A 223,320-nucleotide genomic window follows, 5' to 3' on the forward strand; every position below is an offset into this window, starting at 1 on the left:
ACAGCAGATTTCTCGTGCTTGTTTAAAGCATTAGGCAAATTATTTAAATCACTGTACCCATCTGCTGCCCATACAGTTCCACTAGATACAGAAAATAACAGGCACGGGAAACAAAACAGTCTATTTGTTGAAATGCTCGTTCCTGTTGCACCAAGCTGTTTTAAATGTTCTAATTATTTTTTGTTCATTTGCGCTGTTGAAGTTCTTTAAGTTCCGGCACTGGTCTGCCATTTTTAATTATTTTGGTCTTTTCCACGTAAGTTTGCTTCAAGAAATTCTTCAGGTAATCACTATCCATCTTTGAAAAACCCGCCAAGAAACTTGCGTGTGCGCATGCGCAGTAGGCTGGAGCGCATGCGCAATGCAGCCCAGTGCAGCACATGCATGCAGCCCACGGTGTAAAGCCAGAATTTCAGCTGCCTTTACGGACCGTTCCCACTGATGGCTTGAAGCATCGTCGATGGCACGTGTGTAGCACATATATCTGCGTTTTAAACGTGCTGTGGATGAAAGGCATGGGAGAATTATGCCTCCCTAAGAGATCGATCTCTTTGGGAAGCATAATTCTCCCGTGCCTTTACTATTTATGACCATTTTATATATGTTTTATATATATTTTATATATATAAAATAATGACCATTTTATAATTTTAGTCAGGGTAGGCACTGCGTACCTTGCCTACCCTGACGGCACGTGCCATATATATATATATAAAATATTATATATAATATAATATAATTATATAAATAATATATTATATTATATATATATTATATATATACACACACATATACATGTATATATACACATATACATACATACACACACACACATATACATCTATCTATCTTTAAAACTGTGCCTGTCGCCTGCCGTCCGTCCGGCTGCCTGCCTGCCTTTCGATTCGTTCCCATCGTGTGATGTCACAATGCCCAATGCTCGCAGATGTCCAATCGCAATGCCCGATGCTCGCAGATGTCCAATCGGAATGGATCCATTTACATGTACGGCTTCCGGCTGCATTTCTTCCTTTGATTCCCTGCAACTCCGAAACCAGATGCAGAATCGCCGACATCTTTTCCATTTCGGTAGAGATTTCACTTTTCTTTCTAAGTATCCGCCCTCATTACATTTCGTCGTGTTTAAGTACACATTTTTAATCAAATCCTTCCCCCCCCCCCCCCCCCCAATATTTCAAAAATAAACTGGCTTCGCACCCATAGAAGCAGCACCAGCCCCAGCCCCTGATGAACGTTCCATCGTGTGATGTCACAATGCCCGATGCTCACAGATTTCCAATCGGAATAGATTAATTTATATATGCCTTTGCAGGAGCCCCAGCCCATGATGAACGTTCCAACGTGTGATGTCACAATGCCCAATGCTCAAATACATTGTTGCCATAGAGGGAGTACAGAGAAGGTTCAGGATTTTCAAATGAAGAAAGACTGGATAGACTCGCCTTGTAATCGCTAGATTTTAGAAGATTGAGGGGGTATCTTATAGAAACGTATAACATTCTTAAGGGGTTGGACAGGCTAGATGCAGGAAGATTGTTCCGGATGTTGGGGAAGACCAGAACAAAGGGTCACACTTTAAGGATAAGGGGGAAATCCTTTAGGACAGAGATGAGAAAAACATTTTTCACACAGAGAGTGGTGAATCTCTGGAATTCTCTGCCACAGAAGGTAGTTGAGGTCAGTTCATTGGCTATATTTAAGAGGGAGTTAGATGTGGCCCTTGTGTATGGAGAGAAGGCAGGTACAGGATACTGAGTTGGATGATCAGCCATGATCATTGAATGGTGGTGCAAGCTAGAAGGGCCGAATGGCCTACTCCTGCACTTAATTTCTATGTTTCTATGTTTCCCTCTACTCACCCCTCTCCCTCTCCCACCCATCACTCTCTCCCCCACCCCCCTTCCCTCTCTACCCCACCCCCTTCCCTCTCTCCCCCCGTCCCCTTCCCCTACCCCTCTGTCCCTCTTCCACCAGCCTCTACCCCTCCCTCCCCACTCTTCCACTTCTCTCCCCTTACCCCACCCCTATCCCTCCCTCACCCCTCTCTTCACCTCCCTGTCCCACCCCTTCCCCTCTGTCCCTCTTCCACCACTCCCCCGTCCCTCTTCCACCACCCGCTCTCCCTCCCCACTCTTCCACTTCTCTCCCCCTTCTCTCCTCCCCCTCTCCCTCTCCTCACCCCTCTTCCATCCCTCTCCCCCACCCCTTCCCTCTCTACCCCACCCCCTTCCCTCTCTCCCCCGCCCCCTTCCCCTCTGTCCCTCTTCCACCACTCCCCCTACCCCTCCCTCTCCCACTTCTCTTCCCTTACCCCACCCCTCTCCCTCCCTCACCCCCCTTCCCTTCCCCTCTCTCCCCCACCCCTTCCCCTACCCCTCTGTCCCTCTTCCACCACTCCCCCTGTCCCTCTTCCACCACTCCTGCTACCCCTCTCCCCCTCCCTCCCTCCCTCCCCTCTCTACCACTTCTCTCTCCCCCCACCCCTCTCCCCCTCCAATTCCACTCTCCCCCTCCCTCCACACTCTTCCCCCTCTCCCTCCTCATTCCCTTACCATGCACAGTCTCTGTCTTTAAGAAGGAACTACAGATGCTGGAAAATCGAAGGTAGACATAAAAAAAGCTGGATAAACTCAGCGGGAGCGGCAGCATCTATGGAGCGAATTGAATGGTCAACGTTTTTGGCCGAAACCCGGAAGAAGGGTTTCGGCAAAAAACGTTGCCCTTTTCCTTCGGTCCATAGATGCTGCTGCACCCGCTGAGTTTATCCAGCTTTTTTGTTGTTGTACCAGCCTCTCTCTCTCTCTCTCTCTGCCCTTTTCTCTTCTCTTGACTCATGCACGCCCGCTCCAACCCCTCCCCCCCCATTCACCTCTCTCCCCCATCCTCTTCTCCCCCCCCTCCCCCTCTCCACCCTCCTCCTCACCTTCATCACAAAATATTTTTTGTGGGGGCGGGTCCTGTGTGTGACTGTTTGTGGAGGCGGCCACGCTCTCTCCATTCAAGAAGACGCTCATCTGTTTGTGGAGGCGCGTGCTTAGTATGTGACCAAAGATCTTATAGCGGAGCTCTCCGCTACAAGATCTTTGTGTGTGACGACACCGTTGGGTCTGTACTTGGTCTAGTATACTATTAAAACTCTGTGGCTGCCGCCTGCCGTCCGGCTGCCTTCCTGCCTTTGATTCATTGCCATGCCGAATCCAGATGCTCAATCGCCGAGATCGTTTCCATTTCGGTAGATTTCACTTTTCTTTCTAAGTATCCGCTCCTCATTGCATTTCGTCGTGTTTAAGTACATGTTTTTAATCAAATCCTTCTCCCCCCGCCCCCACTCACTCATTTTGTCGCCTCCTGCTGGCCAGCGACCATAACGGCTGCTGGCGCCCGCATCTCGCCTCAAAGACGCCATTTAAAACCAGCCGCACTGCTCATTCCTGAGCCGCTTGAGTTGGAGGACCACGTCTCCCGTGGGGGCTACGTGTAGGGAACGGCTGCGTTGGGGGAGCAGACCCAACGGGTCTGCCCTTGGTCTAGTATATATATATATAAATTAAGTATTAAAATTATAGTTCCAGAAATATTCAATGAGCCATTAAAACAGTGAACAGTTTTCAACTCGTTAACTTGTCTGTGAGTGAGCGTATATGTTTGTCTGCCAGCTTTTTATGATCTGAACTACGCCCAAACGGTACACGAGTGCTACAATTACTGCACCACCTTACTCACAAATTGGCTTGTTGTGTAATGTATCAAGTTTCCTTCAGGTTGATGTTATATTTTACAAGATATTAATATTTTTAAATTTACAAAACCCCAATTTGAGAAAGAACTTATTTCCACATACCTCGACTCCATCTACCCCCCCTGGGTAAATCCCTCCCTACCTATGTTCAAGACACCTCAGACACTCTCCGTCGTCTCTGAGCATTCCATTCTCTAGCCCCCATCTTCACCATGGACGTCCAGTCACTCTACACCTCCATCCCCCACCAGGAGGGTCTCAAAGTCCTCCGGTTCTTCCTCGACCGGAGAACCAACCAATCCCCGTCTACAGATACTCTCCTCCGCCTAGCGGAGCTGGTCCTTACCCTTAATAACTTTTCGTTTGACTACTCTCATTTCCTCCAAATACAAGGCGTAGCTATGGGTACGCGCAAGGGCCCCAGCTATGCCTGCCTCTTTGTAGGGTACGTCGAACAATCCTTGTTCGAGACGTACCAGGGCCCTATCCCGACCTCTACCTCTGCTACATCGACGATTGCATCGGTGCTACCTCCTGCACCCACACGCAACTCACTGACTTCATCCACTTCACCACTAACTTCCATCCAGCACTCTAATACACCTGGACCATTTCTGACACTTCCCTACCATTTCTTGACCTCACTATCTCCATCGCAGGTGATAGACTTCTGACCGACATCCACTATAAAGCCACTGACTCCCATCGCTATCTAGACTACTCTTCGTCCCACCCTGCTTCCTGTAAGGACTCCATCCCCTACTCCCAATTCCTCCGTCTACGCCGCATCTGCTCCCAGGATGAGGTGTTCCACACCAGGGCATCGGAAATGTCCTCATTTTTCAGGGAACGGGGGTTCCCCTCCCCTACTATAGATGAGGCTCTCACCAGGGTCTCTTCAATACCCCGTAACACCGCTCTCTCTCTCCATCCCCCCACTCATAACAGGGCAGAGTCCCCCTAGTCCTCACCTTCCACCCCACTAGCCGTCACGTACAACAAATAGTCCTCCGTCATTTTCGCCACCTCCAACGTGACCCCACCACTCGCCACATCTTCCCAACCCCCCCCCCCCCGTCTGCTTTCCGCAAAGACCACTCCCTACGTAACTCCCTGGTCAATTCTTCCCTTCCCTCCCGCACCACCCCCTCCCCGGGCACTTTCCCTTGCAACCGCAAGAGGTGCTACACCTGTCGCTTTACCTCCCTCCTCGACTCCATTCAAGGACCCAAGCAGCCGTTCCAGGTGCAACAGAGGTTCACCTGCATCTCCTCCAACCTCATCTATTGCATCTGCTGCTCTAGATGTCAGCTGATCTACATCGGTGAGACCAAGCGTAGGCTTGGCGATTGTTTCGCCGAACACCTCCGCTCGGTCCGCATTAACCAACCTGATCTCCCGGTGGCACAGCACTTCAACTCCCCCTCCCATTCCGTATCCGACCTTTCTGTCCTGGGCCTCCTCCATGGCCAGAGCGAGCAACACCGGAAATTGGAGGAGCAGCACCTCATATTCTGCTTGGGCAGTTTGCACCCTAGCGGCATAAACATTGACTTCTCCAATTTCCGGTAGCCTTTGCTGTCTCCTCCCCTTCTCAGCTCTCCCTCAGCCCTCTGGCTCCTCCTCTTCCTTTCTCCTTTCTTCTCCCCACCACCCCCCCCCCCCCCACATCAGTCTGAAGAAGGGTTTTGGCATGAAACGTTGCCTATTTCCTTCGCTCCATAGATGCTGCCACACCCGCTGAGTTTCTCCAGCACTTTTGTCTACCCCCAATTTGAGAAAAATGTCTTCCCTGTACTTACAGCTATGACGTCCCAATGGGATTGTAGCCCTGCTCGCAACAATGTTGCTATCCAAGTACACTGAGTCCTGCTAGCCCTAGCATTAGAAGAAAAAAAAAATGAGGGAGGGTGAATAAGACGAAATGAGCAGCCCCTGCGCAGTTGGGGGTTATGGGTGCTTGGTGCAACTTTGCGTTGGGGGAACGGGTTGCGTTGGGGAAACGGGCGAGTGGTGGAATATTGCCTTGAGGAACGTGTTGCATTGGGGGATCAGGCCTCCCGTGGAGGCTATGGGTGAGTGGTGGAATATTGGGTTGGGGGAACGGGTTGCGTTGGGGGACCAGGCCTCCCATGTGAAGGGTTTGTAGCACTGCTCGCAACAATGTTGCTATCCAGGTACACTGAGTCCTGCTAGCCCGAACATGTGCTATTGTATTTAAAAAATTAAAATGAGGGGGGGGGGGGGGGGGGGGCCCGGGGGGGTGAAAAAGGCGAAATGAACAGCTTCGGTTAGAGATCGATTAGTGGCGGCGCCTAATGGCAGCGGCTCGACTACAGTCGTCTGTCTTTTTTTATTTTTGTCTTGTTAAATGTATGTCTTGAGTTAGTTTTTATTATTTTGTTTAGCTGTGTATATGTGGGGGGTGGTGGGAGGGCTGTGGGGAAACCGTTTGAATCTCTTCCCTGTGCGGGGACCTGACTATTCCTTGTCGGGTCTCAGATGTCGTTGGGCCTAACATCGTGGAGCCGGCGGCAACCTCCGGCCGGGACTAACCTGAGGGCTCCAGTTGCAGGGCCTGCGGAACTGACATCGTGGAGCTGGCCAACTTCGGAGCGGGAAGAGCTGTGGTGGCGTGCGGCTGCGACGCGACTTTTGGAGTTCGGAGGCACCGGCCGCAGACCCGGTGGACGGGAACATCGGGAGCTCGCAGGTCCCTGGTGGGAGACCGCTTTTCCGAGCTCCGCAACGGCGACTTCACCCGCTGGAATCGCGGGTTTAAGGACATGGAGCCGGGGCCTAACATCGCCCGGCGTGGCTTAAACGGCCTCAGGACCTACCATTGCCCGCCGGGGGCTTTAACATCGGAGCCCCAGTTCGCCTCGACACTGCAGTGGGACTGCTGGACCACGGGAGAAGGGACAAAGGGAAGAGATAAAGACTTTGCCTTCCATCACAGTGAGGAGATGTTGGAGACTCACTGTGATGGATGTTTATGTAAAACTGTGTTAAGTGTGGGTCTTGGATTGTGTTGTAATGTTAAACTGTAGAAATGATATTTTGTTCAAACCTAGGTTTGAATGACAATAAATTGCATTCTATTCTATTCTATTCTGCACAGTTGTGGGTTATGGGTGAGTGGTGGAATTTTGCATTGGGGGAACGGGTTGCGTTGGGGAAACAGGTGAGTGGTGGAATATTGCCTTGAGCAATGGGTTGCTTTGGGGACCAGGCCTCCCGTGGGGGCTATGGGTGAGTGGTGGAATATTGCGTTGGGAGAACGGATTGCATTGTGGGTCCAGGCCTCCCATCTGACAGGGACCCAACGGGTTCCACTTGGTCTAATATATATATAAAATACTGTTACAGATTTACAATCTCTATGGTGGGAATGCAAATTATGAATACGCCTTACATAGAACATTAATCAACCCATCGATACATCACAAATTTTTTCTTGAAAAAATGACAATTTAAACTTTATAAGAAGTCCACCCTGCATAATGTTTTAAATAAGGGTACCAATTTCGCTATTAATTGTTAAGCAATAGCGTTGAACATTATTCATTTAATTCACCCTCTACACATCATGCTACCCTCTGAATATTGATGCTTTCTGTAGATTTTAAATATTTTACGGTAATTATTGCTGCAGGGCACAATTTGGAAAATGGGTGCTTTCCCATACTATAAAAAAGATGAGCAATGGAGGTTAAGTTTCTTCAACAAGTTGCCTAATGCAATGTATCGAAAGAAGATCATGATGTTTTACAACTGCAAAATTAAGTAGTGCGATATACATTCATATTTGCTGAGGTTAACCAAGTAATTGGACAATATTATGTACATGCTTAATGATGCAAGAATGGGTCATGTATGAAGAGTAATATTACATAAATGAAATTTCTGTATAATGCTGGCTCCCGGTGTACTTTCGAGTTCATTTTAAGATTCTTTTATTCGTTTTTAAATCTTTAAATGGCCTTGCCCCGCCTTACCTCTCTGAGCTGCTTCATCCCTACGCTCCTGCCCGGTCCAGCTGATCAGCTGCTCCTGGAGGTACCGAGGTCTAAGCGGAAGCTCAGAGGGGATAGAGCCTTCTCTGTTGCTGCTCCGACATTATGGAACACTCTGCCGTTGCACATCAGACAGGCCCCCTCACTGTCCATCTTCAAAACCAGTCTTAAAACCCATTTCTATTCCTTGGCTTTTGACCCTGCATGAGACTTTGCTCCTGTTTTAGTGTTTTTAATGTTTTTTTTAAATTGTTTTTACTCTCTTTTAATGTTTTTGTTGTCGTGTAATAATTTTTTGTCCATGATTAGTCATGTACAGCACTTTGTTGCAACAGTGGTTGTTTTTAAAGTGCTCTATAAATAAAGTTATTATTATTATTATTATTATTATTATTATTATTATTATTATTATTAATGTAAACAGAATGAATAAATCTGTGGCACAAGTCCCAGCTATTCACTTGATTGTGCATCCAATTTACGGGTGGAGAAATGTAGTTCATGTCAAATTGAAAATACAACAAAATTGTGTTTAATTAAATTTCAACATGTAGCACAATCTGTCAAAAAACACTCACCAAAAGTATTTGATATTCACTGCATCATGTTCTATTTAGAATCTTAATCTTTCACCGGGGTACATACAAATATCCCAGGGCATTATCATGAAATACAAGGGAGTTCTCCTGGAGAACAGAAACTCCATAAATCCCTGTAAAAATAACAATGAATGGACACTTAAAGTAATTAGCAGAGCTTGCCATAATTAGCATTTAAATAGTACATAGGGCAAGGAATTACTGCACAATTAACCTCTGATTAACCTCAAAGCTGTTATCTCCGCCAGCAACTTGCTATGTAAAACTAGATTACCACTGAAACATTGATTATATATAATTTGTTTAATGATTAAATACAAAAGTTGCTGCATTTACAAGATAAATACATTCTGAACCACCAGGTAGACAAAAGTGCTGGAGAAACTCAGCGGGTGCAGCAGCATCTAAGGAGCGATGGAAATAGGCAACGTTTTGGGCCGAAACCCTTCTTCAAACTGATGTAGGGTGGGGGGGGATGGGGAGAAGAAAGGGAAAAAAAAGAGCTGAGGGAGAACTGAGAAGGGGAGGAGACAGCAAGGGCTACCGGAAATTGGTGAATTCAATGTTTATGCCGCTAGGGTGCAGACTGCCCAAGCGGAATATGAGGTGCAGTTCCTCCAATTTCCGGTGGTGCTCACTCTGGCCATGGAGGAGGCCCAGGACAGAGAGGTCGGATTCTGAATGTTAGGGGGAGTTAAAGTGCTGAGCCACCGGGAGATCAGGTTGGTTAATGCGGACCGAGCAGAGGTGTTCAGCGAAACGATCGCCAAGCCTACGCTTGGTCTCACCGATGTAGATCAGCTGGCATCTAGAGCAGCAGATGCAATAGATGAGGTTGGAGGAGATGCAGGCGAACCTCTGTCGCACCTGGAACGGCTGCTTGGGTCCTTGAAGCGGTTGCTACGAGTGGGGGGATGGAGAGAGAGAGCAGTGTTACGGGGTATGGAAGAGATCCTGGTGAGAGCCTCATCTATAGTGGGGGAGGGGAACCCTCGTTCCCTGACGAATGAGGACATTTCCGATGCCCTGGTATCTTCCGATGCCCTTCTGAACTCACCAGTTGTATCTAGTTAATTTCCAACATAAAGGCCTGGATTTTCCCAGAGTGGCTAACTGCTTACTATTGTTTGCCCTCCATACCTCTCTTATCTCATGAGTTTTCAAGCATGAAATTCCTCATTTAAAGCTTCTAATTGATCTCAGGATCCCAGCACAAATAGGCAGCTACCACTCCTCGCTCAATACTAATTAAGTCAGGCCTCCAGGTTATTCGCTGACAAAGAATTTGAATAATTGTAAGCATTTCCTTGAATTTTTTGGGACATGGTTATTGCCAGCAAGGCCAGCATTTATTGCCCATTTCTAGATGCCTTAAGAATATAGAACAGTACAGCACAGGATCAGGCCCTTCGACCAACAATGGCCCATGATGCCAAGTTAAACTAATGTTCTCTGCTGCAATGATCCATATCCCTTCTTTCGCTGCATATCTTGTGTCCATTTGAAACCCTCTTAAATGCCACTTTCATGCCTGCCTCCAACAAAAACCCTAGCAGCATATTCCAGACACCAACCACTCTCTAAAACACTTGCCCCACACATCTCCTTTGAACGTTGCCCCTCACATCTTAACAATATGCCCTTTAATCTGAAATTTGCAGCCTGTGTAAAATGTCTCTGTCTCATAATGTTAGATACTTCTATCAGGACTCTCCTCAGCTTCCAGTGCTCCAAAGAAAACAATCCAAGTTTGTCCAACCACTCCTTATAGCTAATACCCTCTGATCCAGGCAGCATTCCGGTGAGCCATCTTCATAAACTGCTACAGTTCATCTGATGAAAATATTGCCAAAGCGTTGTTGCAGAGGTGGTTGCAGCATGTGGACCCAGCACTGACTGTGATAGATTTAAGTCAAAACTGTGTGCAATTTGGAGGGACAACCTTAAGTGTTGAAGGAGACCCTTCTTCAGTCTGAAGAAGGGTTTCGACCCGAAAAGTCATCTATTCCTTCTCTCCATAGATGCTGCCTCACCCACTGAATTTCTCCAGCATTTTTTGTCTACATTTAAGTGTTGGTGTCCTTGGCATTCTCAACTACAGTACAAATTAAAAGAGTGGTCGCGGAGATAGAAATTATTTTAGTTTCGTTTAGAGATACAGAGCAGTAACAGGCCCTTCGGCCCACCGAGTCCGTACCGACCAGTGATAACCGAACGTTAACACTACCCTACACAAACTTGCAACAATTTTACATTTATACCAAGTCAATTAACCTACAAACCTGTGCGTCTTTGGAGCGTGGGAGGAAACCGAAGATCTTGGAGAAAACCCATGTGGTCACGGAGCGAACGTACAAACTCCGTACAGACAGCACCTGTAGTCAGGATCGAACCAGGGTCTCGGGCTCTGTAAGCGCTGTAGGGCAGCAACCCTACCGCTGCGCCACCATGCCACCCAAATGATAGTGGCATTTAAGAGGCTTTTAGAAAGGCACATACATATGCAGGAACAAGAGGGATATGGATCCTGTGCAGGTAGATGAGATATATTTAAATTAATGGCATTTTAATGAATGCAATTATGGAAGATACTTACTTCTTCACCCTCACTGGCATTCTTCTTCATTTTCAAATGTTTTAGACTAGTCTTTGAACTGAAATCCCAAACATATGGTAATAAATGATTACAGTTTCATGTAGAAAAGAAAGCATTACGGCAGAAGATCTGGCCATTACTGTTATTATGTAGACTGTTGTCAGATATCTTTGGTGCTGAATATTTAATTTAGTTTAGTTTAGAGATACAGCGTGGAAACAGGCACTTCATCCCACCGAGTTCACACTGACCAGCGATCCCCGCACATTAACAATATCCTACACCTGAGACAAATATTACATTTATACCAAGCCAATTAACCTACAAACCTGTATGTCTTTGGAGTCACGATTCTAAGAGAACTCTAGTAAATCAGTGAACAGTCTCCTGATGCCCCCCCCTCCATCCCCCATGAGTCACACTGTAACTAGTTCCAAGCATATTACTTCCAGAGTTAGGACTAAACAGTTTTGAGATCATTTCTAATTGCTTTACACACTTCAGGTTTTATTGTATGCCTTATTGTTGAGGCTTGTCTAATGACCATTTTTGGATATCTTGTTTAAATAATACCCAAAATGTGCTTTTATGGACAAGATTTTGTTTATGGATATTAGATTTAACAGTTTACTTGTGGTTGTTCTTCAATTCAGTCATGCACGTAATGAGCTACTGTGATTTGTTAGGCTCGATCGTTAGTGCCTGAAATCTGTAATCTACACTGCAGAATGTACATTGACTCCCCTCCTGATGGTAGTGTATATTTGAACTTTAATAATGTCATTGATATTTGTGTTCCAAGGATGCAAAAGTACCAACAGGCACATGCACATGCACATTCACTATCACAATACAAAACTTTTAATTTATATCTGAAAATCAAAATTACATTGTTTCATTATTCATGAGAAGCCACTAACCATACACTGTACATAGAGGCTGCAAGTCAACATTGTTGATAATATGGATTATGTACTATTTAAGGATATTAAGGATATAAAGATATAGCTATTACTTTTTATATAATCCACATCAAAGTGCAACATATTTTTTCAGCAAGTTCGACACAATTCAGCTCAATGTAACAATAACAGTATCACACTCAACATTGTAGCTGAAGCAGCACACTTTCTTTCAAGCAATTATGGAATCATTTCTGATACAATAAAGAAGGGAAATAAATACAGACATCTTTTGAAGTCGCAGCAGACAAATTAAATCCAACCTCACCACAACATATTAAGAGTACTCAAATTATTACCGGTACATACCTTACAACAGATTGTGCATACAGATAAACACAATGAAGGGATGGGAAAAAAAAAAAAAAAACTGCATTCAAACTAAGTGGGAGCAAACTTTTAGCCATGCAGCTTTCTCCTTCAGAAGTAAAAGCAGTGGAGAACATCTCCTCGCTAATACAAATGCACCTGAAGTTAACGTTAAATAACACACAATTCAATGTTTCTATATTACCAGCAGTATATTTATTATTAATTTAGCCAATGTGCCTGAGTAGCTATCACTCTTACTCAAGGCAGACCATTTTAACCCTGATTTGTTTTCTTTGATTGACTATAATATTTTTTTTCTCAGCCTTTGTGGTGAATTATAACTTAAAGAAAGCAGTCTCTCTTTGGGATGTCAGAATCAGAAAGTTGCTCCTCCTGTGTACTTGCGTCAAAGTATTGGGGGTCAAAGTCTGCTGTTTCATTCAGATCAATGTCCTGCTCGTCACTGCTCTCAGCACTGTAATCCACCTCTTCAAGGCAACGCGGTTCATCCTCATCTAGGACATGTGTGGTCGGACTGCGGAGAGGAAAACAATGTTTAAACAGCAGTCAGAAAGAGTGGCTGAAACACGCAACCTCCAACAAAATATGGTTTTGATTGTGGTTCATGCTAAAATGTAAAATATTTTTTTTTGCTAGTAAATTCCACCTGATCACCATCTTTTATAAACACTCCAGATCCTGATGTTATCTCACATTAAAACAGAACAAACCTGATAGGCACCGTTAAAAAGCCAAAGGCGCAACATCAGCCAACAGCCCAAATATTCTTGTCCTATTCATTGCATGGACACATACTTAAACAAAACGAACTGACTGACTGAAGTATCCAGAGACATTCCATATCAGTAAATATGTTATCATTTGTTTGTCACAGAAGATGTTCCACTTGGATACCAAGGTTCTAAAGCACCACGGAATCAAAAAATTCTGTGTCATTAAAAGACGAGGCAACGATTAACACAGAATGTTTGGGATTTCCATGTTAGTTAAAAGATATTTCACAAAAATAGTGAATATTTTGATTAAAAATAAATCAAAAGCAATGTTTCCAATAAAGTAATTCTCTAAAATGAAGAGGAATGTGCGGTCTCGTGGAATGCATTATACAATGATTGGCGACCTTCATAATTTTTTTAAGCAGAAACCCAAGCCTTTGTTACAGAATATCACTAGTAGTACTGCAAAATAAAGCTTGCTTCGCTTGCTAGAGTAAAATGCCACAACCCAGAGGATAGTGCATAATTCAAACCTTTCTTTAAAAAAAATCATCAATATACACATGACCCTTCATAGGCATTTAAGAGAAATGAGCTACAAATATCTCTGGAGGCACAAGGAACCAGCTGATAAGCTGCACTGTATGGCTTTCGTACACAAATGCATGCGGCTGTAGAAGTTGTCTCATATAAAGTGTGTAGGGAAGAACTGCAGATGCTGGTTTAAATTGAAGATAGACATAAAATGCTGGAGTAATTCAGCGGGACAGGCAGCATCTCTGGAGAGAAGGAATGGGTGACGTTTCAGGACCCTTCTTCAGAATGATGTCATGGGAGTGGGCGGGACAGATAGAATGTAATCGGAGACAGTAAAAGGCCTGTCCCACGAGCATGCGACTCCATGCGGCAAGCGCGACCTAACGAGGTCGCTTGAGCCGTACGGCCTCGCGGGGCCGGTCCCACTTCGATCGCCGGAGCCGTATGGAGTTGTGCGGAGCGGGTACGACTGTGTTCAAAAATTCCGCGCGGCAATGGCCTGCCGGCCCGCAGCCGCCTCGACGCCATACGCACCGCCTCGACGGGCGTGCGCAGCATCTTGACGCCGTACGTCACGCTCGAACTTCACGTCACTCACTCGACCTCTGCGCGGCCCCTGCTTCCGGTTTGGTCGCGCTAGCCGCATGCAGTCGCATGCTGGTGGAACCGGCCCTGTACGGGGATCACTCGACCTCCGCGCGGCCCCAGCTTCCGGTTTGGTTGCGCTTGCCGCATGCAGGTCGCATGCTCGTGGGACAGGCCCTTAAGACTGGTGGGAGAACTGGGAAGGGGGAGGGGATGGAGAGAGAGAGGGAAAGCAAGGGCTATTTGATAAAGTCAATGTTCATATCGCTGGGGTGTAAGCTACCCAAGCAAAATATGAGATGCTGTTCCTCCAATTTGCACTGGGCGTCACTCTGACAAGGTCAGATTGGTTCTGGTTGATTACTGCGCAAACACCTCATCAGTGGTTATCTCGCGCAGGTCGGAGTGAGTAGAGTAGCGATTACATTTTGAAGTGGGCCTTTTTGACCAAGTTGAGGAGATCTAGTTGCTCAATCCCCTTTTTAAATGACTTAACATCGGGAGCAGCACGTGTGTTGGATGGTAACATATTCCATTCCCTTATCGTCCTTGGCTAAAGGGAATATTGGTAGCAAAGTTTACTGAAATTTAGCGAGTTGATGATGTAGGGACCGTTATTTTGTCTTGTTTCATGGCAGTTGGTGCTCTGGGATGACGGGAGATTTGATGGCGTGATTTCGTGAATCTCCTTGTAAATTGCAATGTCTTAGCGTGATTCTGCGGAGCTCTAGGGCATCCCATCCGAGAGAAGTCAGCATATTATTCACGCTTGATTTGCGCTTGTAGTCATTACATACAAAGCGGGCTGCTCGGCATTGTACTTTCTACAGGGTGATCTTGTTGTTATTGTTGAAAGGATCCCATACGGCTCCACAATACTCCAATTTGGGCCTGACCAAGGACTTGTAGGCATTCTCTTTTACGGATGTACTACTTGCGTGAAGATTTATCTTGAGAAGGCCAAGAGTTCTATTTGCCTTGTTAGACACTTGATTAATATGCGTCGCCCAACTTAAATCTTTGCTTAATTAGACTCCTAGATATAGGTGATGGTCGACAGCAAGCAATGTATGGCTACTCGTGTTGTATTCCGATAAAAGTGGTTTGATCTTGTGTGAGACATGCATGGTATGACATTTGGTTGTATTGAATGACATCTGCCAGGTTTTTCCCCACTGACAGAGAGCATCCAGACCCTTCTGAAAGGACAAGCTGTCTTTTGGTGTTTTAATCTCTCTATAAATTGTGGCATCATCTGCAAAGAGTCGAACTCTGGACAAAACTGCATTTGGAATGTCATTGATATACAGTAGGAAGAGCAATGGACCCATGACAGTCCCCTGTGGTACACCTGATGTCACAGAAGTTTCAATAGACGTCTCTCCCTCCAAGAGAACTCGCTAGTGTCTTCTTGTCAAAAAGATCTCAATCCATTTTAAGAGGTTGCTGTCTATTCCTACATGGTTGAACTTATACAGGAGCCGCTTATGTGGAACCTTATCAAAAGCCTTACTGAAGTCTAATATAATCAGGTCAGTCTGACCCTTGGTATCGAGTGATCATCGATGAGTCCCGCCAGTTGGGTTTCACATGATCAACCCTGTCTAAAGCCATGTTGGTGGTTGGTTAGTACCTTGTGGAAGTCAATATGGTCCATAATATGTCGGTGGATTACATGCTCGAGAATCTTGCATGGTATAGAGGTCAGTGAAACTGGGCCATAATTTGCAGGATTTATCCTATCTCCTTTTTTATAGTTGGAACAATGTTAGCATTCAGCCAATATTCTGGGAGCTCCCCACTATCCACAGACTTCTGAAAAATCTTTTGGAAGACTGGAGCTAAGCTTGCTGTACAATTCTTTAAAACTCTGGCTGGTATCTGGTCTGGCCCTGATGTATTTTTTGGTTTTATTTCTTCCAATAATTTCTGCACCCCATTCGTTGTTACCTTAAGATCTGCAATTTTTGTAGATTGTTGTGAGTTCAATGACGGGAATCCATCTAGGTTTTCTTCAGTAAAAACCGAACAAAACTGCTGGTTTAACACTTCGGCCTTGTCTGCTGCCAAAGATACTGTCCGCCCCATCGATGTAAGGCTTGAGATTACAAATACTTCCTGGCTCATTTTCTTGATGTAAATCCAGAAAGGCTCTGTGTCTTCTGATTTTAAACTTTCCCCTATCACATCATGGTGTATTCTTGATAGGCTTTCCTGATCTGTCTGTCAATTGAATGCCAACATTTCTTGAAATGTGTCCATGTGGAAGTTGACCCAGATTTTCTTGCTCTGTTATAAAGCCTTTGTTTTTTCTTAATTGCACTCCTAATTGATAAATTTACCCACGGTAAATTATATCTGGTATAACACATTTTTGATGGAATAAAACTGTCCATGACCCCGACAAGAACTTGTTTAAAATCTAACCACAGCGTGTTTATGTCTGTTGCTGCCACATAATCTCCTGTTAATTTCTCATTACATTTTGATACGAGTTCATCTATCGAAGATAAATCTGCCTTTTTATAGAGGAAAATCTTCCTTCTCGGTGGTCTAACTGCTTTGGCTGTCATCCTGGCTTGGACAATAACAGCATCATGGTCGCTTATGCCTGATGTCACATCACAACTTTCTACAAAGGAGGGATTGCTGACAAAACACAAGTCAAGTATATTTCTGTCTCCAGTGGGCTTATCAACCATTTGGGAATGGCAGGGGGAGATAAAGTGCTGAGCAACCGGGAGATCAGGTAGGTTAAGGCGGACTGAGCGGAGGTGTTCAGCAAAATGATTGCCGAGCCTGCGCTTGGTCTCACCTGTTTGCAGAAGTTGACACCTGGAGCAGCAGATACAGTAGATGAGGTTGGAGGAGGTGCAAGTGAACCTTTGCCTCACCTGGACTGTTGGGGTCCTTGGATGGAGTCGAGGGGGAGGTAAAGAGACAGGTGTTGCATCTCCTGCGGTTGCAGGGGAAAGTACCTGGGGAGGGGATGGTTTGGGTGGGAAGGGATGAGTTGACCAGGGAGTTGTGGAGGGAACAGTGGGGTGGAGATGGGAAGATGTGGCCAGTAGTAGGATCCCATTGGATGTGGCCAGTAGTGGGATCCTGTTACACATCTTCCCCGACAGTCTTTCCAGGTGAGGCAGAGGTTCACTTGCACCTCCTCCAACCTCATCTACTGTACCAGCTGTTCCAGGTGTCAACACTGTACATCGGCAAGACCAAGCACAGGCTCGGAGATCGTTTCTCTGAACACCTCCGCTGAGTCCGCCTTAACCTACCTGATCTCCCGGTTGCTCAGCACTTTAACTCCCCCTCCCATTCCCATTTTTGCCCTGGGCCTCCTCCATTGTCAGAGTGAGGCCCAGCACAAATTGGAGGAACATCACTTCATATTTCGCTTGGGTAGCTTACATCCCAGCGGTATGAACATTGACTTTTCTAACTTCAAACTGCCCTTGCTTTCCTTCACTTTCCATCCCCTCCCCCTTCCCAGTTCTCCCACCAGTCTTACTGTCTCCGACTACATTCTATCTCTGTCCCACCCACTCTCCTGATATCAGTCTGAAGAAGGGTCTCGACCTGAAACGTCACCCATTCCTTCTATCCAGACATTCCTGCCTGTCCCTCGTGTTTCATATAAAAACATGGGATTCCACAGCATCAGAAGACATTACATACTACGGAGACACAAGGAACTGCAGATGCTGGAATATTGCGCAGAACTCAAAGTGCAGGAGTAACTCGGCGGGCCAGGCAACACTGGAAGACATGGATTGGTGATGTTTTGGTTCACGACCCTTCTTCAGTCCTCAATCTGAAGAAGGGTCCCAACCCAAAATGTCGCCTAACCATGTCCTCCAGAAATGCTGCTTGACCTGCTGAGTTACTCCAAAACCGTGCTCTACATATCATATAACACCTTCAACTTAAGTGATACAAACACAAGTAGAAGCAGGAGTACACCGTATGAGCCCTGAAGTTTTATTCACCATTGAATAAGATAATGGTCAACATGATTGCAATTTCAATTCTATATTTCAGTCTAAATGAAGTAATTGTTCATCTCCTTGTTTATCTAGAATTTCTCCTCGCATTAAACATATTAAACCTCTGCTTCGACTGGCCTTGAAATAGTTGTAAACAATCACAATTCTCAGAGAAATAAATTCACCTCATCTTAGTTTTTAATGGTGACCCTTAATTTTATACAGTGACTTCTAATTCACCCACAAGAGGAAACATCCTTTCCTCATCGACTGTCAAGACCCATCAGGATCTAGCTCTTCACTCATCCCTGGAACACCTGGATAACAAAAAACACCTTTGTCAGTCCTGATAATTGTGTATGGGTCATAAGAAACGCTGTTTATTCCACATATTTGTGCAATAAACTTCCTCTGAACCGTTGACAACACATTTACACCATTCCTTAAACACAATGTTTAATCCTGATGTAATTTCACCAATGTCTCAAGATACTGAAGTATAACTATCTTCTCACTTTAATTCCCCCAAATAAACAGTAGCATTGTTAGTTTTCCAAATTACTTGCAATTAACCGCATATTAACCTTTTCTATATAATTCCATCGTCATAAAGTTGTACAGCACAGAGAATGTTCCTATGGGAAAGGTCAAGATAGATATGGGCCAAATGTGGGAAAATTAGTAGTTTATATGAGGCATCTTGGTCAGCATGGACGAGTTGGGCCGAAGGGCCTGTCTATGTTGACCTTTATGCCCATCTATTTCATTTGCCGACTCTCAGACTGTGCCGTCACAGAAATACAGGTGAAAATATGTGTAATTTACTGATTTTCTCAACCTTTGTAAGGCAGGTTGTGCTTTGTGTAACTGCTATTTCCGTGCACAATCTTGGCAATAATGTCAAGGCTATTCACAACAAAGACAACAACATCAAATTTTAGCTCCTAATATCTCAGACCAAGGAAACTCACTTTTCTTTTATGTGTCTCCAAGGCAGCAAGGTAATTCAGAAGCATGTAATGGCTCAGAGGCATTCTAATTATTTCTTCCAGCAAAGTGATAACACACTTTTAAAGGACCTAAACTAATTATCAGCCATTAGTGAAAATGTAGAGGCTTGAGAAACAAGATTCCTGTCAAGACACCCTGAGCTTCTAGGGACAAATTTTAAATAATACAAGCATCCCACCCTTGGTTTCACTGGTGCCTCCAGGGACCAGCCAAAGATATTGCTTGACAGCACTAAGTGGTTTTTAATATTTCATTAGACAAGTACAGTAGTTCAAAATACAGCATAAGTCGGCCGCAAGGTCTACAACTTCTCAGATTTTCATTATATTCAAATGAAACCAGATTAGCATTAATTTTGAAAGCAGCTGAAATCCAAAGCAGAGCAATTTTATTATAAATAAAACTCATGAATTAGACAACCCTCTGCCCCAGTGAGGAAATTAGAAAATCAGCACAATGCTTTCTTTGGATAACTGGCTTTTCCATTTTTGTTTCATCTGCTGTTATAGTTGTGAAAAATTATGAAAGAATATTGCAGATTGACTACACATAAGTGGCGGCTGAAGAGCTGAACTTTGACCCATCTACATGGGCCCAGGTGCAAGGCCTCGTCTCATACATGCATAAAGTTGGAGTCAGATTTCAGTTCAAATGTACATCGACTCAAGATTGATGAAAAATAGACAGCACAAAGAAGTGTGGATGAAATTGAGGAGGTGTAAATGTCTATCTTTCTGCAGTGATTAAAATTTCATGCCTCTTCAAATTTTCTGGTGGAACTGAATTTTAAATTTCAATATAGTGACCATACATTTTAAATTAACAATGTTCAAAATTACATAGGATATTTCACATAAAATGTGATTTTTGTGTATGTCAATCATTGTATGAAGAAAAATATTTGAAAGTCAAAAACCCATTTCTTCTCCTGATACAACAAGGTACAACTTCAAGTAACAATGTGACAAAATCCAACATTTTGCAACCATGATTATATGAAATCTTCATTTGGGCACAAAATTACCATGATGTATCTGTTTACTCAAAAGCCTTTGGACTCAACAAATCTCTTACTATTCTTGATCAGCATACACATCTTTAAATACACCACAAATTCAAAAGAAATACCAGATTAAATATATGGATTAAACAAAATACAAATGCAGCATATCAAAAAAATATTTTGCAAAAAAAAGGATGAGATTTATATTTGGTTTCAAACTAGTTTGAAATAAATATTGCCGACTGCATTATTTCCATGAACGTAAGCAATTATTGCCTTTATCTTAAAGTCAGCAGCAACCCACTGAACAGACCCTCCTTTAAGAAACCTAACAGAAGAGCTAGGAGGAAACTGACACCCTTGACATAAGGACTGCCGTTTATCAGTCAAGCAAGAGAAATTATAATATAATCTACACAAAAGTAAATTACAAAAGTCTCTTTTCTCTCAATCTCACCAACAAATAAAAACAGCTAGAGGAGTAATGGGAAATTGCTTTCATAAATTCTGGCATATTTCCAGAATAAAGCAGTTTTGCTTCCAGACAATTTTACTGGATAAAGTCTGCAAGTAAATACATAAAATTATAATTAGTTTAAAATAATAGGGAAGTCAAGGATCTAACATGGGAAATGAGACAACAGAAAATGTGACATATTTGTTATTTAAAATGGACATGATTTTTGGTTAAAAATATTAACTATAGCATCAAATCTACTTTTTAAAGCAAAGGACATATACAATCTTTGTGACATATAAATCATATTACCCATTTATTTTTGAAAGTCATTAAATGTCGCATTTGATGCAAAAGAGCAATTGCTGCTTTAAGACTGCTTGTTACCTCTTCATGCACTCTCAAGTACTCTTCCTCAGTTCCCATAGCAATCAATACATTGTGTTGATTACCGAGACAGTGAAGAATGTATCCGTCATTGTAGGAGATTTTAGGGACCTGCAAGTGAAGTTCATGTGTGTGGACAAGTATTCCCCAACTAGGAGCACTGGTTTGCATGTTCACCTTTAACTGGTCAAACACACAGGACAAGTTGTTATTGACTTTGCCCCAACCACCCCTGCATCTAAATCTTTGCATTAGACAGTGAGCCCAGTCATCATTAGGTTGGAGTGGCTTGTTAGACTTTACAGCAATGAATATTGCCATCACCTAGTCACTCTGAAACAAGAGGCTGCAGGTGCTGGAATCTTTAGCAAAAAACAGAACAAGACCTCAGCAGTTCAAGCGGCATTTGTGGAGCAAAATGGATAGAGACCCGGATTTGGGTGGAATTGTTTTTGAAAAACGATGGTTGATATCTAGAACTCTCCACCAGCGGTGGTATTAGGATCAGACGTAAAATTAGTACATTTAGGAGAGATTTAGATTTCTGAGGCTGCTGGATTAAAATGGCTGCACGATCTTTTGATACATTTGTTGAATAAGATATCGATTCTCCTATCAGGTACAAGCTCTTATATATGAAAAAGACTATCCAAGTTGGGATCATATTTGTTATCTTTTACAGTCTTCCTATCAAGAACAATTGCAAGAGCTGCTCCTTTTAGCAGCAATTTAGTGTACATACTTTCTTCTGAAGGAGACTGCTTTCCAGTCCGAGCAGGATCTTTCTTTGTCAGTTATCCAAGTGACATTAAATGGGCATTAGATAATGATTAACATCACTCCTGCACAGGCACTTCTCACGTATGGCTTGTGCAATTCAACATTATTCCATACACTAAGACTCAGGCATGATTGCATTTATACAGCCTTTTTTTAATTAGGTAGCATAATTGAAATACTGAGGGAATCTAAATGCTTTCTTAAAGTGGAATTATTGCATCTTAACTTATCTGTAGTAGACTGAAGCAACAATTGAACTTCATTAAGCCTTCTTATGGAGAAGAGCCTTCACACAGTCATGCTTGCCACATAATGGAATTATGTTTAGTGCCCTTCAAGGCACATCAGTACTTAATATGTTTTAAGAAGCTTCTGAGAGCATTTCCATCTAAGAGCAAGGAAACTTAATTATTTATCTTATTGCACAAGTGGAAATTATGTAGACACAAGAGACTGCAGATGCTGGAATCTTGAGTAAACACAAGCTGCTGGAGGAACCAGTCTTAAGAAGGGTCCCGACCTGAAGCGTCACCCTTCCATGTTCTCCAAAAATGCTCACTGACCTGCTGAGTTATTCCAGCACTTGGTGTCTCTCTTTCTGCTGGAGCAACACAGCGAATTGGGCAGCATTCGTGGAGCGGAGGTGGACAGATGCATTTCGAGGTGAGACGCTTCCTCAGACTGATGGCGGCGAAGGTAAGTACTGAAGAAGGACATATGGCTGTGGTAATGAGTCTTGCATCAGAACAAGAGTAATACAGCAAGAAGAATCACAGAGAGGGAACAGTGAGGGTCAGAACTCCCATTGGAGTGAGGATGAAAACTCGGGTCAAAGTGCCTGTTCCTCTTTTGTACTGTTCTATGATCTATATTGTTCTTCAATGTGGACATACTCTAAGGAAATTTCACATTGGAGCAATAAAATTGAGACCAAGAGACTGCAGATGCTGGATTCTTGAATAAAATGCAAACTGAAGAACTTGATCCAAAACATCGTCAATCCATTTTCCCTCCACAGATGCTGCCTGACCTGCTGAGCACTCCAGCACTTTGTCTTTTCCTGGATATTATGTACATTTCTAATTTAAAAAAATCATTTCTATCCCTTCTCAAACTTAAGGAAATTGACCATTGAATTTACAGATTATTTATCAAAGATTATACTATCATTTAAACGTCTTTTAAATGCATGCGTAACTCGAAGAAATCTGTTCTTAAGTTTAAATGTATTGGATGAAATTAACACAAAGTGCTGGAGAGGCAGCATTTGTTGAAAGAATGGACAGATGATGTTCCAGTTGGGACCTTTCTTGAGACTGATGGAGTATGGGAAGTAAAAGCTAGCAAAGAGAGATGGGGGTGAGGCAAATGCTGGCAATTGACTGGATACAGGTGAGAGGAATAGAGTGATTGGCAGAGGAGTGGAGTAAGTGACAAAGGCTGGAGGTGAAAAGGAGACAAATGGGTGTCAGATAAGGAGAGAGGAAGCAGTGAAATGTACAGCCAGTGTGAGGGATAAGGATAGCAGGGGGCTGTGAGAATGGGGAAAAAGGGTGAATAAAAATGGAAACATGGGATTCAGGTTGGGAGATGAGTGTGCAGAGTAGTGGAAAGGACCAGGGTTACTAAGGTAGTGAGGATGGAGGGGGGGGGTTGGAGAATTTATTGTTCATCTTGGATTGGCCTAATGTTTGCTTAGTCTATGCTTGGTCTCGCCGATGTACCATGCGAACATTGAATTCTCCAATTTCAAGTGATACCCCACACTATCGCCCTCTTTTTTCCGAGCCCCCATGCATTTATACCACCATCTCCCGCCACCCCAGTCATTCTGTCCCCCTCCTCCACATGCTCATCTCCTTTTCCCGAGTCCCGTATTTCCCAATTATCCCTCTCTTAACCCTCCTCCGTTTCCTCCCACCCATACCCTCCCTCCCGCTGTGCATTTCACTCCTCTTTCCTTATCTGATACCCTCATGTTTCCTTTTCACCTCTAGCCTCTGTCACTTACTGCACCCATCAGTATGGACAAATCGACTGAAAGGCTTTGCCCCACCCTTACCTCTCCTTTCCAACTTTCGTCACTCTGAAGAAAGGTCCTGACCCGAAGCAGCGTTTGTCCATTCATTCCACAGATGCTGCCTGACCTGTTGAGTTGTCCCACCACTTTGTTTTTTCCTCAAGATTCAGCATCTTGTGCCTCCATGTACATAGCAGTATTGGGTTAGAATGAAATTGAAAAATAAACCTATTTTACATCCGCAAACATATTCCTGACCACTTGATACAACAAGCCATCACAAAAACAAATGTAGGAAATATAGTTGCTGGAATACTGTCTGTGGTTGATAGGTAGATTGTAATAGCAGACACTAAGAGGACAATTATTTCCTTTGTAGAACTTTGATTATACTTATAGGCCAAACTATTAAGTACAAAAGAATGAAAAAATCAATTGATGTTCATACTGTAAATCAGCACTAAGTATTTCCTATTGACAGCAGCAAACAATGGTGGTCTATAATCAACCTGTGGGTATGGCAGAAATTACCCACTCAGGTCTTGCAACATTTTCCAAAGGAACATTTTGGTAAACGTGAAGTGGAGAATCTGGTTGAGCCGTGAACACAGATGTTGTGGTTCTTTCAACATTGTTACAACTGGAGTACAGGCTGTAGTTGACAACATCCTCAGCGCTCTTCCACTAATAGAGCAATATTATGTGCATTTATCTGCGGATGTTGTGATGGAGAAACAAATACATAGTGACAGAAATTCTTCTTTGCCCCATACCTGAAAATGCAAATTCATTTCAAAGTCAAGGAATGTCTGATATCTGCTGTATGACTCATAAAGTAAACATTTTAATAAGACTGACAAGGAATCTTTAATCGAATTATCAGATCGCTCTTTCAGCTGTTCACACTAGTACTATTATTGTAGTGGCACCTAGTGGTGGTTTGGGGCAACACGAACCCTCGCTGTTGGCTGGCAGGGTCACGTGATCGCGGGCGCATTTTCGCAGGTTCTTGGATTGTTAATCAGTCGAGCTCTACCCGTGTAGAAGGAGCTTAGTTGTATTTGGCTGACTCAGAACGCGGTTGAGAAGGAACGCTTTGTTTATCGTTCTAAATAAATAATTCATTTTCACTCAACTGTGTCGTCTCGCCAAAGTGGTAACCCCGCAGGTTCGATCGTCAATTTGGACCTCGATCATGAATGCCGGCGCTAACCCCGACGCCCAGCCTACCCAGCAAAATGCCGTGGGCCTGAAACTGCCCGTTTTCTGGGCGGTGCAGCCACAAGTGTGGTTCGCCCACATTGAGGCCCAATTCGAACTCAGAAATATCGTCGCTGATGCAACCCGATATTTCTACGTGGTTGGGGCACTTAGCCAAGAGACGGCCACCCGTTTGTTGCCCTACCTGCAGAATCCTCCCCCAATCGGCAAGTACGAGGGCCTCAAGGTGCTGCTGCTCCGCACGATCGGGCTCAGCCGCCACGATCGCGCCGCCCGCCTGCTCCATATGGACGGCCTCGGTGATCGAAAGTCGTCCGCACTCATGAGTGATTTGCTCGCCTTGATGGACGGCCATCGACCCTGCCTGCTGTTCGAGCAGGCCTTCCTGTAGCAGATGCCCGACGACATCCACCTGCTCCTCGTGGGTTCAGACTTCCCCGATCCCCTGCAGCTCGCCGAACGGGCCGATGAACTGTGGCTCGCCAAACAGCAGGACGGCGGGTCCATCGACCGGGTGTCCGCGCCCATGCACCAGCAGCTTCGCAGGGACGTTCAACCCTCCACTGCCGTCGCCGCGCCGCAGCTGCCCGCCGGGGACCGTGGTAAGGGCCAGTGCTACTACCACCAATGCTAGGGTGCCGAATCCTGCCGAGGCACGCCGATGCCGCGCCCCCTGCTCGTTTGCAGGAAATGCCTCGGCTGATCATCAGTAGAGGCTATCGCGATCGGCCAGAATCACCGCCTCTACGTTCGGGATCGCTGCGCCGGACTTTTCTTCCTCGTGGACTCCGGGGCCGTCATGAGCATCCTCCCCCCGACTGGACGGGACACCCGTGCGGCACCTAGTGGTGGCTTGGGGCAACACGAACCCTCGCTATTGGCTGGCGGCGTCATGTGATCGCGGGCGCGTTTCGCTGGTTTTTGGATTGTTAATCAGTCAAGCTCCACCCGTGTAGAAGGAGCTTAGTTGTATTTGACCGACTCAGAACGCGGTTGAGAAGAAACGCTTTATTTATCGTTATAAATAAAGAATTCATTTTCACTCAACTGTGTCGTCTCGCCAAATTATCACACTTTCACATTCACTCCCTTTACACTAGGGGGCAAGGTACAAAGACCAATTAACCTACAAACCCACGCCATTGGGATGTGGGAGGAACCCACACAGTCAAAGGTAGAAGGTGCAAAATCCACCAAGGCCGCACCTGAGGTCAGGATCACACCCGGGTCACTGCCGAGTCTAGCAGCTCTACCAGCTGCGCTGTTGTGCAAAAACAAAACATAACACCGAAATCTGCAAAATACATCAATTAAGCTGATATCCAACATATATACGATCCAACGCACCCGTACACACTTAGCACATGTGCATGTCTCATTCCCATCCCTTGCACGAAATGTGATTACGCTTTGGATCATGCTGACTTTAATACTGAGGAAATAAAAATTATGAAGAGTCCGAAGAGAGTGAGGCAGAAGGCAACAGAACAACAAAGTGCAATTTGTCAGGACGGCCAAATATCCGCTTCATGCACTGAATGTTTCTATGATTCAAATCCCATAGCCTTCACATACGACCATTCAATTAACGTTGACAGTAGTATCGTCCACATATGCTGCAAGAAACAGATCCATCATATGCACTCGATCAAGCGCCCTCTTAATATGTACCTCAATAAGATTTCCCCTCAGCCACCTCCATTTTACACAAATCCCATCTAGTCAGTCTTTCCTCAACAACATTTATAGAACTATCCATTGTATCTTTCGTAGTTCTACCACATCTCCTCTATCATGTGACTGTATTACCATAATTATGACCTACAGTTTTTTCTCTGCTCTTATATTCAATGCTCTGGCCAATAAAGAATTACAGAACCTTTATGACACATGAAGCAATCATTAACACGGTCTGTTCAAAAAACTATTTTTCAACCCAAACACACTTGCTTGGATTTCATCAATAGCTCCATCATTCCGAGCTCTTTAAATTCAGTGAGTATTTCTATCTCTACCATCCTTTAGTGTCAATGAGTTGCATACTCCCGCAACCATCCAGGTGGAAAAATATCCTTTCCTTGTCTCGTGCACTTGTAAAAAAAAAAGCATGCCATGTCTCGTCTAGCTACCAGCACTCCTTTAGTCAGGTATCATAGGACAGATATACAGTATGTTTTCTTTCTCTGCATTTCTCGGTATCCTGCCAATTATTAGGCTGGATCATGCTCGATTCAGTCCACTTCCCGTGATTGCCACCCATGCCACTCTTGAGATTATTCTAACTTTCTGAGGACCTGTTGGGTCAGGTTGAGCTCCAGACTCCTCCACTGCAGCCTTCCCTTGGCCTGAAGTGATCCACAACATGGCCTCAGGCAGTGGATCTCAAAGCTCAAGCACCCAGATGATCCTGAGAGCCTTTGAGAGCTCTTTGATCACATTAGCAAACAGTCAAAATAGATTTGTTTTAAATGCAAAAAAAATTTAAATTGAATATAAATGTTCTTAAAAACATTAAAGTGGAATACATGAACATAATTTAGATTTAATCAAATTAAAAAGTTTACGCTTCTTCATTGAACAGCTGCCGTGTGTCCAAACACAGCAACATCTTAAGATCAGCGCATATCAAGGCAACAGTTGTGATGCTTTTTAATCAAGGGTGACGACCTCAGCACTAACCTCATTAACTCAAGCCAAGTCTAGCAATGGAGTCAGAGGTCTGGTACACAGGCATTAAATGTTGGATTGAACTTTAGACCATCAGCTAGCTATCTATCTACAATCTCCATCATATATTCCCTTGCCTTTACCGCCCTCGACAGATAGTAAATCTTAGTCCATTTACCATTTTTTCTCTTCACTTAAATAGTCCATTAATATCCTGCCAAATTGACTAGTTAGGCAGCTTCCATCAGCCATGCTGTAGCCTCTAGTGTTCTACTTCTGCAAGAGCAGAAGAACAGGCAAAGACACATGGAAAAGATGCACTAGTGCATGCTAAAGGCCGACCAGTTGACTTTTGTATGTTATGCAGTGTGACTGCAATCATAAATTTGGTTTGGAATTTTTATGGTCTAAGCCTCAGTGACCACCATTATGGGTGATAGATTGTGCAATGCAACAAATAGCTCAGTTTGGAATCAGCATGTTGCATAATATTAACTCTTATAAATTATAAAGCAGCTGGTCAGAGCCCAGTTGGGTAAATTGTCAAAAAATAATTCTTCCACATTTTGTTCTCCAATTTTGAGAATGGATCGCAACATAATGTGCCGATTTGAGTTAAGCAATAATGGCTGAAGCAGAGACTGATAGGTGATTGTGGCTAGGTGAGAATGGTATAATTGAGATCAGTGAGAGGGTGGATGGGCATGGTATGCTGAGGAGTAGCCTCTTGTTACCATTACATAACATTTCACACAATTGTCAGGCTATTTTCTTTAATGATTGGCCTTCCACAGTCTGGCTCCATAAGATAATTCATCCAGTAAAATCATAATTCTCCCCTTTCTCTTTCAAATAGAACTTACAATTTATATTATAAATGAGGATAGGATAACTTTCAATAAAGGTCATTATATTATAAAATACACCTTATACTGCAACCACCAACAATGTTAAATCACTAAGGAATTATTTCCAAATTTTCAGATCAATGAAAATAAACAACTGAAATAAAATTGCTAAACACAACTTCACGACTTTCATTAACCAGATAAAAACCATTTTTAGAATCCAACTGAAATAGAAGATAATTGAAAACATCCATCGAGTTTAGTGTTTCCTTGAAACATGCACGATACATGCCAATGTTTGTTTTGCAGTGAGCCAAAGTAGCACCATGCATGTCAACATTAATCCTGCACTATATTCTCAAGCATGCTAATAATAGCAAACTACTCAAAGAATATCTTAGAAAGTGACTATATGTATAAATACATAATAAATTAATAGCAGAACATCGATTATAGATAGATAGATAGATAGAATTTATTGCCACACAACCAGGGTCGGTGGAATTTGGGTTGTCAGCAGCAGTACAATAATAAAGAACACACAGCCACAATAAAAATGTAACACAAACATCCACCACAGCATTCATCACTGTGGTGGAAGGCACAAAATTTGGCCAGTCCTCCTCCATTTCCCCCCCGTGGACAGGACCAGAGTCCAGAGTCAGTCCAGGATCGGCTCTTCCTCACCGGAGCTTTAAGTTGGTGTAGGCCGCAGGCCGGCGGTCGAGGTTTAAAGTCTCCGCCGCAGCCAGAAGCACCGTAGACTGCAGGGCCGGCGGTCGAAGCTCCCCTCCAGGGGTGATGTTAAGTTCACGCCGGGCCCGCGGTAGAAGTTGGCCGCGGGCCGGCAGTGGTGGCTTCTTCTTCCCCCCCTCGGGTCCCCCACGAGGGATGCCGGGCTGTAGACGCCGCACCAGCTGGAACTCTGCAGACCGCGGCTTCAGGCTGCCGGCTGCCGCGGGCTTGCGAAACCGAGCGCTCCCCTCCGGCGAGCCCCAGCGAGGGCTCACCCGCTCCACGCCGAGAGTCCACGCTGCGCCCGCCGCTGAAGTCCCGGGCGCGTCTCCGTGGAAAGGCCGCGCCGATCCTTGATGTTAGGCCACGGGGGAGGCGACCTGGAAAAAGTCGCCTCTCCATGGAGGAGGCGACCGAAGCGGTTTCCCCCTTACCCCCCCCCACACACCGAGAAACATCAAACACATACTTTAAAACATACTAAAAAAAATTAAAAAAGTTGAAAAAACTAACGCGCTGCTGACATGGCTGCTGCCAGAGCAGCGCCCCCTACTTGATGTTGTAATACAAAATATCTTCAGAAAAGCTACAAGAAGACTTTCTTGGAAAGAAAATATAGGACAGCCAATTTTCAAAGACCAATATTCATGCTGGGCAGATACAAAAGATCTAAAGATGTCCTTTAAAATGATCAATTGCACAGGTTGGTTCCGGGTCACAATGGCAAATACAAACAGAAAACTATCAAAAATCCATCACATGAAGGGTGTGCATTGTTTTATACCATCTATGTTTTACTAGACTAAGTGGGACCCGTTGGGTCCCAGCATCACACGGGAGGGCTGGTCACCCAACGCAATATTCCACCTCTCCACCAATTCCAATATTGCTCGCCAGTGGGGGGGGGGGGGCTTTCTGTTGCGCTAGTATGGGTGTTGTGGGCCGAAGGTACTGGTTTCCAGAGGGCTAGTATAGACATTGTGGGACGAATGGATTCTTGGGCTGGCAGCTCAGTCACTGCGGCCTGGCAGTACAGTCACTCGGACCTGGCAGGCTGGCAGCTGAGAAACTGCCAGAAATTCTGCCCAAAACAGGTGACAGACTGCGAGAGAGAAGGGGGGAGAGGGTGGACTGAATGGATTATTGGCCTGGCAGTTCAGTCACTTACGGCTGGTGGGCTGGCAGTTCACTTACTCACGGCTCGTGGGCTGGCAGTACAGTCACTCACGCCTGGTACACTGGCAGTTCACTCAGTCACCTCGCCTCCCTTCACTCCCCCCCCCCCAACTCTGCTCCTTGTCATTCACACACACACACAGACTCACAAGCAAATACGTGCTTTAAATAACATCCAACAATATACTCACCATAGACAGAGCAGCTCTCCTGAATTATTCAACCGTACCTGCACTCGGCGCCATCTTGACATCACCCTCTGAGTGAGCCACCACACTTCCGGGTTTTATAGTCCCTCTCCCCTGCCGCCAGCGGGGGCAGCAGAAAGAATGGCGAAATTTTTAAAACATTAATTTCTCTCTGATTTTTAATCAATGGGAAAATCCCCCAGTCTAGTCTGGCGGAGGGGGGCTCTGAGCGAGGTGGCCAAAAATGACGGCCGTAAGTGGCGGCGTTCTCTCGGAAATCACATCGCAGTAAGTCAAAAGCGGTCAAGATCTTACTTTTAGTAATATAGATAGATACCATCACTGGTCTATACAGGTTAGAAAAGTAAAAACAGTTATGAATTAACCAAATAATATTGTAATTTAAGAACTTTGAAGACATGATTAACCAATTGTAACTGCTGTTGAAATGTCAATTTATCCATTTATTTGGATGTACCGTTAAGTGAGAAAGTTGTTGATTAAAAGTTACATTCTACCAAATTATTAAGGGATAGTTATCTGATCACAGGTATGGCAACATAGAAAATAAATTCAGACACCATAAAATGACACACATTATGAGAGACAGTGGTTGTTTTTAGTGAGCTGTTCAGCATTCTTTCTTTAACCAATACCCTCAGGTTAATTCATCATTCATCCCAGTTTTGTTTATAAGACATTGCTGTCTGGAAAATTGGTGTTGCATTTGAACACTAGTACAGACCTTCAAAAGGAAACCTACAAGTTTGAGGAGACGAACAGCACTTTAATTTCAATTTCTTTCGTTTCTGAATTAGTAGTATTAGTTAGTATTTGCGCGCACACACACACACGAATAGCAGCAGAAGAAAATTAATTTGTTTACACATCACTGATCTTCAAATGTCCAGACGTTTAGTTACAGGCATGACGGTTGTCCCGTCTGCCAAAGCCTGCTGGACTTCCCTGATGCCAATCATTTTAACTCCCATTTCCATTCCTATCGCTAACTTTCTGGCCTGGGTCGCCTCCATTGCCAGAGCAAGCTGAAGGAACAGCACCTCATATGGTTAGCTTACAACACAGTAGTATGACCAATGAATTCCACAATTTCAAGTAATACCCCACCACTCCCTCCTCTTACCCGTGCCCTCTGCATCCCGGTGAGCAATCACTTCTTCCATTCCCGTCTCGAACTGAAACATCACCCATTCCTTCTTTCCAGAGATACTGCTTGTCCCTCTGAGTTACACCAGCTTTTTGTGTCTATCTTCAGTTTAAATCAGCATCTGCAGTTCCTTCTTACACTGCCCCAGTCACCCTGATCCTTTCCCCTTGTTAGTGCACTCATCTCCCATTCTGTGTCCCATATATAATTCTCTTTTATCCCCCTCCCCACCTCACTTCCCCCAGCCCCTCTATCTGTCCAATGTGGATGGCTCGATTGTGATCGATTGTAGTTTTTCAGTACACACCAAAATGCTTTTCACTGCACCTCGGTACACGTGACAATAAACTAAACTCTCTCTCTCCCTCTGGCTTTACATCTCACTCTCCTTTCTTTTTATCTTACACCCTTTTGTCTCCTTTTCACCTGTTTGTCACTTACTAATCAAACCCCCCCCCCCCCCCCTCGTCTGTATCTACCTATCACGATCCAGGCTTTGTCCTGTCTCCACCCCTCTTTTTCAGATTCCCTCATCGAATCCGTTTAAAGGGTCCTGACCCAAAACTTCGCCTAACCATTCCTTCCACAGATGCTGCTGGACCCACAGAGTTCCTCCAGCACTTTGTGTTTTGCAGAGATCAGTCTGAAGAAGGGTCTCGACCCGAAACGTTGCCTATTCCTTCTCACCATAGATGCTGCCTCACCCGCTGAGTTTCTCCAGCATTTTTTGTCTACCTTCCAGAAACTGCGGTTCCTTATGTCTCTAGATTTTGTTTTATGTTTTATACTAAATCTTACGAATTCATCTTCCTCGTTTAATAGCATTTCCTATGGTTGAGGAGTCTTTGCCTTTGCTTTAAAATTTAATTTGGCATCTTACATATAGAAACAGAACATCAAAAAACTTAACAACTGACTCCAATGCTATTGCTATTGATATTCTCCTTAACTGAATGCTCTGGTCAATACGATAATAGCCAAGCACTGATTGACATTTGTTTAAATAAGATCTTTGGTTACAATTTAGGGTGATGAAGCACTCTGTCAAGGTCAATAAATATTGATTATATTGTTCTCAACAGTTTTCAAATAGCTGAATTGCAAATGATTACTTTATCAGTTAGGCTGAATGGTGTTTGACCACTGCTGTGCAATCTGGATGGTGAAATTCCCTTAGTGCCGTATCAGTGTCAATCCCCACTCAATTTAATTGATGATCAATTAAAATTATTACACCATCCATTTTCCACTGAACCACCGAGAGTCAGATCCAGATCAGAGAATCTGCACATGGTAGAAGTAATGCCTTTAAAATCAAAATGGAGAGCATTGTCTACTTGATCATATGTGGGATTTTCAGTGAAAGTGGTTTATGGTGTTGCAATGGATTGTTTATCTGATCTGTGAGAATTTGCAACATTCAAGGATGCGTTCAAAGCCTCCTTTAACAAATGTAACATCCCAAATAACTCTTACGGGCCTGTCCCACAGGCGATTTTTTCGGTGACTGTCATAGTCGTAGCAGGTCGCCGAAAAACCGGACCCCCCTACGACAATGTCTATAACAACCTACCATCTTGTCGACATCAAACTACCGCCAGCCGGCGACCCATAGGACGTCCGCCTATGACCACACCTATGATAACCTACCACGCCACAAGCTACAACAAGGTAAGACAATTCAGTCGCTGGTACCTGTCGCCGGTTGACGTAGGTAGTGGCCAATGGAATTCACTGGTCAGCACCGGCGACAACCTACGTCATCCTGGCGACAACCTATGATAGCACCTATGTCAGGAGAAGTCAAGCTGCGACAAGCCCATGGTCGCCGACTGTCATTGAAAAGTTTTGAACATTTCAAAATCCAGCAGCGACCAGAAAAACGTTACGGTTCTTTAGGCGACTGAGGAGACTATACAGGTGACACCCCAGTGACGACAGCCTAGTCGCATGTAGTCGCCTAAAAAATCACCAAAGTGGGACAGAGGCATTAGGTATCTATGGCCCCTAAATCAGTCAAAGGGTGAAGTTGGGATGTTGTTTTGAGTGTCGAGCTCGTGTAGCTGAGCACACAGAACACTTGCACGTATAGCTGATGGGAATGAACTGCTTCATAAACTGCCCATCTGCCCCTTCCTTCAGGCACCCACCTTTGCAAGATACAGCTGTTCCCACAATTGTCTCATTAATCACCTCAGAACTCACAAAACTGAAGTCATCCTTGATCACAAAGGACAGCCTAAGAAGATCTGGTCAGTAAAATTAGCTGCTTCGTGCTTTAAAAGAATTAAGATTTGGAATATGGATTGTTTCTGTGCTGCAGGGAACACAAAGAATGAAAAGATCTTGTGCAGTTTGCTTCTTATAACTAAACAATGTTGCAGCAAACAAATAAAATAGGATTTGACTTCCTGCTCTTTTGAAGAACGGCATTTTTGTTTTAAGCTCATGGAACCCAGAGCTGATCAACAAATATTAATATTTGGAACAGCAAACAATTTAATAACTGATTACAGATGAAAGATGTGCTGCATTACACGATGGTAGTTTGCTACTGTAGTTGCAATATGATGAGATAAATATACAAAGGATGTGGTGAAAAGATCAGCTAATTTAGGTGAGGAGGAAATGGCTAAACAGCTTATTACATAACATAATTTAAAACTGACAAGCAGTTAACCTTTATTTTCATACTGAATAACTGATATAACTATTTTCCTCCAACATTTATTCAAGGTGTTAAGCTGAGACTTTTAAACAATAATCTTCAAAATCTACAAATCATAAATTTAGTAGAGATACAGCATGCAAACAGGGCTTTCAGCCTACCAAGTCCAAGTCTACCATTGATCACCTATCCACATTAGTTCTATATTATCTCACCTTCTCATCCACTACATAAACACTAGGGGAATATTTACAGAGGGCAATTAACCGACAAACCCGCACGTCTTTGGGATGTGGGAAGAAACTGGAGCATGTGGAGAATGTGCAAACTCCACACAGACAGCACCAGAGATCAGGATCAAGGCCGGGTCACTGGCACTGTGAGGCAGCGGCGCTCTGCAGGCTGTGCCGCCCTTGTAAGGAGAAACATCACTGGGAATAGGTGCACTTCTGTGATCTATGCTTCCTTCATTTGTTGATGTTTCCAAAGCAACATCAATATACAACAAACATTCTTGACAGGCAAAAAATAAACCATTGAAAGCTGGCTGGAATATTGACTCGGAGTCCCGCCGATAGATTTCTCTGGTCCCTCCGTCCCCATTGTTTAATTATTCTGTATTTTTGATTATTCTGTATCTTCTTTTTTTAAATTTCTATATGCACTACTACTACGGACTGACGCAAAACTGCATTTCGTTGTACCCATACTCAGTATTTGTGCAATGACATTAAAGTTGAATTGAATTGAATTGAATTGAATTGACTCGGAGAAGACACAATTTAATATGATACACTAGAAGATCTTTGATTGACTGGTACACCTCTTCCCCCCACTCCCCACCTCTCCCCACATATGAAACTCAACTGTAGAAACTGATATTGGTTGCAGCATTCATCCTGCCATCAACTGAAGCATCTTGTTATATTCTGTAGGTTAAATTATTAGCATCTATCAATCTCTTTTTTAAATATATTAAAAACTAAAATTATGTTGGTATTCATACTATAAATTGCATTGCCTAGTTATAGACTAAATCATGCAAAAAATCTGCAAACATGGCAGATATATCTGCAATAGTTATGGTATTTCACCTATTTTGAGAGATTTATTTTTGCTATGACATATGGTTGCTGATAGTCATAGAGTGGTACAGCATGGAAACAGGTCCTTTGGCTCAAATTGCCTACACCAGCCAATATGTCTCAGCTACACTAGTCCCACCTGCCTGAACTTGGCACATATCCCTCCAAACTTGCCCCATCCATGCACCTGTCTAACTGTTTCTTAAACGTTGGGATAGTCCCTGCCTCAACTACCTCCTCTGGTTGCTTGTTCCATACTCCCACCATCCTTTGTGTGAAAAAGTTACCCGTCAGATTCCTATTAAATCTTTTCCCCTTCACCTTAAACCTAGGTCCTCTAGTCCTCAATTCACCTACTGTGGGAAAGTGACTGTGCAGGAATATGGCCAACTGATATCATTTTGTGATTAAATAGCATTTAAATTTTACCCAAGGTGAAGAATTTCTGGAAAATTGCAAGATTTTTATTCAACATCACATACATTGATTCTAATATCAGTATTAAGGAATTGAATCAAAACATACAATCACGAGCTTCAAGAGAACTGAAATAACAAAGAGAACATTTGCTCAGGAAAGCAGCTGTATCATTACATAATTTGTAGGTTAATAGTTGACATGCTATGCAATCTCCAACATCTGTCTTAAACAGGCTAATATAATTTTGCAAATTGGTTAATTAAAACCCATCAAATCCTAACCTGCTTTCAATTATGCACATCATTGCCAATAATGGAGTTCTAAAGTTAATTGGAGATTTGACAGCATTTCTTCAAAACATGTAAAATTTTACAAATTCCTTAGCTTTACTGCTAAAACTATGCAGGAGCCTCAAATGGGCAAGTTATTCTCATTGTCATACAATAAGTATCATGGATTAGCTTATAGAAAACAAAACTAATTCTGGTGCGAAACAAAAATGCTGGAGAAACTCAGCGGGTCAGGAAATTGGGAGTCAATAACGGTGGGATCAAGACCCTTCACCTGGAAGCCACTGTAATTCTAATTATTTGTTAACAGCAAGGGATCATTTCGTCAATTCAAATAGAAAAAATTGCAACTTTTACTGGGCTTTTTATTTTCGTCCTGTTTCAATCATCATAGTTTTGCTGTTCTAATACTTCCCTTTCTCGTGTTTTACACAAATTTTTATAGATTTGTGTTGCTATATTGTAAATGTAATGGCAAATTTTCAACTTTCTCAGTGTCCTCCTTTCCAGTTGCCATTACTTCACAGGTACAGTAGGAGTGATTTTACGCAGACCCAATAGAACAGATCTTCCCGTCGTTATTTCCAGTTTAGTTGGTTGTTTATTGAGGTAGTTGTACAAACAAAGGAATGAACGTACTAGGTTTTCCTAATTCTGCATGCAAGTTGTAGCTGGTTGCTCTGTCCCTGGTCTGGTGAGAACTGTATGCGCTTCCCTCCCTGTGCCCTTACATATATACCACCCTGTACATCTAATGACCGCCCCCAAGTGTCCAAAATAATATTGCAAGATATATCTAAGCAAAATAATATGATATGCCAACAATTAACATAAATGGCTCCTACAGTAAACATGAAGGAGCAATGCATAAAAATAACATTCAAAATTAGCATTTCAACACCAAAATACTAAATTGAAAGTAATTGAACAAAATGATATTCAATATTCAACAGTTCATGTCACTCGAGCATGCCCTATGAATAATAAGATACAGATGGAAGGGCAGTTCACACACAAGAAAAAATCCCACCAATGTACTATAGAATAAATAGAACGTGTGTGTAAATTTGGTCACAGCCAAAGATGCGTTTGAAATATTTCAGAAATCATAAAATCAAAATACATTTTTTATCCAATGGGATGATAAAACTGAACACTTTGGACCATGAGTATTACAAACAATGTTATTCTGAATGTTCTTGCACCATGTTATGAAATTTAAACATCCGAGTCAATATAGCTAATATTGGCAATACTCCTGCTCTCCACTGTCAGAATCCACTTCATTTGAAGTAATAATTTCAGAGATTTTATTGATGGCAAAACTATCAAATGTATAACTGAATCACAGTCGTTCAGAGACAGAGCTGACAGATTTTGATGGACTGAATACTCTTTTAACATTCATACTCTTACACCGTGAAAGCAGAACACACTTGCCCACTTAAAAATTTTAAATAATTGCTCTTGAATAACATGCAATTATGGGAAAAGGAATCATTGAAAGCAATGGTGCAAATCCAAATACTTCCTGAGGAAACGTATCATGGTGTCTCAGGAATGTTTATTCTGCTCACTACCCAAAGTATTCCAGTATTACCATCCTTTAACACCATTGAATAAAGTTTTATGTTGATTTGGTATTTTTGACACATTTCAATTATAGGGTGAAATCCGGTGATTGACTAGTAAAGAATTCCACACTTTCAGCTTACTTTCCTTCAAATTATCTGCATCCCATCTGATCATTTCACACCATTAAATGCCTGCGGATTTATTCATCTAATGATTTCCTCCTACTTCTTCATTCTCACAAATTGTCTACTTAATTTTCCAACATTCAAAATGATCGAGGTTATCTTTCCAACACAATGGATGCTAAGCAAATTCAAACTGTTGTTATTCCTTAAAACAAAATGTATGATCCTTTTCCCACACACATTGCACATTTAAACCAAGAATGAACTTCAGCTGCTTTTGATTCTCTCAGGAAAAGTTTGACATAAATATGTACTGATCGCCAAAGAGAATCATGACAACTGGAAAATATATACTCGTTCCCATATCATTACTGCACAACAGGTATTTTCCAGATAAATTTCCCCATCATTTAACCAGCATTCTGTCTTGATGAATACTAGCATTTAAGTAAATAGGCACGATTTTATAGACATAGTCCTTCCACCCACATTATTCTTATCTGGATGCAGGAAACTTATCTTACTATCCTTGAGTACCGTGGTGCTGGATAAGAAACGGGATTCTGGCACATAAAAGTGAAGAGGTTCATAAATGATAAGCGTGCAAAAACATTAAAGGCTGATTAAAACATCATGGTTTAAGAGGTCAGTTCTCTTTTTAAACATTTCCACACTCAGACTTGTGACCTGTTGGTATTGTACTGCTTAATTAGCAATGTCAGCATGGCCTTGCAAAGTACAGTGCAAAATGGTTTACAGAAATGTCAGGGAAATTCCAAACTTGCCAGTATTTACGAGTGTGCTTGTCAGCTACAAAGTGGAATAACATGCATTTTTCAGAAAAATGCAGAGTGCTGGAATAACTCAGTGTGCCAGACAGCATCTCTGGAGACACGGATAGACAACGTTAAGAGTCGAGACCCTCTTTCAGACTGATGGAGGACAGATTATGCCCTCCAAAATGTTTGAGACAAAGACCCAACATTTATTTATTTGCCTCTATGCTCCACAATTTGTAATTTGAGATTTGTAATAGAATACTTCTCAGTATTTTCCACTCTTTGTAATCTCATTTGTCCTTGACACTCGAGTTGCCAAACCAGGCTGTGTTGCAACCAGTCAATATGCTCTTCACCGTACATCTGTAGATGTTCAGGAGAGTATTCATCAACATGCCAAATCTCCTCATTTTTCTAAGTAGAGGTGCTGATGGGCTTTCTATATGATTGCTGGATCCAGGACAGCTCTTCAGAGAAATGTACATCCAGGAACTTGAAGCTGTTGACTCTCTTCACCACTGACCCATCGATGAAGTCAGGAAGTCAGGTTTGTGGTTCCTTGGTCATCCACTTCTAAGGTCAACAATCAGTTCCTTGGTTTTACTGACGTTGAGAGCAAGGTTGTTGTTTTAGTACCATTCGATCAGACAATTGATCTCCCTTCTATACTTTGACATTATTCTCTGTAATTCACCCAACAGCGGTGATATCATCACAAATGTAAACATGGAATTGGAACTGTATCTGGCTAAAAAATCATGGCTATAGAGTGAGTTGAGTAGGGGGCTGAGGACACAGCCTTGATGTGCTGATGGTTATCGAGGAGGAAGAGTTGGTGTTAATTTGTACCGATTGTGTTCTGTAGATGAGGAAGTTGGAAACTGCTGAGTTACTCCAGCATTTTGTGTTTTTTGCTCAAGATTCCAGCATCTGCAGTTTTTTTGTCTCTATTCCTTTTATCGTTCATTTTCAACACAAACAGATACAAGTATAGCTATGAAGGAACTTCTTTGGGGCCCCATTAGCAAACAATTTTCTTTGGGGTTTGGGTTTGAACAAAGGGGACTATGGAGCCATGAGGGAGGAGCTGGCCAACGTTGACTGAAAAGATACCCTAGCAGGGGTGACAGTGGAACAACAATGGCAGGTATTTCTGGGGATAATACAGAAGATGCAGGATCAGTTCATTCCAAAGAGGAAGAAAGATTCCAAGGGGTGTAGGGGGCAACCGTGGCTGACAAGGTGAGTCAGGGACAGTATAAAAATAAAAGAGAAGAAATACAACATAGCAAAGATGAGCAGGAAGCCAGAGGATTGGGTAACGTTTAAAGAGCAACAGAAGATAACTAAAAAGGCAATACGGGGAGAAAAGATGAGGTACGAAGGTAAGCTAGCCAAGAATATAAAGGAGGATAGTAAAAGCTTCTTTAGGTATGTGAAGAGTAAAAAATTAGTTAAGACGAATTTCATTGCCCTATCTAGGACATGACAATAAACTCTCTTGACTTGGCTTGGACCCTTGAAGACTGAAAAGGGTGAATTTATTATGGGGAACAAGGAAATGGCAGATGAGTTGAGGAAACTTTTTATATTCGTCTTCACTAAGGTGGACACAAACAATCTTCCTGATGTACTAGCCAGAGGATCTGGGGTGACGGAGAAATTGAAGGAAATCCACATTAGGCAGGAAATGATGTTGGGTAGACTGATGGGACTGAAGGCTGATAAATCCCCAGGGCCTGATGGTCTGCATCCCAGGGTCCTCATGGAGGTGGCTCGAGAAATAGTGGACGCATTGGTGATCATTTTCCAATGTTCAATAGATTCAGGATCAGTTCCTCTGGATTGGAGGATAGCTAATGTTATCCCACTTTTCAAGAAAGGAGTGAGAGAGAAAACGGGGAATTACAGACCAGTTAGCCTGACTTCGGTGGTGGGAAAGATGCTGGAGTCAATTATTAAAGAGGTAATAATGGGGCATTTGGATAGCAGTAAAAGAATTAGTCCAAGTCAACATGGATTTATGAAAGGGAAATCATGCTTGACTAATCTTCTGGAATTTTTTGAGGATGTGACTAGATTTTCAGAAAGCCTTTGACAAGGTCCCGCACAGGAGACTGGTGACTAAAATTAGAGCACATGGTAGGTGTTGACATGGATAGAAAATTGGTTGGCAGACAGGAAGCAAAGAGTAGGAGTGAATGAGTCCTTTTCAGAATGGCAGGCAGTGGCGAGTGGAGTGCCGCAAGGCTCGGTGTTGGGGCCGCAACTGATTACCATATATATTAATGATTTGGAAGAGGGAATTAGGAGTAACACTAGCAAGTTTGCGGATGACACAAAGCTGGGTGGCAATGTGAACTGTGAAGAGGATGTTAGGAGGTTGCAGGGTGACCTGGACAGGTTGACTGTGTGGGCAGATGTGTGGCAGATGCAGTATAATATAGATAAATGTGAGGTTATCCATTTTGGTGGCAAAAACAAGGGGGCAGATTATTATCTCAATGGGGTTAGGTTAGGTAAGGGGGAGGTACAGCGATACCTGGGTGTCCTTGTACACCGGTCACTGAAAGTTGGCGTGCAGGTACAGCAGGCAGTGAAGAAAGCTAATGGAATGTTTTCCTTCATAACAAGAGGATTTCAGTATAGGAGTAAAGAGGTTCTTCTGCAGTTGTATAGGGCTCTAGTAAGACCACATCTGGAGTATTGTGTACGGTTTTGGTCTCCTAATTTGAGGAAGGACATCCTTGTGATTGAGGCAGTGCAGGGTAGGTTCACGAGATTGATCCCTGGGATGGCGGGACTGTCATATGAGGAAAGATTGAAAAGACAAGGCTTGTATTCACTGGAGTTTAGAAGGATGAGGGGATATCTTATAGAAACATATAAAATTATAAAAAGAGTGGACAAGCTAGATGCAAGAAAAATGTTCCCAATGTTGGGCGAGTCCAGAACCAGGGGCACAGTCTTAGAATAAAGGGGAGGCCATTTAAGACTGAGGTGAGAAAAAACTTTTTCACACAGAGAGTTGTGAATTTGTGCAATCCCCTGCCACAGAGGGCAGTGGAGGCCAAATCACTGGATGGATTTAAGAGAGAGTTAGATAGAGCTCTAGGGGCTAGTGGAGTCAAGGGATATGGGGAGAAGGCAGGCACAGGTTATTAATTGGGGACGATAAGCCATGATCACAATGAATGGCGGTGCTGGCTCGAAGGGCCGAATGGCCTCCTCCTGCACCTATTTTCTATGTTTCTATGTTCTATCTGGTGGTCCTTGTTCACCAGTCAATGAAAATAAGCATGCAGGTACAGCAGGCAGTGCAGAAAGCGAATGGCATGTTCGTCTTCATAACAAGAGGAGTATAGGAGCAAAGAGGTCCTTCTGCAGTTGTACAGGGCCCTAGTGAGATCACACCTGGAGTATTGTGTGCAGTTTTGGTCTCCAAATTTTAGGAAGGACATTCTTGCTATTGAGGGAGTGCAGCGTAGGTTCACAAGGTTAATTCCCGGGATGGCGGGACTGTCATATGCTGAGAGAATGGAGCGGCTGGTCTTGTATACTGTAAAATTTAGAAGGATGAGAGGGTATCTTATTGAAACATATAAGATTATTAAGGGTTTGGACACACTCGAGGCAGGAAACATGTTCCCGATGTTGGGGGAGTCCAGAACCAGGGGCCACAGTTTAAGAATAAAGGGTAATCCATTTAGAACGGAGATGAGGAAATACTTTTTCACACAGAATTGTGAGTCTGTGGAATTCTCTGCCTCAGAGGGCGGTGGAGGCCAGTTCTCTGGATACTTTCAAGAGAGAGCTAGATAGGGCTCTTGTTGATAGTGGAGTCAGGGGATAGGGGGAGAAGGCAGGAATGGGGTACTGATAGTGGATGACCAGCCATGATCACATTGAATGGTGGTGCTGGCTTGAAGGGCCGAATGGCCAACTCCTGCACCGAATGTCTATAGTAAACAAATATAATATTTGTGTCAGAGTGATTTCCTGTACCTGGAATTATCATTTGAGTTTCTGCGTGCAGATTTTGCTGTATTGGTTTCAGTAAAAGTGTGTCATTTGTAAACTTACTATTTATACCTTCTACAGTCATATTAAAGTCATTAATGTGTGTGACAAAGTACAGCACCACTCCCTGTAGGACACCACCCATCACACCCCTCCCCACAAGTTTCCTACCTTAATTAAGATTCTGATAGAGAGGGCATACATAAATTTTCTTTTTTGAATAATTATTACCAAACCAGACATAAATAATATGTATTGTAAAAAGAATTTCGGGTAACAATTTATTTTTGGGTTTTTTTTGCATATTTTTTTTAATTCTCGAGGCTTGGAATTATTTCATTGATTGCACCACTTACTATCAAAAAACCTTCAGTGTTTCAAAGCAGATGCTTACAAAACCAAATTGAGTTTGAATTAATATACCACTCTGCAGTACATCATCAAATTAGATGAAATCCTACCTGGTTAAGTTGCATCTAGTGTCAATTAAATCGTTTTCGACGTCCAGGAGGCTGGGAGGCAGCCGACATTCCACCGACGTCATCCTCTTCAGACGCAGAAGACTAATGCAGAATTTAGCCCCCATCTCTTCTAACTGTCTTGTCCCTATTTGTTGTCCCTTCAGAAAACATGAGAAAAATGCACAGAATGTGTTACCAGATGCATTGTTGCTGGTGTAATGTTCATAGTTATATTTAAATTTGAGTATTTTTTTCATGCGTTTTAGTTTGGTATGTATTAGAATTAATGAGTAAAAAATTCCTGCAGATTTTAGCGTGTGAATGCCTGAAATATTTTGTTACATCGTTGTTTTTTTGATACATTGTCAATGTTCTTCTTCGCTTGATCTGTCCTGGAGCAATTATCATGGAATTCACCGGAAGCAGCTAAGTACCCAGGTTTGGCTCAGATTATGAATATAATTTCATACGAATACAATTTCAGATTATCAATATAATTTCAGATTATGAATATAATTTCATATATCCAACACAGGTGTTGGATATATGAAATAGAAACAGATCAGGAGACAGAAAAAACAATTGTTTCAAGCTGATGTTCTTTCATCAGGATTTGTACGTTAGAAATCTTAAACATTTAACATCGTAGAGGAGGAGGGGTACAAAATTATGTTGTTCATGAATGCTGTGATCGGAGACACAAAATCAATGACTTAGTTACAGAAACCAAAATGTTGATAGTCCAAATTGGGGTAATTTCTTTCAGAGAAAGGGACAAACCCAATGAAAATTATATTTTGCCTTATTACTATCCAGGCAATAACATATTAACCAGACATATCAACTCAAATTCTACCTTGAAAATTGCTGGTATGGATGCAATATCTTGGTGCCAAGGAACAGGCAGAATTGAAGGATAGGAAAGGGATTAAGCGTGACACCAAAAATAATAAACACTGTTTTAATCACAGAAGTAATGTCTTCCTGTTAAATTTATTCTATTTTATAATCTTAAGATTTTCTTCTTCAGAATCGCATTGCAAATAAAACTAGAGAAAGTTTACACATGTAAAGGAAAAAAGCAGATGATTTAGTTATTTATAAATCATTTAAATGCTAATCTCTATTAGTTTGGATTATTCAAGATAGTTTCAATTCATGGGGATACAATTTGCAATTTGGGGTTGTTTTAACTTAACTTGTGGAAGCTGCAAAATATATTTAAGATTTAGCTTGTCAAGTACACAGAAACACGTTAAAGCAGTAATGGTAGTATTTTGAGGCAGGTTGTAACATATTGCTCATTCTTAGTTGCCCTAGATAGATAATAGTAGGCTTTTTTCTTGATTCATGGTATCAATGTTTGAAGCAATTGATTAGATTGTTAGGCCACTTCGGAGCAGTGAAGAGTAAACACATAAGTGACAGTCACATCTAAGCCCATCCAAGCAAGGACAACTGACCTCCATCCACAATTTTGGTCGCCTAATTATAGGAAGGATGTCAACAAAATAGAGAGAGTGCAGAGGAGATTTACTAGAATGTTGCCTGGGTTTCAGCAACTAAGTTACAGAGAAAGGTTGAACAAGTTAGGTCTTTATTCTTTGGAGCGCAGAAGGTTAAGGGGGGACTTGATAGAGGTCTTTAAAATGATGAGAGGGATAGACAGAGCTGACGTGGATAAGCTTTTCTCATTGAGAGTAGGGAAGATTCAAACAAGAGGACATGACTTGAGAATTAAGGGACAGAAGTTTAGGGGTAATACGAGGGGGAACTTCTTTACTCAGAGAGTGGCAGCTGTGTGGAATGAGCTTCCAGTGGAAGAGGTGGAGGCAGGTTCGATTTTATCATTAAAAAATAAATTGGATAGGTATATGGATGGGAAAGGAATGGAGGGTTATGGTCTGAGTGCAGGTAGATGGGACTAGGGGAAAATAAGTGTTCGGCACGGACTTGAAGGGCCGAGATGGCCTGTTTCCGTGCTGTAATTGTTATATGGTTATAATGAATATAGTAAAATAGCTGAGTTTTTTGAAGAGTCAGTGGTTCTTAATTTTCAAACCAAAATGTTTATAGGCACTAAATAAACTAGGTCAGAGTTGTTTGTTCTGGCTGCAATCTTGGAAAATATACTAGCTCTGATTTTTCTCATGAAACAATGGTGAAGGTGGCAGTGCTCTCAGTTACTAAGGAGTTAGCATTGAATTTAATATTCCGACTTACTCTTCTGGATTTTGGGGGTTGTATCCTCGTTTGGATTCTTCATGCTGACTGGTTGTTCACAATGACACCACTAGTGAGGGAGGAGTGGGGGAAAGGGTTTGTGATGCCTTTGAGATATTTATAAGCTACAAATCGCAATAAAAACTCTACAAGGTGGTTTTGGGCAATTGCAAATACAATGAACAGATAGCACAGTTAATTTATTGTGGACTAAACATCTGCAGATATTCTATTACAGATGGAAATGCAAGTCAATTCCTTGTGCTGCTATAACCATTGTAAATGACCAGATGTTGCAAAATGTTTTTCTGAAGCATAAATAAGTACTTCTCTCTCACAACAATGCTAGACCAGTAACAACCTACATCTGCTCAGGTGAAGAAATAATGATAACTATGGGCTTTTTAAGAACAGTGACATTTTGTCATGGAAACAGGTTCTCATTTCAAAATTAATGAGCTGTGTATCTGGACAGTAGCTCTGGGACATTTTAGTTATTCAATTCCATTACTTAACAGCCCAGGTAGGGCTATTACACAAGGTACCAAAGTTAAAGATCCTGAGGATTGATTTGCACTTTGGGTAATTTAATTTTTAAGGCAATAAAGTATTAAAATGTAATGTACTTACAATGCAGCTGCCCGAAAACTATGATCACCAGGTGCAAGAATAGCTTGTTTCCAGCAACAGTACACAACACTAACCTCAGCAACTATGGTCTTCTATAGTCTGTGTCTTTAGTTGCATTAGATCAGTTTTGTACTATTTCATTACCTTATATTACAGTTATTAATTTATTGTCCTCTTGATTATTATATATTTATGTGTGTTATTGTGATTACGGTTAAGCTGTAGAAAGAAAGTATGTCATTGTTCTGGTATGGGTAAATATGATAATTAAACACTCTTGACTCACCTGACTCTTGACTTTGAACATTTTAAATAAATATTACCCAAGTATTAGGTAATAATTATTTTACCTACCTAAATAATTATTTTACCCTAGTAAAATGAATCGACAATACAATGTCTTTCTAACAAACTAAAATAACATAATTATGTATATATTATACCTATATGGAACACTATATGAATGAAGATAGGTTATGGGCTGAGACTAGTACAGCAATAACGACCCCAGAAGACAGCATGAATGGAACGTACAAATAATTTATAATCAGATCATATGTAGGATACAACTAATTGCTTGCTTCGAATGTCTGCTAACAGATGGCATCAACATATAAAATGATTAAAAATATCAAAGATTAGAAAATTTGAGAACAAATTACATTTCATCCAAAACATCAAATATTTAACTTATCTTGAATAGTTATATACACTGATGATTTCTATATTGTGGGAATAGTGTGAGGAATGAGGAAAGAGAAATAAATAAAAACTTAGAAATACAAATTACCATTAGTGAACAACTTGTTTTCCTGTAAAAAAAATATCATCATATACTCATTAAAAGTCTGATCTTGTACGTGTGGTTCTCTTGACATCTTCGCAAAAACACTATGCGGTAACGATAACATTTTTACATATTTTGATTGACTTATTTCCCCTCTAGCCGAGATCACCTTATCTGAACATTTTATGCTTTATTTCTCGACTTATCACTGATTAAAAGTAAGAATTTAAAAAACATCAAAAGACTTTGAATTTAAAATGACCAGCTTTCACTGATGACGTCACAATAGCTCGGCTCGGAGCCGTCTCACACAGAATCTTCCACACACTTCGAGTGACGTCACCCCCCCCCCCCCCCCCCCCCCCCCACTCGGGCTATTCACTCCCCCCCACCTAGGTTGTTCATACTTCCCCCCCTCGGGTTATTCTCACACACACTCCTGGATTACTCACCCCCCCCCGATTATTCACACTCCCCCTGGATTATTCACACTCCCCCGCCCCCCGGGTTATTCACACCCCTCGCACTCTCCCCCCCCGCTGCCTCAAGAAGGTAGCTCTCTCTCTCTCTACCCCCTCCCCTTCCCCGCCCCTCCCCTCCACACCTTCTACCCCCTCCACACCCTCTACCCCCCCTCCCTCTCTACCCCCCTCACCCTCTCTACCCCTTCCTCCCTCTCTACCCCCCTCCCTCTCCCTCTAGCCATGCCTGCACAGTTGGGGGCTATGCGTGAGTGGATAGGGCGGGATGGGGGAAAAGGAGCAAATTAATAATATTAATATAATATCAAGGGGGGGGGGGTTAGTGTGTGTGTGTGTGTGGGGGGTGGTTAGTTAGTGTGTGTGTGTGTGTGTGACGCCGCAGAACACCCCCCCCCCCCGCAACCGCGCGTTTAGTTATATATAAAGTTACAAATTAAACCAAGATAAAACATATCGCAACACATGGAAACATTTAGTGAAAAATCATTCCATTGTAAAATGCATGTTTTTTTTTATGCTCAGATGTATAGATACATCTAATATTTTAGTTAACAAAGATCTAAAATGTTTTTGCTTTCATGAATGCTGCATGACATATGTTTTCAGAGTTTGGTGATTTTATTTTTGAATAAAAGTAGTTTTTGTGTCTTATCCTTCGATTTCATCTGTTCCCTGGCATCCATTCCAGCTTTTTTTTTTTTTTTTTTTTTAAATATTTTATTTTATTAGAAGTAAGTACAGTCATATGGCACCAAAGTGCCTAATATATATTTTCATAATACATTTTATGTACAACTTCTTTTTTTTTTTTTTTTTGTTACACTAAAAAAAGATTAGAATAAGAAAAAGAAGTTAGATAGTAAAGGATAGAAAGATGTGAAATATATAGTGTGTGAAAAAAGAAAACGAGTAAATGAAGAAAGTTGAGAGAATAGAGAAAAGAAAAGAAAAGAAAAAAAAAGGAGATCATTATTTATAGTCTTGACCAACCCTCGTCCAGTCCTGAAACAGTTATTTTTTACAATTGTGTTGCACCATATGATTCCAAAAAAACGACGAATGGAGACCAACTCGTTATGAATTGGTCTGATTTATCCATTAGGAGGAATCGCATTTCCTCAAGATGAGCGGTGTCCAACATACTTGCAATCCACATTTTAAGCGTTGGTATTGATGTACCCTTCCAAAATTTAAGAATTAATTTTTTTGCTATTATTAAACCATAGTTAAGGAATAGATTTTGAGATGTGTTCAATTTATTCCCATCTTCCATTACGCCAAATATAATCATTTCAGTATTAGGTTCCATTCTTGTCTTGAATAATTTTGTAAATATTACAATCTCCATTGTAAAATGCATGTTTTTTTTAATGCTCAGATGTATAGATACATCTAATATTTTAGTTAACAAAGATCTAAAATGTTTTTGCTTTCATGAATGCTGCATGACATATGTTTTCAGAGTTTGGTGATTTTATTTTTGAATAAAAGTAGTTTTTGTGTCTTATCCTTCGATTTCATCTGTTCCCTGGCATCCATTCCAGCTTTTTCAATGTAGAAATAGTGTTTGCATTGATTAATATATTCTCTTTCCATCATGTCTGATCTGAACATAATTCAGTGAATTCAAACATACGCAAACAACAATTGATTATTATGAATGTCTCAAATGATTACACAAAATCATTTCTATATGGGGGATTTTGAATTTAAGTAAACCTAAGGTATAATTTAGCTAATTTAGATACAATGAGCAAACGCAGCCCACCGAGTCCTTGCTGATCAGCGATCCCCGCACATTAACACTATCCTATCATACTAGGGACAATTTACAATTATAACAAGCCAATTAACCTACAAACCTGTACATCTTTGGAGTGTGGGAGGAAACCGGAGATCCTTAAACAGAAGGTATGAACATTGACTTCTCCAATTTCAGGAAGTCCCTGCTTTCTCCCTCTTTCTCCTCCCCTTCCCAGCTCTCCCACAGCCCACTGTCTCCGCCTCTTCCTTTCTTCTTCCCACCCTCCCCCACATCAGTCTGAAGAAGGGTCTTGATCCGAAACGTCGCCTATTTCCTTCGCTCCATTGATGCTGCCTCACCCGCCGAGTTTCTCCAGCATTTTTGTCTACCTTCGATTTTCCAGCATCTGCAGTTCCTTCTTAAACAAAAGGTTCTGGGGATCATATTGAATTTTAGTATTTGAATGCCAAAAGAGGTAAACAAGATCACAAGAAATCACTAGGATGAAAAATGAGCAGGTTCTACAATTTGTGAGCGATTGGGCATCAAAATTTAAAATGAAGCAATATATTTTTAGCATAATATAGGCATGAAATGCAATTTTCTCTTTCACCTTGTATTTTCCCTGATCGCAGCCACAGTATGTGCTTTCCATTGTATAGCTCCTCGCCACACCAACTTCACGCCACACAACAACCCGCGCTGTGGATTCCTTGGACTTCTCCACCACAAAACTGCAGCTGCTCATGCAGAATGCCGGTGCAATTTGGTTCAACACCTTTGGCAGAGTCTAGATGACCAGACATCAGGAAAAGATAATTAAAAATTAGATTTACTGAACGGAAGTTTCCATGTGTAAATTGAATTCTAAAGATAAATTTGAATGTACTGCCATTTTGTGGCAATGGAAAAAAAAAAGCCAAGCCCAATTATCTAACAATACTTTCAGATATACGCATAATGTTACATTTCAAGTATTTAAAGTATTACAACAATTTTGACAATATGCTGACTATGCAGAGAAACCATAATGAACTATGGACTCAAGCTTCACTACTGACTCAGGACCATTTTCCCAATCTGGGGCAAGGTTATCTTCACAACAACAGCTGAGAAAAGTTGATTGCTTTAGGGGACACTGAAAAGAGGGTATTAAATCAAAAGAGTATCAAGTCAAACACTTGATCAAAAGTGTTGGCCAAAACTGTTCAGTAAGACTGATGTGGCTCAAATTTGTAATGCTATGTTTCTCCAAATTTTAGTTCTGACAACCATAAAATGAAAGTCCACATTTAACTAAAAGACAAGGAATTAATTAATATTCCAACTAATTTGCAATATGATTAACCAAGATATATATTTTTTAATGTATAAGCAACTCATGTCTGAGGTATATTTTGCTGTTTTCCTTGAAAGTTTAAGAAAAAATAATAATTTTATCAAACCCTAGTCATGCCTAATGAAAATTTAGTGCAAATTATTTTTCAACGTTATACAATAATAAACAATAATCAGATTGATGTTCTTGCGATATAGAAGATAAAAGCTGTAACTATGTAGTTTACATTGCATTTTTCAAAAGATTATGAATTGCAATCTGTCATTTGAATTTTCTGGAGATTCCTTAGAAAGGTCAATGCCTCTGGCCTCACCTAGATGATTGCTATATCTATTAATTGTATTGCCACAATATTTTTCTACACTTGTCCTCATTAAGCAATATTTGCAATTCAGCCGCCCTATATTGCAAGAAAGTATAGTCTCTTTGAATACATTTTCATCTCTGCAAAAATATAAGGTATCATGTAATTTAGTATCACCAAAAAGTAGAGCATCATGTTTGTTAATTTATTTATCCTGGGTTATCTACCACTAGCATCATTTGAACCTGAATGGCTAATGACTGCATATGACAGATTCACACAGAGCCTGTATTTGCGTCTATTTGCTTAATAAATGCAATTGTAGTCAGTACAGGGAAGGCACCAATGGTGGAAACAGCAAGCCACATCAGATGTGGTAGTATTGTGTTTTTGTTTCTGAACTAGCATCTAAAGTAAAGAAAAATGATCTGAAGACACTTCTTCAAATTACACCACAGATATAGAATTTAAAATTTGGTAAAAAAATCCGAAACAAAAATCAAGTGTCAGCAATGGTGACTGTGATAATGATGTTAAAGGTGTTTTGGATAAGTATATGGCCATTCTTACTTTGCCTATTTGTGAGTCCAGACCCACCAAAATCGTTCACTCTTAAATGCCCTCTCAAAACATCAGAGGAAATTTAGAATGAGCGGTAAATACACATTTATCAGCAACAACCAAATCCTTTGAATAAAGGAAGGTGATAAATGATTGGTGAGAGAGCTTGGCTTCAAAAAGGAAAATGTTCAGGGTACAAATTTCAGAATGCGAGCAATGTTAACAGTGGAATCATTAAATTCATCATGAGGAGCAGGGCACAAGTCAAGCGCTGAGAGTATCCCAGCAAACCACAGCCAAGCCCACCAGCAGGCCCGGCTCGCCAAGGACGGGAGATCTGCCTGATAGGTCTGGCTCACCCACTGGGGACTCCAAACTCGGTCCAGAACCACCGACATCGACGGGACCTGCACCGCCAAGAACGGGGAGGGCCACCGCGAGCAACCTCCGAGAATGTAGGGGTACCGTCGAGAGTGAGGGGGAACCGTTGAGAGAGCGCTTAAACCATAGGGGGATTACTGAGAGGGTAGGGGTCTCGTGCCTCCGAGTAGGAGAGCCGCCGAGAGCTACATGGTGGGGAGCCAACAAGAACGAAGGGGGCACGGCAGGGGGCCATCAGCTGCCACGTGCGGCTGCGGGCAGAAGATAGGACCGTTTGGTGAACTTTTGTAACTTTGTCGGTGCCAGAAACGTGGCGACTTTTGTGTACTGTTTAGATGAGGTCTACAAAATTATTTTACTGGGTTGTATGCAAATAAAGCATTTCATTATACCAAAGTACATGTGACAATAAAGTAGAATTAAATCATTGAAAGCCCGAAACAGACATTAGCGTTCTTCTTTATCAAGTGTCAGCCATGGTCAACAAGCACAAAGTTAATGGGTGAACAGAACTTAATGCAAGCCAAGATATAGGCAGCAAGGCTTTTGGATGACAGCTTTTGTTTTAAGTGAGTACTTCAAGGAAGGTTGATCAAGTGTGCAGTGGAGTGGCAAGTCTAGATTTAATAAAGGAATGATTGGAAGTTTTGAGACGTGATGGATAGGCCAAGTTAAAGGGAGTTGCTAATAAACCATACTTAAGGCAGTTCTGAAAGCCTTTTTCTTGGAACACATAAAATAACAATAATCAGTAAAGCACCTTGTAATAAATGAAAGTATTCCAGCATTATAGTAAAATAATATAAATGCGAGCAATTCTTATCTGCCTTCTTTGACTGAATAAAGCAGCAGTTTTAGCTACTATACTGCCATGAGCAAAAATAATCACTTGTTCTTGTAAATTTAGAAAAATAACATTTAAATTGGATGGACAGCCAAGCACATACGCACCCTATATCCAAGGTCTTCCTGAAGGTCACAAGAAGAAGCACTAACATCAGTTTGCCACATTGTCTCCTTAATGCTGCAGCCATACATGAAGACATTTTTCTTGCGCGAATGACCATGATAGTCACAAAAAACCTGTTGAAACAATGGGCAACATAATTATTAATCTCTTTCATTTACATGAAAATTAATTACATCCATATACACCACCCGTTTGTTTGACAAAACCATTTCACAGTTTTTGTTAATGTATCGTACTACATTAATACCCGTGCATACGATGGGAAGACCAACCTGAACCATGACACTGTCATTACATAATTGAACCACTGGGTGGCTGCCAGCCAATTTCTCAACTGCAAGTTTATTTCCCAAGTTCTGAAACCAACTTGATCATTTTAAAAACAATTTTGTCTGGAATTCATTTGTTTTATTTAGTTAAATACATTTTTTGCTTTAACTTGTTAATTGTTTATTTGTCCATCCTCCTCAGCCACTCCCATGCTTTTCACTTGGTCATTCGGCCACCTCCTGGGTGTTGGCTCAACTAATTCAAGTCAAGTCACGTCAAGTCAAGAGAGTTTATTGCCATGTGTCCCAGATAGGACAACGTAATTCTTGCTTGTTGCAGCACAACAGAATATTGTAGGCATAATACAGAACAGATCAGTGTATCCATTAAAATAACTTGAGTAAGGATTTACTATAGAGCAGCATTCAAGAGTCAAGAGAGTTTTATCGTCATGTGTCCCAGATAGGACAATGAAATTCTTGCTTGCTGCAGCACAACAGAATATGTAAACATAATACAGAACAGGAGATAAAAGTTCACTGTGTCTGTACACCATAGACCATATATATACACATCAATAAACATATAAAGTGTAATAGGCTGTTATAGTTCAGTTTGTTTGATATCATATTTATTAGCCTGATTGCTGTGGGGAAGAAGCTGTTCCTGAACCTGGATGTACCAGATTTTAGGCTCCTGTGCCTCATGGCAACAGAGAGATGAGTGTGTGGCCAGGATGGTGTGGGCCTTTGACGATGTTGGCAGCCTTTTTGAGGCAGCTACTACGAAAGATCCCTTCGACGGTGGGGAGGTCAGAGCCGATGATGGACTGGGCAGTGAACACAACCTTCTGCATCCTTTTCCGCTCCTGGACGTTCAAGTTGCCGAACCAAGCCACGATGCAACCAGTCAGCATGCTCTCTATTGTGCACCTGTAGAAATTCGAGAGAGTCCTCCTTGACACTCTCCGTAATCTTCTCAGGAAGTAGAGGCGCTGATGTTCTTTCTTTATGATTGCATCAGTGTGCTGGGATCAGGAAAGATCTTCAGAAATATGCACGCCCAGGAATTTGAAGTTTTTTTACCCGTTCCACCATCGTCCCAATGATATAAACGGGATTGTGGGTCCCTATCCTACCCCTTCCAAAGTCCACAATCAATTCCTTGGTTTTGCTGGTGTTGAGGGCCAGGTTGTTGTGCTGGCACCATTTGGTCAATCAGTCGATCTCATTTCTACACTTTGACTCGTCCCCATCAGTGATTCGTCCCACAACAGTGGTGTCGTCGGTGAACTTGATGATGGAGTTCGCACTATGTCCGGCTACGCAGTCATGAGTACAGCAGGGGGCAGAGCACGCAGTCTTGACGTGCTTACATGCTGATTGTTAACGAGGATGACACATTTCCACCAATACGGACAGACTGTGGTCTGTGGATGAGGAAGTCGAGGATCCAATTGCAGAGGGACGAGCAGACCCAGATCTGAGAGCTTGGTGTCCAGCTTGGAGGCGATGATGGTATTAAATGCCGAGCTGTAGTCAATGAATAACAGGCTGACATATGACTTTTTGTTGTCCAAGTGGTCCAGAGCGGAGTGGAGAGCCAGTGATCAACGCATCCACCATTGATCTGTTGTGGCGGTAAGCAAACTGCAGTGGGTCAAGGTTCTTATTGAGGTAGGAGTTGATATGCGCCATAATCAACCTCTCAAAGCACTTCATCACCACAGACGTTAGTGCCACTGGTCGATAGTCATTGCGGCACGTCACCTTGCTCTTCTTGATGCCCTTTTAAAGCAAGTGGGAACTTCAGACCTCAGAAGTGAGAGGTTGAAAATGTCCATAAAATGTCCATAAAAACTCCAGCCAGTTGGTCTGCACAGGTTTTTAGAACACGACCGGGTACACCATTAGGTCCAGGTGCTTTCCAAGGGTTCACGCCCCTGAAGGATCTTCTGATGTCGGCCTCTGTGACTATGACTGAAATACCATCACAGCGAATGGGGCTCGGGAAGGCATCAGTGTTCTCCCTATCAAAGCGTGCGTGAAATGCATTGAGCTCGTCAGGGAGTGATGTTTCGCTGATATTTGAGCTGCCTCATGATTTCACCTTGTAGGAGGTGATGGCATTCAAGCCCCGCCACAGTTGCCGAACATCCGTCTCATCCTCCAGCTTGGAGCAGAAGTCCCTTTGAGCCTTTTTGATGGCCTTACCAAGGTCGTAACTGGACTTCTTGTAGACCTCTGTATCTCCAGACCTGAATGCCTGGGGTCTGGTCTTCAGAAGAGTTGGATCTCATGGTTCATCCAAGGCTTCTGGTTAGGAAACACTCGGAAGGTTTTTGTTGGGATGCAGTCCTCCACACATTTCTTTATGAAGTCTGTAACGACTGTGGCGAATTCATTCAGGTCCGTTGCCGAGTCCCTGAACATTGCCCAGTCTACAGACTCCAAACAGTCCTGGAGTTGTTCCTCTGCCCCCTCCCCCCCCCCCCCCCCCCCCCACCCCCCGACCAGCTCTGTACAGTCCTCACCTCTGGGGGTGCTCTCTTCAATTGCTGCCTGTAGTCAGGAAGAAGCAGCACCTCAGTATGGTCGGATTTACCGAAGTGAGGGTGAGGGATAGAGCGATAGGCATCCTTGCTGGTCGTGTAGCAGTGGTCGAGGGTGTTTGGTCCTCTGGTGCTGCAGGAGACATGTTGGTGGAAGTTAGGGAGTGATTTCTTTAGGTTGGCTTTGTTGAAATCCCCGGCTATGGTGGTAAACGCCTCGGAGTAAGCCTTCTGGCGCTTGTTGACCATGGCGTGTAGCTCCCCCAGTGCCAGATGGACATCTGCCTGGGGTGTGATGTAGACCTCGGTCAGGATGATGGAGGTGAATTCCCTCGGTAGGTAGAAGGGACGGCACTTCACCACCATGTGTTCGAGGTGTGGAGAGCAGGAGTTGGATAGGACTGCCACATCTGAGCACCATGCAGAGTTGACCATGAGGTCAACCAATTCATCCAATGACTTCTCAGCCTGTGAACATACCAGACCACCAGCTCCCGATTGCTCCATCACAAACAACGACTACAATCATTTCTATTTATTGATCTTTTGTCATATTTTGTCATATTTTCATGTCCATCTTTATGCTGGCAGTTGGAGGCCAGTGATGAAACTTCAAGGAATCGATTGAGACCTGGCCACTAACACTCTTTCCCCCGTACCCTGTCTGCTTACAGCTTTCCTCAGCTCAGCAAGTCTGATAATGTTAAAAGGAGAAACTTTACCATCAAAATATATGTCACTAATAAGACGAGGGGCCAAAGAATTAGAAGGAACTCGAGTTATTTTTAACAATTATAGTGAAATATTATCACTGAGTGTGCCAGGGTCACCTAGCTGCATTGTCCTTGACATATGCAGGAAAAATGAATGTTTCCAATGAATCATCCAAAGCACAGAGATTGGTGCTGGCAATTCAGATCAATGGAATTTTATGAAGAATTAACTCATAAGAGGAAGCAGAATTAGTTTTTAATAAGTTCACTTTTCCCCCCCAATATAGTACTTTATCAAACCAATGGCACGTTTTTCTGATGAATATTCTACCTAGCTGAGGAATGAAAGTTTTGAAATAGGGATAAGTTTGTGTTAGCATTGGGTATTCCCAAGAACGTTAATACAGTGACACGCAGAGTAAAACTCCATTTACCCTGCCCAATAATGTGAAGATGTGAAATGAATCCACTGGTTGCTAACCATTTTAACTCCCCTTCCCATTCTGGCCTTCTCAATTGCCAGAGTGAGGCCACATGAAAACTGGAGGAACAATACCTCATATTCCCCGTGGGTAGCTTACAACTCAACAATATGAACATTGACTTCCCCATTTTTATAGACACCTCCCTATCCCCCCTTCTTTTCCTGTGCACCACATGGATGCAAGATAAGTTTGATTGACCAAAGGCAATTCTTGAAGACTTGACTAAAATGTGTAGAAATACTCAGCTTTTTCTTAATGACAATGATGTTTCTCTAAAATGTAGGTGTTCACTACTTATGAATCTCAAGATGCCAGAAGCTTTGGAAGTCAGATGTAAAGTACTCCAAGTAATTGTTTCATTATTCTACAAATGGTTGATCTATGCATAATATTTGTTTATTCCAAGGTGGTTTTCTCCACTGATCTATCGAAGCACTAATATTGAACACGAGGAACATGAAAGTTTTCTTCAGTACAGCAATTGTCTGATATTTTAGTTTTATTGTACAAATAATAAAACATCAAACAATGGCTACAATCTTCCTGACAAGTGCACGACTGAGCCTTCCCTTCCATAGCCTAAATACTGCTAAACATCGCTACAATAGTCAAAACTCCATCCTTTGACATTTTACCAGGGTACATAAATAACACGAACGACCCAAGCTCCAACTCATGTCTATTATAAAGTACAAACACTGCCATCTCAGACTTCAGTTAAAACTAAATAAACCACAACCTTGGCTTATCGACAGAAACAATTCCTCCAATCACACCCACCACAGGTTCCAGTTCTTTCCTGCCTTGACCTCTCAATAATATTAATTTTTGACATAATTAGGAAAATCAAGTAAAAATTTGATTGCATTAAAATTTCTAGCACTTTCCTCATAACAGATCAACCCTGTTCCCAGAATCAGAAATCAATGGACATCTCATTCATTACTTTAAATGACCCTTCACTGCTCAGTCTGTCAATGCATTAAGTAAACAGCCACATACATGCAACTTACAATAATTACATTATGACCTACAACTGGTTACCTTTTCCATTTCACAATTAATATCATTGTTACATTTATTAAAACAATGTATTAAAAATAGTACACCTTTATAAATGTTTTTCACCTATGGTATGCATTGTATATTTATTTGAAATAATTGCTTCACAATTTTAACTGCAAATAAAATACCACCCCACTAGCCTTTCATCCATATAAAGTTATAACATGCATATACATGTATCTAGATATTAAATTTTGGTACAAATCCTAAAGATTTAAAGAAAAATGGCAAAAAGTGACAACAGTTTATGGTTAGTTGTTTTCAACATGCACTGAAAAAAAATTAAGATTAAAAAAATCAAATTAAATTTGGGTTCTGGTCAATTAAAACTCACGCTTTGCAGCTTTCGAACATCTCAGTACTGAAATAAAGCCAACCTTGCCTATTAATGATTTGACAATTATTAATTGCAAGAGTAGCAGCAAGTGTGCTTCACTGTCATCGGGAATAGTATAATGCAAAGTGTATTTTAAACATTGGAACAGAAAAATAGGTGCAGGAGCAGGCCATTCGGCCCTTCGAGCCATTCAATATGATCATGGCTGATCATCTAAAATCAGTATCCCGTTCCTGCTTTTACCCCATATCCCTTGATTCCTTTAGCCCTAAAGAGCTAAATCTAACTCTCTCTTGAAAACATCCAGTGAATTGGCCTCTACTGCTTTCTGTGGCAGAGAATCCCACAGTTTCACAACTCTCTGGGTGAAGAAGATTTTCCTCATCTCAGTCCTAAATGGCCTACCCCTTATTCTTAAACTGTGACCCTGGTTCTGGACTCCCCCAACATCGGGAACATTTTTCCTGCATCTAGCCTGTCCAATCCTTTAAGAATTTTATATATTTTGTGGTATCTGGGCATTTTGTGCTAATTACAAAAAGGCTGGCACCACTTGATCTGGTACCATCATCTCTCAATCCACAGTCTCTCTAATAATCAGCTGATATCCCAGTCTTCCTCTGCACCACCCCAATATGAACACCAGAATCCAAATTTCCCTTACACGCCAATGTTAATGCCAGCATTCCAATTTCCCTCCCCCGATTCTAACCTCCAACTATCCAAGAACGAATGTTACCCCTACTCATCGCTACAGCTTTAAGCTGGTTTAAGCTTTTGGTTGCTGCCTTCTGAACCCAGCCTCTGAATTGAGAACCAGGTGACATCTATTCACCAATTAATGAATTGTGCGTCAGCCCTCAAATGTGAAATTTCTGGGCATATATTGCAGTCATCAAATTTACATTTTTATTTATCACAAGAATTTTACAATGTTATTGACCCTAACTTTCTTTCTCCCATCTTTAAATATATGGGTTTATTCATAAGACTGGAAAAACTACATTTTGGTAGCAAGTAAACACTGATGATCCATGATCGAAATATATAAGGAAAGAATATAGTATGCTAAAATGCACATGCAATTATACCAAATGATCCCCATTTTTTCACCCATTATAATATGGTCACAGGTCCTGCTACATATATACAAACCCTTATGGATATAATGCTCATATTAATTTGGTTATGAATAATTTCATTATGGTATTTCAACCATTTTTAAATTAGATTGTTTAAAAAACTATACTTCTGTTTGAATGGTTTAAAAATAGTTTTACTTAGGCAAACAATTGGATAGAATTCTATTTTAATTCTATTTCTACCTCAATATTTCTAAAAGTTTGTTTCAAAAGTATTGGCATTAAGGAAAATTATGGATTATACCCAAGATGTAACAGTATGAAAATCATATCAAGACGGAATTTCCAATCAATGTTGTAAGATGTTATTTAAAAAAAGCTTTAACTGCAGGAAACAAATGCTCCATTTAAAACTCCATATGAAATTGCACACAAATGAGTGTGATTCATAGCAAAAGCAAAATGGGAGCTTTCTGACTCAACTGTACCAACATTTAAAAAAAAAAACACAGAAGTTGTGAGTGCTTAAATGGTGGTGCTTAAATGGTGGTGCTACACAGTTTCATTTACCCCACCAACAGGATTTTTTTTTTCTGGATGCACTTAAGATGTGAAATAAGGCAAATCCAATATTGTTTCTGACTGCATTTATAGAATTCTATCGTATTCCTTGGCTACATACCAGGGGGGTACGTTGTATACTGGCAAGGTACTGCAGCAAGCCCTTGGTATGGTAAATCGTTGGATGAAGTTCAGGGTGAGGGGTTAACCATTGACGGTTGAGATCTTCTCCACTTAGTGAGCAGCGATGGCTACAAAAAAAAACAGAAGTATGAAAATACTTTTCAGTAACTATTCCTTCTTAGGTTTAGCATTTATTTCTTCACCTCTCATCTGCATTAAGTATTTTGCTGATTCTACAAGAAAAATATGGAACATATTGGCATAAATATTAATCTCAATCCCACGTATAATCATATGGCTGAAGGTTGAGGTTACTTGATAGAAGTATATAAAATTATGAGAGGCATAGATAGGGCAGTCAGAACTTTTTTTCCAGGGTGGATATGTCCAAACAAGAGAACGTAGCTATAAGGTAGGATTGATAGAGTCATAGAGTGATAGTGTGGAAAGAGGCTCTTCAGCCAAATTTGTCCACACCGGCCAACATGTCCCAGCTACACTCATCACACCTGACGCCGTTTGGTCCATATCCCTCCAAACTTGTCCTATCCATGTGCCTGTCGAACTGTTTCTGAAACATTGGGATAGTCCCACAGCCTCAACTACCTCCTCTGGCAGCTTGTTCCAAACACCGACCATCCTTTGTGTGAAAAAGTTACCCCTCAGATTCCTATTAAATCTTTTCTCCTTCACCTTGAACCTGTGTCCTTTGGTCCTCGATTCCCTTAGCCTGGGCATCAGATTTTGCACATCTACCCGATTTATTCCTCATGATTTTATACACCTCTGTAAGATCACCCCTCATCCTCCTATGCTCCAAGTAATAGAGACCCAGCCTACTCAACCTCCCTATAGCTCAGACCCTCTAATCCTGGCAACATCATTTTAAATCTTAGGAAGGAGGAAGTTTATCGGAGATGTGCGAGGAAGTTTTTTTTTTTTTTACAGAGTGGTGAGGCCTGGAACGCATGCCAGAGATAATGGTGGAGGCAGATACAATTGTGGCATTGACGAGGCTTTTGGAAAGGCACAATATAGTTTGGGGGGGGGGGTGGGGGGGGGGGGGGGGAGAGGAAAGCTGGAAAAGGGGGAGGCTTAATAACTCTCCAACATCTTTCTTCTCAACTACAACATCCATTGTTTACTGGATAAATATTTTAGAACAATCTTTGGTGGTTCAGCAGTCTAATATCCAGTGCTTACCTTAATCTCTCAATTCTTTCTTGATATAAAAGATCCCTGTATCATCCCTCTACTTGCTTGAGTAGAGGTGCCACGTTCCTAATGCAAGTGCAAAATTCTTAAAGGGCTTGACAGGGTAAACATAGGGATAATGTTTCCACTGGCTGGGAGTTCACAGTCCCAAGATAAGGAATCAACCACTTAGGAAGAGATGACGAGTGAACCTTTGGAATTCCCCATTCAAGAACGTTGCAGAAGGTCAATCCATGAACATATTCAAGACAGTGAACAATAGATTTTTAGATAGTGAAGAAGCAAAGAGCGTTAAAGTAATGCTGAGGTACTAAATCAGTCATGATTTAATGGCAAAGCAGGATGAAGGGTGGAATACCCTGCTCCTGACTCCATTTCTTAAGTTTTCTTTTAGAATCCCAGAATGCAAACTATAATAGCCAGAAAAAAAAGGAAAACAGAAATCCAAAATAAATAGGTAGAAATATTCATGTGCAGTTGTTTAACATTAATGGTAAACAATTTTCAACCTGAAACATTAACCCGCTTCTTTTTCCACAGATGACGTTTTTTATCCAGTCCAGGAGCTTTCTTAAAAACATTGGTTTCCTGTATTTCTGAAATATTTACTTGTTGTCTAAAGTAAAGACAAATACAATGCCTGCTTTTTAATCTGGATTCTCCTGTCTCTGATGATCACTTCGCCAGGCTCATCTGTGAGAAGAGAACAGAACTAACAGTTCAGGCTAAAGAACAGTTCAGGTTTATCAGAAAATGTTGAGACCTGAAATGTTAGTTCTTATTTTCCTTCTCATAATGCAGCCTGTCCTGCGAAGGATTTTCAGATTATATCTTCAGGAGCTTTCCTTGTTCATCATTATCTACACACATGTGTACACATTTGTGTGATTGCAAACAAGTAAACTGGGAGCTCAGAGAGGTGATTAGAGAAGGGAATATGACAGAAAATTACCAGCTGAATTCTAAAAAATATAAAAAGGGAATATTAGGAACATATTTCATCATGATGATTGACCCCAATTTAACCATCAACCATTAATATTCTAAACTTAATATATAGAAAAGATTATCTCACCTTCCATTAATGACTCCATCTGGGTTCAGCATCGGGACTATTTTAAAAATATACGAGTCCCGCAAGCTTTGAGCTGTCAAAATATTGCTCATTAAAAATTCCAAAGTTCCTTTCATCACCCAGCTGGAGTTGCTCTCTCCAGGATGGACACGAGATGTTAAGAATATGTAAGGCCGATTTCCTGCAAACATTTTTTTTAATGTACGTTATATATTTGAACCACAGCTTTACTTATCTATAATCATATAGCATGACAAGACAAAAAAAGGGTCCATACAAAACATTCAGCCTCCCTCGGTAGCCTTGATTTACGATCATTTAGGGAAAATTTGAGGTGACCAGGAACCATGAAATTATATGACAGTAATATGCACCACAATGAAGTCAGAACATAACAGTAGTCAAGTCAAGTCAGATTTATTCATCACGTGCACAATAAAGTGCAGTGAAATGAACTTGCCAGCAGCGGTACAATAAAAAAACACACAATACACAATAAAAATTGAACACAAACAACCACCACAGCATTCCTCACTGTGGTGGAAGGCACAAAGTTTAGTCAGTCCTCCTCCATTCTCCCCCGTGGTCAGGATCACAACCCTCCGCAGTCACAGTTGCGGGCGGCCAGATGTGCAGACAAGGTAAGTCCTGAATCGATGCTTCCCTACCGGAGACCGCGGCTTTAAGATGGTGTAGGCCGCAGGCCGGCGGTCGATGATCTAAAGTCCCCGCCGCCTCGCAGTTAGAAGCACCGCAGACCGCAGGGCCGGCGGTCGGAGCTCTTCTCCAGGGATCCCCGGCGAGGGATCCCGCTGCGGATAGTAAGTCCCCGCCGCGCCCGCAGTTAGAAGTAGGCCGCGGGCCGACGGTCGGAGCTCTTCTCTTCCGGGGACCCTAACGAGGGATCCCAGGCTCCGGACACCGCGCCAGCTGGAAGCACCACAGCGAACGGAGCACTCCCTTCCAGCAACCCCCGGCGAGCGCGCGCCCGATCCGCGATGAAAAAGCCTACGCTGCGCCCGCTGCTGAAGCCTGGGGCCCAACTCCGGGAAAGGCCGCATCGATTCTTTGTGTTAGGCCGCGAGGGAGTCGACATGGAAAAAGTCGCCTCTCCATGGAGGAGGTGACCGAAGCGGTTTCCCCCTTACCGAGAAACATTAAAAACACACATTGGGACATCCTAAAAAAACAAAAAAAGTAGAACAAACTAACACGCTGCTGGTAGGGCAGCCGGCTCGCAGCGCCCCCACCGACCCTCTAGTACCAATAATATTTTTCTGGAAGCTTTACCTTTACAAGCACTTGACATTAAAGCAGGATACTAGTAAATTGGAAACTGGTCATTAACCAGTATAATTAAATCCTAATCCCACTTTATAGGTGATCAGTCTGCAGAGGCTTTCTGTTTAATCTTTTTGATAATTTGATAAAATGGTTGATAATGCAAGTAAAACATAGCCTTGCCTATTTTTTTAAAATAATATTTCCTAGCATTTCAACCAAAAGGGGGGTGGGGGGGTTATGTATAAACACAGCTGTAATGTCTACATGGTAAAACCAAAATGTATAAAAATACCCTTTAATAAAATCTGACAATGTGCACTTTAACCACATGTGATTTTTTTCTACTACAAATCTCAAATTGTGGAGTACAGAGGCAAATAAATTAATGATGGGTCTTTGTCCCAAACATATGGAGGGCATTCCACTCAATGTGTATGTTCAATAGTCAAATAAAGAATCCAAGTACCAAATGTAGAAAGTAAGATACTTGTGTAGGAAGGAACTGCAGATGCTGGTTTAAACTTCAAGATAAATTTCAAGATCCTCCTTTATGTCTACAAAGCCCTCAATGGGCTTGCCCCCACCTACATTAAAAGTCTGCTTACCCACCACACCACCTCCAGGTCCCTCAGATCGGCCGACTTGGGGTTGCTGAACATCCCGCGATCTAGGCATAAACTCAGGGGCGACCACGCCTTTGCGGTTGCAGTTCCTAGACTGTGGAACAGCATCCCTCTTCCCATCAGAACTGCCCTCTCTATCGACTCCTTTAAGTCGAGACTAAAAACTCATCTCTACTCCCAAGCCTTTCCTGACGTCCTCTGAGCGAGGGCTATATGTATGTAGTGATTAAATGTTTGTATTTAATCTATGAACCACTGTTGTTTGTTATACTATTCTTATACCAATGTAAAGCACTTTGGCCAACGAGAGTTGTTTTTTAAATGTGCTATATAAATAAAAGTGACTTGACTTGACTTAAACCAAAGATCAACAGGATAATTGTTACTTACATTTTTTTTTTCCATTTAAAATACTTCCTAATCTACTTAGCCCAATTATATCACGGAGAGAGTAATGTACTGAGGCAGAGCTGGAGGATAGGAACCATGGTGTATGGTTCAATACTCCAGAGGTGGAGACCATCTATTATGAATGGACTATACTTATAAAAATCATTTTCGGCCTGAGTTTGGCTTCACTTTTTAATGCAATGAGGGACTATGGTTAAGGCTAGTAATAATATAGGGTTGGCAGTGCCAGCAAATCCACCACTATAAAGAACATTTAACTCAGCGCTGATCTGAGACGGTATGGAAATAGGCTTTTTGCCCAGTGAGTCCATGCTAAGCTTCAAACCACCATCCTTAATCCTACTTTAACCCATTTTATTATTCTCATGTTCCCATCAACTCTCCCCAGATGCTATCATTCTATCTGCATATCAAGAGCAAATTAGTGGCCAATTATCCGGTCAACTTAAATGTCTATGGGATGTGGGAGGAAACCCACATGGTCGCAGGGAGAATGTGCAAACATAGGTCGGGTTGAACCCAGGTCACTGGAGATTTGAGGCTGCAGTTGGGAGGCGGCAGCTCTGCTAGCTTTGCCACTGTGCCACCCTGTATATACTCAGTTAGTTGATCTAAGATACATTGAAGGAGAGAAGCATTAATCCCATTATCATTCATTGTTTTTGCAATAATCATTGTTGGAATATGCAAATGCTAAAGAGGTAACAGAGCTGGACTTGGCCACATCAATTTAAGGAATCTATCACCGAACACTGACAAGGTTTCATATTAAAAATTGGCACTTGAGTGAGATACCAAATAGTACCAGTGAATGGATCTTCCCATACGTTTGCTTAAAATAATAAGACAAGTGACTTGAGATCAAATTCAAAATGCATTCACAGTAAAAGGAAATGAACTGTCAAGATGAATTTGAGATTAACATATCAATTACTTACTGAACTGGTGTAGGTTCTCCCAGGACTTGGACTCGGGCATGGATGTAATGGTCAGTACAGGGCAAGGGTTCCCTCCCAATGTCTCACAAATTGAATCCCTTCGAAAATAAATCTGCTGAGGATCATGTAGTGCCTCCAATTTTTGTATATGCATCTTAAAAAGGGGAAAGAAAAATCTTAAGAGTTATTTAACCCATTAACATTATGTTTATATTCTGAATTTCAATTCTTAGTTAGTGCTGACCTTGTGCACATCGGACAGACTGTCTGTAGATGTAACAATTACAGTTTTCTACAAAAAAGATCTTGAACAGGTTGAGCAGCCATCTTGAATAGCTTGCTCCATTTCCCTTTCCATTCTTCAACATAAATACTGATTTATGTGTTGACAAATAATTATATGAAAAATGCTGAAACGGTATCAAATCTAGATGTGACGCATGCTTTCTAGAGTTTAGAAGAATGTGGGAGTTACTGAAGCATAGGATTTTGAGTGACCCAGTGGCTATGAAATCTTTCTCCTTGTGAAGGAGTTCAGAGTGATAGGATGAGTCAACCTTTCAAAATGGCAATGAAGAGTGAATCCTTCCTTGAGACGATTGTGAATCTCTTAAATTCTATGCACCAAGATCATGGGTATAAACCAGATAGACACAAAATGCTGGAGTAACTCAGCGGGACAGGCAGCATCTCTGGAAATAAAGAATGGGTGACGTTTCAGGTCGAGACCCTTCTTCAGACTAATTCATGGGTGTAAATAATCATATGAAAGACTGAGACTGACGTGATGGGTGATGGTGAATCAGAAACAGAATCAGAAAGTGGAGCAGAGTGCCAAAGATTTGTTTAATTATGATCTTATTGAATGTTAGAGTAGGCTTGAGGGGCCTGAAGGTTGTTCCTCTTTCTTTTGTTTGTTATAAAATAATCAAAATCTCAGAATCTGAAAATCTTAACTGATCTTAGTCAATAAACATGTTTAAGAAGGAACTGCAGATGCTGGAAAAATCGAAGGTAGACAAAAATGCTGGAGAAACTCAGCGGGTGAGGCAGCATCTATGAGAAGCTGCCTCACCCGCTGAGTTTCTCCAGCATTGTTGTCTACCTTAGACAATAGACAAGTACATTTCAAAATGTCTACGTGCAAATCAACACAAAACTAAAAATAAACTCTCAACATCTTGCTTCTTAAAACAGAAATTATATTTTGAAGACAACAGTGTTTAACCACCACGATAGAATGTGCAAGCATTATCCAGTTTCAAATTCGTTATTCCTACTCAGTATTTTGTGTACATTACCTGCAAGGTAGAGTATGTATATGGATAGTGATAAGCAAAATAACACACATCATCCTTATGAGTAAAAGTCATTGTAAATGTCAGAGTGTAATATGATTTTCCTTTCAGACCCCCAGCTGCAATTGAACTTCTGGAAAAATGATTCCTACAAAGGAAAGGGATAATGATGTTAAAATATCTCAGTTCATAATTTGCTATTTTCAGTGTATTGATTGCAGATAGCTAGGTCATTGACACCATTTTAGGACAACAAGCTGCTTCAATTGAAATGGATCAGATAATCAACTCAGATGTACCAGGTTGAAATCTAATTTGCATGGAGCAGCTTCAATTTCCTGATTAACACCTTGTAGTAAATGAATCGCTTGCTCCGTTTGGTGTTCCCCCTGCTTAGTGAAACCAGTAAAAGTTGACCTTTCCTGCTTGTTTATCTTGAAAATGAATGTATGCTTATTTTATAAATAGGCTAAGGAATTTAGAAATAAGATAATATAGAAACATGCTGGTGTTTTGTCTTTAAAGGAAAGCTCTTTAATCTTCTCTGTACCAAAGAAAACAACCCAGGTTAACCAATATCCAAACCTTTCCAATCTTGACAACGTCCTTGCAAATATCCCACTTCAAAAATATGAGAGAGAAAGAGAGCATTTGACTCTATTTGGCATGAAGGGCTCTATTACAAACTCCTCGGCTGTGGTATAGGAGGAAAGGTATATAACCTTATCAAATCAATGTATCTGAATAATGAATGTGGCGTTAAAATTGGGGACAAATGCACTGATTTCTTCGCCCAGAGAAGAGGCGTCCGGCAAGGCTGCAATCTGAGCCCGACACTGTTTAATGTATATATCAACGATTTGGCAGTAAAGTTGGACCAGAGCACAGCGCCGGGCCTCTGTCTTCTGGACGGAGATGTAAAATTCCTGTTTTATGCGGATGACTTGGTTCTGCTGTCCCCCACAGAACAGGGGCTGCAGCAACAGTTGGACCTACTTGATGAGTACTGCCAAAATTAGGCCCTGGCAGTAAATCTAAAGAAAACCAACATCATGATTTTTCAGAAAAGACCCAGATGCCAGGAAGATAAATACAAATTTACTCACAATGGTACTGTTATCGAACACACTATGAGCTATACTTACCTTGGTCTAACTATTTCAGCATCAGGGAACTTCAATATGGCAGTGAATGCACTAAAAGAGAAAGCTCGAAGAGCTCTGTATGCAATAAAAAGAAGATTCTACAACATCCAAATCCCAATTAAAATCTGGCTTAAAATATTTGACAGTGTAATCCAGCCTATCGCGCTTTATGGTAGTGAAGTATGGGGTCCGCTCAGTCACCATAGTTATAGTAAATGGGAAAAACAAACAACAGAGGCCCTGCATGCGGAATTTTGTCGGAACACCCTCCGTATCCAAAGGAAAACACCAACAAACACATGTAGGGCGGAACTGGGCAGATACCCACTGATAATAAATATCCAGAAAAGAGCACTACATTTTTGGAATCACCTTAAATCTAGCCCCCCAGATACCCTCTAGTTTAAAGCCCTTCAAACACAAGAGGGAAACCCAGAAAAGAGTTCCCTGTGTCAGTTGGTACTGGGGGGAGAGAGAGAGGGAGGGAGGGGGAGAGAGAGAGGGAGGGAGGGGGAGAGAGAGAGGGAGGGAGGGGGAGAGAGAGAGGGAGGGAGGGGGAGAGGGAGGGGGAGAGAGAGAGGGAGGGAGGGGGAGAGAGAGAGGGAGGGAGGGGGAGAGAGAGAGAGAGAGAGAGGGAGAGAGAGAGGTAGGGAGGGGGAGAGAGAGAGAGAGAGGGAGAGAGGGAGAGAGAGAGGGAGGGTGAGAGAGGGGGAGAGAGCGAGGGAAGGAGAGAGAGAGGGAGAGAGGGAGAGGGAGAGGGAGAGGGAGAGAGAGAGAGAGAGAGAGAGAAATTCTTACGTAGGTGCAGGAGGAGGCCATTCGGCCCTTCGAGCCAGCACCGCCATTCATTGCGATCATGGCTGATCGTCCCCAATCAATAACCCGTGCCTGCCTTCTCCCCATATCCCTTGATTCCACTAGCCCCTAGAGCTCTATAATAATAATAATAATAAATTTTATTTATGGGCGCCTTTCAAGAGTCTCAAGGACACCTTACAAAAATTTAGCAGGTAGAGGAAAAACATGTAAGGGGAATGAAATAAATAGTAGAGACATGACTAGTAATCACAATGTAAAGACAGAATTCAATTCAAAACACAATATGAGGCAATTAATGCACAGATGAAAAGGGAGGGGGACGTGGGGCTAAGGATAGGCAGAGGTGAAGAGATGGGTCTTGAGGAGGGACTGGAAGATGGTGAGGGACACGGAATTGTGGATCAGTTGGGGGAGGGAGTTCCAGAGCCTGGGAGCTGCCCTGGAGAAGGCTCTGTCCCCAAAACTGCGGAGGTTGGACTTGTGGATGGAGAGGAGACAAGCTGATGTGGATCTGAGGGACCGTGAGGGTTGGTAGGGGGAGAGGTGGTCAGTGAGATATGGGGGAGGGCAGATGGTGGAGGGCTTTGTAGGTGAGGATAAGGATTTTGTAGGTGATCCGGTGGGAGATGGGAAGCCAGTGAAGTTGTTTGAGGACTGGAGTGATGTGATGCCAGGATTTGGTGTGGGTGATGAGTCGGGCGGCTGCGTTCTGGACCAGTTGGAGTCGGTTGATGTAGGTGGAGCTGATGCCAAGGAGAAGTGAGTTGCAATAGTCCAGTCTATCTAACTCTCTCTTAAATCCATCCAGTGATTTGGCCTCCACTGCCCTCTGTGGCAAGAAATTCCACAAATATTTCTGAATGTTATATGTTTCTATCATATGTCATCCCATCCTTCTAAATTCCAGCGAATACAAGCCCAATCGACTCATTCATCATGTCAGTCCTGCCATCCTGGGAATTAACCTGGTGAATATACACTGCACTCCATCAATAGCAATAAAGTCTTTCCTCAAATTAGGATACCAAAATTGCACACAGTATTCCAGGTGCGGTCTCACCAGGGCCCTGTACAACTGCACCTGGAGTAACTTGCCAATTGGAAAATGCTGTTCCCAAGGTTATTTTGGACTATAAACCTCCTGTGATTTGTTGTTATTAACAGAAGATTAAAGTTATGATGTTAATGTTGTATAGCCACCACCCCCCCCCCCATTAAATATAGGTTGTACCATATTGAAAATATCTCTATTGGACATTGCCATCTAGAAGCTGAATTCAATTTAACTCAGATACAGAAAAAGACAGGTAAAGAGAAAACAGATTAAGAAAGAAAAGAGACGAAGGAAAAATAAGAAAATACTTTAATACAGTAACAACAATTAATCACCTCAAGGAGTGTGATGCCGCAGTTTAAATTGTTGCCTCTAGACTGTAGCAGCTGATTGGCAATGGAGGAACAGAAGTCTAATTAAAAATACTTGTGCTGTTAAGTATTAGCTCTAATTTGAGTTTAACTGGAAATTTATAAACAAATGGAACAATGTTATGAGACTTATAGGGTAGCTGAAGATCGAAACACTGGGTAGTTCTTTAAAAATAAACGAGCTAATTAACTACAAGCCTTTATATTTTAAAATCAAAGATACCTTGAAATAACAAGTATAGGAAGAAAGATCCTTTCTGACTAGAGATTAAGGTCCCAAGTACTAACTGTTTCCCCATACACAGATGTTGCCAGATCTGCTCTCAGACATTCTCACTTGCATTTTACCTTTTTTCTGCTGCTCCTTAATATCTCAATTTAAATCAACTTGATTATTGAAAGTGAAAATATTCTAATGCAAGTATATTTTCTTAGAAAAAGTGAATACTCAAGAGAGCAGCTAAGTCTACAGGTATTTATGAACCTTAAATCTTTTGAATTTGACTCATTGATGACTTGTATTTAGCTAGAAAGGGAAATACTATTTTGTTATCATCTATATTGAGGACGGTGGACTCTTGAGATTCAATACCATTAATTAAACAATGTCATAATCTTAAGCGTGCCAGTCTGGCATCGATTTCTGCTACCTCAAGAGACATTCAAGCTTTTTTTTCTTTTGCAACATTCCAAGCCCTTCGGCCCACCGTCCTGCAATCACCAGTCTACTAACACTATCCTACGCACAATGAGGACAATTTTACAATCTTATCTAAGCCAATTAACCTGCAAACCTGTACACCATTGCACTGTGGGAGGGAACTGGAGCATCTGGAGAAAACCCACAGTCACAGGGGGAATGTACAAACTCCGTACAGACAGCACCCATAGTCAGAATCAAACTTGGTTCCCTGGCACTGTAAGGCACTGTGCCACTGTGCTGCCGATAACAGCTGGGAAGAAACTGTCCCCGAATCTGGTGGTATGCTTTTTCAAACATCTGCTCCTCTTGACTGATGAGAGAGTAGAGAAGGAGTGGACCAGGGTGGGGTGGAAGATTGCAACCTTCACGTGGTCCGCCCTGTTTCAACTAATGCAATCAACTTGATGTGCACAAACGGGAGATCAAATAGAACAAGTTGTCCAACAACTTTAGGCTGTGCACGCCACACGAAAGAAGAAGAGTGACCAGGGTGAGACTGGTTCTTGATTATACTGGCAGCCTTGCTGAGACACCGTGAAATGTAGATAGAAGGGAAGTTGGTTTGCATGATGGTCTTATCATATAAAATTAAATGCAAGGTGTGTATTTTCTAAGAACTCCGAAGATCCTACAGTTTTGCTGATATCCCGAAACTTCACAAAAATGCACGATAAACCTGAGATTAACTAGTAATGTAAATATCAATACTCCGAAGACCCGACAATGACTCCGGTTGTAAGATAACACATTGTTCTCCACCAAGAAAATGTACAAGGCATGATTAGTAAGTTTGTAGATGACATTGAAATGGGTGGTACTGTGGACAGCAATGATGATTACCTAAAGTTACAGCAGGATCTTGATCAGTTGGAGAAATGGGCAGAGGATAGGTATATGGAGGTTAATGCAGATAAGTACATGGTCTTGCATTTTATGAAGTTAAACCAGGGCAGGAACTTCACAATGAACGGCAGTGCCCTGGCAATTGTTGTAAAGCAGATGTATCTAGGAGGGCAGGGACATAGTGTTCTGAATCTGGTGCCACAGATAGACAGATTGGTAAAGAAGGCTTTTGATACATTGGCCTTCATCAGTCAGGGTATTAATACATTGGTGAGGCCACACTTCAATTATTGTTTAGTTTTGGTCGCCCTGCTATAGCAAGAATGTAATTAAGCAGGAAGAAATTCAAGAAGCTTTCAAGGATATTGCCAGGGCTTCAAATATATTGAGGTTGGGAAAGCTGGGACTTTATTCCTTGGTGTGCAGGAGGCTGAGAGGTAATCTAATAGAGGTGCATAAGGTCTTGATGAGAATCGAAATGGTGAACACACAGAGTCTTTTACCTAGAGTAAGTGAATCAAGAACATGAGGACATAGGTTTAAGATGAAAGGAGAAAGATTTAATTGGAACCTGAAGGGCAACTTTTTCCACAGAAGATGGTGGGTATATGGAACAAGCTGCCAGAGCAGGTAGTTAAGGCAGGTACTATAACAACATTTAAAAGAAGTTTGGTCAGGTATATGGAATAAGAAGGTTTAGAGCCCGTTGCCATCCTGTATGACTCTACGACTCTATTAAACAACAAATAAAATACATGACTTCATCTGTGAGTATGGCTAGATGAAACTAAATAAATAAACATTGTTTCTTCTTTAAAAAAACAATAATTTCATGGTAAGACAATAACATATTTCAGTTTTTTATGCATAATAAACTGAATAAATAGAAATCTATATAATTAAAATTTTCATCTTGGCCACTTCCTGTCTGCGTTGTATATTGATTTTAGAAAAAACGCTACCATATATCGCTATGATTTTTGGCCATCTTACTCACAGTCCTCCTCCACTGAGCAGGCCGCTAGGATTTTTTCTCTCGCTTATCACTCGCAGCGATGAAGGTACCGCTCCTTACGGGGTGGGGGGGGGGGGGGGGGCAGGACAAAAAAACTCAGGATGCCTGGATGTGACTCAGTCACTCTGCAAGATCGTGAGGGAGAGGCCACGACTCTCATTCTTAGCTGAGAATCAACTGAACTGTGAGTCTGCAATGTACTTGTAATAAATGATTTGTTAGCCCTTAATGACAATGCCATGAGTTGTTTGGCCTGCTGCCCTGCCTGTGCTTGAAACTGCAATGCTTTATTAGGTCTGACTGTGTTTGGAAGGAATAAATGCTTTATTAGGTCCGACTGAATTTGGTTCAAAAGTCCTGCTCATTTTGTGACTTCCGCTTAGTGGACAGGTCGCGCTGATTGCGTAAATTCCGGTGAGTGCAGAGGTCCCGCTGATTGCATAATTTCCGGTGAGTGCAGAGGTCACGCTGATTGCGGAAGTGCCTCTGACTGCAGAAGCCCCAAAGTGGAGAGGCCGCGCTCAGCCGTGTGAGTATTCAAGAAAGTTTACTGCCATATATATAGCGTGTGAGTCAGTGAATGTGTGTGTATGTATGTATGTATGTGTGTGTGTGTCTGTGTGAGTGTGTCTGTGAGTGTGAGTGTCTGAGTGTGAGTGTCTGTGAGTGTGAGTGTCTGTGAGTGTGTCTGTGTGAGAGTGAGAATGTGTGTGTGTGAGTGTGTGAGTGTGAGTGTGAGTGTGAGTGTAAGTGGTCTCAGTGTCTGAGCTGCCAGCCCAAGAATCCATTCGTCCCACAACACCATGCTAGCGCTCCAGAAAGCCCCCCCCCCCCTCACTGGCCAGCAATATTGGAATTGGTGGAGAGGTGGAATATTGCATTTGGGGACCCAACGGGTCCCACTTAGTCCAGTAACAAATAAATATATTCTTGCACCAATATAATCACAATGCTTACTTGTAATAACAGATATCTGTTCCAGTTCGAACCCACCGTGGTCTTCCAAGCATAGCTTCTTGTACGGAATACATTATGGGATGCATACCTTTCAAAAGAAAATTGCAAGGGTATGTGATTCTAGTGTACTTAAGAATAAAAATGTAAAGTCAAGTATAAATTGCATTGCCCTTCAGTGCATTTCTTGAACTTGAAAGATGCAACATCTTCCTATACTTTCGATTCCATTGGATTTTGTATTAACAGTAAGAAAAACGTCAAGGGGAGACATTTCCGAATTGTGTTCAGGGCAGCCTCCATGAACAGAGTGTTTTTGGCCCAGCAATAAAGACTCTGGATCTGGTTCCAAGGAATGAGAGGGAAAATGAATGCAAATGGGAATATACTTAGCAGGCACGTGCCGTCAGGGTAGGCAAGGTAGGCACTGCCTACCCGGACTAAAATAATAAAATGGTAATTATTAAATATAAATAGTAAAGGCATGGGAGAATAATGCCTGATAGGTATAATTCTCCGTGCCTTTCATCCGCAGTACATGTAACATGTGAAGGTCTGTGCAGCTGACGTGCCGTCGATGCTGCTTCAAGCCGTCAATTTTCAGGGGACCGAAGGCAGCTGAAATTCTTCCTTTGCAGTACTGAGCATGCGCAGCGCAAGTTTCTTGGCGGATTTTTCAAACATGGATTGCCATTATCTTAAGAGTATCTTAAGAAACATAGAAAGAAGAATGGAGTTCGTGTTCAAATGATGTGGTACGTAAATTTTGTGGTGCTATATGTTTTTAAATACCGTATTTCCCGGCAATGAAGACGCTATTTTTTACCCAAAAATAAGGCACGAAAATTTGCATGTGTCTTGGAAGCCGAAATTGGAAGGCTGTTAGCCAAGAAAGATAGACTTGGCTATCCCTCAGCAGGCACGGAAATCGCTGTCAAAACATACGGGGGACACAATTTCTTGGCGGCCACGCGCACATGCGCATACACACGCGCATGCGCACACACACGAGGCTTCGGTCGAGGGCAACAGCAGCTTTGTCAGCCCTGAATCGTGGGGCTTGAATCGGCCTGTTCACGGGGTCTTTCATCGGCCGGTGGGGGCTTCAACATCGGGAGCCTCGATCGCCTCGATGTAGCAGCTTGTTTTTAAGCCGCGCCGAGCGCTGAAAGGCCCCGCGTACGGGCCGTTTCAACCCTTAAAAAGCAGTTGATAAAGTCAGAATTACAAAACATGGGCGGATTCGTCCCCCACCTCTCAAAGCAGGGGGGGGGGGGAACGTGTGTCCCCCTGTACCACCCCGGATTTCCACCCCTGTCCCTCAGTACAGCAACATCAAGAACGATGTTGAGGTACTGAGGGATAACCAAGTCTATCCCTCATTGCTGGCAGCTGATGGGAAGCGGCTGTAAAAGGACAGCGCCGCTGAGGGGAGACTTCCTTTCACGGCGTGTGGGGAGTCTAGCCCGGGCTAAAGTTGTGGGGAGGGCAGGAGCGTTGAGAAGGAGGGGGTCGGGGATCATGCCAGCAACTCACTTGCCCAGACACTCCGGGCGCGGAGCCACCGCATTGTGGCCGGGGGGAGAAGTAACTTGGGTGGCTACGAGCGGCCACCACCTCAGCTCCTTCTGCCGGCCCCCGCTCACCTCTGGCAGTGCTCTCCGTCTGAAAACCTCACTCCTGCCGCTCGCCGGCCTCACTCATGTCAGCCGCTTCCCGCAAATCCTTAAATTCCGACAGCGCGATTAAGGGACCAATTTAGGTTACACGGCTGTTGAATTTAAGGATTTGCAGGAAGCGGCTGACAAGAACGAAGCCGGCGAGCAGCAGTGAGAGATGTTCAGACGGAGAGCACTGCCAGAGGTGAGCAGAAGACACTGAGGTGGCGTCGAGTTCTGCTGTCCGGTTCCGAGGCCGCTCGCAGCCATAGTTGACCTTAAAGGGATGTTTCAAGTACAGACTACGGTAATTACATTCCCATAAAGATAGGTTACAGGACAGAAAGTCAGAGTTCAGGTGATGGCAAAGAACAAGAAGTAGGTGATATGAATGGCACGTCAAATGAACAACTAAATAATCTATAAATTGGCCAAGAAGCAAGGCAAAAACAATAATAAGACAGTGCAGAAAGACAATTAACATAAAAAGGAAATCAATAGTGTTGCATTGGCCTGTAAACAGCAAGTGCATAGTAAAAGCAGAGATTGCGACAGAGAGAATTGCTGTATGAGCACTTTGTAATGGTTATGGGCACATGAACGCTTTGTAATGGTTTTCTCCAAAGAAGCAAACTTTGCCAAGATCTCGGCAGATTGGAATACCGTTATGATCAGAGATAGCATGAAAAATTATAAGGGGGGAGATACTAGATCGGTTGGCAATTCTTTTATAGGGTACTGAAGGTAGTGTGGAAATTGCGGAATGTGTTTCTTGGTGGAAATTGCAGAAGGACTTGTCATTCTCTTTCACTCCTCCTTAGATGTAGGGAAATGTCAGCAAACAACTGTGACACCCGATCAAAAAGCCTGCAACTATAGACTGGTCACTTTAATTTGACGGTGGGTAAGTTCTTAGAAACAACAATCAGGGAAAATGTGGAAAACCTTGAGTAAATAGATGAGAGTCTGACAGATTTGTGAAGGGCAAATTGTGTTTAACTATCCAGCTTTTTATGTGATAATTGAGCAGATTGAAAAGCTAGCCCGCAAAATTTAAGACCAGAGATTAAAGGTGGAGGGACATGGAATTGGCTCAAGTATTGTAATGCTTAATGCTGTATAAAGGTATTCAACAAGTTGTCACAACATTTATAGCCTTTCTGAATGATTTTGTTGATTAGAAATGCCTTGGAAGTAATTGCTTTGAAACTGTTGATCTCCTTTTTTGTCCTTTTTTTGGGGGGGGATGGGGTATTTAACAGAAGAATAGCTATTTTACGGTAGACAAAGCGTTGGAGAAACTCAGCGGGTGCGGCAGCATCTATGGAGCGAAGGAAATAGGCAACGTTTCGGGCCAAAACCCTTCTTCAGACAATTTTTACAATTCTTCTCAAAGTGTAAAGAACTGCTTTTCCTTCTGGATGATGTTGGTTCCCAAGGACAAGTAATAAGATCTCAGTTGAAAAAAAATATATATTAATAACTTGGATATGGGTTGTGCAGGGTAAAATTTAAAAATTTGCGGACGACACAGATCTTGGAGGTATGGCAAGCCACGAATAGGATACTTATAGATTGAATGGCATGCAGAAGTGGCAGGCAAGTGGTAGTTGAAATTTAATCGAGAGAAGTGTGAAGTGAGACAGCTTTACAGGAAGATCAAGTGTCAATATCGTTTAAGCGGCACAGTTCTGAATGGTGTGCAGGGACATAGTTACACCTGGGTGTGTGCAAGTGCATTTGAAATTAGCAAGATACATTGAGGGCTGAGTTTGTAATGCATCATAAAGAACATAAAAGCAGGGAGGTTATGTTGAACTTCCTTCATTTTATTCATATGACACACGCGTGATTATAACCAGAAATTCTACAATTTTATACTAACATGGCTTAATGCGATATGAAAAATATGGGAGAACTATATTACTTCTTAAATGCACTGACAAAAGTCAGAAAAGGTCCAGAAGAGGCCTCATGAGACACTGCCTCTGGTACAGCATTTTGTTGTGACAAGCTTGATTTGGTAAATGCATGACAATGTAACAAGCATGAATTTGACTACTGTTGTTTAGTTTCAATAAATACAATAGATATTAACATCAAGTTGCTGTGAAGTTGACAATGATGTCTTTGTATGAAAACACTGGGTCCTACAAGCTTTATAAAACCTGGCATGTTTATTTTGCTGTGGTTATAAATGGAGTGAGAATCGCACTTTGAGAACAATTGTAAAATTGCCTGAAGAAGGGTTTCGGCCCGAAACGTTGCCTATTTCCTTCGCTCCATAGATGCTGCTGCACCCGCTGAGTTTCTCCAACACTTTTGTCTACCGTAAAATAGCTATTCTTCTGTTTAGAACCCCCTTCCTCCCCCCCCCAAAAAAAGGACAAAAAAGGAGATCAACAGTTTCAAAGCAATTACTTCCAAGGCATTTCTAATCAACAAAATCATTCAGAGAGGCTATAAATGTTGTGACAACTTGTTGAATACCTTTATACAGCTTTTGGCATTACTATCCACACAAAGACAAATAACAGAGTCAAGCTAGAATTTGAAAACTAGTAATGATTTAACTATCTCTGAGTACTGAGACAAATGGTTTAACATCTTACATGAACATAACATTACTGAAAGTTGATCATACATTTTAGGTGACAGATAATAGGTATTCTAGCTAATTTAAAATCAGGCAATATACTAAATAAATGGAAGCTGATGATAATCTAATTTGTCAGTCACTTTCGCTGTATGACATAACAACTACTGATAATATGAAATATATGATGAAAATTTGAAAATACATCTTGTCCAAATCTGAAATAATAGGTTGTAAAAATGTTGGAAGTTGCTTTTTCTTTAAAAAAAAATAATTGAATTGACATATTTATGGGAGGGTGAGGGGGGAAGGGGGCTGTACCCACTCCCACGATAGGGAGCTTTTGCATTTTTCAACTTGAAATTGTGCAATCTGGTGCATATGGTAGCGAGTCTTTTAACTTAACTTGAATGCAACATTTATGCTTTAAATTGGATTGGGTATAAATAAGGTTAGGCTAAATTACATTCCTGATTATATTCCACAGTAGCCAGGTACTGATCAACAGGTGCAGCACATGAATGACCTTAGTATATTCATATATGGAAATCAGATTATAATTCATGCTGTTATGTAGGTATGTTACAATACTTACCTTCAGCAGCGCTGCAATTCTGCCACTGGCCGTGTGCGCGATTTTGGCGCGTTTGAGGGGGAGGCGGGGTTAAAACGCGTTTTTTTTCCGACCTGGTCCTGGATTATATTTTGTTGGAGTGCAAAATTTTGCTAAAGAATCGTTCCGACGGCCGTTCTGTGTGTTTTTTTTTTAAATTCGCCCGACAAGTTAATCGCTGGAGTGATTTTAAAATCAGCTTCTGAAGCCGTCAACGCCAACAGCGGGGCCGGATTTTATGTAGGGGACAGGTAAAAGAAAGTAGTTTATTTATATGTATAAAAGTGTTTCTTAAGATGCACTTAATTCACATTTTTCCCCGAAGAACCGGCAGTGTATTTGCTGCCGATATGGGGGACGAAAATCACCGCAACCTCAACGTTCCAAATGGTCGCGTTCCAGAAAACCCCACTCGTAAGCTGATTTAAATGGCCATTAATTTACAGGTATTAAACATTAAATTCCTTCCATTTGGCCTATAAACCCATGACAATGAGATTTAAAAATTATGTTATATTGTGAATTCTTGTGTGAATGTTATTTGGACACTTAGGCTATTTAAAAATGTTAATCTATTCTTAAGAAATGGATAGATGTTTAGATTTAGTAATTGAATTTTGTAATTAGCTACAATTAGGTAACTAACTAATTATATGCTTTAATTTCAAGTCATCGAAGTAAGATTGTTTCATATTTGTTTCAGAATGCTTCAATCTATAATAACTGAACATTTATTTCAGTTCTCTTAAATTTTAAGAAAGTTATGGGCTTTTAAATGTTCTCGATCACAGCTTTTGTGTTAAGTCAATGAAAAAGCAATAGGGAACAAGATGCCAATTTCCGAGTTTGGAAATGGCCATAACATTTTTAATACTGAAGATATGAAAGTGAATTAGGTGTCAAATTAAACTTCTTTTTATGCGTTATCTGATGGGATAAATTAAAGACTTGATTTTTTAAATCTCAACATTTTGTAACATTGCTATGTTATGCATATATATAAAAAAGCAAGGGGAGTCAGACTTCTAAACACTGTTCTGAACAAATAAATTAATCAACCTTACCCTTTGACTCTAGAAACAAGACGAAAATAATGCCACATATTCAACCAAGTATATGGTTCAATTAAATTAAAATATATATGTAGAACATATATATGGAAACAGGCCCTTTGGCCCACCAAGGACAATTTACAGAAGCCTACAAACCTGCACTTTTTTCGGATGTGGGAGAAACTGGAATATCCGGAGAAAATGTGGTCAAAGGGAGAATGTACAAATTCTGTACAGACAGCATCCGTAGTCAGGATCGAATCTGGGTCTGTGGTGCTGTAAGGCTGCAACTCTACCGCTGCGCCACCGTGCCACCTCATTAAATTATTTATTCTGTAATGTTTATTATGGTGTCACGTCAATAAAGATGAACACATGATTCTGATTTCTGCCCTTAGTTGGATAACAAACATCTCCAGTCATTGTGTTTTACATCTAGATAGCTGTTTTTCAACCTCTTCAGTCTGAAGGTCTCGACCCAAAACATCATCCATTCTTTCTTTCCAGAGATGCTGCATGTCCCGCTGAGTTATTCCAGCTTTTTGTCTTTATCTTCAGTTTAAACCAGGATCTGTAGTTCCTTCCTACACACTATGTTAAGCAAAACAGGTCATATTCTCATAATATTATCCACCTCAACTAAGTCTTTTCTTCACCTCCGTTGCTGCAGAGAATCCCAGTTATCAAATCTTTCTTCAAAGAGAAAAAAAAATCCAGCCCTGCCTCTTCATAAATCGCCCCTGAATCACGTCTAGAGCAATTGCACCCTTTCGACAATGTGTCATAGTCTTACAGCATAGAAACAGGCCCTTCATCCCAACTTGTTCATGCAGATCAAGATGCCCCATCTAAACTTGTCCCATTTTATCCACATTTGGCCGATATCCCTTTAAACCTTTCCTGTCCCCAGACCTGTCCAAATGTCTTTTACATGCTATTTTACCTGCCTACTTCCCCAGGCAACTCGTTCCTCTCTCAGGGGTGTCAAACACATTTTAGGTCACGGACCGGATTGGGCAAAATGCGACTTCATGCGGGGCGGATCAGTTGTGCACACGCGAATGCACCCTTTGCATTAATAAACCATTTGAAATCGAACAATAGCAGACACAGATGTAGACCTAACAAAACAGATTGTAAATTTGCACAACTGCACCTAATTTTTATTAACCTGCTTCCAGCAATCAAATTCAGATAATGAACACAGTTAGTCTCTAATTTTTATTGAAGCGATTGAAGTGAGGGTGTGTGTGAAGGTGTGAGAGTGTGTGAGGGTGTGTGTGAGGATATGTGAGGGTGTGTGTGAGCATCTGTGTCAATGTGTGTGTGAGAGTGTGTCAGTGTGTGTGAGAGTGTGTGTCAGTGTGTGTGAGGGTGTGTGTCAGTGTTAATGAGAGGGTGTATCAGTGTGTGTGAGAGTGTATGTGTGAGGGTGTGTCAGTGTGAGTGAGAGTGTGTGTCAGTATGTGTGAGAGTGTGTGAGATTGTGTATGAGAGTGTATGTGTGAGGGTGCGTCAGTGAGTGTGTGTTTGAGTGTGTGAGGGTGTGTGTAAGTGTGTGAGAGTGTGTGTGAGGGTGTGAGATTGTGTGTGAGAATGTATGTGTGAGGGTGTGTGCCTGTGTGTGTGAGGGTGTGTGAGAGTGTGTGTGCCAGTGTGTGTAAGGGTGTGTGTCAGGTTGTGTGTGAGAGTGAGTGTCAGTGAAGCGGCGACAACACCCAGAGTGAGCGGACATTCGGAGACGATGATGTCTGGGGAGCGTTTCCCTCACTCCCTTCCCCTCTTCCCACCCCCCCCCCCCCTCCGGGAATGCGGGCCCGCCCAGGTGCTCTGTGTACAGCTGGGGTCCGGGGGAGGCGAGGGTCAGTGACCCTGGAGGGAGTCGGGCATCGGAGCGGAGCCTTAGACCGAGATTCATCCTGGCGGCTCCGGAGGCGGCACAGACGCCCACTCACCCGGTCCGCTCCTGGCTTTGAGCTGGGGTTAAAACTCCATGGGGTGTGGACAGAGCGGTCGCCGGAGTTTAGGGTGGGAGGTGTGAGCGGTGCCTCAGGGGTCGGTGCTGGGACCACCCGTGTCTCACCTATCACACCATCTGCACGGGATTTTATTTTCCCCCCAAATCATGCCGTGGGCCGGATTGGACCCCTTCGCGGGCCGGTTGTTTGACACCCCTGCTTTAAACCAATGCCCTCTCGTTCTTTAATCACATATCCCGGGAAAAAGATCTTATATATTCCCCTCATAGTTTTTACTTACCTCTAAAACAATTTTTGCTTTATTTTGAACTTCCAGCACCTGCAGAATTTGGTTCCATGAATGTCAAATGGAATCATTAGTACTGCAGTTAGATTGCCATTTTAAATAGTATGCGATGTGTCTAAGACAATCAAATTGCTCGTTCTTTACGGGAAATTCGCTGACAGAAAACTATTCTCATTGGTGAGTGTGGAGGAGATCTGGAAGCCTTGGGTAAATTGAATTGCTCGTGACTTTATTTATTTATTTATTTATTTAAAATTGAGAGTGAGAAATTCAGTGATCAGCGTGAGAGAATTGCGTGAAATGCGTGAGTTTCACGCTCAATGCGTGAGAGTTGGCAGCCCTGATGCAGGGAATCCTAATGATAACTTTCTCTGTGGCAGGCAGAAGCAGGAACAGTTTTGTAATTTAGAGTCATCATCTTGTAATGCGAATTTAATTCTGCTCTTTCCATATATGCTGCCAGACCTGGTAGGAGGTCTCTTTTTATTTAGATTTCCAATATTTTGTATCTGTTAGTGCCAGCACTTTTTCTCCTTCTCATTCATCACCTAAGATTCCTCCGGATAGACCTGATCTGATTCATGGTCCTCGATCACCCAAACTCAGTCAGCATCACCAACCTTTATGCCATTTACCTCTCTTGATCTTGACCCTATCACAGGCTGTTCTCTCCACTCCATTTAAAAAGTGCAATTTCCAATGTTTCCCAGTTCTTATGGAAGTTCATCAACCTAAAATACAATCTGACCTGCTCAGTATTGCCAGCAATTTTTTTTTTTTTTTTAATTCTCTTTTCTTTCAAATCCCATTTCCTGCTCTACTGCCCTTTGTAATCTTCTCCAGACCTCCAACCGAATACATCTGCTATCGAGCATGTTACAACAACTGTACATTAATTTCCAGAGACTCTTAACTATTTTTGTCTCAAAGAGTTTTAAAACCTCTACTTAGTTATCTATTCCTCCTCATCTCTTCAATATGATTTTGTCTGATAATTCTCCTAAATGAAGTGCTCTAATATAGGAATATGGGATAAGAGTTTGTTGTCTCCATTACTTTGCTCACTTCTCACCATCAGCCCTCTCCACAACTGATTTTCAAATAGATAAATGATAGGCCCCAAGAATGCATAACTGCTGTTTAATCTCAAATGAAAAATAAGTGAGTTTAAAATGTGAATTGCAAAAATCAGTCACAAGTATGGTGATTATACAGTGATTAAGAAATTGCTTGTTCACTTTTCACAAGGAAAAAAAAGTCTCATTATAAACGTAATCACCTCTTCGACACAGACAATGACTGGTGTGAGAAAAAAATAATATTGTTCAAATTTACTGTCTGTGCTTTGGCTCGATAGAAATTAATAAGCAACCAATACTTAAAGGTAAATGTAATATCTTACCATAATTAAATTGACTATTAGACTTTTCACAGTTGATAATATTGAATCGATAAGGAATAGCATTCCTCATTCCACTCACTTCAAAGTAAAACCATTGGTGATGATGATTGCTGTTTATATCAGAATTAAGAATCAGATCGTATTCAAGCCTAGAAAAAGATAAAGGCAATTGGATAAATTTGCCTAGTAAGCTACAGGCAAAAGAAAAACAGCAAGGGAGAGAAACCACCAATATGGCAAAACTACCATTAACATCTCAACTGCCCATTATACGTAGAAACATAAAAAATAGGTGCAGCAAGAGGCCATTCGGCCCTTCGAGCCAGCACTGCCATTCATTGTGATCATGGCTGATCGGCCCCAATCAATAACCCGTACCTGCCTTCTCCCCATATCCCTTGATTCCACTAGCCCATAGAACTCTATCTAACTCTCTCTTAAATCCATCCAGTGATTTGGCCTCCACTGCCCTCTATGGCAGGGAATTCCACAAATTCACAACTCTCAGGGTGAAAAAGTTTTTTCTCACCTCAGTCTTAAATGGCCTCCCCTTTATTCTAAGACTGTGGACCCTGGTTCTGGTCTCGCCCAACATTGGGATCATTTTTCCAGCATCGAGCTTGTCCAGTCCTTTTATAAGTTTCTATAAGATCCCCCTCATCCTTCTGAACTCCAGTGAATATAAGTCTAGTCTTTTCAATCTTTCCTCATATGACAGTCCCGCCAACCCAGGGATCAATCTCATGAATCTATGCTGCACTGCCTCAAACACAAGAATGTCCTTCCTCAAATTCGGAGACCAAAACTGTACACAATACTCCAGATGTGGTCTTACCAGAGCCCTATATAACTGCAGAAGAACCTCTTTACTCCTGTACTGAAATCCTCTTGTTATGAAGGCCAACATTCCATTAGCTTTCTTCATTGCCTGCTGTAGCTGCACGCCAACTTTCAGTGACTGGTGTACAAGGACGCCCAGGTCTCGCTGCACCTCCTCCTTACCTAACCTAACCCCATTGAGATAATAATCTGCCCCCTTGTTTTTGCCACCAAAGTGGATAACCTCACATTTATCTATATCATACTGCATCTGCCCACTCACTCAACCTGCAACCTCCAAAAGAATAGAATAGAATCTTTAATTGCCACGCAACCAGGGTTGGTGGTATTTGGGTTCGGTACATGATGGTACACTGCTTTTGTTACATACCACTAATAACACAGATCACCGTAATAAAGTGCATCCATACCACATCACAAATCACAAATCTCACCAACAATACATAGTGCAAAAGAACAAACAAAGACCATAGACAAGACACTGTATACATCAAAAGTCATATTATTGTCTGATTATTGGACGGAATTGAGAGTTCTTATTGCTGAGGGGAAGAAACTGTTTTTAAAGCGGGTGGTTTTAGTAGCAAGTGACCTGAGGCGCCTCCCCGAAGGGAGAGACTGAAAAAGGTGATTTGCTGGATGGGAGTGGTCCGAGATGATCTTTTTTGCCCGTTTTGAGGTACGTTGGAGATAACTGGAATGGATTGAGGGGAGGGGGGAGTTGATGATCCTGGAGGCCTTGGAGACAATGCGTTGTATTCTGTGTAGTGAGTGACTATCGGGACTAACATCCTCTTCACAGTTCACACTGCCACCCAGCTTTGTGTCATCCACAAACTTGCTGCTGTTGCTCCTAATTCCCTCTTCCAAATCATGACTATATATGGTAAACAGTTGCGGCCCCAACACCGAGCCTAGCGGCACTCCACTCGCCACTGCCTGCCATTCTGAAAAGGACCCGTTCACTCCTACTCTTTGCTTCCTTCTGCCAACCAATTTTCTATCCATGTCAACACCCTATCCCCAATACCATGTGCTCTAATTTTAGTCACCAGTCTCCCGTGCGGGACCTTATCGAAGGCTTTCTGCAAGTCTAGATACATTACATCTACTGGCTCCCCTTCATCCATTTTACTTGTCACATCCTCAAAAAAATTCCAGAAGATTAGTCAAGCATGATTTCCCTTTCATAAATCCATGCTGACTTGGACTAATCGTTTTACTGCTATCCAAATGCCCCATTATTACCTCTTTAATAATTGACTTCAGCATCTTTCCCACCACCGAAGTCAGGTTAACTGGTCTGTAATTCCCCGTTTTCTCTCTTGCTCCTTTCTTGAAAAGTGGGATAACATTAGCTAACCTCCAATCCACAGGAACTGATCCTGAATCTATTGAACATTGGAGAATGATCACCATCGCATCCACTATTTCTAGAGCCACCTCCCTGAGTACCCTAGGATGCAGACCATCCAGCCAAGGGGATTTATCATCCTTCAGTACCATTAGCCTACCCAATACGTTTTCTCGCCTAATGAAAATTTATTTCAGTTCCTCTACCCCCTTAGATCCTCTGTCCTCCAGTACATCTGGGAGATTGTTTGTGTCTTCCTTAGTGAAGACCGATCCAAAGTACCTGTTCAACTGTTCTGCCATTTCCTTGTTACCCATAATAATTTCACCCATGTTTGCCTTCAAGGGACCCACATTTGACTTTGCTACTCTTTTTCCCTTATCATATCTAAAGAAGCTTTTACTGTCCTTCTTTATATTCCTGGTCAGCTTCCCCTCGTACTTCATCTTTTCAGCCCTTATTACCCGTTTTGTTTCCTTCTGTTGTCCTTTGAAAGTTTCCCAGTCCTCTGGCTTCCGGCTACTCTTTGCTGTGTTATACATCTTTTCTTTTAGTTTTATTCTATCCCTAACTTCTCTTGTCAGTCACGGTTGCCTCCTAATCCCCTTAGAATCTTTCTTCCTTTTTGGAAATGAAATGATCCTGCGTCTTCCGGATTATGCCCAGAAATTCCTGCCATTGCTGTTCCACCGTCATTCCTGCTAGGATCCCTTTCCAATCTACCTTGGCCAGCTCCTCGCTCATGCCTTCATAGTCAGTCCCCTTTGTTCAACTGCATCACCGCCACTTCCGATTTAACCTTCTCCTTCTCAAATTGCAGATTAAAACTAATCATATTATGATCAATACCTCCAAGCGGTTCCTTTACCTCGAGTTCTCTTATCAAATCTGGTTCATTAGACAACACTAAATCCAGAATTGCCTTTTCTCTGGTCGGCTCCATTACAAGCTGCTCTAAGAATCCACCTCAGAGGCACTCTACAAACTCTCTTTCTTGGGGTCCTGAATCAACCTGATTTTCCCAGTCTACCTGCATATTGAAATCCCCCATCACCACAGTGGCATTACCTTTGTTACATGCCAGTTTTAACTCCTGCTGCAACTTACACCCTGCATCCGGGCTACTATTTGGGGGTCTGTAGATAACACCAATTAGTGTCTTCTTGCCTTTACAATTCCTCAACTCAATCCACAGTGACTCTACCTCGTCAATCCCTATGTCTTCCCTCGCAAGGGACTGAATTTCATCCCTACCAGCAAAGCTACCCCCCCCTCCTCTGCCCACCTGCCTGTCCCTTCTATAGGATGTATAACCCTGATTATTAAGTTCCCAGGCCCGATTCTCCTGCAGCCACGTCTCAGTAATCCCCACAATGTCATATCTACCAACCTCTAACTGAGCCTCAAGTTTATCTACTTTACTTCTTATACTTCGCGCATTCATATACAATACTTTTAATTCCTTACGCATCTCACCTTTCACATCGATCCCTATTACACTTGGCCATACTCTCCTATCCCTTTGTGAGCTTTCTTTCCCGTTAATTCTGGGGTCATTAATTATCCCTTTACTCTCTTTCCCTTTAACTCCATCCTTGACTATCCCATTTGACAACCCCCCCCCCCCCCCCATTTAGTTTACAGGGTCGAGATGGCCTGTTTCCGTGCTGTAATTGTTATATGGTTATATGGTTATAAGCAGTGGCAAACCTGCCTGCCAGAATGCTGGTCCCGCACCTGTTAAGGTGCAATCCTCCCCTTTTGTACGAATTGTACGATCTGTTTACAGCACCTTTAATTTTTTTTTCCTGTATTTTGTTTCATACTTCCTTATGACATAGGAGGCATTTTCAGCCCATCAGCCCATGGCTCATGTAGCAACCCTGACGGAAATTAATTTGTTTCTTATGAAACACATACTGTAATTATTGATGGACTCATGACATTATGATTGGTTGGTTAAGGTAGCAATACTACCTTGGTTTCCTGATGTAATATTTATCACAAGACAAGCACATTAAAATAATTTGAGTAAGGATTTACTATAGAGCAGCATTCAAGAGTCAAGAGAGTTTTATTGTCATGTGCCCCAGATAGGACAATGAAATTCTTGCTTGCTGCAGCACAACAGAATATGTAAACATAATACAGAACAGGAGATAAAAGTTCAGTGTGTCTGTATACCATAGGCCATATATATACACAATAAATAAACAGATAAAGTGCAATAGTAATAATAGACTGTTATTGTTCAGAGCTTGTTTGATGTTGTGTTTAATAGCCTGATGGCTGTGGGGAAGGAGCTGTTCCTGAACCTGGATGTTCCAGTTTTCAAGCTCCTGTACCTTCTTCCCGATGGCAACGGAGAGGTGAGTGTGTGGCCAGGATGGTGTGGGTCTTTTATGATGTTGGCAGCATTTTTGAGGCAGTGACTGCGATTGATCTCTTCGATAGTGGGGAGCGATGATGGACTGGGCAGTGGTAACAACTTTCTGCATTTTTTCCCGCTCCTGGACGTTCAAGTTGCCGATCCAAGCCACGATACAGCCAGTCAATATGCTCTCTACAGTGCACCTGTAGAAGTTCGAGAGAGTTCACCTTGACATACCGACTCTCCGTAATCTTCTCAGGAAGTAGAGGCACTAATTCTTTATAATTGCATCAGTGTGCTGGGACCAGGAAAAATCTTCGGAAATATGCATGCCCAGGAATTTGACATTTTTTACCCTTTCCACCATCGTCCCAATGATATAAACGGGATTGCGGGTGACTATCCTACACCTTCCAAAGTCCACAATCAGTTCCTTGGTTTTGCTGGTATTGAGAGCCAGGTTATTGTGCTGGCACCATTTGGTCAATCGGTCGATCTCACTTCTATACTCTGACGCGTCACCATCAGTGATTCGTCCCACAACAGTGGTGCCGTCGGCAAACTCAATGATGGAGTTCACACTATTTCCGGCTACATAGTCATGTGTATAGAGTGAGTACAGCAGGGGGCTGAGCACGCAGCCTTGAGGTGCTCCCGTGCTGATTGTTATCGAGGATGACACATTTTGACCAATACGGACAGACTGTGGTCTGTGAATGAGGAAGTCGAGGATCCAATTGCAGAGGGATGCGCAGAGACCCAGATCTGAGAGCTTGGTAACCAGCTTGGAGGGGATGATGGTATTGAACGCTGAGCTGTAGTCTATGAACAACAGCCTGACATACGAGTTTTTGTTGTCCAAGTGTTCCAGAGCGGAGTGGAGAGCCAGTGAGGTCGCATCCACCGTTGACCTGTTGTGGCGGTAAGCAAACTGCAGTGGGTCAAGGTTCTTGTCGAGGTAGGAGTTGATATGTGCCATAATCAACCTCTCAAAGCACTTAATCACCACAGACGTTAGTGCCACTGGTTGATAGTCATTGAGGCACGTCACCTTGCTCTTCTTGGGCACCGGTATTATTGATGCCCTTTTAATACAGGTGAGAACCTCAGACCTCAGAAGTGAGAGGTTGAAAATGTCTGTAAAAACTCCAGCCAGTTGGTCGGCACAGGTTTTCAGACACGACCGGATATAGCATCAGGTCCAGGCGCTTTCCAAGGGTTCACCCCTCTGAAGGATCTTCTGACGTCTGCCTCTGTGACTATGACTGAAATACCATCACGGCGAATGGGGGCTCGTGAAGGCATATCAGTGTTCTCCCTATTAACGCGTGCATAGAACGCATTGAGCTCGTCAGGGAGTGATGTTTCGCTGACATTTGAGCTGCCTCCTGATTTCGCCTTGTAGGAGGTGATGGCATTCAAGCCCCGCCACAGTTGCCGAACATCCGTCTCATCCTCCAGCTTGGAGCAGAAGTCCCTTTGAGCCTTTTTGATGGCCTTACCAAGGTCGTATCTGGACTTCTTGTAGACCTCTGCATCTCCATACCTGAATGCCCAGGATTTGGTCTTCAGAAGAATGCGGATCTCATGGATCATCCAAGGCTTCTGGTTTGGAAACACTCGGAAGGTTTTTGTTGGAATGCAGTCCTCCCCACATTTCCTTATGAAGTCTGAAACGACTGTGGCGTATTCATTCAGGTCCGTTGCCGAGTCCTTGAACATTGCCCAGTCTACAGACTTCAGGCAGTCCTGGAGTTGTTCCTCTGCCTCCCCCGACCAGCTCTGTGCAGACCTCACCTCTGGGGGTGCTCTCTTCAATTGCTGTCTGTAGGCAGGAAGAAGCAGCACCGCAGTATGGTTGAATTTACCGAAGTGAGGGTGAGGGACAGAGCGATAGGCATCCTTGACGGTCGTGTAGCTGTGGTCGAGGGGGTATGGTCCTCTGGTGCTGCAGGAGACATGATGGTGGAAGTTAGGGAGCGATTTCTTCAGGTTGGCTTCGTTGAAGTCCCCGGCTACGGTGGTAAACCCAGGGTAAGCCGTCTGGTGCTTGTTGACCACGGCGTGCAGCTCCCCCAGTGCCAGATGTACATCTGCCTGGGGTGTGATGTAGACTGTGGTCAGGATGATGGAGGTGAATTCCCTCAGAAGGTAGAAGGGACAGCACTTCACCGCCAGATGTTCGAGGTGTGGAGAGCAGGAGTTGGATAGGACTGCCACGTGTAAGCAGCACGCAAAGTTGACCATGAGGCAGCCACCCCCTCCTCTCACTTTCCCAGATTCCAGTGTACGGTCCATGCAATGGATGGAGAAACCTTCAGGCTGGACTGCTGAGTCTGGGGAGCTGGGGTTGAGCCATGTCTCTGTGAAACAGAACACAGAGCATTCCCTCAGCTCCCTTTGGTAAAGCAGCCTTGCCCTTAAGTCCTCCACTTTATTTACATTGGCTTGTAGGATGGGAGGGAGAGGGAGTCAAAGTCCCCTGCGCTTCAGTCTGACCTGGACCCACAAAAATATTCTGACTTCACATCCTTCAAGAAGCAATGGTTTGTTCACCTCTTAGCAGGAGATGCTAGAATGTCTCCCACTTCAGTCACTGACCTAGCCTGACACTGGTCATCAAACGAAACCTCATAGCAAATGCATGATTGGTCATCCCACGACCAGCCTCAGGTCAATCCAAAGTGCAAACAGCCCTTATTGTATTGTATTATGAAATGTTCACTATAAAAAACACCTATACATTGATTGTCACATTGTTTCCAATTCCCAGATTAATTGGGAAAAATACTTCAAAATATATTTTACTGATAAATATTTACGAATATCTTGAGCCACAAAAGTCACTGTGTAATATAGATCTCTCTTTTTTATGTTGAATTCTTTGATTCAAGGAGTTTCAGTGAGTATGATGCCAAGTGTTAAACATGAATGGTGGATGGTTTGCAAACATAATGGAAAAAATTAGGAATTGATGTGGAGATAATGGTGTGATAACAGCTAATGGTGGAAGGGGACTCTGGGCAGATGGGATTCAAAGATCTTAGGACTTGCAAGAACAGGTGTCTGGATTAAATGAAGGAGAAACCTATGGTCAGGTTCGAGCAGAGGCATGTGTAACCATTTCAGATGTTAAATCTGAATGCTGTATTACCTAAAATATTTGTGCTAGATCTTGAGTTCAAATATTAAGGTTTATCTCACCAATGGCGAATCTACATTGGAAATAGATGAAAGAAAATTTGGCACTATAGCAATCAGAGGTGAGTAGGGAGATGGGGGAGAAATAAGCACAAGGATGTCCCTCAACTGCAAATGTGAAAGGAAGTTTGCTACGGTTTCAGCAGCAAGGATACAGCCAATGAGGGGCAACACAGGAGATTTAAAAAGAAACCGTTGGATCACGTGCTACTGAGCGGAGGAATAGGAAGATAGGACAGTTGTATGAATAACTGAGGAGTGATGTAGGAGGCAGGAATTCCGATTATTGGACCATTGGGATCTCTTCTGTCAGAGTTGGCTTGTACTAGAGGGACGGATTGCACCTGAATTGGTGGGGAATCCGTTTGCAAGTGCTACTAGAAAGGGTTTAAACTAGAATAGCAGGGGGGTGGCATCCAAAGCAGTAGTGAAGCAGGTGGGAAGCTGCAATTTGATACAGAGGTCAATGACAGCAAATTTTATAGACAGAACAAGCAAGAGCATGACAGAAAACAAGGAAAAATGATTGGATTAAATTGCATACATTTCAAAACAAGAGGTCTAATGGGTAAGGCGGATGAACTCAGGGCGTGGATGCGTCTCATTATGTCTCATGCGACTGAGACATAACCATTACTGAAACCTGGCTATTTAATGTTCCCGGTTACAGGTGCTACAAGCAAGATAGAGTGGGATTAAGAGAGGAGAGGGTGGGGTGTTGCTTTACTGATTAAGGAGAACATTATGGCAGCAGTCCAAGGTGATATTACTGAGGGATAGTCAGGTGAGGCTATATGGGTGCAGCTGAGAAATAATAAGGGGATGATCACCTTGCAGGGATTGGCAGTGTTGCTTTGTGACAGTACGCCCAAGCATCTCTAAAAAGATAAAAACTGGATTTTCACACTTAAAAAAAAATAAAAATTGACAGTAGAGATTTGGCAAAGATTTATAAATTGTCATTATCCATAATGGAGTGTCAGAAGACTGGACGATGGATAATGTGATGTCTCTATTTAAGAAAGGTGCAAATAAAGTACTGGTAATTATAGACCAGTAGGCCTAACATCTGTGGTAGGCAAATTACAGGAGAGAATTCAGAGGGAAAAGATATACATGCATTTGGAAAGACAAGGATTGATTAGAAATAGCATAGTTTTGTATCTCACAAATTTGATTGAGTATTTTGAAAAAATAACGAAGGAGGTTTATGAGTATCAGGGTCGTAATTATAGTTTTTTAGTTTCAGTAAGGCCTATGATAAAGTAAGATGGGATAGGATCCAGGGAGAGTTAGCTAACTGGATACAGAATTGGCTTCACAGTATGAAGTAGAGGGTGATGGTGGAAGGTTGCCTTTCAGACTGAAGGCCTGTGACTAGTGGTGTGCATCAGTTGTGCACTTGCTGTTGTCATCTATATCAACAATTTGGAAGAAAATATACATGGCATGGTTAAGAAGTTACAGAAGGCACGAAAATAGGCGGTATAGTAGATACTGAAGATGGTTATTAGGAACTACAGCAATTAGGCAGAGGAATGGTGAGATAAGTGTAAGATATTACATTTTAGCAAGTCAAACCAAGAAAGGACCTTCTCAGTGAACAGTAGGGCCTTGGGAAATGTTAGAGCGGAAGGATCTAGGAGTACATAGTTTCCGAAAAATGGCATCGTAGGTAGATAGGGTGGTGAAGGCAGCTTGTGGCACGCTGGCCCCTTCATCAGACAGACAACTAAACAGAGAAATTGGGGTGTTATGTTACACTAAATGCTGAAGGTTGTACAAAATGCCGGTGAGGTTATACTTGGAGTATTGTGTTCAGGTTTGGTCACCTTGCTCTTGGAAAAATCTCATTAATGTGGAAAAAGTGCAGAGAAGAGGTTGGGCAGGATTGGACTTTATTCCTTGAAGTGCAGGAGATGGAGGGATGACTTTGTAGAGATGTTGAAAATCATGAGTGGCATAGAGATGGTTAATACAGTCTTTTTCACTGGACAGGGGAAATCAAGAATTAGAAAGAAATAGGTTTAAGCTGAGAGGGGAAAAATAGGAACCCGTGCGGCAATGTTTTCAGATAATGGTTGGTATATGGAACGAGTTGCCAGACGAAGTAGTTGACTTATTAAGGTACAATAGAACATCTAAAAGTTGTATAGACTGGTACATGGATAGGAAAGATTGAGGATTTGGACCAAATGAGAGCAAATGGGACTAGCTGGGATGGGACAGCTTGGGTGGCATGGACGAGTTCAGCCAAAGGGCCCGTTTCCATGTTGTATGACTTTATTACTCTAAGATATTGAATTTCCCTAATTGTTGCTCCACAATTAATGCCACGTACCCCACCCAGTCTTACCCTTGATAATAGCTTGGTCTCAGCTTTAGAATTTGCCTTAATATCTTTTGGTGCTGTCTCAACTTTTGTTGAGTGTATATAGTACAAGCTTTAAAAATAGTCACTGTTAACTTGTTGTTTATTACTACAGAGAAGCTGACACAAAGTGGTCAGTAGGTTCACTTTACAATCAGAACTAGCTAACAAGAATTTAATAAATGTATTTAATTTAATTTAATAAAATAGTGTACAAGTAGGAAATCAGTTTGATTAAACTTTATTTGACTAAGTGACAACACAATGAGAATATGTACTAAATGTGAATCAAAGAAAATGGGGACTGGGCAAGAAAGTAGACACCATGATGTTGGTCAGGTACATGGATAAGAAAGGATTAGAGGAAAGAATTAGAAGGATATGTGTCAAAAGCAGGCAGGTGGGATCAGTGTAGATGGGGCATCTTCATTGGTATGGGCAAGTTGGGCCGAAGGACCTGTTTCCATGCTGCATGATGCTATCACTTTATATTATTACACATTATATACAGCTTTTGACAAATTTCCATAGAAATGTATTAAATAAACTTCAAAATTGTTGAATTTCATTGGGAATGGAAAACAAATTGGCTAAAATTTACAACTAAATTAATCATAGCGCGTTATATAGAGCAATTTAGTATTGTCACTCAATTTCCAATATTTGAATCAGTGCTGGGTGGACACAAAATGCTGGAGTAACTCAGTGGAGTAATTTGAATCAGTGCTCGTAGCTGATGTTAAAGGAAATGGAGACAACGAGAAAGGAACTGCCTTCAAGACAGTCATTCAAATATCAGTCACTAATAGCAAGATATAATTTCCAGAGCAACCTCCACCCCCAAACTAAAATCTGCAATTCTTTATTGCGGAACAATTGTTTAAGACTAGCTAATAAAGTCTGGTATTCAATATTCAGGATTTCTGCCCCCCCTCCCAAAAAATCTCATCAATCTTACTTTCTAATTTGAATTGCTTTTCGAAGATTTCCAGATTCAAACTGCGAATTGAACCTCAACGTTTCTCCATCTTCGGATACAGGATAGCTGAGTGAGAAAGGAGGATAAAACAGTATCCAGTTAGTAACATCCAAGTTGAACATTCAGCTAAAAAGCTGAAAACTGAGAATCTTTATATAACTCACCTGAGACAATCAAGATCATATATAGTTTTGTCAATAATGTCATTTGCATGAATTAGTCTCTCAATATCTTGGAATATTTTTGTTCTGTGGTAGAAAAAAAATAATGCCCATAAATGCAGTTTTTGCATATATATGTTAAGTATGTATTTTGAAAACAGTGTATTGTTTTAATTGGCTACTCACAGCTTAAAATATAGTAGGGAAAGTAAATTATTCAAACAACACCAACAACATCTTTCCATAAACAACTCATGAATCTAATTCATTGATTTGGTTTGAGGTTTAAACATATCCTTACCCCTTATTAGACATTTCTTTATCATACATATAAATAAGTACAGCAGTTCACAGAAATTAATAAATAAAAGTTGAATGGATTACAATTTTCTTTTTGGATCCTTGCTACAGGGTCCAAATATAATAATTCTAAAATATTTTGCCTTCCTATGATCGGTAAATAGTAAAATAAAAAATTGATTTCCACTATAATTTTTGTAAAGATAAAAGATTTGTTCTCACATCTCTGTACCTTACAACCAATATAATAATTCTAAAATGTAAATAATTTGTCTTCCTATGATCTATAAATTGTATAAATAATTCAAAATAATTGATCTTTATAAATTGTAAACTAAAAAAAATGAGTTACAAGGAATTCTTGTGGATTACATCATACAAAATCTGTTAAAATGGCACAATTTCAGAATATTTTCTATTCTTCCAGATCAATGTGAAAATACAAGCAAATTAACTCCTCGAAAAATCGAGCAAAATGTAATGTTACCGATTACTGTACATTCTTTCCAATTCAGTCTTCCCCTCTTACAGTACAAAGGCTTATGAATGTAACTTTCGCATTGAGATGTTTTGCTTTATCATTTTTCTCAGTTCTGGTAGTGCTTTCTCCTCTCAATGTAATGCTTTCAGATAGCAATCACTTGCATGCTCACCTTTGAACACCGTAGGTTCTTTCTATGAGAGGTTCCTTGAATGGAGGTGGAATATGGCCAAAATAATCAGGATAAGCCACTTCACCATATTCGGGAACAGATTTAGTCGTTTTAACAATTTCAACATAAAGGTCAGGGTCATGAAGTGGTTGCAAGACACCTGGCTCCGGTAAGTCTGAAAATCCTGGTTCTTCAGAACTTAAAGAGGACTCATCCTCGGCATCAGTGTCAATGCCAGTACAGCACAATTGACCTAGCTGGGTACCAACCTGTTGCCAAGATGGAGGCTGACCAAATGATGAAACAAATAAAGACTTTCCACAGCCAGAGATCTGCTGACACGTTTTGCTGCATGTTTCTCCTAATGTCAAAAATCTGGGCTTATTCTCAACTCCACTCTCACACCCAGGTTTCCAACATTTAACATCTTCGGAGGCATTATTACAGTGTAGGGACATACTGCCTAAACCTTTTGTGATTTCATTGTTCAGGCACTGTGTCGGTGTATGTCCATTTTGTTTGGAATACTGATAGTTAACATTGTTTTTGCTCTTCTCTGTATTCTGCAGATCCATGTGTGTTACTTGTTTATGGTCCTGTCCAGCTCCTTGATAAACATTCGGTAGAATCTGCTGGCTTTGTGGAATATTATTGTCTTTAACACTTGCTCTTATCGTATTACTTTTTGAAGACAGCTCTTCTGCTGTGGGCACAATAATGGGTCCCGTCCGCTGAACATCAGATCTTGATGGACTTGTGTTGCCACTTTCAGTAAAATTATACGCCTGGAACAAAAAAAGTATAGAATAAACAAAAGATGAATGTTGAGGCAACTGAATTGGATAATTATTTCCATATAAATTTGCAAACCATAATGCCTGTGACTTGGGCAAGCCACGACTGAACATTAATAGCTTCACGTTAATCTATTTTTAAACGCATACATTACCGAAAGGTTATCAGTGGTAAACATGGATTTCTAATTCTCTCTCTCACCGTTTACAGCAAGAACAAGAAGTCAGCCTCAAAGACATCTGAGCCCGTATGTGGAGGCAATTCAGGCCACCTCTTTGACAAATCAATCTAAATGGACGATGAAGTCTCAGCATTTTGTTTCCACTTTTGCTGGTTTTTCACCTAATGGCTTCACCCGCCATCTTGTCCAGTTCATTATTATTCACCCATGAACTTCAGAAGTGTATGTCAGCAGGCTGGCTGTCATACAAAATCCTGTCAATGCCCAGTCCGGACAGACATAAACTTTACACACATGTTGTTAGATTGCACCTGGAAATACTAAATTCCTCCAGGAAAAATAAGGTTGATGATTACACCCACCCACAATTTAATTGTCTCAGCAAAGCCTAAGGGTTATCTGGGTCACTGAGTAACTGAACTACTGCCAATCTGCATTGAATATATTCACTGAATGACTGTGAAATAGATGAAATTATTTAACTCGCGTTTTGTTCTAAAATACTTCCCAGATATTCACGGTTTGAATGTTTGTTTTAAAATAAGAGGATTCTGAAAATGAATTAGACCAAAATTCAACAAACGGATGGGAACAGCATGCGAATTAACCTAAACCAAGACATTTTTACGCAGAGAAAAATTAGCCAAATCCATAATTAAATATTGCTTTAAATGTAAACCATATGTACAATTTTCCTTCAACACGCTGTAGATCTTTCATTTATTGGACCAGATCATGCTTACATGCGGCCAGTTTTTCCATGGAAAATGTTTGTTACCTCTTCCTGGCTAGTCAGTTCAACTGACTGCCACTTAATGTAAGTAACATCTTGCTCTGTCACTGGGCTATCAAATTGAGCGGTACAGAGCTGCAATGTAGAATTAAAGGACAGGATACTTTATGCTGTTATCGAAGCAGTAGTAGGTGATTTGTCCCCCCTTGCCTGCTTTATCCTTCAATAAACCATGGCTGAACATTTATCCCAGTTTCACTTTGCTGCGCCAACCTCACATACCTAAAAGTCTGTCGTGACTATACTCAATGACTGAGTATTCACCATCCATCCATGAAGACAATTTCAAAGATTCGTCTCCTCTGGTTTGAGAACATTTTTCTCATCACAATCACACAAAGGGTGGTGGGTGTATGGAACAAGCTGCCAGAGGAGGTAGTTGAGGCAGCGACTATCCCAACATTTAAGAAACAGTTAGACAGGTACATGGAAAGGACGGGTTTGGAAGAATATGGACCAAACTCGGGCAGGTGGGACTATTGTAGCTGGGACATGTTGGTCGGTGTGGGTAAGTTAGGCCGAAGGGGACTCTAAGACAATCCTGAATTGAGAACACTTTTCAGTCTGAAGCAGTTTCAGATATGTGAGTCAGGGGAAACATCATCCCTGCATCCATCCTGTCAGACTCCATAATCATTTGTACTCTTCATTTATCTAAACTCTGCAGACCTCTCTTTAGATGATAGTCCTTGACTCCAAAGATGTCCTCTTTAAGCACAATTCCCGATGTTGACAGAAAGATGCATCTGGGATGCATTAGGGACATTTGATTAGATTCTCCACACTTTTCATATCAAAATATTTAATTAATAAAAAAGTTTCCAAAGGGATTCAAATGTTCTTACGCACACTGGTGAAACAGAAAAAAATGGGGTCAACTCAGCAGGGTAGATTTCATCTAGAGAGAGGAAAGAGTTTGATAAAAGTATGACAAGTGCATGAAAAATTCTGACCTCCCAGAACGGATGCCCAGACCTCCAACAGCCAGGTGGAGTCTGGAAGGAGGCGCTTAAAACAAAATCTCCTTTCAACCAGTCTTTCTAATTCATTGTCATCTTTGAGTGCTAGAGTACTAGCTGGAGAGAGGCAAAAGGGAAAGATTATGGGCACTAAACTAAGGAGTTTTTATTTGATTTTAAGGAAAGTAACAATGTGAATTTACAGAACCTCTAAAATTCCCTGAATTTCCCAAGGTGCTTTACATTCCAACAAATTCCTTTTGAAGTTCGATTTAATTTTTCAGCCTATTCCAGCAACCAATCTGTAGAATAAGCTTCCTGAATAGGCAAATGAAAGAATAACTAGTTACTGATAATTACGTTCAAGTAGAGTCGAGTGTTTTATTGTCATATGTCCTGAAATGGAACAATGAAATTCTTACTTGCAGCAGGAGCACAACAGGTTTGGAAACTCAGTAGATAACACAACAAACAAAATAAGTTACATAAATTGGAATAAAACAGTATCGTTCAAAAACAAAAAAAAGCCCAGTTCATTGTTTGCATTTTTGTTGGAGTTCGTACTGTTTAATAGCCTGATGCTTGTTGAAAAGAAGCTGTTCCTGTACCTAGAGCATTAGAGTGTTTAGAATCCTATATCTTCTTCCCAGTGGCAGAAGGGGAGTGAAAGTGTTGCCAAGTCCTTGATGATGCTGGGTCCTTGTGAGTCCTTGATGATGCTGGCTGCCTATTTGAGACAGCGCCTCTTATAGATCCTGTCGATGGTGGGGAAGTCAGTACCCGTAATGAACCGGGCAGTGTTCACCACTTTTTGTAATCTCCTTCGTTAAAGGGCATTCAAATTGCTGAATCAGGCTTTGATGCAACAAGTCAATATACACCCAACTGCATACCTATAGAAGTTCAAGAAACTATTCATTGATATACCGAATCACCTCAATCTTCTAGAGGCGTCGATAGGCTTTCTTTATGATTGCCATTGATTGTGCTGGGTCCAGGACAGATCTTCAGAGATATGCATGCTCAGAAACTTGAAGTTGTTGATTCTTTCCATCTCCCACCCATTGCAGAAGACAGGTTTGTGGATCCTCACCTTCTTCTAAAGTCAACAATCAGCTCCTTGGGCTTATTGAAGTTGTTCTGGCACCATTCAATCGGACGATCGATCTCCCTCCTATACTGTGACTCATCATTGTGCGTAATTTGTTGGAACTGTGTCCGGCAACACAGTCATGGGCATAGAGCAAGTAGAGTAGGGGACAGCACACAGCCTTGAGGTGCCCCTGTGCTGATGATTATCGAGGAGGAAATGCTGTCAATTCATACGAATTGTGGTTGGTATTGATGGCTAGAATTCCAGGGAAACTATGTTCTTCCTCAAATCATGCCCAAATAAATAATATGTCAGTTCAGAAAACAGAGATGGATTTAATTTGATTCCTCCAAAATGGAGAATCTCCAATAATTCTGCATTTTTGCAGTATTTCTGCTAACTGTTAGCACTTGCACTGACCGTCTTTTAATGACTTACAATAGAATACATACTGTAGGTTCAGTTCAAGTAGTACAAACTTTGGTATAGCCGGTGGGGGAACGATTTTCTGTAATGCAAAGCATTGGAGTAACTATGGAGGTTGACATGGGCAAGGCCGTAGACATTAACTATATGGACCAGCAAACCCTTTAATAAGGCTTTGATAAGGTTCCACATGGAGCTGCGGACTACTCACCATCGTGGGGCTGGCCGGCCTCGGAGCGAGGGGAGCGGTGGTGACTCGCTGCTGCGACTCGACTCCTGGGGCTCGGAGGCTCCAGCAACGCAGCCGCAGGTCCGGTGGACTGGGACATCGGGAGCTCGCGGGTCCGGAGGGAGAGAGAGACCGCTTCCCGGAGCTCCCGCAACGCGACTTCTCCAGCCCGTGTCGCGGGGTTGGAACGACCCGGAGCGGGGACGTACATCGCCCGGCGCGGCTTCATGGCCGTGGGACATTCCAGCGCCCGCCGGGGCCTCCAACTTTGTGACATTTAGACCGGGAGCGGGGCCGTAAATCGCCCGGCACGGCCTAAAATGGCCGTGGGACTTATCATCGCCCGCCTGGGGCTTGGATATCGGGAGAGACATGGAGAACAGGGGAGAGAAAGACTTGCCTTCCATCACAGTGGGTCCACTGTGATGGATGTTGTGTGAATTAAATTGTGTCTATGTCTAGGAATTGTCTTTGTTTGTGTGGCTGTGGAAACAGAATTTCGTTTGAGTCTCACTGAGGCTCAAATGACAATAAATTGTATTGTATTGTAGATAGGTCTGGAAGGTTAAGGGCCTGTCCCACTTGGGCGTCATTCGCGAGTCACGCACACGAGGATTTTGAGCATCCCAAAATCCTGGGGAGCCGCGCGCTACCGCACGTCACTGCATTAGCCACCACGCCTCACCGCGCGTTATGTGCGTGTCACGATGCGCCAACCAATTTTTAGGATGTTGCGTAAATGACGTGCAAATGACGCCCAAGTGGGACAGGCCCTGTAGTGCATGAGACCAGGGAGAGTTAGCTAAATGGATACAGAATTGGCTTCATGGAATATAGACACTAGTGGAGGAAGGGTGCTTTTCGGAATGGAGGTCTGTGACAAGCGGTGTGCCGCACGGTTTGGTGCTGAGCCCATTATGACTAGTATCCACAAATTAAATGAGAATGTACAGGACATGATTAGTAAGTTTGCAAATGACACTAAAGTAGGTGGTATCATAAACATATTGAAGATGGTTATCAAAATGCACAGCAGCATCTTGATCAGATGGGCAAGTGGGCTGAGGAATGGCTAATGGAGTTTAATGCAGATAAGTGTGAGGTGTTGCATCTTGGGAAGTCAAACCAGGACAGGTGTTGTGGAGCAGAGGAATCTGGAAACGTAGGTACATATTTCCCTGAAAGTGCTATCCATATAACGTGTGTGCGCGCGCGCGCGTGTGTGTGGTTTATTTGTTTGTGTGCGATCACATCTACTCGAAGAAATTACGCGCTAACGGGAACATTTTTACATATTCCGGTAGAGATTTATCCCGTGAAATCAAAAATTGCATTATTTCTCGAGTTATTTATGAAAATGTTCACATATCTCAAATAAATAAACAAGATGGTCTCTCTGATGACGTCACAATGGATCTGAATGCCTGTCTCTGCTTGCGCTGCGAGTGACATTACCCCGTTCTGTCTTCTGTACTTCTCGGCTTCTTAACTTTTACTTCTTTAAATTTGTCACGTTTTTAAACTGCTGCTCAGGTCGTGCTGCACGCTCCGCTGGGCTCGTTGAAGTTATAGAACATGGCAGCGGTGGTCGTTATCGCCGCGCGCGTGCGGGCCAGTGCAATGGGAAGGTAAGCCATGGCGGCCATTACTCCCTCTGGGAAAGGCAGTCTATGGAAACCTACGATTCCCCCGTCGATCGCAGGGACTCGGGGAATCGTGACGCCTTTTCCTTGCTGGTGATTCCGATCTCACCTGGCGATCTCTGGCCGTCATGGGGGACCACCTCCTCTCCGTCTCCCCCGCCCGATCGTCTGTCACGCGGGAGGGTGGGCTTCCCCTCGTGGAAGCCACGATCGGCCGGCCCTCCGCTGCTTTTGACCGTCCTCAGATGGCTCCGGGGGGGAGAGGAGAGTGGGGAGAGGAGAGGGGGGGAGAAGGGAGAGAGGAGGAGAGAGGGGGGAGGAGAGAGGGGGGAGGAGAGAGGGGGGAGGAGAGAGGGGGGAGGAGAGAGGAGAGAGGGGGGAGGAGAGAGGGGAAGAGAGAGGGGGAGAGAGTGGGGGGAGGAGAGAGGGGGAGGAGAGAGGGGGGAGGAGAGAGGGGGGAGGAGAGAGGAGAGAGGAGAGAGGGGAGAGGAGAGAGGGGAGAGGAGAGAGGGGAGACGGGAGAGGAGAGAGGGGAGAGGGGAGAGGAGAATGGGGAGAGGAGAGAGGGGAGAGGAGAGAGGGGAGAGGAGAGAGGGGAGAGGGGGGAGGAGAGAGGGGGGAGGAGAGAGGGGGGAGGAGAGAGGGGAGAGGGGGAGGGGGAGGAAAGGGGGGGAGAGGAAAGGGGGGGAGAGGGGAGGAGAGGGGAGGGGGGAGGAGAGGGGAGGGGGGAGGGAGGGGGGCCTCCCTCGGGTACACGCCCACACACAGCCTCCGGGCCTCGCACCTCCGGGGGGGGAGAGGAGAGGGGGGAGAGGAGAGGGGGGAGAGGAGGGGGGGGGAGGAGAGGGGGGGGAGGAGAGGGGGGGGAGGAGAGGGGGGGAGGAGGAGATGGGGGAGAGGGGGGAGGAGAGAGGGAGAGAGGGGGGACGGGAGAGGGGGGACGGGAGAGGGGGGAGGAGGGGGAGAGAAAGGGGAGAGGGAGGGGGGGGAGAGGAGAGGGGGGAGGGGGTCCTCCCTCGGGTACACGCCCACACGCAGCCTCGCTCGGGCCCGGCGCCTGGTGGGGAGGCTGCTGCTCTACGACCTGGGTAGGTGCTGCCTCTACCCCCTCCCTCTGTGTCCCCTCCCTTTCTGACCCCCTCCCTCTATGCCCCCCCTCTCTGCCCCTACCTCGCTCTCTGCCCCCTCCCTCGTTCTCTGCCCCCATCCCTCCCTCCCTCTCTGCCCCCCCCCCCCTCTCTGCCCCCCCTCCCTCTCCAGGGAGTGGTGAACAATGGGACCTATGGGTGAGTGGTGAAGTATTGCGTTCTGGAACCAGCCCTCGTCTATGATGCTGCGTGCCCCCCTCCCCCCCCCCCTCCACCACTCAATCTCTTCCCCCTCCCTCTCCCTCTCTACACCCCTCCCTGTCCATCCATCCCTCTCTAGCCGAGCTTGCGCAGTTGGGGGTTATGCGTGAGAGGATAGGGCAGGCGATGGGGTAAAAGGAGCTAATTAATAATATTAATATAATAACGGGGGGGGGGGGGTTAGTGTGTGTGTGTGTGGGGGGGGTCGTGTGTGGACGGCCCCCACCCCCGCAACCACACGTTGAGGGGACGGGACCCAACGGGTCCCATTTGGTCTAGTTGAGTATAGAATTTGGTTAGTCATGTCACAGTTGTACAAGAAGTTGGTGAGGCCATATTTCAAGTAGTGCGTTCAGTTTTGGTCATTCTGCTATGGGATGGCTGTCATTAAGCTGAAAAGAGTGCATAGAAGTTGCCCGGAATAGAGCTGTAGGGGGAGAATGAGCAGGCTAGGACTTTTTTCCCTGTAGCGCATGAGGCTGAAGGGTGATCTTATAGGCTAGAGGAATCAAAAAACAGAGGACATGATGAGAGGGAAAAGATTTAATGGAACCTGAGAGGCAAATTTTCATTCCGAGGGTGGTATATATATGGAATGAGGCAGGGATTGCCAGTATTCTAAGTGTAGATTTAGAAACTGAAGCATGAGACTTAACCGTATCTTTTTAATCAGCTTTATGTCTTTATCCAAACCATTTTTCCTATAGGATAGCAAGTCACATGCACCAGATCTTCCATTCAGGGGCCAATCACCTCTACAGTGGAAATCAAATATATAGGAAATAATTGCCTCACCGACTACCTGACTTATTTGCATTGGTATGAGGTGGGCTTGCCATGCCATTCACCCTGCCATGCTCACCCCAAATTCTCCTCAGATCTACAGAAGTTAAATGGAAATTTCACTAACGTGCCTTCATCTTTCTGCTCGACACAATACCTCTGGCTTCAAGACTGACTTTAGTTACATTAATCATCAGCTACCCAATCCATTTTTTTCACATAGCATGTTGACAAATATGTGAATGTTAATAGGTGCTTTGAAGGCAAGATGGCCTGAATATTGGATCAGTACATTACTGATATATCCAAATATATTATCGCCAAATATTTGGACTCCAGATGCCAACCAATCATTTTTCTGTCTACAATGACACATTTAACACGTTTGTTTGGATTTTGCTTTGTTTTCTTGATCTAACTCAAAATCAGGTTCCCTCCACTATCAGTCATAGACTCAGAACATGGAAACGCTCCTCTTCTGCTAGCCTGAATTTGTTTTGCATTGAACTAATTCTCCACTGATTTCCTTCAGATAAAATGGGACTGCAAGAATCCTGATGGGTCTCTAAGGAAACTAATCTGCTCATGCAATACAATTTTATAAACTCGTGTAAACCATCATAGATCCTTGCCATAGATTTACTTTGCAACCACCACAAAGAATGTTAAACAGTAATGGTACTCTAAACTTCAACCTACATTAAATAATTTGATGCCAGAGATAATCAAGCATAAAGAAAACAATAGTGGTCAATCAGAATGTTTGTGTTGTCTCTCTCAAGGATCTCAGTTCACTTTATTCCAAAGGGCCTGTCCAACTTGGGCATCATTTGCACGTCATTTACACGACATCATTCACGCGTCACGATGGATGAGTCATGGCATGCATTGTGCGGGCACGGCGCGTGGTGAGGCGTAGGCAGTGACGCGCGGTAGCGCGCGGTGCCCCAGGATTTTGGGATTCTCAAAATCCCCGCGCGCCACGCAAATGACGCTCAAGTGGGACAGGCCCTTTAACAACTATATGGAAAGTAAAAGTTTATTAAAGAGTGCACCATTGTTCACTTGGTCTTTTATTTACTATGGTTAAAATCATTTTTGCAGATCATATTTCTTTGAGAGGAGATTATTTTGTCCTTCTAAATTATTTTTTGAGCCTACTGGGGTAAAGTGTAAGAAATATAAAAATCAAAATGCACAAACATAAAATATTCCCTCTGGGAGCCAATCATAAATGTCTGGAAGGCTAAACACTAAACTTCACATCAGCAATCACTACATCAAAACAGGTTAACAAGAGTACCATGCATAAACCTGGACCTATTCACATTACATCACCTGGCCCATAAACTTGAGGGCCAAAAGCATTCAGCAAGAATGGTCAACATGATTTTAAAACATAAAAGTCTTAACTTTTATAACTTTTTTTTGTTTGTCTTATGTCACAGCTCCTCATCTCAGTTTTGTAATTCAGATTCAATACCCTTGGACCAACATTCCAATATAGCCTGGAGCAAATGGTCCTCATGGCAGCCACATTGATCATCATGTAGTACGATTAATTAAATGGCACTGAATACCTGTATTGATAAATACTTCCATCACTGAGAGAAGTCTAGTTCAATTAGTCACTGGTTGAACTTTGGCTGCTAACTTGGCTTGGAGTGGAATTATCTTGCTTTCGGTAGCAGGCCACTCACATAACTTTCCATATTGTAGATTTCAGTATGGTAGCATATCAAACCTCTTTAGCTAGGAATACACCTAGTTCTGGAGTACAGAATATCATCCTAGAGCTGGGATCCCTTGGGACATGATCCAATCCCACAATCCCAGCTGTTGTGAAGTTATATTGATTATTTCACTGTTGAAGCATTTATAATGTCAGTTTTAAAACTCAAGCCTCATAAGGAGCCCAATATAATTGTTATCTCTATATAACTAAAAGTCTTGTCTTGTTTGTGTGTGTGAGCCCACGATGTGTCAATCTGCTTTTCCTATCTTCTTCCAAACGCTAGGCCACAGCTTTCCCATTTTCACATATCCTACTCACATTTTTTCCCGTCATGGCAATAAACATCTTCGCGTCGCATTCCCACCTATATTTCAGAGGTTATTAATCCTTTAAATTTTAAAAACAGCCCAAAACTCACCCATTTCGGGAAAAAACCTGCGAGTGACATCACAATGCACTCGCGAGGCAGGACGGGACACTCCGGGAGGGAGGGGCACTCCAGCGCTCGCGGTGAACGAGGAGTGGTGGCGGCTGCCAGTGCCCGACATCCAATTACCTGGTGGGGAGGATGGTGCCGCGGGCCGAGCCCGGGGACTGGGCCTGGGGACGGGCCTGAGCTGGAGCCCAGCCTGGTGCTGGAGCTGGAGTGAGGGCCGAGCAAGGGGCTTGGGATGGGGCCGTGACTGAGGCCGACAAAGAAGTCTAGGTCAGGGGTCAGAGGCGAGCCCACTGGAGCCCAGGCAGCAGCCGAGCTGACGGATGGAGTCTGCAGCCGAGGCCGAGTTCCACGTCTTGGCGCTGCTCTTCGACCTGGGTAGGTTCTGGGGCAGGGAATGGGAGTGCGGAGGATGATCGAATGAGGAGGGAGATAGGGTGGGGAATTGGGTATTAGAGGGAGATGGGGGGGGGGGTGTGGAGGAGGGAGATTGGGATGGGTGGAGCAGGGCGATGCCCCCTCCCTATCTACCCTCACTCCCACCCTCTCTACCCCCCCTCCCTCTCTCCCTCACCCTCTCTACCCTCCCTCCCCCCACTCTCCCTCTACCCCCTCCCTCTCTGCCCCTCTCCCTCTCTACTCCCTCTCCTTCCCCTCCCTCTCTTCTCACCTCCTCTCCCTCTCCCTCCCCATCCCCCCCCCTCCCTCTCTACGGATTGAAAAGGGAGGGTGAAGAGGAGGAGGGAGTGCTGGGGGATGAGGAGAAATGACCGTGCCTGCGCAGTTGGGGGTTATGCGCGAGTGGTCCAATATTGTGTTGGGGGAACGACTTGCATTGGGGGAACGGGTGAGTGGTGGAATCTCGCGTTGGGGGAGCAACGGCTCTGCACTTCGTCCAGTATTCACTAAATGCTGGTGGACAGACATGGCAGCATGTCTCAAGATTTTCTTTGGATTGGCATCAACCGAGAAGCCTCCTGAAGGAACCAGCCGCACAAGCATAAAGTAGTTTTCCCATCGTCTAACCCCTGTGCAAAAGTCCGTGGTTCCTGAAATGTGTGCCACGTACAACTAGCGTAAAACTGCTAAGGTTTACAAAATCCGTTTTAGTACTTTCTGAATATTTTACCTTTAGTTTGCACCGCAAGGTGTACTCGAACATTTTTCTGCTCATTTTACTTCTCTCTGCCACATCATTTAGTAAAGAATCTAACACATTGCAACTTCTGAATAAGATGCAGCAGGTGCAATTGGCAGCTCTAATGGAAAACACTAACTAACATCTGTATGCCGTACAGTTCTGAAGTGTTTGATATGGAAGTGCCCTCAGAAGGAGGGATTATTTTTACCTGGAAGTCTTCTGTGAGCTCTGGGAAAAACTGCTTGTACATCTCCAATTCTTCTACTGGCCGCCCCAAATCTTGCACTGGTTTTAACTTGCTAAGGTCAGTTTCAATATCATCATTCTGAAAAGAAACATCTATGTAAAGAAAATGTTTTATTTCTTATATTAATAGAGTTCCAAGCTGTTTCTGCAGTTCAATTTTACAACTAACTTAAGTACTTTTGCACTCATGGTATGCATCCTGCTTAACCTATGGATCTGGAAATATTTAATACAATTATTAGTTTTTTTTAATATTTTGAGTCGTTAAAACAAGATGTTTCAGAACTTGTACACAGCAGGTTTTCAAATTATACAAGCAATGTTTAAATAATGCGATTAGAGTTATCCACTGAAAATTAAAATTTCAAAAGAATATGAGCAAATAACTTAATTTAGAAATTCCTAGAACAGATTCGTTAAACTATCCTCTGGGTGCTATTTCACATTGGAAAATAAACTGCTTTCTTTCAATTAAAGTCAAAATTGTCCAGAACTATGGAAAACTAGTGCTTCAAGGTTACGTTTTTACAAAACAATTCACTTGAAGGCTTTTAATCCAAAAACCTCATCACTGCAGGCTAGACCACACAAGAAATGGAAACAGATACGAGTATACAATGAATTGTAAAACAGTTGCAGATGCCAGAAGAGAACCGAGGCAATTGTGAACATGCCATTTGTATGGTACCAGAGCAAATAGGAAAAGTTTGTCATAACAGTTTGTTTTTACAGCTAAGGAAACCCAGAAATAATGTAGAAACAAATAACTGCAGATGCTTATTTATACCAAAGATAAACACATGGTGCTGGAGTAACTCAGTGGGTCAGCCAGCATCTCTGGAGAAAAAAGATAGTGACATTTCGGTTTGGGACCCTTCTTCAGACTGCTGGATTCTACATGACTACAGGTCACTTCAAGACTTTCATGGAACATTATAACATTTATAAGGTAAAATTTACTTTTAATAAGGGAGGGAAAGGGGGAGTACACTGTACTGATAATTCAGTCAAATCAGTACCAAAAATATAACTGAGCATAACGAGTGATCTCACATCAAGACTAGTCCATTAGCATTGCAGCAGAAAGTGAGGAATGAGAAGTTGAGGAGTGAAAGTCACCTGCATGTTATTTATTTTACTGTGACATAGTTGTTGCACATCAACAACCACATGACCTTTACAGTGCAATCCTATGGCACCACGAGCCACCTCATAAAATGAATGAGATTTTTGAAATAAAGCGATAAAACTAGAAACAGTAATTACTATCAACTACATTTTAGGATTTGAAACATTGTTGACTTAAGTTGATCAAAACAAATATATATTGTATTGGTACACGCCACACAGGAAAGATGGGGGGGGGGGGGGGGGGCTGTCCTGTATGCAACAAACATTCAGTTAGATGTTCTAAAGCATAAAATATTAGCACAGCTTTATTATTTCATTTCATTTTATATCTCTCCATCACCTCAGTAATATTCTCTTAGATTCAGAAAGATTAAAATTGGTTTGGAAATCAAACAAAATAATTCTCTCCCACTCCATCCATTTTATTATAACATTCTCATAGTTTATTTAATAAACAGTTCTAATAAATAAGATATATTCCAAATATCACCATCTTCAACATTATCACCATTCATCTTATCATTAGCATCAATTTTTAGATTTAGTCCAATTTGTAAAAAAGTTGGTCTGGTACCTTCTTGTTTTCATTTTCTTCTTCTTCATTTTCATTGTCATTGTCAGTTTCAACTTCTGTATCATCGGTATCATCACTTTCATCTACAACGTCATCAACTAAAACAGAAACAACAATTTTTTTTAAGTCATCTGAACTCTTAAAATAAGGAGAATTGTTACAAACTTTCAATCAAGAATGCTGGTTATTTAGAAGCTATTCATATTTAATTTTAAAAGGTGCAAAAACAATAACCAACAGTAACAGATGAGTTGAGCCAATGACTCAACTCATCACCATCCAGTGTTTTCACCATTTTAGTTCGTCAGTGGGGTTTAGCTGCAAGAATGTTCAAGCTTTATCAAGTTGCTTGTTTGATTGGCATCATTTCCACTAATATGTTAGCAGCAGTGTGCTCTTCTTCCCTTATGTTCTATGCCAAACAAAGGCAACTGTATCATATGACTTCTTAATCATATATACTACTATTCTGCACCCTCCATGATCTACAGTGCATTCAGAAAGTATTCTGACCCCTTCACTTTTTCCACATTTTGTTACATTACACCCTTATTCTAAAATGGATTAAATTCATTTATATAATCATCAATCTGCACACAATCTATCTATATACTATTAAAAGTCTCATCGTGTTTCTATATATATATATATATATGTGTGTGTGTGTGTGGCTGATTGTGTCTACGTCAAAACGGTTGTATCTACGCCAAAACCGCAAATAATAATAATAATAATGGATGGGATTTATATAGCGCCTTTCTAATACTCAAGGCGCTTTACATCGCATTATTCATTCACTCCTCAGTCACACTCGGTGGTGGTAAGCTACTTCTGTAGCCACAGCTGCCCTGGGGCAGACTGACGGAAGCGTGGCTGCCAATCTGCGCCTACGGCCCCTCCGACCACCACCAACCACTCACACACATTCACACACATTCACACACAGGCAAAGGTGGGTGAAGTGTCTTGCCCAAGGACACAACGACAGTATGCACTCCAAGCGGGATTCGAACCGGCTACCTTCCGGTTGCCAGCCGAACACTTAGCCCATTGTGCCATCTGTCGTCAGGGGATATGGGGAGAAGGCAGGAACGGGATATTGATTGGGTATGATCAGCCATGATCACATTGAATGGCGGTGCTGGCTCTAAGGGCCGAATGGCCTACTCCTGCACCTATTATCTATTGGTACACGATAGCGCTAAAATTTTACCTTACTCAGCTTTTTCCCGTCGTCGATTTTGTCAACTTTCCTTCAGATTTGATGTTATATTTCACGTTATTGTTATTTAAAGGTTTTTAAAGAGCCAACTTTAACAAGATTTTTACTGTTAAAATCCTTCTTGCCACATTCCAACAAACTTCGATACAAAGTTGCAACACAGGTCCAACAAACTTCTATACAAAGTTGCAATACAGGAACACTCTGTGCTTCCACCAACTTTTCACCTGAATGGGTTGTCAGTCCTCCACCCGACATTTGCAACAATGTTGCCATCATACAATATTTCAGTTCCTGGCAGGACAGGAGGGGGAGGGGGAATTGGTATTGCAATTGGGGAAGTGCAATTGGAATTTTTTTTTAAGTCCAATGCTGGGGGAGCCAGGGGAGTGCTGGAATCTTACGTTCGGCAACGGGTTGAGTTGTGGGACCAGGCCTCCCGTGGGGGCTATGGGTTATTGGTGCAACATTGCGTTGGGGAACGGGTTGCGTTGGGGGACCCAACAGGTGAGTGTGTGTGTGACTGTGATTGTGATCATACCTACGCCAAAACAGTACACAGTAGTGCTAAAAATTTTACACAACGTTACTCAGCTTTTTCCCGCCGTCCCCCTTGTCAAGTTTCCTTCAGATTTGATGCTATATTTCACATTATTGATATTTCAAGGTTTAAAAAAGCCAACTTTCAAAAGATTTTTACTGCTAAATCCTTGCTGGCCCAGCTTGCAACAAACTTCCATACAAAGTTGCAATCCAGGAACACGCTGTGCTTCCACCAAGTTTTCACCTGAATGGAATCTCAGTCCTTCACCTGACAGGGAACCAACGGGTCCCAGTTGGACTTACACCATAATAAAAAGCAAAAACAGGTGTTTAGAATTTTTTGCAAAGTTATTAAAAATAAATAACTGAAATATTACATTTACATAATTATTCAGTCCCTTTACTCAGTACTTTGTTTAGGCACCTTTGGCAGTGATTACAGCCTCAAGTCTTCTTGGGTCTGACGCTACACACCTGTATTTGGGTATTTTCTCCCAATCTTCCCTGCAGATCCTCTCAAGCTCTGTCAAGTTGGATGGGGAGCGTCGATGCACAGTTATTTTTAGGTCCCTCCAGAGATGTTCGATCGGTTCAAGTCCGGGCTCTGGCTGGGCCACTCAAGAACATTCAGACTTGTCACAAAGCCACTTCTGCATTGTCTTGGCTGTGTGCGTAGGATCGTTGTCCTGTTGGAAGGTGAATCTCCAGCCTAGTCTGAGGTCCAGAATGCTCTGGAGCAGGTTTTCATCAAGGATCTCTCCGTACTTTGCTCCGTTCATCTTTCCCTCGATCCTGACTAGTCTCCCAATTCCTGCAGCGGAAAAACAGGCTGATTGGTGGAGTGCTGCAGATATAGTTGTCCTTCTGGAAGGTTCTCCGATCTCTCCACTAAGGAACTCTGGAGCTCTGTCAGAGTGGCCATCGGGTTCGTAGTCACCTCCCTGACCAAGGCCCTTCTCCCGTTTGCTGTTTGGTCAGGCGGCCAGCTCTATGAAGCGTCCTGGTGGTTCCAAAGTTCTTCCATTTAAGAATGACGGAGGCCACTATGCTCTTCGGGAACTGCAATACTGCAGAAATTGTTTTATACCTTCCCCAGATCTGGGTTTCAACACAATCCTGTCTCGGAGGTCTATGGACAATTCCTTCGACTTCATGGCTTGGTTTTTGCTCTGACATGCACTGTAAACCGTGGAGCCTTATATAGACGGGTGTGTGCCTTTCCAAATCATGTACAATCAATTTAATTTACCACAGGTGGACTACAATCAAGTTGTAGAAACATCTTAAGGATAATCAATGAAACCAAGATGCACCTAATCTCAATTTTGAGTGTCATAGCAAAGGGTCTGAATACTTATGTAAATGTAATATTTCAGTTATTTATTTTTAATTACTTTGCAAAAATTTCTAAACACCTGTTTTCACTTCTTCATTCTGGGGTATTGTGTGTAGATTGATTATTAAAAAAAAGATTTTAATCCATTTTAAGATAAGGCTGTAATGTAACAAAATGTGGAAAAGGTGAAGGAGTCTGAATACTTTCTGAATGCACTGTATGAGCATGCATTCCATGATCCATTTCTCCATACAGTACAATGCCATTTATTATCTGCTCCAGCTTACTTATCTTCCCTTATACTTCTGCAGACTGAATTGCAATGCCACTTGCCCCCTATTTAATCAGTCCATTAATATTTTCATGCAGCTCACAAAAGTTTATTCATTGCCTGCCACACTGAACGAATAAATTGTATACATTATAAACCGTCCCTATCTACCACATGTTTAAGAATCGAAGGTAGACAAAAATGCTGGAGAAACTCAGCGGGTGAGGCAGCATCTATGGAGCGAAGGAATAGGTGACGTTTCGGGTCGAGACCCTTCTTCAGACTGATGTGGGGGTACAATTGTACACTCCCACATCAGCCTGAAGAAGGGTCTCGACCAGAAACGTCACCAATGTTAAATTTTAGTCTCATCTGCAAACTTCTTAATCATGTCCCATACATTTAATTTCAAATCATTGACATATACCACAAAAAGTAAGGAGCCTAGAATCCCAACACTTCCAGTTACTAAAACACCTATTGACTATTATATTGTGCTTTCTCTTGAGTCAAACATTTAATTTCCCACAGATTCTGCACAGCCCATGATTTCAGTTGAGAATGCTAATGCATATAGTTCCCAACAAATGCACTTTCACTTTTATTTTAGGATTGAGGAAGGGTATTGTAAGTTCAGAAAACCTACCTTCAGGAGCTAAGTTATAGATCTGTGCTACAGGACCACTTATTGGAATTACTGGCAACTGGAACAGGTAAACACTTTTAATAGTTGGAATGGGAAGGCGATTTTTAGGGAAACATTTTCTCATAATGAGGCTGGAGATATTGACCAGAGGGTCTAGGGTTCTCACTGAAAGACAATCCTGAAAAAAAAAATAATGCAAAAGTCAACTCCCTCTTTAAAAGCATTACAATCCCGTATTACATTATGGTTTATGACAGACAAAGCGAACATACTTGTTTAGAATGCTGGCCAAATGCATTATTAACCAAAATGCTAAACTAATAAAAAAACACTTGAATTGTAAACGGTTTTACTTTTCAAATGAAGTTCATGCAATAGACATCTGTGTAAGATTGGAATGTGATAAGCAAGTACTACGACAGATAAACAAATGCATAATACAGTATGAAACTTCCTTATCAATAACCAGCTCTCCATTGATCTACAATTTTCTTAAGGGCCTGTCCCACTTGGACGACCTAATCATGAAAAAAATGTCAAGGTCCTGTTGTCTCGCCGAAGTAAAAGACCTCCTACGACTATGTCTACGACCTCCTACGACTATGTCTACGACATCCTACGACTATATCAATTTTTTCCATGTCGACCTTTTTTTTTTACTCGTGGACATTTTTTATCAGGCAGGAAAAAACAGCGCGACCTATTTAAGGCCACGAGTACGCGGAGACCACTCACGAGCATGAGGAAGAGTACGAAGACCTCCTATGACATCATGGTGACCATGCTGGGAGTACGAGTCAAGGGCAAATTCGTCAGAGGTCGCCAATTAGGTCGTGAAAGTGGGACAGGGGCTTTAACCTTTAACCTGATGCCTCAGTTAATGCACTCTTGCATGGCACTAATGGAGAGGAAAGCCTGAAGGATATGCTGAGTTGGCAGAGTGAAATCTAGGCCGGACGGCATTAAGTTAAGCCTTCATTAAAACTGAATGAAAAATTTAGCCAGAGTTCAAGCTGATGATTGCTTTCCAGTTGACATCAATTGCACAGTGCCTTCCATAATGTTTGGGACAAAGACCCATCATTTATTTATTTGCCTCTGTACTCCACAATTTGAAATTTGTAATAGAAAAAAAAATCACACGTGGTTAAAGTAAACATTGTCAGATTTTATTAAAGGTCATTTTTATATACATTTTGGTTTCACCATGTAGAAATTACAGCTGTGTTTACTCATAGTCCCCCCATTTCAGGGCATCATAAAGTTTGGGACACATGGCTTCACAGGTGTTTGTAATTGCTCCGGTGTGTTTAATTGCCTCCTTAATGCAGGTATAAGAGAGCTCTCAGCACCTAGTCTTTCCTCAAGTCTTTCCATCGCCTTTGGAAACTTTTATTGCTGTTTATCAACAAGGACCAACGTTGTGCCAATGAGAGTCAAAGAAGCCATTATGAGACTGAGAAACAAGAATAAAACTGTTAAAGACATCAGCCAAACCTTATGCTTACCAAAATCAACTGTTTGGCACATCATTAAGAAGAGAGAGAGCACTGGTGAACTTACTAATCGCAAAGGGACTGGCAGGCCAAGGAAGACCTGCACAGCTGATGACAAAATAATTCTCTCTATAATAATAATAAATAAAAATCCCCAAACACCTGTCCGACAGATGTGAAACACTCTTCAGGAGTCAGGTGAGGATTTGTCAATGACCACTGCCCGCAGAAGACTTCATGAACAGAAATACAGAGGCTACACTGCAAGATGCAAACCACTGATTAGCTGCAAACATAGGATGGCCAGGTTACAGTTTGTCAAGTACTTAAAAGAGCAACCACAGTTCTGGAAAAAGGTAACATATCAGAGTGATGGCAAGAGCAAAGTATGGAGGAGAGAAGGAACTGCTCAAGATCCAAAGCATACCACCTCATCTGTGAAACACAATGGTGGGGGTGTTACGGCCTGGGTATGTATGGCTGCTGAAGGTACTGGCTCACTTATCTTCATTGATGATACAACTGCTGATGGTAGCAGCATAATGAATTCTGAAGTGTATAGACACATATTATCTGCTCAAGTTCAAACAAATGCCTCAAAACGCATTGGCCGGCAGTTCATTCTACAGCAAGCCAATGATCCCAAACGTACTGACAAAGCAACAAAGGAGTTTTTCAAAGCTAAAAAATGGTCAATTCTTCAGTGGCCAAGTCAATCACCCGATCTGAACCCAATTGAGCATAGCTTTTATATGCTGAAGAGAAAACTGAAGGGGGCCAGCTCCCCAAAACAAGCATAAGCTAAAGATGGCTGCAATACAGGCCTGGAAGAGCATCACCAGAGAAGACACCCAGCAACTGATGATGTCCATGAATCGCAGACTTCAAGCAGTCATTGCATGCAAAGGATATGCAACAATATACTAAACATGACTACTTTCATTAATATGACATTGCGGTGTCCCAAACATTACGGTGCCCTGAAATGGGGAAACTATGTATAAACACTGCTGTAATTTCTACATGGTGAAACCGAAATGTATAAAAATGGCCTTTATTAAAATCTGACAATGTGCACTTTAACCACATGTGATTTTTTTCTATTACAAATCTTAAATTGTGGAGTATAGAGGTAAATAAATAAATGATGGGTCTTTGACCCAAGCATTATGGAGGGCACTGTAACTGTACTTGAGATTATCAGTTGAAAATAGTATGAAATACTTGGTGTAGATCCCATCTCCACCTGAAAAGCCATTATATTTCCTCTGACAAGCGACATATAAAGAACATATGAATGTCTCTTCCCATCCAAGGAATTATATGCAAATTTCAGACATTGGTTGGGGATGAGGAGAGTTGACAAAGAAACCAAAGCTCCTCAATTTATTCCCTCTGCAGTTACAAGTATGATTCCAGGACCCTGCACAGCTGCAGAGCCATTTGAAACGGGTGGGCAAACTCACAGAGGACATGGTTCAAATACAAACCGGTGATAAAAGTAAAAACAAAGTTGTACTGGTGAACACTGAGGAGTCAGGAAAGAAATCAAAGGTGCTATTTCCACTACTTCCTGCGTCAAATGCACGTGACTATCGAAATAGGGGGTATAGTGGAGAAGACCATTTAGCCTAGGAAACAAACAAAAATGAATTGTGATGTCTTGGGTCATATAAGAATTACAAAAGAGGAGGTATACATCCCCAGAATTGGGCCAAGTCCATCCTTCGATCTTGTAGAAAGCTAGAGGAGAAATTGCAGAGGCCCTTGCAGTGACATTTGCTGTATTTTCTGCATTCCAGAAGACTGGAGGGTGACTAACGTTGAAAAAGAAGGGCAGCCAGGAGAAGCCAGGAAACTACAGAATGGTGACCCAGACATCAAAAGGAATTAGGTTATTTGAGAAGATTCCAAAGGACAGAATCTACCAGCATTTGGAAAGACAAGGTATATGGCAAATGGCATTTTGGGAAGGTAAACCAGGCTGGGATGTTTACGGTGAATGGTAAGGCTCTTTAAGGACTCTTTTAGATTAAAGGTGAGAGGGAAAATATTTGAAAGAGACCCATGGGGCAACATCTTGAGGGTGGTGGGTATATGGAATAAGCTGCCAGAAAGAGTGGGCAGTTACATGGGCAGTTTGGTTGATATTGTTGAAATGTGCCATGTTACTCTATGATTCTTAGTTATAGAGAGAAATCCATGTTTGCAGTGAAAAAATCATTACTGCTAAATCATGATCACCCAATTTTAATTAATTTGCTCCAACCATACCTTCCACAGAATGCTTTATTATGTTATATGATTTTAATTTTCTAAAATGCCCTTTCTATGTTCATGCAATTTGCTGCAAATGTCCTTGGTTGTCAATATCCACTCTTCAATTTCCAAATTTAGATCATCCTGATTTAGTAGGTGCTTTTTGTTTGTTCAAATGCTTAAGCAGTGAATATAAAGTGCAAAGAAAAATGTTCTCAACATTAACTTTTGGTAAGTTTACTGGGCATCTTCTGACATACTTTAACATCAGTTCACTGCTTTCCGTCCTGCAGCCAGCTGGATATTCATTGCACCATTCATCTCCCATGACTTCAGATGCTCTTATCATATTCCGTAAGTGCTTTATCAAAAGTCCTTTTGGAAATCTGGATAAATTACATCTACTGCATTACCCTGAATGCTCTTGGAGTTTGGTAAAACTAGATCTTTGAATCCAAGCTGATTATTCATTATTGCTTTTTTTATTTCTACGTTATTGATGTTTTTCCCCCAATGGCTGTTATTCCATTATTTTTGTTCTATTTCTATAAATACATTTGCTGTACTTCTTAGGCCTTTGGCCATCTTCTCGGAGCATCAGTGTCATATTAGACATGTGACAGATATGGGTCTAAACATTTTTTGCAAAGAAACAATTCAATATGTATTAAAGTGCCTCTGCTATTTCTTTCTAAAATTACAAGGACGTTTGCTTTAAAATCGATGAATATTGGTAGAGATATCGAAAACATCCCACAGATTTTCTTTCCAAAATGTTCTTTTGTCACTAAAGAGTTCTTTATGGCAGCATAAGAGATTTTAAGTTGACCATTTATTAAACAAATTTGATATTTCTTTACATATATGTGATTTAGCTTTTTTGCGCAAAGTTATAAAGCATGCAGGTATTAAATTAACCTAATTAAAATTGCCTGATAATTAGCACCTTTCATTTTCCGACCCAAAAGGCTTTTATATGTGACTGTTAGGCATTACCTTGAAATCAATGTTAGTAATTGTAGTGGCAGCTGTTTAAAATGCAACATATAGTCTTGTATTCAGTAGCTCATCTTAATGGAGATGCCATCTAAGTTCCAACACACATTTTTAAAAGAAATGCAATCGAATTTTCAACACATTTTGAAGGTTTTCCTTGCGTAATTGTGCATCAGTTCAGCACCAATTAAGGTACTTACTTGAGAAGTATTATACAAGACTTTCATTCCTTCAGCATCAACAAATGCTTTCCTTCCCAACTTAATACTTGTTATATTTTTGATGCAGGTTAAAATTCCTTTGCGGATCAGCATATGCCGATGCCTTGTGTCATGTCTGTGCCAGTCGATATAAATTGTAAGAAGAACAGGAAAGTATCCCCTATCCACTGACCTCCTGGCATTGGTTTCTGCAATTAAAAAAGAAACATATTCACCCTTATTTTCAAAATCTTCTCCATCTTTATGGGAAAAAAATGGGACCTTCTTCACAAACAGGAAGCATCTTCACTAAAAACCATTTTGCTCAACTTTTTTGGGGAGCTCCCATATGTCGTCCTGATGAATGAGTCTCCTGTTACGATAGCCCAGTATGGTTTTATTCTACCCCGTTGAGCCTCAGAGCCAGGCTTGCTACAACAGACCCAACTGTTGCTGTTGCCCCTTTCCTCTGAATGGTCATTCCCTACACCCAACAGTACCCCAAAGTGTATACTAGTTTTTGAGGGAAGTGCCCATAGAGGATTTCTGCATTCTGCCCACTCCATTTCCTGGTGATCAACCATGTACTTTTTGCATGTACCTTAGATGTGACCACCTGACTATAATTCTTATCTATGGCGATTTCATTCTCCCGGATGATCCCGAGGTTGTCCAGCCACAGCTTTAGTTCCCTCATGTCAGGAGCTGCAGCTGGACGTACTTCCCACAGGTGTAATCCTCAGGGGCACGAGAAGTCTCTTTGCCTTCCAACATACTGCAAGAGGGGAATACCAGCACACTAACTGCACTAAGTGCCATCTCTACGGCATTAAGACCCAGGAAGAGTTGCACAAAAAATAACAGACCTTACGTTATCTTACTATCACCCTCCGCTCAGCTTCCTTACTGAAACCACACGGACCAAAGCCTGAGCACTGAACCTCAACAAAGCACTTGTACTTCACCACAAACATGGCGGCTCTGCAAGTGTCTGCCTTCCTTTCATATATTACTAGGAGCTGTCACTGTGAAATGCTAATGGCTGCTTTTTTAATTTATCGCACTGCTCCTCCTCTCAGCTGCTCATTCCACAATGAAACTAAGATAGACACAAAATGCTGGAGTAACTCAGCGGGGCAGGCAGTATCTCTGGAAAGAAAGAATGGGTGACGTTTCGGGTTGAGACCCTTCTTCAGACTCTTGACCCGAAACGCCACCCATTCCTTCTATACAGAGATGTTACCTGTCTTGCTGAATTACTCCAGAATTTTGTGTCAATCTTCAGTGTAAACCAGCATCTGCAGTTCCTTCCTACAATGAAACTAACCTGGGTTTTCGCTAACAACTACTTTCAAAAACTACCACCCTGCTCCTCCTCTCAGCTGCTCACTCAACACTGAGGCAGTCAGGTCCTGCAAGGGCTGACCCAAAATCTGAATTACATCGTGGAAAAGGCACAATGTGAAAATAGAAGTATTATCAACAAATTGGAGCAAAAGTCAAAAGTGATAGGATCCGGCGTGATCAAGAGTGGAAGTGCATGGGTGAAATGAAACAGTATGAGTGGAGTGGAGTTCAATGGAGTAATTGGCACTGTAGAATTATGACCAACAGAATCCAGGAAATGAAGGACAATAAGAAAAACTGTAAAATTAATTTGTCATGAAAGAAAATCCCCATTCTTAACAATTAAGTTATACAGACATCCAAAGCACTTACTCGATCTTAGCAATGCCGCCAGTGTGTCTAATGAGACCCTGTAAGAAATAACACAGTTCATAGGATGCAACCATTAACAAACTGCAGCAGGGACTAAAGTAAACAGACAAAATCTCATCAAAGAATTTACATTTACTGTTAAAGAGGAAACTAATACACATCGATAGATCAATAAATTATATTTCCTATTTTACAATAAATTTTAAATTTTATTTCAGTTGATGAATGAAGTTGACTTTGTAGTCTATTTGATATTACCTTTAAACCTGTTTAGCACAGGTAATACTAATCAGTTACTATTTTGTCCATGGTGAATGACAAAATAAAACAAAGATAAATAAAGTTGAAAGTTGCTGTTTTCTAATGCTGGCCTGATGTAATAGGTTTAAATAAAATGGTAATTGTAACTTGCAGACCTTGCTCAAAATCAAACCCTATGGCTTATCCAAATGTTCACACTGGCATGAAAATGGGAAAGGCACTAAAGAATTATAATAAATACACAAATTGACAACATGATGCTTTAAACACAAACCATATGGTACAACATCTAAAAAGTTTGCAGCTTCAACTTGAATGCGATTTAGTCTAATTCAACATGTAACAATCCGAAAACCTATAAATATACATCATAAAGTACAAAATAATGTAATAAATATTCTGAAATGTTTTAGGTATGATAATTTAACACAGTCATTCTGGCAATTCCAAGTATGCATATTTATTTATAGTCATAACATTACCTACTATTTCCAATTGGTCAATATAGTAGAACAGTCTCCATTTCCCCATCTCCAACTTCAAATAAAATGGAAACATATATTTTTGAATTGGCTCTTGGTCTTTTCTCTTACATGACTTACAGCACAATACTCCTGGAGACTCCCGGATCATCCTTGGAGGCACCAACTTTAGTTTACAGAGATTCAAGAATGAAACAAAATCATCACATTGTGCAATGACAGAGAAACTGAAGTCATGTGAAAAAAAATAAAAGAATACAAATGGAAATGCCTTGCAAGATTAGCAACGTTTTTCAAAATAAATGCAAATAAAAGGCATTGTGTCTTGCCGTAATGTTTGGCACAGACATTGCGGGCCGAAGGGCCTGTTCTTACGGTGTACTGTTCTATCCATGTTCTATAAATGGTTGAAATTTAAGAGCCAGATTGCCCTTAACCTAGCAGTCCACTGCACTAGCCCCTTGGTCGCAAACTGGCCAGCTTCTGGTCCTGCGGCCACAGCGTTTCTGTCACTTTGCGAGGTGTGGAGGATTGAAATTATCAGTGGCATTTGGAAATAGTTGAAAGGGAACTAAAGTAAAGTATGGAAAATAGTGCAATGCGCATTAACTTAATTAATTAATAACTAAATTATAATAAAATAATAGATAAACAAAAAGTGTTGTGAGAATGAATTTTACTCAAATTAACAGAGCTGTGCTAGATGGGTCACAAACAAATTATGTCTGGCCACTCAGGTTAGAAACTTACAAAAAACCCTGATCCCAGAATGGAGCAAAAGATCAGATGTGTGCATATCAGATCTCCAACACATTTCTGCAGCGTGCAAGCACCAAAGATGGAAAACTGCTATTACTCATACTGCAACTTACCGGCAAGGGTGCATATAGCCACTGATTAACTAGCAAGGTATTCCAGCCTAACGTGTATCAGGCTTTTTTTTATCCAATATTCTTAATTTGAATGCAATAAACAATTGGTAATAACAACTGACTTTCCATTTTTCAATCCTTTCGAGATACATACAATACTGCAGAATTCAAGCAGAGATTACAGTTTTTTCTTTATAAAAATACAGAATTTGATGTAATAAATAATACAACGTATGCTTTAACAAATCAGCAGCCGGGAAGAATAATGTAATGAAAACTAGCACATCGTTCACCTTATATGAAAAAAATTAATATCAGAACATGAGAAAATAAAATCAAAATGGACAGAAAACGTGATGGCCTAGTCCATTAAACAGTTCAGTAAGCTTTGAGGAAATGTGTTATGCTTGCAACCAAACTGTATATTGCACTGCACTTGAAAGTGATGTAGTATGTAAATGGCCCAGTCCCCCTGTTATAGACTCTGGTTGGGGTAGAATAAAGAGTACTGACTATTAAGCCTTAAGGGCCTGTCCCACTTGGGCGACATATTCAGCGACAGCCTGGAAAGAGGTTGTCGCGTCGCGGTCGGGGCGTGATGCATGGTGACGCATATAGTTCAAAATCCAGGGGAGACATTTGGGTGTCTCATCATGTCGTGCGTTCTGTCACACGCTGACGTATGCTGTCCTGTGGGTGGACACCTCCTTTCTCCCATTCTCCAACCCCCCCCCCCCTTTGTGGACCCAGCCTGTGACAGCTAGATCCCACTAATAATACTGCACAAAGGCCACATCATCTGTTTTAGTAACATTGACTATGGGATAAATGCAGACTTTGGGAACAACACCCCCCCACCTCCCCTCCGCCCCCTCACCTTGCTTCAAAATGGGTGGTGGGTATTTAGATTCAGTGGCCGGAGCAGGTGGGTGGCACTGGTACATTGACAACATTGCCTCTACCCAGTTGAAAAGCCCACTGCCTCTGGGGGTTTGGAGAGACCATTGGAAGAGAGATCTGCCTCTGGGACAACTCGTGGCCAACAGTTTAGTTCCCATGAGGAGCAGGCAGAACATTTAGGGGTTCGAGTACAACCCCTGGGGCCCCTGTGTCACATTTAGTTCAGAGATACAACGCACCGACCAGCGATCCCCCGCACACTATCCAACACACACTAGGGACAATTTATACTTATACCAAGCCTATCAACCTACAGATAGGGTTAGGGTTAGGGTTAGGGCGAGGGCAAGGGTTTCCTCCCGCACTCCAAAGGCGCATAGGTTTGTATAAATTGTCCCTAGTGTGTGTGGGATAGTGTGCGGGGGATCGCTGGTCGCAGGCTTGGTCCACAAATGGGGGGGGGGGCGTTGGAGAATGGGAGAAGGGAGGGAGAGGGGGAGAAAAGGATGTGAGGGGAGGGGGGAGTGGAGAAGGGGGAGAAGAGTGGGGAGAAGGGAGGAAGAGGGGGAAGGGAAGAAGGGGGGGGGAGAGGGGAGGGGAAAAGGGTAAGGGGGAGTGGAGGAGGGATGGGAGCGGGAGGGGGATAGAGGAGGGTGGAGGGGAGGGGGGAGTTCAGTCTACACTCACTGAATCCATCCCTGTGAAAAGTTATAGAGGCGGTGATTGGATCTGGATTCGAACCAATACATCTAGAAATAAACCTGAACGACTCGGACATCTTTTCGGTGTTTTTTTTAAAAAAACTGTGCTCCTTTTAATTTTACCAAACTAGCCACTTCAACATGACCACAAAACATTTGACCAAGGATTAATACTTTGGTGAACAATTGATGATAACTTTGAGAAACTGCTCTTCTTTTCAAATTTCCACTTATCTGAACATGAAACCAGTCATTGATCAACACAAATGGACATTATTTGGGAATATAATTTTGAAGAAAACATTTTAGAATATAATAATTTTTCTTGACATAATGAAAAGCTGTGGTATGGTGCAGTTTTATTTTGCTGAAAAAAGATTTATCATATAAAAGAAAGTATTTGTAAACAAGATTGTCTGCTCCAGTATAAATGAATAACGCAATTTAAAATTACTAAAACGCTAAAAAAATTAAATTGTGTCACTTAGGAGTTATGATATATACACGTCAATTCTTCGAAATAAAAAACCCCAAAACATGCCTTTTATAATGTTATGTATAAAAACAACTTAATTTTAAGAGCATTTTGTAGATCTATAAAAGGGTGCAATTTGGAGAGAGCTGTTCTGATGATAAATTCCGTGTGGGAATCTTGGTTCAATTTGGGAGAACCCAGCTTCCAACATGATATATTTTAAACCTGCACAAAGCTACGGAATATTTTGAACTGAAAATTGCTTAATCTTTTGCACATGATTGATTTCTTCCATGTGAAATGCAGAAGAAAACCAGAACAATCCACTTAAATCTCAGGCTAAATGTGCAAAGGACAAAATATTAATTACTTCTAACTATTATAATAAAATTATGGGGGAAAGAAGTTGCTGGTAATAGAGAAATACAATTGATGAAAACAATGGATTTTTACCAAAATGTTAATAGACTCAAGTATAAACATGCAAGAAAGAACTACAGATGCTGGTTTAAATCAAAGGTAGACACAAAATGCTGGAGTAACTCAGCGGGTGAGGCAGCATCTCTGCAGAGAAGGAATGGGCGACCTTTCGGGTCGAGACCTTTCTTCAGACTGATGTCAGGATAGGGGGCGGGACAAAGATAGAATGTAGTCAGAGACAGTAAAGGGCCTGTCCCATGAGCATGCGACTGCATGCGGCAAGCGCGACCAAACCGGAAGCGGGGGCCGCGTGGAGGTCGAGTGATCCCCGTACAGAGCCTGTCCCACCAGCATGCGACTGCATGCGGCGAGCGCGACCAAACCGGAAGCGTCGAGTGATCCCGGTCGAGTGATCCCGTACGAGTTGACGTGAAGTTTGAGCGAAGCCCGCGGGAAGTTCGCGCGTGACGTACGGTGTCAAGACGCTGCGTACTGCGTCTAGACGCTGCGCACGCCCGTCGAGGCGGTGCGTATGGCCTCAATGCGGTTGCGGGCCGGCAGGCGGTTGGCGCGCAAAATTTTTGGACAGTGTAGGTTTTTCGGAGCCCCGCGCGATGTCGGGACCAGCTCCGCACAACTCCATACGGCTCCGGCGATCGAAGTGGGACCGGCCCCGCGAGGCTGTACGGCTCAAGCGACTACGTTAGGTCGCGCTTGCCACATGCAGTCGCATGCTCGTGGGACAGGCCCTGAAGACTGGTGGAAGAACTGGGAAGGGGATGGAGAGAGAAAGTAAGGACTATCTGAAGTTAGAGAAATCAATGTTCATACCGCTGGGGTGTAAACTACCCAAGCGAAATATGAGGCACAGTTCCTCCAATTTTCGTTGGGCCTCACACTAACAATGGAGGATGACAGAAAGGTCAGATTGGGAATGGGAGGTGGAGTTGAAGTGCTGAGCCACCAAGAGATCAGGTAGGTTAAGATGGACTGAGCAGAGGTGTTCGGTGAAATGATCGCCGAGCCTGCGTGATTGACAAAACTTGTCTTATAAATTCCAAAGTCCGGCGGCGTCATGGAGAATTAAGGCGCGGCACTGAGCTTCTCCCCCGTAAAAAAATTGTAAAAGTCGTTTTAAGTCAGCACCGATTTTTTTTTTAAACTCACCGAAGTCGCCTGGTGTTGTGTAAGGGTGTTATCATCAGAAGGTGACGTGAAAATCGGGGAGATTAATGGTGAAATCGGGTGTTTAAATGAGTTTAAATGAGCAGAGATAATCGTTCAAGGGCGCCAGAGAAAAATACTATCAGCCTTCAGCTCGAGGAAGTTTTGGATACTCTGCAAACGACAGAAGAAGAAGATTCTTACAGCCAAGGGTCTCTGCTTGAAATGGCAACAAAAGGAGACAAGAAGGAGAAAGAGGTGAAGCAAATGCTTTTAGATATGACTGCTACAATTAACATGACACTGGAGAAGATGCAAAGTATGGAGTCTCACATGGAGAGTAACAAACAGAGTATGGAGACTAACATGGAGAGTATTTCTCAAAAAATTGATAATACTTGCAGTGAGTTAAAATAACTCAAAAAGCAGTATAAGGAATTTGATAAGAGATTAAAATCAGAGTGTGTCAGAATTGAAAATGATTACAACAAGAAATTTAAAGGTGTAAGTGATGATATCGGAAAGCTGGATGAGATAATGGAAGAGATGGAGAATGAGATAAAAGAGATTGTCTCGGAAATAAAGAATTTGAAACAATCACAGAAAACTGAAGAGGAAAAACTTGGAAGAATGACTGATAAATGTCTGGACCTGGAATCAGGAACTCGGAGATATAACCTGAGGATTCTCGGAGTAAAGGAAGGACGAGAGGGACATGAATCTCAAACATGTACTTTCGTTACTGACTTACTCAAAGATGTCTTGGAATTGTCGGAAGAACCAAGAACAGACGTCGCTAAACGAGCTGGAAGAGGAACAAATGATTCAAGACAGATAATTGTGAAATTCCGTGACATCTCTTCAGTGGAATTTATATTGAAAAAGATCACTTATGGGAAGAAGCTGACATACCGTGGGGATAATGTGCGAATATTTCGCGATTACTCTCCTGAGGTAGTCCAGAAAATGAGATTGTTTACACCGGCAAGACACACTTTGAGGGAAGTCCCGGGAGTAAGATATGGAATTTTCTTTCCCGGAAAAATGAAGATAACTTATAACGGCGTTGAACGCTCATTTGCAGCTCCCGGAAAAGCTTTAAAGTATGCAGAGGATATCGTTAAGAAAACATCGGGGCAAGCTGCCGACAAGGAAGAAATTTGAACTTTTTACAAAGTTTTGAACTGATTAAAATGGCCGAGCTACCCAGACAATTATAAAGCTTATCTCGTTGGAATGTGTTATTCAGAGAGCTTGGTTATATTCAACCTTGGATGCAAAGCTCAAAGTTTAACCCCTTGGCACCTGCTTGTACGGTAGTTAACCCTTTGGTACCAGCTTGTATGATGTATGGTAGTTATAGAATGGGATATTATGTAAGAATACAGGGTGGATATATATGGGAAAGTTTAGATTAGATTAAGATTGGATAAATTAGAGGGACATATATACTTATATAATCGTGTATATGTTTGTTCTATATTTGTTTTGTTTTTTTATTCCTTATGTCTCTTTTTTCTCTCGGCTGTCACTAGCACTGATTTGATAAACTCATATAAGAAAAAACACAATATGAAACGATATGTAACTTTTTATGAGGATTCACCAAGGGGGAGGAGCTCAATGTATAACAACATCACGGAGGTCTATACATTTTTTGCCATCGTTGATGGCTATTCGTCCTTAAGGTATCTTCCCTTAGATACCTTAATAGCACCTTTTTTTTTAAAGCACAATCAAGATTTTTATCTGTTTAATTTTTTTGAAAGTAATTGTGTATCACATTCTTTTTTTCTTTTTCTAAGGCACTTTACAAGAAGGAGATGCAATATAAATCTAATAAACCGGGATGACCACCCAAGTCCTAAAATTCTGAGGTATTTGTTTGCACCATATGATTCAGGAATATTACCCTGATTTACAATGCAAGACGATAGACAAATAAAGAATGGAGGAATTACATTTTGTAGTTGGAATATACGGGGTGCCAACGAACCAATTAAGAGGGGTAAAATTTTTGCCCAACTAAAATCGTTGAAAAGCGACATAATGTTTTTGCAGGAGACACACATGAAACAACAAACACAAATAAGATTAAAGGCGAATTGGATAGGCCAAACATACTACTCCTCATTTACTTCTAAATCTAGGGGTACAGCTATTCTTATTAGGAAAGGTATTCCTTTTAAATTAAAGAATACCATATCAGATAAAGAGGGAAGATATATTATAGTTTCGGGTGAAATTTATGCAACCCCACTAACTTTGATAAATATTTATGCTCCGAATTTTGATAACCCCCACTTTTTTGATAAAATTATTGACATAATATCAGAGTTTAATTACCAAAATGTGATAATAGGGGGGGACTTTAACTGTGTTTTAGATTCATATCTAGATAAATCAGCAAAACAAAAGAAGAGTAATTTAAAATCTAAAACTAGCGAACTTCTAAATACATATATAAAAAATACGAATATAATAGATGTATGGAGATCTGCTAATCCAGTTGGAAGGGAATACTCGTTTTACTCTTCGGTGCATAAAACTTATTCAAGAATTGATTATTTTTTAGTGGATATGAAATTAATGCCATATACAAACAACCCAACATACCACATTAGTAGTATCTCAGATCACTCTCCGTTGACATTTTCAGTAAAATTTGAGGGAATGCCGGGCAAAAATTTTTTTTGGAGGTTTAATACACATATTTTAAATGACGTGCAAGGCTATCAATATTTAAAACAACAAATGGAACTTTTTTTCGATACAAATGATATACCAGGTACTTTGCCTTCTTTATTATGGGAAACTTTTAAGGCATTTATGAGAGGAATTATAATTTCATATCAAAGTTTTCAAAATAAAAAGAATAAGACAGAACAATTGTTGTTAGAACAAGAAATCAGACAGTTAGAGATGGATAATGCCAAAGATTCCACGACAGATAAACACAATAAGATAATATTACTGAAATTTAAACTTAATCGAATTTTATCGGCAAGGGTAATAAGACTATTCCAAATGACAAAACAGGAACATTTTGAGTTTGGTGACAAACCACATAAGCTTTTAGCTCGCCAATTGAAAAAACAAGAAAAGGAAAATACTATAACCAAAATTAAATCAGAGAAAGGTGAATTACTAATACTACCTAAAGATATTAATAATAGATTTGCCCAATTTTACCAAAACTTATATACATCTAAAATTAAAAGAGAAGATAGTAAAATAAAAAAAATTCTAGATAATTGTAATCTTCCAATACTGGACCTTTTGGAACAAGAGGAATTAGGAGCTCAAATTACAATCAAAGAAATAGGTGAAACAATAAAATCGCTGAAAAATGGTAAGACACCGGGACCAGATGGTTTTAATAATGAATTTTATAAAAAATTTCAGGAGATAACAACCCCTTATTTATTTAATTTATACTCCCATGCTTTTAAAGAAAACAAACTACCTGAAACACTAACAGAATCAACTATTACGCTTATTCCAAAAAAAGATAAAGATTTAGAAGATCCGGGCTCGTACAGAGCTATATCACTTTTAAATACAGATCAGAAAATTTTAGCAAAGATTTTAGCAAGAAGATTAAGCAAATATATTAGTAAATTGATAAACCCTGATCAAACGGGGTTTATACCTAAAAGATACTCATTTAATAATCTGAGACGTCTGTTTAATATAATGTACTCGCATAAAGTAGAGGAAGAAGATATATCACTTATTTCTTTGGATGCAGAGAAAGCATTTGATCAGGTAGAGTGGCAATACTTATATAAAGTACTACAAAAATTTAATATGGGAGAGAATTTTATAAGATGGGTAAAATTATTATATGATAAACCGATGGCAAGAATTTTAACTAATAACAGGTTATCTCAAAAATTTCAACTATCAAGGGGTAATAGGCAGGGATGTGCACTATCACCCCTGCTATTTGCCCTTATGATAGAACCCCTGGCTGAAAGTATAAGAATTCATCCGAATATTCAGGGCTATAATACCAGAGACTCAAAGAATAAAATCTCATTATATGCAGATGATATACTTTTATATATTACAAAGTCACAAACGAGCATACCAAATTTATTAAACTTAATAGAGGAATTTGGGTCTTTTTCTGGATATAGAATAAACTGGAATAAAAGTGAAATCATGACATTAAAACCTCAAGAACCTACACACTTACTGAAGTTCCCCTTTAAAATCGCAACAGAAAAATTTAAATATTTGGGTATTCAGATTACTAGAAAATATAAAGCATTATTCAATGCTAATTTCATGCCTTTATTAAATAAACTTAATACGTTGATTAAATTTTGGAAAACACTTCCCTTATCATTATTAGGTAGAATAAATGCAATAAAAATGATCTTCCTACCACAATTACTATACCTATTTCAATCTATACCGGTATATATACCAAAATACTTTAAAAAAAAATTAGACTCTAATATTACTAATTATATTTGGGACTATAGATCACATAGAATCACAAAAAAACACTTATGTAAACCAAAAGAGGTCGGGGGACTTTCACTTCCGAATTTTATGTATTATTACTGGGCAGTGCATATTAAGAATATGATTTATTGGTTGGATAGTTCTACCCAACAGACAGAATGGATAAAAATGGAGAAGGAGGATTGCCATCCTAGTAATATAGGAACGATCCTCTTCTCCCCAAAAAAACTGAATAACACAATATATAAGAAGAACCCAATTATATATGGTACAATAAGAATTTGGAAACAAATAAAATTATCTTTAAAATTAAGAAATCTATCACTGTTAATGCCAATAGCGAATAACCCTTTATTTAAACCATCTCTTATTGATAAGACATATAACCAATGGGAAAGTCTCGGAATTAGAAGGATCGGGGATATGTATGAAATGGGAAACTTACTATCATTCCAACAATTACAATTAAAATTTAAATTGAAAAACAACCAATATTTTAAATATCTTCAGATTTGCGATTTCGTGAAAAAATATATACAAGGATATCAAAAAGTAACTCCTGACTTATTGGAAGAGGCAATGAATATTGAAGCTGACTCACAAAAATTAATATCATATTTATATAATAGTATTCTAAATATAGACCTACCATCGACAGAGGTACTTAGAGAAGAGTGGGAACGGGAACTAATGATAAAAATTACGAAGGTTAAATGGGAAAAATACCTGATATATATTCACAAATGTTCAATTAATGTAAGACATAATTTAATTCAATTTAAAATTGTACATAGATTATATTACTCAAAAACAAGATTGAACAAATTTTATCCAAATATATCCGCCACTTGTGATAAATGTCTAGCCCAAAAGGCAACTATAACACACTCCTTAGTCTCCTGCATAAAACTTTATAGATTTTGGAATGATATTTTTGAAATATTTACAAAATTATTCAAGACAAGAATGGAACCTAATACTGAAATGATTATATTTGGCGTAATGGAAGATGGGAATAAATTGAACACATCTCAAAATCTATTCCTTAACTATGGTTTAATAATAGCAAAAAAATTAATTCTTAAATTTTGGAAGGGTACATCAATACCAACGCTTAAAATGTGGATTGCAAGTATGTTGGACACCGCTCATCTTGAGGAAATGCGATTCCTCCTAATGGATAAATCAGACCAATTCATAACGAGTTGGTCTCCATTCGTCGTTTTTTTGGAATCATATGGTGCAACACAATTGTAAAAAATAACTGTTTCAGGACTGGACGAGGGTTGGTCAAGACTATAAATAATGATCTCCTCTTTTTTTCTTTTCTTCTCTCTATTCTCTCTCTCAACTTTCTTCATTTACTCGTTTTCTTTTTTCACACACTATATATTTCACATCTTTCTATCCTTTACTATCTAACTTCTTTTTCTTATTCTAATCTTTTTTCAGTGTAACAAAAAAAAAAAAAAGAAGTTGTACATAAAATGTATTATGAAAATATATATTAGGCACTTTGGTGCCATATGACTGTACTTACTTCTAATAAAATAAAATATTTTTTAAAAAAAAATAAATAAATAAATTCCAAAGCACCACTCAAGTACAAATTGTCAATGACTGATGCTAATACTCAGTAAGAAAAATTATGCTAATGAGATGCCAGAATCTTATCTTGTGCCAGAAAGATGTTTATTCTGAATGCTGGCGTTATTAGCAAGATTAATTATCATACAGCCAATACAGTGGAGGTATTCTTTCTTACAGGACTGATGGACTAGGATTCTGATCCTAAAAAATGAAGGGAACTGTCCAAGAATGTCCACAGTGCATAACTTGGAAGGGAGCTTGGTGATAGAGTAAGCTGGTACTTTGCTTCTCCAGACTTTGAACCACATCCATCTTAAAAATCCTCATCGGAATCCATCTCTTGATATCTTTATTCACTTTCCACCTAACAATTATAATATTCTTCAACCAGGCCTCTCAGATTTTGCTTGACAAAAAGAGCTGCAGTAACTCAGCGGGTCAGGCAGCGTCTCTGGAGAAAAGGAATAGATTACGTTTCAGGACGAGATCCTTCCCTATACACTCTCAGATCCCTTGTCCTGAATAACCAAAAACTCTGCTGACCTTGTCTTAATTCAGACCAAGTCCATTTACCCAATTGCCCTGTATTCATTAACCTACAATCAGCTGCCCCCTCAGTAATTCATATAATTTTCAATTCACAACTTGGCCTGCACGCCATACTCCTACATCGCAATCTTTGAACTTCACCCAGCCTTACAATATTCCAAGTAATCGGCGTACCTTCAATTCTGTCCTCTTGACCTCACTTGATCTTAAAAATCAATCCACCATTGCCGCTGAAGCCATCAGTCCAAAACTCTGTGATTCTCTCCCTAAATCCAGAGTGAAAACAATATATTTCTTACAATATAATTCTATCACCAACACTGACACTATTACCTATTTGCCAGCACAGTGACACAGCTGGTAGAGCTGCTGCCTCACAGCACCAGAGACCTGGATTTGATCCTTCTCTCGGGCGCTGTCTGTGCGGAGTTTGCACATTCACCGTGTGACCGCATGGGTTTCCTCCAGGTGCTCTGGTATCCTTCCACATCCCAAAGACGTGCGGGGTTGGTGCGTATTAGGCCTCTGTAAAATTGACTCTGATGTGCAGGGAGTTGATGATAAAGTAGGATAATATAGAACTAATGTGAATGTGTGATTTGCAGTCAGCGTAGACACGGTGAGCTGAAGGGGCCCTTTTCATGCTGTATCTCTAAACTACATCCCTTCCTCTGTGTCCCCCATTACAAAGTAGGAATGCGGAACAGCAATAGGTCACAGAGCCTCCCAGAGTTCTTCTGCTCTAATTATAACCCTATGCTCCCTCATTACATACTCACTAAAATTCATTCAATCACCCTGATTTGATCACCCAACTTTCAGTATTCAAAAGAAAGACAATCTTAATCCATATAACATGCTCCGCAACCCTTCCAAAGTTAATTATTTGCTGATGTACTTTGCCCAGGAGTGCACAAAGAACTCTAGATATAGTCACATCATATTTCTGCATTGCTGGAGCACAATTTTTACCCTTTGCACTCCAGCCCCTTCAATGTTAGGTCATCATCCAATTGACGTTTTATATGTATTTTATGCATATGCACATCAGCATTTAATGATATGCACAACCACAGCATCTAGCTCCTTGAAATTTAGAGAATACTCTGAATTATCTTTCGAAGTCCACAGAAAAAGAAAATTGTACTTGTTCAAAAGGTCTCTGGTAGAGCTGGTTGTTGACTTAAGGAAGTAGGGGCTGTAAACAACCCGTCCTCATCAAGAAACTGCTGTGGAGATGGTCAACAGCTTCAGGTTCCTAGGCATCCATATCACTAGCAACCTAAACAAATACCTTCACATGCAGTGATCAAGAAAGCACATTAGCTATTTACTTTCTTAGGTATGCGAGAAGAATTGGCATCCCTGGCCAAGTCCGTGGTCCCTGCCTGCTTTAAAAGATCCACCATTGTACCAGTGCCAATGAATGGCTCTCCAGCTTGCTTGAATGGCCCTCACCTCGGTAGTCATGAAATGCTTCGAGAGGCTGATCAAGAATCACATCTGCGCCTTCCTCCCTCGCACCATGGACCCGCTGCTGTTCGCATACCGTCCGAACAGATCCACGGATGATGCGGTCTCCCAGGTTCTGCACACCACCCTCTCTCACCTTGACAGCCAGAAGGGGGCTATATGAGGATGCTGTTCATTGATTTCAGTTCAACTTTCAATACCATAGTCCCCACCAGACTTGCTGAGAAGCTGCTAGAACTTAGGCTGAACGCTCCCCTGTGTGCCTGGGTCCTGGACTTTCACACCGCCAGACCCCAGGTGGTCAAGATGGGGAGACAACCCTCTCACCCTGAACACAGGATCCCCCCCAGGGTTGCGTCCTCAGCCCCCTACTGTACTCCCTGTACACACATGACTGTGTGGCCAGGTTCAGCTCCAACTCTATAATCAAGTTTGCTGATGACACTGTGGTGGTGGGCCTGATCTCCGATAACGATGAGAAGGCCTACCGGGAGGATGTGGCTGATCTGGCACACTGGTGTCAGGACAACAGCCTCCTCTTGAATGTCCCAAAAACTAAGGAGCTGATTGTGGACTTTAGAAGGGCACAACAACCAAGGACATACACGTCACTGGGAATAAATGGGACTACTGTGGATAGGGTGAGCAGCTTTAAATACCTGGGAGTCCACATAACAGAGGATCAGACATGGGCAACACACACTGCGTGCTGGTAAGTAAGGCAAGGCAGCGCCTTTACCACCTCAGGCAGCTGAGGAAATTCAGAGTCTCTCTGAAGATCCTTCAGTGCTTCTGCTCTGGGGCTGTAGAAAGCATCTTGTCCGGCAACATCTCAATCTGGTTTGGAAACAGCTCCTCCCAGGACAGGAAGGCTCTGCGGAGAATAGTGCGTTTGGCTGAACGCACTATGGGAACAACACTCACCACCCTGCAGGACCTATACACCAGGAGGTGCAGACCACCCCAGCAACGGACTGTTCCAGCTGCTATGGTCAGGCAAGCACCTCCGCTGTCACGCTGTGAAAACAGAGAGGATGAGACTGAGTTTCTTCCCACAGGCCACCAGGACTGTAAACTTTTATCTCACCAAGGACTAAGTTACTAATTTACTGTTGTGTTGTGTCTTTTTTCAATTTCTTTTTCCTAAAATGTAAATACTGGTTCTGTTCTATTGTTCTGTTCTTTTTGCACAATCCGCAGGCATTGCCACTTTCATTTCACTGCACATCTTGTATGTGTATGTGACAAATAAAATTGACTTGACGTCCATGAGGATTCTCACTAACTTCTGCAGACAAGCAATTGGAAATATTATTATTGGATGCACCTCAGCCTGGTATAGCAACTGCTGACCGCCTGACCCTGGAGAGAGTGGTGGACACAGCCCAGTACATCACAAATGTATTACTTGCTTCCATCCTCTCCATCTTCATGGTGCTTGGCGTCAGGAAGGCTGGAAAATATCGTCAAGGATGCCTATCACCCTGGTCATTCCCTTTTATTTCTACTACCTCTTGGGAGAAGATGAAGGATCTTCTTGGTCCCGATGTCCTGATGTAAAAGAACAGCTTATTTCCCTCTGCTTTCAGACTCCTGAGCAAATCACAGCTATCACACCCCTGCCCCACGGTGCTGCCATCTAGTCTCAATTACAGCTCATTCGGGTATTATACTTTAATTTTGTTTGCACTATTTCAAATTGCACTACAATCTTTGCATCCATTTTTTTCCACTGGTCATTTATTTCTTGTCATATTATTATATTTGTATACTTTTTTGTGTACTCTATGAGCTTTATGCAAAGAATTAATAGCATTGCACCCTGGTGTATATGACAATAAACAAAGCTGAATGTGATCTTCTGCACAAAAGGCATTTTCAAAACCTATAACAAGGGAAAAAATGAAAAAGTACAGCATTTAAAAAAATTACTGCTATTTTTTGTTTGTTAATGCTGAAACTAGACACAAAATACAAGAATAGTACCTACTTTACAAGACTTGTATTCTTCCTACTGAAAGGACCAATAATCTTGAACATAAGTTCCACAACACCATTTTTGCCCAAGGATATGGCATTGACAGCTGTAAACACAAGTGGCAAACATGATCAATACAAATCATGCATTGGGTACAAGACTCAAACAAATTCCAGAAGTGTTTCAAAGGTGTACATGAAAAACTGTGTACAATGTATATTCAACGGTGATTCTGGAACAAATTGGTAACTTCATGTAAACTACACTGAAATCAAGGTGGACTCACACTGATGATTTTCTTACATCTGAACCATTTGCAAACCTAAATTGCAAAGGACAAATATTCAAATAGTCCTGTCCCTCAAATAGTCCAGTACAATGCAATGATTTTCAAAATTATCCGTCATTATTTTAATTGCCTTAATTTATTATTTTTTCTTTATATTCATTCATTACTTTAAAGAGATGGAGTCAACTGACTCCTTAAAGCAGCCAAGAATGCTTATGAAGTCAATTAACCTGTCAGTGAAATGGCTTTTCTAAGTGCAATACCCCATGCTTACCATTGTTGGAATACACTCGCAACAGTTGCAGACAAGGTAAAATGAGTTTGAAGTTCTGCAGGTTTTGTTTCACTAAATTCAATGTAATGCCCAAGGCTCCATTAATCCTGGCTTTGACTCCAAACTTTTTGTCTGGTCAAGAAAATAAAAAGAAAGAATGACATAACAACATGAAAATTGCCTTAACAATGCATAACAGTACTCAGAGATTTTTCTAGATCTTTTGAAAGATTTCTAACTTTTTTTAAATTAATTGGCCATTCACTATTTCCTAGTGCACTGTATTTGTCTTTCTGATGTAATAGTTGAGAATTATTTTGAATTAGCTTTCAAAAGTCAAAGATTAATGTGGCTTTGGGGGAAACCTGATGTACATTGCTTAAATGTTAGTCAGTTAGTTTGGAGGGATTTTATGTGGTGGGAGGTGTGAAGGGGGAAACTTTAATTCTTAGTCCCCTACCTGATCGGAGAGGCGGGGAGCGGGCAATGCCTTACCGGGTCACCGTGCATTAAGCTCCGGAGCGCTGTGGCCGCCGACTCCCAACATCGCGGAGCTGGGGGATGCGGGCGTCCGGCCGCGGGCGGCGCCGTTTGGAGCTCCGACCCCGGCAACTCTACCCCTGGCTGCGCGACGCTCCAAATCCAGCGCCGCCCGCGGCCAGACGCCCGCAGCCCCAGCTCCGCGATGTTGGGAGTCGGCGGCGTCGCAGCGGCTTCTGGACCAGGTAGGGGACTAAGAATTAAAGTTTCCCCCTTCACCCCCCCCTTCACATAAAAGCCCTCCAAACTAACTGACTAACATTTAAGCAATGATTTATAGATGTTTAAGTGTCTCCCCGGTCTCCGGGGAGGAGGCAGTCGCTACAGTAGTACAGACGTGGGTTGACCGTGGGTTGTTTCGGGTCAAGTTTGGCGCCAAACGCGAGTTTGGTGTGCAGACGACATCCTGGAAAAAATGTCCGGTTTCCGGAGCTTTTCGGTTTCCTGAACTCCGGATAAAAGGTTGTGCACCTGTATCAATTTCCATGACCATCTCCAAGTTGCTTTTATTGGATTCATAAAAGATACATTATTTTTGTTTCTATAATACATCAGTCTAAAATAGGTATGAAGTCACTGAAACAAAATTAGGTACATCTCATGATCCCTTTATACTAATGATCATGTTTTTCAAAAAATGCTCTTGTAGTGCAAAAGTTCCAAAAGCCTATTTTTCCCTCAGTCACATTTCAGAAAGTTGATTTTTTTTTCTCAGCCATAGTTCACTGAAATGATAACCATCGACTAAAGCTGTTCGCTTCTTTAAATTGTACTCCCTTCCATTATCCCATTTAACATACCGACCTTAAAAGCAGGCTGTGATAAATTTCTGTCTCATTGGTTTTAGTGTAATTGTAAGGCCTAGTGAGGATCCCATGTACCTTCACTTCAGATACTAGTTTCCAAATGTAGAAACTATAAATGAAACACTGATACCAATAATATGTGAGCATGAAGCTATTGGATCATAAAATGTAAACTGCTTTTGGAAGGAAGTCTGCCATCCTTATCGGATCTGGCCTATCACAGCCATCGCTCTTGGTTCTATTCCAGAGATCTCAGCACACTAATGGTTAAAGCAGACCTAAAATCTGCAAATGTAACCTTCTTGCAGATGAACCAAGAAACTACAGGCCAGTTAAGCCAACATTTGACATTAGAAAAATTCCAGAATCAATTATTGAACTATTAGCTGGAAAGTAGAACCATCTGTCGATGAGTATATCTCAATTTCCAGAAAGGTTTTGATATAATGCCACACAAAGGTTATTGCAAATATCTGTATTAAGAGGTACACTGAGAGTAATATATTAGCATGAAGATAAAATGGAAAGACAAATGAATATAATATGGAAAATGTGGAGTTATCCCTTTGGAAGAAAACAGAATATTGTCTAAATATTCCTGCACAGGAGGAGTTAACAAGAAAGGAGGCACATAGATTGTTGGCCTTGCTTGCAAAAGGGTAGGGAAAAGATGCCAGTGGCAACATTTTACAAGCAACAAACCAGGTCAAGATTAAATATAGCTGTTTTGATCGGAACTTAAAACAAACAGTACAAACCAGTGCTATAACAGTCAGGCTGCATTTAAATAGATCATCGGTACTGAGATCTCCTGATGGCAGCGGAATTCCCGACAGCAAGGTGATACCAAAAGCACTAATCCATTTCAAATGGATTAGCAGCCTGTGTATTACAGCACTGATCTGTGCTGCTTCTTTTAACTTAAGAAGAGTTTAACAGAATCCCCGACCCCTTGGCCTATAGACATGACGACGACAGTATTTGGAAGCGTTGCAGAGTTATGCCCCTGTCCCACTTAGGAAACCTGAACGGAAACCTCTGGAGACATTGGCCCCACCCAAGGTTTCCGTGCGGTTCTCGGAGGTTTTTGTCAGCCTCCCTACCTGCTTCCACTACCTGCAACCTCCGGCAAACACCTGCAACCTCCGGGAACTGCACGGAAACCTTGGGTGGGGCGCAACGTCTCCAGAGGTTTCTGTTCAGGTTTCCTAAGTGAGACAGGGGCATTAGAATGAAGCACCTGTGGCAGGGATCACACACCATCACTTCCCACAAGGCAAAATCAAGTGGCAGCTGAAGCGACAGTGAGCCATCACTCCCAGATGAGCTCCATGTTTTCTACACGTTTCAAAAGGGAGAACATCTTCTCAGGCCCCCATAGCTCCTGGTGACACTGCTATCCCAGTCACCGAGGTCATGTCAGAAAATCATTCAAATGAGAGTAAACCCTTGGAAACTATCCAGCCTCAACCGCATACTTGGTGGTGTTAAAACCTGTGAACCAATTGGCTGAAGTTTTTGCAGACATCTTCAACCTCCCATTACTGAGGTCAGAGGTTCCACCTGCTTTAAAAGGACATCAATAGCACCTGTGCCCATTGAGATATACTTCAATGTTCAACAGTGCCATTAATGTCCACGGTGATGATGTGCTTTGAGAGATTAATTATGACACACATCAATTCTTGCCCTAGTAAAGACCTGGACCCACTACAATTTACCTACAGCCATAATAGATCAATAGGGGATGCAATTTCCACTTAGCCCTCAGCTAAAGTTTATGTACAAATCTTCAGTGAAAGTTCAGACCGATGTTTCCTCACAAATACAAGGACACTAAGGCCAAGTGTAAACCATCAAATCAAGCCTCGGATTATGTGGCACAACTGTTGGGCATCTTAACGAGTTAAGCCATCTGGGGACCTAGCAATAAATATCATCATGATTTAATTATGATAAACTATTTGCTTATTTCCCTTAATCTCGATAGATTGACATTTACATGGATGTGGTTCATTATATTGATTTTCAAGGAAAAGTCCTCCCACTGACATCATGTGTAATAAAGCCATAAATAAGCCAAAAGTACATTAAGTTGCAGAATCACCATTATCCAAAATTATAAAATCAATGTTCCATTTTGTATGAGTAACATCATATTTCACTGAAATATTTAGCAGCACAAAATATGTGCTGACCTCTATAATATATTATTTATACATTAATGCCCCTTTACAAATTCTTTCAAAGACATGCTCGAATTGTTAAAAGAAACAAACCCTCATGAACAAAATTTCATGAGTTCCATAAAACAGACTATAAACTTAGATTTAAACATCTTTTACGCATAAAAGTCATTTATTGCAAATAAAAGAGAAAATAAAATGTCTTATTAAATGAGAAGGCGACATTGAAAATGTGTCTGACTGAATAACCCATGGGATAGCGTGACAAGTCAGTTAAATAGTTGGTCTAAATGAGCACAACATTCCTCATTACGTGCTTTTTATGTACAAAGCCGTGCTCTGAACCAAGCACAGAATTTTGTATAAAATATGCCCGAACAATGTACAGGCTAATTAATTATACGCTTTGAAACATGCCTCAATTTAGAGTTTAAATGACTATAGAAGAGGATTCACGGAAAGATGAATAAAATTTGATGGGAGCCAGATGATTGTGGAGAAGTTTATTTTTATAACGTCATTAAACCATCAAAAGTTCAACTGATTAAAATATGTTATAAACAGGAGCGAGAACTGGAGAACACAAGAATATCAGTGATTTAAAAAAAATCAAAAATGACATAATTGTCCCTAATTCAATGAAATGACATGGTGATTCAGCGGAATCTGCAAAAGAATCACCAATGCTTACTTTGTCATATCATATTAAGACAATACGCAAGATGGGAACTTGGGTAATTTTCTGTTTGGACCCATTTATAATATCATAAATATCACCGAACATTTCATCTGAAATAATGCATTTACTTCATTTTATCTTTAAAGTTACATTTTAAATCTCTTCAATGACAACATTTGCACTGCACTAAAAAGAAGCATATAACGACTTATTAAATCATGTTGTGACAGTTCAGAATCGGATTATGTACTTAGATAACTCAAACCGAAAATCCACCGTGGTCTTAACATGGTTGAAAAAAAGCCTACATAAAGCAAAATAAGAGTTTACAAAAAAAAGACCAGGGTTAAAGGAACGCAGAGTTTAGCAAGTGATGTGGAAAGAAGGGGTGTGTGGGAGATATGGAGATGGTATGATGTGAGAAGAGGCTCCAGAGATGGGAATGGCCTAGAGAGAATCCAGCACAACTATGAAGGAACTAGCAGCCAAAACAGACTTCTGAATTAAATACGTGGTACTTTGAATAGGCTAGAGTACGGTCAGTAAAGGTTTGAAGTTAGTTTCCAGAAGATAGAAGATTCAAAGGTTTGGAAAAGATAGAATTAACAACATAAATTGATTCAGCAGCTGATCTGCTGAAGTAGAAGTGAGGATAGCCTATGTTGAAATTAATGCTAACTGTCGCTCAAAACTAAAATGGAGGCAAAAGCTCAACTCAGCACAAAATAGCACAGTGGAAGATAGTTTGATTCAGCCCAAGTCAGTGACCCAGGAATATGATGGCAGTCAATAGCAAAGGTATAGATTATTCCAGAGACTGAAAGAAAATGGCCAAAGTCTTCTTTAGATGAAATTATTGGAAATCAAGAAGTAGATAAAGTAATAATGTAATACAGGTATTATCATTTGTGATTGGTTTGTCCATATCAATATTGTGGGAAGTGCTGATCTGAATGAAGTGACAACAAACAAAGTTGTGCTGGAGATGAGTATCGATCTGGAGAGCAGCATTGTCGAGAAATTGAGGCAAATTAGAAACATATTTGACAAGGATCTGCATGATAGGCTGCTCTGGAAGGTTACATTGCATGGGATCCAAGGAGAGATAGCTGACTGGATGGAAAATTAGCTTCATGGAAGGAAGCAGAGGATGATGGTGGAAGGTTGCTTTTTGGACCGGAGGACTGTGACTAGTGGTGTGCATCAGGGTTCAGTACTGGGCCCATTGCTGTTTGTTATCAATGATCTGGATGAGAACATACAAGGCACAATTAGTAAGTTTGGAGAGTACACTAAAGTGTATAGTATTACAGATTGCAAAGATGGTGTTGCAGCAGGATTAATGGAGTTTAATACAGATAAGTGCAAGGTTGCATTTTGGGAAGTCTAAAAGTCCTGTCTCACGGTAAGAGTTCATTCCAAGAGTTCTCCCGAGTTTGCCCTGATTCGAACTTAGAGATTTACGGTAATGGCCACTCGTCGGTACTCGGGGCTGTCGTGGACATTTTTCAACATGTTGAAAAATCTTCACGAGTCTTCCTATACTTACCTGCCGTTAACGAGTCTTCACGAGTACCTGCCGTTAGTGTTACGAGCCGCTAAGAGACGTCCCCGAGTTCTGACATACCCGCTATGTTTATTCTCCGTGCTTACCACGAGTTTTATTTTTTTTTAAACTCGGGAGAGCTCTTGGAATGAACTCGTACCATGGGACAGGGCTTTAACCAGGGCAAGTCTACACTGTGAATGCTAGGACTTAGGGAGTGTTGTAGAATAGAGGGATTTAAGTGTGCAGGTATATAGTTCTTTGAAAATGGTCAATTACTAATAATAATAATAATAATAATAATAAATTTTATTTTTGGGTGCCTTTCAGACATCTCAAGGGCACCTTACAAAGATTAACAGGAATAAAAAAACATATAATCAGAATAAAATAAATAATAAAGACATCACAGAAACACAAATTAAAAAGAATTCAGTCCAAAAACAAAAAATCAAAAACACAATGTGAAGAGAGAGCAGCGGCAGCTAAAGCGCGCCAGCGTCCACTCTCTCTTCACGGCAGCCATCTTGGACAAAGACTAACAGGATTACGTACAGACAAAAAATCATCCCCCCAACAATGGACACCACTGTGGGGGAAGGCACAATGTCCAGTCCCCAACCCGAAGTTCACCCAAAGTCGGGCCTATTGAGGCCACCGCAGTTGCCTCTACGGAGGCCCGATGTTCCTGGCCGTTCTCACCGGGTGGTGTTGCCCCGGCGTCGGGAGAGTCCACTCAGCGGCTGGGCCACCTGGAACGGCCGCTTCCTGACTGGGGACCGCGGCTTCCGAAGCCGACAAGGCCGCGCCGGTTTGGAGCTCCCAGGCTCCCGATGTTGAAATCGGCGCCGCCCACTCCGCTCCGCAGATCCGCAGCCCGGAGGTGTTGAACTCGGCGGTCTCAGCTCACTGGAGCTCCAGCGCGTCGATCCAGCGCGGCGACCCAGGCAAGGCATCGCACGCTCTGCTCCACGATAGCGCTCCAGCGCTGTGCCGCCACCGAGGCCGAGGTGCTGGGCGGTCCCCGCCAGGAAACGGCGCTCCAAGCCCGCTGGTAGGCCGCGAGGACGGGTCAAGAAGGGTTTTGTCACATTGGCCTTCATCAGTCAGAGTATTGAGTATAGAAGTTGGGAGGGTATGTTACAGTTGTACAAGACATCAATGAGGCCACATTTGGAGTATTATGTTGAGTTTTGGGCACCATGTTATAGGAAAGATGAAGCTGGAAAGGGTGCAGACAAGATTTACGAGATTGAGGGGCTGAGCTACAGGGTAGCAGACTAGGACTTTATCCTCTGGAGCTCAAGAGAATGAGGGGTGATCTTATAAGGTGTATATGATCATGAGAATAACAGATAGGGTAAATGCAGTCTTTTTTCCAGATTAATTGAATCAAGAAGAGAACATAGGTTTAAGCTGAGTGGGGGGAAAATTTAATAGGAACCTGAGGTGCAACTTTATTCTTTACACAAAGGGTGGTGGGTATATGGAACGAACTGTCAGAGGAGGTAGTTGAGGCAGGTATAATCACGATGTTTAAAATGTACAGATTAAATGTGAAATTAAAATATACATTTAAATAGGATAGGTTTAGAAGGAAGGTACACAAAAAAGCTGGAGAAACTCAGCGGGTGCAGCAGCATCTATGGAGCGAAGGAAATAGGTAACGTTTCGGGCCAAAACCCTTCTTCAGACTGATAGGGGGTGGCGGGGAGAAGGAAGGAAAAAGGGGAGGAGGAGGAGTCCTGAGGGCGGGGGGATGGGAGGAGACAGCTCGAGGGCTAAGGAAGGGGAGGAGACATCAAGGGCTAACAAAATTGGGAGAATTCGATGTTCATGCCCACCGGATGCAGGCTCCCCAAGTGGAATATGAGGTGCTGTTCCTCCAATTTCCAGTGTTGCTCACTCTGGCAATGAAGGAGACCCAGGACAGAGAGGTCGGATTGGGAATGGGAGGGGGCGTTGAAGTGCTGAGCCACCGGGAGGTCAGGTAGGTTCTTGTGGACCGAACGGAGGTGTTCGGCGAAACGATCGCCCAACCTCCGCTTAGTCTCCTCCCCTTTTTCCTTCCTTCTCCCCGCCACCCCCTATCAGTCTGAAGAAGGGTTTCGGCCCGAAACGTTACCTATTTCCTTCGCTCCATAGATGCTGCTGCACCCGCTGAGTTTCTCCAGCATTTTTGTGTACCTTCGATTTTCCAGCACCTGCAGTTCCTTCTTGAACACTAGGTTTAGAAGGATATGGGTCATCCACAAGCAGGTGGGACTGGTGTAGATGGGGCATGTTGGTCAATGTGGGCATGTTGGGCCGAAGGCCCTGCTTTCTTGACTCTGACTCTGAGTCTGAGTAACAATGATGCATCATTCCTCAATGCTTTCATGCTCACTTCGAAAGGGAGAACACCACTGTTCCTTCACAGGCCCGCCCCCCCCCCCCCCCCCCCCCCCCCCACCCCGATTACACCGTGATCTCAGTTACTGCGGCCAATGGCACATCCTTCACAAGGGTGGACTTAATGGTGTACCTGGCCACATTCCAAAAATCATTCTTAAATGGTCCAACTTGGTGACATGCCTCAGTGACATTCATGTCTGTTGTAATGAACTGCTTTCAGAGGTTAGTTATGATGCACACCAACTCCTACTTTATTAGTCAGGACATGGACCCCCTATAATTTGCCTCCCAGAACCACAGATAAACAGCGAATTATAGATTTCAGGAAGGAAAAGCATCTTCATCGAAAGGATGGCAATGAAGAGTGTCAACAGTTTCAAGTTCCAGGAAAACATATCTCTGAAGATCTGTCCTAGACCCAGCACATTGATACAATGACATAAAAAACTCCTCAACGCCTCTACTTCCTTCAAAGACTGAGGAGATTTGGTAGTACACCAAATACTATAATCAGACTTCTACAGGGGTACATTAAAGAGCATATAGACTGGTTGCACCATAGCTTAGTTTGTTAACTCGAATGCACAAGAAGGGTGCAGAAGGTGATGGGCATTGCCTGGTTGCTCATGAGCATTGAACTCCCCACCTTTGAAATGATTAACAGAAAGTACTGCCTCAAAATGGAAGCCAATATTATCATAGACCAGGCACGTGCCGTCAGGGTAGGCAAGGTAGGCACTGCCTACCCTGACTAAAATTATAACATGGTAATTACTAAATATAAATAGTAAAGGCATGGGAGAATTATGCCTTTCTAAGAGATCGATCTCTTAGGTAGACATAATTCTCCGTGCCTTCATCAGCAGCGCTTGTAACCCTTGAAGGTCTGTGCAGCCCACGTGCCGTCAGCGCTGCTGGAAGCCGTCAATTTCAAGCGGGGCTGAAGGCAGCTGAAATTCTGCCTTTGCAGCACTGAGCATGCGCAGCAGCCTACTGCCCATGCGCAGCGCTAGTTTCTTGGCGGGGTTTTCAAATATGGATTGGCATTATTTTAAGTGTATCTTAGGAAACAGAGAGAGCTCGTGTACCAATGATGTGGTAAGTGCATTTCTTGGTGATGTATTTAAATACAGTATTTCCCGGGGTGTGGGGGTGGGGGGAGAGCTCCTTTCACAGCGTCTGGGGAGTCTGGCCCGGAGTAAAGTTGCGGGAAGGGTAGGAGCGTTGTGAAGGAGGGGATCTGGTTTATACCAGTAACCCACTTGCGACGCTCCTTGCACGGAGTCACCGCATTGTGGCCGGGGGTGGGGGGGGCGGGGGAGCGAGCGGCCGCCGGGCCGGACAGCGGAACCGGCCGCCACCTCAGCGCCTTCTGCCGCCCCCCGCTCACCTCTGGCAGCTCTCCATCTAAAAACCTCTCTCCTGCCGCTGTGGGAATTTAAGGATTTGCAGGAAGCAGCTGACATGAGCGAGCGGCAGGTGAGAGGTGTTCAGACGGAAAGCACTGCCAGAGGTGAGCGGGCCGGCAGAAGGCGTTGAAGTGGCGGCAAGTTCTGCTGTCGGGTCCCGGCAGCCGCTCGCAGCTCCGCGAGCTGCTTCTATCCCCGGCTACAATGCGGTGGCTTCACGCCCGGAGAGCTGCGGCAGCGGTGAGTGAGTGAGTCACTGGCATTATCCCCGACCCCCTCCTTCTCAACACTCCTGCCCTCCCCACAACTTTACCCCTGGCACAGACTCTCCACACGCTGTGAAAGGAACTGTCCCCCCAATTGGTCCCTTGAACAAGTGTTGTCATTCAATTAGATGACAACTGATTCAACTTGTCCCTGTGCTCCCGTTTTTCCCCACCATCTCTCCACCTGCCATCACCCTTCACCCCCCCCCCCCCCCCCCCCACCCATTCAGTAATTCAGAATAAAGGAGACTAGGAAGCCTTGGGAAAATTGAATTGTTACTGTTTTTATTTTTACGGAGAGAACAATCTGCGCATGCGTGGTTTGATTTTTTTTTTTAAAGCCGACTGACTGCCTACCCTGAGTAATTACTCACGGCACGTGCCTGTCATAGACCCACACCACCCTGGCCATGCTCTCATCTCACTGCTACCATTGGGGAGAAGATACACAAACCCATAAACCATGACCATTCAGGAAAAGCTTCTTCCAATCAACCATCAAGCTCCTGAATCCCAATGCACAACTCCATAATTCAACCTCAGCAATGATCTTAAATAGTATTTTGTTTTGGTTGCACTACTTACAACTGTTTGCACTTTTACAGTCTGGTTACCTACTATTACTGATAATACATCTTTGTTTGTCATATTATTGAGTCTGTAAACCTGCAACTAGAACGAAATTCATTGTCCTGTTCCCGGTGCAGATGGCAATTTAACATGCTTGACTCTCAATGTTCGAAACTATAGAAAGATATGGATTTTGGGTCAGATAGCTTCAAGGCATGCTTCACAGCCATAAAACAGCCAAAGTAAGATAACCTTAAGACTACTTTAATATGACCTATTTGGTTCTATTTGTGAGATCCTATTGCATCAAAATTCATTGTCCCCATACATAACAATAGTGAACATCGATCCAAATAATTAATTAGCATTGTAACACCTGAAAAGCTGAAATGTAAGGGCATTGTGTAATTACTTCTTCATTTATATTTATTTACAATTGCATGCATGCCTGTTTGAGTAGATTATTTTCCTAAAAAGTCTTTACGGCTTCAGTTGAGCTTCAATTCTAATTTTGCAGCCCGAATGAGTATTATGAGGTTGAGCCAGCTCACAAATTACCAGGTTCATTCAGTTCAGTTTTGAGGCGTATCATACGACTTCAATTCCAAACTCTGAGTTACAACTAGATGATCACCATTGGTCCAAAGGAAAACTATTATCTTTTCCAACTGGCCATAAACTGACACAGTGATTTATCTGTCCATGCTTGACTTTGGTTCAATTGAAAATATTGAAATGGAAATTGGGTCACATGATAGACAGCCATTCTGATCCAGTAATCAGAAACACAAAAAGGTACTCCATGGGCTTATAAGCATGAAGCCAATGAACCTGTTAATTATCCTCATGTTTGCTGCCATACTGCATGAATGAAATCTGAGGAAAGACATTCTGGGGAAAGACATTCTTGCCATAGAGGGAGTACAGAGAAGGTTCACCTGATTCCTGGGATGTCAGAACTTTCAGATGAAGAAAGACTGGATAGACTCAGCTTGTACTCGCTAGAATTTAGAAGATTGAGGGGGGATCTTATAGAAACTTACAAAATTCTTAAGGGGTTGGACAGGCTAGATGCAGGAAGATTGTTCCCGATGTTGGGGAAGTCTAGAACAAAGGGTCACAGTTTAAGGATAAGGGGGAAATCTTTTAGGACCGAGATGAGAAAAACATTTTTCACACAGAGAGTGGTGAATCTCTGGAATTCTCTGCCACAGAAGGTAGTTGAGGCCAGTTCATTGGCTATATTTAAGAGGGAGTTAGATGTGGCCCTCGTGGCTAAAGGGATCAGGGCGTATGGAGAGAAGGCAGTTACAGGATATTGAGTTGGATGATCAGCCATGATCATATTGAATGGCGGTGCAGGCTCGAAGGGCCGAATGGCCTACTCCTGCACCTATTTTCTATGTTTCTATGAAAATAGTGTTTTAAAAGATCATGCCCAATACTTAACATGGAAACATGGTGGTCAAATAGATATTATCTTTGAGCTAATGCATCTTCATGCTTGGTTCAATTTAAAAAAAACACACCTTTTGGTCCAATCTTTGCCAGAATGGAATGTAGTTGCACCATAATCTCTTCATTTGGTGGTATATCTTTACTGGCACTAGATAGCAATTGAAGCAGAATCTGACTCCCTCCTTTGGATACCAAGACGCTACCCCTGCGTCCTCCACCTGGAAAGATATAAATTACTTGTTTAAAAAATATATAATTGACTGTTTTACTTTGCAAATGTAATCCAAGTAAATGTCGGATTTTATGTACAGATGAATATAGCTTTCTGGACATTAGCCTGGATTTCATTCAAAATCACTTTTCAAAACGATTCTTTGCTTCTATCAGACATAAAACATGATTTACCTTTCATAAATCCATGCTGAATTTTTCCAATGAATTCACCACTTTCCAAATGTGCTGCTATCCCATCTTTAATAACTGACTCCAGAATTCCCCACTACCGATGTTAGACTAACTGGTCTGTAATTCCCCATTTTCTCTCTCCCTCCCTTTGTAAAAAGTGGGGTTACATTAGCTACCCTCCAGTCCTCAGCAACTACTCCAGAATCTAAAAGAGTTTTGAAAAATTATCACTAATGCATCCACTATTTCTGCGGCTACTTCCTTAAGTACTCTGGGATGCAACTTATCTGGCCCTGGGGATTTATCGGCCTTTAATCCATTCAATTTACCTAACACCACTTCCCGGCTAACCTGGATTTCACTCAGTTCCTCCATCTCATTTAACCCCCGGTCACTTGCTATTCCCGGCAGATTATTTATGTCTTCCTTAGTGAAGACAGAACCAAAGTAGTTATTCAATTGGTCTGCCATGTCCTTGTTCCCCATGATCAATTCGCCTGTTTCTGACTGCAAGGGACCTACATTTGTTTTAACTAATCTTTTCCTCTTCACATATCTATAAAAACTTTTGCAGTCAGTTTTTATGTTCCCTGCCAGTTTTCTTTCATAATCTATTTTCCCTTTCCTAATTAAGCCTTTTGTCCTCCTCTGCTGGACTCTGAATTTCTCCCAGTCCTCTGGTAAGCTGCTTTTTCTGGCTAATTTGTACGCTTCATCTTTTATTTTGATACTATCCCTGATTTCCCTTGTTATCCACGGATGCACTACCTTCCCTGATTTATTCTTTTGCCAAACTGGGATGAACAATTGTTGTAGTTCATCCATGCAGTTTTTAAATGCCTTCCATTGCATATCCACCGTCAACCCTTTAAGAATCATTTGCCAGTCTATCTTGGCCAATTCACGTCTCATACCCTCAAAGTCACCTTTCTTTAAGTTCAGGACCCTTGTTTCTGAATTAACAATGTCACTCTCCATCCTAATGAAGAACTCAACCATATTATGGTCACTCTTGCCCAAGGGGCCACGCACAACAAGACTGCTAACTAACCCTTCCTCATTACTCAATACCCAGTCTAGAATAGCCTGCTCTCTCGTTGGTTCTTCTACATGTTGGTTTAGAAAACTATCCCGCATACATTCCAAGAAATCCTCTTCCTCAGCACCCCTGCCAATTTGATTCACCCAATCTATATGTAGATTGAAGTCACCCATTATAATTGTTTTACCTTTGTTGCACGCATTTCAAATTTCCTGTGTGATGCCATTCCCAACTCAACTACTACTGTTAGGTGGCCGGTACACAACTCCCACTAGCGTTTTCTGCCCCTTTGTGTTTCGCAGCTCTACCCATATCGATTACACATCCTCCAAGCTAATGTCCTTCCTTTCTATTGAGTTAATCTCCTCTCTAACCAGCAACGCTACCCCGCCTCCTTTTCCTTTCTGTCTATCCCTCCTGAATATTGAATACATGTTACATGTTCAGCATTTCAAACGGATTGCCCACTTCTTTCCTCCCCACCTCCAACTTCCCATTGTATGGCACTTTCCCATGTAATCGCAGGAGGTGCAATACTTGTCCTTGCACCCCTTCTTTTTCCACCATCCAGAGATCCAAATAGGATTTCTGGATGAAATAGTGATTCCCCCACACTTCTTTCAACCTAGTGTCCTGCTTTTGGTATTCACCATGTAGTCTCCCCTACAATAAAGGAGCTACTACCTCTCTGACCTTTCTGTCCATGGTAGCCAGCATTGAAACAAGGGGGCCCATTGCAAACTTTAGAAACAATACCTAATTTTCTGTCTGGTAATGCAATGTGCAGGAATCAATAACGAATTATCCAATGTTAGATCATTTGCTCTTTCTTTCTAGTTCTATCAGAATTAATGGATTTCTTTGTTGGCTCAGTTTATCAATTTTCCTTTTAGGTATAGTCTGCTTACAGCATCTCCCACAGCCATACCTTACATGAATAAAGTAGTTCAATTTTATCTTAACAGCTCCTTAATTGCCACATTAGGTCACCCAGACTCGGTCTATCAGAGATATTCCCTTTCTTTTACCCACTATCCTCCTCCACCTAAACTAACTTGTTCTCTTTCCCATTCTAATTAACCTTAAATGTCAGCTATTTCCTTTTTCACAGATGATGCCTGATCTGCTGAGTAATCCCACAAAGATTCAGTGATCACTGTGGATTGAATTTCTCGCAAGCGATAGTGTTGTCAGCCATGTGTTAAAAGTAATACTTGACATCCAAGCAGCCTTGATGTCAAAGAGGCGGTCGATTAGCCAATGATTTATATAAACATTGTTAATTTTTTTCCAGCAGCTGGAAGGGCCGGTTCCACCTGTCTTCGGTGTTATTAAGAATTAATTTATTCTCTTTTATCTGCCGCTCCTTTCCAATCAAACAAATTGTGTGTGGCAGTTTATTGAAATGCCAAATGTGAATTAACATGCCTTCTACACATATTTATCTTTGCTTTCCATCCCTATCCCACCTTTTTGTTAACTCAAAATAGCTTTAAGACACTATTGGAATGCTGCTATTAGATGCAACAGCCTTCCAAGATCATTAGTGTAGAATGTTGTTGAGGCAAGTGAGGTAATACACTTTAGAAAGATACATTCTGGTGGGACATGTAGAACAAATGGCATGGACCTCAGGAGTGTTGAAGTACAGGGACACCTTGGGGTGCGAGTCCATTGCTTCCTGAAAGCTGTGACAGAGGTGGATAGGGTAGTAACTAGAAGGAACTTGGCAAGCTTGAGGTATTGAGTACAAGAGTTGCAGCTTTACAATACATTGATTAAGACAGATTTGGAGTATTGTGTACAGTTCAGGTTGCCACACAACAGGAAAGATATGGTAACAATAGAGAGACTGCAGAAGAGATTCATCCGGATGTTGCCTGGTGTGGAGGGCTATATTTATAAGGGAAAATTGGATAGGCTGTGTTTATTCTCTCTAGAACATTGGTAGCTGAGGGATGACAGAGAGGTTTATAAAATTATGAGGACATAGATAGGATAGTCTTTCTCCCAGAACAGGGGAGTCTAGAAATAGAGGGTACAGGTTAAGAGTGAGAGGGGAGAAATTTAAAGGAGTTCTGAGGCGTATGCTTTTCCACATAGAGAGTGGTGATTATCTGGAATGAGCTACCAGAAACATAGAAAATAGGTGCAGGAGTAGGCCATTCGGCCCTTCGAGCCTGCACCGCCATTCAATATGATCATGGCTGATCATCCAACTCAGTATCCCGTACCTGCCTTCTCTCCATACCCGCTGATCCCATTAGCCACAAGGGCCACATCTAACTCCCTCTTAAATATAGCCAATGAACGGGCCTCAACTACCTTCTGTGGCAGAGAATACCAGAGATTCACCACTCTCTGTGTGAGAAATGTTTTCCTCATCTCGGTCCTAAAAGATTTCCCTCTTATCCTTAAACTGTAAACTGTGAAGACGTGGTAGAGGCAGATAGAATTACAAAGGTCAATTGGATAGGAAATGCATAGAAGGATACAGACCTAATTTAAGCCAATGGGATGAGAATGGTAGACATCATGTTTGGCATCATTGACCCGTTCTGGTGCTCTGAGAAAGTTTGCAACATTTTATGGATGTTGTCACGTTTTATTCATCTTATTTTTGTCAAACTCCTCCCTTTTAATAATGTTATGGGGAAACTGGAATTAGACTCATTTTTCCTTGCAGATTCCTGCTGGGAGGATACCCAAGAAGATTTGGATTTATTTCAGAATCAGCAGTGACTTTATGAACTCCTTCACAGTTAAAATAGATGTTTTGCATAGAAATATTTAACTGGGTGGATTTTATAAACAGTAAATATGGGACTTATTTTACAGATATTGAATTTACTGTTTTCAAACACCAGGTGGCATGGGTCTGCTAATAGGAGATTTAAGGATGCTTCAGAGTTTCAGATTATGGAAACTAGAAAAAAAAATGAGAGAAAAAGGAAGAAAATAATCCAAACTCTTGCTTTATATTATCTGGAACATACTGTTTATTTTATGTTTATTCCTACAGAAATTAATGCACAAATAAGCTAGAAAGTCTTAACAATATTTGTAACAAATCTTAAAGAAATTGTAAACTTACATCAAGATAAAGTTTATTTGTTAATACATATTAGAATAACAACTTTACATCAATCAAACATTGGAAGCCATTAATTATATCTTTAAACTGTGTGCATTTAATGAGAAAAAGGCATTTGGGCTTTTGATAAAGGAAATTTATCAATAATTTTGCCGCAGTTACTGCCTCATTTTCACTCCTTCTCACAATCTATCTGTTCATTATCATCTTGTACAGGGGTGGTGAACCTGCGGCCTTCTAGGCCATTAAGTGCGGCCTTTTGAATGAATCCAAATTTAGTAGAACAAATCCTTTTATTTTTATTAATATGTTTTTGTACGTCTTTTATTATTTAAATTTTAATCTTAAAATGAACGTATTTAAAATACCAAAGAGTAAAAGAAGATTCACCGAAATAATCCTCCCCGACTGACGGCCACAATTAAAACATTAGTAAGTCATGAGGGCTATTTTAACAAAATAATGTACATTTTGAAGCATATCTAATTGAAGTTTCTTGGATGCGGCCTTATTAGATTACAGCTAACTTAATGCGGCATTCCAACATGAAAAGGTTCCCCACACCTGATCTAGTACCTACCACCGCAAGCAACTCAAATCTACCTCTCTCCATGAAACATGAGTTTCCATGTCAAGTCAAGTCACATTTATTTATATAGCACATTTAAAAAACAACTCTCGTTGGCCAAAGTGCTTTACATTTGTTATAACTTATAACAATAGTATATAGAATAGTATAAACAAACAAACTACATACATATATACATATAGCCCTCGCTCAGTGGACGTCAGGAAAGGCTTGGGAGTATAGATACGTTTTTGGTCTTGACTTAAAGGAGTTGATGGAGGGGGCAGTTCTGATGGGAAGGGGATGCTGTTCCACAGTCTAGGAGCTGCAACCGCAAAGGCGCGGCCGCCCCTAAGCTAAGGGATATTCAGCAGCCCCAAGTCGGCCGATCTGAGGGACCTGGAGGTGGAGTGGTGGGCGAGAAGACTTTTAATGTAGGAGGGGGCAAGCCCATTGAGGGCTTTGTAGACATAGAGGATGGTCTTGAAATGTATACGGAACCGCACAGGGAGCCAGTGGAGAGAGGCCAGGATCGGGGTGATGTGGTCCCTTTTTCGGGTGCCCGTCATGAGTCTCCATTTTGTCATTGATTACAGAATGTTCAATAATACAACTGACAACTTCCAATGTTTGATTGATACAAAATTGCAGTTTTAAAATTTTAAAAACCTTAAAACTGTATGATTTTTTTTTACACAGAGGGCAGTGGGTGCCTGGAATGCGCTGCCAGGTAGGTGGTGGCAGATATGATAGTGGCGTTTAAGAGGCTTTTAGATAGGCATATGGATATGCAGGGAACAGAGGGGTATGGATCACATGCAGGCAGATGAGATTAGTTTAGCTTGGCCTATGTTAAGCAGAGACATTGGGGGTCAAAGGGTCTGTACTGTGCTTTATGTCCCTTGACTAACAAGTTTAACAATGATGGTATCTTAGTTACATGCACCAATTCACATAAATTAGCAAACTAATTTCATCTGGTGCATTACATAGCTTCACCACAAATCACTTCTACATTTTGTATTCTTTTCCTTTCACTGAGTTTGGAATACTTGTGTGCTTCAACTCACACAGTCGTATGCTGTATCACTTACGTTTCAATCTAGTAGTGCGTTGATTTCTTCAGTGATTTCTCAAAGTGTAAACTCATGCATTGACAATAGACCCACCCCTGCTCTCTATGTATATCAATATTGTCCCCTGGTTTGCCAAGATGTACCCTGGCAGAGCAATTGATCATTGGTGTGCTGAAGCAGTTGTTTCAGAGGCAATAATGACAGCTGGTGGTCTGAAAATATTAGCTTGCGTCCTTTTCAGGACGGACGATGACAGCGTTGTCAACATTTGAAACACGGAAGATGGATATGAAAAAAGAAGAGTGGTGTTTCAATAGTTTGGTCTGCCGTTTTCAGCTATTTTACGTATTTTTAAGCAAACTAAGTAGTATTGCAGAATTAAAAAGCAACTTTTGCATTAAGTTACCAATTTTTGAAGCCATTAAAAAATAATATATTGTTGCAATGTGAAAATCCAGAGCTAGATCACATGTGTAAAGATGAATTCCCTTGCTTTTTACTGATCAAACAAATAAAGTAATTAGCCGCATCTAAAGCTAACATATTGGACAATGTCTTAAGTAACCAACCAATTGTATTTTCTTCTGATATTCAGAACCAGGATGGGGAAATAATGCATTCCATGTGGATAATGCAGTGTCCACTATGATATGGAATTATTGCACGGTAATAATTTTCTCACCGAGCTCTCTTTCTCACTTTCAAACCCCAGCTAGAAATGCAACCATGCGATAGTATACAAGGAGAATTCAAAGTTCAGAAATTTATATATATATTTTTGTACAAACTCACCCACTGAAACCAATTCATTAAGTATGTTGAGAATATTCAATGTCATTTGTTGGTCACGAGAGTTCTGAAAAACAAATTATTTTTTCTTCACCATCAGTCAAAAGCATCTGACTGTGTATGAGCAGATTCTGTCTTTTAGTGATCTTAAATATGCAATGAAAGATCAATGAAGGCATAATTTTATTCCACTATAATATTGCCATGGGAGATCACCATTGAAAAAAAGTTAACTTTTTTATAATTTAATTCATAGAGAATTGTTTTAATTTAAAATATTTGATGAGAACAACTTAAACCTTCAATATAGTATAAATATACCAAGGCGTACACACGAACATTATCAAATGCAATTGGATATTAATCCCCACAAGAACATCTTAAAGAGAACAGATATCTAAAGTGATAGGTTTTCAGAAACAATTATAATAATGGGTGAGAGTAATGAGATAGAGAGACCCATGATAATGTATGATGTGTATTTGATGGCTCTGGGCCTGTACCTGCTGGAGTTTAGAAGGGTGATCTCGTTGAAACAAGGCCCTGTCCCACTTACTTGTCCTTGGCACGCAAATTACGCGACCTCGTCGTCGCGTTGAGGCGCACTGGCATCGAGCGGCTGTGCGGGGCCGGTCCCACTGAGAAGCGTGGAGGAGTATGGAGTTGTGCGCGATATCGCAGCCAAAGTAGGACAGGCCCAAGACCATGGCGTGACGCAACGTCTCACCTTCAACAGCAGCAGAAGCAGGCAAACGATCATCGAACTCGGCCTGGGGCTCACGGCCGTTGCGGTCCGGATCCGCCCCCACTTCTACTCCCAGAGCAGGGCCAAGAAAATTGAAGATAGATACAAAATGCAGGAGTAAGTCAGCGGGACCGGCAGCATCTCTGAAGAGAATGAATGGATGACATTTCGGGTCAAGACCCTTCTTTCGGACTGAAGAAGAGTCTTGACCCGAAACATCACCCATTGCTTCTCTCCAGAGATGCTGTCGGTCCCGCTGACTTACTCCTGCATTTTGTGTCTATCTTCAATTTTCTTGGCCCTGCTCTGAGTTACTCCTGCATTTTGCGTCCATCTTCAAATGACGTCACTCACTCCAGATGGCTGTGCGGACGCATCAAGTCATGCCTCAACGCGACCACGAGGTCGCGTAATTAGCATGCCAATGACACGTAAGTGGGACAGGGGCTTTACTGAATAATGAAAGACCTGGATAGAGTGGGTGTGGAGAAGATGTGTTCACCAGTGGAAGTGTCTAAGACCAGAGGGCACTGAATACATCCTCAGAATAAAAGGATGTACCTTTAGAATGGAGATGAGGAGGAATTTATTTAGCCAGAGGGTAGTGAATCTGTGGAATTCATTGCCGCAGACTGCTATGGAGACCAAGTCTTTGGGTATTTTTAAAGCGGAGCTTGACAGATACTTTATTAATAAGGGTGTCAAAGGAGATGGGGAGAAGGCAGGAGAAGGGGGTTGAGAGGAGATGATAAATTAGCCATAATTGAATGACAGATTAGACTCAATGGACCGAATGACCTAATTCTGCTCCAATGATTTATGAACTAAGGGGAGAAATTCCAAAGCTTAGGGCTTTACCAGCAGAAATTACGACTATTGATGATAAAGTAATTAAATCTGGAGATTAGATGCCTGTATTGAAGGACTGCTAAGGAATACATCTTGATGGCTATTGGGATGGAAGGTTGAGAGGGATTCAGAACAAGAACAAGTGCAAATAAATAATCTTATAGCAATTATGTTGACACACCAAGCTAAGTCACCCTTGACAACACATCTTTGAGAGGCAGTAGTCATATCTTTAAATTGTACTAGCATCATTAAGCTTTCCATAATTTCCTTAACATTACAGCAGCATTTCTGACGTAAAATATAGTAACATCCCGCTTTGTGCTGCCCCACAGAAAAGGGACATGTTATAGTACTGGAATCCAAAGAATAACAATTAGATACCTCCTGTGCTTAAAAAGGAACATTTTAGCTGTGCCAGTAACATGACAAGGATACGGACCTCTCATTGGTGGTCCAACAGCAATGAAGCAATGGTCACATCACTGCAGAGTTTGGTGTGGGCAAACTATTGTGGCAGTGTGCAGTTGCTGCCTGTGTGAGGACTGTTGTTAGATGGGTGGGGCGAGAGTTGAGACTGCTCCAAGCTGATTTTTAGGGCTCAGGGCTGCAGCTTGGGTGGAATAACTGGTGGGACTCTGATGGGGTCCGACAGCAGCAACTCGTCCATGTGTTAACAGATTGTCTGGATCCTGCAATCACTTTCATCATCTCCTATTGGATGCATTCAAAGTTGTTGGCTCCCTTTCCTTTTGTTTGGTTTAGTTTTGAGATACAGCGTGGAAATATGCCCACCTGGTCTATGCCAATCATTTATCACCCACTCACACCAGTTCTGTGTTATCACACTTTCACACTCACTCCCTACACGTTAAGGGCAATTTACAGAGGCTATTTAAACAACTAACTAGCACATCTTTTGGGATTTGGGAGAAAACTGAAGCATCCGAGGGAAACCTACAGTGAGAACGTGCAAACTCCTCATGGACAGCACCCGAGGTCAGAATTGAACCTGGATAACTGGTGCTGAGAGGCAGCAGTTCTACCAGGTGCGCCACCATGTCGCCCTGGTTGCACAGCGCCCTCCAGCCCATAGATTTCTCTATGGTAAGATCAACTTCTCAAGGTAAGTCAGGTAGGAGCAACCCACCAGAGAGAAATCTCTGGAGTGATATTGTAAATTGCAATGTTGCTTCATTTAAGATATTCTGATTTTAAGATCAATTATTATATTGAAAGAAAAACAATGCATGATACCAGAGACAAGTCTCAATCAGAAACCTGTGGATTAAAACCGCACTTCAGAATTTGAGTGCATAACTGCATTGCCAAATTGGCACAAAAACAATCTGTTTAATTAAAAAAGATAAGAGATTTAATTAAATAGTCGAGATCTTTTGGATGGATTTTATTCCATTGCAAGAACTGTAGCAGGTTCATCTTGTGGCCAAATAAACACGTTTTCTGCAACTCGTGAGTGATCTCAGTAACTCACGAGATTAGGACAAATTCTCTAAACCCATTGTAGTTATATTGGGAATGGGTTGTAGAAAACCAGACCACTGAAGCATGGAAAGAATGTCATTAACAATTTGAGGAATGAAGGGCACAATATAAAATAATTTTAGTTAATTCGTTTAGTTTAGAGATAAACTAAAAGAAAATTGCGCAGCACAGTTTAATTTAGAACAAAAAAAAGGTATGAAGAAGAAATAGGCTACAGTATACTGGGAAATGAGTTTAAAGATTTACAGGGAAATTAAAATAACAATTTAAATAAATATTTCATAATTTTGAAAAGATGTATATTTCTTTGAGGAATAAAAACTTGACAATAAAATAATCTCTTCATGGCTCACGAGAAAAACATATGGGAATAAGAGACCAATTTAATATACTTTATTGGGCAACTAATTACCAGGTAAAAATTGTGAACCACTTATGTACTTTCGAAAGCCATGTGAAAACATTGACACTAAATAGTGTTGTCAAAATCAGGGTAAAATATTATGAGTAGAAAATTGATAGAAGATGGAAACTAGAGGAATACAGACCTTTTCACATTTACAGGCAGTTATTAGTGGGGTACTGGAAGGATCAATTAAGATGCAAGAATTGCGTTTAGTGCATTGATTGCGGACAATGCAGTGAATTACGAACAGGAATTCATGAGTTTCAAAGGGATTCATACAGGATGTCTTAGTTACACAAATATGCAGCAGGCCATAATGTGAGCAATTTGAAATGTGCTAGAAAAAATAGAAAAAAGTTATTTTTGAATAATGTTAAAATGTCTGAGAGATTCAGATGTGATAGTGTGCAGATAGTTAACATGTTGGTACAGGGTAATTACTTCAAGGGCATTTGCAAACAAAAACATGTGTTTTGCTCATATGTGTGTATGAGGGAAGGGGGGAGGGGGGGGGGATTGTTGGGTTGGCAAGATCACACATGGAATACTGTGTGCACTTAGCATCTCTATATCCAAAGAAGGATAGAAGTTGCATTGGAGTGACTCAAAGGTACCAAACTTAATCTTGAAATGTGGATATTGTCCCATGACAAAGAAAATTGAGTAGGACTGGGCTACTTTCTCTGCAGTCTAGAAGAATGAGAGGTGTCTTCATTGAAAGATCTGATTTTGAGAGAAACTGACAGTAGTTTCCCCAATCTGAAGACCTCAGAACTTAGGGTCAGCCATTTAAATTGAAATTCAAAGGCATTCATTTACTGTTCTAGTCATATTCCTCCACAGAGGGTCATAGATGCAATGAGGGTTCTAATTTTTACATTCATCTCTGTAGGAACAGAACAACAAATTATTTTTTTGATAGTGTGAAACTCTTTCCAACAATAAAATCCAACGTGTAAAGATTATTTACCAAAGTATTTGAAGGAATAGGAAAAACATTTACCTCAAGTGTTGATAATATTATTTCCATCCCAGTTGACCCCTTGGCTGTCATGTCTTTCTTCGTTCTTTCTGCAAATTCAAATCAATCATTAAATATTCTAAAATAAATAACATATTGGAGACAGGAAGAGCATTTTGATTTTATAAGCTATGATTAAAAAACAGCTAGGTGCATTTACAAATAAATTAGTTTCCTCATTAAATATAAACTGACGAATAATTTAATCCAGAAATTTACTGCAGATGGTGAGTTTACTTTAAAGAAATTCAATATATTAATATGATAAAACACAAGGAATCACACCTTATCCGCAAATTGCCCACTGCAGCTCCACACATAAAGGAAAATTAAATTCTGGCATTGTATTTTATTTTTGGTTTGACCTTGAAAATGAATTTAATTATTGTTCTTTGGAAAGTAAACCCCAACATTTGTATTTCTTACCTTTAAGCAAAGAATACAACATGCATAATCAAGAATAAGGATAGCTAAGGAAAACAACCTAAATAGATAAAAAATATCGCAGAATACAAATTCAATTCTTGCAGTATAGCTGCTGCCTCACAGCGCCAGAGATCAGGGTTCGATCCTGACTATGCACGCTGTCTATACAGTTTGTACTTTCACCTTGTGACCACGTAGGTTTTCTACAGGTGTTCGTTTCATCCCACATTCGAAAGACGTGCAGATTTGTAGATTAATTGGCATCTGTAAATTGCACCGAGTGTGTAGGATATGAAAGTGGGAAAATACAAAACTAGCGTATGGGTGATCAATGATTGGCATGGACTCAATGGGCAAAAGGCCGTGTTTTTACGCTGTGTCTCTAAACTTAACTAAAAACTAAAACATTACAATTGACAATCAAAATGCTATCCTCATGACTATGGTATTAACAGTAACTGTGTTTCTACATGTCCAGTGGGTAATTACTGCAAATCCAAACATTTGTTGGCAATATACGGGTGTTTTGTAGCAAAATGGACAGGAACTTTAATTTAACTAAGGTTTTATGCGTAACTGCACATTTGCAGTCACTGACAGTTCCTATCCATTTAATTCTCACGGTATTTTAGCGGCATGTCACATTAATGGCAAACAAGCTCTCCAAGAAAATGTGGTGCGTCATTTCCTTAGATTAAAAACTTTGGTATTTAAGGGATGTCATTTGAACAGTTTTTACTGTAGATATCAGTTATCCCCTTGAACTAATTAGATTGTGGCTGATGTGACCCAACTCCAATTTCTGGGCTTCACTCTATAACTCTTAAGTAATGTTAATCAACTCCGTTCCACTAAAGTTTAGCCTACTTTAATAACCTTTGTAATTTTATGACAGTTTGGATAAACCATTGGGAAATTGCCATTTTTTTTCTTCAAACATTGTTGAGATATTGTTGAAAGATAAATGAAAAATGGCACAAAACTGAAGGAAAAAATGACCTGGCCATTCTCCCTACAAAATATGTTGAGTATGAGTTAATTGAAAATTGCAATTTTGTGTTAAGGTTATGAAACCAGGCACCCAGACCACAATCTGAGTAAATGATGAGCAGAATCAAAAGTCGTCTGTGCATCTTAATTAAACCATGCATCTTCTGATTAAACTGATGAATGTATTAGGTCCATCATTTATGAGGGTTTCCAATGGAAGTGGAACTGCAGAATTTTGTAGTACAGTAGCCATCCTACCGCGGCATACTTGCTGCAAGTACTTATTTTTTAAATCCAGTAAAAGCTTCCTGGTGCTTTACTGATGAACTGGATCAATGACTGGCACTTCAGAGGGAACAACTATGTTAATGCAGGGACAGTACCAAGGGAGCGACCAGCCTCACACTGAAACATTGTAGTAAGGAACTGCAAATGCTGTTTTAAACCAATGATTGACACAAAATGCTGGAGTAACTCAGCGGGACGGGCAACATCTCTGGATAGAAGGAATGGGTGATGTTTTGGGTCAAGACCCTTCAACCCGAAACGTCACCCATTCCTTCTATCCAGAGATGCTGCCTGTCCCACTGAGTTACTCCAGCCTTTTATGTCTATCTTATGGGACTGTCCCACTAAGGCGACTTTTTAGGCGACTGCAGGAATCTATGCGGTTGCCACATGGTCGCCACATGTTCGCGGGTGGTTGCCGGATAGTCTCCTTCATGGTCGTGAGGAGTTCCCGCATTCTGGGTACTAGTCGCGGCCTCATTATGGTCGCCTCGAACATGTTGAAAAATTAGCGGCAAGCAGAATGAAGCTGCCATGGAGAGTAGTGAGAATTCTCGTGTCATAGGTGCAGTGGTAGTGGGTTGCCAGGTTCTCGTAGGTTGTAGCCTGTGCTGACCAGTGAATTTCATTGGCTCATTGGGGGAAAAAAACGTAAGCAGTTGTTTTCAGAACCAAGGATAACCGAATGGTAATGTTAATGTCTGCCAAGCTTCACAGCCGTGTATCTCTGGCTTCTTAAAAGTTGTCTCCTCTCCTTCTCCCCATGCTTTTAAAGGACTTACGTGACCCTTCCCATACACTGTGCTTTCACCATCTTAATTACAGCGCTAATCTTCCTGTTCTTCGCGGTGTGTGTCTGTATCACATTGGCTTTGCACCGTGTGAATTTCACTCAGACAGTGCTCCCCCCGCTTGCCCTGTCCTCCGCCTGCATATCGGGCTGGTGAAGGAAGTGATGTGTGCGTGTGTCGTCGTTCCAGTCGCCCGATAAATCGCCTAAGTGGAACAGGCCCATTACACTGAAACAGTTGCCAAGGTTGGGCTGAAACTGTGGCATCTGTCACATTGCATAGTTGTTGGGTTAACAGACATATTTAATCCATCAGAACCAGTTAGGTTCAGCACCAGATGAATAACTGAGCTTTTCTAACTTGGCAGTTTAGCTGTCATCACATGCAGAATAAAGCAATTGAACGACAACATCTCCAACTGAGACCAAGCTCATGATCTACAAATCAGCACTACCCACATCCTACTGTGCTGGAGAAACAGTAAACATCAGGTAATCATCTCAGAGCGCCTCAAAAATATAATTATTGTTGCATCGACAAAATAGTCCAAAATCACCAACAGAATAAATAAATCAATGATGATCCTTTCACAAGCCACCATCATCAGCATTGCGGTTCTTGACACACTGTCCTGACATCTTACTTCTGAAACAAGCCGTCTATGCTGAACTCCACGACTAAAACATATCCAGACATATCCAAAAATGATTAAAGGGCACCTTCAAAGCCTTCTTGAAATGCATAAATCTTTGTTGACCAGGGGAACCTCTGGCCAAAGACTGCTCAAACTAGCAGAAAGCATCCAGAAGGGCACTCAGCACTTTGAGCCTCTCTGACGAGCATGTGGATGCCAAGCATAAATAACAGACAAGGCATGCAATAATTCAAACAACCTGGGCAATCTCCATCTACGGCTCCTGTGGCAAAGTCTGTGGCCATGATTTAAGAAACTTAAATCATGAAGTGAATAGGGTTCAAAAACATCAAGTAGATTTTATGAAACGTACAAGAACAATTTAAAAGTCGAACATCAATTTAGTTTTAATTCTCATTGATTGAAAAATGGCATCGGAAAGGTGCACATAATATTGATTTTTCATTTCTGAAAGGAATATTAACCAGCAGTCACCTCTAAATAAGCTGAATGAAGATAGTTAAAAATTCAATTAAACAACCACAAAAGACCAAATGCAATGTCATAACAAATAACTGAAAACGTATTACCTTGAACTGTAAAACACTGAGTTACTAGGTAATTACTGAAATGAGAGTTAATAGTTGAACTTGTTTTTGAAATCATCCTAAATTTTCAATGTTATTTAAAAGATACAGCACGAACTGAACAGCAGCTCCAGTTGAACCTGAGCCTGAAGAAGATTCTAATAATATTACTCAGCCTTCAATTCATACACAAAGGATTAAGCCTTTTCCCAATGCAACGTGCACGGGGAAAGGGCCTGCCGTTATTTGCAGAGAAACTGTGACATTCATCTACTGATATATTATGATGAAGATGTTGCCTATCAGAAAGAACAATATACAAACTAGGAGCAGGAATAGGCCAGTCAGCAGCTCATGCTTGTTCCACTGTTCACTTAGATCGTGAGTGATTTTAATGTTACCTCAACTCTGCATCACTGAGAATCTATCAACATTTATCTTCAAAACATTCAGTGTTTCTATGGCCTTGGACGAGAGTTCCAAAGGCTCTTGACATTCTGAGAGAAAATATTACCTCATCTCTTTCTTATATGGGTAGTTAATATTTAAACAATGAGCCTAGTCCTAGATTCTCTCAAGAGAAAACATCCTCTCCACATCCAACCTCAGAATATGATATTTCCATAAAATCACCTCGCATTCTTCAAAACCAGCAAATACGTCAAAACTTTTCCAAACCTTCTTCATGATAACCAGTTAAAAAAAACATTATAGTTTTTTTTACAAAAACATAATACATAGAAACATAGAAATTAGGTGCAGGAGTAGGCCATTCGGCCCTTCGAGCCTGCACCGCCATTCAATATGATCATGGCTGATCATCCAACTCAGTATCCCGTACCTGCCTTCTCTCCATACCCTCTGATCCCCTTAGCCACAAGGGCCACATCTAAATCCCTCTTAAATATAGCCAATGAACTGGCCTCGACTACCCTCTGTGGCAGGGAGTTCCAGAGATTCACCACTCTCTGTGTGAAAAAAGTTCTTCTCATCTCGGTTTTAAAGGATTTCCCCCTTATCCTTAAGCTGTGACCCCTTGTCCTGGACTTCCCCAACATCGGGAGCAATCTTCCTGCATCTAGCCTGTCCAACCCCTTAAGAATTAAGATCAAGCTCATTGTGATGGTTGAAACTAAAACCAAAATAACATACACATTGAAAACAGTTTTTAAAAATATAACTAGAAGTTTACATGCTATTGTGAGGAAATGGCAATCTGTGCATGCATAATTAGATTTTCAGGGCCAGGGAGCTTTTTTGAGCTTTTTTTAATTTAAACTAAAATCAGCGACATATAATGTGTAATGTTGAAATCTCTGTCAATCACAGATTCCGTGCTGCAAAGGTTGCAATATTTCTCCCTGCAGAGCAGCACAATGCCAGTGACAATTGCTTCTGCATTTCAACTTTTACTATGTACAGTACCCTGTATATGGAAATGCCAGGAGTCGCTGTTTTACAAATAAATGCCAGTGAAAACCAGCGTTATGCCATTATTATATCTCCAATCACAACTTTTTTCTTCAAGCAAATACAATTCTAGCTGATAGTGGGGAATAACCCAGCACCAGCAAGATATGGCCTATTATTCAGATTTTCCACTTCACATTAAAGTTTATTAAAATAGCCTCAGCTTTAAATTAAAGCAGAAACAGGAGCACAAAAAATAGAGTTAGGAAATTAAATCTAGCATCATTGACTTTCTGAGACAAAACTTAGCATCTGATAGTTGGCCAGGTCAGACAAACTGATGCCATCATTTGCCTGTACAAATATTTCTGAACCGTGTCCTGATAGGAGTAGCTCCAATTTCAAGCCTTTGGCTCCTATTCCAAAACTCCCCATTGAATGTTGAAGCCCCCACAATCTCAATTAATCCTCTAATGGTTGTAATGCTTCCATATCCGCCATAGCCACATTTTTTGTACCTATTTATCATACAGAGTTTCTGAGTGTACTTTCTCTGTAATATCACCACTTTCTGCTGCTGCATTGCCCTTTCTTCCAGTGAAAATTTCAACCATCTATTTTAAAACCTGTTCTCCCAATACCTCCCTGGCCACCCTGACATTTTCTCCAAACCTTACTGCCTGTACCCAAACTTGCATCACTCCCAGTCATCCATCATAATGTGGTCCCTCAACCACAGGACCAAACAATAAAACATTTCCTTTCCAAATTCTACAGTTCTCTGAGAACTCTACATTTTTGTGACTCTGGGCACTGTGTGTGGTATAAGATAGCTTTATTCAAAGCATCTCCCAAAAGCAGTTCAAGGTAGGAAAGGTTGGATTGTACTTGATGTTCAATAGATAAGCATTAAGCAAGAGTTACCTACATAGTGATCCAACCCTTGTTACTTATATTGCACAAACAATTGAACCACCAGTTTAAAAATTACCACAAATTGACTAACCCTGGCAGTTTCAACCCTTGACATATTTAGGGATTCAAATTACAGATTCTACTCATGGATCAATGAATATGAAGGAGGCTAAAATTAATCCCAATTATGTTCCCTCATCTCCTTGGAGGAAAATATTTTAAACCAAAATAGTCCAACCCATATCCAACATTTTTTTCTTTGCATTAAATTAAAGTGTAATAGCATATTTAAAATAAACAAGGGATGACACCAAGGTTAATGTACATGAAACATGTAATGACAGTAAAACATAAACAGACAATAGCATTAATAATGAGATAACTTTGCAGTTGCTGAAGTTAAACTCTAATTATTCACAGGATACATAATTTAAGACAATATTAATCACAACCAATCTTAGCAAATGCATGTAAAAATATAAAGAGTGTTATTAAGATGCAGTGATATTACCTTTAGAAAGACTAGTGTTTCAAAACACATTGGTAGGAAACTCAAATCAAGTGGATTAATGACATTAACAATTTATACATCATACAAAGCCAAGTGGAACCATTAAATCCTACTGACTGTTCAATAACAGGAGAGCTATGCAATGTTACAAAATAACTGGGAGTTGCCATAGTACAATATACAGGCGACCACTGTGTTACGGCCATTAGGATAATAGAAATTTGTCCTTGTGGAATTAACAAATCACTACCAAAACAAACTGAAAATCTGAATAAAATTCACCCTTACAGAATGTGTGGAAAAATTACACAAGCACATTTTATGACCTCACATTTTTTTTTGATAAATGCACTGATGATACAACTCTGACCACCCTCCCCTATTGCGTCTGCCCCCACCAAACCATCCTGTTAAGCAGGGATCACATGTACTCAAAGAAGTCACCAAGCAAACATTTTATGGAAACAATGTTTACATTTAGTGCATTACCTTTTGGTTAAAAAATAGTTTTGATGAAAAGTTCAAAACTTGAAATGCATCTATTCCTTTTGTAAATGCTGATCCCTTAGAGTTTACATTATTTTCTGCTTTTGTTTCATATTTTTGGCATGTCTGGTTCATTTTTTTAAAATCTGAGCATTCAATATACTCTGTGAGAACTGAATATAACAATTGTTTTGCCTTTGAACTGGCTGGCATTCAACAGTTCAATTTCCATTTTGTATGTTTTCTTCCTGCACCAATGCAATTAATCTCAAATTTTACATCATACACCGCATGTCACCAATTCGATTTTCTCATTCCTAAATTCAAAATGATGGAAAGGTCTGAGAGGTAAAGTGAAATTATTATAGCAGCTAGTACTAAAATATTGATGCTATGCAATCACTAAAATTAATTCCAAAACAGAATCCTACCTGACACGTGTAGGACTGAGAAAGGGAATTCTGCTGGACAAAACATAAGCAGATTAAAAACTGTCATTGCTTTGTGTGAAAGCAACACCCCCTGAATATATTGACTTAAAGTAATTTGAATTATCAATTTCAATGCAGATAGGACTGATATAGGGGAAATATACTGATCAAACCTTTGAAGACCATGCTTCATAGTTTGAAAATAGTTCAACATTTTTTCCGCCCAGAGAATAAGAATGTAAGAAAAAAAGAGGCCACTGATTTAACTGGAACTGTACTGATATCACTATCTTCCAGATATTTGCATTTTAAGCGCTTACTTTCAAATGGATAAAAATGACCAACCTACGCCACAGCAAATAAGTATGTAAAATGGTTGAAGTAACAGTGCACCAAACATTAAATGAAAATAACTATGCACAGGTTGTTTTTCATATTTCTCACAAGGCCACTGCCCTCCAAAAATGCCAATATACAACGAATAAGGTTACCAGATTAAATTTTGCAAAGGCCAAAAGAGAAAGTACTTTACTCCATTTGACCTTAGCCTTGGGTTCTGGATTTTATGAAGCGTCTTATTCCAGCCCCAACAATTTGTCACCCTAATAGACCAACTGGGGCATTGACTTGGCAGATGCAGATTTTGACAGAATTGGAGTCGGGTTCCAGGATGTGGAATTGTAAATACAAAATGTACAAATTTAAATCAGCGACTACTGAAATAATGGACATTTAATTTTTAAACACGCTGAATTTACTTTTAGAAACAAGGAATTGCAGACGCTGGTTTACAAAAATTGAAAAAAAGTGCAGGAATAACTCAACAGGTCAGGCAACATGTCTGGAGAAGATGGATAGGTGACGATTTGACTCAGGACCCATCAGGACTGATCAATTTGAAGGGTCCCTACTCGATTGTCACCTATCCATGTTCTCCAGTGATGCTGCCTGATCTGCTGTAACTCCGGCAATTTATGTCTGAATTTACTTTTATTCATTGATAGGATCTGAAGGATGTCACTGGCGTAGCCTGCATTATTGCCCATTCTTAATTTTTAGGGTGAATGCACACAGCCTTTTCCCTTGGGTTGGGGAAATCAAGAACTAGAAGGCAATCGTTGAAGGTGAGATGGGAAAGTTCTATTTGGAACTCGAGGGGCAGCTTTTCACAAAAAGAATGCTGGGTATATAGAACAAGCACCAGTTAAGTGGTTAAGGCAGGTATGATAACAACTCTTTTAAAACAATTTGGATGGGTAAATGACTAGGAAATGACTATTATCTAAATGGTGGCCGATTAGGAAAAGGGGAGCTGCAACAAGACCTGGGTGTCATGGTACACCAGTCATTGAAAGTGGGCATGCAGGTGCAGCAGGCAGTGAAGAAAGCGAATGGTATGTTAGCATTCATAGCAAAAGGATTTGAGTATAGGAGCAAGGAGGTTCTACTGCAGTTGTACAGGGTCTTGGTGAGACCACACCTGGAGTATTGCGTATAGTTTTGGTCTCCAAATCTGAGGAAGGACATTCTTGCCACAGAGAAGGTTCACCAGACTGATTCCTGGGATGTCAGGACTTCCATATGAAGAAAGACTGGATAGACTCGGCTTGTACTCGCTAGAATTTAGGAGATTGAGGGGGGATCTTATAGAAACGTACAAAATTCTTAAGGGATTGGACAGGCTAGATGCAGGTAAATTGTTCCCAATGTTGGGGAAGTCCAGGACAAGGGATCACAGTTTAAGGATAAAGGCGAAATCCTTTGGGACCGAGATGAGAAAAGCATTTTTCACACAGAGAATGGTGAATCTCTGGAACTCTCTGCCACAGAAGGTAGTTGAGGCCAGTTCATTGGCTATATTTAAGAGGGAGTTAGATGTGGCCCTTGTGACTAAAGGGATCAGGGGGTATGGAGAGAAGGCAGATACAGGATACTGAGTTGGATGATCAGCCATGATCATATTGAATGGCGGTGCAGGCTCGAAGGGCCGAATGGCCTACTCCTGCACCTATTTTCTATGATTCTATGTTTCTATGAAAGGTTTAGAGTGGCATGGGACAAATGCAAATGAGACTAGTGCAAATGGCCAAACATTCTCCCCAGAATTACGTACACACTAGCAGCAATTAACCTAGTAACCCTCATGTCTATAAAGTTGGAGGAAACTGGAACACCCAGAGGAAACCCACAGTCACAGAAGTCACATACTCCACACAGAGAGCACCCGAGGTCAGGATTGAACCTGGGTCTCTGGTGCTCCAAGACAGCGGCTCTAGTAACTGCACCATTGGACACCCATCTGACTCTTCTTTGCTTCTTCCAAACAGTTGTTAGGATGAGTAATAATTTTGATTTTGTTTCAACAGCTGTCTCTTCATTCTATCCTCTAAGCTATGCTGTAAGAAAGTGAAGCTAACTTGAAGTCTACAGCACATCAACAGTTGTATAGGATTGAATACTTAGATAGAATGGGCTTTGCACAGTACTTAAATTAGGCAAACAATGATCCATGGCTCAGTTTCACCAATCTTGTAAAAATGGTCTCTTTAAGGCTTCCTCAAGAATGTGTACAGACGTTTTAACCGTAAATTTAGAGGCTGCAAAAATCAATCTCATCATCCTAATTGTACAGGCTGTTGTCATACATGACCCAACTTTCAATCCATTTGGAATGAGACTTAATAAGAACTTTCTCTTCTACCAAAAGGTGATGTGGATTTCTGAAATGGTCATTTTGGTAATCTTCACAGTTGTGGGAGTGTCACCTGTAGTTTTCATGTTCACTCAACTGACCTAAGAATTCACGTTGTACATAGAATTTGCATAATTGTTTATAAACTAATATATGTATGTTAGCGTGCGTGCATATATGTATGTATGTGTTTATGTATAGATATATGTATGTATGTATATGTTTGTGTATGTGTACATATATATATGTAGATGAGTTAAAGTTTATGAATTAATTGATGAGTAGGAATAAGTGTATACTTCTACACCTTTTCGAACATGTAAGATTTAATTTGTGATGCAGAATTTAATGAGAAATTATTCAATGTTGTGTATGTTTATTATTAATTTCATTTTATTGTTATTTTGCTTTGTTTTTAGCTTTTTTGTTTTACATGTTGAAAATAAAAACTACTACTACTACTGCTACTCGAGGAGAATAAATCCTTTTCACTTTAGTCAATACACAGGGCCTCTGGAAATAGCTTTAACATTTACAATGACAGTATATTTTGAATATAACTCATATGAGATCCATCTGCTAGGTTAATTGAAGATGATTAATTTTCCCCAGTGGGTTCATGAAATTTTGTAAAAGATTGCAGATACATATTTGACCATTAATTTCAACAAATTCAGCATTCAAAATTAAATGCATTTCAAAAGCATATTTTATTGAGTTCTCTGTGATTACTGCAGCTGAGAAGTCATCCTTGTCCAAATATAAAAGTTATAAACTGCATTTTCACAACCTCAATCAAAACATAGGTGGCATCGTGGCCCAGTGGTAGAGTTGCTGCTTTACAGTGCTGGAGACCCAGGTTCGATCCTGACTACGGGTGCTGTCTGTACAGAGTTCGTACATTCTCCTTGTGGCCTCATGGGTTTTTTCCCCACACTCCAAAGACATACAGGTTTTTAACTTAACTGGCTTCAGTAAAAAAATGTAAATTGTCCCGAGTGTGTAAGATAGTGTTTGTGTATGGGATGATCGCTGGTTGGCGTGGACTGAACAGCCCAACTTTGCTCAGTGAATGTTAATTGCTCTGGGCAGTCAGCTACACCTAATTATTTGCGACCATAAGCAATGTACTATATTTGTCCCTGCTACCTTTAGCACTTCACCCGAGTATGTCTTGAAACTAGCTATACAGATAGATCCAATCTAAATCTGAATTAGGAATGGCTGACCAGAGACATGTTATTATGGAGCAGAAATGTGTTCAGCAGCAAAATATAGAAATGTGGCCACATTTTCTGCTATTATCCATGATGGAACAATCCATCATGTTCATTTTTACAACCTTGTTACTGATCTTCACTTTTATTTTATAACCTTATTGCTTTCCTGCTATTTGCAGTGCAACGCTCCAAATTGGCTTCAAAGTTATGCAAACTCCATCTCTATATTTCGCTGCTGAACACATTTCTGCTCCATAATAACATGTCTCTGGTCAGCCATTCCTAATTCAGATTTAGATTGGATCCATTTTCTTATATAAATAGCACTCAGCTTTCTTAAAAGAATGAACCATTGGCAAATGGCTTCCCTTCCATTTGTAACAAGAATTTGCATCAAACACATCTGGGATGCTGATCTTTCTTCAGAAATGAAATATTCACTACTATCTTTGACTTGGGAATCACCATCATTTTATTATTCATTTTTGGGAAATTGCATGTCGCTGGCAAACCCTGCATTTATTGTGCAATTGCTCCTAAAGAGTCAACCACAGTGGTCAATCTGTAGGATTAGACGGAGTTGTGAACAAATTGAGTTTTTAACCACCTGGTATTTTTCTGACCCTCACAGCCAATAGCAGTTTAAAAAATATTAAGAAATTAATTTTACAACTTGGGTCAACCAATCTGGAACTAATCAGTTCATCACAACCATTCACACTTACCCTACAATGCAAGCTTTAAGAATACAAAGTTGATTGGCCAGTTAAATTGATAATGCAACAATATGGTGGCTGTCTATTACTCCTGCTCTATGATCCCTTGTAGCATCCTTGTAATTTTATGGATAGAAATAGATTCAAAGATATGGTCTACTTTTATTGATTCAATACAAGTATAGTATGGTGCAACACAACTTTGGAATTAAACCAGTTTATGGACAGGGTGATGGGTGTGGTGAAAAATGAAGCAGGTATGAGGACAGTTAAAGTTTGGTCAGAGGAGGCGGACTCCACACTTCAGCAGCGTTTTGGAAACACTGACTGGAATGCATTTGCAGCTCAGGCCACCCTTGACTCCCACACGGACATTGACTCTTATACATCCTCTGTTTTGCACTTCATCAACTCCACCATCAACAGTGTCACCTCCCTCAAACGGATTACCACATTCCCGAATCAGAAGCCATGGATGAACAGCGAGGTCAGGCTACTGCTGAAAGCATGGGACACCGTTTTCAGGACAGGCGATGCTCGAGCCTACAGTTCATCCAGGGCTAACCTGAAGAGGGGCATCAAGAAGGCCAAGCATAGCTACAAGCTAAGGATTGAGGAGCACTTCAATAACAACTCCGACCCCCGCGCATGTGGCAAGGTATCCAGGCCATCACAGACTATAGATCCACCAACACCACCCCCACATCCAGCGAAGCCTCCTTCCTTGAGGAGCTTAACCACTTTTATGGCCGCTTTGACAGGGACAATCAAGAGATGGCCATCAAGGTGGTGCTCCCTGCTGATCACCAGCCCCTCACACTCACCCCCTATGACGTGTATTTGGCACTGAGCAGGATTAATGCACAAAAGGCTGCTGGCCCTGACGGCATCCCCGGGCGCATCCTCAGGGCCTGTGCTGCGCAGCTGACAGACGTCTGGACTGACATCTTCAACCTGTCACTTGCCCAAGCAGTTGTCCCCATGTGCCTTAAAACCACCTCCATCGTGCCGTTGTCAAAACACCCCACTGCGTCGAGCTTCAACGACTTCCGCCCAGTTGCACTTACTCCCACCATCACTAAGTGCTTCTAGAGGCTGGTCCTGGCACACCTCAAAGGCTGCCTACCTCCCACACTGGATCCCTATCAGTTTGCCTATCGCAAGAACAGGAGTTCGGAGGATGCCATCTCAACGGCACTTCACTCCGCCCTCTCCCACCTCGACAACAGAGACACCTACGTGAGAATGCTGTTCATCGACTATAGCTCAGCATTTAACACCATTATCCCCTCAAAACTGATCACCAAACTCAGCGACCTGGGCATCGACCCCTCCCTCTGCAACTGGATACTGGACTTTCTAACTAACAGACCCCAGTCTGTTAGGTCAGACAACCACACCTCTTCAACCTTCACCCTGAACACCGGTGTTCCACAGGGCTGTGTGCTGAGCCCCCTCCTCTACTCCCTATTCACCTACGACTGCACACCTGTACATGGTACTAACACCATCATCAAGTATGCAGATGATACAACGGTGATTGGCCTTATCAGCGACAACGATGAGTCGGCCTATAGAGAGGAGGTCCAGCTCCTAGCAGCATGGTGCGCTGACAACAACCTGACCCTTAACACCAAGAAGACCAAGAAGCTCATTGTGGACGACAGAAGGTCTAGGGGTGGCACGCACACCCCCATCGATATTAACGGGACGGAGATGGAACGTGTTTCCAGTTTCAGGGGGTCAACATCTCTGATGACCTCTCTTGGACCCTCAACACTGGTCAAGAAGTCTCACCAGCGTCTCTTCTTCCTGAGGAGACTAAAGAAGGTCCATCTGTCTCCTCAGTTTCTGGTGAACATCTACCGCTGCACCATCGAGAGCATCCTTACCAATTGTATCACAGTATGGTATGGCAACTGCTCTGTCTACGACTGGAAAGCACTGCAGAGGGTGGTGAAAATTGCCCAACGCATCACCAGTTCCTCGCTCCCCTCCATTGAGTCTGGCCAGAGCAAGCGATGTCTGCGAAGGGCGCTCAGCATCGCCAAGGACTGCTCTCACCCCAGCAACAGACTGTTTACCCTCCTCCCATCCGGGAGGCGCTACAGGTCTCCCCGTGGCCGGATCAGCAGGTTCAGGAACAGCTTCTTACTTTTCGTTTTTGTCTTCTTATTTTTTTTTTTTTTTTAAGTTTTTACTTACTCACTCTTTGACTACACTCTTTGGTGGTTTAGGGGGAAAAAATTTTAAAAAAATCATCCCCCAAATTCTGCAACTGTTCTGTGAATGAACCATGTTTGGTTTCTTATGGATCTAGCAGATTAGTAAGCACCAATAATATAACCTGCTAATGCTCTCTTACAATAGGTTTCGGTTTATTATTATTGCATGTACCAAGGTACATTGAAAAGCTTTTGACTGCGTGTTATCCAATCAACTCAGATACTACTATACATGAATGCGATCAATCTTAACACAAACAAAACATAGCAAAGAGAAAGATACCAGAGTGCAGAGAATTATGATAGATATACAAGTGGAAAAATAATTTAAGAGTGGGGTAATTGTATCGGATGATAGTAGATCCTCCTCTGGGACCGGCATGCAAGGAGTCGCCATGCTCTGGTGCCATCTAGGCGGTCAGTGCCAAAAGCAATCAGTACCTGCACATTTCCAATATCACCCACTCATTCGAAAATATTGCTCGGCTTAAAAAAAAAATTCCATTCTTGCTGTGCATGTCGATAGAGAACTCTGATGCACGATGGTACATTCCTATGAGATCCAAGTAGACCGAGTTTGAGCAGGTATTTTCTCCCGTTTTCCCAAATGAGTACCAATGCTGCTTAAGGTTTCACAATTCTCTTCCTTACTTTTTCTGGGATTTAATTCTGCAGCCATTAGTCATATTCTTTGTTTAAACATGCTCCTGTTTGTTCGAGTTGTATGACATTGTATACCCAGAACTTCTTGGTCAATAGGGTTTTCCTTCTATAACCACTGAGTTTTGAAGTTCTTTGGTCAGTTGCATTGATCTTCAATGCTTAATAGGTACTAACGGTAATAGCCAGTAATAGCCGCCTCGCCAAGTCAGTCTGTCCCTTCCTTCTTTTTTGTTGTTTGTTTGTATGTGTTAAATGTATGTTTTCAGTGTTCTTTAGCTTGTTTTATGTGGGGGTGGGGGAAACTTTTCCTAATCTCTTCCCTTGACAGAGATGCTATTATTTTTTCGTATCGTATCTCCGTCCGCACTGCGGCCTAACATTGAGGAGTTGGCGGCCTTTGCTGGTGACCGACTTAGGGAGCTCCACCGCGTGCGCCTGCAAACTTACCATCGTGGAGCCCGCGATCCTTTGCCAGGGATCGATCTCTGAGTCCAACCTGCAGACTTTAACATCATGGAGCTCGTGGTCTCTGGTCAGAAACCGACTTTGGGAGCTCCAAGCCGCAGGAGCTTCGGCCGCCCCAAAGCATGAGCATTGATCACCCCAACACGGAGGCTGCGATCGCCAGCTGCAGGAGCTTCGATCGCCCAGACTGCAGATGGTTCAACTGCCCCGACCACGGGAGAATAAAGAGGAAGAAGATTAGACTTTATTGCCTTCCATCACAGTGAGGAACATGGGGAATCCGCTGTGGTGGATGATTATGTTAACTTTTATGTAGTTATGTGTCTTGTTGCTTTTTTTTAGTATGGCTGTATGGTAATCCAAATTTCACTGTGCCTTAATCGGTACATGTGACAATAAACTGACCTTGAAATTTAAGTGTTTCATTAAAGTAGCACCATCTCCCCTGATTAGAGCTAATATTCATCACAATGTAAACACCTTCATTCCCAGTGGTGGTATATTTGAAGATAGTCTTTTGATGCTTCTGAGACAGCAGGAGCTTCAGAACTTGGGTCTGTACTTTATTACAGACCAACAAGTAACATGTGTATTTGCATCACATGATAATAGGCATGTTACAATACTTGCCTTCAGCGGCGCTGCAATTCTGCCACTGGCCGTGTGCGCGATTTTGGCGCGTTTGAGGGGGGGGGGGGGTTAAAACACGTTTTTTTTCGGACCTGGTCCTGGATTATATTTGTTGGAGTGCAGGATTTTGCTAAAGTATCGTTCCGGCTGCCGTTCTGTGTGTTTTTAAAAAAAATTCGCCCGACAAGTTAATCGCTGGAGTGATTTTAAAATCAGCTTCTGAAGCTGTCAATGCCGACAACGGGGCCGGATTTTATGTAGGGGACAGGTAAAAGAAAGTAGTTTATTTTTATGTATAAAAGTGTTTCTTAAGATGCATTTAATTCAAATTTTAAGTTGCGAAACGGTGATTTTTTTCCCCGAAGAACCCGCAGTATATTTGCTGCCGACATGGTGGACTAAAATCAGCAACCTCAACGTTCCAAATGGTCGCGTTCCAGAAAATCCCACAGGCAAGTTGATTTAAAATGGCCATTAATTTACAGGTATTAAACATTAAATTCCTTCCATTTGGCCTATAAACCCATGACAATGAGATTTTAAAATTATGTTAAATTCTGAATTCTTGTGTGAATGTTATTTGGACGCTTAGGCTATTTAAAAATGTTAATCTATTCTTAAGAAATGGATAGATGTTTAGATCTAGTAATTGAATTTTGTAATTAGCTACAATTAGGTAACTAACTAATTATATGCTTTAATTTCAAGGCATCTAAGTAAGATTGTTTCATATTAGTTTCAGAATGCTTCAATCTATAATAACTGAAAATTTCTTTCAGTTCTCTTAAATATAAGAAAGTTATGGGCTTTTAAATGTTCTCGATCACAGCTTTTGTGTTAAGTCAATGAAAAAGCAATAGGGAACAAGATGCCAATTTCCGAGTATGAAAATGGCCATAACTTTTTTAATACTGAAGATATGAAAGTGAATTAGGTGTCAAATTAAACTTATTTTTATGCTTTATCTGATGGGATAAATTAAAGACTTGATTTTTAAAATCTCAAAATTACGTAACATTGCTAATGATAACATGGAGATTTACATATTTGCCACAATCAGAAATCAATAAACCAACGAGTATGCAACATTTATGCAATGAATATTATCCCGTCAGACAGCAAAGGAGGGGTAACTGAACTGAATAAAGCAGCGATTCATTAAAATATCTACCCTTGATTGAATGAGCACCTATCAACGAATCAAGTATCCTACAAAGCTAACCAACTTTGAGGCAGTATCATGTTGGACATAACAAGAGATTTTTGACATTTGACTGATTGATTGAAAGTTACAGCATGGAAGCAAGACCTTCGGCCCGCCGAGCCCACGTCAACCATCGAAATGTCACCTAATACTTTTCGCCAGAGAAGGGTCTCGACCCGAATTGTCACCTATTGCTTTTCTCCAGAGATGCTGCCTGACCTACTGAATGTTCCCAACATTTTCTATTTCTCCTTCACATTTTCAGTATCTGCAGATTTTTGATTCTCATGTTCTACAAAATGTTCGACTCATAACTCAGAAGCTGAAGAACAGCACCAACTGTATCATTGATGGATTACAGTTGACCACAAGAATCAAATACAGTGCTTGAAATCGAGCACTTTCAATTTCATGCAATCAAAAAGGAGAAAAATATACCATGAGCTGGTCAAATACAATGAATAAGCAGTTCCGTGAACATGGAATTGACATTCTATGAGAGAAAGGAGCTTGAAAAGTACAGGGAACAAGTGTCATATGAAAAGGACATATTAATCACTGACTTCACACGTCAAAATACTGTTGGTTACATCAAATTAATTTTCCAATACTGATCACAGGAAACCAAAAGGATAAATATATAAATAATAACTATTACATTTTACAACATGAATACGTGATTGTTGGCACCAAATTAAGAAAACTTCTTGTGTCCCTACTAAAACCAGAGAGAAATAAGTAACACTGTATTCTAAGTCTGCTTCCAGTCTGATTAAGAGTCTCGACCCGAAACGCCACCCATTCCCTCTCCAGAGATGCTGCCTGTCTCGCTGAATTACTCCATTTTATTGACTATTCTCGATTTAAACCAGCACCTGCAGTTCCTTCCTACACTGCATTCTAAATGTTTTGCACCATTCTTGTATTGCTTTATTATTTACCACTTTCTTGGCATTAATCCATGATACCTTGAGACAAATGATTTAAATTACAAACACACAATTATCTGTGCTTTTTAAAACCATATTATAAAAATTGCAAGTTATGAAGGATCTCTCCTTCGATTACGACTTACGTTCCTGAGGGCTATAGCTATGGATGAGGTCTCTGGGTATAGAAGTGTACTTTCTGTCCAAATAACTGGCCATCTCTGCTCCAGACTGTCAGATTAATTTTGTAGATGCACACTACTAGTTATTGCTGAACACTTCGTTTTATAGATTGCCGAGAACATAACAGACACCTGAGAATACCTTGGTACATTTAAGAAGTTGAGGAAATAAAGATGACCCGGTAAACTATATGACCATTTGACTCAACAAATTTTATTTCCAACTTGCATCTTATGTCATGGTGCCAAAAGAACTCAAATGAAAATGTGCAGAGACTACCACAACACACACACACACACACACACTGTACATGTGATATGGTAATTAACAGCCCCGAGTCTGGTAATCCACCTGTATTTTATTCAACATGAGAAAGTCTTCAAACTTGAGGTCAACCCTGACAAACAGAGAAAGCACGCACAGCGATAAAACATTTATAACAAAAATAATGGCAATGGCTCACAGGAATATTTCTCTTTCATATTTTGAAGCAACTTTGTTTCATTTGCTGCCAAAGCATTCAGTCGCCAATATCTTTGGACACAGGGCAGTTGATCAAGTTACAAAGGTAAAAAAGGGAACTTGCTCAATCATGAACAGTTTAACAACGTTTGCATACTTAGCAGAAAATATTGTATAAATGGATATACAATTAAAAGTCATAGACACATCGTGTATCAGTAGAATGCACCTGAAAAGACAATTTAAAAGTATAGAATGATATTTAATTCTATTAGCCACTAGTGTTACCAGACAAAATGATTTGCATTTGGCAAATAGGATATTCAAACCAACAAAAAGTTAATTTGTTTTACCAGAAATTTGATGTAGCCAGCAGAGGTAGTTGAGGCACATACTATAACAACATTCAAAAGACATTTGGACACGCCTACATGGATTGGAAATGTTTAGTAGGATACAGACCAAATGCGGGCAGGTGTAACTGGCGTAGATGAGGCACTTTGGTCAGCATGGACAAGTTGGGCCGAAGGGGTCAGATTCCGTGTTGTATAACTGCACTAGACATTCATTGGCTTTAGAATCTCTGAGCCCCCATCACCCATTTTCCTACCATCAACCTGAAACCTAACCAGCCACAAGTATAGTGCCGAATCCAAATCACCTGCAGATACCCCACAGCCTTCCATCATTTAAAAGCAAGGCAGGAATGGATGCAGTATTCTTCACTTGCCTGGATTATTGCAGTCTCAACAACCCTCAAGAAGCTTGACCTTAGCCAGGACAAGTAGCCTGTTATTTAGCACCCATCAACCGTTCATTTCCGTCGCATCTGGTTCAGGGTACCATCTACAAAATGCACTAGTTACTTAGAGGCTACTCCAACAAGAACTCCCAACTCCCTTTTAAATACATCCACTTTCTGGATTCCCTTTGCCCACAAACAACCTACACCAATCGACTTTTGCAAATTCTTATCTAATACCAAAGTTGGCCTTGCTAAAATGATCTGGCTGAGATCTTCCAGCAGTTTATATTTTGCTTCAGCATCTGCAGTCTTTTATCTCCTCACATTTACTTATTCCCTGCTTATGACTTACTTTATTTTGTATAGAAATATTACAAAAAAAACTCCATTTACATGTCGACTCTATTTGCTAAATTTTGTAAGGTGTCCTTGAGACTCTTGAAAGGCGCCCATAAATAAAATTTATTATTATTATTATTATCTTAAATGCCATGTCACGCCATGCCTAACAAACTCTTTGGAAATAGCATTTTCTTCACAACATCCAATACTGTGCCCTCACCAATTTTAGGCTCTATGTAAAGTACTCTTTAAACAGTAAGAATCCAACATCCTTGATATTCCAACAGTCACAGGTGCTCAATTAAAAGATTAATTAAATCATCCATTTCCTATGGCGTAGTCAGTTAGAAATCCAGTGTACAATCCGAGAACCCTTTCCATTTTGGGTTTTCAAAGTTTTCAAACCCTTTTCAAAATTTCATTTTGGTTATATTCTTTAAACATCAATGCCCTTCTGGGACTCTATGTCACTCTGCTATCAGCAATGCAAGTTGTTTCAGATACTTTGACATATTACATACACTCAGCAAATGTATTCTGTCTTAACCATATAACCATATAACAATTACAGCACGGAAACAGGCCATCTCGGCCCTACAAGTCCGTGCCGAACAATTTTTTTCCCTTAGTCCCATCTGCCTGCACTCATACCATAACCCTCCATTCCCTTCTCATCCATATGCCTATCCAATTTATTCTTAAATGATACCAACGAACCTGCCGCCACCACTTCCACTGGAAGCTCATTCCACATCGCTACCACTCTCTGAGTAAAGAAGTTCCCCCTCATGTTACCCCTAAACTTCTGTCCCTTAATTCTGAAGTCATGTCCTCTTGTTTGAATCTTCCCTATTCTCAAAGGGAAAAGCTTGATCACATCAACTCTGTCTATCCCTCTCATCATTTTAAAACCTCTATCAAGTCCCCCCTTAACCTTCTGCGCTCCAGAGAATAAAGTCCTAACTTATTCAACCTATCTCTGTAACTTAGTTGTTGAAATCCAGGCAACATTCTAGTAAATCTCCTCTGTACTCTCTCTATTTTGTTGACATCCTTCCTATAATTGGGCGACCAAAATTGTACACCATACTCCAGATTTGGTCTCACCAATGCCTTGTACAATTTTAACATTACATCCCAGCTTCTATACTCAATGCTCTGATTTATAAAGGCTAGCATACCAAAAGCTTTCTTTACCACCCTATCTATATGAGATTCCACCTTCAAGGAACTATGCACGGTTATTCCCAGATCCCTCTGTTCAACTGTATTCTTCAATTCCCTACCATTTATCATGTACGTCCTATTTTGATTTGTCCTGCCAAGGTGTAACACCTCACATTTATCAGCATTAAACTCCATCTGCCATCTTTCAGCCCATTTTTCCAAATGGCCTAAATCACTCTGTAGACTTTGGAAATCCTCTTCATTATCCACAACACCCCCTATCTTGGTATCATCTGCATACTTACTAATCCAATTTACCACACCTCCATCCAGATCATTGATGTACATGACAAACAACAAAGGACCCAACACAGATCCCTGAGGCACCCCACTAGTCACCTGCCTCCAACCCGACAAACAGCCATCCACCATTACCCTCTGGCTTCTCCCATTCAGCCACTGCTGAATCCATCTTGCTATTCCTGCATTTATACCCAACAGTTTAACCTTCTTAACCAACCTTCCATGAGGAACCTTGTCAAAGGCCTTACTAAAGTCCATATAGACAACATCCACTGCTTTACCCTCGTCAATTTCCCCAGTAACCCCTTCAAAAAATTCAAGAAGATTAGTCAAACATGACCTTCCAGGCACAAATCCATGTTGACTGTTCCTAATCAGACCCTGTTTATCCAGATGCTTATATATATTATCTCTAAGTATCTTTTCCATTAATTTGCCCACCACTGAAGTCAAACTAACAGGTCTATAATTGCTAGGTTTACTCTTGGAACCCTTTTTAAACAATGGAACAACATGCGCAGTACGCCAATCCTCGGGGACTATTCCCGTTTCTAATGACATTTGAAATATTTCTGTCATAGCCCCGGCTATTTCTACACTAACTTCCCTCAATGTCCTAGGGAATATCCTGTCAGGACCTGGAGACTTATCCACTTTTATATTTTTCAAAAGTGTCAGTACTTCTTTTACTTTGAAACTCATAGTATGCATAACTACTCTACTCGTTTCCCTTACCTCACATAATTCAATATCCTTCTCTTGGTGAATACCGAAGAAAAGAAATTGTTCAATATCTCCCCCATCTCTTTTGGCTCTGCAGATAGCTGCCCACTCTGTTTCTCCAATGGACCAATTTTATCCCTCGTTATCCTTTTGCTATTAATATAGCTGTAGAAACCCTTTGGATTTACTTTCACCTTACTTGCCTAAGCAACCTCATATCTTCTTTTAGCTTTTCTAATTTCTTTCTTAAGATTCTTTTTACATTCCTTATACTCCACAAGCACCTCATTTACTTCATGCTGCCTATAATTATTGTAGATCTCCCTCTTTTTCCGAACAAGATGTCCAATTTCCCTTGAAAACCAGGGCTCTTTCCAATTTTTACTGTTTCCTTTCAACCGAACAGGAACATAAAGATTCTGTACTCTTAAAATTTCCCCTTTAAATGTCCACCATTTCTCTTCTACATCTTTCCTATAAAACAAAATGTCCCAGTCCACTCCTTTTAAATCATCTCGCATCTCATCAAAGTTAGCCTTTCTCCAATCAAAAATCTCAACCCTAGGTCCAGTTCTGACCTTCTCCATAATTATATTGAAACTAATGGTATTGTGATCACTGGACCCGAAGTGCTCCCCAACGCATACCTCCGCCACCTGTCCCGTCTCATTTCCTAACAGGAGGTCCAGCACTGCCCCTCCTCTAGTAGGTACCTCTATGTATTGCTGCAAAAAACTATCCTGCACACATTTTACAAACTCCTTACTATAGGAAGGAGGTCTTTAAGCTAGTAAGAGTGCAAGGATGTTGCTAGTATTTGAGGGCCTGAGTTATAGGGGGAGGTTGGGCAGGCTAGGACTTTATTCCTTGGAGGGCAGGAAGCTGAGGGGTGATATCACTGAAATGAATAAAATCAGGAGGGGAATAGATAAGTAAATGAGTCTTTTATCCAAGGTAGGGAAATCAAGACTCAGAATTCACGGTGACAGGGGAAAGATTTAATAGGAACCCATATAACAATTACAGCACGGAAACAGGCCATCTCGACCCCTCTAGTCCGTGCCGAACACATAGTCTCCCCTAGTCCCATATACCTGCGCTCAGACCATAACCCTCCATTCCTTTCCCATCCATATAACTATCCAATTTATTTTTAAAACCCAAGGGGCAACATCCTCACAGAGGGTGGGAGGTTTCTGGAACGAGCAGCCAGAGGAGGTAGTTGAGGCAGGAGGCATAACAATCTTTAAAATATACTTGAACAGGTACATGGATACGAGATGTTTCGAGGAATATGGGAAAAATGCAGCAAATGGAACCGGCTTGGACAGGGCATCTGTGGTGGTATGGACATTGGTCCAAAGGGCCTTGTTTCCACGCTGTATGGCTCTTCAGCTAAGTCATTGATTACTGAAAGATAAGGTATCCAATGAATGCCACACTTTGGATTTCTTGATATGAATTGCAAGCTTCAAGATAACTTTTTTTTTGTAAAAGATGGATAAGCATGCTAGCTTTTATGTTTAAGCTTAGAGCTATATTACACTATCAGAAAATAACTTGATATTTCATTATTCAGTATTGGGCTTATTCAGTAAGCCCAATCCAAATCTCCACAATTCCAGGTAGATAAACAGTACTATTTTAGTACAATGTTTTACAACAACTAATACAAAGCAAAATACAAACTGCTGGAGGAACTAAACAGGTCAGGCAGCACCAGTGAAAGGTGAAGGTCCAATGAAGGTCCTGCCTTAAAACGCAGTCTGTCCATTTCTATCTACTCTTGCTGCCTGACCCACTGAGTTCCTTCAGCAGTTTGTTTTTTGCTCAAGATTCCAGCATCTGCCATCTTGTGTAAATCATTATTTAAAGAACCGAGGGGAGAACAGAGGAAACAGAAGGAGAAGGAAAAGGAAAAACTGCATAGAGAGGTAATGGAAGAGATAGAGCAGGAAAGAAAAAGGAGAAAGACAAGAGTAAGAAATAAAATGGATAGCAGAGAAAAAAGGACTTTAAAAAATGTATTAATTGATATACTATCATTAACAAACATAATTAATATTATTCATATTCATGATGCCATTTATCGAAAATATCTTTTCAGTAATCAGTGCGCCAAGGTTTGAAAAAACTGTTGTGGTAAACTGACCCAGCAAATTCAGAAATAAAAACAGGAACAGCAGAAGGTGAAAAGATTAAGTGAAAGGCCAAGCCTGCTCCTTATAAACTAATGCCACTATCAAATAACCAGTGAAGTAAAATTAGATGAGGGAATCTACAAACTTACAACATGCAACTCCACTCCATACATATAATTTTTGATAAATCTTGTTCTGTAACATATGTGGCAATCAGAGATGTTGATCCACAGTAACTTCCCATTGAAAGGCAGTTTTATTCCTAAACGCATTCAATCTTTTCTTAGTCAAAATAATTCCCAGAAACAAATATAAACATAAGCAAAGTGTATTTTCTTCCCAACGCCATTCACATGCTCTCAGACATGTTCCCCTTCCCAGCCCAAAAAGTGAAAGAGTTTCAATAATTTCTGTTAACATAATTCCTAAACACCATTGGAATAGAATAGAATAGAATGCCTTTTGTTGTCATTCAAACAGCTTGGTTTGAACAAAATTGCATTTTCTAGTCTTAATAATTACAAAAAAAAACAAGACCCACATTTAACACAATTTACACAAACATCCATCACAGTGAATCTCCAACACCTCCTCACTGTGATGGAAGGCAAAAGTCTTATCTCTTCCCCTTGTTCTTCTCCCGCGGTCCAGCAGTTCAGCTGCAACGTTGAGGCGACTGGGGCTCACGATGTTAAAGCCCCCTAGGCGTGTCGTTGCGGGAGCACCGAAAAGCGGTCTCCCACCAGGGACCTGCGAGCTCCCGATGTTACCGTCCACAGGCCTGCAGCCGGAGCCTACGAAGCTCCGAAGTCGGGTTGCAGCCACGCGCCACCACAGCTCCTCCCGCTCCGAAGTTGGCCAGCTCCGCGACTGGAGCCCTCAGGTTGGTTCCGGCTCCACGATGTTAGGCCCAACGACACTGGAGACCCAACAGGGAAAAAAAGTCGGGTCCCCGAACGGGGAAGGGATTAACGGTTTCTCCAACCCCCGCCCCCCACATATACACAGTTAAAAAAAATAAATAGAATCAAACATACATTTAACAAGACAAAAATTAAAAAAAAGACAGACGGACTGCAGTCGAGCCGCTGCCGTTAGGCGGCGCCACACCACATCTTTACCACTCATTTGGCACTCATATATTTATTTAATGAACAGAAAATTATATTGTTTAACAGTTCCAAACAATTTTCTTACATTCATAATTAATATATTTGTATTTTCTCTAACTACTACAGCCTATATTCATTTACCAATTTTGAATGCAGAAAATCATTTTAAAGAGCTTTGTAGAGGAGCATTAGCTATAATAGAGATTTGCCAAACTTGGATTGTTTTCTCTGGAGCATCGGTATATAACATTATGAAAGGCTTAATTAATAGGAAAGATAGAGTCTGTTTGCCTGGGGTGGAAGTCAAAAATAGAGGGCATAAATTCATAAGTTTAAGATGAGAGAAGAGAAGTATGAGACGTTCCCCACGCCCCACTACACACAGAGAGTGGCAAATGCTCGGAATCACTGGATCACCACTCCGGAGGGAGGAGACAGAGCAAGCGCCGGGAGAGAAAACAGAAACGTGGAAGGTGAGCGGGGGTGCAGGACAGGCTACGGAGGGCTCCACAAAGATCATCGCTCCCAAGCGTCTTTCTGGCGAATGTCCGGTCACTCACCAACAAGCTGGATGAGGTAAGGCTCTGGATCAACACCCAGCGATCCCTGAAAGACTGCTGTGTGCTGATCTTCACAGAGACCTGGCTCAGCGCGCTGGTTCCCGATGGGGCTGTGGACCTAACCAACCGGTCACTGCATCGTGCTGATAGAACAAAGGACTCCGGTAAGAGCAAGGGCGGCGGGCTCTGCATCTACATCAACAATGACTGGTGCACCAACCACACTGCAGTAGAGAGCTACTGTTCCCCAGACCTGGAATACCTAGTGATTAAATGGAGGCCGTTTTACCTGCCTCGTGAGTTTACTGTGGTTATCATCATGGCCATATACATCCCACCACAGGCTAATGTTAACCTAGCGCTAGCACAGCTGCACTCGGCCATCAGTAAGCAGCAGGATGCTCACCCCGACGGTGCCTTCATTGTTGCAGGGGACTTTAATCAGGTCGACCTACGAGCTGCACTCCGCAAATTCCACCAGCATGTGCAGTGCCCTACCAGGGGCTCAAACACGCTGGATAAAGTGTACACCAACATCAAGGACGCATACAGAGCTCTCCCCTGCCCATCCCTGGGACAATCCGATCAGCTCTCACTGTTTCTACTGCCTGCATACAAACCCCTCATCCGCAAGACCATACCTGCAATAAAGACGGTCAAAATATGGCCCGAGGACGCCACCCTACAACTCCAGGACTGCTTTGATCGCACCGACTGGGACCTGTTTGCACAACAGGCTACCAGTGGTACAGAGGTAGACTTGGAGGAGTACACATCCACTGTGCTCTCCTACATCAACTGCTGTGTGGAGACTGTCACAGTAGACAAGCAAATAAAGATGTTCCCAAACCGGAAACCCTGGATGAACAAGGAGGTTCAGAATCTGCTAAGGGCACGCAACAATGCCTTTAAATACAGGGACACTTCTGCCTACAGTGCTGCCAGGTCGAACCTGAACAAAGGCATAAAAAAGGCCAAAGACATCCACAGGCAAAGGGTGGAAGACCACCTCAATACCGCGGACACCAGAAGCATGTGGCAGGGTGTCAGAGACATCACTGACTACAAGGGCAGCCTCGCCTGCCCCCACGGTGATATCGCAACGGTCAACGAACTAAACACCTTCTTTGCCAGCTTCAAAACTGGCAACACCACCAGGTGTGGAATATCCACGGCCATGGCGGAGGGACAGGCCTTATCACTGAGCACTCAGGAGGTACAGTGCGCTCTGCGTAGGATCAATCCACGCAAGGCTGCAGGCCCGGATGGAGTCCAGGGAAGGGTACTAAAGGACTGTGCTGTACAGCTGGCAGAGGTATTCACGAGGATCTTTAACCTGTCTCTATCTCTGGCAACGGTACCCAAGTGCCTGAAGACAGCTACCATAGTGCCGGTGCCAAAAAAGTCTAAAGTCACCAACCTGAATGACTTCTGCCCGGTTGCCCTAACTCCAATACCAATGAAGTGCTTTGAAAGGCTGGTCCTCTCCCACATCAAATCCAGCATCCCTGCCTCACTGGACTCTCATCAATTTGCATACAGGGCAAATAGATCAACAGAGGATGCCATCTCTCTGGCTCTTCACACTGTCCTGACTCTCCTGGAAAGCCAGGGCACGTACATGAGGATGCTCTTCATAGACTATAGCTCTGCATTCAATACGGTCATCCCAACCAAGCTCACCACCAAACTCCACCAGCTAGGCCTCAGCTCGCCGATATGCGATTGGATCCTGAATTTTCTGATGGAACGACCGCAGGCAATGAGACTGGGCCCGAACCTGTCCTCCACTATCACCCTGAGCACCGGCACACCACAGGGCTGTGTACTGAGCCCCATGCTCTACTCCCTCTTCACACACGACTGTGTTCCTGCATTCGACACCAACACCATCGTCAATTTTGCAGACGACACAACAGTGATTGGGCTGATCACCAACGGCGATGAAACAAAATACAGAGCGGAGGTGCAGAACCTGGCGGACTGGTGCGCACGTAACAACTTGTCACTAAACACCTCCAAGACCAAGGAGCTGATTATTGACTTCAGGAGGTCACCTAATGGAGGATACGCCCCAATCTCCATCTACGGGGACAGTGTGGAGAGAGTGTCCAGCTTTAAGTTTCTGGGCACTCACATTTCTGAGGACCTCACATGGTCCACCAACACCGCTGCGCTGGTCAAAAAGGCACAGCATCGACTGTTCTTCCCGAGAACATTAAAAAAGACTGGTCTGCCCCAACAGCTACTGTCAACCTTCTACCACTGCACCACAGAGAGCATATTAACGTATGGCATCTATGTGTGGTATCTCAGCTGCACGGAGGCGGAGAGGAGAGCTCTTCAGCGCGTCATCCACAGAGCGCAGAAAGTCATTGGGACACCGCTACCAGCCTTGGAGGGCATCTACCACACACGGTGCCTCAGGAAGGCCATCAGCATCCATAAAGACTCCTCACACCCTTGTAATGGACTGTTCGAACTACTTCCCTCCAGCAGACGTTACAAGGCCTTCGACGCCCGAACCTCCAGTCACAGGAACAGCTTCATTCCCAGAGCTATAGCGGCTCTGAACCGGCCCTGCTGAGTGCCCCCCACCCCCCATGGACTGTCTCCCTCGGATGGTCACGTCGCACAGACACATCTGCACTTTAGTCTGTTTGAACTGTTTTACTGTTGTAATGTTCTTTTTACAAACCATGTTTCTCGGGGTATCTAAATCTAAATTAGTTATTTAAGTTATGACATCGGATGGAAGCTGCATACCAAATCTCGTTGCACTTATGTGCAATGACAATAAAAGATATTATTATTATTTTTATTATGCACTGCCAAGGGAGGTGGTAGGTGCAGATACAATAACATATGATACAATAACATAAAAAACCTGTGGACAGATACAGGCAGAAAAGAGAGATATAGAGCATGCACAGGCAGATGGGAATAGATTGACGTCAGGACCTGCACAAACATGGTTGCCAGATCAGCCTGACCCTAAGCCATACTTTTCTATGTTCTAAGAGGAGGAACAAATTCACATCCACCAGCAAAATTCCTCCAAATTTAATATTCATGTTACATATCTTGAGGACAGAGTTCTGCCGCTAAAGGATCTCTGGAAACTACAAGACTGAACCTGGCATCTTTTTTGTGGATAAACAGACACTTCTGATGGCATTTCTACCAATTTGATTATTCTGGCACTGATCTTGTCATGTTGAACCAGAACTCCAGACACATTTCACTTGAAAGCCAACACATTCAAATGAAATCTTTCTGAAGAAAAACATCATAAGCACATGTTTATGAACTCAGAGTAGTGTGCATTTGAGTTCCCAGGCTTTAGAGTGGCAATGGCCATCTAGTGGTGACCACAGCAAAATAGTAATTCAATGCATAGCTCACTAATGCACTACTCCACGTCTTATGGCTTAGGATGAACCTCAACACTCAAAATTCAATGGTTCACTATTGGTTATGAGGTGAACAATATCTGAGCCAGCCAAAACTACCTGGATGCTACCCAAACCATCGGAGACTAACTGTGGAAGGAAGGCAACAAGCAATACTAAATAGATTGATGTAAGGGCAAGAAACACAAGACCAAAAACTGAGAAAAAAAGACAGGCAAGAGGAAGAGGATGAAAAGAGGAGGGGAAGAAGGAAAAACAGAAGCAGAAGAGAATCGCAGAAAGCAATGGGAAAATGTGGTGCAACGGAGATTGAAGAGGTGCCGATTAAAATGAGAGTTGATAGCAATCAATTTTCCTTGCACTTCATCTCACATTATACACTCTCCCTTCCCATACACTCTGTTTAAACCCTATTTCCAATAGAGGCAAGCATATTGTAAACAGCCAGCATCTGCAGTTCCTTGTATCCACATAGCGTAAGTGATGTAGATATCACCACCCAGTGGTAGGATAGGACAATTACAGCTCTTGATATCGTTTATAATTGTTGTATAGGACAACCAAGAATAAATAGGGTGGTGACGACTGGAGAGACAGTGGACAGCTCGGAAAGACGGCAACCGGGGTGCGGTGGGTTGGCAGCCCAAACCGCAGCCTCCGAGAGGAGCAGACTCAAATCACGCTACAGAAAAACACATGGAAAAATACCCCCAGGGGTGCCCGAGAGGGGGGGGGGGAGGATGAGCACCTCAATTTGACGGATCAAAGGTTAACGACTAATGGCAATGGACAACCGACTACGAGTATCAAATGCAGATGTGGTAAGGTTTGCAAGAACAGCCAAGGCCTGAAGATTCACCAGACCCCGATGAAGTGTTTGGAGGGACAGGGATTGTCACATCGCACAGGTATTTTACCTGGTGAGACGCAGGAGGAGCCGGGCCCGGAATCACCCCATAGAGCCCGAAGCCTCCATGTGGCGCAACTAGTCCCTCGGAACAGTTCTCTGGAGAAGGTTCGAGTCAAATGGCCTCAGGCCTGCAAGACGGCAGTCTGGCATCAGTTCAATGAGGACGTCGACAAGGTGCTAGAAGCAACTGCGAAGGGATACGTGGACCAAAGGCTGCGGACGATGACGACAATCATCGTCGGCCTAGCTGTGGAAAGGTTTGGAGCAGTGGAGAAGAAGCCGGCCAGAACACTTTTCACCATGAACCAATGAGCAACAAAGATCCACAAGATCCGGCAGGAGCTGAAGTCCCTCAAGAAGCAGTATAAAGAGGCCAGTGAAGAGCAACGTCCCCCCTTGGCTGAGCTGTGAACCATCCTGAGGAAGAAGCTGATAACACTCCGTAGAGCTGAGTGGCACCGAAGGAAAGAGCCAGGAAGCGAGCATCCTTCATAGCCAACCCCTTCGGCTTCACCAAACAACTGCTAGGGCAGAAGCACAGTGGGAGTTTGGTTGCTCTAAGGAGGAGATCGTCCGGCACATCCAGACCACACACTGCTCTCAACCAACTCTCCAGCTCCTTACAGGTTGCCTGGACAGATGCTGTATCAGTGGTGACAGTCAGGTCGTCCATGAAGGCTCTGATTGGTGGTTGGTGCACTCCTGACTTGGTCCGAGGGCCCCGGCACTCTGGCTCCGCAGACTTGACGATCATGTTCACCGCCAAGGCAAAAAGGATCACAGAGATGGTATAGCCTGTGATGACCCCAACCTCCAGTCTGTGCCACTCTGATGTTACTGGCCCTGATGAGACGCTCATGCTGAACTGGTTGTAATAGTCCAGGATTAGATCTGCCACTTGGCCCGGCACATGATGCCTGGTCATGACTGTCTGGATCAGCTTGTGCGGGATGGAGCCGTAGGCGTTGGCCAGGTGATGCCAGAGCACTGTCAGGTTTCCCTTGTTCTCCCTGGCTTCTCTGATGAGCTGGGTCAGTTGGTTGAGAGCAGTGGACCGGTCGGGGCTTCCCGGCAAGTTCATACCATGGATTTACCAGCATGGTATCCTGCCAAGGATACTCTGGTCACCGCTTGTCTACGAAGTCCCGATATCCATCGTGGAGAGATTGGAGAGGAAAGTTAGCAGCTTTCTCAGAAGGTGGCTGGGACTGCCCAGGAGCTGTAGCAGCATCGCCCTTTACGGAAATAACACCAAGCTCCAGCTGCCCCTGAATTCCCTGGAGGAGTTTAAGGTGACTCGGGCCAGAGAGGTGATGCTGTACAGGGACTCCAGCGACCCCAAGGTGGCTCAGGCAGGGGTGGAGGTGAAAACTGGGAGGAAGTGGAGAGCCGGCGAAGCCGTGCTGCAAGCGGAGTCTCGGATACGCCACAGAGTCCTGGTGGGAGCAGTGACTCGGGGAAGAGCAGGCCTGGGAATCTTCCCAACTCCCCAGGTTGACAAGGCCAAGGGAAAGGAGAGGCGCAGGCTGGTCCAGGAGGAAGTGAGGACAGTGGTGGAGGAGGAGAGGTGTACCAGAGCGGTTGGCTTGAGGCAGCAGGGAACCCGGACAAGGTGGGGCAGACCATGGACCGAAAAGTCACATGGACTGAGCTCTGGCAGGCTGAACCACTGCGCATCAAGTTCCTGGTCCAGGCAGTGTATGATGTCCTGCCCAGCCCATCGAACCTCTTCATCTGGGGCAAAGCGGAATCTCCAGATTGCCCGCAATGCTCAGGCAAGGGGACGTTGGAACACATCCTGAGCTGCTGCCCAAAGGCTCCTGGGCAGGGCCGGTAAACCTGTTGGAACTGACAGTGCCATGGGAGGACCGTCTTGAGGGGGCCCACGAGAGGAAGTTGACCAAGTATGAAGAGCTGGTCATAGACTGCCGTAAGCAGGGCTGGAAGGCAATGTGTATGCCCATCGAGGTTGGCTGCAGAGGTTTTGCAGGGAAATCGCTCTACAAAGCCTTGAGTGCACTGGGCATCAACGGAGTGGCGAGGAGAAAGGCCATCAAGAACACCACAGAGGCAGCGGAGAAGGCCTCGAGATGGCTCTGGATCAGGAGAGAAGGTCCATGGGGAGGAGCGAATGCCACCTGAACACAAGTCGTGGTCTGATCAACCACGGCTGGGTAGCCTGGGCGAGGGTGTCTGATGTTGAAAGACTCGAAACACCCAATGACCCAAGGTTACATAACTGATGAGGTGTTCAGGAGCATCAATAGATGTACAGTATTTGTATTTTATTGAATAAATTGAATAAAAATATTACGCAGTTAGATGTAATAAGATTCTAATGATAAGATTTTTCCAGCCAAGTGTTGGAACAAATTATAAATTATCTCCATTATATTTCATAACAGCTATTAAAAAAAAATTGCCAGCTTGCCTCTCTCACCGTCGTTTGGCCACATTCTGGGGAACCGCACGAAATATAGGTTGCACACAGTATAAAGAACCACCAACTCAAAAGAACAATGGTTTCAGTGGCGTTAGTTTCTTTGATGCAGTTTCTGTGTAATTTAATGTAATCAATTTGATTCAACAATTTTTTACAAAATTTAAATTTCATTATTGGCTAATGGAATACAGTCATGGAAAACTTACTGTAATCTGGTCATTATAAAAAATAGTGCTACAAAAATGATTGCAAGGTTAAACATAGATCAATGTTGGACTAGCACACACTCTGCCACAAATTACACAGGGAAAATGAAACAATAAACATTTTATCAAACCGATCATTCATGAAAATACTTCCCAATCCTGCCCCAAAATACCTCTGCCTTTCCTGTGAAGTCAATGCTAGTATGTAATAAAAGTCCAATACACTGCTGTCAGACTTATTACAAATCCTGGTTCTTATGCTCCTTGATTCCTGTAAAACCTCGAAATGCACCTGGATCCGTTTCCTCTGCTTCCTTTAAACATATCATAGCCTTTTTTGCCCCACTCCCTTAAAACTTTCTGGGTTCACTAGAAAATGTATTACTCTACTGCAGAACTTTTCTTTAAAAAGTATATAAAATGTTGGAACATTAAAATAAATCAATTGTTCTGGAAAATATAGTACTACCAAGCTTCACGCTTACCAAATTAATGGAGTTTTACAAAATATCTACGTGACAAAGTACAATGACTGAAATAGCTTTCAATATCTTCCACGTTCTAACATATTGTATATATGCAATATATCTGCATTTTACCATGAAAGGGCACCATTTCTTACGTTATTAGATGCACAGCATTTAAAAATTAGAAAGCACACAATTAATAGTCCAACAATATTACCTTGAGTCTGAGCCAGATGCAGAAGTTTGGAAGTAACATAACGCCCATTCTCCACATCATGCACTGTCCCATCCAGAGTCAGCTTCTCCAACTGGGCTAGCAGACCAAGGATGCGTGAATTCCTGAGAACAATGCAAAAATAATTTGTTGAAAAGTAGGTTATTAGGACCTTTTAAACATATACCATCTTTAAGAGTATTTATTTTGCACTCTAGATCTTACAGTTGAGTGACAATGATATTCAGGTGCTTCCTTTTCAAATCCACAGTCAAAGATTAAAATTCACATCAGCAATTCCAAAGGAACCAAATGAAATGATTCACAATTTTGTAATTCTGCATTATTGAGCTGCCATACACAGATTTACACATTTAGGAAGTTTACCACAGTTTTCAGGTGCAGAGATCATGTACAACTTTAAGAGCCCTGGCTTCCTTCCATTGTGATAGTCATAGTGATTATAATTTTGAACTGTAAGATTGCCATGCTTATCAATTACAACATTTATCTGCAATTTTTACTGTACATCTCATCATGTGATGTCCTGTTGCCCTCCATCTACCAACAGTATTCCCCAGATAAACGGACTAGGATAATTCAGCTATCATACTTCTGAGGAAAAATAAGACCAATGGAAATTTGTAAAAATCTCCATTGTTATGACATCACAAAGAAAAGTTACATCACAAAACATCTTCAGACTATTGCTTAGGGCTACACATTTTGCAATAATAAAATCAATTTGCTTCCTTACATTTAATGCCTATTTATGTTACATGGTCGTGGACAATCGATAAAAAACAAAAATCACAATCTGAGCTTTCTATGATGACGTACTGAGTTTTTCTTCAATTAAGATGACGGATTAGGAGAATCCTGAAGAGGCCTTGGGATGTTCAATTAGATCAGGAGATTAAATGTTAAGGAGTTTATTTGTTGGACGAGTTTATTCGTTGGACATGTTCCTTTTGTTTTCTTAAATATTGGTTTAATGTTACCTTTCTACCAGTTCACCAGCATTACATCTTTTCATAATGTATTTATCAAATGTTTAGTAGGTAGAATCCATCTGCTACAAGATTTTAATTCTCATGGTTCGATTAATTTAATTCATACTTTTGATTATTATTTGTATATTATCATATCTATATTCTATATATTTAGAGGGATACAAACCATGTGCAGGCACAATATGCATGTTAGATTAGCATTAAGGTCAGCACCAACATGGTGGTTGTCGGCTTGTTTCTATGCTGTATTGTTTTATGTTCTAAATTCCTGTCCACCTAATTCTATGTATTTTTTTATTTATTTTTTATATAGCACATAAAACAATTTCAATCTTTTCCTTATTGTTGCCTTTGAATTTTAAATTCAAGGAAAATTATAAAATTGTCAGTTTACAAGCACAAATTAAACAATATTTTATTATTAAAATTCTCCTTGGTGTCCATCTTAAATCTACTTACCCTTTTTCAGTTGAACCTTTGACTTTGTTCATCTTAACTAAACTTCCTCTTTCACTTTGCCATTCCAAACAATCTGAAAATCATTTCATAAAACAGAAATCAGAACAAAAAATAATAACTTAAGTTCATTACAACTTTCTTCAGTTTAGTTTAAGACATGTTCTTATGAACACACAAATTAGGAGCAGGGATATGCCACTCAACCATTTCATAAATTACAACTGATCCTCTTGCAATCTCAACTCTGCATTCACAGTAAAGAATCTACCAGCCCGGCCTTGAAAGACACCCATGATTCTGCATCCTCAGGATAATTGAGGCATAGCCTCCCTTCAATTCCCTGGTAATAAATAATAAGTTTAGTGATTCTCCTTATTTGCAGAATGTGTACAATAGCCATTTCTTAATCAGGTAGTAGGGCACACAGATCCCTCTGCATCCTTTTGCCATTTAGTCAATATGCTTTTTGCTTATGTTTTCCCACAATATATACACCATTTACCAGATGTTTGCCTGCTCAATCCATCTATATTGCTCTATGAAGAGAATACAAGGAGCCTATAACTTATTTTCCTACTTTTTTCAGAATTAATAAATTTAGCAAACATATTCTTAGTCCATTTGTCAAAATAATTTATATGAAACTGTTGATAGTGGAGGCCCAAAAAACTGATCACAATAATACACAAAACTTATTACATCTTGCCACCCAAGAAAAGATAATTTTATGCCCACACAATTTCCTGTTAGTCAGCCAATCTGCTCTGCACATCAATGCATTATTTCGCATACCATGAGTTTTTATCTTCTGGAAATCTTAGTATATCCATCCATTTACCTTAATTCAGAACAATTCAATTCCTTGAAGAACCCCAATAAATTGGTCTAACATGATTTTCCTTTCACAAATCTATGTTGACTTTTCTATATTACCTTGATATTTTTCCAAAATGTCCTGCAAAGTGTTTTTATTACGTTTTTGACAGAAGTTGAGATATCTAGCCATTAGGTTCCTGCTTTATGTCTCCCTCCCTGCATTACAAAAGTTCACCAACTTGATTCTTAGTCTGAAGAAGGGTTTCGGCCCGAAACGTCACCTATTTCCTTCGCTCCATAGATGCTGCTGCACCCGCTGAGTTTCTCCAGCATTTTTGTGTACCTTTGATTCTTAGTTACATTGTGTTTGCAATCCAGAAGTCACATTTGGAGGCCCGCTTCCAAACACATTATTGATCCCCAAGCAAAAATGTGGTAGTGCAACCAAATAAACATTCTGTATTTCCTTTTCCTGTTTTTTTTTTTACAACAGATACATCTAAATTCCTAAAAAAAAGTATCCAGTCGACAATTCAGAAAGTGTGCTTATGATTGGCATTTCGCAAGAAAACTTGTTTGTCCTTCAGCAGGCTCATAATATGATGAACAGGATGAACACAAGTCCCATACTATAAACGGCTCACAGGAAGATCTAACCGATACAATATATAGTAATACAACAAAATTGATAGATTAAAATTCAAAGGTTATACCACCAAAACACTATATTGATTTACAGTATCCTTTTAGTTCAAACAGATACGGATATCTAGGATGGACATGAGACAAAAAATACTTAGAGGAGGGAGTTAAGCACCATTAAAAATACTTAAGAGAAATAGTTTTTTTTTTCCAGAAGTCATCCTGCCTTCTATTTTTTTAAAGTTTTTTTTGCCATCTGCATCTATTACCTAACAAAAATCGAATCATATTTTCATACCCCTGGCCAGCACACATTCTTCCTATTCCCAACCAATCCAGTGGGGTCAATTGCACGTTTAAATTGCCACAGATAAGTTCAATGGGTACAAGTGTTTCAGATCAATCAGACCAGCCAGATGCTACTGAGCTTCATAAATTGTAGTAGGGAATGCTGTACACTCAGTCAGCTCTGAACAGTTTCCGTTAATGCTCTTATCTTCAATGGAGTCACGTTGCCATGTGGATCCTCAAGCACCTGACAATTTGTGACTAAGGTCTCAAATGTGAAATGTGGCCACATTATTAACCAGATGACAGATATAATTAAGGAGACACATGGAACTGCAGATGCTAGAAAGTGGTGAAGGAACTCAGCACTGTGTCAGGAATGGATAAAATGGAATAATTAAACATTTCATACTGACATCTTTCCAGGTGGACACGTTCCATTTTACTTTATCAATATATATATATTTCAAGGCACAAATTCAAGCAAGGGATAATAATAATAATAATAATAATACATTTTATTTATGGGCGCCTTTCAAGAGTCTCAAGGACACCTTACAAAAATTGAGCATGTAGAGGAAAAACATGTAAGGGGAATGAAATAAATAATAGAGACATGACTAGTACACAAAGTAAAGACAGAATTCAATACAAAACACAGTATGAGGCAATTAATGCACAGATGAAAAGGGACGGGGACGTGGGGCTAAGGATAGGCAGAGGTGAAGAGATGGGTCTTGAGGCGGGACTGGAAGATGGTGAGGGACACGGAATTGCGGATCAGTTGGGGAAGGGAGTTCCAGAGCCTGGGAGCTGCCCTGGAGAAGGCTCTGTCCCCAAAACTGCGGAGGTTGGACGTGGATGGAGAGGAGACCGGCTGATGTGGATCTGAGGGACCGTGAGGGTTGGTAGGGGGAGAGGAGGTCAGTGAGATATGGGGGGGGCCAGATGGTGGAGGGCTTTGTAGGTGAGGACCAGGATTTTGTAGGTGATCCGGTGGGAGATGGGAAGCCAGTGAAGTTGTTTGAGGACTGGAGTGATGTGATGCCAGGATTTGGTGTGGGTGATGAGTCGGGCGGCTGCGTTCTGGACCAGTTGGAGTTGGTTGATGTAGGTGGAGCTGATGCCAAGGAGAAGTGAGTTGCAATAGTCCAGTCGGGAGGAGATGAAGGCATGGATGAGTCTTTCAGCAGCGGGCGGTGTGAGAGAGGGTCTGAGTTTGGCGATGTTGCGGAGATGAAAGAAGGAGGTTTTAATGACATGGCGGATGTGAGGCTCAAGGGAGAGGGTGGAATCAAAGATCACGCCAAGGTTGCGGGCCTGGGGAGATGGGGAGACAGTGGTGCCGTCGATGGTGAGAGTGGGGTTATTGATTTTGCTGAGTGTGGCTTTGGAGCCTATGAGAAGGAATTCTGTCTTATCGCTGTTGAGTTTGAGGAAATTATGTTGCATCCAGGTTTTTATAGCTGACAAACGAGTTGATATGGGAGAGGGAGGGGTTGTGGGGGGATTTGGTGCCAAGGTAAATCTGGGTGTCATCAGCGTAACTGTGGAAGTCCAGATTGAAGTGGCGGAGTATCTGACCAAGGGGGAGGATGTAGATGATGAAGAGGAGGGGGCCGAGTACGGAGCCTTGGGGAACGCCTTGAGTGACTGCGGCTGTAGCAGAGGTGTGGTTGTGGAGAGAGATGAAGTGGGATCTGTTGGAAAGGTAGGAACGGAGCCAGCTGAGTGCGGAGCCTTCAATGCCGAGGTCTTTGAGTCTGGTGAGCAGGATGTTATGGTTCACTGTATCGAAGGCTGCGCTCAGGTCGAGGAGGATGAGGATGTTGAGGGAACCAGTGTCAGCCGAGGTGAGGAGGTCGTTGAGGACTTTGAGGAGAGCAGTTTCTGTGCTATGGAGGGGGCGAAAGCCAGATTGGAGGGGTTCAAGTAGGTTATACGCAAGGAGGTGGGAATGAAGTTGCGACGCAACGATACGCTCCAAGGTTTTTGAAAGAAAGGGGAGGTTTGAGATTGGGCGGTAGTTAATGAGAGAGGAGGGATCAATACCAGGTTTCTTTAAGATTGGTGTAACGGCAGCAGTTTTGAAAGCGGAGGGGACAATTCCTTGGGACAATGAGGAGTTGAAGAGATTAGTGAGGTAGGGGCAGAGAACGGGGAGGCAGGACTTCAACAGGGGAGTGGGGAGAAGGTCGAGGGAGCAGGTAGTGGGTTTGGAAGAGCTGATGAGTTTGGAGATTTCAATAGGGGTGACCAGGTCAAACTGGGACAGGAAGCAGTGTGGAGGAGGGGTAAGGAGGTCAGTGGAGATGTTGAAAGGAGGGGCCTTGGTAGGTGGTGGAGTAGATGCTGGGGAGTCGGGTACAGGGGATAAAGATTGATAGATGGTGCTGATTTTATCAGCGAAAAAGTGGAGGAATGAGTTGCAGAGATCCAGAGTAGAGGTAGGGAGAGTGTTGGCTCGAGGCTTGAGGAGGTTGCCCACTGTGGAGAAGAGGGTTCTGTGGTTTAGGCAGGGATCGGTGAATATGGAGGAGAGGTAGGCAGATTTTGCAGCAATGAGAGCATCTTTGTAGTCAGTGAGGTGGAGTTTGTAAGCTTCAAGGTGGACTGTGAGAGATGATTTCTTTATAAGTCGTTCGAGTTGGCGACCAGTCTGTTTCAGTTTACGAAGTGCAGGTGTGTACCAGGGTGAAGATGTGTTGAAAGTTACGGTTCTTGTTTTGAGGGGGGCCAGAGTGTTGAGGGAGGTAGACAAGGTGGAGTTGAGATGGTTTGTGAGATCATCAGGTGAGATGGGGGTTGAGTCCAGGGGGAGAGTGGTGGAGAGCAGGTCAGAGAGATGGTGGGAATCAATGGATTTTAGATTACGGAAGGTGATTTCTCGGAGGAAGCGGGGGCGAGGTGTCGGAGAAGGGATGGTGAACCGTATGAGCTTATGATCAGAGAGGGGGAAGAGGCAAGGATGGAGGTCGAGTACCGGTTGATTTGTGGAGCAGACCAGGTCAAGGATGTAGAATCAATCCCTAATCTGTTCAAATGAAGTCTTGTTAGCTGACGGATCACTGGATCTCTTCAGAAAGTAAAAGTAACACTAGATTTGGAATATTATTTGGTATTGTCAATACAAATCATTCAGCAGTGATCCCCTTCTTCAGTGCTGGAGGGACAGGATGACGAGCAGATTAGCCTGTTGTGCCTTGTGATGGTCTGATACATGTTTAGATTTTTTAATATATATGAATATATTATCAATTTAATTGTTGCAACCCTGGGTCTTATAAAGCAAAGCAATCCTCAGCGATATCAGCTTATGCGAACTCAACTTTATCCCCGATACTCAATCTCAGACTGTTTTTGTTTGCTATCTTTCCTTTTTTAGTGAATTTTCAAATATGTGGGACCACTTCACAAACCATTGCAGACAAGGAGACAGATTTATGATTAAGAGTTTAAGAAATATAGAAACATAGAAATTAGGTGCAGGAGTAGGCCATTCAGCCCTTCGAGCCTGCACCGCCATTCAATATGATCATGGCTGATCATCCAACTCAGTATCCCGTACCTGCCTTCTCTCCATACCCTCTGATCCCCTTAGCCACAAGGGCCACATCTAACTCCCTCTTAAATATAGCCAATGAACTGGCCTCAACTACCCTCTGTGGCAGAGAGTTCCAGAGATTCACCACTCTCTGTGTGAAAAACGTTTTTCTCATCTCGGTTTTAAAGGATTTCCCCCTTATCCTTAAGCTGTGACCCCTTGTCCTGGACTTCCCCAACATCGGGAACAATCTTCCTGCATCTAGCCTGTCCAACCCCTTAAGAATTTTATAAGTTTCTATAAGAACTGCAGATGCTGGTAAAATCGAAGGTAGACACAAAATGCTGGAGAAACACAGCGGGTGAGGCAGCATCTATGGAGAGAAGGAATTTGTGACGTTTCGGGTACAGACCCTTCTTCAGACTGATTTACAAAACTTTCATTGTTTCAGGAAACTCGCTGCAGAAGGCTTGTTTTTCTTGACGAACTTCTATACTTAGTATTGCAAAAAAAAAAATGAAATAGCAGTAATCAAAAGATTAACTATACTCAGTGAAAAGGATGTCAACTGCTGACTACATTGTTTAGGGCTGTTTTCCAGCATGGAATGGATATTTCAATAACATTATTCCTGTGTCAAGGTATTTAGACTTCATAACACGATAGTAAATAAAAATGCATTAACATCAGGTGTTTACTTTAGTCAAGTCAAAATAAAAAAACATGTAAATAAGTTGCTGGCTCATAACTATTATGTTCACGCTAAATTTGATTTAAGCATGATAAATTTGATGTTTAGTGTACCTGCAACTGGGCTTTTAACATCAAAAGGTACAGGCATATCCCCACGACATGTACCCAATCATCAACTATTCTCATATTATAGCTTGCTTCAAATCAGTCTATAGATTCAGAGTTGTACTTCACAAAAACAGGCCAAGATGCCGAACTAAGCTAATTAATTTGCCTGCATTTGGCCCATAATGCCTTCAAACCTTTCCTATTAATCTACTTGTCCATTTGTGTTTAGCCATTGTAATGGTATCCACCTCTTCCACTTCCTCTGGCAGCTCGTTCCTCAATATGCATCACCTTCAGTTTGAATAACCTTGCTCCTTAAATCCCCTTTAAATCCTTCCCCTCTCATCATACATTTATATCCTGTAGGTTTAGCCAAGGAAAAAGACCAATTATCTACTCGATCTATGCCCCTCATCTTATTATTAACCTCTGTAAAATTGTCCCTCAGCCCCTAAAGCTCCAGAGAAAACAGTTCCAGCCTATCCCATCTCACCTTATAACTCACGTCTTCCAATCTAGTCATTATCCTTGTGAATCTTCCATGCACCCTCTCTAGCTTATTTACATTTATGGAATGCACTGAATCCAGGCTCAATCCCAGGTTTAATATGAACAGTAAACGTAACAAGATGTCACTTGTTTTTTTTCTTTTGTAATTGAACAAAAAGGTCAAAACTTCTGAAAGGCCATTCGCAATTCTTCCTACATCTATCTATCTATCTTCTATCTATCTATATATTACTAAAAGTCTGATCTTGACCGCTTTTGGATCGCTGTGGTGTGATTTCCGAGAGAACGCCGCAACCTACGGCCGTCATTTTTGGCCACCTTGCTCAGAGGTGGACCTTCCTGGACCAGAGGATTTTTCCCATCGATGAAAAATCAGAGAGATATTAATGTTTTTAAATAATTTGCCATTCTCTCTGCTGCCCCTGCTGGAGGGACGGGGAGGGACTATAAAACCAGGAAGTGGTGTGCCTCACTCAGTCTCTGCAAGATGGAGGAAGCCAGAGGGTCACGTCTCTCTGAGGTCTGAATAACACTGAACACGTGTCTACTCAACTGTGAGTGCCCTTAATGTGGTTTGAAAATGAAAATATGGTAGGTTTGAAGTAAAAAGGCACTGCCTGCAAATGGTTGCTTGGGGGGTTTGGGTTGAAGTGAAAAGGCACTGCCTGTAAATGGTTGCTTGGGGGGTTTGGGTTGAAGTGAAAAGGCACTGCCTGTAAATGGTTGCTTGGGGGGTTTGGGTTGAAGTGAAAAGGCACTGCCTGCAAATGGTTGCTTGGGGGGTTTGGGTTGAAGTGAAAAGGCACTGCCTACAAATGGTTGTTTGTCTAAACCTGACAACTTCCTGTTTGCACTATATTGATTTTAGATAAAACGCTACCACTTATGGCTGTGATTTTTGGCCATCTTACTCAGTCCCCCTCCGCTCATCAGATGCAGAGGATTCTTCCCATCAATGAAAAACAAAAGTGTTATTAGTGTTTAAAAAATGTTGAGAATCTCTCTCCTGTCAATCACGCCATGAAGGCCACACCTTTTCCGGTGGGGGGGGAGGGATTATAAAACCCGGAAGTGTGGGTATGGCTCAGTCTCTGCATGATGGGGGAGGGAGAGGTCACGACTTTGTCTGAGCTGTAAATCAACTGAACACACTGAATGTCTACTGAACTGTGAGTGTGGTGTTTTGTGTGGTTTTATTGTGGTTTTTATGGTGGTTTCACCCTGCTTGAAATAGTATGAAACTGCATTTGAATGTGGTGGCCTTGCACCCTGCATGAAATGATATGAAAGGTACACAAAATTGCTGGGGAAACTCAGCGGGTGCAGCAGCATCTATGGAGCGAAGGAAATAGGCGACGTTTCGGGCCGAAACCCTTGATTTGGTGGCCTTGCACCCTGCTTGAAGTGGTTGGAAACTGCACTTGAATTTGGTGGCCTTGCACCCTGCTAGAAGTGATATGAAACTGCACTTGAATTTTGTGCCCTTGCACCCTGCTCGAAGAGGTATTAAACTGCACTTGAATTTTGTGGCCTTGCACTCTGCTTGAAATGGAATTTCAAGGAATAGCCGTGAGTGAGCTGCCAGCACATCAGGCTTGAGGGACTGAGCTGCCAGCCCAAGAATCCATTTGGCCCACAATGTCCATACTAGTCCTTTGGTGACCAGTAGTCCCTGCAGCCAACAACACCCATACTAGTGCTCCAGAAAGCCCCCCCCCCCCCACTAGCCACCAATATTGGGATTGGCGGAGAGGTGGAATATTGCGTCTGGGGATCAGCTCTCCCGTGTGAACATGGGACCCAACGGGTCCCACTTAGTCTAGTAATTTATAAATCTGATCATGTTTATTTTTCCATTGTCCACCATCTAGGTGATTATAAGAAGGCTCAAGTCATAAAAAGAGTCACAAAGGTTTCTGTACAACCCGTGCGCTTTACTACAATATTGATGAGTGTACATTCAGTGGAGCAAGGCACCAGAACAATGTGTTTTAAAAGTCTAAACATGCAACACATGGATTGTATTTGTGTGCTTATTTCAGTTATGCATTTCCAGTAAACAGTTCCAATAGAATGACAGTTTAAAACAAAATAATCTGGTTCAAGAGAGCATGACTGCACTTGTGATTAATTAACTGTAGTACTTGACAATCACATGCTCATGTTATCATCAATGAAAGCAATCTAATTAATCATTTATCAGCTACAATAAAATATTTTACCTCAAACATAATGTTTCTCATTATAATTTTATTGTGGCAAAAGGGTTTGGAATTGGTATAACACAGTATAATCTCTTACTTGAAATCTAAATCTTTACATTATTTTAACCATTTCTCAATGCCTCAACTTTGACCAATTCCCTCAATGGCCTTGCAATCCTTATCTTTCCACTTCAATATTTGGCAAACAATTTAAGATAGAAAACATTGTGAGAACTCAAGACAAGATAGGTTAATATTGATGATAGGAAAGGCAACAGAAATCCCCCATAAAAAAAGATGTGGAAATAAAAAACAGAATCTAAAATAAAATATTGAATAAAGAACATGGAATTTATTTGAGCTACTTGAAGAGATGGAGCGAGAAAACAATACATTATACAAATAGCCAAATTTCCAAAAGGCAGCTGATAAATCTCCACCTTCTCCAAGCAGTCCCTTGAAATTGATGAGGTTCCATCCCCATTTTGTGAGTTCCAGTGTAGTTAATGTGACCAGTTTAGCAACCCCTGATTTTAAAGAACTAGATGATACATCTAAACTAAGAATAATCCTTGGTGAAGGAAATACGACACATCTTGGTGCACAATACATAACAGCATGCCATAACCTGAGAGACGGTGAATGACCAATATGCACACACACACACTAATTGACATTAACTGACACTAAGAAATTAATACTGAATTGCTAAACTTGCTATTCTGTTGTACTGCTTACAGCTGCAAGAACGTGTAGCAATCAATAAAGGGCTATAGGTCTATTGCGAGTTTATGTACAGGGACATATCTATCCATGCACTATATACTTGTATTTTTATTTATGCGAGAGAGAGAGAGAGACAGGGAGAGAGAGACAGGGAGAGAGAGACAGGGAGAGAGAGACAGGGAGAGAGAGACAGGGAGAGAGAGACAGGGAGAGAGAGACAGGGAGAGAGAGACAGGGAGAGAGAGACAGGGAGAGAGAGACAGGGAGAGAGAGACAGGGAAGAGGAGGGGGAGGAAGTGCTGGGTGGCTGGGGGAGAATTGAGGATAGGGGTAGGAAGAGGGATGGCGAAGTAAAGGGGGGAGGGGAAGTGGGAGGAGGGGAGGGGAAGAGGGAGGGCATGAAGCAGAGGAGGGTTGGTGGAGGGTGGTGGGTGGAAGGGTAATGGAGGAGGGTAATAAGGGACTGAAGAGGGAGACTGCTCCTGCGCAGTTGGGGGCTATGGGTGAGTGGTGGAACACTGCATTGGGGGAACGGGTTACGTTGGGGGAATGAGCGAGTGGTGGAATATTGCGTTGGGGAACGGTTGCATTGGGGGACCAGGCCCCCCATGTGACAGGGACCCAACGTCTAGTATACTTATAAAATCTCTTGAAATTATCCAATGTGGAAAATAATAAAATGTCTGTATTTGGTATCTAGCATCGTATTTGTACAATGTGGTTTGCCAACTAAGAGTAATGGGCCTGTCCCACTTAGGCGACTGCAGGAGACTATGCAGTCGCCACATGGTCGCCACATGTTCACGGGTAGTTGCCGGGGAGTCGCCTTCAGGATCGTGAGGAGTTCCCGCATTCTAGGAGCTAGTCACGGCCTCATTATGGTCGCCGCAAATTTTTCAACATGTTGAAAAATTAGCGGCGACTAGAATGAAGCCGCCATGGAGAGTAGCGAGAATTCCCGTGCCGTAAATGGGTCGCCAGGAGGTCCCAGTGAGTTGCCAGGAGATCGAAGGTTCTCATGGGTTCTTGTAGGTTGTATTCGGTGCTGACCGGTGAATATCATTGGCTCATTGGGGAAAAAAAACGTAAGCACTAGTTTTCAGAACCAAGGATAACCGACCGGTAAAGTTAAATGTCCGCCGAGCTTCACAGCTGTGTATCTCTGGCTTCTTAAAAGTTGTCTGGCTTCTTAAAAGTTGTCTCCACTCCATTTCCCTCTTTCTCCCTCTACCTCCCGCCTCTTTTAAAGGACGTACCGTACACGGTGCTTTCGCTGTCTTAATTACAGCGCCAACCTTCCTGTTCATCGCGGTGTGTGTCTGTATCACCTTGGCTTTGCACCATGTGAATTTCAGACAACGCTCCCCCCATTTGCCCTGTCCCCTGCCTGCGATGTGTTTGTGTGTGTTCCACTCTGACAGTCGCTGTTCCAGTTGCCGCTTTTGCAGATGACTGCCGGCAACTTGACAGTTGCCGGCAGTCGCCTGAAAAATCGCCTAAGTGGGACAGGCCCATAACTGCGACCTTAATGCCGGGTACGTTGATCCAGAAAAATCCTGGGATATTGGCCTTGGGGAGGATACTGACATTGGTTCATTTATCTTTCCAACAATCGTGGAATTTTGCAGACAATTGGCAGTATTTCCAATGTCTCGGGATACATGCTTTTGACTGTCCAAGATTCAGAATCATACAGGAATTCAGAAATTGTTGCCGCCCAATTGACCATGAATTTTGTGCCAGTCTGCTGACTTCATCTTTAAATATCTTTGTCCTAATATAAACACAAGGCTACCCTGACAATTATCAATGTCTGCTTTCCACAAGAGGCAGCTCCGGAAAACGTCTTTGAATATCTTTTGAGGCCTCTGATCCACTATGATGCAAACAATTAAAGTCTGAGCCAACTGAATTGAAGGCAATTAGCAAGTGAATTAAAGGCAGGTTCCCCCCTGAATAATTACTGCAAATTCACCTTCATGATGAGTGCAATGCCAGATTATGTTGGGAAATTCCTTGCTAGCAAAAAAAAGGGACTTCATATTCTCATGGCATCACAGATTCAGTGATACCTGCTGGCTGTTCAATGCAGAACTGCAAGGATTTCCAAGAGAGAAGGTATGTAACCAGCAAATGAATTTCCAGATAGTTTAATGTACAACATTACATTTTGGCAAGAAATATGAGGAGATCACCTATTACTTGGCAAATCTATCTATCTATACATAACTAAAGCTCTGATCTTGTGCTCTTCCGGTTTGTGGGGTTTTTCTATTTGCGCAACAACGATACGAGATAGCGCAACAATTATCGCCAGATTACTCACCGTTCTCCTGTGCTGCAAGTGCAAAAAGTTTTGTTCCGATCGGTGGTATCTTGTAAAAGTTATCGAGGTTTAAAATCTTAAAAACCGTGCAAGCGCAGATTGGTCTCCTCTTCTGTCAGGAGGTTGGTCTTCTCTCCTGTCAGTCACCCGGGATAGTAATGCCCAGGCTGGGACGGCGCACCCCTTCCGGCGCACCATCGCCGCACTGATTGGCCGGCTACTCTGTCACAACAAAGCTGAAGGAGCAGAGCGAGCAAAGTTTGTGTATCACTGTGGCTGGAGTGCGGAACAGCTGGAGTGCGGAACGGCCCAGTCTGGCCAACTGCTTGGCCGACTGCTGCAACCTCGAGATCCTGGGGAAGTGAGGAGAGAGAGTGGGGGGATTGAGAGAGCCGGGCGCTGGCGGGGCCAGGCGCAGGTGGGTGCAGGCGGGGCAGGGCCGGGCATTGGTTGCCCACACCCCCCCATCCCCTCGCACCCCCCCCCCCCCCCCCCCCCCCCCGGCTACAGCCGTTCGGAAACCAGTCCCTTCAGCCCCCAACACCCATACTAGTGCTCCAGAAAGATCCCCCCCCTCCACTAGCACCCGCCTGAAGCCTTCCCCCCCCCCCCCCCCGCCACCTAAATCCGTCCCCTCCCCCGGCTACAGGACACCCCCGCCTGAAACCGTCCCTGTCTGCAGGATGCTCCCCTACCCACTGGCCCCCGCCTGAAACCGTCCCCGTCCCCACCTGCAAGATGCTCCCCTACCCACTGGCCCCCGCCTGAAGCCGGTGGGGAGCGGCAGCGACAGGCTACGGCTGTGATAAGCCACAGCAGCGTTAGGTCATGGCAGCGGCAGGGATAGGCAGTAGCACCGGTTGTCCACAGCAACGGCAGTCCACGGTTGTCCCCCTCCCCGCTGTAGGATGCTCCCCCCCCTCACCGGCCCCCGCCTGAAGCCTTCCTTATCCGCAGCTGCATGATGCTCCCCACCGGACCCCGCCTGGAGCCGGTGGGGAGTGGTAGCAGTAGGCCACAACAGCGATAGGCCACGGCATCAGCAGGCCATGACAGCCATAGGCAGCGGCAGGCCACAGGAACGCTCCCCCTCCCCTCCCTACCAGCCCCTGCCTGAAGCCCATCTCCCTCCCCCGGCTGCAGGACGCTTCCCCCCACGCCGGCCCTCCACAGCCCTCACCTGAAGCCGACCCCCCCCCCCCCTCCACCGGCTGCAGGATGCTCCCCCCCCCCCCCCCCCAACCGGGCCCACGACAGGCCCCGACTGAAGCCGTCCGTCCCCCCCCCACTGGCCCCAGACTGACAGAACACAACAAGAGACGCAGCAAGAAATAATGGATTGAATAAATCTCATCTTTAATGTTTAAATTGTTGTTATATTTTAAGTGTTATTCACATTTTAAGCTTTAATAAATCCCTTTTCCATGTGCCGTGCCCGTCATCTGCGCCTGCGCAGTAATACCTGTGTGTTCTACGTCACAATGGGAACCCAATGGGCAGTAATGGCTGAACCGCTAAGAGTGGATGGGTGGGAGGTGTTGAGGAGGATGGAATGAGTGCAGGGGGGAGTGAAGGGCAAGGGGCGGAGTGGGGGGGGGGGGGATGGGGGTGTGAGGGGAGGAGAGAGGATCAGGGGCATCACAACGGGACCCCACCAGCCACGCCTGCGCAGTTGGGGTCAATGCATGAGTGGTGGAATATTGCATTGGGGGACCAGGCCTCCCGTGTGACAATGGGACCCCACGGGTCCCACTTAGTCTAGTAGCAAATACAAGCCTAGAACAGAGAAACAAAGGTTTGTAGCATACAAATGTGCAAATCATCATAAGCAGCAATACAGGTTTAAAACGTAAAACAAGCACACTAACCACTTGGGCTTGTTGTTAAAGACAAGACACCATAAGAAAAATTTAAGGTCACATTTGATGAACAGATACAGATCTGGTCAGACGCATTGTAATGGTTGCAGAAAATAATTAGAAGGATAATACAAGAAATGCAAGTAGTAAAATAGTGGGTCTCTTTTCTTCCTGGAAAGAGACAACTAACGAGTGATCTTTGCTGATAGATTAGCTGTGAGGAGGATGCTAGGAGGCTGCAAGGTAACTTGGATAGGCTGGGTGAGTGGGCAAATGCATGGCATGATGCAGTAATGTGGATAAATGTGAGGTTATCCATTGGCAAAAACAGGAAAGTAGACTATTATCTGAATGGTGGCCGATTAAGAAAAGGGGAGATGCAACGAGACCTGGGTGTCATGGTACACCAGTCATTGAAAGTAGGCATGCAGTGAAGAAAGTGAATGGTATGTTAGCATTCATAACAAAAGGATTTGAGTATAGGAGCAGGGAGATTCTACTGCAGTTGTACAGGGTCTTGGTGAGACCACACCTGGAGTATTGCGTACAGTTTTGGTCTCCTAATCTGAGGAAGGACATTCTTGCCATAGAGGGAGTACAGAGAAGGTTCACCAGACTGATTCCTGGGATGTCAGGACTTTCATATGAAGAAAGACTGGATAGACTCGGCTTGTACTCGCTAGAATTTAGAAGATTGAGGGGGGATCTTGAATGAATGAATGAATGAAAACTTTATTGTCATTCAGATGACAATAAAGGAAACATCTTAGAGAAACGTACAAAATTCTTAAGGGGTTGGACAGGCTAGATGCAGATAGATTGTTCCCGATGTGGGGGAAGTCCTAACAAGGGGTCACAGTTGAAGGATAAAGGGGAAATCTTTTAGGACTGAGATGAGAAAAACATTGTTTACACAGAGAGTGGTGAATCTCTGGAATTCTCTGCCACAGAATGTAGTTGAGGCCAGTTCATTGGCTATATTTAAGAGGGAGTTAGATGTGGCCCTTGTGGCTAAAGGGATCAGGGGGTATGGAGAGAAAGCAGGAACAGGATACTGAGTTGGATGATCAGCCATGATCATATTGAATGGCGGTGCAGGCTCGAAGGGCCGAATGGCCTACTCCTGCACCTATTTTCTATGTTTCTATAGTCAAATATACACAAAATCTACTAGCCACGTGAGCTGTCTGGTTCTGCCTTGGTGAATAATGCTGTGTAGAGAAGCAACATTAAAGTCTGTTGAACCTCGTAAAATGCCATTAGAGTATGCAGAACACACAATAAATTGCAATGCCCTGTTGACATTTATAATTGTGATTTAGTTTAAAAGTGAGCATACAGAGTTAAGGAAAGCCCAGAAAAGATTGTTTTGTTTTTCTGAAAATAATCTCAAACAATGCATGTTATTTGAATATTATGTAAAATAAGTAGCTACAGGAAAGCACATAGCACAGCAGAAGAAAATGGACTTTTATCGTGAAGGACTGAGCTGTAATCTCGCACTCTAGCACACCAAACTGGGGGATGCTGTTGCAACAGAGACATGTCAATAAATATGAAATTAGCCTGCAACTGGTCATAAAATCCCATGTCGCTTGAAACTGCTCAGAGGTGTGGGTTTTCTGTGAAGAATATTTTTCACCTTTACCTGGATTACCAGATGTGGTAGACCCTATAACAGCTTTATAAAATTACGTAAATTCTTCATATTTTGCAAGCAGCTTTGAATTTTTATCGTCTAATAAATCTAATTTCAAATCGTTGTATCATTCACCCCATCACCTTCTGCTCTTTCTAATCCTTCCGATTTATTTCTATACTAGACTAAGTGGGACCCATTGGGTGCCTTGGTCACACAGGAGGCCTGGTGCCCCAACGCAATATTCCACCACTCGCCCATAGCCCCCAACTGCACATGATCGGCTGACGGTCCCGCATTAACTGCAGAAGGTAAATTAAAGTTAATAACTTTGCATTTAGTATTTCCATTACCTCGCCATCTCTCCTATCCACCTCATCCCTCAGCACTCTGTCCCCCTCCTCTAGACACTCCCTCTTCTTTCACCTGGGACACAGGGAGAGGGAGGGAGGGAGATATGGAAGGAGGGAGAGAGGCAGAGAGAGAGGGATGGAAAGAAAGGGGGGGTGGGAGAGAGGGAGAGTGGAGAGAGGGGGAGAGAGGGAGAGAGGGAGAGACGGGAGGTAGAGATGGGAGAGGGGGTAGAGACGAACAGGGAGGAAGAGAGAAAGGGAAGGAATAAGAGGGATGGAGGGGGAAAAGGAAGGGGGAGGGAGAGAGAGAGAGGGGGGAAGAGAAAGAGGGATGGAAGGAGTGGCATGGGGGTAGGGGGGGAAGAGGAGGTGGAGGGGGGGGAAGAGGAGGTGGGGGGGGAAGAGGGAGTGGGGGGGGAAAGAGGGAGGGGGGGGGGAAGAGGGGGTGGGGGGGGAGAGGGGGTGAGGGGGAGGGAGGGAGTGTGAGGGCTCATCCCTGACCTCGGACCCAGGCTCGTCCTTGGTTCCATCCCAGGCCGCGGCTTCTTTCTCGGCCCCGGTCACGGCCCCATCCCAAGCCCCGGGCTCGGCCCTCACCTCACCTCAGCTCCAGCTCAGGCCCAGTCCCCGGGCTCGGCCCGCGGCACTTCCCTCCCCACCCAGCCGCCGCCACTCCTTCACCGCGGCAACCTCCAGCCGACGATGGTGCAGGAAGAGACGTCGCCATCGACTGACAGGAAAGGAGACCAATCTGCACATGCGTGGTTTTTAAGATTTTCAAATCTTAATAAATTTTACAATATACCATCGATCGGAACAACACTTGTCGCACTAGAGCGCAGGAGAATGGTCAGTAAGATGGCGAAGAATCATAGCGCTATCGTGTACCATTTTTCCACAAATAGAAAAAAACGTGCAAACCGGAAGAGCACAAGATCAGAGTTTTAGTTATGTATGTATAGAAGATTAAACTTGTATCTCTATTTTTTACCGGATCTGAAAAGATCAATAACATGAAACGTGAAATGCTATTTTTATTTCTTTTTCCACAGATGCTGCCTGTCCTTGTGATTATCTCTAACCCTCTGTCCTTTTATTTCTGATTTCTAAAATTCAAAATAGTTTGCTTTCTTAAAACAAAAGTTGATGCAGTTTGCTGGCCACTCTTTTGATATATTTGAGAAGCTATGGTGTGAAAGATGGGCTGGAGAAGAGCTTGGAGTGTTTCCGGTTGGCGGCGAGACACTGTTGCAGTGGCCCCTACAGCCTGTCTGTCTTTTTTTATTTTTTTGTTTAGTTAAATGAAGTTGTTGTGTTTTTTTTAATACTGTTTTTAACTGTGTATATGTGGGGGGCGGGGGGGGGGGGGGAAGGGGGTAACTTTTTAAAATCTCCTGCACGGGAGACCCGACCTTTTCCCTGTCGGGTCTCCGTTGTCATTGGGGCCTAGCACCGTGGAGCAGCCTCCAGCTGGAACGACCTGGGGGCTCCAGTCGCGGAGCCTGCTGAGCTGCGGACTACTCACCATCATGGGGCTGGCCGGCCTCGGAGCGTGGGGAGTGGTGGTGGCTCGCTGCTGCGGCCCGACTCCAGAGCTCGGAGGCTCCAGCAACGCAGCTTCTGTGGACTGTTATATCGGGAGCTCGCGGGTCCGGGTGGAGACCACTTTCCAGAGCTCCCGCAACGCAACTTCTCCCGCCCGTGTCGCGGGGTTGGAACGACCCGGAGCGGGGCCGTGCATCGCCCGGCGCGGCTTTAATGGCCACGGGACATTCCAGCGCCCTCCGGGGGCTCCAACTATGACATTTAGACGTGGAGCGGGGCCATACATCGCCCGGCGCAACCTAAAATGGTCGTGGGACTTACCATCGCCCGCCTGGGGCTTCAACATCAGGCTTCAACATCGGGAGAAAAATGGAGAGCAGGGGAGAGAAAAGACTTTGCCTTCCATCACAGTGAGGAGGAGGTTCACTGTGATGGATGTTTGTGTGAATTGGTTGTGTGTCTAGTAGGAATCGTTTTTGTTTGTATGGCTGTAGAAACAGAGTTTCGTTTGAGCCTCACTGAGGTTCAAATGACAATAAATATTGTATTGTATTGAGTGTATGGGGAAAGATTAATCTGTATTGGTCCAACTGCAAACCAATGAAATAGGAAAGGAAAGGGGATTCTGCTGAAAAAGTGCAGAGCATCTATGGTCCAAATTAAAAAGTAGATCCACAAGTCCATAATTCCTACATGGCCACCAGTGTCATGTACAAACTGGAATGGGGTAAATATGTTCAGAAAACCAAATGTGTGGCTCAGATATTGGTGTGATAGATCGTATAGTTACAATTTATGGGCTACTGTCACAAGTACTGGAAAAAGAGGAGATACCTTGCTGAGAAGTTGGCTGGAACCAGTCCCATAGTGAATCAGATAAACTATTTTGTTTAAATAGGGAAGTGGAGAAGGTGTGATGGGTTCTAATGAGAAGAAACTTAGAACGTTAAAGGGAGATAACAGCACAAACTCAGCGGGTGCAGCAGCATCTATGGAGCGAAGGAAATAGGCGACGTTTCGGGCCGAAACCCTTCTTCAGACTGCGGCTGATCAGGAGGTCCGGGCCGGGTCCACTGCGATAACAATCAGAGTCTGCCTTGGCCTCCACAGCCCTCTGTGACAATGAGTTCCACAGATTAACTACCCTCTGACTAAAGAAGTTCCTCCTCGCCTCCTTTCTAAAAGAGCGCCCTTTAATTCTGAGGCTATGACCACTGGTCCGAGACTCTCCCATCTTTTCCACATCCACTCTATCTATTCCTTTCATTATTCAGTAAGTTTCAATGAGGTCCCCCCTCAACCTAAACTCCAGCAAGTCGAGGCCCAGTGCTGTCAAGTGCTCATCATATGATAACCCACGCAGTCCTGGAACCATTCTTGTAAACCTCCTCTGGACCCTCTCCAGAGCCAGCACATTCTTCCTCAGATATGGGGCCCAAATTTACTCACAGTACTCCAAATTCAGCCTGAACAGCACCTTATGGAGCCTCAGCATTACATCTCTGTGTTTGTATTCCAGTCCTCTTAATATAAATGGTCAGCATTGAATTTGCCAGGCTGATCCAGACTGGGTGCTGTCTACGTACATTTTGCAATTTTTCTCTGTGACTGTGTAGGTTTCCCCACGGTGCTCCACATCCAAACAAGCTACAAATTGAATTGTTTACTGTCAACCACCCCAAACATGGGTGAGTTTCAGGAAAATTAGAGCGAGTTAAGGACCTGTCCCACTTGCCGATTTTTTTCAGCAACTGCCGGCATCATATCAGTGTCACCAAAAGATTTTGAACATTTCAAAATCCAGCAGCGACAAAAAAATGTTGCGACACTTAAAAAAACACCGCGCGTCAATACGTCGTCACGCCGCGTCAGGCCGCAAATATTTTGTGGACCTGATACGTCAGTCAATGATGCCGGCAGTCACTGAAAAAAATCGGCAAGTGGGACAGGCCCTTAAATAAGCAAGTGAGAGACAACAGCTTTTCAGAAAAATTATTAGGGGACACTGGACTGACGGAGATGCTTGATTTTGTAGTATGGCCTCTTACCATGGTGCAAGAAAAATATGACAAATGAAAATGCAAGAACATATTTCCAATAAAAGTGTCAAAGCAGAAGAAACTGTTTCAAAGATAAAACTGAAGATATTTTATCTGAATGCAGGATGGGCAAAACTAGGAGTCATTAATAAGCAATAAAGAAACATGGTGTCATTGCAACTATATCGCATTATTAGCTAAGTGACCAAAATCTAGCCACAATTAGTACATGGGGTAGCCCTAATATTAAACAATGGGATAAACAAACAAAGACAGAGGATTTTAGGTCAGCAAATCAAGTAGTAGTATCAGCTTGGACGATCCCATGAAATAGCTGGGGATATAGTTCTGTATAGGTACCCAAGCAGTCATGGTAATGCAGTGTGTAACATAAATCTGGAAAATCGCATTGCATGTAGCAATGGTAATACAATACAATAATCATGCAGGTCATTAATTATACGCAGAGACTGGGCAAACCAGTTAGCAGGCAAAATAATAGAGCAGTGGATGAATTCAGAAAGTGAAAGAGATCACTTTCTAAGGTAGACAAAAAAAGCTGGAAAAGCTCAGCTGGTGAGGCAGCATCTATGGAGCGAAGGAATAGGCGACGTTTCAGCTCAAGACCCTTCCTCAGACTAATGTCAGGGGGGGAAGGGGGGAGGTGGGGGGTGGGAAAAAAAGAAGAGGCGGCGACAGTAGGCTGTGGGAGGGCTGGGAAAGGGAGGGGAAGGAAGGGAGGGGAAGGAAGGAGAAAGCAAGGACTACCTGAAGTAGGGTCTCGACCCAAAACGTCACCTACTCCTTTTCCCCTTAGATGCTGCCTCACCCGTTGAGTTTCTCCAGCATTTTTTATCTAGGCATAAGCTCAGGGGCAACCGTGCCTTTGCGGTTGCAGCTCCTAGACTGTGGAACAGCATCCCTATTTCGACTCCTTTAAGTTGAGACTTAAAACTCATCTTTATTCTCAAGCCTTTCTTGACGTCCTCCGAGGGAGGGCTATATGTATGTATTTATGTATGTACTTAATCTATGAACCAATGTTGTATAACGTTAGTATCTCCAGCAATATAAAGCCCTTTGGCCAACGAGTTGTTTTTTAAATGTGCTATAGAAATAAAAGTGACTTGACTTGACTACTTAGGAAAACGGAAATGTTCATCGATGTTCTTCGTCAGAATCTCCCTCTTACTGAACTACATTGTCATAGTAGTAGATAGTAAAGGTACATCTCACTGGAGTTTACAAGAATGAGGGGGACCTCATTGAAACATACAGAATAGTGAAAGGCTTGGATAGTGGATGTGGAGAGGATGTTTCCACTAGTGGGAGAGTCTAGAACTAGAGGTCATAGAATTAAAGGACGTTCTTTAGGTAGGACACTAGGACACGTTGGGTCCCTGTCACACAGGAGGCTTGGTCCCCCAACACAATAGTCTGCCACTCACCCATAGTCCCCAACTGCACAGGCACAGCTCACTTCCCCTCAACCCTTGCACTCTTCCCCCCCCCCCCCTCATCATCACCCTCCCTTTTCTTTCCCCTCTCCTCCTCCCCTCCCCAATCCCTCCCTCCCTCTTCTTTCCCCTACCCTCAGTCACTCTCTCCATAACTCCTCTCCCTCCCTACCCCCTCCTATCCATCTATCCCCCACCTCCCCCACTCCTCGACTCCCCCTATCCCCCCACTATCCCTCCTCTCCCTCTATTCCCCACTCCCTACCTCCCCCCCTCCTCTACTCCCCCATCCTCTCTCTATTCCCCCACTCTCCCTCCTCACCTCTTCCCTCTTCTTTTCCCTCTCCTCCTACCCTCCACCAATCACTCCCTCCTCTCCTTTTCCCTACACTGTCACTCCCTCCCCCCCTCCTCTCCCTTCCCTCCTCCCCTCCTCTCTCTCTATCCCCTCTCCTGCCCCACACTCCCACCTCACCTCCCCAGGATCTCAAGGTTGTCGCTCCTCTCCGTTCTTGCATGCCCTGGAGGAGCATCGGCTATCTGTGCCCTTAGAGCCAGGCCTCGGATCCTCGACTCGGCCCGGAAGCACCAGCAGCTACGGCCGCGCCGGCATGTGGGCTGGGGGGGTGTGGGGGTTGGGGAGAGCTTGGGGGAAGAGCCATGGGGGAGAAGTGGGGGGTGTGTATGACGGGGGAGGGGGGCAGGAGCCAGCGAGGGGGACCATAGGGGAAGGGGATGGAGCTGCAGGGCGTTGCGATGGAGATGCGTTTGGGACTCACAGCGGGCGATGGGCACTCTCCTCCGCTGGGATCAGACTCGCCCCTTTCCGTTTGGCGACATCTCTGACTCCTCGCTTGATTGGGCCGCTTCCAGTCCCTCCAAAAATTGTTGGAGACTTCCGCCGGCCACCCGCAGCGTCCCTCAGCTCCATTAAACTCGCGATGGCGCAGGAAGGGGCAGACCGTCCCGGGGTGTGACAGGAGAAGAGACCAATTCGCGCGGCACTGACTGGCAGGAGAGGAGATCGATCTGCGCACGCGCTGTTTTTACAATTTTTAAGCTTCATTAACTTTTACAACATACTACCGATCGGAACGAAACTTATTGCACTCGCAGCACAGGAGAACGGTGAGTGAGCTGACAAAATCATAGCACTATCAGGTACCGTCTTTGCGCAAATAGAAAAATCACGCAAACTGGAAGAACACAAGATCAGAGTTTTAGTTATGTATAGATGAGGAGAAATTTATTTAGTCAAAGGGTGGTGATTCTGTGGAATTCTTTGCCACAGAAGACTGTGGAGGCCAAGTCAGTGAATATTTTTAAGACAGAGATAGATAAATTCTTGATTAGTACAGGTTTCAGATGTTATGGGGAGAAGGCAGGAGAATGGGGTTAGGAGGGAGAGATAGATCAGCCATAATTGAACGGCAGAGCAGAGACTTGATGGGCCGAATAGCCTAATGAATGATGGGTCAGGCAACATCTCTGGAGAAAAGGAATAGGTGACGTTTCAGGTCAAGACCCTTCTTCCTAGCAGACCCAAAGTTGAGTATTTGATCTTACATTAACATGACCAAAATTCAGCCATTTTCACATTTATGACAGTCAACACCAGTCTCCAAGCTGCCTGCTGGAGACATTTTCATCCTTGTCTGTATTCTCTCCAGAATTTTCTACACTGCTGCAATATTCCTTTGTTTTACTCTTCCTAAACTTGACGTTGACCAAAATTCTGCTAACCCTATGCCAACATCACCCATCATTGCTCCGTTTGTTGTCCTGCATGGCTCCAGGTTAAGCAATGCCACCAATTTTAAATCATCTTTGTTTTCAAGGTGGGCTACTCTTTTAATTCTCACCATCTATGGTTAAAATGATGGCCTGCATCATTTCCTGTTTTATTTTAGAGTTCTAGCATCCTTTTTTATTTTTAAGTAGATCATTTCCAGAGAAACCATGCCTCTGCTTACTTCACCATTGCTATGCACCAATCTAAATTCAGAGACCAGGGTTCATGATCAATTTTGCTTGTTCATGAGGTGCAACTTTCACAAAACTGCAGATAAATGCACAATTACCTAAACGATTTAACTTTCAAAGCGGCATTTCCAAAAATTACTATATTGCCAAACATATAGTTAAAGCGTCAACGTCCTAAGTAAATATTAGTATAGAAAGCAAAGATCGCAAATCAATTAATTCAAAATAAGCCTCATCGGTGTTTACACTTTTATTGTAATACATATAGTAGATTTTTGTCAGCGCCCATAATTTAATTTCAAGAATCTATTATTGTACTCCATAAGAATCATCGAATCTTGCGGGTATTGAAGATCTATGAATTTTGATTAAAAGCTAATATCACATTCCATTTACTGCAAGCAAAATACTCTGCATATGATATTTGAAATATTTGTTGACCAAATGGATTTTGTTGCTTTATGTCTCAGCATTTTTAATTGAGGAGAGCGGGTGACTGAAGGAAAGATGCTGAAGCAGAGCCTAAACACCATCACTAGAATGAGAAGCTGCTTTCTATGATGAACAATCTTGGAATCTATATGTCGGAAACTTGGATCAATAGTCTACTATTATTGTCTAAGTTTCTCATCTTGGACTCAATATGAAAACATTTTTTTGAACTTCATTCCAAACAATAAGATGCAGATTTCATCTATTAGGAGTGCCTGTGGAAATAGCTGGTTTCGCTGACTATTTTTGCATTCTAAATAAAAATTCAATCTTCATACAATCCTTTCAAACTGTATTACAAAATACATTCAAAGGCCATTACATTTACTTAAAATATTTTACAATTATCACTTTGACGTTTTCTATGCTAATGGCATCCTATGTGACTAGAACTGATTGAGAATTCCTTATTTGCAATCTTTCCTACAAATCCAATATTTAAGTTAACATTAGCAATCATGATTTATTAGCTTTTAAACGTGAATAGTAGAGCCATTCACATTGTCTGGAACCCGACTGTTCCGTAGCCATAGAAAATAAAATCCTCTCAATTAATGGGCCGGTTTAATTGGCTAAAATAATACTAATGGCAGTGAGTCTGGTCTTTTTATATCAGTAAGATCCTGTTCGTATTTGCACATTACACTTGCTTGCAATCCCCAGAGGATACAACTCCAACTACGCTTTTCCCGCAGTGCGATCCACAAACGTATAAACAGTAACATATTTTGACAAATGTGAAATATAGGCCAAATAGGCTAGGGATTGGATTGCACGTTAGCTCTAACGTTTAAGTACATTTTAAATGTTATTGCAATAACTAATAAATTACAGTGCGATTGACTCGGGATTAGGCTGTGGTATTACAGCAAGGTTCAGGCAAGTGAGCGGGCACTACTCAAAAGGAGAAAACGGGGCCTGGTATTGACCCCCAGTCAGCATTTTCTAAACACTGCCCAACGATGTGCAGAAGAGGGCTGTCAATATTACACAAAATATTGAATGCGAAAAAAATCGTTCAAATAATCAGTCTATGCAAACATTTGAGTTCTACTCGAGTCAGTTCCCATCTGACCTTAACTCGACCACATTCTCTTCCCCATGTTACTGTTCGCCAAGTTCAGGCGGACGTCAATAATCTTTCAAGCAACCGAAAAAGCTGTTTAAATAAACCCACCTGTTTAAATAAATCCCTACCGTCCATTGAAAGGAAAGGTTGCTGCCTCCTTCCCCGCCTGCCTGGCCAGCGAGCAGTTGCTGTATCACAGCACCGTATGCGACGGAACGCTGCTGTTTTGATACAAACGCTCCCAGCTCTGTCTAATTCAACGTCAACCTCGCGTCTGCGTCAAAATCCTCACGGCCACCGAAGCTCATCGCCCCCTCACAAAATCCTTCCTCACAACGATCACTGTTTGTATGCTCCCTATTGCACTATCGGGATTTAATTACGCCCCTCCCCATAAAAAATGGACCCTTTGTAATAATTGTATACAGTCTAGATATATGGCATGGAAACAGACGCTTCGTCCCACCGAGTTCTTCATGCGTGGGCCGATTCGCCAGTTCACACTAGTTATCCCATATGTTATCCCATTTTCGCATCCACTCCATACACATTAGGAGCAATTTTACAGAGGCCAATTAAAGGACAAACCACATGTCTTTGGGATGCTGACAGGGCCGGATTTAGATGACGAGCAGCCCTAAACTGTTCCAATTGTGAGGCCCCACCCAATCCCCCACCCCCACGACTAGAGGAAGATGGTCCACCAGATTGACACCGATTTGCAGCCGAGCAAAGCCAATGAGATAAGGGGCTGGATAGCCGCGCTTTTTATTTATTTATTTATTGCCAGTGCTAGTGTCGAGTAACTGGAACAGGGCTCGAAATTAGCGGTTGCCCGGGTGCCACTGACCACTCAAAGCGCCGCCGGGCAACCTAAACACGGAGTCATTTTGCCCGGCTTGGCAACCAGATACTGGTTTGTACCGAAGATAGACATAAAAAACTGGAGTAACTCCGCGGGTCAGGCAGCATCTCTGGAGAAAAGGAACGCGACGTTTTGTGTCGGCGGTGACGGCTGTATTGCGTGGGAAAGATACTAGGTGCGGGGTGAGGAAGGGTTGGAGCGAATGACAGGCCCCGAACAGCGGCTCCATCTCCTCCTCCCGCCCGCCCTGATAGCGGCCGCTGCTTGCAAATCCACTAACGGCGCTTTCAAAACAAACCCTCCCACACGCCGAGGCCGGGAGGAGGGAGGGAGGGAGGGGGAGGCCTCGGCGTGCGGGAGGGTTTGTTTTGAAAGCGCTGTTAGCGGATTTGCAAGCAGCGGCCGCTGTCAGGGAGGAGGAGGAGATGGAGCCGTTCTCGCGGCCGCTGCTGCCGCTGTTCGGGGCCCGTCATTCGTTCCGACCCTTCTGAAGCAGCTGCACCAAAGATCCTATAGCTATAGGATCTTTGAGCTGCACCGCTCGTCCCCACATCTTGCTGTTGGCTGGCGGAGGAGGGAGGCGGTGGCGAGGAGTTCCCAACGGCCAAGGCAGCGGGGCGATGTTGTCCGAGGAGCGCTGACACCTCCTTCCTCCATACCTCGCCCCCCTTCACTCTCTCTCTCTCTCTCTCTCTCTCTTGTATGCCCCCTCCACCCCACCCCCCTTATCCTGGGACCCCTCCTCTCCATCCCGCACTGATCCCCATTCCCGCCTCGATTCAGTCCTCACTGACATCCCCTGTGCTCCCCTCCCCATTTCCCCCCCCCCTAATCTATTCATCCTGCGCTGATCACTCTATCCACCTCGCATTGATTCTCCTGCTACCCCCCCCCCCCCCTCCCATCCATCCTACACTGGTTCCCCAATTCACCCTGTACTTACCCCTTTCCCATCCATCCTGCACTTCTCCTCCATCCATCCTGTACTGATCCCCCATCCATCCTGTACTAATCCACGCATTCATCTCGTACTGACCCACCCTCCATTTACCCTGCACCTTCCCCTCATTCATCCTGTAGTGATCTTCCATTCATCCTGCGCTGATCTCCCCCCCCCCCATCCATCCTGTACTGATCCTCCCATTCAAGAAGAATGGGGGGAACAGTCTGAAGAAGGGTCTCGACCCGAAACATTGCCTATTTCCTTCACTCCATAGATGCTGCCTCACCCGCTGAGTTTCTCCAGCACTTTTGTCTACCCCCATCCATCCCGTACTGAACCCTTCCCCATTCAACACCACTGATATCCCCCGTGCTCTCCCCTCACAATTTTACCTACTCCAACCAACACATACTAATTCACCTGCCTCAATCCATCCATTCTGCAATCTACCCCCCCGCCATCCATCCACCCCGCACTGATTCACACACACACACCCCTCCCTGACCCTAGTGTCGTGGAAATGGCTTCAGAGCGAACATTGACTATGTTTGATAACGGAATGCAATCAAATGTGTTTTAATTCCCAATGTTATTAATTATTTTAATCCATAAAGATGGATTAATTAAATTGTGAACACGTGAAACATTATAACTGCAGTGTTCGATTGTCACTGCTGCCGTTGACATGTTATTACAGAATACATTAACGGCAAATCAATTCTCTTAATATGGAGTATCAGTACTGTAGCTATTTAATGAGCAACATTCACAACTATACGTAAGCATAAAAGGTACACAAAAATGCTGGAGAAACTCAGCGGGTGCAGCAGCATCTATGGAGCGAAGGAAATAGGCGACGTTTCGGGCCAAAACCCTTCTATACGTAAGCATATATGTTACCATGGTCCAGGATTTATTGACACAGGTTGATCATACACTGAATAATCCAACCACATTTTTGTTTGGAAGTGGAAAGAACTAATAGAAATTGCATTAATTGCAATGTGTAAAAAGAGTTGAGACACTGTCTTATAATTTTGCTGCATGTCATTGTGGGATATATCATGACTTGATTGGTGAATATGTTTAGTTCGTGACTTTATTTGAAGCAGAAATAATATGCGAATGCTTCATTGAGCATAATTCCAACTGGTAACTACGCACTTCGTCCGGTTGTTTAGAGACTACATTGCGTTGTGACAGCATATGTAAGAAAGACCTATGACAGTGTCAAAAATATTATACACCTTGCAGGGCTCTCACTTCATTTTTTTTCTCTGTTGTCATCCGGGCAACCTTGGCAGCTTTTTAAGTTGCCAAATGACAGTTTAGGTGGTCATTTAAGACGGCTTGCATGACACGTGCGATAATGTGCTCGGACGAAGTTCGTAGTTACCAGTCGGAATTATGCTCAATGAAGCATTCACATATTATTTCCGCTTCAAATAAAGTCACAAACTAAACATGTTTACCAATCAAGACATGATATATACCACAATGACATGCTGCAAAATTATAATACAATATCTCAACTCTTTTTACACGTTGCAATGAATGCAATTTCTATTATTTCTTTCCACTTCCAAACAAAAATGTGGTTGGATTATTCAGTATATGATCGACCTCGGTGAGACCAAGCGCAGGCTTGGCAATCGCTTCGCACAACAACTCCACTCAGTTTGCAATAACCAACCTGATCTCCCGGTAGCTCAGCACTTCAACTCCCCTTCCCATTCCGAATCAGACCTTTCTGTCCAGGAGCCTCCTCTATGGCCAGAGTGTGGCCCACCGCATATTGGAGGAGCAGCACCTCATATTTCGCTTGGGTAGTTTACACCTCAGCGGTATGAACATTGGCTTCTCTAATTTCAGGTAGTCCTTGCTTTCTCCCCTTCCCATTCCCAGCTCTCCCACAACCTACTTTCTCTGCCTCCTCATTTATTTTTCGTGTCCCCCCCCACCCCCCACCCCCCACCCCCACCCTCACATCACTCCGAAGAAGGGTCTAATAGAAACAGGAGTAGGCCATTCGGCCCTTCGAGCCTGCACCGCCATTCAATATGATCATGGCTGATCATCCACCATTCAGATAATAGTCTACTTTCCTGTTTTTGCCACCAAAGTGGATAACATCACATTTATCCACATTATACTGCATCTGCCATGCATTTGCCCACTCACCCAGCCTATCCAAGTCACCTTGCAGCCTCCTAGCATCCTCCTCACAGCTAACACTGCCCCCCAGCTTCGTGTCATCCGCAAACTTGGGGATGTTGCATTCAATTCCCTCGTCCAAATCATTAATATATATTGTAAATAGCTGGGGTCCCAGCACTGAGCCTTGTTAGTCACTCCCTACCATTCTGAAAAGGACCCGTTTACTCCTACTCTTTGCTTCCTGTTTGCTAGCCAGTTCTCAATCCACATCAATACTGAACCCCCAATACCGTATGCTTTAAGTTTGTATACTAATCTCTTATGTGGGACCTTGTCGAAAGCCTTCTGAAAGTCCAGGTTTAACACATCCACTGGTTCTCCCTTATCCACTCTACTAGTTACCTCGAAAAAATTCTATAAGATTCGTCAGACATGATTTACCTTTCATAAATCCATGCTGACTTTGTCCAATGATTTCACCACTTTCCAAATGTGCTGCTATCCCATCTTTAATAACTGACTCTTACAGTTTCCCCACTACCGATGTTAGACTAACTGGTCTGTAATTCCCCGTTTTCTCTCTCCCTCCCTTTTTAAAAAGTGGGGTTACATTAGCTACCCTCCAATCCTCAGGAACTACTCCAGAATCTAAAGAGTTTTGTAAAATTATCACTAATGCATCCACTATTTCTGGGGCTACTTCCTTAAGTACTCTGGGATGCAGCCGATCCGGCCCTGGGGATTTATCGGCCTTTAATCCATTCAATTTACCTAAAACCACTTCCCGGCTAACCTGGATTTCACTCAGTTCCTCCATCTCATTTGACCCACGGTCCCCTGCTATTTCCGGCAGATTATTTATGTCTTCCTTAGTGAAGACGGAACCAAAGTAGTTATTCAATTGGTCTGCCATGTCCTTGTTCCCCATGATCAATTCACCTGTTTCTGACTGCAAGGGACCTACATTTGTTTTAACTAATCTTTTTCTCTTCACATATCTATAAAAACTTTTGCAGTCAGTTTTTATGTTCCCTGCCAGTTTTCTTTCATAATCTATTTTCCCTTTCCTAATTAAGCCCTTTGTCCTCCTCTGCTGAATTTTTCCCAGTCCTCTGGTAGGCTGCTTTTTCTGGCTAATTTGTACGCTTCATCTTTTGTTTTGATACTATCCCTGAT

At 42.3% G+C, this 223,320-nt stretch overlaps 1 protein-coding gene across 4 annotated transcripts; it reads right to left on the bottom strand.

Annotated features, from left to right (window-relative positions):
- Positions 1-11,809: 11,809 nt before the first annotated feature.
- Positions 11,810-218,586, bottom strand: agtpbp1 (ATP/GTP binding carboxypeptidase 1). 4 transcript variants are annotated; one of them, XM_033017668.1, is made up of 27 exons: positions 218,288-218,586; positions 193,887-193,959; positions 192,418-192,539; positions 166,280-166,309; positions 158,793-158,860; positions 154,287-154,350; positions 147,381-147,527; positions 135,456-135,587; positions 134,905-134,998; positions 119,552-119,589; positions 117,833-118,041; positions 112,882-113,059; positions 108,864-108,961; positions 107,121-107,237; positions 95,350-96,134; positions 94,400-94,483; positions 94,215-94,301; positions 83,120-83,268; positions 73,537-73,624; positions 66,633-66,777; positions 65,332-65,485; positions 62,076-62,256; positions 59,784-59,913; positions 52,580-52,711; positions 49,657-49,833; positions 43,178-43,335; positions 11,810-12,780 (listed from the first exon to the last, which is right to left on the bottom strand). In XM_033017668.1, exons 2-27 carry the CDS (start codon positions 193,916-193,918, stop codon positions 12,588-12,590), a joined length of 3,792 nt encoding a protein of 1,263 aa, XP_032873559.1. In that variant the 5' UTR covers positions 193,919-193,959; positions 218,288-218,586; the 3' UTR covers positions 11,810-12,587. The 4 variants fall into 4 exon arrangements, with proteins under 4 accessions (XP_032873559.1, XP_032873557.1, XP_032873560.1 ...); XM_033017666.1 differs by lacking the exon at positions 218,288-218,586 and adding an exon at positions 201,375-201,408; XM_033017669.1 differs by lacking the exon at positions 166,280-166,309 and having other exon boundaries at positions 218,288-218,585.
- Positions 218,587-223,320: the final 4,734 nt, after the last annotated feature.

This window comes from Amblyraja radiata, chromosome 3, assembly GCF_010909765.2.
Source record: "Amblyraja radiata isolate CabotCenter1 chromosome 3, sAmbRad1.1.pri, whole genome shotgun sequence".
Taxonomy (NCBI): Eukaryota; Metazoa; Chordata; class Chondrichthyes; order Rajiformes; family Rajidae; genus Amblyraja; species Amblyraja radiata.

What these genes read in the sequence shown, in the direction of transcription:
- agtpbp1 (XM_033017666.1), bottom strand. An exon ending in CTATAACTTAGCTCCTGAAG is followed by an intron (nt 108,962 to 112,881) that starts GTAGGTTTTCTG and finishes TTTCTGTTTTAG; the next exon opens with TTGATGACGTTGTAGATGAA. An exon ending in AGGAAGACCTTGGATATAGG is followed by an intron (nt 49,834 to 52,579) that starts GTGCGTATGTGC and finishes CTGGTCATCTAG; the next exon opens with ACTCTGCCAAAGGTGTTGAA.